Source organism: Triturus cristatus, chromosome 7, assembly GCF_964204655.1.
Source record: "Triturus cristatus chromosome 7, aTriCri1.1, whole genome shotgun sequence".
NCBI lineage: Eukaryota > Metazoa > Chordata > Amphibia > Caudata > Salamandridae > Triturus > Triturus cristatus.
The window spans coordinates 570013929-570250221 of record NC_140590.1 but is presented as its reverse complement, the minus strand read 5'-3'; the positions used below and the strand labels follow the sequence as shown (position 1 = coordinate 570250221).

General features: G+C 45.6%; 3 protein-coding genes across 7 annotated transcripts; 2 read left to right on the top strand and 1 right to left on the bottom strand.

The window, feature by feature from the left end:
• The first annotated feature begins 15353 nt into the window (after positions 1-15353).
• On the top strand, positions 15354-112516 carry LRRC59 (leucine rich repeat containing 59). Its single transcript, XM_085617102.1, has 8 exons — positions 15354-15489; positions 43365-43473; positions 47912-47971; positions 81809-81967; positions 91266-91370; positions 101451-101523; positions 108465-108638; positions 111678-112516. The coding sequence occupies exons 2-8, from the start codon at positions 43369-43371 to the stop codon at positions 111914-111916; spliced, it is 915 nt and encodes a 304-aa protein (XP_085473228.1). The 5' UTR covers positions 15354-15489; positions 43365-43368; the 3' UTR covers positions 111917-112516.
• EME1 (essential meiotic structure-specific endonuclease 1) lies at positions 112440-199266 on the bottom strand. Of its 4 annotated transcripts, none has more exons than XM_085617099.1 (10): positions 199129-199209; positions 196814-196847; positions 158818-159608; positions 158244-158371; positions 151105-151194; positions 139830-139951; positions 139125-139263; positions 132641-132756; positions 131317-131506; positions 112440-112901 (listed from the first exon to the last, which is right to left on the bottom strand). In XM_085617099.1, exons 3-10 carry the CDS (start codon positions 159581-159583, stop codon positions 112725-112727), a joined length of 1728 nt encoding a protein of 575 aa, XP_085473225.1. In that variant the 5' UTR covers positions 159584-159608; positions 196814-196847; positions 199129-199209; the 3' UTR covers positions 112440-112724. The 4 variants fall into 4 exon arrangements, with proteins under 4 accessions (XP_085473225.1, XP_085473226.1, XP_085473224.1 ...); XM_085617100.1 differs by lacking the exon at positions 196814-196847 and adding an exon at positions 195922-195968 and having other exon boundaries at positions 199129-199196; XM_085617098.1 differs by lacking the exon at positions 196814-196847 and having other exon boundaries at positions 199129-199266.
• MRPL27 (mitochondrial ribosomal protein L27) lies at positions 199152-226839 on the top strand. 2 transcript variants are annotated; one of them, XM_085617103.1, is made up of 4 exons: positions 199152-199306; positions 217786-217911; positions 221142-221209; positions 223254-226839. In XM_085617103.1, the coding sequence occupies exons 1-4, from the start codon at positions 199252-199254 to the stop codon at positions 223458-223460; spliced, it is 456 nt and encodes a 151-aa protein (XP_085473229.1). In that variant the 5' UTR covers positions 199152-199251; the 3' UTR covers positions 223461-226839. The 2 variants fall into 2 exon arrangements, with proteins under 2 accessions (XP_085473229.1, XP_085473230.1); XM_085617104.1 differs by lacking the exon at positions 199152-199306 and adding an exon at positions 200151-200177.
• The last annotated feature ends 9454 nt before the right edge of the window (positions 226840-236293 follow it).

Below are 236293 nucleotides of genomic sequence, written 5' to 3'. Positions count from 1 at the left end.
CCACTTCAAGGGTTCGACAGCTCCGCCCCCAGCATCCTGACAACCGACGCCAGCGAGAAGGGATTGGGAGCAATCCTGTCGCAACACACCACGGACGGCACGGAAGTCACCATCGGCTTCGCATCCCGCTCCCAACAAAAAGAAGTTTAGCGTTACAGAAAGAGAGATGCTGGCTGTCATCTGGGCCATGGAGAAATTCCGACAATACCTCTGGGGCTCCAAGTTCACGCTCCGCACGGACCACAAGCTGCTAATCGAAGTCCTCACTTCCAGCGGGAATGCCAAAGCCACACCGCGCATAGCCAAAATGACACTCCGGCTCCCGGATTTTGTCTACGACGTGGAATTCCTGCCAGGCCACAAGAACAAAGTAGCCGACTTTCTCAGCCGGTCGGCCACAATGGAGGACACCCCACATTTGACCGTTGGGATGAATACCAAGTGGCGGTCACAGCAGATCAGGAGACCACCATAGGGGCGCATGACTGGAAGACAGCCTACGGACGGGACCCGGATCTCTCCAAAGTGAAGACCTTCATCACTCATGGCTGGCCCGAGTAGAAACACTAGAAGGGCGATCTCAGGAAGAACTGGGAGTTGCGTGAGGAGTTATCCCTCAGTGACGATGCCGCGTTCCACCTCAGAGGTGACAAAGTCATTCCCCCGAAGGATGTGCTGGACCGCCTCCTCACCATACTGCATGAAGACCATCTAGGCATCGTCAAATCAAAACTAAGAGTGAAACAGTCGTACTGGTGGCCGGCAGTGGACAACTCTGTGGAAAGATTTGTGCGAACCTGCCAACACTGCGCTAACGCCGACAAAGCACACACAATGCTGAGACCCCCGATGGGGAATTCAACACGCCCACGATACCATGGGAAGAATTGTCCGTGGACATCTTGGGCCCCATCCTGGACTCGTGGGGAGTACCCAAGTACGTGATCGTCCTCGTCGACAGATACTCCAAGTGGCCAGAAGTGGAGATCTGCGAAAAAATGGACACTGATGCCGTCATCACCTTCTTGACAAACACATTATTGAGGGAAGGCATTCCAAGAGTCCTCACCAGCGACACTGGCCACCAGTTCACCTCGGAAAAGTGGACAGCATTCCTTCAGAGAAATGGCATCTGGAACAAACACACGCCAGTGTATCATCCTGCTGGCAATGGCCAAGCAGAATGGTTCAATAGAGTCCTCATGGGCTCGGTCCAGGCAGCCATTGGCGCGGGCAAGAACTGGGAGATGCAAATCAGAAACCCTGTGTGGGCCTATCGCATCACTCCTACCCTCACTGGGTACAGCCTGTTCAAGATCCTGCGTGGCAGGAAGCCATTCACAAGGGACAACCTGGTGTGGATGGACTTGAAACTTCAAAGCGCTGGTCACCTGCAGTGGTGAGAAGCAACATACAGAAAGCCCAAAAGATATATAAGGGCAATTACGACAAGACGCACGGAGTACGAGCGGTCTCCTTAGCCCGATGGGACTGGGTAAGAGTGAAACTGGGCCACTTCTGCAAGAAAGGTGACAGCAAATTCAACCCGCCCCTTCAGGTCCAAGAACCGTATTCCCGCTCAGCACTACTAAGCGACGGCAAAGTATGGTCACACAGCAGAATGGCGAAGTGCAACAAGGTCATACAGTGGCAAGCCAATGGATCCTCCTCCATGACACATTCTCAAGGGATGACGATGGATCTCGATGACGACGTTGCTACTGACAGTTCCCAGTCTGGCGGCCTGAACGTGGGGCCAGGAAGCAGCACCGAATACGCTGGAGAAAGAAACAACGCCGCCCCAGCAAAACACACACCTCCCCAAACGCACGATGACGCGGACACACCTGAGATAAGGCAAGGGGCATCCACTTCACACGACAACTGCCAGGGAAGAGAATCACACGAGGAACATGCCTTCTACACACACACCCGCACAGATAGAAGAGTACTGCGGCCAAGAAGATACAATGACTTTACCACATAGAGCTCTAGGGGGCCAATACCATCTTCACCCTGAGTGGACAACGCAGATACCCGGGATTCCTCCGATGAGGGGTCACCACGCAGAGACTGTGTGCAAAAAGTGCTCACGCACAACCCACCGATAAGCAGTTCATGTAGTTGGGACACTCGTTCTAATGCCTGTTGCATTGTTATTAAAGGGGGGAGATATGTGGTGTTGCAGTCTGGTGCTCTACACCCACGTGACCTGCTCTGTGCCTCATGGGATCGTGAGAGTAGGTGCAGAATGTGAGGCAGAGTATAATTAACAATTTGCGAACAGTCGAGACAAGAATTTTCAATTCTATTAAGGACAACAGAGACGAGGATTATGCTTCTTATTTCTTTGCTTTATTACAGCAGACAATAAAAAACCATCTTTTTTATTACATAAACTACAAATCCCATGAGTCCTATGTACCATACTACCATAGAGACTATCCCTATATAAGGTCCAACTGAGGCAAACACCTCCTCTTTCTTTGCGTGACTGCAAACTGTTAAGTCCAACACTTTCAACAAACTACTCCGTCTTGAGCTGGGTACGTGAGGAACAAACTTTCATAAGAACCAAACATCTGAAGACCAACAGGCGAACTTCGGATCTGAGGGACGAGACCCCGCTGTTCAATCCAGGCCAAAGAACTCCATGCCGTGAAGGGGAAAGACCATTCCCAACCATACCGTGAAAAGAAGACACTTCTCACTTGCCACTGGAATCAGAATCAAAAATAAAGGTCCCGTAATAACGGTAATCTCCAAATCATGTTCAATCATTAAATCCTACAACAAGGGGGGAAAAAAAATATCAAACATAATGCAATCGAAATGCAATAATAGTACTGATCTTACATTTACATTCATGAAACAAAATAAGTTCTGGGTGGGATAATCCTCACCTCCGTTGTCCTTAATAGAATTGAAAATTCTTGTCACGACAGTTTGCAAATTTTTAATTCTATTCAGGACCGGAGGCTCCGATTATGCTTGTTTAAAGCTTAGCCACCACCACTGATGCAACATCCACAATAGGTTTGTAATAAAACGATTTAAAAGTAGATTCATTTGATCAATCAGCTGTAGTCATAATGTCGGTTAGGCTTACACCTAAGGAAAAGGACTCAAACAGAGTGAGCGCCAAACTTAGAAACATCAATGCCTGCTTCATTCATGAGCCAACGCACCCATCTCGCTAAAGTAGCTGGAGATACCGGACAAAAGGGTTTCTGCAATGCAATAAACAGTTGACCTTGCTTGTCTGAACGGAAGTTAGCTGTACTCACCTCGTACGCCTTTACACATTGTACCACACATAATTTGTATTATTTGGAAAAGCAGGATATGACACCGAAGTAGAGTTACATTTGGTACATCTGGAAATAGTAAAAGTGACCCCATCCGGGGAGAACCGACGACCCGCAAGATCTAAAGCCCGGATATCAGATACTCTCTTGCAAGAGACCAGACATAACAACATCGCTGTTTGCGCGACAGGTATTTGTTAGCCGGCCAAGTTTCCAGAAACCTGAGCACCACCGTAACGTCCCACAAAAAAGAATACTTCGGACACGGAGGTCTGACCACCCGGAAGCCTCTAAGCAATTTACACACCAGGGGATGTTCCCCCACTGGTTTGCCCTCTAACTGAGCATGCCCAGCCGAGATATTAGATCGGAAATTGTTTACTGTCCTATACGCAGAACCCGATGAAGCCAAAGAAGCTAGGAAATTCATGACCATGGAGACATTAGCTGCAGTGGGATCGATGTCCCATTGAACACACCAGCTACACCACCTGTTTCATGCTGATGAATACCGCTTGTGGGTATTATGTAACCATGCCTGTCTGATGAAAGCAGAAGCATCTGTCGAAAGGCCTGGGACTTGCCATCTGTCCCTGAAACTCGCCACGCTACTAGTGGCAACTGTCCTGCGTTTACCAACGGGTGAGGGACCTTGTGAGGGTCCAGCAACAGGTTCCATCTCTGAAGGAGGAAAATTGGTACAGCACAAGACATTTCCAGAACAATCGGGAACCATGCTTGAGCTCTCCACAATGGTGTAACTAACACCATTTCCGCCTGTTGGCGTCTGGCTTGGGCCAGGACCCTGGTTATCATGACAAAAGGCGGGAAAGCATAACAAAGGACTGGGAAGAAACGCAACCGAGGCCAGAGCTTCTGGATCCGTACGCCAGCTGTAAAAGTCCGGAAGTTGTTTGTTCAGACGTGATGCAAACAAATCCAACTGGCAAGGGCCCCATTAGAGGTTCAGCATTCGGAAGATCCGAGGGTGCAATCGCCATCACTGTAGTTCCGTAGATAACGGGAGTGCCAGTCGGCCACCTCGTTCTTTCGTCCCGGGAGGTACTCTGCCACTACTGACAGTTTGTGTTGTAGGCAATAATGCCAAAAGTATTTGGTAATTTCAGCTAGGATGCGGGACCTCGTACCCCCAAGGTTTGTTCACATACCGGACAGCCGATACATTGTCCATCCTCAAGAGGATGCAACAATCCGTCTTCTGCGGGGAGAGGCTGCGGATCACGACCGAGCCTGCCAGCAACTCCAGGCAATTGATATGAAGGGAGAGCTCCTCCGGAGACCACCGTCCCCCCGTCGAGATCGGACCGCAGCGGGCACCCCATCCCCAGCAGCTGGCGTCCGATTCGATCACTACCTCTGGTTTGGAACCAAATATAGCTCTGCCATTCCACGACTCCATGTGGTCTAGCCACCACAACATTTCCAACCTCGCTTCTTCTGAGAGAGGGATCTGTTCGGCATATCCGAGGCCTTTGCGGAGATGTTGAATCTTCAAACGTTGGAGAGCTCGGTAGTGAAGGGTGCCCGGAAAGATGGCCTGGATCGAGGAGGACAGCAAGCCCACTACCCGGGCTATGGATCTCAAGGACACAATCTGCCTGCTCACAATCAATCTCAATTCTTTCTTGATCGTTCTGATCTTGGACTTGGGCAGGAGAAGCTGGCAGCTGCGTGAGTCCACCTGAAAGCCCAGAAATTCTATAGATTGTGTGGGCACCAGAACGGACTTCTGAGGGTTTATAACCAAACCCAGGCTTTGAAGTAGGTGAATGGACCATTCCAGATGCGTCGTCACCAGTTGAGGACATTGCGCCATGATAATGACATCGTCCAGATAAATGATTAGCCTCACTCCGTGCGAGCGCAAGGACTCCATCACCGGCCGAAGGAGTTTCGTGAAGCACCATGGTGCTGACGGAAGTCCGAAGGGAAGGACCGTGTACTCGTAGTAAACGCCTTGCCAGAGGAACTGAAGAAAATGCCGATGAGGAGCGTAGATGGGCACAAACAAATAGGCTCCTTCAAAAAAGTTTGGCCGAAGAGGAGACCCTGGGTCATCGGGCCCGCATTTGGAGGACAACTCCGCCAGTTTAGGATCTAGCTTGAGGAGGATAGACCTCCTCCTCTCGCTCGACATGGTGCAGTTGGCATTGCCCAACTGACATACTGCTCGTTGCGCCCAACCGATGAGGCCGTCGGGATCCACTGGGGACCCGGACTCCTTGGCCTGGAGGCCCATTTCGAGAATCGTGGCCAAAGGCCCTGAAAGATCGAGGAGTTTATCTTGGCATGACCACTAGGCACAGTCTATGCCCTTTTTGGGGTCCTTTGAGTATTTTTTCAGGTAGGTTAACATGGTCGGATCCACTTCGGGGGTCTCCACCATGCGGGCCGCATGGTCAGGTCTCAGGCACTCCGACTTAAGTTGCGCCCTGACGTCTTTGTCAAAGGGGCGTCGGAGATGCGACTAAAGATAGTCCGCTACCTCCTGTGAGGGTAACCATGCCGTAGAATTGGGGTGAATGATGTCCGTCGGGTCGAAGGTGAGATGCTTAGGCGGTGGAGGAGGCTCCACATGATGTTCTTTCCTGGTCTTTTTCGCTGGTTTAGCAAATTCCTCCTGATCGGACTTACCGTCAGTAGAGGAGTCTCCTTTTTCTCCCTGGGTAGACTCCGTCTGGTCTGCTTGCACCAGATAGGCCGAGCAAAGTCCTCCGAGTGGGGGTTAGAAACCTTCTTTCCTGTTGTTTTGGGACGGGTATTTGCGGCTGGGAGCCACCCCTGCTGCAGCACATAGTTGTTAAGATGCCGTTTAAGAGGCACTATCGCCCTTACCAGTGCTGAATTCACAGACTGCTGTACTCCAGCTTTCAAGGCCTCTACGAGGTCCTGCTCCAGGGAACCAGATAGTTTAGAATCAAAATACTCCTCCTTGAAGTAGTATTCGGCCATGGTGTAAGTGATAGCTGTCACCCAAGTGTACAACAGGTGATGTGCGGGCAGGAGTAATTGTGGGGGAGAGGGACAACCCCAGGAAAGCTAGGCAATCAAGCCTATATCAAGGTATTATGTAGTGGAGGGAGGGCCTGCCAAACCTCTCTAGGCAGAGCCTATGCCAATCTTTTCCGGCCCTCAGCAGATTCAGAGCTTCGGGCATCAGCGGGGGCTGTACCACGGGCTACTTATTTGAATAAACGAGAATTTCCCGCTCTGCTCGCACTCTGATCGGAGATCGGAATCAAGTCAGTATCAAGTCAATATCCAAAATGGCTGCCGCATGTGGGATACTGGCCGCCTGTGAAAAAGGAAAGAGGACTTGCGCGAGCAACGACGCGCGGTCCTCGCCCCCAAAACTCCCACTCCACTGGAAGAGACACGGGCGCAGCGCGCCCAGTCGGGCAGGCCCAAGCGCTCCCTAAACAGCACACACGCGCGCAAGTGCCTGACCTACAAACGGCAGATAAATAATTAGACACAGCGCGGATCAAGCGCACGTCAGCAATAAGCCTAAAGCTGTCTACTCAGTAACACACACAGCGCGAAGCAAGCACAAGAAAAGGGGGGGCCAATCGGCCCCCACGCAGGCATGGCGGGGCCCGGCCCCTCCCATATCCCGTCCCCTTCGTGGTGGCTGTTACCGCCCCCCCTTGCCCCGGAAGTAGTTGTGTGCTTCCGGGCCGGGGGGGGCGGGGCCGCGATCACGAAGGGGTTAAGAGCCTGGGGGGGCGCGGGAGGCGGCCTCTTTGTGCCCGCGCTCCCCAGGCTCGCTCCTCGCCCCACCGTGGGGCTCTTTATTTTCCTTTTTGTTCGTTTCAGGTGTGCACCCGGATCCGGCCAGCTGCGGAGGACTGCGGTGACCTCGTTTTCCTGAGGACGACGGAAGCGTAGCGGGGAGAGTTTGCCGATTGCCAGAGAGTGCCAGGAAGTTTGCCGATTGCCAGAGATTGCCAGGAAGTTTTCCCGGGCTCGTCTGGAGGCCGCTTGCGCACTGCGGGGACGTCCGCGTTGTGGCCATCACGACACGAGGTATTTTGTGGGGCGGGCGGTGGGGGCTGCAGAGCCTCAGCGAGCGTACAGGAAAAGCCGGGCGGCAGAGGTGAACGTTTCGTTTCTGTTTCTTTTACGAGCGTGTGTAGAACGAAGTTAAGCAGGGACAGCTAGGGCAGAGGGCGGATGGGTGACCAAGAAGGTCTTTTCAGGAAGGAACGTTTGTTTTTGAATTAAACAAAGGGCTAGGGTGGTTACACGTTATTCCTACAGTCTAGCAGGTATATTGTCCGACGTGTGTATTGTGTAATAGGTGAAGGATCTTCTTGTTAGACGACTGGTGCTAGAGAAGGGGCTCTGTTACAATTTTGAGCACCTATTTACAATAAATTGCAGAGGTACATGATCTGAGGTGTGTGCATAGCACACCAGTTTAGTGTCGTTTTTTGCCCTTTTTCCATAAGGAAGTGACCCATTTACAATTCAATTGGGTATATGATCGGATGGTGTGTCTTACAGGGGTGGTTGGTCTGGCCTCAAGGCACACGTGAAATTGTTTAATTTTTGTTTTACGGGGGGTAGTGCTCAACTTACTTCAGGCTGCCACAGTGTGAAATTTAACGCATTTTCTGTTACAGGTCAACAGGACTAGGAGCTAGGTCGGTATTCCAGCTTGGGCGCCTTTTCATTTGGGTCAGGTACGGAGCACGGTGTGCTCATAAGTATGTCTGCAAGAAGGGGGCACGCGAATGCTAGCGTGGGTTGGATGTTTCAGAAAATGATGCGCGGAATGGCGGCAATGGAGAAACGCCTGGGGAAAGTTGACAAGCTGGGTAGGACGGTAGCGGAATTGGGAGAGAAGGTAGGAGCGCAGGCCGGCCCATCGGGAAGACCTAAGCGAGCGATAGTGCCGCCCAAACCAAGGGGCGAATTTGCGACACCGCCCAAGCGGGCGAGATCTAAGAAGGTGGGGGGTCGTCCACAGGGTCCAACTCCCATGGTACCACCGGCGGCACCTGTCCCTCCACCTCAGGCACCCGTCCCGCCACCTCAGGCACCCTTGGGCATCCCGGCACCGGTGCCCCAGCTACCAGTTGCTGTGCCAGTAGCGCCGGCAGCACCTTTAGCACCATTGGCGCCACCGCCCACCCCGGTTCCCGTGGGGGGCTCGGTACCGAGTGGGGTCCCTCCCCTCCTGCCCATGTCTGGTCCAATGCCAGCAGATTTAGCAGCCCAGGTAGCAGTCGTTCTCCCCTGGTTAGGTAAGGGCGCGTTGCCGGACATCACGAACCTCACGGCAGAACAACGAACATTAGTTGCGCAGATATTGTTGGCTAGTGGCCAGGGCAGCCCGCCACTCGCACCGGTTTCTCCCCAAACAGGTCCAGCGAACACCGGGGGCCCAGCCAAGACCGTGGAGGTGGCGTCATCCAACGACAATGGTAAGGAGGTTGCCCTGCCACTGTTGGGCGAGGGCGCGATGCCCTCCAGAGGGGAGTGCCTGGCGCAACATGTGTCACAAAGTGTGAAAGAGTTGATTTGGGCGGATAAATACGTTAATATCTTTTCATTGTTGATAGACAGCAGGGAATGGGAATATGCGAAAGCACAGAAAGATATGATGTTGCCTAGTGAATGGAGATCAAAATTGTACAAATTTAGGGTTGAAGAAACCATCCTCAATTGGGTGAGGGCCTTTGCTGTGTACAGTGCAGTAATTGGGGAACGTTTTCCAGGAATGCAATCAGTCATGAGCTGCTATCAGAGTAGGATCACAATGTACCATGATAATCATGCGGGGGATGTCTGGAAAGAGTACGATATAGCCTTCAGAAAATCTAGGGAGTTCAACAAGTCTTTGGCATGGGACAAGGTAGATTCTATTTCTTGGCATTCTCAATTTGAGAAGGGGCAGGGGGCGGGCCCTAGCTCTGACTGGAACAAAAGTTATTCTCCCAGGCCACAACAGCCATTTCAGCAGCCCTTTCGGCCAGCGCAGGGCGGGGAGACAAACCAAAAGGCTAGAAGCGGTGGAAGTGCAAAAGGGGTGTGTTGGGACTTCAACAAACGGACATGCAACAGGGCACCGGGCACTTGTAAGTTCAGGCACGCGTGCAACATATGCGGCCATCCTTCCCACCCAGAAGCGACATGCAGGAACAAGGGCAGTGGGCCTGGGAATAGGGGAAGGAAGAAACCAGAGTAACAGGATCCATCCCATTATAGCACATTCGCCCATTCTTTTGTCGGTTATGATCCCATGGCTTAACAGGTACCCCAACCACACGTCTGCTAGATTATTGCAAGAAGGGTTCACTCATGGTTTCAGAATTCCAGCTGGGGGTTATGTCGGGACACCGCAGTGCAGGAATCAGCTGTCAGTGCTCTCCAATCCCACGCTGGTGGCTAGCAAAATAGAAAAGGAGTTGCGCTTGGGTAGGGTAGCGGGTCCTTTTCATGTCATTCCTACTAAGAATTTTGTATGCTCCCCGTTGGGCATAGTGCCAAAAAAGGAGAAGGGCGAGTATAGGCTTATCCACAACTTATCTGCACCTAGGGGCCTATCCTTGAATGATGCTATTGATGAATCAATCTGCAGCGTTAAATATGCATCTTTTGATCAGGCGGCGGACATGCTGAGGGACTTAGGCGCGGGTGCACTGATGGCCAAATCAGATATTGAGTCAGCCTTTAGACTACTCCCTGTTCACCCGGAGGATCAGCGCCTCTTAGGTTTCTCCTTTGAAGGGAAGTACTACATGGATAAGTGTATGCCCATGGGCTGTTCCATTTCATGTGCATATTTCGAACAGTTCAGCTCTTTCTTGGAATGGGCCCTAAGGCAATCTACAGGGCACCAGTATGTCATGCATTATCTGGATGACTTTCTTTTCCTGGGTCCGGCGGGGTCACGGGAGTGTGCGTCAGCATTGCAGGAATTTTGCGTGCTCATGCGCTCTTTCGGGGTACCCCTGGCGCAGGGAAAAACGGTCGGGCCAGTGGCATGCTTGGAATTCTTAGGAATTGAACTGGATTCAGTGGAGGGTTGCTTTAGATTACCAATGGAGAAGATACAAAGATTCAAGAATACCCTAGGATCATGCATACAGGCTAAGAAGGTTACTCTACAAATGTTACAGCAGACAGTGGGTCAGTTAAATTTTGCATTGAGAGTAATACCCATGGCGCGCCCTTTTTCACGCTCGATTGCACAGGCCATGAAGGGTCTTCGGGAGAAGCATCACCGGACACGGCTATCTGCAGAGGTTCGCCAGGATATGCGGATATGGATTGCATTCCTGGAGGATTTCAATGGCAGAGTGCTGTGGGGTGCACCCACGTTGTCCTCGGAGGACTTGGGTTTATGGACTGATGCTGCAGGCAGTGTAGGTTTTGGGGCAATCCTTGGGAGGAAATGGGTGGCACAGAAGTGGCCCGCCTGGTGGGAGGAGAGCGGGCTGACGATGAACATTGGTTTCCTCGAGCTCTTCCCAATCTGGGTGGCACTGAAAGTGTGGCCCCAGGATCTGGCCAACCGATCAGTAATCTTCTGGTCAGATAATATGTCAGTGGTGGAATGTATCAACCAACAAGCTGCAAGGTGTCCATTCATATTGCGCCTGATGAAGGAGATTGTGCTGTGTTGCATGACATTAAACATACTTTTCAGGGCAAAACATGTCCCAGGGGTGTTGAACAATGCAGCTGATGCTCTTTCTCGCTTTAAGATGCAGGTGTTCAGGGATCACCTGCCGGACGCAGAGACCACCCCGGCCCCTTTCCCGTCGTCTCTCTGGCAGATTGGTGCCCCCAACTACATGACCTCGTGGCAGCCAGCATAGCACCCAAGACAAGAAAAGCTTATGAAGGGGCGTTCAGGTCTTACTGTCACTTTCTGGGCCAGGGCTGGGAGAGCGGGTGGTTTGTGGAGGCTAGCTTTAATAACTACATGAGCGCGTTACACAGGGAAGGGCGCACGGCCGCAACAGCCGGCAGGCACAAGGCTGCAATCTCCTTTTTTGCACGTGCTAAAGGGGTGAGGGATCCCACGAACAGTTTCTTAGCGCAGAGGGCATTGAAGGGATGGCGGCGCATGCAGGCACCGGCCACAGATACTAGGAAGCCGATAGGTTTTGAGCGCTTGTCGGCAGTGCTCCTCGCGCTGCCGGATACATGTAGCTCCGCGGCCGAGGTATGTTTGTTTAAAGCGGCATTTTCATTAGCCTTTTATGGGGCATTCAGGGTAAGCGAACTGGTGGCGGCCAACAAATGTGATAGGGTAGGCGGCCTTCAGCTACATGATGTCGGCAGGAGGGGTGACACAATGTGGATTACCATCAGGAAATCAAAGACTGATCAAGAAGCCAGGGGCCAAACCTTGGCGTTACACCGGGCACGGAGCAATGTCTGCTGCCCGGTGGCACTAGTGGAGGAGCTCTTGAGACAGCGGGCGCAGGAATGTAGGGGGCCACTGCTGCTGCATGGGGACGGAACACCTTTGACTAAGTTTCAGTTCCAGAGGGTGCTGGCCATGAGTATGGCCAGGGCGGGTCTTAACCACAAAGAGTTTGGGACGCACTCCTTTCGGATAGGGGCAGCCACAGAAGCAACTGCCAGGGGGTTGAACTCAACCAGTGTGCAAAGGATTGGGAGATGGTCCTCTAATAAGTACAAAGGTTACGTGCGGTTGCACATGTTGTGAGAACAGTTGCCATTTTGAGTCTTGACACTTGTCCTTTTTTTTTGTCTGGTTATTTACAGTTTCACGGGCCTGCGACGCAGGACGGAAACTTCCCATGGACCATCTCATCAACTCAGCAACATCAAGGAATTGCCCAGAGGACAAAAAGAAGGCAAGGGTAGTTTGGGTAATAGGACATTCATTTGTGAAGCGCGCTAACACAATTTTTCTTGCAGGTTTGGGTAGACGGAGGGCGGAGAGTGGGGGGTGCACGGTCTCCTTCCACGGCAGGGGGGGGCTTCGCCTTAGTCAGTTCAGGGATTATATGTTGGATTTACTAAAACGACATACTGCACCTCCCTCGGCGGTGATCCTTCATCTGGGGGGGAATGATCTGGCAGGCCTGGGTAGGAGGGTCCTCCTGGAAGAGATTATAGCAGCAGCAGGGTGGGTGGCAAAGCGGTTACCGGGGTCTGTGATTGTATGGTCACAATTGATACCAAGAATGCAATGGAGGGGCGGGGACTCTGTTAGCACCCTGAATCACTCAGTAAGGAGGATTAACAACAAGCTGGACAGGTTATTTAGAACCCCGGTCTTACAGACCATACCTCATGGGTGCATCTGGGGGGAGCACTTTTACCTGCGGGACGGGGTCCATTTAACTGAGGCAGGGAATGCTCTTTTTATAAGGAATATCCTGGCGTGGGTTGAGGACTTTGGAAGTAGGTTATGACCTTTCTAGAGGTAGATGTGCGGGGGGGGGCCAGATAGTCGGTCAACTATGCTGGCCTGTGGCGGTAAGGTCATAATCGGTGAGCAGCATTTTAAGGTCCTTAGGGGGGGGCGGGCCCAGTCACGAAAGGGGCCGCCCATCGGGAGGGGCCATTGGTCTCTCCCAGAACTTCAGGGGCAGGATATGATATCCATTACTTAGAAGGGTGCGGGGGAGGGAGTCCACGCTTTCCTCAGGCTGGTAGCCACCCCTCACAGACACTATGACGTCATCAAGGTGCGCAAGTGTGGGCCCTCCTGTTATGGTTTAATGGAGTTCAGAGCGCACGGGGTGAAACGTGCCCTGGGTTGCGCATGCGCATCTCGAACGTGAGAGCGTAGCTGTAAGGGATCTGACACCGGTTAGCGACCTTGCCGTCCGACGTAATTATTAGAGTGCTTAATTTTCAGGATGTTTAGATTCGGTTAGGAAACACGCTGTACTAGATATTTGTTAAGGTTAGCCCATCTTACAATGTCAAAAATGGATGTAATCTAATGTTCTGAAATGTGCATTCTAAAAATTGTCAAAAATGTTTATTTTATAAAATTTTCATTTTATTTTCATATTTTAATAAATACGGCCAGGGGTCCCTTGACCCCTGCCTTCCAAAGACCCATGTGTGGACCTGCTGAATTAAGTAATGCAATTTGTGTAGTAAGGAGGGGGGTGGCCGGTAGTCCCAGCCCATGAGAAAAGGGGGGGCCAATCGGCCCCCACGCAGGCATGGCGGGGCCCGGCCCCTCCCATATCCCGTCCCCTTCGTGGTGGCTGTTACCGCCCCCCCCCTTGCCCCGGAAGTAGTTGTGTGCTTCCGGGCCGGGGGGGGCGGGGCCGCGATCACGAAGGGGTTAAGAGCCTGGGGGGGCGCGGGAGGCGGCCTCTTTGTGCCCGCGCTCCCCAGGCTCGCTCCTCGCCCCACCGTGGGGCTCTTTATTTTCCCCACCCACCGTCCCCTTGGTTAGCAAATGGGGTGATGACAATGGTAAGTATACTGTTTAATGTTGTTGCGTGATCATAAGAATGGCATGATCGCTGCCTCGGGCGTTCCCCCGCTCGCAGGGGGATATGCAGGGATATATGCTTGGTGCTTCGCTGTGTGTTAACTTATTCTCTCCTTAGGCCTTTTTCCCGTCTACAGGAGACTGTGCAGATGTAAATGTGGTGTGCTTTGCTGTGGTTTGTAACTGATTCTCTCCTTAGGCCTTTTTTCCCGTTTTACAGGAAATGTACAAATGTAGATGTTTTCGTGTGTTGCTGTGGTTTTTAAGTAACTTTCTCCTTAGTTCCCTTTTTCCCTTTTAGAATAGCAATGTCGTATTTATTATGTGGGTCTGGCGGTAAGGTCATAATCGGTGAGCAGCATTTTAAGGTCCTTAGGGGGGGGCGGGCCCAGTCACGAAAGGGGCCGCCCATCGGGAGGGGCCATTGGTCTCTCCCAGAACTTCAGGGGCAGGATATGATATCCATTACTTAGAAGGGTGCGGGGGAGGGAGTCCACGCTTTCCTCAGGCTGGTAGCCACCCCTCACAGACACTATGACGTCATCAAGGTGCGCAAGTGTGGGCCCTCCTGTTATGGTTTAATGGAGTTCAGAGCGCACGGGGTGAAACGTGCCCTGGGTTGCGCATGCGCATCTCGAACGTGAGAGCGTAGCTGTAAGGGATCTGACACCGGTTAGCGACCTTGCCGTCCGACGTAATTATTAGAGTGCTTAATTTTCAGGATGTTTAGATTCGGTTAGGAAACACGCTGTACTAGATATTTGTTAAGGTTAGCCCATCTTACAATGTCAAAAATGGATGTAATCTAATGTTCTGAAATGTGCATTCTAAAAATTGTCAAAAATGTTTATTTTATAAAATTTTCATTTTATTTTCATATTTTAATAAATACGGCCAGGGGTCCCTTGACCCCTGCCTTCCAAAGACCCATGTGTGGACCTGCTGAATTAAGTAATGCAATTTGTGTAGTAAGGAGGGGGGTGGCCGGTAGTCCCAGCCCATGCGGTATTAAAAGGCATAAAGCGATCTACCCATCACAATGAATATACATTCTAGACAAAAAAGGCACTAGCAGTGCTCTCAACACCTATACACTACAATCTCATGAAAAGCAGTAAGGGAGAGGCTCTTAACTGGCTGCGGAGCAGCAAAGAAAGAGGAGGTGTTTGCCTCAGTTGGACCTTATATAGGGATTGTCTCTATGGTAGTATGGTACATAGGACTCATAGGATTTGTAGTTTATGGAATAAAAAAGATGTTTTTTTTATTGGCTGATGTAATAAAGCAAAGAAATGAGAAGCATAATCGGAGCCTCCTGTCCTGACATAGAATGTATGGACGCTTGCTCTCCCTCTGCGAATAAAGGGACATATAAGTTATCACTTGCCCGTGTCATCTTTCCTCCTTGGCACATACTTTCATCACCACAGTTGCCATGCTTGTTATTTTGAAAGGCGCGGGGCTTAGTTTCAGATGTCAATGAGATATTTTTCCATATGAATTGGTTTTACTGATGGCGCTGTATCCTTCTTTTCGTTTCATTTTTGATCACAGCCTGCAGGTGCCGCTCTAGTTTCTAAAATTTCGTGGTGTCACTCTAGACCTGCGCTCCTCTCGATGCTCTCTCTGCCCCTCTCTCCCACTGTATCGCTGACGCTGGACAAGGAAAGCGTGACGTGGATCAGGAACCGGCCGCAAGCACAGAGAAGAGAGGTGAGGAGAGAGCTGGGTAGAATAGAAGTGGAGAGGCGTCCCCAAGAGTGGGGCTCACCTGAATCGACGATGGGGGCGTACGCTCTGAAAAGAAGACAGGGTGTCAGTCTTGAAAGGGAGTCTAAATATACACATACATAAGGAAACAGATTGACCCACCCTGAGAAGTGGTTTAGTCGCTACACCCTGAAAAGAGGAAGGCACTGACTGAGTAACCTGGTGGGGTCCTTCTTGGGGGGATCCTATTAATAAACCGCTAGACATAGTTATTTTCTGGATCTAAAAGCAAGAAATAGAGTGAGCAGGGCTGGTGCGAAATTGTTTTCATATAGGCTAATCGAACATCTTAGCTAATGTATTACTATACACGTGTTTTTTTAAAAAAAAAACATATGCATCTCTGTGTGTGTGTGTATGTATATATATATATGTGTATTTTAAAGAAAGAATAAAAACTGCAATACTACACACCAAACGCATAGCAGTTTTTTCTAACCTGATAATGTACATTGCTCAGAAGTAACTATAAGGTGATGGATGCATAGTGCTTTAAAAACGGGTGCATAGTGCTTTAAGCACTTCTAAATTAAAACCTGCTGCAATCCTTAAACGTCACTGAACAACCTATTACTCAAATAATTACCTACACACAACGAGATGTGCAGGCTCTCCAGACTTTAGAAAGACCCATTCTGCACCCCGCATTTAACTCTTGGCCTCAACCTTTCTTCCCTTTGATCCAGTACCGTGTCAGGCCGCCTTTTGGCTATTCACGTGCTATTTCAATACCACATAAATACATGCTATTAATGTATAGGCTTGTTTAAGCCTACTAGGTCTATATATGCTGACCAAACCTTTGTCATTGCAGCCTCGTTCTTATCCAGAGGAAGAAGTGGGCGGGATCTGAGGGGCACATTATACCCGTACTTTCTTAATTTAACATAAACAGTTCCCTAAATGTATGTTAATAGCCAACCGTCCCAGAACGGTTAATTCAGACTTTTGAAATGCTTCAGCCGAAGGGGAGTGTTAGACAGAGTCTCTTGTCTTTGGTGCCGAGAGAGGGACAGACAACTGAACAAGAAACAAGCCTTCTTGCCAGGGTGTCTGCTGCTTGAAGTAAATGTAAATGTGTGCACTTGGTTAATGTGTAAATGCCAAGGCTACTTGGCAGCCGATATTCGCTTTAATTGATGGATGCACTTGGGGATTATTCTTTTTGAGAGGTATTATAAGGTGACCTGATGAGCCGTGGAGTGCATGCTTTTTTAACGGACTGCTCTAAACAAAAAATGTTTGCACTAGGTACAATCTGCATATTAGTCAGATCTATATTTTGTAAGAACTTTTTCATCTTAAACCTAAATCTTTTTGTGCGCAGTGTGTCAGCCTATCTTATATTGTGTGTATTGCAAGTTTAAAATAATGACATACATATTCAGTGGTTTCTGTCACAGGCTGGGACCTCATAACACCAAATACACAGAAGTCAGTATTCCTGCACCAACTAGAATTCAGTTCTGTGCCTCTCTGGTTACACACACAGATATCTGCAGTGATTGCAACCAATAGGGACTTTACAGCGTAATATAGTACATCTCTCACTGATTGGTTTAACGTGCATTTATTTTTCATTTACAGTGTGTGATATTTTATATGTAGTTACTTGAAGGTGAAAGACCAACAAAATAGTTACAGAATATTTTGTTCTTTTTTTAGCAATGTCTTGGATCCCACACCGCAGTCACTGATCCCTCCCCCATTGGACTCAGGGTCGTAATTCCCATACTTTTTTTTAGTTCGATTCGACCGCTCTTAGTGTTACCGTGGTTTGTCTGGTGATCTTTCATCATGTGCCGGAAGACTGCTTCCACTAAGAAACATGATGTTAATGCAGCATTCTCTGTATTTGTAGCTTGTTTCAACCCCACTTGTTTTAATTCCACTATGCAGCAAATCAAAAGTTGGGTCTTTTGAAATTTCCATTAGTTATAAATAATTGCACATCTGTGTTAGTTTTTCATAATTCTTCACGGATAGTAATGCCAGCACGCATATCAGAGGCATACATTTTGAGTCCTGTCAATTTGGCAGACCTATTTTTACGAATACATAATTTGTACTAGATTAAGCAGGCCTCGAAAAATAATCAAAATGTTGCTAGGCCTGCAGGTTTAGTAACTTGAATAATCTACTCAACCAACTGTAATCTACTTGACCATAAACTGGTCTCATTATGTCATTTTAGGCAAATATGTAATTTTGCAAAGCCACATATTTCTTCATCATCACATATTGGGCACCTTCCAATATGTGAGTTCAGAATTTCGGTCGTACGAAAAAACCTATTTGGTTTGATTTAAGAGACTAAACGTTTGCTCCATGCATAATAAGAATCTAGCCCGCATATAGGGTACACATGACCTATGACCTATGACCTGCCTCTGAGGGCCTCATTACGATGGCGGGCGTCCGACGCCATCTCCGCGAGAATGGAACCGTCCAACATGTAGTCAGCAGTTACATCTGCCTAATTACAATGTGACCGCTGTGTAGGTGGTTGGAAAAATGCCTTTTACTCTTGCGGCTTGCGCTGTGGCCTGTAAAAGGGCCGCAGCACAAGCTGAAATGGAAAATAGCATTTTGCAAACATCCATGCACCGTGTGGCAGGCTCCATGCAGTGCCTGTCACACACACTGTGTATGGATGTTTAGGGGGGCACCACATGTAACCCCCCTCGGCCCATAGCGGAGGCCTACAGGGGACAGAGGCCTCAAAAGCCCCTTTCCGGCTGCCTTTTAATGGCAGTTGGACCACCATGAAAAGGCAGTTGGAAAGGGACATCATAATCCCTACGGCAGTGCCTTAGCAGGCCACACCCCTATTGTAGGGATCACTGTCGGACCGGAGCTCCGACGGGCTCCATGAGCCTGTTGGAGGTATCGGTCTGTCCCACCTCCCCTGTTCTACGACCGACCGCATCATTATGCGGCAGTCGGACCGTAGCCTGAGATGTCGGACAAACCACCACAGACAGCGCCCAACATCATAATCGTGCCCTTAGTCAGTAATGGCATTTCCATGAGGGTAGGGGCAGGAATGTTTCTCACTTCATCTTTAAAAACTCACTTTTAATAAATATATCACTAAAGCATGAGGTCGTAATGCCCTACAATTTACAGAAAGCACATTTGTCCAATGAAATGCCCAAAAACGTTCCCATTAACATGCAATTTTACTTATAAAACTATATAGTGTTGAAACAATCTGTGAAAATTGGGTTTCAGCAAACCTATTTATCATTTGAACATCACCAAGTAAAGAGTTCTGATTTCCTTTCATCCTATTAAGATATTTTTTTCATCACACAGAGTTATAAAATAAGGGCTTTCATAACTACTGACATCTATTTTTGATTGTTTGCACAGTTCACTTTTTAGCTATTTAAATGTCTGTTAAAATAAAACATGATATCCTACAGCCTTTCATTTCACACTTTTTCTACAGCATGTTTGTATACAGTTCACTTTAAAAAATATTTGAAGTTTGAGAAAGAAAAGTAAAAGTAGATGTAAACTGCCTTTGACATCCTGTTTCTGAACACAGAATAAATGTGACAAGATAAAACAAGATTTAAAGGCATCATTAATGCTCCTTCACTTTGCGAGTGAACAGAACACCTGTTGTCTGTCAGCTTGCCAAAAGGGGCGAGTGATCCCTAAATATAGATCACCCAAAAAGCCAACATGTCATAGGAAGTAGGCAAGTAGATTTGTTGAGGCCTGTTCAGATTTGTCAGCCATTTGCTCATGATTGGATGGCTTTGTTGTCTTTCTCAATTGTCTGCTCCTGATTAGATGACTTTCTTCCCCATTCTTGTGTTCAACCCGCCCATTCACGTTTCTGTCTTGGTGTTCTGACTGTACAACTTGTTTCTTTTCATTACATATCTGAGGGGCCTCATCTTCTGGATTCAGGCCTCCATGGGAGTACATTTATTTTCTCCCCGCCTTGCCTCCTCCCCAGCACTCCAATGCTTCCTTCCCAGCTCCCTAACCCTCTCTCCTTACTGTCTACCATCCAGTTCCGTGTGTTTAACGTATTTATGTATTGTATAAGTACCAAACAGCAACAGATCTCCTGGTTTTTTTTTCTCTCTCTCCCTCCACTTGATGCCCTGTACCTGGAATCTAGCATCTGTAGAGGCACATCTTCTTCATTACCTGACAATGACCTCCTCTTCCAATTTGTTGAACCGTTTCAGTCTTAAAAGGGTCAGGTTCACTCTCTCTAGGTCTGTGAATGTTTATTAACTCCACGTCCTTATGTCCCCATTCTCTTTATTACTCATGAGGTGAATCCACCTCCCAAAACAGAAAAAAGAACAAGAAATGCTTGAAAAAGAGTCCTTCCTCCATAGGCAATTAGCCTGTAAGGGAACCCTTTATCCAGCTTTCCTCCTGTTCTTTTTTTCTGTCTCTCTCCAGACCGGGCTGGAGGACGATTGGCTCCCGACGGGCTAGAGTCGGCATTAGAAAAGAAACTTACCCAATGGTTTTCTCTTTCTGGATTGGGCACTGTGGGGAGTTGGAGAGGTATCGCGGTGTGGTTACTGCAAGAAAAGTTATCAGATATGAACAAGCTGGGTTTCTTTGGGTGATTTTCTGCAGATTTGCAAACCCTGAGGTGAGCTTGCATGCAAAGACGAACACAGCTTCTCTCTCAGTAAATCTGGGCAGAGAATATGTTAAGCTGCAGTTCCGATAAGTCTGCATAACGTTTCTTGTAAGCTGTACCGTGATGATATAATTGTGGATTGTTCATGTTTTTTGATTCACGTCTGCCTCTGTATATTTACACTGGGGAAACATTCCCATGAGGGGAGGCATGTGATTCTTCTGCTTCTCCTCCTCTGAGACGGGCTGCTAAGCAGGGAGAGTATTAGAGTCTCAGGAGGCTAATGAAGGAGACTTTACTGGAACTAAATGTAGCAAAGGCTCCTTCGAGACCATTTTGGGGGCAATGTTCAGCTAATGTCTTCTATTATGAATGAGAGGCAGTCCTCTGTTGTGGATGAACAAAAGGGGAAATAATTGGTAAAGACTTGCTCCTCGAGCTGGTGGCGCATGTGAAACAGAATTTGGGTTTTCTGGGGGAGGAGACCAATGAGCTGCCTTCTGCAGATGGTGGCCTTTTGCGGTAGTTTCTGCAGCCAGCCCAGATGGATTTCCCCATGCAGCCAGATATTATGGGGGGTTTGCGCAGAGAATAGAAGAACCCAGATAAGATTCTCTTGCCAAGGTTTATGGCCAAATTGTATCCCATTACAGATATGCCGAATGTCTTGCTTGCCTCAAACTCTTTTGTGGCCAATCTGGTGGGGTGCACTTCACTGACGGAAGACTCAATTATTTGTGATCAGACCGATATAGTTGATTTCCAACTTGAAAAAGGTATATTCAGGAGCACATTTGGCCATGAGGACTGACATCTATGGCAATTATGTGTCACAGTCCTTGATGTCTGATTTCAAGCAACTTTTCAAAGCAGTAGAAGATGGGACAGAGTACTCTTCCTTGCTAGAGGGCATTGAATGGTAGACTGAATACATGTCGGACATTTCTTTTGATGTAGTCTGGGCTACTCCTCTCTCGGCTGGGGCTTCGAATGCGGCCTGGTTCTCACGGATTGCTGCACGGATTGAAGACAAATGTCCTCTGCTCTACGCTTGCCTTTTGAGGGTTCTCACCTGCTTTGAGCAGACTTGGAATGCAAATAGCACAAGCTGTTTAGGGAGCAGAAGCATGCCTCTTCTCTCAGTCATCCTGTTCTCCTCCTGCTAAGGCTTTTTCTGTTTGCCAACCTTCTTTTTGTCAGGTTGAGGGTCAGCAGGGGAGGTTTTGCCCTAAGAAGGAGGAGGAGAAAACGTCTAAATCATCGAAAAAGCAGTTCTCCTGATTATCGATGGGTGGCTTGCGCCGTGTGGTTGGAGATAGACTGTACTGTTTCCTGGCAGCATGGGTCAGATCCACTTCAGACTCCTGAGTGCTCCAAATAATTTGCATAGGATACATAATGTGGTTGCTCCTCTAGTGGCATCTCTCCATCTTCGTGTTATCGGCCTGTATCCCTGTCTAGATGATTGGTTTCAGATTGCACCCACGGAACAACAGCTTCTACAAATCTTAAAGACGGTGCTGATACAGGTTCAGGAGCATGGGTTCCTTCTCAGTTGGGGCAAGGGTCAACCAGAGCCTGCACAGGATGGCCTTGAGCAGAGTTTTTCTTCCAGACTCACGGGCCAGGACTCTGAGGGATTTGGTATCCCAGGCGCTACAGAGTCAGTCTCTTATCTGATTGCCATTGGCTGCGGCTGCAGGGTCATATGGCGGCAACTGTCTTAACAGTCTTGTGAGCCAGGTTCCATCTTTGCTCGCTTTGGAGTCTTCATGCCTTCTGGGTGCCGTCTTTGGGGGACTTCGAGAGGCTGGTCCCTCTCACTCCAGAGATCAGGGAGGCACTGCCTTGGTGGCTTATTCCGGAATCCTGATGCAGGTGGGTGGAGCTGGAACCGGATGCCCCAAAAGTCCTAACGACGGGCGCCAGCTCTTTCGGGTGCGGGGCACTGCTGGAGAGGAGATCGACACAGACCCATTGCTCACTGGCAGAGAGCAGGCAGTCCTCCAGCTGGAGGCAATTGATGACCGTCAAGCAGGCTCTGCGGTATTTCCAGACTGCCCTTCAGGGCTATCATATGATAGTCAGGACAGACAATATGGTAGGTTTGGTCTACATAAACCACTAGGGTGACACCAAGTCATGGTCCCTGAATTTGGTAGCCAGGCAATTGATGGCCTTTGCAAAGGTCCATCTTCTTTCCATTTCAGAAGTTCACATCGGGGTGGACAATGTGATTGCAGACTCCCAAGGTCGGGTTCTCCCCCTTTCGGGAGATGTCACTGGTTGTGTCTGTTTTCAGGGAGATTTGGGGCTCCTCTGGGAAACCTGCCCTGATCAGTGCCCAGCTTCAGAGGTTTTGTGCAAGGGCCCCACAGGAGGGAGCACGGGGGGGTGGATGCCCCATTACTCCCATGGCTGAACATGTTACTCTATGCTTCCCCTCCCTTCCCCCCCAAATTCCCAGACTTCTGGCAAGGCTCCGGGGGAAGACAGGGTAATGATCCTGATGGTCCCTTATTGGCACAGGAGTATGTGGTTCCCAATCCTCAAGGCCCTGGCCCTTCAAGATCCCTGGTTGCTTCCTCTTCATCCTTCACCTCTACGGTTTCCTCCAAGGGGCTGCAACTGTTGATTTAGAAGTTGAGAGGAGGAGCTGGCAGCAAAAAGGTTGGCTAATCGCCTAGCAATGGCAGTTCAGAATCCCGTCATCCTTCCACATTGCACTCATATGGGCGCCTTTGCGTGAATTTCCAGTCCTGGTGAGCGGGTCATCCAGCCTCTCCAGTAGCTTGTTCACTTCCTATGGCACAGTTAAGAGAAGCAGTTGTCAGTATCTACATTGTGAGCCCAGTGGGCTCTTTGGGGCAATTTGGGGAAATTCTGATGATTTGGACTCCCCCCAAACCCCCCCCCCCCCCCTTGTAGAAAGGTTTTTTTCTTGAACTAGGCAAATGGCTAAGCCTCTGTTTCCCCTCTGGGATTTACCTTTGGTGCTAAGGGCTTTGACCTCATCCCTTTGAACCCCTTGAACTGGCCGAGATTAAGTTTGTAACCCGTAAGGTTGTTTTTCTAGTGGCCATTACTTCGGCCAGGAGAATTGGGGAATTGGCTGCTCTTATGGCAAGAGATCCTTTACTTACCTTCTTTGAGTATAGGGTGGTGCTTCATCTTTTGTTCCAAAGGTGGCTTCAACTTTATACAGGAACTAGGGAGTGGTTCTTCCAGCTCTTTTGGAGATGTCTGAGGCTTCTCTGGAGATTGGTTGGCATCTTCTGGGTGTAAAAAGGGCATTGCTAGAGTCGGCATTAGAAAAGAAACTTACCCAATGGTTTTCTCTTTCTGGATTGGGCACTGTGGGGAGTTGGAGAGGTATCGCGGTGTGGTTACTGCAAGAAAAGTTATCAGATATGAACAAGCTGGGTTTCTTTGGGTGATTTTCTGCAGATTTGCAAACCCTGAGGTGAGCTTGCATGCAAAGACGAACACAGCTTCTCTCTCAGTAAATCTGGGCAGAGAATATGTTAAGCTGCAGTTCCGATAAGTCTGCATAACGTTTCTTGTAAGCTGTACCGTGATGATATAATTGTGGATTGTTCATGTTTTTTGATTCACGTCTGCCTCTGTATATTTACACTGGGGAAACATTCCCATGAGGGGAGGCATGTGATTCTTCTGCTTCTCCTCCTCTGAGACGGGCTGCTAAGCAGGGAGAGTATTAGAGTCTCAGGAGGCTAATGAAGGAGACTTTACTGGAACTAAATGTAGCAAAGGCTCCTTCGAGACCATTTTGGGGGCAATGTTCAGCTAATGTCTTCTATTATGAATGAGAGGCAGTCCTCTGTTGTGGATGAACAAAAGGGGAAATAATTGGTAAAGACTTGCTCCTCGAGCTGGTGGCGCATGTGAAACAGAATTTGGGTTTTCTGGGGGAGGAGACCAATGAGCTGCCTTCTGCAGATGGTGGCCTTTTGCGGTAGTTTCTGCAGCCAGCCCAGATGGATTTCCCCATGCAGCCAGATATTATGGGGGGTTTGCGCAGAGAATAGAAGAACCCAGATAAGATTCTCTTGCCAAGGTTTATGGCCAAATTGTATCCCATTACAGATATGCCGAATGTCTTGCTTGCCTCAAACTCTTTTGTGGCCAATCTGGTGGGGTGCACTTCACTGACGAAAGACTCAATTATTTGTGATCAGATCGATATAGTTGATTTCCAACTTGAAAAAGGTATATTCAGGAGCACATTTGGCCATGAGGACTGACATCTATGGCAATTATGTGTCACAGTCCTTGATGTCTGATTTCAAGCAACTTTTCAAAGCAGTAGAAGATGGGACAGAGTACTCTTCCTTGCTAGAGGGCATTGAATGGTAGACTGAATACATGTCGGACATTTCTTTTGATGTAGTCTGGGCTACTCCTCTCTCGGCTGGGGCTTCGAATGCGGCCTGGTTCTCACGGATTGCTGCACGGATTGAAGACAAATGTCCTCTGCTCTACGCTTGCCTTTTGAGGGTTCTCACCTGCTTTGAGCAGACTTGGAATGCAAATAGCACAAGCTGTTTAGGGAGCAGAAGCATGCCTCTGGAGATTGGTTGGCATCTTCTGGGTGTAAAAAGGGCATTGCAGGTGCGTTTTCCTAGGACTAAATCTTTCTGTCAATCGGACTTACTTTTTGTTTCTTTTGGCTCTTCTTGCAAGGGTGATAAAGCTTCCATGGTTTCCATCAGCAGATGGATCAAACAAGTCATTTTCCGGTCTTCCTCAGAGGTGGGAGAACTGCCCACCTCGCTGCCATTCTGGGTAGATCTACTAGAAGCCTTTCCTCCTCCTGGGCTGAGGCACAGGGTGTGTCCATTGATGAGATTTGTAGTGCGGCTCCTTAGGCACGTCCAAATACTTTTGTGAAACATTACCACCTTCAGAATGTTTTTCATGCTCATAAGAATTTTGGATTTAGGATTTTAGATTCTGCCTTGTCCTAAATTTATTTTGTTTGGTTAAATTTTTTCATTAAAAACCTTTGTGATGGTTGGCAGCACGCTGGTTTTGTTGTGTCTGCTGTTTGTGGACTGGGGAAATCTGAAGGTCTTATTGTGACCGCTTGGGTATTCCTTATGGGTAATGGGACTTATCGTGGAGTTAATGTTTCAATTATTTACTGGTATTCTTAATTACTCCTAATCCTGTTTCTCCCTATCCCATTCATTACGTCACTCCGGCACTCCCGTATATCAAGACCTTCAAACTGTTGAGGGAGCTTGGTATTCCTGGAGGAAATGCTAGGTAAAGCATACCCTTATAGGCTAATGCCTGTGGGGGAGGGACACTTTTTCAAACATTTCCTGTTTTTTTCTGTCCCGGGAGGTGGATTCACCTCATGAGTATTGAATTGGACGGGGACAAACAGGACTAGGAGTAATGAAGATTACCGGTAAGTAATTAAAACATCACAAAATGTTTAGTTCTGTGTGCCGTACCCAAAGCCCAGTAGAGTTGCAGTGTGCCGTCTTTGTGTTGATTTTGGATTAGCTACTGTGGGTCCATTTAGGATTAGCTACTAGAGGTTCCTAGTCACCTTCGCTATTCTCCCATTCAGCAAGAATTGACTCTTGGGTCTATTAAAGCTTTTAAAAATATCCATAAAAGCACATCGTTTCTGAGCCTTAAACCAGACACCCATTCTAGTAACGTCAATGCCATTCCATAGAGAGGTGTCTGTATGTTGCTGTGTTCTGAAATTGTGGACTTGAACACAACAGAGCTCTGGCACATTAAGGAATTAATATTCAACAATTTTTGCAGGCTCTGCAACAGCACTGCCTATGCACTTTCACAACCTGGGGCAGAACCAATCCAGTGGTCATTTTTGTGGACAGCACTTCCACCCACTGTCAAGTTGAGGGGGCTGGATCGGCGTTAATGGGGGGTGTTGAGACAGGGGGGCCTGAAGTGCCATTTTGTAGATTGTATCTTTGAGACTAGACATTATAGTCCCATATGGGGAGCCTATGGTCTCCTTTATGATACAGCAGTTAAATGGAGTATATAAATATGCTTTGTCTTTCACTGCTCCAACCAATTTTGGGCAGGAATTTGTCTTTCTGAAGTGAGAAATCTTCAAATCCACAGGTTTGTTTGGTAAACAGCTTCGGAATCAAAGTAGTAAAATCTTTTCCCCACAACTAAAAGAGGTAGAATTCAACAGAGTTTCACAGCACCTTGGAATCTGTTAGTAAGTTGTTTAGCTTCCAGACATAATGCTGAATCTCTAGATACCTAAAAATGCTCATAGGCAATGGTAAAGAAAAACCTAGCAAGGTGCCGTCCTCTCCCTCTTTTAAGTCATGCAGCAGAAAGAGGCAAGATTTGTCTTAGTTGTTTCTAGTTTAGAAATTGAACCAAATGTGTCTTCCGCTTTCAGTATAAAAAGGACCCCCTCCACTTGGTCTTATGCTTTCTAGTTGTGAGCATATGAGCACTCCTCTGGTTTCTCCTTGTTTATCTTGCCCTCTCCTTGAGAGGCAGGTCAGTGGTTTTAATACCGAGGCAAAAGTATTTGGGAGAGCAGACATCTTGGTCTAAGTGTTCCCCTACGCCTGTAAAACGCTTGAGCCAAACCAATATGTTTTTACTCTGGCCAGCCATCTGAGCCTTTATACAAAAGACATCCAATTAATCACGCCTGGATCGGAATGTTTTTTCAGGACAGCACATGGAATAGGTATTTCCAGCTAATTCAGTCAAGCACCTTCCCAGTGTGTGAGGTGACTGTGAAGATTACACCGCCATCTTGTACCTCAAAATTTAAATGAACAAGCATTCTGAAGTTATATGATATTACGTCTTGAGAATGATTCCTTCCTGAACATGGTTCACCTAGGCAGTAACGACACTCTGAATCCTAATAAGTTAGTCACAATGCTTTTGGTGGAGACCTTGTTGGGCTTGGGGACAATGACATAATTTGCCTCTCTTATTGCTGCTCTTGGTGTGTGGGTGTGGATGTAGCATGTAGCATGTGTGGATCTAGTACATATATGTATGCTAGGTCGAATTCCTTAGGTAGCCTATCTCAGCCACGGGCATTTTCCTTTCCCCATTTTTCCAATGCATTCCCTTACCTCTTCTAAAGAGGTGAGTACTTCTCATTCCTTCCTCTACTGCCTCTTGCATAGGGATACTTGCTTTGGATTCGGAAGTGAGGGTTAAGTATACAATGTTTAATGGTATTTGACGAAGGTATGGTGATGTAGCGCATCTCTTTTTGTGTGTGTTTGGCCACTAAAGCCTGTTTTTACAACTTTAGTATTGCTCTGATGCAGGATTTGCCACATGGTACCCACCTTTCCCTCTGGTCTCTTTCCCCATGTTGTTTACATGTGCATTTCTCGTATTCAAAATGAAATAAACTTTCTTGTGTGACCTGGTCTACCCTGTAGAAAAGGTGCACTTGCTGATGGGTTGGTGATAGGTTTCATTTTCAGTTCCCAGATAGTCTTCATTAGACTTGTAATCCTGTTTGTAGTTGCATTTCTGAGCTTTGGCTGTGGTATCCAAGCATGATGCTCTTAACTACTGCTATATCCACTCCATCCTTGGATCATCTACATTTCCAAAATTCTCCTTATAGTAATCTTCAGTTCTAATTTCGATTGTCGCCTTGACTACCTAATTGGGAAGTCATTGTCTTTTAAGATGCTGTAATGAAATATTTGAAACATGTCTGTTCCAGTGCAGTTTGCCTAGGACGGGGAACTGGTCAGGTATTAAAAATTCCTAGTTTCAGTTCCCACCAGCAATATGGCAGGTAGTGCAGAAAGAATAATTTAATGTGTCCTTCAAGCATCCTCCAACTGCAAGTGATGTACCACTCACTCCCCAGTGATCTTGAAGCCAAAGACCTCGTCTCACCCAAGGGTCTGGATCTGTCCACTATTGATCAAGAATATAATTGAAGTTGCTGCCCAAAATCTTTAAAATAAATATTAAAAACATGCATACACCACTAGGTTTTTAGTTCTGAATATTTTGCTGAAAGAACCCTCAAAGCTCTTATGTGATACTGATGTGCATGTTCACCGTAAACCAGATTACTCAATAAGAATAATTTTATTTCCGTATGTCCTTCTTTTCAAATAAGGTAGTGCAAAATATTTTTCCAGTACAATTGAGAAATGTGATTAGGCAACAATTAGCTGATGAACATTGATTTCTTTTTTTATAAATTGGTCAATCAATTCTGCCTTTCCATGAGGGCGGTACTATTGCTGTTCTTCTATACTCCTCCAATAGAAGTAAATGCATATATCTAAATTTCCGGGCTACAGGGGATTTCACTAGGAACCACATAATGTCCTTTTGCCTTAGAACATGTAAAACATTTGAATAGAGGCAATATCCTCTTCACAGGGTGGTAAGAGATCTTCATTATAGTATTCGTAAATTTCATTACAGGATCATAATTTAGGCCCTCTGGATTATATAGATCAATATTTTTGTTTTGATTATATAGCTAAATATTACAAGGCCTCTTCATCCCACTTTTGGCTGAGGATTTCCGAGTACAGCTTGAGAGTTTCTGCGTATTATTTTCCTGCAACTTGGGTTGGATGCTTAAGTCGCCTTCTGTGCATTACATGCTTGCACCCTTGTCCTGAATGATCCCAACTGTGAGTTTAAAAAAAAAAAAGATATATATATATACTACATATTACCTACTGGCGGTCGCCAGTAGGTAGTTATAGTTAGGACCCTGTTTCCATAGGAAAACCGCAACATTCTATTTTGAATAACTTTGGCGCCGGTCGACGAATCCTCGCGAAATTTTCAAAACTAATGGGGCGCTACGCTCCGCTCCTACCCTGAAAGTCTCGGGGGGGATTCGTCAAGCGGGGGCTGAGATAAAAGGGGGGTCCCAAAACGCGTTTTTCCCATGCATTTTTCCATAGGACCTTTAGACACAGCTACAGCCCGAACGGCTGAACAGACTTCCTTGAAATTTGGCAGAGAGGTAGTCTACAGGTCAAGGAAGTGCCTTTTGTAGGTTTGGTGTAAATCTGTTCAGTAGATTCTGAGAAAATAGCCTTTAAATCAAAATATATATCTGAGCCAGCTTACGGTGCGCTTACGGTAAGCTTACCGTACGCGTACGGTGACGTGCGCGAGCGCGATTCTGATTGGTTGTTAGATCTTAGTAAACATTCGAATCGTTCGAAACCAGGAAGCGGCGGCCGCCATTTTCTCTCTCGCACTCTTAAGCGGAGAGGAAAAACAAAGGCCAAATACATGTAAAGGGACTGTTTGCACAGCTCCTTACCACCTAGCCTTGATTAATGGGTCCCCACAGTTCCCCCAAGGTCAAAAATGTCTTTTTTTTTTTTTACGAAAAATCGCCGATTACGCTTACCGTACACGTACAGTAAAAAAAAAAAATAAATAAATAAATTATCCACACTCTCCCCACCCTGTGTGCAAATGGTGCCCGCAGTGCACCATTTGTGCATGGGAAATCACAACTGTAGAAAACCTAAAAGCTTACATTTCACAGCGAAGCGCATAATATGTCCTGCATGTGCGCACGGTGAGCGAAGCGCATCGTGCGTACATGGCCCATCCACGGCACTAACTGCGTAAAGTGGGCGTGCGGTGCGCGAAGCGCACCGCGTGCTCACTGTGCGCGCACGATGCGCGAAGCGCACCGTGCGCACCCGGAACGAACTGCGTTAAGCGGGCGCGACCCCATGTGCAAATGGTGCCCGAAGGGCTCCATTTGTGCATGGCATATAATTGTTGTAGAAAATGTAAAAGCTTACCTTTCACAGCGAAGTGCATAATATGTCCTCCATGTGCGCACGGTGCGCGAAGCGCATCGTGCGTACATGGCCCATCCACGGCACTAACTGCGTAAAGTGGGCGCGCGGTGCGCACCGCGTGCTCACTGTGCGCGCACGGAACGAACTGCGTTAAGTGGGCGCGCACGCCACGAATGGCGTAAAGTAACTTAGCATTTAAAAAACCGTACAAATTCACTGAAAAAACCATAGGTTTCACACACGTTATAGTTAGGAATTAGCATTTAAAAAACCTTGCAAATTCAATGAAAAAACCATAGGTTTCACACATGTTATAGTTAGCTGGACATTTTACTGATAAAAAACCAATGAAATTCCCCCGTTATAGTTAGTTCAGCTAACTATAACTCGTGCGCCCGCAATCCACTGCTCATGACATCACATATTACATCACTCATGACATGGTCATTGGCATCACTCATGACATCACTGATGACATCATCCTTGTGATAGAGTGGCGGTCGCGCGAGTTATAGTTATCTGAACTAACTATAACGGGGGAATTTCATTGGTTTTTTTATCAGTAAAATGTCCAGCTAACTATAACATGTGTGAAACCTATGGTTTTTTCATTGAACATATATATATATATATATATATATATATATATATATATATATATATATATATATATATATATATATGTATATACTCATTTTTTAAAAATTATTTAATCCTTTATTTCGCACAGTTCTAATTGCTGGACCAGGATTTTAACCACTCCAATTCTATATACTTTTTCCAGTTGAAAAATGATAGTATTTATTAAGGGAACAATCTACGACCCTCATCAGGCACCCAAAGTACATTATTCAACCTATCCTGTAACGTCATCTTGACAGTCACCCAAATATCAACAATCATCCACACTCCTCGTGTAATCCTTCTGTTGTCTATGTCCTGTAAGTACACGTGGACTGGGACCCGAATATCCAGTGGTCTGGCGTCTTCAGGCTGTAGGGCTGCATATATTTCAGCATTGGTGTTTCACCATACCACATCATACATTCAGCTCTTTGCCTGCGGGGCCAGGTATTTCATCCATATCATTGCAACCTAGCATTTAGCCAGCACCAGAAGTATTGCAGTCCTCCTTCACACTATTTGAGTATATCTGCTACATAACTCAGTAGGGTCACAATCTGATATTCAAGGGCGTGAAAACCTATTACATGTAATATTATAATAATTTCCCTCCAGAAGTATCTAATACTTGGTCAAAGCCATGATAGATGGAGGAAGTCAGACTGCGGGGTTTTACATTTGTGACAGATGTAATCTGTACTTGGATCCACACTATGTAGGAGGGCTGGTGTGTAGTACAAGAACCAAACATTGTAAATGTTCTAGTTTGTGCCTATAATTTGAGCTGGAGGTGGTCTGGGAACAGTAGTATCTCCTCTCAGCGATCACCCACATATCTAATTGAAAACCACCGTATTGATGGGATATCTATAACTGTCCTAGGGTTGTTAAACACGTGATACAGCTTAGCCGTCCACCCTCTAACTTCGGGCAGTTGTATTGAGTAGTAATAGTTTATTAGTTAATAAAAACCATAAATGTTACAGACCATGCATTCAACATGCCTTTGAGTGATTGTTAAAAAAGGGTAATATAAAAAAATAAACATTACATTAAAAAAAGAAAACCTCCCCTAAGTGTGAAACTGGGTAGCCTAGCGCGCTACACGTTTTCCCACCATAACCTATAGTGCTACAGGATGACAGTCACATTGGCCCCAACCAGGGGTAAGAGTATGTTGTGAAAATGGCCAGTCTCGGCGCTAGGACACCAGCTGGCAGTCGAAACGTAAAGTGGCCAAGTGCATAGTTTAAACCTGCATGCGTCCAGACCCTTGTAACTAAGGAGGATGTTTACCTAGAATTGCGGGAAGTTACGTTCCAACTTGTTATGTGAAGTCATTGTAAATGGGGTGACCTTCTTACTGTCTGATGGGGACTTCTATGGATAAACTGCTCGGTGCATGCTACCTAACCTGTGCATAACCAGGACGGTAACCAGCCAGGAGAGGGGATTGGAGCATTGATATTCTTTACTGTGACTCTAGTGACCCGCCCTTCACCTAAACAAGGCGGGGTAACCACTATGTATAAAGTGCCGAGGTGCACATATTGAGCCTGCATGTAAACAAGGTGCTCAACAAGATGGGATGGGGGGTAGGGCATTATTGAACTTACTACGCCCCTAAGCAGCCCACCTTTGGCTTGAATGGAGACGACTAGTCACTGTCCATAAGCGCTGAAGCTCATAGTGTGGCGCCTGTAGCGCCAGCTCTTAACATTGGCAGGGCAGGGGATATGATATTATTGTTCTTACTACCCCCTAGAGTCTTTGGCCTTCATCAGTTCCTTATAGATGTCCCTAAACCGCACCAGTCTAATATTTAGCATGATATGCTGTGGGTTTAATGACACTATTGCTGCTGATCTGCACGTCCTGATTCTTAGGGTCTTAAAATCACTTAGCAGCATGGACCTTCGCTGCAGGCCTAAACAGGGTCATGCAGCAGCGTTTCATTTGATTGATGGCACAAGCAGCACTTCATGTCCCCCTCGCTGCTCTTCTCCTGCCATTTTAGCTTCAAGTCTAGGGTGGGAAGCACTCCCAGTCTCATTGACAATAATTTCTTCTTAACTTTAAGAGAGTAGGCAGGTTCAAGAAAAGTCTAGTCCTTTTGGTCATCATAGGTGTTTAACACCAGCTGTCCGTGCGCTTGCTGGGCCACTGTTGTTTATCCTCTACCCGGCCCTGCTTTTGTTCACCACTCTCTTGAACACTTGCTCGCTTGTGTCTAGCTGCCACAACTCACTCAAGCCGAGTTTTTCAATGCTGCCCTCAAGTTACTTTTTGAGGTTCCCCTTTCCTCTTTGAAGGTTAATTTCGGGCCACACGTGATGGGCTAGAGATTCCTTGGCAGTATTTTTCAGCTTGTGACAGCTTTTTATAAATGCCCGTGTCTGGCAAGATTCTGCCTTACCAGCGAGAACTCAAGCCTAATTTGCCCTGGGGATGCTGATCTCGGTAATTGAAAGAGTTGGCTTAAAAGATCTTTGTTGTAACTTTATCCAAAAAACTGACATCTGAATCCAGCATTATTTCACCTCCATATGAAATGGTTGGAATCCCTTTTGACTTGATTACAGTGACCAAAGGTTTAAGATGGTGGCCCGGAGAGTTTTTGTAAGGGTCGAAAAAATAAAGTTTAGAGCCAGAGCTGTTCCTGTAATTACTTCCTTTTGCAGAAACAAGGCCCATAAGTCTATCTTGACACCTAGATAAAAATAGATCGCTGTCTAGTCTATCAAGGTTCCATTAAGGACCCATTTGCTCTGCTTGGAGATACGCCTGTTTAGCGGAATGACCTTGGTTTTCTTAAGGTTGCTCTCTAGCTCAGTGGTTCCCAAACTTTTCATTCCTGAGGACCCCCATTGAGTCACTACTGGAAGCCGGGGACCCCCAAGCAGTTTGTATGATTTAAATGTCAAACATTAAAACTATAATTCAAAAAAAGAAACACACAAGTGTGCACATCAAACAAAGACTAGACTTGAATTACTAAAGGTTTTAGTATTTTTATATTCATAATATTTGCAAAAATCGAAAAATCTTAATGGGAAGGTTGGTGCTGCATCTCCCGACTAGTTTTTCATTGTTTGGTTTTATTTCGCAGCCCGAGCCTCCTGCTCCTGCCAAGGCTGGACTGGAAACCTAAAGCTGCTCTGGCAAATGTTGTCAGACTAGTCCCCGTACAGTGCACACCAAGTGCAGCGAGTGAGCCTGACCACTACAAAGGGAGCTTTCGGGGGTCTTCCCCAAGACAATTTGGGGGAAAATGGTGCATATGACGACACATTTGTCATTCTATATTGAATTGTATTTGCTTTTAAAGCTTAGTAAATAATGACCTTATTATGCACCAGGATTCAACAGTCTTTTGCCAATCTTCAATGATTCCCTCACTACTACCCTCCCACAGTGCCTCTCATCTCTCCATAGCCCCACTGTCACATGTATTTAATTTGTTTTATAGTACCTCTCATACCACTGTAGGGTGTCAAAGCACTTTACATCTCACACATACAGAGATAATTAATCATACGTGTGTAAATCAGTGAATAGAAAATGTTACATACGGCAAAGAGGACTACAAGGTGTAGGATTCGCATATCATCCACACTGGTAGGCATTTTTTTTAAGAGTGCTTGGTCTGGAGAAGCACTAACTCGGGATTCAGAACATAACATAGGGGTTAGGGTTGACTTTAATAATAAGGATGTATTTCTACTCAAACAAACCTTTTTAGCAGCATCGGGAAAATAAAAGACTAGAAAAAGCATAACTTACTAACTTGTACCATGCAGTTTGCATGCAGCTCTTTGGTGGTAGTTCATAGCTCACTGTGCTATATTGCGATTGGAACTTGTGAACTGCACAATAACAAAATAATCTCTGTGGCAAAAGCAGGAACCCACTGAGCTATGCACAAAACAAAATACAGTTTAAAAAAAAATGCATTGTAGACATATTTTTGCAGCAGGCATATTAACCATCTGTGCTTCCTTAGATGAGTCAAAGCTGCCACTGGTCAAAACCACCATCTCTCTCCAGCAGGTACATTAATCACCTGAGTTATCTCGACACTTTTATTGCTGCCCAAAAACTGCTGATTATACAAGGAACTTTGCAGTGCTTTTAAAACTGCTGCCTGCGGACCCCAGTTTGGGAACCACTGCTCTAGCTGGTTGTCAACTGCATACACTGCTAAGCGGTTAATTAGCTTTGCAGCCCTATTCTGGTGTTACTGAGAAGAAGTAGGTCATCTCCATAAAGGATGTTTGACAGTGGCAGACCACCAAGACTCTGGGGCATGGGATGCTAGCTGGCTCATTGAGTGCCGGAGAAAGGTTTGAGATGTATAGATTGAATTAAAGGGGGGCAAGGATACACCCCTGTTTTAGGCCAATTGATGTCCTCACCTCCCTCGACAGATGGGTTCAATCTCGACCTTGATCTTAACCCAGGTGTTTGCATAGAGCAGCCTAATTGTCCTCAAGAGGTTGTGCGGGATCCCCCAATACTAGAGGTTTTCCCACAGCTTGTCATGTGGGACGCGATCAAACGCTGATTTGAAGTCAACGTAGCACAAATTCAGCGGTGTGCAGATGTCATTAGCTCTTTTCATAATTAGACAAACAGCCATCAGATAAGAGTGTGTCCTTGGACTCTTTGGAGTCCCATCTGGTTTAGGGGCAGCCTGCCTATTTCTTGCGCCCATGCCTGAAAATCTTGAAGCAGCAGTGATGAGAAATATTTAAGTCCACGTCCAACAGTGCTATTAGACAGTAGTTTCTTGGAGAAGAGGCTGATCCTCGTTTGAAGACAGGGTGGATGATTGGGCCTCTCCAACTGCCCGGAATGGTCCCTTCTGCTAATATGGTCTTGAACGTCTCTGCCAGAAAGCTTTCCCATACAAATGTATTTTGTTTGAAGAGAGCTTGAGGGATTCCATTTGGTCTAGGAGCACAGTCAGGTCATGAGTTCACAGTGATCTTGGCTATCGCCGAGACTGAGTACTCCAGCAGACCAGAGGCAGTGCTTGTCACCCGGGAGTGTTCCAGGGTGGCTCTGGCCGGTCGAGCTTCCTGCAAGGTGCGTCTTCAGGTACTCTATCCAGGCATCCTCGCTGATGTTAGCATTTTTTGCTTCCCATGTGCCTTTGTTGGTTTCGTTTACCAGTTTCCAAAAATGTCTCTAATCTGTTTGCTTTGAGGCGTATAGGAGCTTGGCCCATAATGTTTCTTATCTGTTTCTCTTAAAGGCCCACACCCCTCTTTTTAAGGCCTTTCTGCCCCTATTTAATGATTGTAGCAGCTCTATATTTTGGGGAAGATGCTGTAGTTGCCTGAGGGTTCTGCCAATTTTGGATCTTAGTTAACGGTACAAGTTAAGGAGGACACTTGCCTTAATAGTGTGTTTAGTTATCTGCTGTCCCTGATGTTTTGTTTGGCCTAGCATACATGGCAATCATGCATTCGGGCTGAGACCTAGGGTATTCGCCATGACTCTGAGACCCAGCACCTAGCTCTGTAGTCTGGAAGGGTGTACTTTGCAAGCTGTCTAGTTGGCATCGGACTTCCGTCCATGTTAAGGGCACATACATTGTTCTGGAGCCTCCATGACATTTTTCTGAATGATATGCCTGACCGGACTTTTTTTTTTGACAGGGATACGTGTGGTGCATACTGGGTCTACACCTGTAAAGTGTTCAGCTTGAATGTAATGTCCAGAACCTGCACTGGCACAGCTTGGATGTAATGTCCAGAACATGCACTGACATCCTTATGTTCAAGTTGCACGAGTTTGTTGTGTGATTGGTGTCTGGTAGCAGAACTCCATATTGTTTATGATTGTTGGGCAGCAGAGATCAGTAGGATCCAGTTTGAATAACCTTGATAAAAAATATAGAAAGATGGAAGCCATAGTAGGTCTAACCCCTGGACATCCTTAGTAAAAGAACCCAATCCCCAGGGTTGTAGCCCTGTAAACCTTCCTTGTCCCGTAGCCCGTGAATGGGTTTTGACAAATGCAGATTAACGTTTAAGCAGGCTTGTTCCTTTCTAGTTGACTCCTATTTTCCTTCTTTGTTAGTTGCTGAAGGGTATTTTGCATAGGATGGAGAAGTCTCCTAGGAAAAGATATTTCTCAGAGTAGGAGAATGATTTGTATTTGTTATTTGAATCTCTGGTACTCAGTTACCTGGTTCAGTGTGTATAGGCACTTGGTTCTGTGTCCCCGGTGTTTGCTCAGTTTTAGCTGATGCCAGCAAATCAATGACCTTAAAGAATCCTATTCCATAATTTTAGTAATAGAATGCTGCGAAAGGTACGTGAGTCCTCAATTAGATGCGTTGGGGAAGAGATCTGCTTTGAGTGGTTGCTTGTGCCATTATGCAAATTTATAGTGATTTTACCATTCAACACATAGCATGAGATATATATGATAGCGTAGAAAAACAGAAGTTCCTCTTGACCAATTAAAATTGGCACACAATGTTCCTATATCCTATCTGGCAAAGATAGAACATTTTAAAAATAGCCATGATTTAAAGCCACGAATATTTCAGATACATGAGAATGTAGTGGAACTAACCAGAGCAGTACATTTGAGAAAATATTTGGTGCAAGATAGTGACTACTGCCTAGAAATCCTGATACTTTGTAACCCAAAGGTGGGAATGAGTTTCAAGATTTCATTTGTTCCAGCTCATTGCTTTGCGTACTTCAAGAAAGAAGTTCAAAATAAACTGAAAAGGTTATTGAGTGAATATAATTAGGATGTGATTTTGACTGAATATATCCAGAACAAAGCTGAAACACCATTCTAGTTAGACGCCGACAGCGACTGATCAGCAGATACAAATGTCAGCACATCGATCGCTTGACTGTTGGTAGGTCGTAACAAGGATACATAGCGTGCGAGGTTTGAAGCAAAAAAACAATGTGTAGTGAAGCTGTTGCTTAATGTGGATTGTTTCTGAAGTTGCAACTAGGATGTAAATGTTATTATTTTGTGCCCTATTTTGAAACCTATTTATTTGTACAAAACATGGAATTGATTTACTCCATTAGAATTGTTTATCTAGAAATGCAGAGTGATTAAAAATATTTCCCTGTATAAAGTAATCTTCTTAAAATACAATCATTCTGAACTTCTGAAATTGATGCAGTGAATTTATAAATGTCTTGAAACAATTGTATTGATAAATATGAGAGAATTAAAACAGAGGTTACTGAAATTATATATATTTTAAATATTGTGGCCATCGCACTAAAGGTCTGTCTTCCGTGGTGCCAACACAATAGAATGGACTAATAATTATTGATCTGTATGATGTTATCTACTGCAGCTGTAAATCTGCTGTTCTCCACAGCTGGTAGTTCATTGCCAGTAGTATTTTATCAAGGGTTTGTCTCCTTGCTTTTGTCTCTTGTGATCATTTCATAGAGGTTTGGTACTTTTTCCCTTTATAGCCTCTTTTATGGTTGCCCAGGCCTTTTCAGGATTTGTAAATAAATAAATAAAGGTGACTGACAAAGACATCTTTATTTAACTGCGTTGGAAACAATAGAATGTATCTTGAATCTTGTTGGTGTAGCTCTTGCATCGCAGGGTCAGTGCTGTGTAATAGAGAAATTGAGTCAAAACACTTGAATCATATTGGATAAGCTCATTCCCTGTGGCTCGTTGTGGAATAATAGCATCTCTGTCTACTTCATAAAAAGTAGAAATAACAAAAGACAGAATCTATTCAAATGCACTAAATCGTCATGGACTTTCCTTCAGCAGCATTTAATTCTCTCTCAAACGAGTAGCCTGATTGCAGTTAAGGTAAATAGTCAAATTTGCTGTTACATTACTCAATTTACAGTATCACAAAGTTCAAGAGGCAAGCATGAGAAAGGCTTATTAAGAAACTAGTAAAAAAAAACCCTTTCACCTAAATGGCTTTTAAAACATAGCCTTGTATCTCATATGAACCATTGAAAACTTCTCAGTGACAGATCCTGAGGTACGGCACAAAACTTGCTGGTAACCAAGAGATGAAATAGATGGAATCGAGGCAAACAGCCTGTTTTGATGAGCTGATGAAGGACCACCTCCATTTAATCATATGAGTAAAGCTCATGGCATCCTTCTTGTGGTGTGAACACACACTTAACCATGCCAAGGCTTTGATTGGTGACAGTTTTTTGTTGTTCTCAATCCCAAACTGGATTTGTGAGATGGATTTGGTTTGTGAGAAACACTTAAAGAGCTGCATCTGCCTCTCTGCTGGCTCCCACTTTCACCGAACATTAGTCAGACGTAGCTTTGTCAGTAAATTTGGGTGGGGTGGGGGGTGAATTTAGGATTTTCCAACAATCACGCCGGCACATAATGTTAAAATACATTATGTGACCAGCAGGGCACACGAGAGGGGCTTAGGGGGCAGTGAAAAGAGAGAGAAGTGTGAATTGGTAGGAATCCAAAGTACGAGAAAATGCATTATTTTGTGAAATAAACATTTTTAAGTGTTTCCAAACAGAGAGAGAGAGAGTGTACATGCGTTAGTGTCTGTGTGTGTATAAAAATACCTGGTGAAATCGGATAGATACCCCACCATACTCGACTGAAACCACATGTTTCCAATTATTTATCACATAAGACAGTTATTAGGGGGGCTGTAAAACACCCCACCCCCTCCAAAGCTACGCCCCTGCAATTGGAAGCACTGCAAGAGGCTGAGATGCCCAGGGACAGTCATACACATCACTTTAGGTTCTATTTGTCTGAGATTGCTGCTTGTTTGGCATAAAAGTGTCACCCCTTTTGAGCACCAAGCAGGGCACAGGTTTTGCTTGTCGTGTCGCAAGCCTCTAGAAGTCTACTCGCCACATGCGGGGCAAGTTATTTTTACGTACTACCGGTCCATTCTGGGGAGAGACTTCAGCTGATGAAGAACATGTGTTAAGAAAGTGAAAGAATAATAAAGAGGTTTTTAAATAGGATTAAATTTGCTGAGTGCTCAACGACAGAGGTTAGATGTAATTTTATGTCTTCTTACAGATTGTTCCTTATTTTATCCTGGAGATCACGTTTACAAAATCCTCTAACTTGGCAGTCAGAGAAAGAAAAGCAAAGTGAACTGTCCGACAGTCATGCAGAGAGCAATGAAAGGCCGTAGGATGTCGTTTATTTAAAAAAAAAAATAAATTATATAGTAAATGAACGGTGCAAATATTTCAAAATATGTCAGTAGTTGTGAAAGTATATTTTTTTAAAATAATGATTGGTGATGGAAACATTTTATTTGGATCAAAACAAATCAGAACCCTTTACTTGGTGATGTGCAAATAATAAATATTTGTTGAAACCCACTTTCCCCATTATCTTCTGTACGCTATATGGTTATCAGTTAAACTGCATGTAAGTGGGAAAGTTTGCGGCCATTTCAATGGAAATGTGCTGTCTTTAAAACATGAACTCAGAAACATTTCTTCCCCCACACTAATGACAGTGCTATTGATGAACCAAGAGGCAAGTCAGGGGCCATGTGCATCTTTTATGTGGGCTAGATGTTTGTTATACTTGGTGCAAAAGTTTAATCTATTAAATCAAACATAAGAGTTTTTGTACAGCAGACATGCTGAACTCACATATTTGAAGGTACCCTCAGATATAATCATGAAGAAAAAGGCGATTCTGTGAAATAAAATATTTGCCTAGGGTCACACAATTTGAACCAGTTTATTGGTCAAGCGCATTACAGTTAGGTTAGTAGTTTATTCAAGTCACTAGACCTGCAGGTCTGTTAACATTTTTATTACTTTCCGAGGCCTGTGTTGTGAGTCATGCCCATTTCCTCCTGCTTGTGATACTAAAACTGAAAAGCCCTATTTTAATAACGAAACCGAGTGCTAACCTCTCTCCGTGGATGCATTGGCCGTTTGCCAAATGGTGACTAGTTTCCACGATTCTTAGCAGTGCAGGAGGGAGTAGCCAGCAGCGACGCCTGGTTTTTTTTTTCTCCAATAAATACTGCCTCTGGCTGTTTGAGCATGAGCAGGTCGGTGCTGTGTGATTATTCTGACATAATGGCGCCCTCAGCATGTAATTCTATTGTCCCAGATAATACCTATGTTTTCTAGATCACAGTCACAAAGTATTCCATACCACAGAGCATATTTGTGCCAAAGGTGAAGACGGTCCACATCTCTCAGTTGGCTGATCAAGTTAAGGCTGGCTCTGGAAAAAAAATATATGAAACATTTTAATATTTTCCAACTTTACAAAACGGTCTACGCCATTTCCAACATGATGCCTGCTTCTGTAGCATGATAAACCATGCCCTCTGCACCTAGGATTGCCCGCTTTTATTCCTAACACAAATGGCAACGAACTACATTCTCGTATAAAACAATAACTAAAAATCAGATTTTAGCACAGAGGCTTTTTTACAGTGTCAATTCTGTGTTTGTGGATTTCTGTCTGCGTACTGCCCATTTTCTCTTTCAGGACAGCTTGTCCTACGGGTGCCTGTGCTGTGCATGTTTTGTACTAGAAAAGCGACTTGTTCTGCAGGCTATGGAGGCTGAACATTTTTTTAAATTTAATTTTCATTTTCATTTTCTGATTGCTTACAACATAGCATGATGATTCACTGCAATCATGAAATAGTAATACAAGAAACAAGCATCATTTGTAAATCACTTGTGTGTGCAACAGACCAATGTCTCAGGCTAGCATGCACATCACACATTGAGATGTCAACCTCTGACCGATCCGGAGCATCTGGCCCTCCCCAACTGTTAAGTCCACATTCTCAGTGATTCAATAAACACGCCAATTTGAGTAAGTTGTATGAGTTCCGAATTACCCCATCCCAGTGGGTACTATCCCATCAGGCTGTTGTGAAGTAGGGGCAGCGTTGATCTCTAGTAAGTAAGCTTTAAGAGGCTCCCAAATGTCTTTTGGTCGGAAGGCCAGGGGTTGGGTCTTGGCGTACAGTTCACAGTTAGTGTTGCAGTATGTAAGGCTATGAAGCCAGTCTTTCGCAGTGGGGGAGGACCTACTACCCCATTTGAGTGCTATTTCCCTCTTTGTTAGCAAAAGAGTGACGGCAGTAAATTTACGCAGCTTCTTCAGGAGCCCCCCTACATATCCCAGCAAGGCGACTTCAGGCATGGGAGCCATTTCCAGGTGTGTCAATAGTGTTATTAACCTGAAGATGGATCTCCTGAAGTCCCCAATTTTAGCACAGTTCCACGTCAGGTGGGCAAAGTCGGCTTGCGGGCCGCCGCACTTGAGGCAGGAGTGCGGTCTGTTCGAGTCAATGGCGTGAATCCAAGCCAGGATCATGTAGACCCTCCACAAATATTTAAAGTGTATAAGCTTATGTCTGCTATTTAAGGTGACCTTTTTAGTTTGTGCACAGCAAAAGGACCAGTGTGAGTCTTGGATTGGGTGCCTAAGGTCCCGCTCCCATGCCTCACGTATCTTGGTGTCTCTACTAGGAACTAATGTCATACATGCTCTATATAACTTCGAAATTAGATGTTCTCCCCCGGGACTTGAGATTAAGAGAGTAGGCAGAGGGAAGGACTCTGGCTCCAACGGGTACCTCGGAATCTAAGCTCTGAGCACCCTCCGTATTCGACTAAATACAAATTGATCCATAATTGTGTACTTACTAAAATGCCCACCCTCCGTACTAGAAAAGACATGTGCCCCTGGGAACAAATCCCCCATCTTATTCATTGAATATGCTGTGAGCGTATGCTGTACCAGTTTTTCCTCCGTAATGGGGGGGCCAAGGGTTATTAACGACCGGGATCTCTGATAAGTATAAAGCACCCCCTCCCATCACTTTAGTCAACTTACGCCAGGCCCAGCTAGTGGTGGATACTGTTTGAATATCCCGGTGATCTCTAGGTAATACCCGTGGAAGCATAGTACTAAGTGGTGCCGGGAGCACTAGATCCGCCTCAGGTCTAGAGTAAGACATCCGTGCATCAGGATAATACCAGGAGTGTGCAAAACTGCACTGAGCAACCAAGTAGTAGAGCTGAAGATCAGGGACCCCGAACCCACCTCTCTCATATGGTAAGGACAAGGTGTCCCAGCTAACTCTGGGTCTTCCACCCCCCCCCCAGATAATCTGATGGAGATGAATTCTCAAAGTTAGGAAAAAAGTTTTGGGGAGAGGGATGGGAATGTTATAAAACAGGTACAAGAACCTTGGGAGGACAGTCCTCTTCACAAGAGCCACCCAGCCAGCAAGGGATAACTGGAGTCTCAAACAGCGCTCGACCTGCTGTTCCAAATTATGCACCGCAGGGCCATAGTTAAGCCTGATTATTTGCTCAGTCTCTCTGTAGATTCGAATACTCAGATATTTAGCTGACTCCTCACACCATGTAAGTGGGAATTCACACTCCCAGCGAGCAGTGCTCGGTGTCATGGAGGCTGGACCTTAATGGTGGTAAAGCTAGTTAGAAAAAAAGTACTTAAAGGCAAAGAACGGCAAACTTGAACTAGAAAGAGAACCGGCGGCAAGGTTGACAACTGATGGTGGGTGGATAGGGTAAATGTCTACTCAAAACCCATGTGCAAGTTAAGGTTTCTCTTTATGTCTCTTACTCCTAACACAACATTCACTAGATGTCATGAAAACTATTGCTGTTTGGTTACTGGTTGACCAGTGCCTCGTAACTCTTCTATTTCAAACCTCAGTTTTCAAACCCATTGACTTCTTTTGTTCCTTCTCTTTACAGAAACATGGCAAAAGCAACAGGAAAAAGCATCAACCTGAGGGACAAACTGGAAGGCAATGAGCTGGACCTTAGCCTGAGTGACCTGAATGAAGTTCCAGTCAAGGAGCTGGTTAGTAACAGTGACTCACCCTCCTTTATTGCTTTGACTCACTGCCCCCACATCCCCACTTCAGGCCCCCTTAATATTTTATCTACTTTTCGCCCTTGATTGGATGTCTAGGTGTTTTTATATGTACAACTCAAATTGAGGAGGCTGGGTCTTTTTCTTTCTTTTCATTATCCTCATCCTCCTCTATATACCCCAACCTACGCCCCACTACATCTAAAGCCATCAAGCTCCTCTCTCCCACACCTGCAGCACAGTCTTCTAGCTTATCACCCCAAAACATCCCTCGCCTATACCCTTATGCAACACCTCACCATTCCAATTCAGGTACTCATTGTCTACATTCCCACCTCATTCACTGCTTAACCATCATCCCAAACCATCCACTGTGTAACCCCTGTACCAGACCATCCTTTGGCTAACTACATACAGAATCCATCCATTGTCTGTCCATGATGTCAAGACTCATCCACTGGCTAGCCACTTCACCAAACAAAACCAAGCCTTTCCACTATCCCAAACCTCCAAGTGCCCTCTCCTTACTCCAAACCTTTTACTGCTTAGATCTCATCCAAAACTATCCACTGCCTAACCACCACCCTAAACAATCTGCTGTTCAATGACCACTGCAAAACATCCAATAGAAAGTGACCATGAAACCAGCACCCACAAAGCTTCCACTGCCTGTCCACCGTTCCAAACTATCCATTTCACAAACACCAGGCCAAAACATGAACTGTTGGTCCGATCCCAACAACCACGCACTAAGTAGTTGCCTTGCCAAGCATACACAGCCTTGCCGCTATCCAGACTACCAACTGCCTAGCCCTCAACCCAAACCTTCATTGCCTACCCCCCCACTACCACCACCACCACTACAAATCCCTTACTCCAGACTACCCACTGCATAGACCTCACTGCAAACCTTCCACTGCATAGCTCTCATTTCAATGTACCCTCCGGTTAACCACCACTCCAAACCTTGCACTTGCCTCTCCACTGTTCACAAGCACCCATTGCCCTGCTACAACCCCAATCCATATAATGGGATCAGGCAAGACGAGACAAGGGACTATGAGGATTACGGCAGACTAGTGGCGTTATAATGCCAGTCATACATATTGCTTCAATTACATTAAATTTGGGCTAAAAGCCAGGTTCTTTGTGCGTTTTTTCTTTTTCTTTAAAATTCAAGTTATTTTGGAAATAGGTTGGTGATGAAAGGCTACAAAAAGCCATTTGTATAGTCCATTGTAAATAGAGGTTTGCAAATCATATGGTCACACTGCACTGTTCCACCTGTCTGGTCTGACCTAAAGTTGTTGATTGGTCATCTCAGATAACATCTTAGGCAAGTATGAGGTGATTTCGGTACTCAGACGCTCAGTCTTAGAGATGCCTTCATTATTTTTTTCCTTATGATTTCACTATTTTGAAAAATCTTGATAATATATAGAGATGATTATGACTACAAAAGCCCAATAACCCAAAACAGCTACTCCACGACCACCACCACTGACCTCCACGACCACAACCACTGACCATCCTCTCCAACCTGCCCTACCACTCATTATCCATGGTCTTTCCACAATCCCAAACCATTCTTTATCTGTCTCTCCATTCGTTGCCTAACCACTTCCTCAAGCAACTCTCTGAACGATGCACTGTCCAGCAACCATCCCACATAATCCATTGTCTAGCCTGGTCTGCCCCTAAAAATTCAAAACCACCCATTACCTAATAGCCATCCCAACCCATCTTCCTCCTAACCACCACTTCTAACTATTCTCCTCCTTGCCTGTTCTGTTCCTCACGACTCCAAACTATTTACTGCACTGCCGCCAATTGCCCACAGCTTAGCAACTATCCCAAGCCTGTCCCTGCCAAGCCACAATCTCAACGCTGTATGCACTACCCTTAACATATCCACTGTGTGAGCTTCCTCTCTATATGATCTACTGTCTGGCTACCATCCTAAACATCTTACTGTCTGTCCACCTTCCCCTAATCATCCACTTCCAGTCCTGCACTTCCTGATCCAGCATATTTCATAGCCCGCCTCCCCTCAAATTCTTTACCTTCTAGACTCCCCTACCAATACTACTGCCTAACCACTACCGTCGCATCCGCTGTCTAGTCGTCACCTACATTAACTGTTTCTCCATCGACAGTACGTCAACTGCCTAGCTACCAACTTGTATCAGAGTCCTCATCCCACATTGTGCAATGGCTTGCCCCCATATTGCACAATTTAATTCTAGGTACTGCCGTAAAACATGTACTGCCTAGCTACCAACACAGATCATTTACTGACTTGACCATCATGTTCGGACTATTCACTACATAGCCACCACCAAGACCATCCAGTGCTTACTCGCTATTCCGAGCCATTGGTTGCCCAGCCACCACCACTACCATATCCACTGCTAAAGCCAATAACAGCACATTTACTTCCTAGCCACCATATCACTCCATATACATACGAGCCAGCCGCTATACATCTCACATTGTTCACTTTAATCATTCCAAACTGTTCACTGACCAAGCCACCACGTACAAATATCCTCTTACCTACTCACCATCTTAAACCATTCACTGCCTACTCACCAGCTCAAACCACTCACTACCTAGCCACTACCCCAGATCATCCAGTGACTTGGCCACTCCTTCATACCATCTACTGCTTAGCCACCACCCTAGACAAACCACCCTGGCTAGCTTCCCTTTCCAGTCTCACCCCTAACATCCCCCAGCATTGCAAAGCATTCATTGATCTAGTCATCACCTTTAAACCATCCAGTGGCTAGCCATCATTCCAAACAACTACTACTAGCCACTATTCCAAAGCATTCATTGGCCAGCCATCACCCCAGACCATTCACTACCTCGCTGCCTCCAGACCATTCATTCACTATCTAGCTACCCCGAGGCCTTTTACTGCTAGCTCTGCTAGCCCTCCCCAGGCCATTCATCTCCTAGCCGTCCCCAGGCCATTCATCTCCTAGCCGTCCCCAGGCCATTCATCTCCTAGCCATCCCCAGACCATTCACTGCCTAACCACCACCCCAGAAGATTTACTGCCTAGCTACCACCCTGGACCATCCCCTGCTTAGCCACCACTCCAGCTCAACCACTGCCCTGCTGCCAACCCAGACTTTCCACTGCCTAGGCGCCACCCCAGGTCATCCACTGCCTAGCCGTCACCCCAGGTCATCCACTGCCTAGCCGCCACCCCAGGTCATCCCCTGGTTAGCTGCCACCCTGGACCATCCCCTGCTTAGCTGCCACCCTGGACCATCCCCTGCTTAGCTGCCACCCTGGACCATCCCCTGCTTAGCTGCCACCCTGGACCATCCCCTGCTTAGCTGCCACCCTGGACCATCCCCTGCTTAGCTGCCGCCCTGGACCATCCCCTGCCTAGCCACCATTCCAAACCTTCCACTGTCTAGCCACAAAAGAATGGCTAGCTACCATTCATCGCATTCATTTTCTAACGACTCATCCAGAATGTGTAATGCCTAATTCTAATTTTTCCCCATCCACTGGTGGATTTTGGTTAATGTCTACTAGGGCATTCAAACATGCAGTCACGCCATCACGTGTGCCTCAGGAGCAGCGTTCCCAGCTGCTGAGGCTGTTAGGGTACTGATGGTCACAACGGATGGAACAGCACATGCACTATCCCGGGCCACGGGCACAGACCGCAGCCAGAGGAGTCTGCTAATGACCTTTGACTATTCAGTGACGCCACTCCTGCTCTTAAATTGGGTTTTCACAAACCCGAGAATGTGTTCCTGACTCCACTTGGATGAATGTAAGCCATATAAACGGAGTCAAATCTAGGCACTTGCTCTCGAGCCGAGCTTTTTACGCTTGATGAGCAAGTCTTGCATGTGGCCGCACATCTGGCCCCGGCCAGCGCTGCAGGGCTCTTGTGTACACTTGGCCTTGCTGGCGACTTCTTGAAGGTCCAGAGCGTGGCACCTTTGCCATCCAGACACGCTCATTTAAAACCCGCACTGATTTTCCCGAATGTTCTACTGGCCCAAATGCATTTAAAATGTACGCTTGTGGGCGCTGTTATTTTTTTTTAACAATTCTCCCGGTTAAAATACAGTGATATCATCTTCTCATGACAGTCAGATGAGCTTATGTCAAACTTGCAGCTTATTCTAGTTGCAAAGAAATGGGAATATGGGATGGTGTGACTTTTTCAATGACTGAGTTGATGACCGCGGGCAATTCCTGAAAACGAATGTGTGTTAAATCTAATTCCCAATAATGACAACAATAGCGTGGGTGCCTGTGCGTGTGCATACGCACTGTATTTATCCTGACATCTTGGCACCTTCAATATATATTCTTCTATTTTTCCTACATTTTGAACCTTGCTTTGAAAGCCCACAGAACCAAGCTTTTTACTCTTGACTTTATTTTGCAGGCAGCCCTCCCAAAGGCCACCATCTTGGACCTGTCCTGTAACAACCTGACGTCTCTTCCGGTAAGAGTGATGCCCCTGGTGTAGAATGCCATTAAGCTGGCTGTAGTGCAGACTGTAGGGAGTGGTGTGGTGAGTGGTTAGGGATCCTAAAGAACAAACGGGGAGATGGGAGATTATAAGGGGCTTGGGATGGGCTCTGAAGGGAGTGCCTTGGTGATAGGAGGGGGACCGAAGGAAAAGCTAGAGTGAGGTGAGTGGCAGGGGTACCAGACAGTGTATGGAGATGTGAAAGCTGGAACAGGTAGGGTAATCCAGGATCGTGTGCTGGTATCAGGCAAGAGAAGACGATGGAATATGAGGAGGGAGGACAGACTTGAGGCCTTCTAACACCAATCATATGTGTAGCTTCAGTTACATTGGATTTAGGCTAAAACTCAGGTTCTTTCTGCGTTTTTTCTTGTTCCGTAAATTCAAGTCGTACTTGAAATAGGTTGGTGGTAGAAGGATATAAAAATTCAATGTTATCGTCAATTGTAGTTACTTGTCTGATAATCGTATTGTCAGACTGCACTGTTCCATCTATATGGTCAATCAATCAATCAGGGAATTGTAAGCACGCTACTCACCTGTGAGGGTCTTAAGGCCCTGAGGGGGAGGTTGAGGTGGGGGTGTGTGTGTAACCGCAGATCTGTTTAGCCGAAGAGCCAGGTCTTGAGGGTCCTCCTGAAAGTGTTCAGGGAGGGGGCACGTCTGATGTCTGCCGGTAACTCATTCCAGGTCTTGGCTGCAATGTGAGAGAAGGATCTTCTGCCTGCTCTGGCTCTGTGGATGCGTGGGGTTTCGGCCAGTGCGAGGTTGGAAGATCAGAGGTTTCTTTTGGGTACGTGGAAGTTGATTCTGTCGTTGAGGTATTTGGGTCCGTTGTTGTGTAGGCATTTGTAGGGGTGAGTGAGGATTTTGGAAGTGATTCTTTTCTCCACGGGGAGCCAGTGGAGACTTCGTAGGTGTTGGCTGATGTGTTTGTGTCGAGGGATGCCGAGGACAAGTCTGGCGGCGTTGTTCTGTATTGTCTGGAGTTTGAGGAGTAGGGACTTGTTGATGCCGGCGTAGAGTGCGTTTCCATAGTCCAGTCTGCTGGTGATGAGTGCGTGGGTGTCTGTCTTCCTTGACTCAGGGGGGATCCACTTGAAGGTCTTGCGGAGGGTGTGGATGCAGCTGGAGGTGACGACGTTGACCTGTCAGTTCATGGTGAATGATGAGTCGAATACGATACCGAGATTCTTGGCGTGGTCTGAGGGGTTAGGTGGACTTCAGAGGGCGGTCAGCCACCGGGTGCTGTCCCATGCAGAAGGGGTGGTACCAAGGACGAGGACTTCTGTCTTCTCGGTGTTGAGCTTCAGGCAGCTGTTGGTCATCCAGACTGTGACGTCTTGCATTCCTTTCTGGAAGTTAAGTTTGGCAGTGGTGGGGTCTTTGGTGAGGGAGAGGATGAGTTGGGTGACGTAGGATACGATGTTGAGGCCGTGTTGTCGGAAGATGGCTGCGAGGGGGGCCATGTAGATTTTGAAGAGGGTGGGGCTCAGTGATGACTCCTGTGGGACTCCGCAGGTGATTTTCGTGGGGTTGGAGAGGAAGGGTGGGAGTCTGATCCTTTGGCTTCTTCCGGTGAGGAATGATCGGATCCTGTCCAGGGCTGTTCCTTGTATGCCTGCGTCGTGTAGTCTGGCAACTAGTGTGCAGTGGGAGACTGTGTCGTAGGCCGCTGATATGTCGAGTAGGATGAGGACTGCAGAGTGGCTTTGGTCCAGGAAGGTGCGGATGTCGTCTGTGGCGGCGAGTAGGGCGGTCTCTGTGCTTGCTTCGGAATCCGGATTAGGATGGGTCGAGGACGGTATTCTCTTCAATGAATCGTGTCAGTTTCCTGTTGACTGTTTTCTCTGCAACTTTGGCTGCGAAGGGGAGGACCGAGATGGGCCGGTAGTTCTTGAGGACGGTGGGGTCAGCTGTGGGCTTCTTGAGCGGGGGTCTGACTTCTGCGCGCTTCCAGTCATCTGGGAAGGTGCCTGTTTTAAAGGTGGTGTTGATGGTGCGTTGTAGCTCGGGTGCGATGGTCGATGTGAGGGGGGCAGGGGCCGGTGGGGCCCCCCCCCCCGAGTGGATGCTTTTCATGGTCGAGGCGGTGTCTTCGGCCGTGATCGGTGTCCAGTTGGAGATGGTGGGCTGGCTGGTGTTTCTGGGGGGCGGGGAGACATCTGTGGCGCCTGGTGGTTGGTTGATGAAGTTGTCGTAGAGGTTTTTAGGTCTCGCCTGAGGCAGCGCATGCGCTGTTCTGCGAGACATTTAGTAAGTGGGTTTTGAAAGTGCTACCACAGGCTATCGCTGGCCTCACGCCTGCGGTTATGCGCGCGCGCGCGCATGCGCGCAGCCGCCATCTGTCTTTCCTCCGTCACGGGTCATTAAGTGCATCGCAATCACTTTCACTTTTGCGGCCGCACAGCCACGTCCCTTTCATGGCCGCGCGGCCAATGCTTGTTCTATATGTGTATTACTTTAGATCCCACGTGGGGTTATATTGGCACACCGCTTCCGGTTGCAGCACTTATGACATTTGATTTGCTACCGTCGATTATGCCCTGCAACCCACCGGGCTTGCACCCCACACCATTGAGGATTCCCGGACTACACAGGCCATTGCCGCATTTTGGTTTTTCATGTCAGCCAACACCCCACGAGGGACATGTCTTTTCTATTTTTTCTTTTTCCTTTCTTACATTTGTTTTTTATCTTATCATGTTCATTTCTACTTTAGTTGTCACTTTAAATTTTCAGCGGACGAAGGCGCGGTATTAGACTTATTGCCATTCCCGGCAGTCTCTCTTCACTTACTTTTTCTCTGGCCCGGTTTCTATGACAACAACGGACGCCGCGCTGGATCAGTTTTTCTGCCACATTCCTGATGTTCCTTACATGCAGGGTTACTAGCAGACAGCGATAACATCCCGGGTATGACACGCCCCCAGAGTCTCTCTTCTTTCACTTTTTCCAGTGAGCGCGCGATTGTATGCGCTATATATACCGGCCCACCTCACTGACAATGGACTCCACTCTACCCTAATGGGGTTCCAGGAAGGAGCTAAGGTCGCTCACGGCTCCAGGTAAGCGGGATGCTTCCCCACCTATATGCGATACTCTTTCCTGGTAGTCGCTTTCCTCTGCCTGCGTTCTTGTGCATACCTACCTTCACGCATTTCCGCTACTGACGCCTGTCTGTCCTTATTGTTTTCAGGCCTCCTACCGTTGGCCCCTTCCACCTTTTTACCTTTCTGCCCTTCCCCAATCTCCAATTGGTCACTACACCTTATCTGGTAGTTTCCGCCTTGGGGGACTGAATCTGGGCTTTCCTCTCTATCACCCGAGACTTCAACGTCGGACATTTTTTGCAGTCTGCGTCCTGCATGCCATCTTCCTTAGTTTACCTCCCTGCTGTCCCCTGTCTGAGTTTATACCCCTACACGGCAGCCCACACCCTGTAGGGCCTTTACTAGCCTCTTATGTCCCCGTGCAGTGGTTTTTCACTGTACTTCTAGACCACAGCACCCTATAGGCATACTGAGGCCGTGGCCGGGTCTCCCATTCCCTTTGCGCTTGCAAGTGTAAGACTCATTATTGACACAGCGGGTATACACCCCAGCATGATGGCCCACATCGCCGTTAGTCTCAAACTAGCCCCCTGTTGTCCCATGCAATTTCTGTGCACTTGTACCCCAGACCACTACTTGCTTTAGGCGCACTGGGCCTTAACTGGGTCTCGTATTTCTTCAATACCCGCATGTCTCAGATCCAACGTGGATACAGCGGGTTGTAATTTGACGCCTTTTTCTGATTACACTCCCACACGGCAACCCACCCCCCATAGTCTCTGATAATCACATGTGGGCCCGTGTTTGTTTCAATTGACTCCTTGCTTTCACCCTTGATATGTGCCTGACACACCGAGGACCATTCTTTGGGCTATCCACGACCCTTGTACTCGCCATCCTTATTTCCTTATTTCTGTCGGGGCAACACTGGGTTCTTCTTGACCTCTGCGCCCACCAACACCTTTTGAAGCATCTTTGAATACAGATCGCTATTGTCCACTTTGTTCCTAACCTTCGCACCAGCTTTTACCAGACTCTGTCCCATGAATCTTGGTAGGATTTTGCTCATTGTCTTTTCCCCCCATGCCAGACACACATATTTTGGCCCTTATCAAGGAGGCCATGGATGCGCCATCACACACGTGATTTCGCCCGATCGTGGACATGGTCTGTTCCCACTAGGAGACCTGCATACTTTGGAGTTCCACGCAAACATTTGATATTATAGACACGGTATGTAGCATCCAGCTCTGAGATACCACCTACTTCACAATGTATTGGGTTTTCCCCCCCCCCCCCATACAGCTCTTGAATACTACTGTTATGGCCCCAGATGGTTAACGTGCTCCCTTATCCCTCACATCAATGTACATAGTTCCTGCCTCAAATGACCATAGTTTCATCCCATGGCGCAAGGCCCAGTATGCCCTGGTTTGTGCACAGACACTCCAATTTCTATATATTTTCTCTTGAACGCTTCACACCGCGGTTGTCCTACTGTGTGCACTTATTTGCGGTCATACCCACCATCTGTGGCGCCTACTTTGGCATCTCCACAACTGGACACACTGACGACTGTACCCTAGACATGAAGGATTAATCATCACTTGCCCTATTCAGCGTGACCCATGGACACAATTCGCTTGACACACGCTATTAGATGTGAGTCACAGATTTCTTGACACATCAGCCTAAACATTCCCAATACTTTTAGATGCTTACTTATAAGGTCCCAAAAGCAAGACCCCTTGGCTATGCCAATGCTTTTTGATCTTGAGGTGGAAATAGGTTCCAAGCATGTTGCAGAGGTCTTGGGATGGGTCTGGGACGGGATTGGTCTGACCTAAAATTGACTTGTTGATTGGCCATCTCAGATAACGGGCAAAGTATGAGGTGAATCCGCTACTCGAATGCTCAAAGTCCTATAGAAGCCTTAATTATTTTTCCATACAAATACTTTCATTCTACATTTTTATGGTATACTAAATTATTTCGTTATTTAGAAAACTATTGATAAAATAAAGGTGGTCATGACTGCAAAAGAGGAATCCTGGACAGGTGTATTGTTTGTCCTTTTTGTGCTGGCCTTGTTTCAGGGCCTGTGTGCCCTCCCTGCCAGCCCCCTCCTCTCTTCGTGCTCAACTTAAGCCCCCTTGACCCTCGTCGATGCTTTGTTGGATAAAGAGGGTGCACTCCTGTCCCCCTCGTTGGTAGCAGAATTCCTTCAAACCTCCTCCTTGCAAGGTATCCTGCCATTCCCTCTCAGCGATGGAGTGGATGCTCTTTTTAAAATGTGCCTCAGCCCTTAGAACCCAGTCATTACAAACCCATCAAATGCCTTTCAGTCCTGGCTGAAATACTCAAACTGTCCATCAAATACTAGAATGTTGTAACCGTTACTCGCCCTTATCACAAATCAATCCGATTTTCCTGCTGACCAAAACTGCTCTTGTTTGGAATAATCCCCTCGGTGGGGGGGACACAGGCCCCAACGGACCTGTTGGTAGTCCCAACTTTGGCATGACACATTGGTTTTAAGAAACCCGCGCCAAGTTGTAAAAATGTGTTTGTATCAGAAAGTTGAACTCTAGACTGTGGCGGTACCGCTGGGTCACCCGTTTCTCCAGTTCTCTTTAGCATCTGCCTTGCTGCATTGTTTGTGGAGCTAGATTCAAGGCCAGTGTTTATTTTTAGTGCAATGATAGTCTAATGTACGTGAATATCACGGCCGAGTGCCTGGTCCTCGGAAAACCCAGGAAGTGCCTGGCGTGGTCCTGCTCTATACAACATCCAACTTGCTTCACACAGGAAACCAGACTACAGCCAGAAAAGGGCTCTCAAAGATTGCCTGCATGTCAGCCCTGTGGAGGAAGTGCTGTAACCTGCCACCAGAGGTAAAACGGTAGAAATGGTGCAGGCATCGCAAGTAATGTGATGCAATTTGTATAGCGTGTGATTAGCTGGGAGGTGTTTGTAACGCGCGTGATGATCTAGAAGGTGCCTGTCCTTTTGCTTTAATTCTAAGGATTAGCAATAACATGCACAAGGCCATTCGTCTGACAACAGCCGCCCGGTTTGCAGTGCTTTCTGAGGAGGTTCGAATCTATCACATGATCTAGGAAACGAAGACAGGGAATTCCAGAGCTTGGGTACCGCCGCAGACCAGGCACTACACAGGCCGTGACCCAGCAAAACCTAGCGCTTGTGAGAAGAGCGACGTTAAGAGTGGAAAATAAGTAGTGTCCACCAGATTAACAATATATATGCCTATACCAGCTGCAATCCTAAAACTTAGAGATTTAATACAAAGTCTTAAATGCAAGATTCACACCAAACCCCCTGTGTTGTGTGTACTTGGCACAGAATACTGCTGGGAGGTGTGTGTGAGTTTGCAAAAAAATAGTATGCTGCTCACTGGGTCTTGAGGTAATTGCATCCAAATTCTGCTGCCTGGCCACTAAGTGTGTTTCTAATGTGGCTGCAGAACGCTTTCCCGCCCTGGCGTCCGGCTTGGACTCGTAGAGTGTATTGGTTGAGCACTAAGAGATACATAGCCCTGCTCTTCTGTCCTCGCCGCTGGGGCCGGGGATGTCAGACTCTGCCAGTCTGTGGGACGTTTTAATGTCACATTTAAAACCTGGCTATTATAACTGCACATATGCCAAGCCCGTCTCCCCTTTTCGCTGCATTTCCAAAACTATAGTCAAATTTCCCTATAGTATACTAATCCACCACTAATCCTTTTCGGTCCCGGAGTAGCGTGCTACTCGCCGAAAAGCGCTTCCACGCCACGTCCGGAACACTAAGCGCTATATAAACACAATAATTACATAGTACTAGACAGAGAGTGCTGGTGAAACTACAGTCGTTTGAGCCACTGGAGTGCTGTGTTGTGTCCTGTAGGTGGCAGCAAAGAACGACGAAAGGTAGAGAATGCGACCGTAAATTAAAGTAGGGAGCTGATGTTAGTGAGCTACCGAGAGATAATGAATATATAATGGTGATTGCAATTTGCAGCTGTAGAACACTTAATTAAGCCTCGTTTGATTGTGCTGCAAGGCATTCTTTTGACTGCGATAGTTGTAACCCTCTGTAGGAAGATGATTCCACGCAGAGCAGAGTTTCCAAGTGCTAATTAAACGGGTGAAGACCTAATTATTTTCACATAAGCTAGTGATGCAGTGTGGGTAAATATGCATTAGTGCACAGTTGGGGGGAGAGCTTCTCAGCCATGCTCAAACTCCATGGGTATTAGAACTAGTGGGCAGGTAGAATGGAGACTTTAGTGTTTTGGAATTAAGTAAATGTTGCATGTTCTTGAGCGCACAGTTTCCGGCGTGCACTGCCACGGAGTCAGGAGTTCGGTCACTCTGGCTGTACCCGTAGAGACTGTGCTAGAAGGGGTGCTGTGGTGACCGCGAGGGAGCCTGGGAGGGAGGACTCTTGTGAGACACGGCAGAGTGAAGGGCCTGCTGGGGAGAACTGAGCGAGTGTCATTCAAGAGTGAACAGATAGCGCACATACTACTGCATTTATTCAAACTCGTTTTAAACCACTTCAGACAATCTTTGCGCTATACAATTGCAATTAAGCATTTTTTTTTTTTTTAATATGAGTAAATTACCCGGCCTCCAGTCTTAGCTGTAGCAGCGCCTGGGAACATAAAGGCCATTTCCATAGAACTAAGGACAGCGAAAATAAAGAATACCTCAGAGGTACACGCTGCAGGAGGGTGCAGCTCTACTGCCATAGTCTTAATGCAGAGTGTCACAGGAAGTAGCAGAGTCTCGGTACAGGAGGGAGAGAACAATACCGGGATTCACGGAAGTAGCTTCCTCTTCTTGAGGAAAACTCGCCTCCCCTGAGTCCATGAATGAATCCATAAAGGCCCTTGAAACCCGCAGATTTCATACTAACCCATTAGAATTATAAAAATGAATCAGCAGCACATTTCCCATATGTGACAACTTGACTAACATCGCCTGGATAAGGGGGACTCTGTTTCGAAAGTTGTACACAGCATTTTAAGCGATAGGGTGATAAAAGTAGTCATCTTCTCCCCCCCCCCCCCCCCCCCCTACTAAGACCCGTCAATGAAGGGGTTGCAGGAACACACAAAGCCTTGAACCAATCTAAACAGAAGGATGATAAAGGGTTAGAAGTCTTGAAAACAAATAATATGAAATTGACTAACAAATTCAAGCGATGTCGGTTCACTTGATTTTATGAGGGAGAGGCCCGCCAGATTCCAGCTAACTATCGCCAACGTGTGTTTGCTGAATATGAGAGTTGAGCCTCGGTCTAGGTCCACTCTTTCCCCGCAGCTCGGCTCTGCTGTGTCTTGCCTCCAGACCCCGCCCTCCTCATGGGACAGAATGCCTGCAACCACCGTAACCTTTCTCAGCTTTTTTTTGTTCTTAATTTTTTCCATGTTGTGCCACTGTTATTGTGCCCATCTGTGTCTTGCTTTAATTCCACCACTGTTTTTATTTTCTCATGCCTGCCTATTCCTTTTGCCGCTGCGGCCCCTCTCCCCCCACAGAATCCCACCCCCCCACTGGAATTCCCCCGCTCCAGCCTCTCCTCCCTCCCCTACTTAATGGCGGCTGCTGCAGGGGAGCACAAGTACGACCTCTGACCCTCAGTCTAGATCCACTCTCTCCCCGCAGCTCCGCTGTGCCGTCTGTTGCCTCCAGACCCCGACCTCCTCCTTGAGAGGTTCGAGGCTGCTGTCCGGTCCTGCCCCTGCTGCCCGCTCCAACTGGGACCAGACTGCCTGCAAACCACTGCAACCTTTCTCAGACGTTTATTTTCTTAATTGTCTCCCTGTTGTGCCACTGTTATTGTGCCCATCTGTGTCTTGCTCTAATTCCACCACTGTTTTTATTTTCTCGTGCCTGCCTGTTCCTTTCACCACTGCTGCCCCTTCCCCCCTCCCCCCCCCCGAATATACCCGCCACCCAGCCTCTCCTCCCTCCCACCTCCCTTTCTTAATGGCGGCTGCTGCGCCGTCGCGCCAAAGGCAAGCCCGTCCGTGACCCAACCGTGGGCAGCGCCAGGAACCCTGAACCTCCCACTACCCATCGCTACGACACCGCCACCCTCCACGCACTCAAACCTGTAAGACTTAGAGAATGCCAACAGGCCTCGCCGAACACGATCCACAGCCAGTTCTCCTTCCTCCACTGCCGCCAGACCCTCACCGTCACCCCGGCCTCCAACACAGCAGACGCCAGCACCACCCTAAAATGCATCCTCCTCAACGTACGCTCAGTACACAAACACGCCATGGAAATCTGGAACCTACTCGACTCTCTCTCCAGACATCGCCTTCTTCACAGAGACCTGGACCAAACCATCATCCGCCCCAACATCCGCACCGCCATCCCAGACGGATACAAGATCCAAAGGAAAGACCGCCCCAACCACCCAGGAGGTGGCCTCGCCATCGCCCACAAGAGCACCCTCCGCCTCACCACCTCCAGCGAAACCTTCCCCTCCACCGAACACCTGCACTTCCAGACCCACACCACCCCCAAAGCCACACTCCGAGGAACCCTTGTCTACAGACGCCCCAGAACACCCTTCGCCACCACCATCACCGACTTCATCGCACCCCACGCCATCGCTTCAACAAACTACATACTCATTGGAGACCTTAACTTCCACCTCGACAACCCCAGCGACCCCCAACTCCACTATCCTTTGTGACAACCTCGCCAGCATCGGACTAAAACAACTCGTCAACACACTGACCCACAGAGCAAGACACACCCTTGACCCCATCTTCGCAGCAGGAAACCGCATCCAATTCAGCCACACCACGCAGCCGCCATGGACCGACCACCACTGCGTACACTTTGCCATCAACAAACCCAAGGCACCCAAACCAGCCCCACGCCCACCACGAAGGAACAGGAGCAAGGTTACAGACGAGCAACTTAACTCCGCCCTCACCCGAGATAACCACACCTGGGCACCCGACGCAATTGACGCAGCCAGAGAACTCCACACCTGGATCTCCCAACTGCCCAGACGAGCTTGCCCCGCTACGCAACCCGACAGACAATGCCCCAGGAAAGCAGCCTGGTTCACCACCGCTCTCCCAAGAAGCCAGACGCACCTGCAGACGCCTGTAGAAGAACTGGAGAAACACCAAAACAACCTAAAACTACACCACCTACAAGGATGCCATGACAGACTACCACAACCAGATCAGAGCAACCAAGAGGAACCTTATGCACAACAAAATCCTGGCCAACTCCACTAACTCCAAGGAACTTTTCAATGTCATTCAAGAATTCACCAACCCAGGCAGCGAAGCCACAGACATCTTCCAATCCCAAGACCTCTGCGACAATCTTGGAACCTATTTCCATCTCAAGATCAAAAACCTCTACGACAGCTTGATCAACCACCCACCAGGCACCACAGAGGGCCCCCAGAAACACCTGCCAGCCCACCATCGCCACCTGGTCACTGATCAAAGCCGAAGACACCGCCTTGACCATGAAAAGCATTCACTTGGGGCCCCCCACCGACCCCTGCCCCCCTCACATCTACCACAGACCTGCGGCCGCCATCGCACCCAAACTACAACGCACCATCAACACCACCTTCAAAACACCTCCCAGACGACTGGAAGCCCACAGAAGTCAGACCCCTGCTCAAGAAGCCCACAGCTGACACCACTGACCTCAAGAACTATCGGCACATCTCGCTCCTCCCCTTCGCAGCCAAAGTTGCAGAGAAAACAGTCAACAGGAAACTGACACGATTCATTGAAGAGAACGCCGTCCTCTACCCGTCCAAATCCGGATTCCGAAGCAACTGCAGCACAGAGATCGCCCTACTGGCCACCACAGATGACATCGCACCCTGCTGGACCAAGGCCACTCCGCAGCCCTCATCCTGCTCGAACTATCAGCGGCCTTCGACGCCATCTCCCACCGCACACTAGTTGCCAGACTACACGACGCAGGCAAACACGGAACAGCCCTGGACAGGATCCGATCATTCCTCACTGGAAGAAGCCAAAGGATCAGACTCCCACCCTTCCTCTCCGACCCCACGAAATTCACCTGCGGAGTCCTACAGGGTTCATCACTGAGCCCCACCCTCTTCAACATCTATCCCCCCTCGCAACCATCGTCCGGCAACAAGACCTCAACATCGTATCCTACGCCGACGACACCCAGCTCATCCTCTCCCTCACCATAGACCCCACCACTGCCAAACTCAACTTCCAGAAAGGAATGCAAGACGTCGCAGCCTGGATGACCAACATCTGCCTGAAGCTCAACGCCGAGAAGACAGAAGTCCTTGTCCTTGGTTCCACCCCTTCTGCATGGGACAGCACATGGGGACGACCACCCTCGGAAGCCCACCTACCCCTCGGCATCGTACTCGACTCATCACTCACCATGAACCGACAGGTCAACGCCGTCACCTCCAGCTGCTTGAACACCCTCCGAATCCTCCGCAAGACCTTCAAGTGGATCCCCCCTGAGTCAAGGAAGACAGTCACCTACGCACTCATCACCAGCAGACTGGACTATGGAAATGCACTCTACGCCGGCATTAACAAGTCCCTACTCCGCAAATGCCAGACAATACAGAATACCACCGCCAGACTCGTCCTCGGCATCCCCCGACGGGAACACATCAGCCAACACCTGCGAAGTCTCCACTGGCTCCCCTGAAGAAAGGAGCCAGTTTCACTCACGCCTACAAATGCCTACACAACAACGGACTCAAATACCTCAACGACATAATCAACTTCCACGTACCCAAAAGAAACCTCCGATCTTACAACCGCTCACTGGCCGAAACCCCGCGCATCCACAGAGCCACAGCAGGCGGAAGATCCTTCTCTCACAATGCAGCCAAGACCTGGGCACGCCCCTTCCCTGAACACCTTCAGGAAGACTCTCAAGACCTTGCTCTTCGGCTAAACAGATCTGCGGACCCCTTCCCCCAGTGCCTTAAGACCCTCACGGGTGAGTAGCGCGCTTACAATCCCCTGACTGATTGATTGATTGATTGAGCCAGTCACAATTGCCAGAGAATTTAAGTGTTCAAATCTCTTAGGTAATGGGAACTTGTTCTCAGAGGTGGGACCCAAAATGTGACTGAATATACAAAGTAGTTGGAGGGGTGGCTGGTTTGGCCAGGATAGGATTGGACCTGTAGGGGGGAATATGATGTGGCTTAGTAGAGCTGGCAAGTTTAGGGCAGGGCCAAATAATAAACCTCAGGGGCAGTGCTTTAATGTTCGTACCCGGCCCCTAAAATCCCACCCGGGAAATGTAAGTTTATCCCTACACATTCGCCGTTGATGTATTCATTAATGAGGCCAATCCATCCCACTCTCCTAGCCATGGCGACATGCTGTGCCCATTGGCCTTTCATGCCAATGTATTTGCCTCCTCTATGTGACACTTTGTTTTTTAGCTCCCTTGTTCCAACCTCTAGAAGGCGAACATTACACATTACTACTGCGTAAGGGGAGGCTACGGGGTGAAGGTTGATAACCAGTGTGGCTGGAACACAAGGACGAGTAGGCCTGGCCACAAAATTACCCCAACCCTCAGACCGCCTTTATGGAATTACACGTTTGTGCAAGGTGTGGGAACAGGAGATCATTGTTGCTCCCTGATCTATCAGGTCCGCGCTTGGGACGGGCCATGACACCCATTGCTGTTACGGGTCCCCCGTCTCACCGGCCTGATCAACAGTCCCTCTCTCAACAGCTGCACGCTCAATCGTCTCTTGTGAAAATTCTTTCACACTAGTGGGCTGTGATGTCCAAGGCTTCTTCAACTGCAAGGACAAGTCACAAATGGCTATCTCCACTACCCCGATCCTTAGGATGTCAAGGGCTCCTTCCCCGCAATTAAGCTTCTTAGAGGAGCCCGTCTTGGGATTGGAGGTGATGACAGTTGTCGGAGAACTCAATCAATCAGGGATTTGTAAAGCACACTACTCACCTGTTAGGGTCTCAAGGTGCTAGGGGGTGTGGGGTGTTGCGGCTTTGTTGGCATCATCTGAAGAGCCAGGTTTTTAGGTCTTTCCTGAACTGGAGCAGTGTAGGGCTGTGCCGTAGGTTATGGGGAAGGCCGTTCCAGGTCTTTGCTGCGAGGTAGGAGAAGGACTTTCCACCCACTCTGTTCCTGTAGAAGCGTGGGCTGGTTGCCAAGGAGAGATCGGCTGAACTGAGATTTCTCTTGGGTGCTTGGAAGGAGAGACGGTGGTTGAGGTCCAATGTTATGGCGGGTCTTGTATGCGTGTGTGAGCAGCTTGAATGTTATTCTTCTTTTGACGGGGAGCCAGTGGAGATTACAGAGGTGTTAGGTGATGTGGTTGTGCCGGGGGATGTCGAGGATTAGCTTGGCTGTGGCGTTTTGGACAGTCTGAAGCATGTGGAAGAGTTTTTTTGTTGATTCCGGCATAGGGGGCTTTGCCATAGTCCAGTCTGCTGGTGATGAGGGCGTGTGACTGTTTTTCTGGATTTGGAGGGGATCCATTTGAATGTTTTACAGAGTATGCAGAGAGTGTTGAAGCAGGCCGAGGAGATGGCGTTGATCTGATGGTTCATAGTGAGCGATGAGTCCAATATGATGCTGAGGTTGCTTGCATGGTCTGTGAGGGTGGGAGGGTTTCCAAGGGCGGGGGGCTCCCAGGTGTCGTCCCAAGCTGAGGGGGTGGAGCTGAAGATGAGGACTTTTGTTTTCTCTGAACTGAGTTTCAGGCAGTTGTTGTTCATCCAGGTTGTGACGGCTTTCATCCCGTCTTGGAAGTTTTGCATGTTGATGTTGGGTTTCTTAGTGAGGGAGAGGATGAGCTTGGTGTCATCAGCGTAGGAGACTATGTTAAGCCCGTGGTTTCCGACGATGGTTTGCGAGGGGGGCCATGTAGATGTTGAAGAGGGTGGGGCTGAGGGAGGATCCCTGGGGTGCTCTGCATTTGGTGTCTGTCGGTTCTGAGAGGTAGGGCAGAAGTCTGACTCTGTGTTCTGCCTGTGTGGAATGAGTGTATCCAGTCTAGGGCCTTTCGTCGGATGTCGGCGTCATGGAGTCTGGTGGCTAGTGTGCGGTGGGAGACGGTGTCGAAGGCTGCTGATAGGTTCAGGAGGATGAGGGCTGAAGTTTGGCCCTGGTCGAGGAGGGCTCGGATGTCATCAGTGGCGGCGAGAAGGGCAGACTTGGTGCTGTGGTTGCTGCGGAATCCAGATTGGGAGATGTTGAGGACTTTGTTGGCTTCGATGAAGTGTGCTAGCTGGATGTTGATGGCTTTTTCAATGACCTTGTCTGTGAATGGGAGCAGCGAGATGGGCCTGAAGTTCTTGCTTTATCTTTGACTTCCTGGGATCTGATGGTCGACAAGCAGTCATGGTGCTCTAATTATCATGCGAAAGTCAGTAAGTTTGGGCCGGTAAGACTACCAGCATTGCTAGCTGGATGCGCAGTGCTATCCTTGCGAGAAGAGGAGATCGAGTCAACAACAGGCCCACAATCCCATTTGTAAACCCCTGGGACGAGTAGGCCAAGTTCCTCTTTGACAGTGATGATTTCCTCTGTCACAGCCTCCACAGCAGAAATTAACAAGCATTGTAATGCTTATAGGTCTCCGATTTGTGAAGGTCAGAGCTAGTGGCGTTGTAAATGACAATGTCTTTTACCCATGTGTTATGGAGTGGAGTATGATGTGTGTAGTGGAATTATGTGGGTTGTATTGGAGTTGTGTGGTGTGGAGTGGATGTGTGTAGTGGAATTACGTGGCATAGTGTGCAGTAGAATTATGTTGATAGTAATTTTGTGGTTTTGAGTGTACTGAAATTATGTGGAGTGGGATTGTGTGTCATGGAGTGTATTTATTTTGAATGGTATTTTGTGTAGTATAGTGGTATGTTGTGTTTAATTATGTGGTGTGCTGTTGAATTTTGTGACGCAATTTTATATTGTGTGGATTGGATGTATGTGTTATGTTGTGTAAATGTGTTGTTTAGTTGAGGTATGTGGTTTGTTGCCGAATTATGTGGTGTGGAATGGAAATGTATGGAGTGGAATTGTGTTGCGTGGAACTGTGTGGCATTGAGTGAAATTATGCTGTTTGGAATTATATGGCATGCTGTGGAATGTATTTATGTGGATTGTTGCTATGTGGCAATTGCCGTGTCCTAGAGTTGAGTGGGAGGAATGAAAAATCGTAGACTGGATTTGTTGGAGTAAAGTGTCAAGATTACGAGAGTGACAATGGAACCAGCTAATCTCAAGCATATGGGCAGGCTTGAAGCATATATAGTGATTATAGCATGTTTCAAAGACCGCACATGCATTCTGCCCCGGCTCGACCTACAAACTGTATAAACAAAGCAGTAACATAAAAAACAAAAGGCAAATAGATACCTATTTAGTGGCTGATTTGTACAAAGTGTAATCAGAAAACCTGGATAATTTGCTGCTTCCCCACTTATTTTTGTATGATCTTAGGCAAATATTTTATTTCACCAAAACTACTTCTTCATTATTCCGTAAGAAAGTAGTTTCAAATTGAGTTCTGAATACTAGTTGTACAAAAATTATTTAATAGACTATAATGTAGCACTATAGTACTCTGGGCCACGTACAGGGCTTACATGACAACTGTCTCGCCTCTTGGTTCACTAATTGTTTATATTTAAAAATACTCACTTTTAATAAGTACTTCTTAGTGCAGTTCTGTAATTAAACTTATTAATTTCAAAGCTTCGACATGTTAAATAAATACACTTTTTAGGTCTCGCCTACGCAGCGCGCATGCGCTGCATAGGAAAGAGACCTCTTGAAATCGATTCAGCTGTGCAGGCAAAAACGTGCACAAGTTGCATTGCTTTCAATGCAACGTGTGCACGCTTGGTCATTCCCTTGCGGGAGCGAGCAGCGCCATATGTTAGCAATTATTGCGCTCGCTCCCGCAAGGGAAACGCTGCCTGCTCTCGGCCGCACTCCCCCCCCCCGCCACCTACTTGCACGAGGCGCGCGCGCGCTTGTTTGGAAGATGTGGGTGCGGTGAGAGATCATCAGGTCTCACCGCCGGCCCCTCAGCTCTAATCCCTAGGTGTATGCGGCGTGGCTCATGAAAACAGTGTGACACTGACCGTATTGAACAACATAAAGGACACATGACTATGAGTCAGTAGAAATATTCAAGAGGCCAAAGAGCGGGAAGTGGGTTTGTACACTAGGTGGCGGCATTCGTAGCTGGTGGAGTAAGCAGACCATTGGCAACTAAACGAAGTGGAAGGATGGCACGGTGGCCGTAAAGTAACAGTGTGTAGAGTGCCGTATTTTTTCACAAATTGACATGCTGCACTATGTCATTTTAGGGCATTACCTAACATTCCATTCAAGGTGTTATGTCGAGATATTGTTTTTTTGTTCCCCAGGGGCCATTTAAAAAACCATTGCAAAGCACTCTGGTTACAGAGAGGCTGAGAACGGTGAAGCACATAGTAACAGCGATCAAAAACTGGCACACAGGCATTGGCACACGGGAGACGTTGGTAGTGTTTGTGTTTGACAGGACGTAAATTGGCACCAGAATACTTAGGAGACTGATGTGTGTGTGGCTCACTGCAGAACTTCAGCTACAGGGCAGATTGACTGCGAGCTAAGCACTATTTATAATATAATGCATATTTTTGAGACAGTGAGACTAACTTACTTACATCGGTGAGGCGAGCCATGTCAAATTTGTTTATGGCCGGGCCGTCCGCCTTCGGAGTCCTCCTGACCGCAACAAACAACTGCCTCGAGCAGGTCCCGGCGCCGGCCAAGTCTGCTGGGGAGCAGCAGCATATTGCTTCACATCAGTAGAGCCCCATTAGAAACGTTCTTTCCCAGTCCTGCGAAACAAATCCGTTTGCCCAGCTCACTGCAACTGAAAGGTTTCTAGGTGCACCGCAGGCCTGTCCCGGACCTAGGGCGCATTAGGAGGCTATTCAAGAGGTGACTGTCGTAGCATCTTGTTGAGGTTCTTGTCGTGCCTGTGGCAGAACTTGAAGACAAGTAGCGCATGACCGGGAAGCTTCTGAGGTAATAGAAGGAGATTGTGCAACAGCCCAGCGGAAAAGGCCTGCCTGGTAACTAACTGTCCAATTCTTAACAAGCTGGAAAGCACACCACAGAGGGCACACAACTTTTATACCTCGAGGAACTTTTTGGGCAATTTTTATTTAGCGCAAACTAGCTCTGGGAAATTACTCTACTTGCCCAGAATCACAAGGTTTTGAGCCGAAGCCGGGACTTGTTTTTAATTCCTGTTAATTAATTAGTTTATCCCTTCCTCCCATCCTGTTTTCCACACTCAGCCAATTAGCAAAGCCAATCACTCGTTTTCTATATGTTCTGGCTCTCCAGCCTTTCCACTTTTCTGTTGCCCTTTTTCTATTTGTCTGCTATTGATCGTTTGGCTGTCTGCTTCTTTCGCCGTTTCTTTCTATGCATTCTCTCTTGTACCGTTCTTCTTCCTGTTTTAAGCTCTGCGTTTTATTTCTCTATGCATTCGTCTGCTTCTGTTTTATAGCTTGTTCTATGTACTGTGCCTCGCGTCTTTCCTTTTTTCTGGCCTCTCCTCTGCTGTCCTTCTTAGTGTTTCCCCCTCCCCTCTATATGAGTGTGTGTTTACCTTGATTTCTGGGTCTCTTGCAATGTTCTTTTGTTGTTCCCCTCTGTCCCTTCTCTTTATTGGCTGGAGAGGCCACGAAATTTGGGGTCCCCGAAAATGCCCACTCAACATATTCAAAGGAAAGCTCAAACATGTATTGAGCAAGGAGCAATGTCAACAAGTTAAACTCATTTTAGGCCTATAGGACCCTTAAGGCGGCTTAGAATTTGTATTTTTGCTTTGGGGGCCTGCTTCTCAACATCATCGTAACCTACAAACACTCGGGTCTTATCTAATTTGGGATGATACTAACCTTTTCTGTAAGCATGAATTGTTCAATATTCTGCTCATAAAAGTTTGTCAAGTCTTTTATGGTTACCTCGGGAAGCCACTTTATACAAGGACCCATCTCCCTATTGTAATAATCACACGGATCCCTTATTGTGAATGTGAGCTTTTTTCCTGTGATCAGGGTTTATAGCGAAATAGGGAAGCACAGAGACTCACTTTACACAGCACCTGTTTGCTCCAGAGGAATGCTAGAGCGCGCAGCAGTCCTGAAAAGTGCTTCAAATAAAAGGTGTGCAGGGACTCTGAACCACACAGATCCGTCTCATTACATCTAAGCCTGAGATAGTTTGTAACCTCCTACGTAAAGGTCCACGCTGCACGCATTGATTTAACAAAAACGTTGATGTCTTTAATGGCTAATGTAATGGATAATGTACTGAATGGCTAAATACTTATAAGGTCCCAAAGGCGAGACCTATTGGCTATGCCATGCTTGTTTGAATTTTGAAGAGACTATCATATTTTACGTGAAGTTTGCTGAATGTGTTCTAAAGACTCGGAGAGCTGAGCCAGAACCTTGGCTCAGCTTTATATCTGTTGATTTGTTGGCTCGCCCTTCTCTAATGATTCACCACAAAAGCACAGAGCAAGAGGTGAGGAGACGACCAGGGTAAGCACTGCATAGCAGTGCCCAGCCATTCCCCAAGCTCACAGTTAAAGCACAGCACGGTGCATGCCTACTTGGTACTGCACCGACATTTAGCTACTTTACAGTTATGTTTGGTTTCTGGAACCCACACAAGACACCCAGACATCCTGACTGGCACCCACCCCACGGGACAAAGGATGCAGGCCCTGCAGTTGCATCCACTCATACTGGGATGGAGGCTTGACTGCCCCTCGCCTCTCTGCTGCCACTCAATATATCATCTTTTTTTCACTGTTAAAGTCAGTCGGCTGAACCAGCAGCTGAGCTTGCCGGCTTGACTGTCTGGAAGGGTGTTACGCTGGTCCCTAGTTTGCTGCTTCCTGCACTGGTGCAGGGTGGGGGAGCGGGTGAACATATATAATGCAAGGCTTTGGGGGATGGAATGATTGAGTAAGGGAGGGGAAGTTTAACAAAGTAGAAAAGAAGATGCAGGCTGGGGGCGGCGGTGGTATCCAGCACAGGAGTGAAGGATGGCAGAAGAAACATATATAGTGGTGGGAGAGACCAACACGAAGCAGTGGCGTAACGAAAGTTGAGGTGGCCCTCCTCTAAGGTACAAATAGGGGCCCCTGCTCCAGATTTAATCCGGAGCTCGCAGGCCTGTGTACTGTGCTGATGGGGCCACCTGCAGCTCAGGGGCCCCTCCACTCAGCGGGGGCCTGTATTACGCCACCGACACGAAGTGAGAGAAGGAGGGCAGAACAAGACGTACAGGGTATTGGGAGAGCAAACGTCAGGGTGCGAAGTGCAGAGTGCCACCCGCTATCTACATTACATTGTTGCCTGTTCGCATCCTGAGGCCGGGCCGGGCCCGAGAGTTTAAACTAGTGCGCCTTTATGAAAGTAATTTGAAAATAATGTGAGATCACTGGGAGAAGCGCAGTTTAGCACGTTGGGACCACGTGTGTTTATAGTAAGGGAAAATAATCTGTCTTGAAGAATTGAGGGAATCCAATCTAAAGCGCTAGTGGAAAAAAACTCGCTTTTAGCGAACACGTTTCCGAAATGGGTTATGGTTCCCCATAATATTGCGTCTGTTCAAGTTAGGAGCCCTTCTGTGCTTCTTTTCGGGCTTTACGGTAATGTTCATACCGGTCCCTCTGGTTCGGCAAGGAGACAGAAATCCAAAACAAAATGCTTTGGGGGCAGTGCGCGGAAATAAACAAAAGGGGTGGGCAAGATCTCCGTACCCCTAGTGTGCTGGTGTGCGGAAGCAAGAGCGAAGTGAGAGGTACTTGGGAGAGAAGAGAAGAGAAGCGAAGCAGGGTTGGATTGGGATTAAAAATCGGCCCAGACACGCTAAATAAAAGTGGCCCACGTTTGCATATTGCCTTTCTGCAAAACATTTTATAACAAGCATTGGCATAGCCAATAGGTCTCGCTTTTGGGACCTTATAAGTATTTAGTTATGCAGCACAATATCCTTAGTGCAACAACATCAACTGTTGCATGGCTAAACACTTATAAGGTCCCAAAGGCGAGACCTATTGGCTATGCCAATGCTTGTTTACATTGTCCTTCCTTTAGAAAATATTTCAAATTATTAGCAGTATAAATGCTTTCAATCGTAAATGTAATCTTTATGAAAAGATATTCCCTAGCTCAGTTTTTAAGATGATTGATATAAATGCACACAAGGCCACCTCAGACTGCTGAAAGTGCATTAGGAGGTTAATGGTGCAGAGGTACACACTGCTGGGCTAAGTGCAACCATGTGATGGAAAAGGAAGGACGGCATTGAATGTGGTGAATATACTACAGATTGCATGGTTAATAATGTTTTGAGCACCTGTCTTTAGTTGACAAAAGAAGTACAACGACTACAACAGTGAATACTTGCATTATCCCAGCAATGCTCACAGCTCTCAAGATAGGAAATTTTTAGTGAAAAATCTACACTTTCGGGTTGCAGATACAAAAGTCTCTCTAAAATAATGAGATTGGTTAGTTGATAGTTAAACAGCAAGACAATAAGAATGAGCACTAGAGGCATGTGGCTGCACATACACAATATGGACACCAGGATAAACCTTCTGTATTCATTTTGTAGTCCAAAAACTACTCAGACCAAATTCAAGGCTCTGGCATTGGGGATTCTAGCACTGGTATCAAGCCACATCGGAGCCTAAAATCTAGTCTTGAGGACCAATCTAATTTGAAACATGTCAGAGGTCACTAGAGCGGGCCAAAATGGACTCCTAAAACATTAGTCTTCCCAAAAATATTTACTGAGAGTTTACGTGAACAAGTCATCCATGCTGCACCATAAAAGTAAAATGTCACACTCAAACCTGCCTTAAAGAACACTTCACTGGCTGCAAGTGAAGTACAGAAGTATATCCTAAATCGTCTGCTAGAATTGCCATAGAGAAAAGGTCAAAACAAACCAGCAGAAAACAATGCCTTCTATGGACCAACCAACAACTTTAGATAGAGTACCATCATGCCAAACTGCCATATGAAGTAAACGTGGCAAAAATGACATGGCCCTACTAGAAATAGAGGGCCACAGTCTCTGAACGCTACCTTTGTCAATGCTCGAGAGCCTAGTCAATTCATCAGCTCTTTGAAGAAATGTTTTCATTAAAAGTTCTACAACATTCTCTAGAGCACAGAAACAGGGTACTGTGGGAGTGGGCCATGATCAATTTTAAATGACCTACAGAGCAAATAAATAATATTTGTCCTTCAACCTTAGCAACTGACTACCTACTGTCTTTTATGGTCCAACACTGCGTTTACCAGGTGTACCTGTACCTATCTGAACAAAGTTCTCCAAAGGGGCATATAGGCTAGCTCTTTGGCATTATATATAGTAATACATATATTATTCTGATTTCTCCATTAAAACATAACTTTCAAACCACAATAACTACAATACATCATGTTATGCAAGAGGAAATCACAATAAATTAAACAATAAAATAACATGTCACCCATACACCAAGCCGAATAATCTTAGTAAAAATTAATTTAAAAAACACATTATGAGTTTGCACATGGGTATCTTCTTAAGCGAACTTGCCTACGACTTGCACTACTGCCACACACACTGCTTCCCATAAACATAAGAAAGCCTCCCATCTGCTGATCTTCGACACAACGTGCTTATATGATCTTCTAACCTCTCAACAGAGGGGCAAATCAGGTAAAAGTGCATCATCTCTTTAGCAATCCTCCTTCAAACAAAAACAAGAATGTTGTCCATTTCAAATCTAGATTCCAGTGGCACCATATTCATCCTAAACTTGCCTACCAAAGCTATTAAACTGTGCACAAGGAAAAGTCTAATAAAACAAGCCTCTTAAAAAGGAAGTGCGCACACTATAAAAGAACACAAGCATTTGCAATGCAATAGGTCTCGCATTTACGCGAGTTTGAGCTATTGACATTGCAAATGATAATGCCTTTTATTTTTGTTTTCGTTTTTAAAACCTAAATAAAAGGCATAGTCCTTTACAATGCCAATAGCTTAAAGTTGCGTAAATGCGAGACCTATTGTGGTACCTTCACATGTTGCTAGAAAGTTGCATGATCGGACTCCTACCGAAGTAACCCACCCCTAGCAGAAAAGAGTGAGAGAAATTGGGAGTACATGATTAACAGCAGCAAGAACGCATGATCAATTTAGGAACACACCGACAAAGAACTAAGGAAACACGATTAGCGGATAAAATGCTACCAGAATTAATAGCAGTAGGGAGCCTAATTGTAAGACTAGACCTCTCCAAGTGACTCTGTAGTCATGCAACTTATTACCATGCTCTGTAAGCCACCGTATACTGCAGAGCAACAAATAAAACAAATTAAGCTTTGTAAAATCATTATATAGGCCATGGCTAATATGGCACAGCTTCCACACAGCGAAGTAACGCTTGTGATAGACTGACATACTGACTACAGAGCTACAGAGACACTGTACGAAGTAACCAGAGCTCCGACACACAGAATGAAAACTATGAAAAGTCTCTACACATACAAATCACAGCTCCAGCCTACAGAATGAAAGCCATCAACAGACCGTTCACATACCCACCACCACTCTGATCAAGGTTGAAAGCTATGGACAGACCGTGCACACACCGACCACAATGCAAGACACACACAGATAAGCAAAGCTCGTGCCAAACCATGTATATCCTGGCGAAAGCTGCATCATACATAGTGGCTAAGGTATGGTAGACCATACACATACTTACTACAGCTTCAAAACATAGAATGAAAGCTATATGCAGACTACACCCACGGATCAGGTCATAGTGAATGAAAACAATGGTGAGACTGCGCTCATAAACACCACGGCACAGAGAGGCCGAATACAAACTATGGACAGAGCAAACCTGCGGACAAAAGCTCCAAAAATCAGAAAGTGAAAGCAATGGACAGACTGCACACATACTGACCACAGCTACGACAGAAAGAAGGAAAGCTCTGGAGAGATTTACATATACTTAACCACAGCTCCCGTACAAAGAAGGAAAATCCTAGATCGAATGCCCATACTGGACATCCCTTAGGCCCGTTTAAAGAATACTCGGGCAGAGTGCAATTGAGACCACGGCTGAAATGCAAAGAAAGCAGGCTACAGACTGCACATACTGACCACATCTCAAACACAGAACAAGCATTGGCCGCGCGGCAGTAAATGTAACGCCGCGCGGCTGTAAAAGCGAAGGTCATCGCCATTGCGATCACTTTGAAAGCGAAAGTGATCGCGATGACGGCCACAGCTTGCAGTGCATGCCCGCGCACATGCACTGCAAGCTGTAGCCGGCGGTAGCATTTTTTTAAGCCCTCACTTAAAGTCTCAGCCAGACCAGCGCAAGCGCTGGGTCAGGCGAGACCTAAAAAGGGGGGGGGAGAGGGTTTAAAAAAATGCATGGATTTGTTTACACTGGTGAAACACACCTGAAAACAAGTGAGGTCTTTTTTTTGCTTAGGCCCCCTACCCCCGCTCAATATGCATATATTAATGGGCCGGCCCAGGAAGAGAAAGGGAGTGACACTTCTGCCGTTGATAAAAGGGAGGTAATGGACGCCCATCTGCCTCCAGAAAGGCCACTCAGGCACCCACTGCACCGCTGGCGGCATCGAACAATACAGAAACCACCCAAATCGCCCCCCTCAGGCTGCTCAAAAAAGCAGCCCACCGCTGGAATTCAGAGATCGGCCCCTCGGGCATTGCCCAAGTGCACGCATTACCAATCCAACGCTGAAGAGAAGCCACATCTGCGGCAGCCGTTTCCTGCACGGTACTACAAACCACAGTACATTTGTGTAATCCCTCACGTGTGTAAAAGAAAAGCTAAAGATACATTTTTTAAAAACCTTGTTTTTAACTGTACATTTTATAATATTTCTACTCCTGTGTTATTGCCACCAGCGAGGTGTTGCACTCTTCTTGCGGATCGTTTCCTACTGGGAGGTCTGAAAGAAAGCACTGATGATTCTTGTATTTCCGATGTAAAGGTATGCATCATTCATATCTGTTGCTGAGTTGTATTCCGAACAGGAGACATACATCTGCTAATTGGTGGCCCTTTCCGACAGTAGCAAAGAACTAGTAATTACTGTATTTTCGATGTAAAAGTGAACTATGCATCCTTGAGGCCTGTTGTCATGTAAAGCCCAGTTGTGTGGTGATGACTGTTCTGCAATGTCAGTATTAGAAATTTTAGTTTTTCCTTGCTTTTAGGTGTTCCTGGATGTTCCTTATTCCACATTTGTTGATCTGAGGTATTTAGAAAGTAAACCGCCATTCAGAAAGACTCCTTGTAATAGTGCCTTTTTAGTTAGTCAGTTTGGCTTTTGAGATATGCCTAGAGAGGATAAGGGCTCTGTGTGCATTATTCTTAATCTCTGTAAGCGGCTGTGCACCGTTGCAGGGCTTGAGTTTGCATACTTTCTGCAGCCCATGGTCATGACAGAGGAGCTTGCTGTGGTAAGGCACCTGACATACAGTGGGTATTGTGGCATAGGCTTACGCTTTGAGTCTTCGTTGCTATTGATGGGTTGTAGTCAGTGTATAAAACCTGTAAAGTGAACACAAGTACGACAGTAAGTGTAGATTTAAGCATTTTCAATATAACATTTCTCTAAGGTTCTACTTAGTTGTTTTTGAAACAGTCACGTGCAGGATCTGTTGGACCCTGTATATTGTCATTTTGTTGCAGTTTTATATAGCATGAACTTGACCCAAAGGTATTGGAGCGCTTTGCATGAGCACCAGTTGCATTACACAAGAACAAATTCATTTTTGTGGTTTTCTTTTAGGCATGAGGGCATTAAGTAATTTACCCACAAACACAGGATGTTTAGCCAATGCCGAGATTCAAACCTGGTTCCTCAGTTCCAAAGTTGGCAGCTCTCGCCTTTACGACCCATTCTGATAGCAAAACCGTTTTTCCCAGCATAATTGTCTGTTTGTGTGTTCTTTAATTAGCTGTTGTGGTGAACATGTGTAGTTGTCAGGATGTGTATTGCTAGATCAGTCTTTGGTATTGAAGCGTTCAGCATCATAAAATGATCTGTAGACTACTGAGTACTCCTACACCCTGCCCTTTTCCCAGTCTCAACCTTTAGGGTATCAGGTCTTTGGCGGCCGGCACAGAAACTGTTTCTATAACTTTTCCTACCACATGCATACAAATTTCATACCCTTTTGGTCATCCTTTCTATGCACGAGCCCCCTCCTATTGATATAAATGAGAATCAGACCCTTCACACTTTTCTGTTAGCGTTTTTGCAGATTTTATTTCCTTCCATTTAATTTTTTCCTTTAGATGGGGTAGCTAATGTTGCAGTCCTCTGTGTTGATTACATATGCACCTTACTGGCCACTTACAGCAGCAGATCTGCACAACCTCTGTATCTAATGGTTGGGTCCTTGTCCTACTTTGTTATAGCCCTTTCTAGAATGGCATGACTGGCAAAGAGTGATGACATCAGCAGGAAGAAGAGTGATACCAAACTCTGTTCTTGCCGGTCCTCAATCGTGGAGGTCGTCCTCACTGGCCTCGTAAAGTGGTCTGAGTAACTCATGGAAAGATGAAAGGGCCTGGAAGGTCCTCCTGTTAACATTTTGTTCTCATTGTTGAAGGGCAGGAAGTGAAGCATGTGGGAGCAGAAAATCATTCTGGATCAAAACACCCTGCTCTGGAGACTATGTTGAACCGCTGAGTTGAGCCAAGTTCCTCAGACGGCCGCTGGAGGTTCCAAGCCACTGTTTCATTGACTAGGCTTTTTACTCTTTTATGTGCCAAGTGGTGCCGTTGTTCCTAGAAATTGAATGTCTCCCACCCACAGCAAAGGTAAGCTTTCCCAAGGCTCCATCTGCTTCAGAGACTTCCACCGTTCCACGCCTGGAGTGAAGCTGAGCTCCTACTGTGGGCAGTCATATAAGGTCGGGCAATCTTTGGACTCTTTCTCCATCCTCGTTGTTGAGCCTATCTCCCTCTGAATGCAGGTGGCTCTTTAGAAGAAGAGCACCACCCACTCTGCGTGCTGTGAGCCGTGATGCAGTAAGAAGTGCAGGAGGAAGTTCTCCCCGTGTGCTCAGACGCACACAGTCCACAATGAAGCTCAAAAAGAAGTCATCTTGGAAATCCTCCCAACACTGGACGCGCACTGTATAATGGAGTTCCTGACCCTACCGTCTGATATGCCAGTCCACTTCCTTCAGGAGCAAAACTAAATGCCAGTCACTCTTTATTGTGCATAATATGCAAAAACATTGATCATTTAAATCTTGAAGTTCCTATCATCTTCTAAAAGCCAAATAAAAACAAGAGAATTTATAAAACCTTGTACACAGAACAGAATTATTGAACATATCCCAGTTGTGTTAAACCTGTATCTTTTTGTAAAGACCCCATTTACAATTAAAGCGCCTGTACATTTTCTCCATCATAAACAATTCAAAGAAATTTGTCAAGCATTGCCCTCTTCCATGCCTATGCCGAGGTGGAACTTGAGCTGCCTACTGCTGAGCTATTTTAATACACAGAGGGCTCTGTTCAGTAACAAATCAGCTCTTAACCCCACTCTATAACATCTTCCAACTTCACAAGTCAATCAATCAAGTAGTACTTATATAGCGCTGATTATCACCCTAGAGAGCAAGGTCTTGAGTCCCTTCCTGAACAGGATAAGTGAGGGTGCGGAGGTGATGGGGGAGGGCATTCCAGGCTTTGTCAGCGAGGTAGGAGAAGGATTGTCCTTCAGAGCATCAGCAGCGGATATGTGGTATGTGTGCGAGGGCAAGGTGTGCAGAGGAGAGATTCCTTGTTGGTTGGTGGAAGTGCATGCAGTGGTTCATATATGCAGGTCCTTGGTCGTGGAGGCATGGGTCAGCAGCTTGAACTGGCATCTTTTCTGGACAGGGAGCCAGTGGAGGTCCTTCAGGTGCTGGGTGATGTGTGTCCTCTTGGGCAGGTTGAGGTTCAGTCTGGCAGCTGTATTTTGGATCATCTGAAGTCTTTGCATGAGTTCGGCGGTGGTGCCTGCATAGATTGTGTTGCCGTAGTCTAGTCGGCTGGTGATGAGAGCCTGCGTCACCGTTTTCCTGGTGCTGTTGGGTAGCCATCTGAAGACTTTGCAGAGCGTGTGGAAGCAGGCTTAGGAAACGGCAATGACCTGACTTTTAATTGAGAGTTTGCTGTCTAGGATGATGCAGAGGTTGTGGGCGTGGTCTGTCGCCGTGGAGGTATGTTTGAGCCCCGACGACCACCAGGAGTCATTCAGCAGAGCGGTGTGACTGCAGAAGATCAGAACCTCAGTCTTGTTTGTGTTGAGCTTCAAGTAGTTGTTCTTCATTCGGGTGGTGACTTTCTTCATACAGTTGTGGAACTTGGTCTTCGTCGAGGTGGGGTCTGCTGAGAGCGAGAGGACGATCTGGATATCGTCGATGTAGAAGATGACGTTGATGTTGTGAGATCTGGCGATGTCTGCGAGTGGTGTCCTGTAGATGTGGAAGAGAATTTGACTAAGGGATGATTCTTGGGGTATGCCGCAAATGGTGTGCTTGGGTTGCAAGGTGGGGTTTGACTGAGGGATGATCCTTGGGGTATGCTGCAAATGGTGTGCTTGGGTTGCAAGGTGAGGGGGGGGCGGACTTTCTGGGTGCGTCCAGTGACAAAGGATGCCAACCATCTGAGCACATCATCTGTGATTCCTATCTGGCATAGTCGATTGAGTGTGGGCAAAAAAACAAGTCAATCTCCCTGCAACCCCTGTCCAACTAACAGAGTGGGTATCATGTAGTTTGCAATAGTTCAGGGTAATCAGGGAAGGACCATTCAGTCATCTTAGTATTGTGATAATTGGGTAATCACTTCAACATCCACTTTTGTCCCTTGAACAGTATGACCAACATTTGAGATGTTTGGAGGCCTGGTCCAGATTGCACTCTCTGAATTTAAATTATCACACTATTTTAACATACCTCAATGAAACAGTTATCAGTACCTGAACAAGCCCTCCCTATGTCAACTTCCCATATGCATATCCTTAAGCACAAAAGTCTGCAAATGGTTATAAAACCTCCAGGTCTCTGCGTTGATACCTGTATCTTCAATAGCTTAGATGGGTCCCAACATACAATTAAGGCAACATATACAGTCTTGTTTCTAAAAAGGAAAAAAAACGATATGGTATTGCTTCAAATCAGAAAATTATCTTTTTTCCTGCCCCAAATAACTTTTTTGATTTGGGTAAATTTAGTATTCCTCAGCATTCTTTATTGCCTGTAGTTCGGTTAAAGCTCAAATGTATTTTTTGGCAAAAATGGGTACAAGAAAGCAGAAACCTACCCAAATGCACAAATCATGGAAGAGGGGCCATTCTAGCTAAATTACAGTTACTTATAAGTGATGGGAAGGGTGTTCCTTTGTTTTGGTTCATTAATGTAAGCCTTAATGATGATATCAAGTTCTGTTAGTAATGCCAGTATTATATAACTTCTATCCAGTTATCGCCTCCAAATCTATTTGCCTCTGTAACTATGGTAAGATGAACAATCACCATTTATGCTGTAAGCAGTCTGTCCTTGTCAAAAGGTGTGATCCTGAGCCTACCACATTTATAAATATTAAAAGATATATAAATACCAGTCATAATTGATACTGAAAAGGGCTCAATAAAATAAAAATTGCCAACCAACCAGGTAATAAAGGGATCGCTTAACTGGCTCCCTGTTATTTAGACTCTGGTTATGTTTAAAACAAATTTTAGTTATCGAATTAAAATACATCATTATCATCTATGCCTCAGAATGATGACCCAAACCATGTTATATATTGCTGCTCATAGTTCTGGCCAATCCAATTGATGAAATTAATTTAATGTCGAAATATTTGTAGAACAAGTATTTTGTCGCTGAACCCACATACCCAAAAACCTGAGGCCTCGGGCAAAGTGGGTGTCAACAAGCTGCTGTGAGAGAAGATTTCGGGAATACCCTGGTTTTCAATAGCATCCGGAACCTTAATACAGTAATACATTTGGTTATTTCCGGAGATGAGACAGAAGGGCGTGCCAAAGCTGAGTTGCCGCAACAGCAAAAGTGTAACCCCCCAGAGAAGTGGCAGAACGGTGGAATCGTAAGGAAAGCTTGGTGATTAGATCTTAGAACAGTACCAGGCAAAATGCTTAGAGCAGAGCCATTGATGGCCTTGTGAACAAGCCACAGGCATTTAAATTACGTTTTCTATAATGTGGAGCCATTGAAGGGAGGACAAGGCTCCTGAAATGTGGTCCCTGGCTCTTAAGCATAACATTAACTTGGCTGCATAATTTTGGATTGTTTGAATCTTTTGAATCAAATAGTCCAATAGCACCTGATAGGCTGAATTGAAATTGTAATTAAGTAATCTGGAGACACTGGCTTAATTTTCAGCATTGTGGTTCTGACTTTCTTTTCTTCCACTTGTATCAAAGTTGTCCAGTTGAGTAACAAGTCCTCCATCAAAGCAGGGTTCTCTTTATTTCAGGAGATCTCCTTATGTACTTTGATTTGTTTTCATGGATCTTCTTGATTTTTGCTGAAGAGCACAAAGTCGGCTCATTACAGAATTCTTGGAAAGAGCTTACTGTATTAGAAGATTAATCGGGTTGCAAAAAATATGTTTGGGGAGTTTAGAATAGAATTACTAAGATAGTCAGATTTGGCTTCCTTTATCTTTCCCTTGTATATCTTTAGTGACTTTTTATAATGTGCTAGCTTGTTTCTCCTCTCTTTACTAGTAGTGCTTCGTAGTCCGTGTACTACTTAATATTCATCTTGTTACACTAGATTTTCTTGGGTATCAGAGGTACTTCCTCATCCAATATCTTTATATGTTCTCTGTTAACTATGTCCAATGTGTCTGTAATAGTTAAAATGGAGAACATCCATTTATACTAAAGGTACTCTCAATTAAGCTTTTCTATATCAATCTTTTTCCATGCTCATCTCTTTGCACATGCTTGCTGAGGCAGTTTATTGATATCCCGTAATAAAGAAAAGATGATCAGAAAGTGATCGGTCCCAGGGAGGGCAGATTAGGGTTCCATTTGAATGAAACCTTATAGGGCAAAATATGGTTAAGGGGATGCTCCATTATGTGTGTAGCTTCCAAAACACACTAAGCCAACAAACATGCCTCTATTGTATTCCTAGATTGTTGGCTTCAACATCATTGTTCCTAGTAAGAATATTAAAATCCCCTAAAACCATCAGTGTTTGCCTACTAAGCGATCAATCATATCATATATCTTCCATGACTGCTTATCTAATTTTGAAGGGCAGTAAAATAGCAGAAAGTGAGGTGAGGTTTTAGCTGATAAAGCACTTCTAAAATGTCAGTGCTTCAAAATGACCATTGATAACTGTGTTATCTCTATCAATAATGGTTATCCTACTTCCTCTACGTCCTACGCTATTCTCTTGGATGATTTTGTTATCTTTAGATATTGAGCAACGTAACTCGGACCTGTAGCCTCTGACAACAGATTTCTGTTAAATAGATAAAATCCCACTTCTCCTTTACCAAATCATATATTTCAACTGTATGAGCAGGGATACATCAAGCATTAGGTAAGCCTCCTTTAATCGGGGCAGCCTCCTCCATTAAGTAAGCCTCCTTTAATTGGGGCAGGCTCTTCCTTTGCGAATACTTCTGGGGACTGAGGTACTTGAGGGAAACGGTGCCTCCTGTTAAAATCTCACACGTCCGCGTTCTGGCCCAGTTTGTCAATAACTTAGGCAATATGTTATGAGCTCATACATTTTTGTTATCTAAGTGTAATAGTAAACTTCTACGGAAAATTAACTTACCACTAATGGATGATGTCCTGCATGGTCTATATGGGCTTGGCACGGATGGGTACAGATAGGCTTGCCAACTGGGTAGTAACGCAGCGTGCACCTTTATATCCATGGCCACAGGCCTGCAGATGCCCAGAACCGTTTGGAAAAGTGGCGTGCTAACTCGCCAGAATGGCTCTAGTGTCCTAAGATAAACACTCTCTGCTCAGTCAACAGGGGATGGCAGATAAGAGAGCTCAGTAGATGAAACTAACAAAATCCTTCTAAATTCAGATGACTAACCTGTAAGTCTCACAATCATGGTCCAGCTAATAACCCCCGCCCCCTCAAATTCCATAGAATGGTAGAAAATAAAGTACAGAATAGCAACTTTTTTATAGAGCGTCTAATTAAAATCATAAAGATGTATTAGGCTTTAAATCTAATCATTACAATCAATTGAGTATAAGCATATTTAAAACAACGTTCCATTCATGAAGCCTAAAAAGCCCTTTAACCAAATAAAGCGAAGATCTAAAATCTTTATAAATCTTTTTTTATTTTTCTAATTCCACTTTGCACATCATAAAAAACAATTGAGTCCATTAATAGTCACAAAATGTATAAAGGTAAATAATCCAATCCTTAGGAAGTACTTTATGTAAACAATTTATACACAAGTTACAAATTCATAGTTTATCTAATACATCAAATATACAACTCTCTTTAAAACACATTCATAATTTCACATGGTTCTCATGTATAAAAAAGGAACAAGAATTGAAAATGATTGTTAAAATGTGTCCTTTGAGCCTGATATGCCCAACTGAATATATCTGTCGATGCGGCGTTTCAGTGAAACAATCAAATTAACATCACTTTCTTCAGGACAACTTTGATTTATTCAAATATGATCACTTTTACATAGACGAATCGTCTGATGATAAAGATTATACTCTCTGGTCTTATGGAGTATCGATATTATCCACTCCTGCGACAAACTTTGAGCCATTTAAACGTAATGGCTACTTCATGGTTTCGTAAAAATATGTTTTTAACAAATTTGTATAATTCCGTGAATGTGTACAGGAATATTAGAATATGGCGTTATGAAGTTAGCATCTCGTGTATCAATGCCTTTTTATAGATATAGGTAAACTCGTATCGGCTTTTCTTCCGCCAAGATTGTTGAGAATATTAAAAGCACTTTTTAAATATTAGTTGGATTAACTTTTTCTCTCTAGGCACTTTTCTGTGATCGTCCAAAGCAACGTCCATCTGTTTCCAATCTCGGTATGTCCAAGCAACTGCTAAGGCCACTGTTTCTTGATGCATAACATCATGCATCACCCATTGCCACTCTCTGCTGGAGCCCCTTCTTCATCTGGTGTCTGGGCATACTCCCTTAAGGCATGTGCCTATCGGAGATATACAAATGGCTACCCCCATCTGCATTTTGCCAACACTCTGCTCTACTGGCTTCCTTACAGAGGGATAGAGATTTGCCTTAATTTTCCTCACTTTTTGCATAGTCATTTGCTGTGGAATGGGAATGAGCTAGGACGTAAGAGCAGGTAACTGTTACCTTCATGGGTACTCCATTACTTTTTGTCTGTAGGCTCTGCCATTGTCTGAAATCACACACTATTTTTCTTCTTTTTCAAATTGAATGGAACTGGCAATCGTGCTTGCATGCGTTGAGATGGGGTATGCACCTCACATGATATATGCACACATAGTCATTACTGGCACACAAAGCTGTGTATTAAAAGAGCTTTGCAGGTATTTTCTGGTCCAGCCACTGAGTGGCATGAATACCCTGCTGGTTGATAACAGAAAATAACCAATGGACTAAGAGTAATGAAGTTACCATACAGCTAACTTCATCCTTTATGTCACTGTTGATGCATGTTAGATGCTGAGTGGACCTTTCTGTGTCTGGTTAGAACATATAATCTGGTGCTGAAAAAGAATGTTTAATTCAAATGAATAAAAATTTTCTAGGTTCATTAAAACCATTGCACATTTTCGAACACATCTCAAAAAGTGCAAATGAAGTAAAAACAGTGACTCAGATAAGTCAACTCATCACAAGATACGTCTAGTACATAATTTAAAAAAAGGAAAACATTTAAAAACAGCTTATGATCTATATTATGAGAGTTTCTCATGTATCTTGACCCACCAACTTGAGAAAAAGTAGTCGATGTATAGGAATATTATAAAGAGTATTTTCTTTCTTTGAGCTTGAATAAAGCATCCTGAAAATCCTTGGGGACTAGATATGTTTCTAGCAGAGAAGACTTTTGCCCTGATTCCCTCCTTTGAAAGAAGTGCAACGAATCTGAAAGTATGTATACCCATGCATGTGTGTTTGAGCCCAAGAAAACAACCAATGTTTGTAGCCATAGTTATTTTAATATTAAACGGAGCTTTGCAAGTGATGTAGATTACAAGCGACCAAGAGATAAAGCTTCCTGATTAAAAATCGTGAACGAAGACTGGAAAGCACACCCTCTGTGTTTTGCATTTGTGCTTGTTGAAAATAGGCACCCATCCAACCGCGTGGAAACTGATTGAAAAAAGAAGCACAAGCAGACATGCGGGTGAGCACACACTCTTTTGCTTCCATTATGATGCTGAGGTGCAGTGTCTGATAACCTCTTACATGGATAAGGTCATCCTGGCTTATGATTGAGGAGATGGCGGAACACAAAATGGGATATGCGACAACTGAGTACATTAGGACACAGAATACAAGAACATCTCTGAAGCTGAAAGTTAGGATTGCTGGTATACTAACTGTTGTAAATGTCTTTCCTTTGCAGTCGGAGTTCTGTGCACTTACACACATAGTGAGGCTCGATCTGAGTAAGAACCAGCTCCTACAGCTGCCGTCCGACTTTGGCCGCTTGATCAATCTGCAGCATCTCGACTTACTGAACAACAGACTGAGTGTCCTTCCTGTCAGCTTCTCCCACCTGAAGGTAATGCACAGCCTCCCAGAGCGCTTGGAAAATAACAAGTTATTCATTCTAGTCAACCATGCACTTTTCATAGCACCCTATTTAGGTTTCACCCACAGACAGTCAAAGCTTTTGTTAAAGACATATTTTGAAAAATACAATAAAGAGTGAACTTTGGATCTACCCCTTGCACGTGTGTGGATGGCTTTCTTAGCTATGACAGTCCCTTACTCTTCAAGCATAGCTTCTTTACCATCCTTTTGATTGGATGAGTTGTATCCTTCCACACCTGAAATGAGGAGCTACTTTAAATTTTTATAGCACTCCATTGGAAGAGTATAGCTTTCCTTTCTCCCCAGTCGGCTCACCACCACGTCATACTTGCCCCCAAAGGGTAGGTTGCTCTCCGCCTATTTAGTTTCTATTTTGTACCTTTCTTTGTTTGTAAATTGAATGTGTGAGAACTGGGCAGCTGCACACTGCTACCAGGCCTCTCGCTGTCCCACTTGTCTGTTGCTCCTTGTCTCTCGCCCCACCCACACTTTTTTATGACATGATCGTATAGTGAAGGAAAGGAAATTAACTATTCATGATAATGTGAAGTTTCCTTGGGAGGATATTGTGATGATCAGGCCTGACTCTTCAAAAAAGTGTTTGCCTCTCCTTTTGACTCATCCAGATTAGAAAACTACTGCTTACATCATCCTTCCTTTCTGGATGGCATACCTTCAGTTTCCACCAAGGCTCCCAAACACCTAAACATACCAGTAGTGGGTGGGCTTAAAGAAATGCAAAGTTTCTGCTCACAGAGATGCACTTGATAGTTTGTTTGAGGGAGACATATGTTGTATAGTTATCATTCCAAAGATTTCAATTAAAAAGGATAGGTGAAAGCTGTCAGGAGAACTGGTATTTAACTCACTTTTTATGGTTATAGTGTGCTTTGGCAAGGAGGGGGACTGCATGTGTATCCTAAGTGTATCTAGAAGTTGTGAAACGTCCTTTTATGCTGGAACAAAGACAAAACGTTCACCAGGTGTGATACACAATTTCATGATTGTTTTGTTAATTTACTCATGAGAATCTTTTTTTAAATTTTTTTTTAGAGGGATGAGTCGCGCTCATCTACACAAGATTATTTTATCCACCAGTGATATTGTGATCACAGATACTCTGAAACTACCAGAGATAGACTTACCAACCAGAAAATGTGGGGACGTTTCTCCTTAGTATCTCCTAAACCAGAGCATCCGCAAACTCAGTTCTCAGTGAAACAGTAAAAGATGATTTTGCTTGCTGCCTTGACATTTCCAGGTACCATAGAGTGGCCCTAACATTATTCATGTGATTGACTAGTGCTTCTGGTGATTTGGCCAGAATCCTCGGACAATCGCTGAAGTACAGGGAATTGTGCATCCCTTGCTACCTTGTCTTGTCATCAACTCCTACAACAAACTTCTCTTTCAGGGGAGCCTCATCAATAGTCATAAGCATTATAATATTCCCGCCCATGTGCGGGATCTTGGAAACAGTATATTATATGTGCCCCACATATATATATCCATACATATATACCTATATGTATACACAAGCAATTGCAGCCCATAAACCCTAGAGCTGAACCATGCTGTAAGTAATTTCCACTACACATAAGAAAATAGCATTATAAAAATGAGAAACAACATTATAAATTGTTTGGAAACTGTTTTAATGCTTAGAAAACAGCAGAAATTCTTAGAAAACACTGAAAGCATAGGAAGCTCCCAGGCTGCATTGCAAATACCCAGTCTAAAAAGACTGAAAAGCTAACTCATAGCTGCATAGCAAAAAACTGACACCGTTCCTTTAAGGCACACCTGACCCCCACCTTCCCATCATGCCTCAGGAGTGGCAGTTAGGTCAGTTGTTCTTTCCGGCTCCTTCTGGAAGGATCCTGGCAACAGTGCTCCACTTTTTTCTGAGTTTGTTAACTTTCCCGAAGACAAAAGATTGGTCTAGTAAACTAACTCCTTGTCCATGTGATGGGCAATCAGAACAATCGCTATTGCACGTAGTCCTCTTCTGTAGTTACTATGAATTTCCACGCCAAAAATGGATTTTACCTCTATTAAAATTCATAGGCCTACGCCAGTGTCGCCCGGCCCTCCTTGCTTTACAATGTTTGGACACTGAGTACAGCATCTTACCAACAGCCAGTTTTTTAAAAGCTTGTGTTAAATATTGTGCAAACCATGACCCTTCTTATATCGCTAGATTGTAATTGTGATTAAGACTGAAAGAAATAATGTGTTATATACTACTTGTTGGTACAATCCGCGTATAAGAACCTTTTCATGATCTACATGAATTCTCTTGATTTTAAAGATTTGTTTTTAAACTTTTGTATGCTTTTATGGACACAAAATTTGTATCCGAATAAAGTTTTAATTGATTGATTGATTGAGTTTGTCAGAAAATATTGTCTATTTTTCAACTGTTTTTTCCCTTACTTCGACGTTTTACATCTAAGTAAGTAAGAGGCTGTCTTTTTTAGGCAGTTTTGGGCATTTTTTCCAACTTAAAATGCCTTCTCTTTTCGATCCTTGCCCTGCTTGTGGCAAGAAGAAGGCCAGGACTGACTCTCATAGGGTCTGTATCCTGTGTTTACCGGAGGATCATGATTCCAAGACATGTACTCACTGCCAGAGCCTGTCCAAAAGAACTTTGAAGGACAGAGAGCGAATTCGCATTTATGGCCTGGCACAACCATCCAGAGGCCGATCTCCGGTGAGGAAGGGCTCCAAGAGGCCTAGAGATTCATCTAGGAGCAAGTCCTCTCGTCCTTCCGCCTCAGCGTCGGGCTCGGCGCTGAGGAAAGATGTTCCGGTAGGTCGTGTTTCCAAGAAGAGACTTTCGACAGCGGGCTCGCCGTCGAGAGCAGGTACGTCGTCGACGTCGAAGTCCAGACCGCCATCGTCAACTCGGCGACGATCGGCGTCGAGATCTAGAGCCTCTCCGCCGTCGTCAACCCGGCGACGTTCGGCGTCGAGAGACACCACCCCTCCGCCGTCGTCAACCCGGCGACGATCGGCGTCGAGGAGCAGGGAACCTCCGCCGTTGTCAACCAGGCGACGATCGGCGTTGAGGAGCAGAGAACCTCCGCCGTCGCCAACCCAGCGGCGATCGGCGTCGAGGAGCAGGGAACCTCCGCCGTCGTCATCTCGACGACTATCGGCGTCGAGGAGCATGGACCCTCCGCCGTCGTCAACCAGGCGACGACCGGCGTCGAGGAGTGTCACCCCTCCGTCGTCGAGGGCACGATCCCCTCCGTCGTCGAGGCTCCATCAGCGTTCGACGTCGAGACAGCAGGATCCTCCGCCGTCGTCATCCAAGCGGTGTTCAGCGTCGAGGTTGGCATCCGCGTTGACGTCGAGAGTGGCAGCATCTCCGCCGGCGTCCCCACGGCGTTCGGCGTCGAGGGAGAGAGGGCCTCCATCGTCTGCTTCACATCGCCGTTCGACGTCGAGGCGGCATTCTTCGCACACTGAACACGGCCGCCGGTCCGCATCGAGGCGTCGTTCGACGTCGAGAGAAGAGTCCCGGCGAGAAAGGAGACGACGCCACGGATCGACGTCAAGACCACGCTCGACGTCGAGACAGGCCTCGGACAGGTCGGTGGTCCTGGTGACAGAGTCGGCGTCGCGCCATTCCTCCTCTCACTCAGGGGCATCTCCACGACCGGCAATTCCACGAGAGCCTGCAGGCCAACCCCGTAGGTCTTCCCCTCAGACTCAAGGGACCATTAATCTGTCGCCCAGATGGCTGCTGCCAGCACGTCATTGGCAGGACTCATGGGCTACAAGGAGGCTGCGGGAATACGTCAGTCCAGTGCATGACTCTCCGCTGCAACGGCTGGTGGCGGCTGTGGACAGAGCTAGCCCCCCCAGGCCAACACGTCAGAAGTCTCCAGACGACAGGCGACGCAGATCGCGCTCCCCCAGACGGGAGGGGCGTTCATCTGGATCACGGGCTCGTGATCATCGCCGGAAGCGGAGGACTCCATCATCGTCCTCTTCCTCGTCCACCAGGTCCTCCATCAGGGACTTTTCACCCACGCTGTCGGGCAGCCCAGTGTCCAGGGTCTCGCCCATTGACGACATCAACACCTACCAGGAGGTGTTGCAGCGGGGAGCGCAGAAGCTGGGGATTGAGATGTCTGTCCCCCAAGTCACCACGTCGGTGATTTTTGAAACACTTTGCCAGAAGTCTGCCTCTCGTCCACTGCTGCCTTTGGTCCCAGGAATCATGGAACCAGTCATGGACACCTTTCTCACCCCGGCGACCGTCAAAGCGGTTCCGGCTCGTATCCTCAAAAAATACAAGCCAGCTACCTCTGACCCCGTCTTTGTGAAGATGGACCCGCCTGCGGACTCCGTCATAGTGGCAGCTGCAAGAAAGGGTCAGACGGCGTCGGCCTCCTCTTCCGTTCCTCCAGATAAGGAGAGCAGAACCCAGGACTCCTGGGGACGCAGGGCCTGCTCTTCCGCGGCGGCGTCCCTCAAAATCTCCAGCGCGGCGGCGCTTCTGGGCAGATACGATAGGGCTCTCTGGGACTCGATGGAGCGATTCAAGTCCAAGCTCCCCAAGGAGGACCAAAAGGACTTTGAGGAGATTGTTACTGAAGGGGCTCTGGTGGCTAATCAGTCGATTAGCACAGCGGCGGATGGTGCGCTAATCTCAGCCCACTCTTACACACATGGCGTGTGCGCCAGGAGGTCGTCCTGGTTGCGGCTGACAGGGCTCAAGCCAGACGCACAGCAACGGATTTTAAACCTCCCGTTCTCTGCCACCTCCCTCTTCGGCACTCACACGGATGAGGAGATGGGGCGCATGAAAACTGAGCTAGACACCCTCAAAGCTGTGGGCTTGGAGAAGAAAAGGGAATTCAAGCGCCGTTTTCGACCCACCCAACGCAAGGGGCCTCAACAGAGGGTTCAAACCCCTCAGTGGTCTCAGAGTAAACCCCAAGGAAAATCGCAGTTTCGCGGCGGAAAGTCCGGCAGGGGCAGAGGTGGACACCAGCAACAGTCCTCCACTACCACAAGAGGAGGAAAGTCATGAGCTGTGGCTTCCTCTACGACCGTTGCCCACTCCAGTGGGAGGAAGTGCGTCACAACATCTAGCAGAGTGGGACAGCATCACAAAAGATCGCTGGGTGCTGAATATACTGCGACATGGATATGCGCTACGTTTTCGAGCGCGTCCCAGAGACATCCCGCCAAAAAGGTCCCGTCCTCACCACTTAAAACTACTCCAACAGGAGGTGAGGGCCCTTCTGCAGAAACAGGCCATAGAAAAAGTTCCTCCTTCACAGGTCGGAAAAGGAGTGTACTCCCGGTACTTCCTTGTGCCCAAAAAAGATCAAGAGCACAAGTTTCGGCCGATTCTGGACCTTCGTCTCCTAAACAAAGTCATCGTCAAGGAGAAGTTCCGTATGTTGGCGCTTCACCAAATATGTCCACATCTGCAAGTCGGGGATTGGATGTGTTTGGTGGACCTCCAAGATGCGTACTTTCACATTGCAATAGCGAAACATCACCGCAGGTACCTGAGGTTTGTGCTTGGAAGCAAGCATTATCAGTACAAAGTCCTTCCATTCGGACTCAAGTCGGCTCCGCGAGTCTTCACCAAATGTATGGCAGTGGTGGCGGCCTGCCTACACAAGCAGGGTCTCTTCGTCTACCCGTACCTAGACGACTGGTTGCTGAAGGCTCCATCCCAGCAGCAGGTGAAGAAAGACTTCCAAATCTGTCTGAGACAGTTGCACGCTCTCGGCCTTCACGTCAACATGGCAAAGTCCGTGCAGCAGCCCACTCAGTCCATCCACTACCGTGGCTCCGTTCTGGACACAAGCGTGGGACGAGCGTATCCTTCGGGGGAGAGACTGTCTTCACTGAAGAGGAAATGCAGGCTTATGCAGCAGATGCAGAGGCCGTCAGCCCGGCAGGTAGCATCTCTGCTGGGATCCATGGCGTCCTGCATTTTTCTCATTCCCAACGCCAGACTGCGAATGAGACCTTTGCAGCAAGCCCTGGAGGACCAATGGGATCAGTCCACAGGCCGTTGGGGAGATCGAATCTCTCTCTCCCAGGTGGCAAAATCTTCCCTAGCATGGTGGACTCGTCAGGACAATCTGTTGGTGGGAGTCCCGTTTCACCACCCACTTCCGGTGCAATCGGTGGTGACAGATGCATCGCTGCAAGGCTGGGGGGCCCACATGGGGTGCCTCCAAATACAAGGTCGGTGGTCTGCAAAAGAACAGGGCTACCACATAAATATGCTAGAGCTTCGGGCAGTCCACCTTGCTCTAAAGGTGTTCCTCCCAGCAATCAAGGCCGACTCAGTCCTTGTGCAGACCGACAACACCACGACCATGTTTTACCTGAACAAACAGGGCGGGACTCGGTCACGCCCCCTCTCCCTGGAGGCGCAGGCGATCTGGCACTAGCTGCTCGCCCGGAACCTCTCGGTAGTGGCAGTGCACCTTCCAGGGGAGTTGAATATCAAGGCAGACGCACTCAGCAGGCACTTCGAAGATCAGCCCGACTGGGTGCTGCACGACGACGTGGTGGCAGACCTGTTCCGTTGTTGGGGTCGTCCAGACCTCGATCTGTTTGCAGACGACAAAAATTCAAAATGCCACGCCTTCGCGTCCAGATTCCACCGTCCAGGGACCAGGGGGAATGCTCTTTTGATGGATTGGTCCGGGACATTTGCCTACGCCTTTCCGCCCCTGCCTCCGAAGGTGGTATCCAAGCTGCTCAGATCCGACATGAAGATGATCCTCATAGCTCCGGACTGGCCACGCCAGTGGTGGTACCCGGACCTTCTCCATCTCTCAGTGCGACCTCACAGGCGACTGCCTTGCAGGCCGGACCTGCTGTCCAAGATGGGCGGGAGGATTCTGCATCCCAACCTTCCCTCACTGAACTTAACAGCATGGCTCCTGAGGTCCTGCAATACGGACATTTAGGTCTACCACCGGACTGCATGCATATTCTCAAGGAAGCGAAGCGACCCTCCACGAGAGGGTCTTATGCGTTTAAGTGGAAGAGGTTCTTCATTTGGTGTAGGGAGAATCACCTTGATCCTACAAAGGGGCAGGAGGACGTCATCCTTCCGTACCTCCTTCACTTAGCTAAATCAGGCTTGAAATACGCATCCATCAGGGTCCATTTGTCTGCCATTACAGCTTACAGGAGGTCTCCCAGTCAACCTTCCTTTTTCCAGATGCAGGTGGTCAAGGACTTTTTGTAGGGGCTGAAAAAAGTTTACCCCCCTGTTCGAGTTGAACTTAGTGTTATCCAAGTTGATGGGCCCACCTTTTGAGCCGATCCACAAAGCTTCTTTACAGCATCTGTCGTGGAAGGCCGCTTTTCTGGTAGCCATTACATCGGCACGCAGAGTAAGCGAAATCCAGGCGCTGTGTACTACAGAGCCATACACAGTTTTTCACCAGCACAAAGTGGTCTTAAGGGCACATCCATCTTTTCTCCCTAAGGTAGTGTCTGATTTTCATATTAATCAGTCCATTTCTCTGCCATCCTTCTTCCCGAATCTAGCGACCCCGGCTGAGCGGTCGCTCCACTCCTTAGACCTCAAGAGGGTACTTAAATTCTACCTGGCAAGTACCAGGGGCATTAGGAAGACGGATCAGCTGTTTGTCAACTATGGCGCCATGAGAACAGGCTTCCCAGCAGCTAAACGATCCATTTCCAGATGGATTGTTTCCTGCGTTACCCTAGCCTACCAGCTGGCGAAAAGGCCCTTACCTTTAGCCCCTAAGGCTCATTCTACTAGGGGGAAAGCGGCCACAGTAGCTTTCTTGCATGACGTTCCAATGGCAGAGATCTGCAAGGCGGCCAATCGGTTCACACCTTTACCAGGCACTACTGCCTCGAATCCGATTCCAGGGCGGATGCCCAAGTAGGCCAAGCTTCCTTGAGGAACCTGTTTGGGTAGCCGGGTCTATCTAAGCATACTGTTCCTTCTCTGTTTTTTCTTTCCTTTGCCTGCAGGGGGATGAGATGAGGCTCGCTATTCTATTCTAATGCTTATGACTATTGATGAGGATCCCCTGGAAGAGAAGGATTAGTTACTTACCTGTAATCCTAGTTCTCTTCCAGGGGTATCCTCATCAAAGTCATAAGCAACCCTCCCGCCTCCCCGGGCAAAGGTGTGATAGGTTTCAGAGGTTATTATTTCTTTGTGCCATGACTTTTCAGTCTCCGCAAAGAACTACTGACCTAACTGCCACCCCTGAGGCATGATGGGAAGGTGGGGGTCAGGTGTGCCTTAAAGGCACAGTGTCCGTTTTTTGCTATGCAGCTATGAGTTAGCTTTTCAGTCTTTTTAGACTGGGTATTTGCAATGCAGCCTGGGAGCTTCCTATGCTTTCAGTGTTTTCTAAGAATTTCTGCTGTTTTCTAAGCATTAAAACAGTTTCCAAACAATTTATAATGTTGTTTCTCATGTTTATAATGCTATTTTCTTATGTGTAGTGGAAATTACTTACAGCATGGTTCAGCTCTAGGGTTTATGGGCTGCAATTGCTTGTGTATACATATAGGTATATATGTATGGATATATATATGTGGGGCACATATAATATACTGTTTCCGGGATCCCGCACATGGGCGGGAATATTCTAATGCTTATGACTTTGATGAGGATACCCCTAGAAGAGAACTAGGATTACAGGTAAGTAACTAATCCATTCTCACAATTTAGGGGGTCAAACGTGGAGCAAGGGCAGCATAAGAATACTCGTTGTGTGCCTCACCTGCAGCAAAGGGAAGGAAGTTCAATTGTGGCTGCTATATGAGTGAATAGAAGTTAGTGCACATAAAGTATACCTCAGTCTCAATCTCTTAACTGCACCTAGAGAAGGAATTTCAGGCAGCAGCATCGCTTTGAACCTTTCCATGAGAAGATGCTGGCTGAAGCTGTCGAAGCACGGCTTTTTCACATTCCTCCATTTACCTTCTCCACTGGGATAATCTGGAATTAGGGCTGAAGTTTATTTCCATGGTGAGGACTTTGGGCTCCAGCAATGTTGTGACAACGCACAATGTTACTTGGCGTGATAAGGGAGAGACCGCCCTTTGCACTGCGCTGCATGGGGCCCTCATAGCACCCAAGCCTACATTTTATGCTGTGATCTGTACACCTGTCCGGTCTATCAACAAGATTGATCACCTTTGATATAAGATGAAATGGCGCAGAGGATATAGTAGTTTTCCTATAGGGCTGTGTTAAACGTCTGCCTTTCTCTCTGCAGAGCCTGAAGTGGCTGGACCTGAAGGACAATCCATTGGATCCAACTTTGGCCAAAATAGCTGGAGACTGCCTTGATGAGAAGCAGTGCAAACAGTGTGCTACTGCGGTATGTGGGAGTGTGGCCACCTTAGGGTAGGGGAGGGGGGTTGGGTGGATGGTGATGTGTAAATAGTGCACCGCTGCAATATAGGGACAGCCTACATTGGTCTCTTTTCTTACGCTGCTCAGCTTTCTCTGTATAGAGATTTTTCATGTTCTACTCTTTCTTTAGTAATAATGCCCACTCTCGGCCCCTCATGATTTCCTTGCTGTTTGTGCCCATCTCTACCATTGTTCTTCATCTCTTGCACTTCTTAACATGTCTATTTAGAGGGTTTGTGTATCACCTTACGTTTACTTAAAAAGTGCTAATGTTACTGATTACCGAAGGTCCACCCTGTGTTGGGCTCACCCACAGCTTGTTCTTTTTCTCTCACATTTCACTTATTTCTTGCTCACCCTCATGGTCCGGCCCGCACATTGTCTTTCGCTGTTTTGCTTCATTTATTTGGGCTTATTTGCTATTTATCAGGATGCCCTCCACCTTTCTTCCTTAGTCAGACGTATTTTGTTCCTGTTTGTTGGACCTAAGATCCGGGGGTAGCTTGGCATAAGGGGGAAGGCCTATACTCGTTCGCGTTTCGTGCTTGCACCACACTCATCTCGCACTCCAGCGCACCACCACCAAAAATGATGCTACACCAGGAAGCTGAGAAAGTTGGAAAACCTTTATCTTCCCTTATTTCTGGTCTATTCTTTTCTCTTCAGGACATTAAATAATTAAATAATTAATGCACTTAGCATTGCACTACTTTAAATAGGGTCAATAAATAATATGCAACACATAGCATGAACACGGCACTGTCAAGATAAGCATTAACTACAAGGCCGCACTTAGCATTGCACTACTTTAAATAGGGTCAATAAATAATATGCAACACATAGCATGAACATTGCACTGTCAAGATAAGCATTAACTACAAGGCCGCACTTAGCATTGCACTACTTTAAATAGGGTCAATAAATAATATGTAACACATAGCATGAACATGGCACTGTCAAGATAAGCATTAATAACATGGCACTGTCAAGATAAGCATTAATTACAAGGCCGCACTTAGCATTGCACTACTTTAAATAGGGTCAATAAATAATATGCAACACATAGCATGAACATTGCAGTGTCAAGATAAGCATTAATTACAAGGCCGCACTTAGCATTGCTTGCGCTGAAAAATCAGGCCCTATCAACCTAGCGCCACCCACAGCACTAAATTCTGCTTCAAAATATGACAGGTGGACCCAGCGCCATCCTTGGTAGATCACTAGCGCCTCAGGATTCTAATTCCTTCCCTCACGCTAAACCTGGTGACTCACTAGCGCTTCTTACTCTGGTCGCTTGACATAGCGCATTACATGAGGTCCCACAACCAGGGCGGAGGAATACAACAGATTGAAACGGGCGCTTTGAGGGGGTTGGGGCCAAAGGTCCTGCACCAGCAGTCCGGGGCTATCCTGACGCTATAGGAGTCCTGCAGGGGCAGGGGCGTGGACCAGTTTACTCCTTCCTCGGGTGTCGGGTAGGCACCCCCGGCTTACGTAGCACTACCCCGGGGGAGGGGCGAGTCCTGGGCCTCACTTCGGCCTTCCGCCCGCCTCCCCCAGGGGTTACCTGATACTTGGACCCTCGCGGGACTGAACGCGCTCACTTTGGCTCCCTCCCGGCGATATCCGGGTCGAAGGGGAAGGCGCGGGGCTCCCGGACGGGCCAGACGTGGCCGGGGAGCTCCGCTGGATTTCAGGCTCTCCTCACAGGTGCCGAGGCCCGCGCCGGCCCACAACACTCCGGCGGGGGCGCGGCCCAACCAACCAATGGAACTACGGCGGGGGCGGCGTTTGGCAGCCCGCCCCCGTCAGGTGATACGAGTGATCAGCTTCGCCCTAGCGCGGCCCACAGGAAGCCTCGGCGACGCCTCTCTCACTCAGAGGTCCGCGCCTCCAGACACTGGGTCAGCGATTCTCCTCAGGAAAGCCTCGATCTACAGCGCAGGAACAAACCATCTACGCAGCCAGCACCCCTGGGTCTGCGGCGCTGAACACTCTCCCACCTCAATACAGCAGACAGTCTCAAGGTTTGGGCGTTCAAGGGTTACGGGGAATCACCGTGGCAGGGGGCAATGGAACGCTGAAGGGAGCTCCTTATCTTGGTGTCCCACAGGGGTCCTGACTAGGCGATTTGCCCTACTTGTCTACTCGTTCCCCGAGGACAGAGGTTACCAGCCGGGTCAGGTCACCAGATAGAGGGCGGTGTCAACCAGGGGGGGTAATAGCTGTCCCAAAGGACAGTCAATCACTCCTTTTTGTGCGCCCACCTCCCCACGCAAGTGCCTGCCTCCTGGCTCCTCACCTCACACCACCTCTCTAAAATGGCTGCCGCCCCTCACCCCTATATATAGCCTGGGCCCTGACTAGCCAGAGGGACCCAGAAGGTGCTGGAATCCCCCCTGTCAGCCTATGGCCCAGGCTCAGAGGTGACAGTTAGGGCCACCATTTTGTAGGGGAGATGTCATTCACCCTCCATTTTATAGGAGCACCTTGCGCCTCATCCCCAATTAGTGAAGATGGGCACCCAGGGCCTCTACGTTACCACCAGATAAAGACAGGAAAAAGAAATGAGGAAAGGAAGGGACAAAAAGAAAGGAATAGAGGAGGGAACCACCGAAGGGCTGACAGGTCTAACACGCGTCCCCCCCCCCCCCAGCTGAAAGTGGGGAGAGCTACCCAATCCCTTGGGAGTCCTCTTCACTAAGGCGGAAATACCTGGATAGACCGTCAGCATTGGCGTGGTCCACTCCCTGTAGGGAGATGGACCACCTCAATAGCTTGGGATTTTCGTCCCTCATTTGCATCAGCCACCTGAGGGGCAGGTGGTCGGTCTGAACCAGGAAGTGCGAGCCAAACAGGTATGGCCGCAGCTTCTTCAGAGCCCACACCACCGCAAAAGCCTCCCTCTCAATTGCACTCCACCTCTGTTCCCGGGGGAGTAGTTTCCTAGACAGGAAAAACACCGGTTGGTCTAGACCCTCGTCGTTGAGTTGCGACAGCACTGCCCCTATACCATGCTCCGACGCATCTGTTTGGACGATGAACTCCTTGGCGAAGTCAGGGGCCCTGAGAACAGGTGCCACACACATGGCCTTTTTCAAGGTGTCAAAAGCTTGTTGACATCCCTCGGTCCAGATTACCCGTCGAGGGTGCTTTTTGGAAGTGAGTTCAGTCAAGGGGGCCACGATAGTACCGTATCCCTTGACAAAGCGTCGGTAGTAACCAGTGAGGCCCAAGAAGGGCCGGACCTCTGTCTGAGTCTTGGGGGGTTCCCAGGCCATGATGGTTTCGATCTTGGCCTGGAGGGGTTGCACCTTGCCCCGACCCACCAAATGACCGAGGTACACTACCGACCCCTGCCCGATCTGGCACTTACTGGCTTTGATCGTCAGACCTGCCTGCTGCAAAGCCTGAAGAACGGCCTGAAGGTGACCCAAATGGTCCTCCCAGATGCGGCTGAAGACAGCAATGTCATCCAGGTACGCAACCGAGAAGGCTTCCATTCCAGAGAGGACCTGGTTCACCAATCGCTGGAACGTAGCAGGGGCGTTCTTGAGCCCAAAGGGCATCACACAGAACTGGTAGTGACCCTCAGGTGTGGAGAAGGCTGACCTTTCCTTGGCTCCATCCGTCAGGGAAATCTGCCAGTACCCTGATGTAAGGTCAAAGGTACTGAGATATTGAGCAGCTCCCAACCGGTCAATGAGCTCATCCGCCCTCGGGATAGGATGAGCATCTGTCTTTGTCACCAAATTCAGCCCCCTGTAATCCACACAGAACCGGAGTTCTGGGGTAGTGCCCGGTGGGGCAGCTTTAGGTACCAGTACCACCGGACTGGACCAGGGACTACTTGAAGGCTCAATCACTCCTAGCTCCAGCATCTTGGTAACTTCTCCATGGATGCTAGCCTTCACTTTATCCGACAGTCGGTAGGACTTAGACTTCACAGGTGGGCTGTCCCCTGTGTCCACATCATGGGTACACAGATGAGTCCTTCCCGGGATAAGTGAGAACAAGGTCGCAAACTGCTCCAGTACCTGGCGACAGTCCTTCCGTTGTTCAGGAGTTAGGGACGGTGAAAGGATTACTCCCTCCACCGACCCATCCTTCTCTTGGGAGGCAAACAGATCGGGAAGAGATTCACTTTCCTCCTCCTCTGACCCATCAGTCACCATCATTAACGTGACATCGGGTCTCTCTTGGTGAGGCTTGAGGCGGTTGACATGGAGCACCCGATGGGGCTGCCTGGGGGTCTTAAGATCTACCACGTAGGTGACTTTGCCCTTCTTCTCAACCACCTCAAAGGGGCCTGACCAGCGATCCTGGAGGGCGCTAAGCACGCCAGGTTCCATCACCCACACCTTCTGGCCAGGCTCCAGCTCCACCGGGTGAGCGTTTCAGTCATACCATTCCTTCATGACCGTTTGGCTGGCTTCTAGGTTTTCAGAAGCTTGCTTCCACAACCTAGCCATTTGGCTACGAAAGGCCAGCATGTAGCTCACCACATCCGGGGGAAGTTTTCTGGGAGTCTTTTCCCATCCATCCTTCACCAGGCTGAGGGGTCCTCGCACAGGGTGCCCGTACAACAGCTCGAAGGGGCTGAAGCCCACTCCCTTCTGTGGTACCTCCCAGTAAGAAAATAGCAAACAAGGTAGGAGGACGTCCCATTTCCTCCGCAGGCTCTCGGGCAGACTCCGGATCATGCCCTCTAAGGTTTTGTTAAACCTCTCCACCAGACCATTGGTCTGGGGGTGATAAGGAGTGGCGAACCGGTAAGTGACTCCACACTCTTTCCACATAGCCCGCATATAGGCCGACATGAAGTTGGTACCTCTGTCCGACACCACTTCCTTGGGGAATCCCATCCGGGTAAAAATTCCCATAAGGGCCCGTGCCACTGCAGGTGCAGTAATGGTCCTCAGAGGGATAGCCTCTGGGTACCGTGTGGCATGATCCACCATAACCACGATAAACCTGTGACCGGCAGACGTTGGTGGATCCAATGGCCCAACAATGTCGATGCCCACCCTTTCAAAGGGGGTGCCAACGACAGGCAGTGGTTCCAGGGGAGCCTTCAGCTTCACCCCTGTTTTCCCACTAGTTTGGCAGGTTACACACGTCCTACAAAAAGTATCGGACGTAATCCTCATCTGAGGCCAGTAGAAATGAGGGACAAGTCGAGCAAAGGTCTTGTCTTGTCCTAAGTGTCCTGCCAAGGGTATTTTGTGAGCCAATCCCAATAGGAAGGCTCGGTAACGCTGGGGAACCACCAAGGCCCGGGATGAACCATGCACCGGAGCCTTGGGTTCGCTGTAAAGGCGTCCATCTTCCCAGTATAGGTGGAAGTTCCCCGAATCGTTTCCCGCTGCCTGGGCTTCGGCCTGCCGCCGTAAACCCTCAAGGGTAGGGCACTCCTTTTGGGCCCGACAAAACTCCTCCCTAGTAGGTCCTCCCTCCACCTGCCAGTCTGCAGGGGTAGATAAGCCCTCCAAGGAAGTTACATCCCCCTCGGTAGACTCCGGGACCACTCCAGTCGCCCCATCCGCCTTCAGAGGTTCCGATGCCGGGGCAGGCTTCCCCCGTCCCCGTTTACCCTTTCCGGCAGCTGGTTGGGCCTTTGTCCCAGGTTCCAACCTCTGTGAATCCCCTCTTCGGGCAGTCACGGACCGAGTGTTGGCACACGTCCACTCAGGGGTCCCCAACATTTCCATGTGGGCCCTGAACTCGACCTCCTTCCACGCTGAGTGTTCAAGGTCATTTCCCAACAGGCAGTCGACCGGCATGGCAGGGCTTATCGCAACTCGTAGAGGACCCGCAACCCCTCCCCACTCAAAGGGAACCTGGGTCACCGGATAATGACCCTCTCGGTTGTCAGCCATCACAACCGGGTGGACTTCATGGGGAACCACCTGCTCTGGGGACACCAGCTGACTCCTTACCATAGTCATGCTGGCTCCTGTGTCCCTCAGAGCCTCCACCCTCTGGGCATTGATGGTGACCCATTGCCTGTACTTAGTAGTATTCGAGGGCACCTGGGTCTTAGGAACCATCTCACAATCCCCTAAAAACACTAAGGTTAGCCCTACCCACTCACCTCCCTTATCTAGGGGCAACTCCTCCCCGAGCACTACACTCTCCACCCCAGGGGTCTTTCCTCCAATGGGAGGGTGTGGTCTCTTGGGACACTTGGCATCCCCCTTATAGTGCCCAACCTCACCACACTCATAACATCGGACAACCCTAGGCTGCTGACCACGGTCAGGATAAGGGGGTTTGTGGGGGCCAACCTTAGGAGGGAATCCTACTCCCTTCCCTTGTGAACTCTTTTGGGGGCCTTTGACGAACTCCTTCTTTTTGTCTCCCCCCTCTTTCTTCTGGGGGGCGCCCTGTCCAGCCCCTTGGAAATTCCCTCCAGTCCCTTTTGAGGATACCCGGGTACTCGCCCAGATATCCGCCTCCTCTGCAAGCTTCCTTGGATTAGTTAGCTTGCTGTCCACCAGGTGCTAACGCAGCTCCGGAAAACTTTTCTCGAGGAGGTGCTCCTTTAGAATTAAATTATACAGTCCCTCATAGTCCTTGACCTCACTGCCTTGCACCCAGCCCTCGAAGGCCTTCTTGGCATAGTCCAAGAAGTCGACCCAATTCTGGGTGGCCAACTTCTGACTGCCCCGAAACCTCTGCCTGAATTTTTCAGGGGTCAGCCCAAATTTCCTCACTAGGGCTACCTTCATGATGGGGTACCTAGTCTGGTCTGGTTGTTCCAGTGCTAACAATGCATCCCTCCCCACCGGAGGCATGTACCTATATAGGCCACCCCCCACTGAGCTTCGGGGACCCCATGGGCTCTTAGAGAGACCTCATAGGCAGCCAGCCATTTTACAATGTCATCCCCGACACCATAGCTGGCGACTACATCTTTGGGCAGGTAGGGCCTGGACTCTCTCGGGATTCCTCTTGGTATGCTGCCACCATCAGGACTGCTGGGGGTTCCAAGTTGAAGGACTTTGAGCTCTAACTCCTTTAAATGGAGCTCATGGAGGAACCTCCTCTCCTCCCTCTCCTTTTCCAACCGGGCTAGATCCATTCTGAACTGCCTCTCCTCCCTCCGGTCGGCTAGATCAGCAGAGGACAGGCTCCCCCCTGAAGCGCTACTACCCACTCTTGATGGGGCCCTGGACCCAACGTCCATATTGCCGCTCCCAGGGGGAAAAAGGACTTCCGGTTCTTCCAGGGGGTCTAGTCCTGGTTCCTCCTCCCGTTTCCCGCTAGGGTGGGCCATAACCCAGGCTCTTAAGCTTGCTTGGAGCTCCATTTTCTTCGCCCCCTGCTTAAAGAATACCTCCCGCTCCTGGCAGAATTCCTTCAATTGGGCCACGTATATTCCTCCAACCTACCCAATTCGAATTCCATCCTACCAGATGGGACCCCAGCTCAATCAAAAAGAACTTCACAATGGAAGACCTTCCCTAGAAAGGAAGTATAACACGGGACAATTTTGAAAACCTCCAATATGGAAAACAACCTGGAGAAAACTCCAGTCAAAACAATCTAGTGTGGCTGTGGCGCGCGCCAAACTGCTACTGAGTGGATGCAAGCACAGATTCAGGATCCCACCGCTGAGCACCAATTTGTTGGACCTAAGATCCGGGGGTAGCTTGGCATAAGGGGGAAGGCCTATACTCGTTCGCGTTTCGTGCTTGCACCACACTCATCTCGCACTCCAGCGCACCACCACCAAAAATGACGCTACACCAGGAAGCTGAGAAAGTTGGAAAACCTTTATCTTCCCTTATTTCTGGTCTATTCTTTTCTTTTCTCTTCAGGACATTAAATAATTAAATAATTAATGCACTTAGCATTGCACTACTTTAAATAGGGTCAATAAATAATATGCAACACATAGCATGAACACGGCACTGTCAAGATAAGCATTAACTACAAGGCCGCACTTAGCATTGCACTACTTTAAATAGGGTCAATAAATAATATGCAACACATAGCATGAACATTGCACTGTCAAGATAAGCATTAACTACAAGGCCGCACTTAGCATTGCACTCCTTTAAATAGGGTCCATAAATAATATGTAACACATAGCATGAACATGGCACTGTCAAGATAAGCATTAACTACAAGGCCGCACTTAGCATTGCTTGCGCTGAAAAACCAGGCCCTATCAACCTAGCGCCACCCACAGCACTAAATTCTGCTTCAAAATATGACAGGTGGACCCAGCGCCATCCTTGGTAGATCACTAGCGCCTCAGGATTCTAATTCCTTCCCTCACGCTAAACCTGGTGACTCACTAGCGCTTCTTACTCTGGTCGCTTGACATAGCGCATTACATGAGGCCCCACAACCAGGGCGGAGGAATACAACAGATTGAAACGGGCACTTTGAGGGGGTTGGGGCCAAAGGTCCTGCACCAGCAGTCCGGGGCTATCCTGGCGCTATATGAGTCCTGCAGGGGCAGGGGCGTGGACCAGTTTACTCCTTCCTCGGGTGTCGGGTAGGCACCCCCGGCTTACGTAGCACTACCCCGGGGGAGGGGCGAGTCCTGTGCCTCACTTCGGCCTTCCGCCCGCCTCCCCCAGGGGTTACCTGATACTTGGACCCTCGCGGGTCTGAACGCGCTCACTTTGGCTGCCTCCCGGCGATATCCGGGTCGAAGGGGAAGGCGCGGGGCTCCCGGACGGGCCAGACGTGGCCGGGGAGCTCCGCTGGATTTCAGGCTTTCCTCACAGGTGCCGAGGCCCGCGCCGGCCCACAACACTCCGGCGGGGGCGCGACCCAACCAACCAATGGAACTATGGCGGGGGCGGCGTTTGGCAGCCCGCCCCCGTCAGGTGATACGAGTGATCAGCTTCGCCCTAGCGCGGCCCGCAGGAAGCCTCGGCGACGCCTCTCTCACTCAGAGGGCCGCGCCTCCAGACACTGGGTCAGCGATTCTCCTCTGGAAAGCCTCGATCTACAGCGCAGGAACAAACCATCTACGCAGCCAGCACCCCTGGGTCTGCGGCGCTGAACACTCTCCCACCTCAATACAGCAGACAGTCTCAAGGTTTGGGCGTTCAAGGGTTACGGGGAATCACCGTGGCAGGGGGCAATGGAACGCTGAAGGGAGCTCCTTATCTTGGTGTCCCACAGGGGTCCTGACTAGGCGATTTGCCCTACTTGTCTACTCGTTCCCCGAGGACAGAGGTTACCAGCCGGGTCAGGTCACCAGATAGAGGGCGGTGTCAACCAGGGGGGGTAATAGCTGTCCCAAAGGACAGTCAATCACTCCTTTTTGTGCGCCCACCTCCCCACGCAAGTGCCTGCCTCCTGGCTCCTCACCTCACACCACCTCTCTAAAATGGCCGCCGCCCCTCACTCCTATATATAGCCTGGGCCCTGACTAGCCAGAGGGACCCAGAATGTTCTGGAATCCCCCCTGTCAGCCTATGGCCCAGGCTCAGAGGTGACAGTTAGGGCCACCATTTTGTAGGGGAGATGTCATTCACCCTCCATTTTATAGGAGCACCTTGCGCCTCATCCCCAATTAGTGAAGATGGGCACCCAGGGCCTCTACGTTACCACCAGATAAAAAAAATATAGTGGACAGGAAAAAGAAATGAGGAAAGGAAGGGACAAAAAGAAAGGAATAGAGGAGGGAACCACCGAATGGCTGACAGGTCTAACACTGTTGATCTGCTTTTGTTTGGTATATTTAATGTGCTGCTCGTTTACTTTCTTCAGACTCCTGCAATATGTTTTTATCTCAAGCTCATGCAACCTCATGCCTTCTAACAGGCTTGCTCCTGTTCTCGGGGCAGCGCTTGTAGTTCCCGTTGAAGCTCACTCTAGTCTCACTTTGTCTCGTGCCCTTGTCTTTATCAGGGTCCGTTCTCGTCCTGTTGAATTTTCTACATTTCAGTATTGTTTCCTATTTATTTCTCTCTGTTTTGTCTTGTTCTGTCTCTTATTGCACACACCATAGTCATGCACACCACCCATTACCATGCTGCCATGTCTTCCTCATCCCGTGTCTTTTTCCTTGCAGGTTCTTCAGTACATGAGAGCAATCCAGTCTGAGCAGGACCGCGAGCGTCAGCGCCGGCTGCTTGTGGAGAGAGGTAGCCACTGATGCAACACTGCACTGTGGGGTGGGAATCATTGCTAATACTGTAGCGTGCCTTTTTCTCTTTTGTAACTGCTGCTTTCTGGCCCATCGCCTTGAATCGGAGATTTATACGGCGCTACGCCACCCAGGCCTTCAGTTACTCCGTCTCGAATGAGGAAGGCTAGCAGAACCGGGGAAAGCACGTGCTTTCTTAAGCTCCCAGGTCTTGAGCGCCTGCTTGAAGTTTAGCTAGGGCGCTCTCTTCCTCTTGTTGTGGGGAACTGTTCCAAGTCTGGGACGTCTGTCTGAAAGGTTTGGCCTTTTAATGCAAAACATTTCAACCATAAATAAGAAACATGTTGTTAGATGGTTCTCGCTCAGTTATAGAGAGATTTTGCTGGTGTGCGGTATCTCTGATCTTGTGGGGGATATTTAGCACTGACAGCATTTTCTTTCAGGCTGATAGTGAAGAGATTTTAGAATTCTCCTAGTTGTCAAGTTAATTAGAAAGCTTGAGCGCAATGCTTCAAAAAACAGCACCCGCCGCCTCCCAAGTTGGGTTCATATTAATGAATTACATTTATACATCCATTGATTACATTTGAGTGTGATTCCCATCTCGTAATCCTAAAAAACATTTTCTGCCCCTAATGGAAACTCGATAAGCCATTGGGTTTAAAATACTTTATTCAACGTTCTTAATGTCCAGAGATTAGGTGGAAACAGTAGCTTTTCCTGCAAGTATTTGAGAGCAAGTGTCTGCTTCCGCTTAAACACCAGACTTAGTCATTTAAAATTGATTGATATAAAATGTTGCCTATCTGCGGATTCATACTTGGCAGCTGCATTATGTGTGGTTTGAAGCTAGTTAGCTACAGCCTTTTACAAACCAGAGAACTACACATTGGCACAACGTAGCCTAGAGTTCAGAAGCACGGCTATTACTACCAATAGCAAGGAAGCCAGGAGTAACTGGTGGATCGTTCTGAGCTGGGAAAGTAAAAAAATATATATTTATCAATAAATAGTACATGGAACGGTGTTCAGCATAATAGAGAGCATTTCTGTTTTAGTGAGTAGGGAATTTTCAAGATAAAGATAGATGGTTAAAGCGAAAAAGGGTTGGCCGGCAGTGTTGATTTTCTTGGTTGCGTAAACTGCCATAAACTGTTTTATACTGCATAATAAGGACATTCTGTAGTCCTTCAGCCCTCTTTCTTCCTACATGTAGGACATTCTTTGACACTGGAAACCCAGCTTTCCTTTTTATAACCTGTTTGATATTTTTTACTTTTCTTTATGGATAGGCCAGAGAGCTAAAATGCCTTTAGGTGAAAGTATGCACTTTATACATAGCTACAATAAATAAATACAGCACCTGCCACTGCACAAAAATAGGACCATGCACAGAGAGGCACTTTGCAAGGACCCAGAACTCTAGGACTTATTGTTCTTAATCTTTTTTCCTCAGACTTCTGCTTAATTAGGACTTAATGCCTGTGAAAGTATAAAACACTTAAAAATGACAGTTGTTTGTGAAAGAAATGTGCTGAAGGAGCAAGACCAAGATATATTTTTCACCTGTAAGAACCCAACGTTTGTGATACAGTGGACTCCAGCACATCCCGAGCTGCTTTCAGATTAACAGATGAGAAAAGAGGATGATCACTTTTTATTAAATTTGGCTGAGCATAAGGCTTCTCTTCAGATCAGGGAGCAAGGATAAGTCTAGGACAATATAATACAGTGCAAGACCAACGTTAGCAGTGGCATTCATTTCTGCTTTTTGCAATTTTTTTCGTATTGAGGCAATAAGGACACGTGGCCAGAGGGGAAAAAGCATGAGGGAAGTGAGGATCAAAAAACACGGTGAAGAGTAAGAGGCAGGGCCTATCTCTGAGATAATGGTGCGAGGACACAAGGAGGGTGGTGCAGATATAGGGTGATGGGCGTGGTAGTGCAGTGATGTGCATGTTGCTGTGCAAGCCTAGCAGTGATTGGGTGGAGATGGGTGGTACAAGTGAGACACAAAAGGTTCTGTAATGGGAAACCTTTTCAAATGCTTTAGACCTTTGTTGGAATGCTTTAGAACCTGGATGCAGATTATAATATTTAGGTTAAAAAATATACTTGTGTATCGAGTCTGATGTCCTCTTTGGCCGTTAGACTCTGTACGCTAGTGTTCCACACACAAGTACAATGGAGTATTTATAGTGATCAACATTGGTGTGCATAAAACATAGTTATGTGAGCACTGAATATACAGTAATCAAATATACAATAGATCGTTGTGCTAAGTGTAATAGTTAATCAACTTCCAGGACCCTTGCACAACCGGGAGTGATTGAGTCCGTATGTTTTAGACAAGAAAAACAAATGTCATGGATAGACGTTTCTTGATAGACTGGATAAATCTAATCGAAATCACTGTGGGTTTATTGAGGGATGATATGGGTTGCTTACCAGTTAGGACAAGAACCACCACAAAGAAGTATTTGGTTTCAGGTTAATGTGTTTATATGTTGCTTTTTGTCTGGGTTTTAGAGGTCACTCTCCAGTGTGGCAATGGGAGGTCAATGTGTTTTAGTAAAAACTGTAAGGGTGGCTTTGTAAGGAAGGGTGGACTTTGGAGTCGGTGGGCAAGACATGTGTCTAATAGCAGTTTATTGAATAGTTTCCGAACCCTTGTACATAAAGGATCTGAAATAGTTTTTATTTCAAGAGTACATTTGCAGTGATTGACATATATGTACGTGTTGATTGGGTCTTTAAATCAAAGCATCAAGCAGGTCTGACTTTTTTATTTGTGAGTGAGTTACTTGGAAAACCCAACGTGTAGCAAATTTGAGTAGTAGAACCGGATTGCTTGGAGGAGAAGATGGGGGATGCTGGTTCTGGTATGTCGTGTTGGGTGTGCGGTTGGTCAGTGTGAAGAGAATTTTAGGATGGGGTTTGGTGGTATTAGTCTGGTAGGAAAGATGATGACAAGGTTGAGATTTAGTCATGCAGTGGGCTTATTGTGGGTCGGTGTTGTAGTGTGATGGGCCGGAGATGAAAGTTTATTAGTATGGGATGTTAGAATAGAGTTGTGGGAGGTGGTAATGCTTCTAGCGGTTGGGCAATGCTATTTACAAATAAGAACAGCTTTGCTAGTTCTGATCCTAGACAGTTCCCAAGTAGCATATTGTAAGCAATTACACAAGCTGCTGGTTCAGTTACCACATCATTGCCAGCAGGCGCGCAACACCCATTGAGCTCACCGGGCTTCAGCCCCCCCCGTCATATGTGTCAGCCCGGCTGAGACAGCCTCGCGGGCTGGCGTCCATCTAATTGCAGCCGCACCAGAGTACTTCACGGGTCTTTAAAAGACCATTTACACGTTAATGAGGCTTTTGTTGCGTTTTCGCCCCTTCTTACAGCCACTCTGCCTATGGCTGGAAGACTTAGCCCCCCGCGAAATCTTTTTCAGCCCCCCCCCCCCCCCCCGAAATCTTTTTCAGCCCCCCCCCCGAAATTTGGCTCTAGTTGCCCGCCTGATTGCCAGTTGCTAATACCCCAATCGTCTGTTGTTCATGTATGCAAACATTTTAGCCAGATCCCAATAAGCACTTTATTGGCACTTCTTAGCAGGCACTTGATCACCTGTAAGAACACCATTGATATTTAATGTATGTGGGAAGCAGGCACATCATAGCTAAGTCTAATTAATAGACATATTCGACACATCAAGGCAACTTCCACATACCGCATGAGATCCAGTTTCCTAGTAGCCCTTTATTACTAGGTAGCACACAATTTTCAGTTTCCATTTAGCTCACTTTTGCCAATTGGTAGTTATCAGCCGCGGTCCGTGCAGGTAACAGCGGTGGGGCCGGGTGGGGGGGGATTTTGAGGGATGCTGCGGAGGGAAAATTAATTATTTATTTAATTTTCCCTCTGCATTGTCCCTCTAAATCAACCCCACCGCTGTTACCTGCACGGACCGCGGCTGGTTATCATACAATTGTCAGTTCATTTAGTTACTTTAATGCCTCACTGTGCCAGTACCACAACCTCTCCCTCCTGCAGGCCTTCCTTTCTACTACTAACCAAGAGAAGACCTGTACGTTGTTGTGCACCTATTGTGGCCAGTGCCAGTATTTACAGCAGGCTTTGGGTCAGCCCGTTGCTTATAGTTTCTTTACAATGCTTTTGATTGAATGACTTGTATCTTTCAACAGCTCACACCCGGGGAACTACTTTTTTTCTTCTTTGAGGTCTTAATAGAAGTTCATGTTTTCTTACTCTCTCATTCATGTACTGCTTACCCCCACCCCCTGCCTTTCTTCCAAACTTCATTATTCCCTTTACCAACTAGCTCCAGTGTCTACTTCCCCAGACACCCCATCCACTCCTCTCTGTTGCAGTATTTATTTAGTTGCTTTTTGGAAGTCTTGAAAGCTGAAATTCTCTGCCAGATTCCGGGACTCTCCCTCTCCTTTCTTAAATGGTGACTTTTTGCACATATTATTATTTCCTGCTCCAAGATGGGTGTCAGACATCTTTTAACTGTAAATTTAAAGAAATAGCTGAGGTATGTGCCCACACACGGTGATGCATGCGTGCATTTATTTAGTTAGGCTAGGCTTCCTTTGCAGATTGACACGGATATATATGCATGTATGATGACAAATGCACAGTACGCATTGTGCTTTTTTAAATATTTTTTTTTAATCAGCGCTATGCAGCAATAGCAAATCACCATTTTATTTTCATTTTGGTGATGGGGTAAGCATTGGCAAAAAGCAGTAGCAAAGTCAACAGATTAAACCTGTTGGCTTTGCCAATGCTTGTTTTCATTGGGAGACCTTGGTGGGACGTGCGGATAGCGAGCGTGCAGCCATCTAGTCCCTCATGCCTCTTTAGACTGCATATTCTGCCTGCCAACATTAGTGTAATGCAAATGAGCCGCAGCTGAGTTATTCAGCAGTGACTCTGCACAGCGGGGTCACCAGGCAGTGGCAGGCTGCTAGGCAGCGCATCATTCTGGAGAGCTACAGGAAATTCCAGTATTTTCCCTTTTTGAACCTTTCCAGGCTTTTTTGGTTTAGTGTGGTCTCTTGTAAACAGGTTTCAGTCACTGTATCCTCTCTGATCTTCGAATGACGCCTATACAGGATTGCGCTGACAAGGACCCTAGACACTAGGCTATCGGAGAGGTGTTGCAATATTAATACCATAATGCAAAGTAACTATAGAAGTACAGCCAACACTCTACAGTTATTTGTGATCCTCTGGTAGTTGCGATTTTGAGTATTCACAATCCTATGTGTCTGTGAGAGTGTCAGAGGGCTGACCCCTTCCATATGTGAGAAGCAAAATTAAACTCTAATCTCATAATTTATGAAAGGTGGTTGTGATTAACGTAATTTGTGCAGCATAATGGGCAGTTTTGCTTGAAACACTCAAACACTGATTTGGAAATACAAAAAAACCACATACTGTCTTTTGCCTGAGAGGAATTACAAAGATGAATGCGTCCCCTGGGCTGAGGATAACCCTAATTAGTTCAGCCTGATAAAAGCGCTGCCAGTTCCAGGGTTCAAGTGGTAAGCTGGACACCGCATTCAGTCATTCTCTGCTGTGATTGTGTAAATGGGCCTTTTGTTCACTGAGAAGGGTTTTCCAGACCCTATGTCTTGGGTGTTTGCAGGAGGCGTGCCTGTTGGTTTCACAGACATGGAGGAACACCCTGTACTGTTGGAGGGCAGATTTAGTTTCAGCAGATTTAGGGAGGGGAAGGTTCATGCTTGATAAAGAGAGCAATACACCATTTTTATTTTTCCCAGAGACCTCTATGAGGCTTATCTGGCCGGAAAGAATATTTCACAAGACTTCAGTTACTGTGACTGTCCATTTGTACCTCAAGAGGAACATTAGAGAGTGCTCTTCTTACCTCTTGGTTGTATTCCTGCTGTCTATGATTTGCTGGAAAACAGGAGAAACTAGTTTCTCAAGTTGACAACAAGAGGTATCTGGGCCTGAATCAGCTGTTGATAGTCTGTTTGACCTACTACTCAGCCATCTACTGGAACTTGCTTTCTACAGAAAGTCCAGTGACTCAGAAGAGAGCTAGCTGTTGGGCTGTGCAGGGTTCACAGTCAGTGGGATGAATGCCGGAATGGAGAATTGGCTCAAGGGGACTACTGGGTTCTTGCTGTGCAGTCTGATTTCCTGAGGCCTGATCTTGTGGTATTGGGGAGAGGCCTGAAGCAGAGAAGGCTGCTGGTCATTAGGAAGAATTCCTATTTAATTGCTACGCGGAGGAGGGTGGTCCTTGTTCCATTAGTTCCAACCCCCTCCGCTCCAAAAGCTTAATTTGAAATTACTAAGATTGCTGTGGCCTGCACTGAACATTGCTTAAAGAAAGTAGTTTGTTTCAGTGTGCCCCCAGAGAACCTGTGCATATCAGGAAAACTGTTTAGCTTTTACACCTTTAGAATATAATTCTGTAATGACCAATGGATTTCAAGCACCTAACATGTTTTTGCTGCATATCTTAGTTCTTTAAAGTGAGTCCTATGTAGCATGAAGGGGAATCCAGAAGTGTGTAGAGCAGTGGTTAATTTATAGAACAATAAGTGCTAGGGTCCTCCTCAGGAGGATACAGAAGCTTGCCCCATCCATTGCCTCTGTCATCGCTACCAATTACAGTACCAACACAACTACTAGCCATCACACTCCTACAATTGTGAGAATTCATACTATTCAAGGCTCCCAAAGCTGGAGAAAGGCTTTGGCTACACCTGTGTTTATACTTTCAATGCTGTGCATTTGTTCTGGTGCCTTGACCTGCAGGACAGTACATCCTAGTGTTATGGTGACTGAGGATTTAGCACTGATGACATTTCTGCTTTTGTGTGGTACAGTTGTGTAGTGGTACTGTAGATTCTGATGTCTACCATTTCATCCCAGAACTAGAGAAGAAGCGTGAAGCTGAGCAGCGGGTGAGGGATGCGCAGGAACGAGAGCTGCGTCGACGTGAGAAGGCAGAGGAAAAGGAGCGCAGGAGGCGGGAGTACGATGCGCTGCGCGCGGCCAAGCAGGAACTGGAGAAGAAAGCTGAGAATGGCAAGAGTAAAGCACACAGTAAGTGCAGTTGCTTGTGATTTTTAAGTAATGAAGTGCCCTAGAACTCTATGATTAGGTCTCACTTTGAGCTGTTCCAACATTGTGTTTTGGCATTGATTCACTGATGAAGGTTGAACAGATACACTGCCATAGACCTAGCTTGCAGTCCTTTTGTAATTTTAAGTTTTAAGGTCTTAAAAGTGAATTGCATAAAGGCACAGTATATTGCAGTCTTAGGCTGCACATTTAAAGATATTTACAATCTGCTGACTTACCCTGATCACAAAGTTTAAGAAGGGTGTGTTTACAGGAGCCAAGTTTGGACAAAAAGATCCATTTGTTACTCAAACAATATCAAGAAGTGGCTATTAAGGCTCAATGGGCCAAATACACAAAGGACATACTAAGTCTGCACTCATAGAGGTACTGTTCCACATGGGTGCAGGTTTACAATATTCCTCTGCTCGCAAAATGTGGAAGTGGTGTGCTATTAAGCTGTCAGTCTCATCTTTTCAGGCATACTACTGAGCGGTCATTATTTATTTGTTTATTTTAAGAGCCTATTTCCCCTCTGCTTAGTTGAACATAGTGTAATATTACTCACTGTTAAAATGCATGTTTTTCCTCAATATGGAAGGAAAAACTCCTCTCCATACACCCCTAGAAAGGTTGGGGCTATTCCCCTTCACTCCCTGTAAAGAGATTTACACTATCCTTGCTGGAGTACATCTCTGTCCATTTCCTGAAATGGGAATACAAAAACTTACAAGACAAACCATGTCACGCAATAGCTCCTGTGTGAGACTTACATCTATGTAACTGTGTGCAGTTTTATGCATGAGTGGTTTTTATGTAGCTGAAAGGCAAAAACTCAACATGGTATTGGAAGGCTGTGGTTCTAAGAGTGATTGACTTTTACTGTGTTCTTTTAAGAAGTGCGTCTTCAGCTGTTTACTAAATTGGAGCAGGGTTGTGGCAGGTACAGGAGCGTCTTAGCCTCCAATCTGATGGTGACTTGGCTGTGGTGTGCCTGGAGCCACCAGAGGTAGTAATGTTAGCCAGCTAGGCAGGTGCCAGTCGATATGGCTTTGTAAAAGATGGAACTGCTTTTGAAGAGTTAAGCTGGCAAGGGCAGGCCTTCAGATGGTTTTCCAGAAATGCATTGAAGTCATGTAGAAATGTGTTGACATCTGACAGTGGCGGTAGCAGAACAAGAGAGGCGTTCAACCTTGAGGTAGTTTATGGAGGAGTCTTGGAAGGTGACTTAGCTGAGGGTGTGTAGAGAGCCACCATAGATGGTGCACTTGTCTTCAAGATAAGCAGGTATGCTGGTTGCGATTGCTTTGTAAATCATGCACCTGAACGTGTCATTGGTCGGTAAGGAGAGCCAGTGAAGTTCAGTCACGGTGGAGATAATGTTTTATTTCTTCAGGCCTTTGATGAGGTGTGCGGCTGCTTGGAGAATGTCCTTAACGGGAGCTAGTGTGGGAGCTTGGGGTGCTATGGAACAGAGCCTTGCTACCATCCAGTTGGGGAAAATTCAAGGTTTAAGCAGCAGTTCTGAATTCACTTTCTGAAACAAATGTATTTGCTTTCTTAAGTAGCGTGAGCTGATAAGAGGCAATCTTGGTTTCTTCGTGATGTGTTATTTAAGGGTGAGATTGGTGTCCTGGATCAATCTGAGTGATTTGGCATAGGGTGAATCCATTCAGGTTTGTTATTGAGACAGGTTGGATTACCCAATGTGTGTTGTTCTTGGAGAAAAGCAGGAATTCTGTTTTGGTGGAGTTAAGCTTCTGGGATAACCTGGACTGGATGAGGTGCAAGTACTGTTTGAGGTATTGGAAGTCTACAGCAGAGGAGACTTTCGTGATAAGATTACACAGTTGTTAAAACATTTATGAATGACAGGTATTCTTATATGGATAGCTGATAGACATAATTGGAGCTATTTTTGGCCATAAGCATAGGTTTACAGCTGTGAATGGCCCTCACGTGCAGTTGAGTTCTAAGAACACACCTCACACAACTTAGCACAGTAGATTCATAGAGATTACTGGAACGGCCAGCCTTGTGTACGCTAATAAATTCCGTTATAGGCCTGACTTGCTCGTAACGCAGAGTGATATCGTTGATTTCTTAGGAAAAGGGACAATGTGGGGCAGACAGAACTCCTCGGATAAGGTATCACTGTCCAGCATTGAAGTAAGTTATCCCTAGCATTGCTTATTCCACCCACTTGTCACACTCCTGATGGGATGCGGGGCTCAGTATATAAGAGCAGACTACCTGCTGAAATGGTATTAAAACAGGTTCAATAGATCCTCCCAGTCCTTCAAAGGTGGGCAACCCTCCTAGCAACTCTTGGACTGTATCCATAATATACACCTTGCCTTGAGGTAGAGCGGCAAGAGGTAGGAAAAACTAAGCACCCTCTAGGAAAGTCATTCTGCGGTTAGTAAACAGTTATAATAAGCCATAACCTTCCCAGTTATTATTGGTATTTCTCGCAACAAATCAGAGGATAATCATTTTTTTGCCGTAGTCCTCACTCCACCTCCCTATATTTCTCTGCTCCTCCTCTGGTACGTATAACCTTATTCCCAAGGTGGTGTGACTTTGAGGGGAAACAATGCAAAGTAGATTAACTATAGCAAAATTCTAAAGGGATTCTCCACAACTGGACACAGTGGGAAACACAGAAGATCATTTAAGACCCTGGTTTTCAAGGATGGCCAAGCATCACTCCATGATCCACTCGCGCAGGAAACAAAGCAAGGGGAATGGAATGGTGTGTCCTTTCCAGAGCTAGTTGAATGATTGGATCACAGAGAGGATGTTAATAAGCTTTTTTGACACACCTGGGAGCATAGGACCCTACTGTAGCACTAGCTAGGATATACACCTCATTAGGATGTCAGATGATCCACATGATCTGTTGGAGATTACTGCTACATGTATTGCAAGGATTGCTGTGGGGAGGGGAAAGGTGATGTTCGATGCATATTATGAAGAATTGATTTGTTTATAATCTCTCATTTGTTTGTTTTTCTCCAGAACCTTCATCGCCTACCACCGCATCCCCTGCATGTAGCCGCTCTTGGTTTGGCCTCCTGCTGCGCTTCATTGTAATTGTCATGATTTGCACCTTGGGCATATTTGCAGTGTGTGGAGTTACTGATCTGAAGAACCAGCCCCTGTGCACAAGTGTAAATAACTTGTTCGAGGACATGGTGACTCGACTGCGAGCCCACAAGATCTTGCCTGGTGTCCTACAGCACAATTCACAGCAGTGATACTTGGGACCTCTGAGAACTAGACTGGGCATAGTGATCCTGATCCGTATTGGACCAAGGTTGAATCCGTGGAGTGCATGGTACAGTTGGGGGTCGCTGAAACCACTGAGAGACTCCTCACAAGTGCTGGCTGTGTTGCCTAGGAGATAAAGAATCAAAGGCCCTTGTGTATGTGAAATCAATCGAAAGTTATTCTCTTACTGAGCTCTGGAGATTCATCAGCAAGCGCCAGTCTCTCAGCTATGACTGATAAGATTTACATAAAGTTCTGTTTATTATAATTATATGATAATTGCATTTGGAGGAGCCCTCCCTTCATATTGGCCAACCCTGGGGGTCATGTTTGGGTGGCACTCATTTATTCACTGCCTGAAGTTTCTGCCACATTATTTCTCTGTTTGCAAGGAATAATAACCATAATATTGCCTGCTGTTTGGGTTTACCGACCCTCCACTGCCGGACGAAGGACTCTTCCTTTCCTTCTGAGAAATGCATTTTTAAGAAAAACAAAAACACTTTATCCACTTCTCACAGTTACTTTATTCCATACATAAAGGATTAAAACAAAATATTTTAAATAAAAAAGATCTGTTTATAAAAGTTGTGGTTTGTTAATGCTTGGAAATAGTACTTGTAAAAACCCTTAAGAACACAGGTGGGACCATCACATGCTGAGGAGAGATGTTGCATTCCAGATAATGGTGCTTCTTAGATCATTCTTAACTCAGAGCAATCTGCAAAAGTGTGGTCCTCGCTCGTTGAGATAAGGCACTCTGCTTTCCTTCACGTAAGTACAAGGTCCTCCATACTATGTGGTAACCTCCAGAGAAAGCTCTGGGTTCATGGATGTCATCTGAAGATAAATCCGTTTAGAAAGTTCTGGTCCAACTCGTCGTGATGTGGCGATGACTCCTTCGCCACGGCGTACAAGGATGTCTGAGAGAAAGTCATGGCGTGCTTGGGTGGAGGTGCACCGCTTGTAAGCCTGCAATGAAATGAACAGTACAATAGCTGTAAACTCACTTGAGACACTGAGTACTCTACACTCAGAATGAGACGTGCAACAGCTGGTTGTAGAAGTAAAATCTCACCCTACTTTCGGGACATAGCCATACTCAAAGTAACGTTGTATTCACTATCCAAAATGTACACGAGCATTGACTCATTCAAGATTTTAGGCCCAAGTGCAGCTCTCGAAGCATATACTTTTACAGACATAACCGAATGATAGAGCTGTGTCTTGCAGCTGCTGGCTAATATCTCTATTACAAGGCTCTGTGTTGGACCACATGGTCACAGGTTCTAATCCTGACGGGTGCATTCAGCTTTTCATCCTTCCCTGGTAGACAAAAGAATAGCATGGGGGAACAATAATTTGTCTGTTAAAAGTGGCATAGTACCCCTTCAGGTGAATGCACTTTAAAACTGTACTTGTTAGTTTACAAAATGTAGGCCTCCTTTAACTATTTTTCGGGTTCCTAACCTTTTAAATATGCCCACAGATCAGGAGGGATCCAGTAGTGGAAATCTGCTCTTGCTGAGACAGCTCAGAACGCTCTCCACCAACAAGTTGCCTTAGTTCTGATTTGTAACCAATCTTGGAGGCAAAAACATTCTTCTCCGATATGTAAGAGAGGACAGAAGGTCAGGAATGAATGTGGCGAACATTGTTATGACAAAAAGGAATTATAGGTTAGTAAAGTTTTCTCGTAGTCAATAATGATCTTATAATTGTCCCCTTATTGCAAGCATTCTTTTCAACCAATACGTAGAACGCTGCGCGGCTCTTATCATAGACCCTACCTCTAAAACTTTATGACTAAGGGAAAACTTCTGTAAACTACACCTAAATACACCATTATAAGTGGGACAGCACCAGCTAGGGGGCTCACAATTTACCAAATATCAGCGCGTCTGTTTACTCACCGCATTTGTCTTACTATGCTTTTAAATGACCTGCAAGACTGACTGTGATTGACAACTGACTCCATTAACAATGAAGATCCAGATTGCACCATAAATGTAATGACTTGAAAAGGTCCAGTGTAATGGATGAAACACATATTGGCTGTGGCTGCTTTTTCTTTGATCCCTATTGAATGGTACCGTGTTCTGACAATGACATACTGGTTATCCCTACCAAAGCAGAACAAATTAAACAACAATCAGCTGCTACACTGACTTTTGTAATTCATACCATTATGCGGTATTCTAGTCTGCTGTATGAATGATGTGCCACAAACTCAAGTGCATATTGTTAGAAACTATCCTCGGGTTAGGTCTCTGTTGCCCCGTCTTGTAGAGCGGTGCATTGTTTGTGAACATCCTGCTTAAATACTCCTGCAAGTAATACCTATGATGAACCATATGTTCCGATGAATAATCGTGATGCTCTCAGCATCTAAAGCATATGTTAGGCTCGGTAAAGTACGGAAAACAGGCAGAAATCTGATTTACATGGAAGTTAAACAACCTTAGGTTTGGAACACGGTCGTATATTCTTTCTGTAGGAGGACGTGCATGGTTTACTGACTGGAGAAGCTTTAATGTTGTCAACCGAGCCAATTTCTTCCGCCTTAACCAGAACTATTACAGTAATTACAAAATTTAAAAAACTGCCTCTTCCTCGCAACAAGATGTCTCAGGAAGTTTCTGGATCCATCTTACAGCAAATGGCTCATTTTTGGGGATTCCATATTTTGCATCCAAGAACCTTTATGCAAAGGCTGGGACTGTGGTTTAGCCCACACACTAAGGGCTGATCCATGATGGAAGAATCCGTACTTCGTAAAGGCTCACTAGAAGTTAATAGTGCCACTTTAATAGAAACTAGGGGAAAACAGATTTGAAGGGGGCACAAGTCTGAATAATCCACTGCCTTTTTCAAAATGAAAATGTCTGAATGAAGATAAATTGAATCCTGTTCAACATCGAAAGAGTTTTTGAGCTGATGGTGGAGTATCCATAAAGCACACGTTCGAAAAATTCTTGGTACCAAGACGACTGCATAACTGAGCCATTCCATTTAATAAATTACATTTTGTGTGTGCAATTTTCTGGGGGGAAATAGACTGAGTTCGAAGTGCCAAGGAGTTACAGGCCTTGGTTGCAGCCAGAGAAAGTTCTATCTCCAGAAGTTACTGCTCAGGACTTGGAACAGTCATCCGGAAATGCAGAGCAGAGGAATTTACTGTATGTGTATGTATTGGTATTTATGTAGTGTGAACCTAGCTATGACGCAACGGAGTGCTGTACATTACTTAAAATACTATCTACAAGATCGTTAACATCAAGTGGGGATTACAGATACATTTTACACACACTTAGATTTTCACATTTTTTAGGCACCGGGGAATTAAATGATTTTGCCAAAAACGCATAGGTTTGAGTCCAGGGCAGAGGGTGGGTTTTGAAACTGGGTCTCCATGGTTCCAAAGGGCGGCAACTCTAGCCACATCTCCTCATCTTTATCCACAATCTGTCCGTTTGTTGTGACGGACAATATAGAGCCGCACCACAGGGAAGGATAGTAGAATTGGTTGCTCTGTGGACAGTAGTACATGAATAGGATTTTGTCATTTAAACAAGTAAATTTCATAAGAACTAACTTAAGTTGATGATGTGGGGAATCCAAATCTATAAGAAAAGAATCCACTGGTGCTAATACAGTGAAAAACCGCAACTCCTGGCCTCATTAGGGGATGTAACTCAGGGAGGGAGACAACCACAGGGTGAATGGGGCCTGTTCAATAGAGGTGGTTCACTCATGCACAGAGATACTCCAAAATTCTTAGGGCCATATTATCAAGGATCGGCGATAACATTATCGCCACTTTAGCGGCAGGAAACTGCCGCTAAAGCGGCGATAATGGGCTTGATAATATGCACTTGAGAATTCCCATAGAAGCCCATGTTGACACCAGAACATGGGCTTCTATAGGAATTCACAAGGACATATTATCAAGCCCATTATCGCTTGCTTTAGCGGCAGTTTCCTGCCGCTAAAGCGGCGATAATGTTATCGCCGATCCTTGATAATATGGCCCTAAGTGATTATAATTTGTTTTTTGATGAGCTTTTCTCCAGTCTTGCCTGTAGCCCAGGCAATTCTCAACCAGTTGGGGAAGTTCATGACTGAGTGAAAGACTCTTCAAGTATTCCTGTGTAGTTTAGATCCTGAAAATGCAACATGCTGTCAGCAACGTTCGGGACAATTCATTTGTGTGGCACGTACTATATGACCACGAAAGCTGGGCTACTAGCTGAGCACGCTGCCCTGACCTACCACCCTTGGCCAATGGCTACAGAAACCTCCTATTTCTACATATCTGACCAAACTTTTTTAAAACAGAATCGTCTTCTTCAAATGTTCTACCAACAACATTTACAGGCCTGAAAAAGTGACTTGCATTAATGCCAGTTTGCATGTGATCTGATTGATAGCTTCACTGAGAAGTACAACAGAAGATGCATTATTATTGCTGCATCTCTATGTAGAACCCACTTTTACGTAAAGTGGGTCAGCAGAAGATAGGCCTATCAAAGCCTGACTACTAGCAGAAATCACTAGTTAAAACTTCAGAGACGAGGTGACTTATGGGAGTGACCTGAGTCAGCCCACAAAGGATGGGACGAGGAGTTTACATGTTTGTGTTTTTTTCCTGTGGAATGAGTGGTACAAGGAGGTGAGAAGAACTGGATTCTGAGAAGGATAAAAGGTTTAGCTAGGTGAAGACCTCAATCTAGGAGAGATGCAAGACTGCCAAAAAGTACTGGCTGCCCATTATCTGGGAAAACAACAGGTAGAGGTCCTACTGGCATATTGACAAGCTACTGAGCAAAGGTTTATTACTAATGATGTTCTCCCCCTTGGGATGTATTACTTTGCTATAAAAAAAAATAAAAAAAACATAACCAGCTGAATTCAGTCCCTTACATGGCCTGTGACTGACTCTTACAGAGCACTGGTAGAGACTCATCCATGGTCACTGACCCGAGTACATACTTTTTCTATTGGTATGGGGTGCAGGTGAACAAGACAACTGTATCATACTTATGATTAAGTGTGTGAGTGATCCATAACAAAATGTCAGATGACCAATTTTTTTCAAAGAACGCAGAGAAGATACTGCTTCCTTTGACACACCACCCACTGTGTGAGCCGCCTCTTTTTGCTTAGCTGTGTTGCATTTGGGCAGTCCATTAATTGGGGATGGTAGGGTCATTAGGTTGAGCCTCGGCAGCACATGCTCTGTGAGGCATGCTGTATTAGAGTATGGACTTGAAGCCCCACCCACATTTTCTCATTGGCTTGTGTAATTGTCCTTTGTAAATGATGGCTTCTGATTCGTTATTAGGCTTGTTAGTCCCGCCTTAGTACTGCCTTGTCTTAATTTGTAACCTCCCATGAGGACAACCCCTTTTACATGTGTTGTCGCTCGGTAGGCTCCAAGCACTATTTTATTTAATGATTTTCTCCCTGCTGCAGGAGGCAGGCAGCTCTCTCGCAGTGTTTTTTTTTTTTTTTACATAGCACAACATGCCACGCTGATAGTGGCAGCCATGCCTTTGCTTTACTTGCTGCGCCAAACGCGGCTGCATTTTTTTTTTTTTTACTCTTCTTTTCTTTAATTGCCCCATTCCCACTTCCACTTCAATCTCAGCTGCGCCGCTTCCTTTAGACGAGCCGTGTCTACAAAAAGAAGCATTTGTCAACTTGGCAAACACATTTTTTATTTTGTAAACGCGCCCCATACCGCGCTTTCACTTTAATGGCAGCCATGCCCCTTTCTTGAGACATGGCTCGTCTAAAGAAAGCGGCGCGGACGACAAAGTTGAAGTGCTGCATGGGTGTTTTTACAAACTAGCATTTGTAATGCAATAGGCGTCGCATTTAAGAAACTCTCGTAAACACGAGACCTACTGCAGTGCAAATGCTTGTTTTTAGAAAGTCCTAACTTCTGTCCCTCTCACCCACTCAACACCTCGATCTGATTTGACTACTGGTAATCTTCACTCTCCTACACAATCAGACAGCACTGTGGACCCTTAGTTATTGCTTAACAATTAAAGCCTAAGGTTTGATACTAGCCAACATGACAAAGATCATGGAAAAGACCATTTCCAATGGATTATCAGAGAAGGACCAATGCAAAACTCATGTACAGAAGATGCTCCTAAATATACATCAGACTCCAGTGTCAGCAACCCACGCCCCACTGTGCATCAATCCCTACCCCCAATACATTTGCAATCATTCTTAACCTCTCTGGTCCACGATGGAGAAAGGATCTCTAAGGCAAACATTTTTCAGAGGATGCTACAAAGGATTATGGCTTGGACGGGGCCCTGGCGCACACAGCATTATGGGTAGTGGGTCTGGAATTTTATAAAAATAGCTATGTGTCTAAGAGATGATAGTTATTTACCTGCCTGGTAAAAAAATAAATAATAATAATCCACTTGTCTCAGATGGTGCCATACAAATGGCAGATTGTAGCACCATTCTTATTACCATAGCTCTGATGATACCTTCTCTGATTATGCGAGGGCTCCTATTATGAAAGGGTTTGAATTCTAGCACGGCTCTTATGCCACCTTCTCTGGTCATAAAGGGCTCTGAACGCACCAGCGCTCCATTTGTGTCAAATCTTTGAATGTGCAGAGGCTCTATTTTTAACGCAGCTTTGTGATCACAGTAGGGCTGTGAATATGGCAGCACATTACTCTTGTGTTTTGATTAAAGCAGAATTTCAGATACATCATTGTTATAATTGTTGGAAATTAAAACAATACAACAGCCCTAGAACTGCCTGTTCAACGCATCACATATGAGCTATTTGAAGGGGAAATTGATCCACCCTAATGTTTGGGGGATATGCTTTTTCATAGAATGCATGTCTCCTCCCATCAAAGTGGCATACTACCTTTGGTCTGCTCCTTACCCAGTCAATAGAGATATTTGACCAGATGGGCTCCTGCAATAGAAGGTCTTTCTAGAGATCTTTTCCAACAGTCCATATTAATATGTAGAAAGATGATCCTCCAACTAGAATGTTACATTTATCTGAAGGCCAACCATCAACTTTATTACTGTTGCCTACGATAATATTAAACATCTTCTAGAAAAAGGATATTTGAGGACTTGAATTGGTCGTCACATCTTCTGGTCAACATGTTTGGCCACTATATGAAGCCCCATATCGGGTCCTTCACCTTCTTCGGGATCTAAGGATTCCTATTCACTAACCTTACTGTCTCGTAGAGCTTGTTAAGCACAAACGTGGAACGTGTATACCAGTGTGGATTTGCTCACAAATAAATATATATATGAATGAAACAATTTTTTCCACTTGTGGAAATACGGAGAGAAGAGGCAAAAATAAATGTTAGCAATGCCAGGTACAGTCACACACACACATTCATTCATTCATTCATACACATTGATGTAAGTTGGCAATGTACCCACTGCCTCCATGTTAAAAAACCACAACTGCTGAGTATTTATTGGATACTGCTGAACATGCATACACTTTGTGAGGCAATCTTGTGAGAGAAATGCTGTCTTACCCTATAGTGAAAGTGGGTGCTTGCCCATGAAGGGAGAGCCTCATTACACCTACAAACTTTATTATAAAATAATAACATTAATTAAACTCATCCCTCAAAGCTAGGCATATTGAATGCATTAGATTATTAAAAGGACAAGTCTTCATTAAGAAGTTGTACCAGATTATGGAACCTAAACCAAACAGTGTCCCAACCTCTGAATGGTGTTGCAAGGGTACTTGTATGTGAAGAGAAAAGGCCTGCAATAGACTTAGTACGGTCTACTGCATCTGAGGCGAATGATGCCATGCATACACATTGTTCATCACACAATCATTAGCACACATTCATTTCAGAATGCATAAACAACATAGCTATAGGTGACTACTCATGTTTCTTTTGTTTTGAGGGCTATCAATGAACACTTTTACCATATATAACAAGCATTTACAATGCAATGGTCTCGGCATTGTTAAAGTTAGAGCTGTTGGCATTGCTCATGACATTCTTGTTTTTGTTTTTAAAATATTTAAAGAAACAGCATTGTTATTTACAATGTTAATAGCTTAATCACTCTCCAATGCGAGACCTATTGCATGTGCACTCACACACAGAGCCACACACACACAGCCACCCACACACACAGAGCAACCCACACACAAATAGAGCCACCTACACACACACAGTTACCCACACACAGACAGAGCCACCACGCATAGAGCCAGACACACAGCCACACACACAGAGCCACATACACAGAGCCACACATACACACACAGTGGCTTCCACAAACCTTCCAGCACCTGTGACGAGATTAGCAATAAATCATCATTTAACAGTGTTTAAGGCACGAGAAACCTAAAAAGGGTGCCAGGTAGTTGAAGCTCCCCCCACAGCCGAGCATCACAGCGAAGACCTGGTCTCTTGGTAACACCCACTAGGAGATATATGTCCCTTCCACTCTGGAACCATCACGCCCCACACCCCCTTTCCAGTCACACGTTCAAGGGTACCCCCTCGCCCGCCTGGCAACCGCATCCCATGCCCACCCCTTCCGTGCCCAGCTCATACATTCACAAAGCTTCCCCAGCTAGAGCCCTCCTACTACCCCTCCTTCCCTCCTGTCATTTTCACCTTCAAAAGATGGCGGGCAGGGAAGAAAAAAATTTCCCTCCCGTGAGATAGTAAGGAGAAAAGCAAGACAGAGTATTCCAGCAAGCAGAGAAAAGACTTTGTACACACCATGCGTCAGTAGCACATCACTGGCTCAAAATCTACCAACACCATTATAGCCATGCGCACAGAAGACACACTGTTTGTAGATAGTGGACAATCCTAAACTCCCCACCCAACAATGAAAACATACTAGTCTGGGACAACCCACAGTTTGTCAATACTGAGCAGAGGTCTCCAGTTCAATGCGAAAATATACCTCTGGAACAGCACAACTCCGGGCCATAAACACACAAAGCAAAAAACAGAGATGTTAAAGCGTGGAGATCAGCGAATTGCATATTCGACAGCAACACATACTGTGACAGTCACAGGTCATGCAAATCACTCATTACATCCACGTGTCCCATGTCCTTTGCGTGTATTTTACCACTGTTCTATTTTGCAAATGAAGGACAGGGCGGTGATTCAAAGTGGAGAGGAGCGACGGAGATCCCGAAAGGAAAAGAAAGGGATTCTTGTAGGGAAGCTCGAAGGGTCAGTGATCGTGGCTGGTCAGTAATCCAGGGGAGGGGAAAGGGGGCCTGCGGATGAGGTAGGGTCTTCTAAATATGCGGGCGGACAGAGGCAACTGCCAGGGAATAGCTTCTAAAACGAAGAGAGATACACAGTATGAAGGAGTATACCAATTATTTATTCCAATAGAGAGGGGCCTCGTGATGGCCAAGGGGGAGCGTTATGGGAGTAAGAATTGCCGAGGGTGATTGCTACATATAGCGCAGTAGTCAAGACACCTCTCCTTGTAAAGTTTCAACCCTCACTTTAATTTAATTAAAAAAAAAAAAAACATCCGTTACAAAATGAGAGCTACTTTCTTAGATCATGAAACTAAGTGCTGACCATGAGCGGTGAGTCCAAGGGGGTGCCGACTTCCAGTAGGCAGCAGAGTTCAGTGAGTCCGATCCAGGTGTTGACCATGAAAGGGAGAGGGTAGAACCAATCACTGGGAGCAATGATTTTGGCGGGGCGTAAAGTGATTCTTGGTTGAAGGGAAAGAGATTCCAAGAGGTACAGCGACTCCCGTGGGTTGGTGTTCAGTATCCTGCAAGGCCCCTCCCACTAGCCTCCATCAGTAAATTTGCTGAGACAGCAGCTCCGGGTCTCCGTCGGGCAGTCGCCCCGCCTACCCCGCTCTCTGGTTTCGCTGGAGCCCATTGTTTACAAACTGTCCGCACACGCACCAGGCTGGGAGTCGCGCGAGAGTCAAGTCCTAGTTTGTTTCCAGTAACCGGCCGCGCTAAATGTACAGGGAGGAGGGAAATGGGGACACCAAAAGGACGCCGAATGGGGCTACGGGAGGCGACGTTAAACGCTGAAAGGACGAACGTGAATCACAGCTGTCGCTCTGCGGAAAAGTCGCTTGGAAGGGGCAATTCTTTGAGTGGAATCGGCAATAAAAACAAATCGAGGTTACATAAAAGGGACCTGCAGAAAGTGTAAAATAACCCGGGCACTACCTCCTAATCTGATTTTCTAGGCTCAAACGTTACGATTTCCGTTTGCCCATGTACAAAAGAGCAGTTAGTGTCCACATAAGCGATCTCGACATTTCGCTAGTACAGCAAGGTGGGTGAGACATTTTTACGAACATAACATGGGTCCCTGCAGCTCTTGCGACGCAGGGGGCCCCCGACCATTCTGGGGGCCCTGAATCCTTCAACCCAATGCAAACAAGGCAGAGCAAAAGGCAAGCACACCACTGCCTTTCTCCGAGGCAGAGCAGAAATGCCTCGGAGAAACGCAGTGGCGTTTTCGGATTCGGGGGCGTGTTTTGCTTTTATCTCCTCTTGCCATTGGCTGGAGGAGATAATTAGACTTCTTGAAAAAAACACGCCCCCCGATATGAAAAGGACGGGGCCTAATCGGAATGACGGACCTCTTCTCCAATGGCTGGCCAGCATTCAAGAGGCCAGCCAATGGAGAACAGGGGAGAAGAGGGGCGGGTTCAAGCCCCTCTTCTCCAAGTCATTAAATCTCGGATCGAGACTGCGCAAGCGCAGCCTTCGAGCCGAGACCTAAAAAGGAGGAAGTTTGCCATATAATTTGTGTGGACTTGGGCATCTTCCCATAATGTGAATATTTTCACACCCACATATGCAGGCGTGCAATGCATAGCATCTGGAACACATTCATTAGCACGTCGGAATCTTCAAGCAACATAGTTTGACACAATTATTGATGATATTTGGATTTCGGGCTTTATCATGCCATTATTTCGGTGAAGCTGAAAGAATGTCTTTTCTGAAAAACATGTGGCCAAATCAGTACTGTTTCTTAAATCGAAAAAATAGACAATACCGTTGGAAAATGGGGTGCTAGTTCCCAAGTAAATGTGAAGTGTACATTGTTGTTTCACTGTAACCAGGTTGGGCTTGGAAAGAGTAAAATTCTGTTGATGCATGTCATAATAGGGATTTTTCCCCTAACCATGATCTGTTGCGGAGACTAACCATGCGTAATACTGTAAATTGGAAATGTTGGGTCATGTGCTTAGGTTGGAATAGATTTAAAAAAACATTTAATTCATGTGTGCCATAATAGAGGGACAAGGAACTTTTTTGTTTTGTAACCATTTACTGTCATTTCGACTAACTAGTATAAACCAGAAGAGATAGTTCATGTACTCTGACAAGCAATATGAAAAAAGTGGTCTATACTTTTTTTAGAATGGAAGTATTTAGACTAATACCGCTTTCAGAACAGTTGTTTCTCCAGTATTAAGTCGGTGCCATGATTTAATAATGATCTTGCTAACATGTTAGTTGGTATTTATAGAGCGCAGCTGTCGCTCCAAGGAGCATCATAGCGCCGTAGATGATTGAGATGCAGGTATAGTGCAACACCTACTGAGAAACAGGATTGAAAGAGTTAGATCAAGGCTCTGCATCTGGCATCCGATGAGGCGAAAATCCAGGTTTTTAGGTTTTCCTAAACAGGGTTTTTGACTGGATAAGGCAGAGGTTACAAGGGAGTTGGTTCCAGGCATTTGTGCCTAACACTGCAATGGATTTGCCTCCTTTGGAGATACATTTGAAGGTTGGGGGTTTTAAGAGATTTTAGTTAGTGGTGACAAATGCCAATTGATCATCAAATGTATATGTATGATTCTACAATAGAGCCTATTGGTTGTTATTGGGTGCCCCTTTCCTCGCTGTGTTGATTACGATGAAAGGATACTGTCTGCCAGTCAGCTTAATAGATGCATTACTAGCTTGGGTGTCAAAGTGATCAGCCTTAGTGTAGTTTTGTCTTAATTTGAGAAATTGTCCAAAAGATACATTTTCCCATAGGGCCAGAGGATGAAAACGATTGCACCAAAATAATCAATTGCTGACAGTGGTCTTATGGTATACCTCTGATCAGACTACCATCTTTTGGTGAAATTTCTAAGTCCTAAAGGGCTAATTCTGGTTTGCTCACTGTGTATTTAAATTTAATGTGTTGATATTGTGGGAACTTTAGTTCTCCATTTAAATTTAACACATTTTCGCATTATTATTTTTACATGCTTTATTTCTAAGAAGAAGCTGTATATGCTGCTTGTTTTTAGAAAGCCTTTCCGGAGAAAATGTCTGTACACTTTGTTCAAGGATAAGAACAGAACAAGATATCTTAGTGTTTGTATTGAGCGCTTGGAGACATCTTCTAACATCTAGACACATCATTGGATCTGAGCTTTACCTCTAATACAGTTGTTTTATTACATGAACAGAGCACTGCCCCATTACGGGGCACAACAGTACTGGAACGATGGCTGTGTTCAACATGCAGCTCTGCTAACGCTGATCTTCCATACTGATCCTGCTGAGGGGGATTGCCAAACATACTTCAGATAAAGTCATCCACGTATGGGGTCTAAGGCTAACCTAAGAGATCAGGCATAGGGTACACCCTCCATGCTCTCAAAGTACAGGTAGGGATATATAAGTATAGTAATCAGACTGCCAAATTTGGACTGTTCATTCTTTTCACCATGTTTGTAATGCTGGTTACTTTTCTTTATTTCATCTGTCCAATAATCACAGCTCATTCTCTCTATGCAAGATTATGATTGTTTCACTAAATGTATTGGAAACCTCCTTATGTTTACCGAGGGCATGCATGAGTAAACTACAAAAGGGGTAAGATCTGTTTCCACAATTCCCTTGGGGATCAGAGTGCCATGTTTCAGGTTGCCATAATCACCTGCTAACCTAGAAAGGTTAGCGGTTTGGTTGATGCACTGTTAGCTAGCTAGGAATTGGACCAACAGTCTCTGACGGTGTAGATGGACTCATTCCCTGCATTCTGACGTCCTATTGTTCTACATACGCAGTTCTACCTTTTCTAACATTGGTTTTGAAAGTTTAACTACTGAAAGAAGTACAAAGTGTCTTCACTGCCTGCTCAGGTGAAAGATATATCATCGATATAGCTACGCCATTGTCTCAAGTTTAGTGTGAAGGAGTTGTTGTCTGAATTATTAAGCTAAGCCTCAAGCCTATACACATGCAGCAGGCCAGTCAAAGGGTTTGAGTCTACTTGTTCATTGGACAAACTGAACAAAAACCTATTGCCGTTGAAGCCAAATTACATTGGAATCGGGCGACACAAATTCCTTAGCTCTAAAATTGTGGGGCGTTACATTTCTTTATGCCCATTTTTCCCTTCACCGAGGTCTAGTATTTCTCTGCAGGCAGACTTTCTTAGGGAGGCATACTTTATTGAATGTAGAAATTACTTTCACCACAGTGTGCAACAAAAGATTGCAAACACCTAGACCGGTGTGAGACCACCATGCATCCTTATTGTAAACAGTACTGGAGCCCAGCCAGGAGACAAAGCACTTACATAGTCATTTACAACATTTTCAGACTGTAAATAATAATTTGACACATATGAAGGATCATATTTAAAAAGATTACCTATGTGAGCTGACATAAGGATTAGCTATGAGAGCACAATTATTTCGGTGTTTTCCTGTGAGGTCTTGTTTTACCCCTTTATTCACTAAGAGCTCCCCAGTTAATGCTTTAATCAATCAACCAGCATTTTTAAAGCACAGCACTATCACCCCTAGGGGTATCTAGGCGCTGAGGGTGCCTTGTCTCCGTTGAAGAGCCAGGTAGGAAGGGTGCTTTTTGGAGGCGGATTGGCAAGTTGTTCCAGGTCTTGGCGGCGATGTAGGAGAAGGAGCAGCCCTAGCTGCAGCGAATGAAGGGGTGTGCACGAGGGCAAGAGAGGAGTGCAGGTGTCTTGTGAAAAAATGCAAGATCATTCGATGATTGATGTAGAATGACCCTTGATCGTGTAGCACTTTGTAGGTGTGCATGAGGATCTTGAACTTGCATCTTTTCTTGATGGGAAGCCGATGGAGGGTGATGTGGGTCTGTGTAGGGAGGTCCAGGATGACTCTAGCAGCGACGTTCTGTATGGTCTGGAGTCATCTGAGGAGATGCCGGCGTAGAGAGCTTTGCTGTAGTCGTGGTGGCTGGTGACAATGGCTTGTGTGACGGTCTTTGTGGTGTTGACTGGCATCCATCTGAAGATTCTGTGGAGGATGTGGAAGCAGAATGAGGCAACTGCATTGACTTGTCATTTCATGATCATTTTACTGTTACGTTGATGTCTAAGTTGCGTGTGTAGTCTGTCGGTGTGGGTGCTGGACCGAGTTCCTCTGGCCACCAGTGTGGTTCCAAATCGTGGTGTTCTTTCCAAAGATCAGTACTTCCATCTTACCGGAGTTGAGTTTGAGGCAGTTGTCTCTCATCCAGCTGGCTACATTGGTCATGGTGTCGCAGAAGTTGGTTTTGGCCTTGGAGGGGTCCTCAGTGAGGAAGAGGATTTGTTGAGTGTAGTCAGTGTAGGAGATTATGTTGAGACCATGGGATCTGACGATGTCTATGAGTGGAGTCATGTAGGTGTTGAACAGGCTTGGGCTGAGGGATGATCTTTGGGGTACGTCATATATTATGTTCTTGGGTTCGGAGGTGAACGGAGGCAGCCTTATGCTCTGTGTGCATCCTGTAGCGAAATACACTTCAGTTTTTTTTTTTTTATTGTTTACCAGTATTGTAAAGTCTGTCTATGAGGGTATGGTGGGAAGCTGTGTCAAACGCAGCAGAGAGGTCAAGGCCACAGTTTCTCTGCAGTCGAGTAGAGTTCTGATGTCATCTGTGGCAGCAACTAGGGCAGTCTCAGTGCTATGGTTGGCGCGGAATCCTGATTGGGAGGTGTCGAGAAGGTGGTTTTGTTCCAGGGAATCGGTGAGCTGTATGCGGATGGCTTTCTCGAGTACTTTGACCAGGTAGGAGTGCAGAGAGATCGGTCGATAATTTGTGTGATCGCTGGAGTTGGCGGAGGGTTTCTTTAAGGGGGAGGGGGAGGTTTGACCACTGCGTTTTTCCATTTGACCGTGAATGCTGCTGTGGAGATGGAGGAGTTGATGATGCTGATGAGTTGCTGATAGGGTTCGTTCCGTGGTTGAAAAGATGGTGGGGGCAGGGGTCGGTGAGCATCACAGACTGTATTGAAGACATGATGGGTGAGGTGGTGAGTGGAGACCAGGTGGCGATGATTTGGTTTGTGTGCTCAAGGTGGTTGAGGTTAATAGCGGAGGTCTGGGGTTTTAATATTTTTGTAGATGGTGGTAATCTTGTTCCGGAAGAAGTCCAAAGGGTGTTGCAGAGTTCTTGGGAGGGGTGGATGGTGTGCTCTGTGACTCCGGGGTTGGAGCTTCTTCATGTGGTTTTCCCTTCAGAGTTGATGCAGGCTGTGATAGCTGTTTTCTTGGCTTCTTTGATGTGCAGGTGGAAGTTGTTGAGGGCTACTTTGTAAGCGGCTCTGTAGAGGGGTTCCTTGTGGCTCACCGTTTCTCAAGTTGGTAGTATTTGCGCTTGGTGTTTCTGAGGTCTGGGGTGTACCAGCTGGTTTGTTTGAGCGTTTGTTAGTTTTTGCTGGTTTCAGTGGGGTGACTCAGCGCATTTGGTGGACCAGGTACAGAAACTTTGGACAGCGTGGTCAAAGTTTGATGAAGCTTCTGGTTGGGTGGTGCTGAGAGCCTGTGTCCACTGTGTCTTGGTTATCTTGCCCCAGCTGTGGTGGGAGGAGCTGTGATACTTGTCGAATGTGTGCTGAGTGTCAGAGATTGTAAAATGAACAATGGTGTGGTTGGTCCAGATGAGTTTTGCGACGAAGCTGAATTAAAAAAAAAATTGCTATAGGGGAAGATGGAGTAGAGTGTGTGTCTTTGTGCGCATGTTCTATAACAAGATGGGTGAAGTCAATGTTGGGTAGGATGTGGTGGTGTGAGTAGATCGGTAGGGGTGCGATGAGTTGGAGATGGCCCTGCAGAAGACCGGTTGAAGTCCTGGGGGGGGGGTTGGGGGGGGGGGGGGGACCAGGGTGTCTCTTAATGTTCTTAATGTGGGCTTGGCGTCGGTCTGTAGTTGGAAGTTGAGGTGTTCCATGAGAGGCATGGGGTCGTGACTGGTGATGGTGCATCAGATAGTTTCCTTGAAGATGATGGGGATACCTCTGAGGTGTTTGTTGGTGCGGTCTCGGTGTAGCATCTTGTAGTCGTCGGCTGTTGCGGTGGCGATCTCGGTGTTCGTGGAGGGGTTGAGCCATGTTCCAGTGATGAAGGTAATGTCAGGGGAGAGGGAGGTGATGGTCTCCCAGGTTTCTGTAGCGTGTTTGTAGAGGGAACTGACGTTGTGCAGGATGCATTGGAGCAGTTTCGGGTTATTCACTGTATTCTGTGCGGAAGTGGTGCGGTGTCCAGTGCAGGCTGGTGGTCCTGTGTTGCGGGAGAAGTGGAAGCAGGCAAAGGGTCGCAGGGAGGATGTGCAGCAGCTGTTGTTCAGGAGTCCAGGACCAGGAGCTTCTTGGCAGTGTAGCAGCGGGTGGGCCAGGGTTCCTGGTGCTGGATGCAGTCCAGGTGCAGATGGGCTTGCCTTTGGCGAGCCTGTGGCATGGTGGCCTCCATAAGTAGCCCTGGTAGGTGGGAGGGAGGTGGGAGCAGGGAAATGGCAAGAGCGGGAAGACCAGCAGGAGCAGGCAACATACTAAAACTAGGTAATAACCCGAACAGCAAATAGACTATCTTGAGGAATAAAATTAAAGATATTGCAGCAAAAGACTACCTTGGGGACAAAATAAAATAAGCTTGAGCCTTCACCTTCTTGGTTTTTTTATGCAAATGATGTCTAGGTCGAATTTGAGTATTCTTTCATCACTGCTGTGTGGGAAATTGCAGAGATAACAAGATGTTGTAGTTTATTCTGGAATGGAGTAAGAAAGTAGCCCCAATAATACATTTTGTTTTTCCTCCTTATAAATGGAATCAAAGTGTTTTGCAATAGGGTGTGTAATTTATTTTATAGTAATTGCTTCAAGAAAACTTTTGCTATGGTAAATCAGCCTCTTCCGAAAAAGAAAACAAACTTGTTTGTGTGTTTTACATGCTTGCAAAGGATGTGTCCAGAAAGATTAGCATTTCAGAAAACTTGAAACATTTCTCAATTCAGCAAGAATCATTTGTGTAGATTGGTCAGGCTTCTAACAAGGATAGTTGAATTCTATAAACAGCAATGTAAATGGGAAAGAAGAGAACTCGACTAAAATGTTTACATCTGTAACTTGGTATTGAAGTTGAATCTATGAAACAATGCATTCCCCAGACTTCCAGTTGCACAGATACATACCACTTTCCTAGTCTATTTAAAACCAGCAATACCAACAACCAAGCTGTAGCGTACATTGATTTTCCATTCAGTATCGACCATGCATTACTATGCAATGAAAAATAAAAAGGACAGAAATTAAATACCAAAGAAAACGCTTGCTCTTTTCAAACTGAACCCAAGAATCTGAGTTTAGGGGTAGTTTCATTCGCATTACGTAGAACTATAGATGACCCTTAATACAGTGGGAACGTGGGAGTGATTTGCAAAAGTACTTTGGTGGACACTTTCAACAGAACTCATACATTTTGCAAAAATAAAATGATAATGTCAAGTGTCTTGCCAACTTGCGTCCTCACACATCTACCCATGTGCACCGATCACACTAAACAGGAATAAGCAAACATTGCACTCGTTTGCCAACTAGGAGGGCTGCAGTAGTGGGTTTAGGTCGTCCAGCATCCAGGGAATTCTTTCAACATTTTTTGAGAATTAGAGACAAAGAAAATTGTGGCTTGCTTGGATCCCAACAATTTGTGTTGCCCAGAATACCCTGCAAATGTAAAACTAGGCCTAAAAATTATTTTCTCATATTTATGTGGTGGTAAACAACGGAGTTTGCTTCCAGTGGCGAATTCCTATCATAGTGTCCATATTCATATATGCATCTCTCGATAAAAAGGGTTCCCCTTAGGGTGGGCGTAATATTTGGGTGAAGGACTGTGAGCATATGAAGTCAATGCAGTTTTGGCCCTTTCCTCTCATTTGTGATATGCCCACTCACACACGTAGGATACAGTTTTGCATCAGTATGGACGCGGAGCAGCAGAATGATAGGTCTTTTGCAATTGCTAGCAAATCCACTCATTGGTCGGAGGTACATGTGAGGCTAGTTTATTTACAGCCACAGTTTGAAATTTTATTTATAAGATATGCGGCGCACAAAAAAGTAAGGTGACCTTTCTGGTTCCCTCCGTGTCTCTATGTTTATGTAAGGACTTCGTAAAGCTTACTGGGTGCCAGCCAAGCCAGAGACCAAAAACTCCAGCAATCTTTTATGCGTAATTTAGTTGAAAACTTCCCTGAAAAACATAGTTTTAGCCACTCCTCTGCCATACTATAAACCCACTGAGATTGTATCATGAACTTTGACTGGCTTTATCACACACAACCACTGTTGTTTATTATTGTCACTATGTATTGTTGTACCGTCACATCACAATGTTGATTTAAGTTTCACCACTTTTTTTCATGTGTTGTTACATGTATCGCCAAAACGTATACTAATTCATACAAATCAACTTGTGTCTGACTTTAAAAAATAATGTGGTCTTACGTCTCTACATAAGTGTATGACTTAGCAAATAAATGCGTCAAGTCCAGTTTAATTTAGTTAATGGTCTTCAGTCTGTTAAATCACTTTAACAGCAGATAAATGTGACGGCTAGGACATCTTTCTCGTATTCCATATTACAGCATTGTTTTACCATTCCAAGATGGCCAACATGTTTGTTCTAAAGTTGGCAGCCATGCTGAAACTTCGGAACAACAATAGATTATGTACACTATCACTACATGGCATGTACAATATCACTACATGGCTGACACCAGCTACTATGTTTAGTTTCATTATTGCACGCATATTCCCACTTTGTTTAGACAGCAGCATGTTTACTTTTTTGTTCTTGTATGCTTTTCATTTATCTTGCATATGTTGTTGAGTTTGTATCTGTCAGATGTATTGTTTGGTCAGAGAGTGGATGCATGAATGGATGCATGAGTGCCAGCGTGCATGCATGATGAGCTACTAAGTGCCTAAACCCATCAATGACACAAAAGGCACTTTCATTTATTTAGACTGGTTTATGCTTATAACAAATAATGGTTAAACACCTATAAATGATCTCTTCTGGCTTTGCAGGGTCACAGAATTGTTGCCATATCTATTTGGCCTACCTGTGCCAGGAGTTGTGGAGAGGGGTATGCTGCCACCACTGCGTTGGCGATTTCCACACTGACTCTGTTAAACTGTTGCAGCTGCCGCTTCCAGACTTGTAGGAGGCCCTTCCCACAACGATCCACGCGTACTCCACCAGCCCAGTCGTTCTCCAGGTAGAAGGAAAAGCTTGTTTCTTCACGCTGACGCCTAGGGTGGGAGAGACTGAATAAACAAACGCCTCCTCTGTTCTCTTTTGGTGGTTGTCATTCTTGGGGTGTTCAGTGGCTCCATGAAGTATCAACACTTAGACCCAATATGCAGTAGTTGAAAAGGAAGATATGCCTTTTTAGATAATAGACAACTGCACAGTTAATAATTTGGAAATAAAATAGAGCAATCGTGAGCGTACGCATTGGGCTAGCAATTACGAAACAAAGTCTCAAGCAAAGTCATTGACCTGGGCTGAAAATAAAAGTTGGAAGAAGAGAAGAATCAAGACAAAGTATCGACTTCAGTCAGTACTGAAAGTACCGGCTAGAACTCTTGGAGTTCTGGCCGATAACCTTAAACATTCCACCCAGAGTGAAAAGGCAGGAAAACGGCCCAGGGGAAAGTTAAGATGAAATTTACTAACAGTAAAGGAAATTATGAAAGGTCTGTACACTTTTGAGGCCTTGCCTCAGCATGTTTACTTGTGCAATCCATCTCTCCAAAAAGGTGGAGCAGACACATTCCAAAGCAGAACCACCAAAAAGATGCGACATCAGACACAAACGTTTCATCAGGACAGGTTCAAGGCTATACATTAATAAATACATCTGAGGAGATGAGCAGGTTACAGAAAGAGTACCTCTTGAGCATGAGTGAGATAGAGAGGTGGCGATCTAAGAACAACATTTACTTATCGTTATCAAATGTTGTATAACAGGGCAAGATCAGGCAAACAAGCATCCCGCACCCTTAGCTTAAGGATGTCTTTCACTGCGAAAAACACCACCACCTAATTTTAACATATTGGAGCTCGGTACTCAAAAAAGTGTAAAGCACAGCAGAAATTGAATTAATGGGCAGGTTAGATATATATATATATTTTTATTCCTCAATAATATCTAGCAGTATATAATGAAGAGCCCATCACCCATTCTCATCCCAACTGATGACTGACCAATGGAGCATTCGGTGAGTTACATATTGGATACCTTTTCACTGGGATCAGAAATTTTCTCGCCTTTCTCAGACTAACACTAAAATAAACTTTACATACCTATGATGACCAATACATAAAAAGCTGATTGCACGCACATTTGTATCCTCTGCCTCCAAGCCCCACCCCTCACTTACTTGAATGGTGCCTCTGCCACAGATTTGGTGAACATGCTGGCGAACTCGCCAAACTCCTTCCAGGTCTCCACAAATCGGACTTGTATTCCAGTGTGCAGCTGGACATCCACCAAGGCCTTTCATAGAAGAGATGTTGTTGGTGAACAAACAGGTAGTACATGAACTCCTCCCCACACATCCTGCGTTTAAGGACACGCAAGAGAATGCTGGACCAAAGTACAGCCTGAGCTCTTTCCTAGACCAACGCAGTGCAGTCGCACTAACTCTCAGATACCAAGAGGAATGAAGTGCAGCCACATCCAGTTCCCACCCCCTAAGAGCTCAACAGTAACTACAGACTGGACCTTCCCCTCAAAGGCAGTACCAGGCGCCACATTAGTATAAGGACTTGTCCTGAGGGTTGATATAATTAAACTTTACATAAAGCTGCTTCAGGGGCGAAGGGAAATTGAACTACTGATCAATTAGGTTAATGGAACCTCTCTGTATGCTCGAATAGAAGAGGCCATTCAAAGAGAGCATTTCCCCTCCCTGCGGTGCTGTCACATCTGGAAGCCTAGAGCATCTGCTTATGTAAAGCGTAACTATACAAAAACTGAAATTCTTCCTGGATGAGCAAATCATTACTCTTCATCTGCACAATCCAAAGGATAAAGGGGAAGACAGCAGTCCAATGCATGTGCTCAGTATGGGCATACAAACACAAGTATTGGTAAAGGCGAAAGCATCAAAGAAAGACTTGTAATAGAACAAACACAAGAAGAATTATGTTTGTCATGCTATCAGCAAGGCCAAATTCACCTTGCCGCCTGTCTCCATGCCAACATCTTCACAGAAGATTCGATGCTTCATGGAACCGAATAGTCTCATTTTTGAAAAAATATATATTTAATACTGATGGGCTGTGCCTACTGGATCATGTGCTTATTTGTGTGATTAGTGTAACAAATCATTTTCATACAGGCACATGGGCCTCTGTTTATTTGAAATTGGTGCACGGACTGTGCAAAAAGAACAAGGCTAACTAGATATGTTGCACGTGAATGCAGTACTGCATCTTGCAGAGAACTGCTAACGTAATCCATTTGAGATTAACCATGCATCTAAATGGCAGGGGCGGGATGCTGCAATAGGTTTGGGGTCCAGGGATCTCTGGGACAGTCACAAATGCTTACCAAGTCAATGGGGGGGCCTGCTGGCTCAGCGGACTAATGTATCCACTGAATTGATCTGTGTTTGACATCACTGTCATAATTTCTGATCCCTGTGGTGCACTTATCCTTTCATCCTTCTGAAATTAGTACCACTGCATTTGGTAACAATAAACATCTGCTATTCACCACCAAGATGCCCCAAGGGATAAACGTACACTTTACAAACACATACTATGCTAGCATGGGACCAGAGTGTGGCACAACATGAGCATCCATTATAGAAAAGTGCTAGGAGCTACAGCCTGAATGGGAAACCGCCCCTTTCTGTCATGGTCACCCCCACTTTTTGCCACTGGTTCTGACTGATGTGCACTGGGTTCCTGCTAACCAGGTCCCAGTGCTTGTTCCCTAAAACAAGATACCTTGTTTAATCGTAACATAATTGGCACACACGTTGGCACCCCTGTAAGTCCCTAGTAAGTGCTACCTAGGGCAGGGGTATCAAAGAGAGTCGCTAAGGACTGCAGCATGTATAATGCCACCCCAAGGGACCACCATAAAATTGCATGCAGACAGCCATTGCAGACTGTGTGTCATGGTGCAAACCATGAGGGAATACACGACATAGCACACTCACTGTGTGCCATGCCAAAGTCACTGCATGGAATATATGTAAGTTACCACTACAGCAGGCCTTGTAGCCCTAAGGCAAGGTGCATTACTTTACATGTGAGTGCAGATATGCCGCTATACTGTCTAATCCAATTACTAGATGGTACAAGTGGACAGGTAAGCCATCTTAAGTATATTTATTATGCAGTGGTCATTGCGAGTTCCCCAGCTACATGATGAATTTACTGAAACCTATGGTGTTTGGTATCAAATACCTTGTCTTAATAAAGCTGTACTGTTGCCAGTACAAGATTTATTATGACATGCACCCAGAGTGCACTTTAGAGGTGCCCCTGAAAACCCACAAGTCCTCTAGCGTACTGGCTGACTGATATCGACTAGCAAGCCACCAAAGACTAGTTTCTGCCCCCCCCCCCCCCCCGGGAGGAGAGAGGCCAGAAACAGTGTCTGCTCTGGAGGAAGGTGTTCACACCTCCTCCAGCAAGATGGGTAGTAAATCTGCATACCAAGGCCAGGGCCTTCAAAGCCCCTGCCGCCTTTGATATGCGACCCAGCTTTCTCCAGACCTGGGAGATGCCAGCCCCTGCCATGGGGCATCAGGACAGTTGGGAAATTAGCTATTTGTATTTAGTAGGTGTGTTTCACCACCAGGCTAGTCACACCTCTAAGGTGCGCTTCCTGATGTGCTCCATGAAAGAAGGGTTCCACTATTTTGTTTTTCCTGGAATTAGGAACTCTAGGACAGAGTTATGCACACACCCCACAGGAAGTTGTCATATAGGGAGTGTAGTGAGCCTAGGTGTAAGAAGCCAATTGGCTTCTACCCTTCACTCCCCTAAATGCCCCTAAATTCAGTATTTAGGTGGCCCCATGACACCAGGAACGCAAATTCACCTGAATAAAGAAAAACGACAAAGAAGAACCGAAGAACTTAAGAACTGTTGACTAGCTGTGGACTTGGCACCAAACCCGGTCTGCCTGCTCCTGTCCCAACAATTGAAAAGACCAGACTAGTCCTGCAACTCTGAATCCTCCCAAAGCCTTGGAGGACTGACAACACTACACCAACCAGCCAGCATCTCCCTTGAAGTAGAGTAGCCTGCAGACACTGATCGCAACGTCCAGTTCACCGATCGACTGACTACCATGTCCACCAATGCAACAGCCATCTAGGGGGAGGTCAACGTTCTCCAGGAGGTCAGATCTGTCTCCCCACCAAGTGTGGAGATTTCAGGAGCCCTAGAAGCTGCCATGCACCAATACCCGGGGTACCGGACCCCTTGCACCAGCGAAGGCTTATTCAGTGTCCAGTCAGAACACCAACACCGACCTACTGATGTGGGACATCAGTTTCAGAGAGGCCCTCGTCAAGAGTGGCCCTGCTGTCCTGTTTTGTCCTCATCTCCAGGTCGACTTAAAAAGTGAGAGCCTCGAACGCAAGCGACCCGCCAGACAAAACAATTCTGCATCCGAGCCCCACAGCCCGAGTCTGAGCCTACTAACAGTGTACTCTTGCCTCAGAGACCCTCAAGAATTGAACCCCCTTTTGGGTTCCGATGGACTTGTCGCCTCACTTGCAGAAATTTTCTGTTACAGGTTAACTACACAGACTTCAGCGGTAGCTACCCTTGCAACCAGCACCTCTGCACCCGGATGCACCAGGGCAGGTAAATCTAAACTGCTGGTGGTTCTAAGGACCTTTGCCCCTACTTACCTTAAGTACGGAAGAACAACCCTGTAACTCGATTGCAAGTACCCCTATACAGTGTATGTTTCTCCCACAGGATACCATTACCACATTTGAGGCTCATGCCGCAAACCTTACAGCTGTATTTTCTGTGTTTCTGAAAATTGCTAGCTCGAAAAGTACTTACCTAATCTCATAGATCGTGGTGTCTAAATTAATATAAAAATCTGTTATTTTTCTAAATTGGTGTCGGATTTCCTTATTGAGTGTGTGTCTGTTGACTCTTTGTATGCAACAGATGCCTAACACTCCTCTCTGATAAGTCTATGGCTGCTTGACCACACTACCACAAATAGAGTACCTTGGGATTGTTAAAGCAAGCCCCTGTACACTAATAAGAGATAACAGGACTGTCTGCACAGTGCACCTCATTTTGGTACACTATATAGAGAGCCAGCTTCCTACAGCCTGCACATATACTTCTTTGACAGCAGAGAGTGCCAAACCAAGGGTTTATATACGCAATCAAGTCCAGTGTTATTTGGTTTCCACTGGCAACCAAATTTTCGCTTTGGTGGAGTTTTTATCTGTTATAGTCTGTTTTAACTGAAAACTGGAGACCCTTACTATGTTATGCTGTCATTTCTGTAATACACATTCTGCCTTTTAGTGTGCTGTCAATACTCTAGTGACTGGCATCTAGATCACCATGAATGGAGTCCAATGCAGCTTGTGAAGTGGTGTTAGAGGGTTGTGTTCTTATTGTCTTTACTGTGAATGCTAAGCCTTATTCAAGTTGAGTGTAGGGTTTTGGTGTTTAGCGGTTAAAACTGCAAGGTTTTTCTGGTCGCTTGTGCCTTTTGCATGTCACCAGACAAACACCCTGTCTGCTGGAAAGGAAACGTTTGTGTGGAGAATCTTGATGGGGAGTGATGTTGGATACCAAGTTATCTGAATATGTGGCAGATCGGGGTCTTGATGCTCTCTCTCCCAGTTTGTCACTTTGTCAGTTTCCTTTTCTAACTGCTGCTCTAGGGCACGTTACGCTGACTGAGCTGGCATTAAATACTTGCTTACTAAGTGTCAAGCAATTCCTGTTAGGCACTGCAGTAGCTTGGCAGTTGATTCTTTATTACACAACAGTGTGTTGTTCGCAGTGAAATTATGACAAGAGTAGGTTCGCAGAGGAGACCCCCTCCTAATAACAGCAGAAATGTAGTTCAGGGGAGCTTGTGGTGGTCCTTATTCAGAAGGACCCTATATGACTCGTGATTCCTCCTTTGAAACATATGATGTGGAATGCTGATGAGTGCAGGAAAGCATATGAATGTATAGTGGCTCATCCCAGAGACCATACCTACAGCTGTGTCTTTCAGAGGTTAGTGGAAAAAGGCTGCTATATTTAAAATAAAAGATCCATATTCTTGAAATCTGAATCAGAGATGCAAATTCAAGATGAATGTAAAAAAATTAACAAAACATAAGAAATAAGAACAGAGCCTTAATGATGCAAAGGTAAACTGCAGCGTCATTTGTAAAGAAGGAATTGGGAAAGCAAATGCATCTGCATTGGTACTACAAAACATTTTGTTGGGTTCAGAGATCCTGTTGTGCTTCCTTTACCTAAAAGGCTAAACAACCAATACAATTAACTACTTCAAAGACTTATTTCCAAACCTATGATGGAGAGGCAACGCCTATCTCTACTGAACCTAATCAAACTGAAATGCATTCTCGTCGTTGTACTACACAAGCCTAGATCCCAGATTTACAAGAACTGGTGAGATTAACACAAAATCTCACCAGAAGAGCACAATGGCTGATTCACTGTCAAATTCAACCTCGCGGTGAAACCCACAATGGGAATAGAACAGAGAAAGCTAGATACCAACTATCACTCATATGCAGCTTCAAGGCAATCCCTGGTCCTCTCCAATCTAAATTGAGGCAATGGATTACTTGACTGTGTTCCCAACAATGCCCATACTACAAAGCGGTGAGGAGCATCCCCATATCCTATTTGAATACAGAATTACTTTTGGGGCCAATGTAACACATGGAGCCATGGCAAGCTTCTCCAAATTACAAGCTTTGACTCAAACAATGTCCCTCTCCAAATCATTGCTGCTCCATTTCCACTGCACTTTAAAACACAACTTAATACCATTCTCTTCAATGAACCAGCTGAGCGGCAGGAATCCACTTTCAGCAGTCACTTGGGTCCAAAACAGAAGAAACAGCAGCTGGCCCCACCACACTATCTCGAATCATCTGCGCTCCCATGCTAGATTCGAATGACGTAAATACCAACGCATCATGCACCTGCCAGCCTATCAGGAATTCGTGTTTTTGTTTTCGGCCAATACCAGGATTGACCAAAGGTGAACCAAATTCTGTATTCTGTATTCTTTTATTGCCATTTTGTTATTATAAAGCCTGCACTAGAAACAAGACTGCATGTTTCAGGCACCTTCTATGAGAAGTGCGTTTCATCCAGGGTAGCCCCCTCCATCCTAGTCATTATAGGCACTGTCTGCTGTCCTGAGCTTTTCACCTACAAGTCACTGATTTCAGGTGTGTGAGACTAAGTAGCTCAATTTAAGCAAAAGTAAAACTACAACAGCCAGAATACATAAGGTTAGCACAAATATTCTAGGACTGGGAACTGTTCATAGTGAACTGGAGGTGAGGTGGTCATCCTAGTTAGCAGCACTCAGTATAAATGACTCTGAGGGTTCTTTCGTAAAAGCGTCAATGCTCCCATTTCCTTGCCTTCACTGTATGAAACATAGGTGAATATGAGATGGCTGCATTTCCTTCAAAAGAAAGCTTAATCAAAACCTTAGGTGCAGTCCTAAAAGCCTAATTGGGCACACAGATTGGTCTCCCCTAAGTGTACGAATGAGTATTTATTTGTATAATGTAAACCTCGCTATGAAACAGTGAACCTACTGCATGGCTATCTTATGCCAATATTCCACAATATCTCTATATCAGCCCATCAGCTTACCTCCTCTACGTCCACCCTGGAGAGAACAGGGAGAGTGTCCTGTCCTCCCTTCTTTTTCCTCTTCTTCGTTTGCTCCTCACCAGCAGCTGCACCAAGCACCGCCTGGCGCAGCTGCTTCTGAGACTGGGTCTTTTTACACCTTCGAAAAGAAAAGAAAAAAAAATCAACAAAGTAGAACTATTTCCTAAAAAACGTTAGGGCATCCATGAGCTCCTCGCATTACCTTCCTAGAACAAGGTGATGCTGGACTTGGAGTCGGAACTACCTTCTGCTCAACACAATAGGAAGAGTGAAAGCATACGGGCTTTGAAACCAGCCACATTTCCCTCATTCCATGACTGTTCCAGCACAAGGTGCTGTAGAAATGTAAGACTTTCCATTCTGGGAAGCTTAGACTGGACAGAGCTCAAAGCTCTTCCATGTTCCAGCAAGATCATGGTCTGGAAGCGGAGAAAGGACAGAGTTCCCATGCCCTAATTAACCAAAAAAAGAGGTGCCGGAGGACTTAGTGTAGAACCAACATTTCATCTTCTGTCACCCCCAAGAACAAGGCTTTTTAGGGAGGGTATAGAAGCAGGCAGGAGAGGAAGCTCACAAATCATACATCTCCCAACAGGACGCACTTCAAGGATATGGAAGCATACAGTAAAAGCTCACAGCTCCGGCCTCTCTCAGGCACTGTAGCAAAGAAAAAGTTACATTTACTTGAAATATTTCTCCATTTCCATGACAACCAGTGCAGTAGATTTTTCATCACTTCTTTGCAGGAGCCTGGTGGAGAAGTCCCTCAAGGTCTGCAGTCCCTCTTCCTGGACACTTTGGTGTTCCTGTGAGATAATATGAGAGGGGACAAAGTCAGCACTCAGTGTGAGAAAGCACTTTGCTGCACCTCAGGAACATTTGAAGCCTCTAACACATACTCAATTCTATCAGTAGAAAGGTTGTCAATACTTTGGGCCCTGAAATACTTATTTAATCTTTGGTTTCCTTAGGTTTTGCAAACCTTGCATGGACTTACTCCAGGGAATACTTTTAAATGTAAGATTATAATTTCCACAACTGTTCTCGATCTTAGCCCTACTTCTTCGCCTGCACAGCTTTCTCCACCCTCCACCCCCATGAAGACATAAATCTTAACTGCTGCAGGAAAGTCTCCCTTTACAAGTCGCTGCTCTCATCTCCTGAAAAATAGCTCAAAAGACATGACTATGGTGAACCTGGAGCTGTTGAATAGATAACTGACACACATTTGGCAAAGAAATACCTACAGGCATCCCCACGTGCCACTGTGGTGTGTGTGTGTTGGTGTCATATAGTTCACAGAGCAGCAACAAAAGCATCACAAAAAGAAGATACAGTTAATCAATCAATCAATCAATCATTGGCATTTGTAAAGCGCGCTACTCACCCGGAAGGGTCTCAAGGCGCTAGGGTGGGGGGAGGGGGAGGGGGGCTAATGCTCGAACAGCCAGGTCTTGAGCTGCCTTCTGAAGGAGAGGTGGTCCTGTGTAGAGCGAAGATGGCTGGGAATGGAGTTCCAGGTCTTTGCTGCAAGGTAGGAGAATGACTTGCCTCCGGCGGTGGCTCTGCGGATGCGGGGGACGGCTGCCAGGCTTGTCCGGTCGATCGTAGGTTGCGAGTGGGTACGTAGAAGGAGACGCGGTTGTTGATGAGCTTGGGGCCTTGGTTGTGAAGGGCTTTGTGTGCGTGGGTGAGGAGTCTGAATTTGATTCTTGTGCTTAATGGGAGCCAGTGAAGCTTTTTCAGATGGCCGGAGGTGTGGTGGTGGCGCGGGACGTCCAGGATGAGGCATGCGGCTGCGTTCTGGATACGTTGGAGTTTCTTCTGTATTTTGATCGTGGTGCCTGCATAGAGGGTGTTGCCGTAGTCCAGGCGGCTGGTGACGAGGGCGTGGGTGACGGTTTTCCTGGTGTCGGTGGGGATCCAGCGGAAGATCTTGCGGAGCATGCGTAGGGTGTTGAAGCATGACGAGGTGACTGCGTTGACTTGTCTGGTCATGGAGAGGGAGGAGTCCAGGATGAAGCCGAGGTTGCGGGCGTGGTCGGTGGGTTGGGGAGTGCTGCCTAGGGCGGGGGGCCACCAGGAGTCGTCCCATGAGGTTGGAGTCGGGCCTAGGATGAGGACCTCCGTCTTGTCGGTGTTGAGTTTAAGCCGGCTGTCTGTCATCCAGTCAGCGACTTCCTTCATTCCTTCGTGCAGTCTGGTTCTAGCGGAGGATGGGTTGTTGGTGACAGAGAGGATGAGTTGTGTGTCATCCGTGTTTGTGTGCGATGTTTGCCAGGGGGGTCATGTAGATATTGAAGAGGGTGGGGCTGAGGGAGGATCCTTGGGGGACGCCACAGATGACCTCGGTAGCCGCTGATCTGAAGGGGGGGAGGCGGACTCTCTGAGTTCTTCCGGAGAGGAACGAGATGATCCAGTCCAAGGCCTTGCCTTGGATGCCGGCGTTGCTGAGGCGCTGTATCAGAGTGCGGTGACATACCGTGTCGAAGGCTGCGGAGAGGTCTAGGAGTATGAGGGCCGCGGTCTCTCCCTTGTCGGTCAGGGATCTGATGTCGTCCGTGGCTGCGATGAGGGCGGTCTCGGTGCTGTGGTTGGCCCTGAAGCCGAACTGCGAGGGGTCGAGTGATTCGTTACCTTTGCTGGGAACGGGAGGAGAGAGATGGGTCGGAAGTTCTTGAGGTCTGTGGGGTCTGCTGTCGGCTTCTTGAGGAGGGCGTTGAGTTCGGCGTGTTTCCAGCTCTCGGGGAAGGTGGCAGTGGTGAGGGAGGTGTTGAGGATGTCTCGGAGTTGGGGTGCGATGATGTTGTAGGCTTTGTTGAAGATGTAGTGGGGGCATGGGTCGGTGGGGGATCCTGAGTGGATGGAGTTCATTGTACGGGTGGTTTCCTCGGTGGTGACCGGGGTCCAGGCATGGAGGGTGGCGCTGTGGGGTGTGGGTTCCCGGAGGGGGGTACGTGGTTGTTGTGGTGAAGCTGTTGTAGATGTCGGTGATTTTGTGGTGGAAGAAGGTTGCGAGGGAGTTGCAGAGGTCTTGTGAGGGGGTGATGGCGTTGTTTTCGGCGTCGGGGTTGGAGAGTTCTCTGATGATACCGAATAGTTCTTTGCTGTTGTGAGAGTTGTTGTCAAGTATTTCTTTGAAGGAGGATTTTCTTGCTGCACGGAGGAGTTGGTGGTGTTTTCTGTTGGCGTTTTTGAGGGCTGACATGTTCTCGTCAGTCTGGTCGAGACGCCAGGTTTTCTCGAGGGTGCGGCATTGCTTTTTGGAGTCCTTGAGGGTGGAGTTGAACCAGGTGCTTCTCTTGTGGTTGGCTCCGTTCGGGCGGGCCTTCAGGGGAGCCAGGAGGTTAGCGCAGTCGGAGATCCAGTTCGTGAGGCTGTTGGCTGCCTCGTTGGGATCTGAGGTGCTGGTGGGGGGGGGTTCTGGGAGAGAGATGATGTGAGTTGGTCGGCGGTGATTCGGTTCCATTGTCTTCTTGGTGGTTGTCGGGCGTGGTGGTGGGTTGTGGTTTTCTTGTAGCTGAAGTGGACGCAGCTGTGGTCCGTCCAGGAGAGTTTGGTGGTGTGGTTGAAGGAGATGTGTTTGCTGGAGGAGAAGATGGGGTCGAGCGTGTGTCCGGCGTAGTGGGTGGGGGTGTTGACCAGTTGCTTGAGTCCGAGGTTGGAGAGGTTGTCCAGTAGGGTGGTGGTGTTGGTGTCGTTGTTCTTCTCTAGGTGGAAGTTGAGGTCCCCTAGGAGGATGTAGTCGGCGGAGGGGAGGGCTTGTGGGCTAACGAAGTCAGCGATGTCTTCGCTGAATTTGGTGCGTGGTCCAGGGGGCCTGTAGATGAGGGTTCCTCTGAGGGTGGTCTTGGGGTCGCTGTGGATTTGGAAGTGGAGGTGTTCGGCCTCGGGGAGTGTGTTGTCGGTGTTGGTCGTGATGCGGATGGAGCTCTTGTGGACGATGGCGATGCCGCCTCCGGTGCGGTTGGTGCGGTCTTTCCTGATGATTTTGTATCCGTCAGGGATGGCTATGGCGATATCGGGTGCCGAGGAGGGGTTCATCCAGGTCTCCGTGAGGAAGGCGATGTCCGGGGATGTTGAGTCGATGAGGTTCCACAGTTCGATGGCGTGTCTGTGGACGGAGCGCGTGTTGATCAGGATGCATTTGAGTTTGTGTTCGGGGGTGCTGTTCTTGTGGGGTGCGTTGGGGGTGCGTGGGCAGGTGAATCTGCAGTTGCGGCAGGTAAAAGGTCCGTGGGTGAGTCTCGGGTGGTGCGGCAGCAGCCCGGCGTACTGCCGGGGTTGAGTTCGACGAGGGCGGTGGTGTCGTAGGTCAGGCGTGGGAGGTGGGGGTTGTGGGGGCCAGGGGTCATGGCGCTGGGCGCGGTGCAGGCGCGGACGGGCGCAGACGGGCTTGCCTTCGGCGCGCCAGCGGCGCGCCTGCTGCACGCGGCCGCTGCGCGGTCGCGCAGTGGCCGCTGCGCGGTCGCGCAGTGGCCGCTGCGCGGTCGCGCAGTGGCCGCCATTTAAGGGATAGCTGGGAGGAGGGGTCAGCTGGAAGGCGGGTGGCGGGGGGGTAGGGGGCCAATGGGAGCTTCAAACAAACGGCGGAAAAAAGCGGGGGAGAAAAAAATACGGCGAAGACCGAGAAACGGGAAAGAAGCGGAAAAAAGGGTACAAAAGGAAGAGGGGATGGCAATCGCTCAGCACTCGGGGGGGGGCACGCACTCGGGGTACAAGGAAGCAAAAAGGAGGCGGACACTCGGGAAACAGGAATCAAAGGGGACACTTACTCACTTTCAGAGGGCAGCAAGGCAATAAGCGGTAACAGGCACAGGTGGCACAGGTGGCGCTGTCGCGGCTCGGGGAGCGACCTACCCTGGGGTCAAGGCTCGCTACAATGGGAGCTTCAAACAAACGGCGGGAAAAAGCGGAAAAAAGCGGGGGAGAAAAAATACGGCGAAGACCGAGAAACGGGAGAGAAGCGAAAAAAAGCGACGAAAAAAGCAGGCAAACGGCGAGGGGGCACGCACAGTCAATCTGGGTCACGCACTCTGGGTACAAAAGGAAGAGGGGATGGCAATCGCTCAGCACTCGGGGGGCACGCACTCGGGGTACAAGGAAGCAAAAAGGAGGTGGACACCCGGGAAACAGGAATCAAGGGGGACACTTACTCACTTTCAGAGGGCAGCAAGGCAATAAGCGGTAACAGACACAGACACAGTTAACAAGAAACGTTCCCCAATTCCAGTGTTTCAAAGTTACTCCAGAGTAATTCCCAGATTGAGCTCCCTCCACTCTTTCAAGAAGATACGTGTCCAGCAAATTGGTGGCTTTTATACCTTTTAAGAGGCATGGAACTCAGGTCTTATGTCAGCCGGCGACCGATTGCTTGATAAATCACACACAGCTAAAACTGGACTGGGAAAAGACCGATATATCACTTCCTTTCTCTTCCACAACGTCAGGTTTCTGGTCTCCTGGACAGATCTTTCCACATAAAGAATCTTAGTGTAACAACTGATTGTGCTTTAAAATTGCAGACTCAGCTCAGTGCAGTCCTGAAGACTTGTTTCTGACAGATTTCTAAGAGACATTTGAGGTTCCTCTCGTTTCCAATAAGATTTTCAATGCCAATGTGTTGCCTGGGTGTTTCAAGCAAAAAGCTGAGATGGGACCTCAATCCCAGGCTGTTGAACCTTTAATGCAGTGATCACATATGTACAAATTTGGCTTCTCTTCATTGATTAGTGGCTGAAGAGCTCAGGTTTAGGACCATTTATCTGGCCCAAAAGGCCATCTATCAAGCTTGACCAACATTTTGGCCATCTACGATATATATTTCACTTGACAAATTCATACCCTCTCCATCACCTTTCAAATAAATGGATGACTCAGAGGATCAAAAGGGGAAACTAAATAAGAGGCATTTTTCAAATGGGGCAGCCATTTTTTGGAACACTGTACCTCTCAACACCAAATGTTATTTTAAATCATTCAATTTTGGAAAACATTAAAAACACGGTTCCTTCTGTTTGGGACCTAGTCCAGGCCACCGCAGACTTGTCAACTTAAAGTCCAGCTCTTCAATGCCAAGAGGCCTCAGAATGAAACTTCCACAACAAATTCCCTAAATATAAAGAGACATGTCATTATGCTTACACTCAGCCAGTCCTGGTAATTTAATGAACAACATTTTGGCTTCTGGGATTTGTAGTTTTGCTTCTTCCAAGGACAAACAAGCCCCATGCGCAAGGAAGCAGAGCACAAATGCGGCTAAAAGTCAGTTGGTACTTTGCTCCCCACTACATAATCACAGACAATAATCTAAGTCCACCTCTACATAAGTGAGGCATTCTGACTGAGTATATGTGATTCTTCCCACTTCTATTCTGCATTTTACCCTTGAACTATTTAATTTATCATACAAGCCATGTTCTCTTTAAAAGTTCTTTTAATGTTAAGCAATTTTGTTTCATAGTATATACTGCCATTTAGCAACTACCTTGTGTTTCTTTCTTTGTAAACAATGGCTGATGAATTCTACTCTGGTCTCCATTTCACGTCATCATTCTATGCCCCATTCTTTTATAGACAGAATGTTTTGGTCAATTAAGAGGTTCACCAATGCACTTTAATCCTGGCTTACATGCCTTTCCGCTATATCAGACTGAGTTCATGCACAGTTTGCCTCATCTCTGATCCACAGTCACTATCCCAGCTATTTCTAAACTTTTTTCATTTGAAGCTAAATATTATCAATAGAAGCAGTAACACAAAGAAGGAACATAATCCACAAACTAGTTAGGTACATATCAAGGAAGTTTTAATGTTGAGAAACTAAGCAAATCTAGTTACTGAAGAGTTTAGAAACCATAGCGAGCTAAAATTAACCTCTTCGGTATGGAATAGGCTTTAGGTAAACTGGTACACATCAGGGAAGAATTTCATAAAGCGGGGCGTGGTTTAGCCACCGAGCAAGATGGCCGCAACCTAGTGGAGCTCCAGACCCAGTAATCTGCCCTAAATCTGTACTTAAGCCTCATTCTAATGCCAAGAATTAGTGCCCACCAACAAAGAAACACAGTCAGTAACCCCGCGGCCGGTGTTGGCACTTGAAAACGGAACACAGCAAAAGAGGCCGGTTGTATGCGCAGTGGGCGGCAGCCGCGAGGGCCGCGATGAGACGCAAGTACAGTCGTCACTGATGTCAGGCAGCAGTGCATGCCGGCTGGTCGGGGGTAAGAGAGAAATACCGCTGCCAGAGAGTGATGTTATTGGCCGGACCGGTGGTATCTGTGCCCGGTGGAGCGACAGAGACATTCACTTGCTGCCCTGGGTGTTGACAGAAGCAGTGAGTAGAAACCACAGTGGCTGTTGGGCTGAGGGGGGCAGGCGCCGAGACGCTGCAGCTGAGAAGAAACACTGAACTATGGGCTCGTGGTTTGGTGTATGAGAAGGACTCCTGCCCGGATCCGCACCGTAACGGTGGGCCAGACCCAGATGAGCAAGGTGAGCCGGGAGGCCTCCGGAGCACTAGACGTGGGTGGGCCTAGTGGCCAAACAACGTGGTGGGGCTCGGACCAGCAGAAATCCAGCTGTGATACGTGCCAGCTGATCGGTGGTCAGGGGGAAGTCCCGTGGGCAGATCGTGGGTGATAGGCAGGATAATCAGAGCCCGTCGGGTGGAGCGGCGGAGGCGCCCACCCGAGACCCTGTGCAGATCTCGGAATTGACTTTCACCAGAGCGGAGAGCCGGACCCAGACCGAGGACTCAAACCGGGAGGCCTCCGGTGTAATACCAATAAGCGATATTGACTATGTTATGTATTAATTGTGAAAAAAAGCAACATCAAGAGTAAATCCATACAATAACCCTTAAAAGGTTCTGTATGAACTGCTCTGTTATTGGTTGATACCAAGGACCCACAGTAGTCTTGATTTACAGTTCTGACCTGCAACGCTCTTAGTATTCTAAATCAAGAATCCACATGTAATAAAGCAAATACATCCTAATCTTAACATTGTGAGTACTGTGCATTGTTAGCAGTGGATCACACACCTCTACCAATGAATCTGAACCATAACTCCCAGTCCTCGGGCTCTTTCAGTATTGAAACCCATATTTATTTTCTGTCATAGCTCTTCAAAGCAGTCCTGAGACAACCCTTTGATTCCATTTCTGAAATGCACACACAACTACTGCAGCTAATCTTAAAACCTATTTGTGGCGCCCAATGTGATTACACTACTGAGAAGTGAACACTACTCTGCAAAATGCTTTTGTAACTCTACCAGTATACCTAAATCCACATCTGCAGCATACCTGCTATTCGATTATTGGTACCCACATTCAGTTCTATAATATTACTGGTAGACACATAACTCTGTCAATGCCCTTCAAATTTGACCTCTACAGATAATATTTCCTGCTATCCCTACACCTGAAACATAAGTCATATCTTCAAATTCACCTCCGATTTAACCTGCAACATTCAATGCCATTACAGATCTGAGACCCAGACAGAACCTCAATGTACCTCAATCATGCACTTTAACCTGCCCTGCAGCACACCCTACTGTTCCAGTACTTGGATTCACTGCATCTCTATTCTGCCTGCTGACTATTGCATTCCTTGTAATGGGATCGACCCTGCAGCGAACCCCATTGTTCCAATAATTGGATTCACTGCATCTCTATTCTGCCTGCTGTGTATATTGCTATCTTTGGAATGGGACTGACAGTCCCCAACCTGCAGCCCTTCCTCTTATTTCATTATTCTAAAGGTACCTCTTCCAAAGCAACCCAATCATACCATGCGGCACTCCGCCCCACTGCAGTGGTGGATGGGGACACAAAAGCTCTATCAATGTGCCTAAGTTTTGTTATGCACTAACCCCATCTGTTCCAATTCTTGGAAGAGCTTATAGCTCTTTATTACACGATAGCTCTCGCCACCAGCACCCCAATTTAGGGAATACAAACACCTGTCAATGCACCTCAATATACACCATCAGTAACCCCTGCTCTACCGATATTTTGAAAATGGTGACCTATGAGGATGCACCTGAATACTGACCTCGACAACACTTCGAATACAGTGCTCCAGACTCGTCGCTGCAATACCATACAGACACACATTACAAAGCAGCAATGTAACATACAAGGTCTCTCAAGCTGATTTTTGTTGCACTGGAAAAATACTAGTTCTCACTAAAAACTAAGATAATAGATCAATAGCCTTTTAATGTTCAGTTGCTGAGCTGTTGTGTGCTGATGTGGGAGATCCTGCAAAGTGCAGGGCTTACATAAATTAGCTCTGGTTGACATCCCCTTCCACCCTTTTTTAAATACCTCTGACCGTGACTTTAAACAACAAACGTTACAGAACCTCAAAGGCTTAAGACATGGTTCAACTGGAACAGAATCAGTGTCCTGCCTCTGGCACAATAACGCTATCTTAAAGTACTTGGGTGAAATAACTTCAGGGACCCGCTTAGAATACGGATTCGGGCTCCACACAGTCAGAGATGTTATGAGGAGAGGCAGTATTCAATGTAGACCCATCCCAATCTCCCCTATGGCTGCTTTCTTTAAACCACCCACGCTTCAGCCCGCTAGGTCTGGTTTCTCGTTTCCTGGTCAATGTTCTACTCTTGCTCATATTCGGTAGTACAGTTGGGCCTGGGTCTGTCCTCCTGGCTGTTCCACGCCTTCAAGAAGAATGACACAAAGAACTTGCCCTTTTCAATGTCTATCTGTGCTAATCCTGCAGCATCTCCTTGTAAGTCCAATAAAAGTACAAAGTTAATAAATCAAGGGTGGATACTGTATCACCCTTAGGGGTCAGTAGCCAGGGGCAAACGCAACCCAACTTATCTTCAAGTTTTAAACACTAATTCAATCTGTGGAGAATACATCTTCTCTGACCTTTCTCTGCCGTCCTGAGCTGTTGCAAGTGGGTGAATGGGAGAGAAAGTAGGTACACATGAAATAGCCAAGGAATGTGGTTTGAGATTTTGCTTAAAACACTTAGTCCAGACTTCTTTGCCAGTTGACAACACTCAGTCAAGGGAAAGTGGAAGGTAGCTCGGATATTTGTGACTGGATAGATAGTATGAGTCTGCCAGAGGAAAATCCTTTAATGCACCTTCATCAATCTATAAGGTCTCTTGGATAAAGCTGCAAGAACAGGAGCATGCAGGGAGTCATGTTCTCAAGCAGAGAAATGACAACCTTAATGAGAACTATTTTGTTCAGCCACTCGACACCCATTTTTAGGCTCTCCATAGTCCTGCATAAGAGGGCAGTATTAGACTTCAACTTGGGGAGGAATGCATCACCAGACCATATATTTTGAAGCATGGCCAAAATCATGCAGCACCTTTGATGCTCAAGCCTACTGGAAGTAAAAACAATACACCCAGAAGTCGATCAAAAAAATTAAATTTTGAAGTGGAGGAGGTGGCTTCCCACGTGGGGACTCAATATTTTTTATTTCGTTTTCGTTATCAGAAAAAAACAATAAAACATCAATATCAATGGTTCTTTAGCAGCTATACGGGGCTCTTTAGGGTTGACTCCCATGCCCCAAGCATCAAAACAGCAGACAGTTTAGTACAGATTTTACATACTGCAAGAACGTTCCAAAGGTCTTGACATTCCAGAACCAATGGGCACTCTACTATGCAACATGTTACAAAGATGTTTATCTCATCATTCCATCCAGCCCATAATATTTTTACCTGGGTGTCGCAACACTCAAGAATTTTCGGGGAGTGGGGGGGGGGGACCCACTGCCCTCGTAGTCCACCCTTTCGAGTTCCATACAGTGCTCCATCCCCATGCACAATTGTGACCTGGTGGGTTAGTCCAAGTTCCAGCACTCTTGTGCTGAATCTCTTTTTTAATTCTTAGTTCTGTGGTCAGTTTATATCGTTGTCAACCAACTTGGCAAGACATACAAACGATGGTATTGTGGGAAATGCAATGCCTAGAACTCCAGAAAATTCCTCCATACTACATTTCAGAAAGCCTGCACCTCTCTGCATGTACCAACTGTATGCTAGAAGTTATCCTCCTCCACTTCACATCTGAGGCAGTCACTGCTTGGAGTAGACCCACTTTACACAGCCTACTCCAGATATAATAGGCTCTATGTAGCATCTTTAGTTCTACCAGTCAGAGGCTCTTCACAATCACCACCTTCTATGGACCCTCAATGATGTCTACCAGTTCGTATCCTCCAACGCACTTAGCTCTTTCTGACAGTTGTCCCTGAGATAACGTAGGCATTTGAATGAACTATTAAAAAGTGTTCTGTATATCATGTGCACACTTTCGAAATAACAACAGCCTGATGTTAAATCATAAGTTCCCTACATGGCAGTATGATCAGACAGAGCTTAGCTATTAAAGTGACCATGGGTATTCCAGATCAAGATAAGAAGCATGGATAAAAGAAAATGTTAAACATTGGCAGACTTGTGATCCTTCCACTAAGCCCCACTGCTGCACACCTCCATGAGCACTGCTCCCAAGTCACAGAAACAAAAGAAAGCTGCATGAAAACAGGAAACCTTCGAAAGTGGTGCTTCAACCCCACAACAGAGCTTCAAAGAGAAGATAACAAATGGAGCTTCCTCAGAGAGACTAAGATAACAAACATCAACACACACACACACATAAGCTTGTGTTGAGACAAGAGAAATGCAGGAGAATGCACAGACTGTCAGTAATGATATAATAATAATTGTCTTCACATACTTATTGCCAACACTCTACGCTCTAGCCAGCATCATTCCAGACTAGAGCAATGTGGAAATAACAGACAAATGTGCAAGATTCAGCCTCAAGCCACATGCTGGGCATGGTTATGGTCAATCTTCAAGCTCCCGATACCCCTAAGTCTATCTGCATACTGATGAAAAGTGATTTAGTGTGAGCGCAAGAGGAAACCATGGGAAATTATCTTACCTTCCTGGAATTCTGGATCATGGTGATAAAATCTTTCTGGGGCACTAGAACTAAGAGGCTTGGGTCGTCAACCCAAGCACTTTCTTCTTCCTACATAGAGAGGAAAGGCAAAAGTCACATGGAAACCTTAGAAGCAGAGCACAGTTGACCGAGATCTGAACCCATAGATGATATCTTCAGTGACAGTAGCAGAGTCTGGTCTACAGAGCTCTGTGCCTTTACAGATGCAAATGTGAATGCGTTATCTCCCGTGGGAGTAACGTCCTTTACTCAGCACTCCGGTGTTGTCAAAATTCAAATAAGGTGATCCAAGGGGTGATAGATTATTTCACAATAATTTCTTTAATTCGTAATTTTACTTCCAATTCATACTATTTCTCACATAGTATTGCGTGTTTCTTCTCAACAATTTCAATATTTCAGCCCTATGCATTTCGGGCAAACCCTTCTTCAGGGGACTTACATTCTGAAAACAGAAAACATTTTGTTCGAGTGACAGAATACAACATCCAATATTATACATTGTTCAAAGAATTACATTCTAGTCAGCATATTGATAGTTTGTGAAAGTCGGAGTTGGCCGTGAGCGGAAGAGTGCCGGATTATCGGGGTGTCAGGTTCATGCACTGGAAGGATAGATGTTACACACTTAGTTGGTGTAAAAGGCCGTTACAATGTGTCTAAAAGTTTGACGGCAGGGGCGTGACAGAAAGATTCAGAGCGATAGTTCGAAATGTGCACAAGCGAAAAATAGTGAAGAAAAAAACGTGATAAAATGTAAACCAAATTGTAATTAATTTTTTCTAACCTTTCCAAATGTGAGCGTCAAAGTTCTAACAAACAGACGTGGAAACCCACGACATGGTAATTCGTACACGAAGTTTGTCTGCAATAAAATGTACAGAGTGCTTTTCAGTACACAATGGTTACGAAAAAGGATACTAGGTTTACCGTGAAGAGACGGCAGTCTGAATGCGCTCTTACCGCGTCGTGAATTCAGATGAGTTGCGGTGTGGACCCGTTCGTTTGTGTTTGGGAAAGTTGCTTCCTTTGGTTAAGAATCAGAAGACTCATGCATCACGTGATGATGAAAAGTGCATCACGTGATGATGAAAAGTGAAAAAAGACTCCGATTTCGTAATTACAATAATACGGGTTTGATGACAAATAAAGTCGAGGCTGTGCTAAGTATATTGTGGCTATGAAAGTGCTCACCAGATCAAAAATGGATCGAAAATGGAACAAAAGTAAAACCAATGATTTAAAAGACAAACGGTCACATATGTCAGCGGAGTGTTGTCGTGACACTTATGTTCAATAAAGTTTGAGAGTGAAATTCAAAAAGATTCTTGCGCTGGAAGATGTAGTGTACATCTGCCGCACGGAATCCAAAGGGAAAAATATAAAAAAGGAATAAAAAGGTGTGAACAAAGGGAATCATCAACCGTATATCAATGTGCCATCCGAGTGCAACATGCGAAAGAATTACTTCACAATAGAAAACGTGAATTGAAAAGATGATGTAGGATAATATGACGGTGTGATATTGTGAAATGCGGATGAATGGGATAACGTTCTCAAAGACATCAACTAGAAACTTATTCCAAAGAAATCAATGATCGTAAGATCAGGAAATTCAAACGCGACACTACAGACTACCGACTAGGAGAGGTTTACACATGGGCAGACATATACGCAAGACGCAGACAACAAAGATCTAATACTGGAAGATCCTCGGAAGAAACTTTGTCCTCGGAAGATTCTCATCGCAGAAAGCAGCCTCCACCTTCGAGTACTCAAAGACCTGATAGAACACCTGCCTCTGCACCTCGAGAACAGGACCTTCCAACAACTAGTGAAACTTCTTTTTTAGAAAGAGGAACCGCCCAACAAGAAGAACCAGGAGGAGCAAGTCTAAAAAGAAAACTTATGACGGACACTATAGCCAAGAACACAAGAAACCAGAAACCCTAGTTATGAACATATCCAAACAATCAATCTCTGATTTTCAATTACAAACACTCCAGAAGGGAACCTCATACGTCCCCACCTATCATTCAAATCTATTAGAGGCACAAGTTTGTGTATACAAATTTCTACGTACACTGAGGTTAAGACATTTTTTCAGCAACGTGTTAGAACCCACAACAGATCAACCCCAGAACAAACTATTGGGTCTAAGAAATCCTAGCAAATTCATTCCACCTACCAGTCACAAAGTACTTGACGTCTTCGAAAAAATTGTTTTGAAGGACGTTCAAAATATTTTCAAACAACCTCGATCAAAAAATTCTAACCTCAATCAAAAAGAAAGACAAGCACTAGACCAATTGTCTAAAAATAAAGAAATAACCATCCGACAAGCTGATAAGGGAGGTGCTCTTGTCATCATGGATACAGATTTTTATAACATCAACGTCAACGAACATGTTAATGATACCAATATCTACACAAGACACGACAGGGATCCTACCAATGACTTTAAGATCATTCTGAATCAAATAATAGATACAGCCATTACCCAAGGAATTATTGGCACCAAAGAAAAAGAATATTTGATTAAAGTCAACCCTGCCATTCCTTACATTTACATGATTCCTAAAGTCCACAAAAATGCCAATTCACCACCGTTTCGTCCTATTGTTTCTACTATCAATTCCATCCACGAACCAGTTGGAAAGTTCCTAGACAAACATCTTCAACCATTTGTCCAAAACATGAGCACCTACATCAGAGATACTACCCATTTCCTTAACCTACTGGAATCTCACAGACATGATACTATGTACCATCGACGTTAAATCCCTGTACACGTCTATACCCCACGACTTGGGTTTACAAGCAGTAGAACACTATTTAATCACAAGTGATCAAGAGGAAATGTTCAAAGTATTTCTAATGGAATTGTTACACTTTACGCTGTATCACAGCTATTTCAAATGGGGAGATCAATATTTCATCCAAACATCAGGAACATCCATGGGAAATTGTACCGCACCGGCATATGCCAACCTCTTCATGTACAAATTCGAAGAAGACTATATTTTGAGCAACCCAAACTGGAACAGTCACATCATCATGTATGGAAGATACATTGACGATATTTTTTTACTATGGAATGGCACAGAAATTTCACTGTTAACAGCCATCGAAGAACTGAATCTGATAGATGACAGAATTGGTTTCACGTACAACATTAACAAAAGAGAAATACCTTTCCTAGATGTTTTGGTTATTAACAACGAAGGCAATCTTGATACCAAAGTGTTTATCAAACCAACCGACAGGAACAACTTTTTACATTTTACAAGTTTTCATCAGCCTTCATTGAAACATCACTTACCATTTTCACAACTATTGCGCTTAAAGAGAATCTCGTCCAACTCGGACTATTACAATCAATCTAAAACTGTCACTATCCAAAAATTCAGACAGAGAGGATATCCAGAAACCACCTTGAATGAAGCACAGGAAAGAGTCCGGAAATTCGAAAGAACTCAGCTACTGACAGTACAACAGAAAAATGATACACAAAGACCAGTATTTATTTCTAAATATTCTACCAGAAGTTTCAATATCAAGAGAACCATTTTAAAACACTGGCCACTACTTGCGCAGGAAGAAGAGTTCAAAGGAATTTTTCATAACATCCCAAGATTCGCGTACAAACGTACTCGTAAAATAAAGGAAATGCTCAAACCAAAAGAAGATGCCACCAATGTCAAGCACAGAGGAACTATACCTTGTCATAACTGCAGCAACTGTAATGCCATAATTAAGGGTAGTGAAATATTGCATCCATCAAAAGGCACGAGAATCAAACTACGAGTATCAGGTACATGCGACAGCAGTAACGTGGTATACATGTTGAAATGCCCGTGTGGTCTTCCCTATGTGGGAAAAACTCAGAGGAAACTAAAAACTCGAATCATCGAACATAAAAGTAACATCAGACTTAAGAATATTAAATCTACGGTCGCTTTACATTTCAACGATCACCACCATAACCCCAGCCAATTACGCTTTTGTATATTGGAACAAGTACCGATGTTACCGGGAAGAGACAATTCTCAACATCTATTAAGAAGAGAAATCTTTTGGATTACCCACTTGAATACACTTCAGCCGAAAGGATTAAATGAACGTTTCGAACTACATTGCTTTTTGTAAAATCGCTAAACAGCAAGTTATCTAAGTTTATAAACCTGTGATGTTCATTATATGGACTTAAATGGTTTGAAATGTAATGACAACTTTATTGTTACCGTCCTATTACTTTCATCTCACGTCATTTTCCCTTTCATGACACCTTCTTAAACACCACCGCACCGGTTTTCAGCCCACAATATCACATCGTCATATTATCCTACATCATCTTTTCAATTCACGTTTTCTATTGTGAAGTAATTCTTTCGCATGTTGCACTCGGATGGCACATTGATATACGGTCGATGATCCCCTTTGTTTACACCTTTTTATTCCTTTTTTATATTTTTCCCTTTGGATTCCGTGCGGCAGATGTACACTACATCTTCCAGCGCAAGAATCTTTTTGAATTTCACTCTCAAACTTTATTGAACATAAGTGTCACGACAACACTCCGCTGACATATGTGACCGTTTGTCTTTTAAATCATTGGTTTTACTTTTGTTCCATTTTCGATCCATTTTTGATCTGGTGAGCACTTTCATAGCCACAATATACTTAGCACAGCCTCGACTTTATTTGTCATCAAACCCGTATTATTGTAATTACGAAATCGGAGTCTTTTTTCACTTTTCATCATCACGTGATGCACTTTTCATCATCACGTGATGCATGAGTCTTCTGATTCTTAACCAAAGGAAGCAACTTTCCCAAACACAAACGAACGGGTCCACACCGCAACTCATCTGAATTCCCGACGCGGTAAGAGCGCATTCAGACTGCCGTCTTTTCACGGTAAACCTAGTATCTAGTATCCTTTTTCGTAACCATTGTGTACTGAAAAGCACTCTGTACATTTTATTGCAGACAAACTTCGTGTACGAATTACCATGTCGTGGGTTTCCACGTCTGTTTGTTAGAACTTTGACGCTCACATTTGGAAAGGTTAGAAAAAATTAATTACAATTTGGTTTACATTTTATCACGGTTTTTTCTTCACGATTTTTCGCTTGTGCACATTTCGAACTATCGCTCTGAATCTTTCTGTCATGCCCCTGCCGTCAAACTTTTAGACACATTGTAACGGCCTTTTACACCAACTAAGTGTGTAACATCTATCCTTCCAGTGCATGAACCTGACACCCCGATAATCCGGCACTCTTCCGCTCACGGCCAACTCCGACTTTCACAAACTATCAATATGCTGACTAGAATGTAATTCTTTGAACAATGTATAATATTGGATGTTGTATCCTGTCACTCGAACAAAATGTTTTCTGTTTTCAGAATGTAAGTCCCCTGAAGAAGGGTTCGCCCGAAATGCATAGGGCTGAAATATTGAAATTGTTGAGAAGAAACACGCAATACTATGTGAGAAATAGTATGAATTGGAAGTAAAATTACGAATTAAAGAAATTATTGTGAAATAATCTATCACCCCTTGGATCACCTTATTTGAATTTTGACAACACCGGAGTGCTGAGTAAAGGACGTTACTCCCACGGGAGATAACGCATTCACATTTGTCATTTTCACCTCCTGGCTCAGGAGGGTATTTACCAGGCACGCTAAATAAACGCAACATCATTCACACACGGCTGTGCGACGTTCCACTATCCAATTGGAGTTCCACCTTTACAGATGCAATCAGTAGTGAGAGTGTCATGAGCAGGCAGAGAATAATCGAAGCCTACCCTTTAGAAGACATCATCAGCAAGAGGAGTTAGCAACTGGCCAGGAGCACTTTGTACCACAGATACTTTTGGAAGGGACAGGCATACACTGTAACTCATAAATACTCAGCAGTGGGTGGGCGTGGGGGAGGGCAAGGCCTGGTCTTCAGCGCTCTGTACCCCAGACACCATCAACTGTAAGATGGGCTAGAGCCCAGCCCCTATAGGTCTCTTCCATAGGAAACCATCAGCAATGAGGGAAGTCAAAGCTATCTGAAACGAGAGCAAGCACGGCCTGTCCTCTGTAGCTAGAGGAGTCAGAGCCTTGCTTATAGAGCTCTGTAGCGCATTAATCCCATCACAGTAATACAAGTCAGAGCATTGCCTACAGAATGCTGTTTCCCATAGACATCATCTGCAGTGACAGAAGTCAGAGCCTGACCAGCTGAGCTCTGTAGCCCCAGACACATTCAGCAACGAGAGAAACACACCCAGCTTACAGAGCTTCTATGCAACAGTTAAAATCGAAACTGAGAGGATTTCAACCACCGGTTTATGTGATGTCAACATCTCTCCCCACCTACATTCTCTTTTAGGAAATACAATGAACTTTGCTTTATGTTTCTCTGTGTCTCACCTCTTCCCCTCTATCTATTGTCAGAAAAGGGTTTTAGCAATTTGTTTTCAAAGGAAACTCTTAGTTTCTCCCCAAAGATCAGTCCTGTGCAAAAAAGAATGCAGCAAGCTAAATACTAATGTTATTAGTCCTCACGTCTTGCCTTATGCAATTACCGGTGGCATGATTAATTACAGATCTATATATGTGGTGGAAATAGAAACAAGTGGGAATTCTTCTTAAGAATAAGACATGTCATATGAAAAAGAAGGAACCCACACATGGAGCATAATACTGCACGCTAGAAGACACTAAGAAAAAACTGTGCTCCCTAATGCAAATATGGGAATCTGTCTATTGTGTGGGACTCAGTAGTTATCGCATAACAGGCATAGAAAAGAACAGGAAAAGAGACTCTCTGAGAAGAGACAGCTCAACACTGGCAGTCAGGAAGGTGGCAGGGAAGAAGAAAATGTTGCACTTCTTTTATCTTACACAGGTTCTATTCTTGCCTCCTGCCATGATGGGCCCAAACAATCTCCTTGAAAACAGGGATATTATTAAAGAGAAGCTGGCTGGTGGTCAGTTTTCTTAAAGATCTCTAAACTTGACGTGGTAGGTCATTACTAAACATTTTACAAGTCTATACTACAAGGACACCATTAACACCAGATACTGGACACTGGACTAGTGAGTTCTCCTACCTGCAGGTCTCTTGCTCGCCTCCTCCAGGAGATACTGTAAGGCACTGACCGGGTGTCCACTACACAGCTGCACTCCATGGTCTGCAGGGCACTGAGGAGAAGCCCCCCACCCTCCATCTGCAAGACAGCTGGTGGAAGGGGAAGGACCATAATTTACTTAGACACCACCAATTTCACATGAAAGAGAGCAGAGTGAGAGGTCTCCCCACCCCTAAACCATGCCTACAGGAAAGATGAGATCAAAGTATCTTATCAGGATTTAGCCCAACACACCTGCCACTCATCTTCAAGATCAGAGGGGTCAACACCAAGCATCTGCCTAGTCCACTCCCTGACTTTCTGGGACTCTGCTCCATCTTGCCCACTGCCCTTGTCTCCCTTCTACACCACCTGTGGTACTCACATTCCTCTGCTTTCATACAGTCACTGTCCCTTCTACACCACCCCAACCTTCCTCTCCCAACAAATTTTCATTTCTCCATTCAACTTCCACCGTTTCACTTTGCTCCTCTGCTCTCTTTTTCACCTTCCCAATCCCTGTTTTTTTTACCCAACTCCTGAAGTGCAAGAGTACCTGGATCAATCAGCACTTGCAAGTGTTTCATGCACTCCTCTGGTCTCTGTGCCTTTAAAGCCTCAGCCAGTGCCTTTTTCTTCGCCTTCTCCTGCTCCAGAAACTCCTTTCTTTCTCTGAGTTTTTCCCGCTCTTGCCTCTTCCTTAGAGCTTCCTCGTTTCCCTTCTCTAGCTCCTCCACACCATGCTTAACTTTCTTCTTTGGAGGACCGATATTTAAGCTTGTCACCTGGGGCTGGGGAATGAGGTTCGACCACTGAGACTTGTGAATAGGAGACTTACGCGGTCTCTCCTTGGGGGCCCTGGGTACTGCACCCTTTTCATTGTAGGGTAACTGCAGGGGTTTTGTAACCAATGACGCCTTGGCTGTCTCAGCTTGTACGTCCATATGCTCGGAGCGGAACGTGGAGCTTATAGTTGTGGACACCTGAAATGAAGAGCCACTAGATAAGGCCTCTGCAGCTGTAAATCTGCCCTTCAGCCTCTCTGAGAGGGGTACAATTTCTTCCTCTTCCTCACTTTCGCTGCTGATCATTGTGATATCCTTGTCACAGGTGTTGACTGGGGCATAATCCTCAAGAGCAGTGTAGGTAATGTTTCGTACAGGAGACGGAGGATAGGAGGTTTCAGAGCCAGAACTTTCTAGCATGATGACATTGTTCTTTGGAAGAGAACTGTTGCTATTTTGCTGCCGCAGGAAACCGAAACATGGCAGTTCTTCATGGTCACTGTCACTGAGCTCGTCAGGAACATTTTGTGGTCCCATCTGATGAATGCAAACTTGTTCACTTCTGCAAAGAGAAAACAGTCACTAACTGATATCAACAAAGGGAAATCACAGTGAGTGACTAATCTTGGTGAAGAGCGCACACTGCTAGTGATTGGCTTGAGTGTTGCAAAACAAGTAATTGACTGCTATCAGTGTATCGATACACGATGTGAAGACTCTGGAGGGAACGCGCTGCTTTGCTTTCATACAAGGAGGATGGACTGTGCCCTTGTTAATAACTTGTAAGTTTTACAAGGGACTATTATTCTTACAGCCCCTTGGAACCATATTCTTATGACCTGTATCTGGAACACGTTGAAGCGCACATGAGGTTTGAACCTATATATATATATATATATATATATATATATATATATATATATATATATATATATATATATATATATATATATATATATATATCCAACAGGTAGTGCAAACTCGGCGTGGCTGAATCGTTGAAGCCTCACATCCAGAGATCACAGACACGGACCAGTTATTCTTTAGTGCAATTTATTCGCTTGCTCGCATAGTAGTCGCCATAACGTTTCGGCTCCTCAAGATATATATATATATATATATATTCCTGCGAAACACATGTTGGCTACTTATGAGTTGAACTGTTGTAACCTTGTATGATCATAATGTCAATGTGTTGAAATAAGAAAATATAAATATTTCAAATCATTTGAATTACTGTTGTCCTGATTACTGTTCTTTGGATTGTTGTACCTATATTCCCCACTACCCTTTATTTAAGACCTTGTAAGACAGGGCTGCAACTGAGAGGACGAAACGCGTTGGCTACGGGTCTTAAACTGATTATGGAGAAGAAGATAAAAATATAAAGGATTAAAAATCTAATATGTCTGATTGATGTTTTGTATTATGAAATATGTAATTTGTGTCACAACATTTAAAGTGTTTGGCTGAAAACTTGCTTGATATAAAAATTACTAGATTCACACGATGTTGGGTGCTTAACCACTGTGCATTTAATTGATGACTTAAGGGTTCCCTTTAGAGGAATTGAACTTCTGGTTCTTTGCACCAAAACTAGTTTTTGACCATCCCCACAATTGGATAAGTGCGGTCCTTGACGCTCAATCCCCGTGGAGTTCAATAGTTTTGTAAAATCCATTTATCAGTGGCTGCGTGTAGAACAGCCGATAGCTGTTGACCACACTTTATGCCTGAAGTGTAGGTAGGTCCTTACCGGTGTTTGTGTTTCTTTCCTGTAAGGTAACATTCAGTATGGTGATTTTATTAAAGTACTGGGAGAAGAGATGTTCTAGGAAAAAATCCCTAATAGATGTGTGTCATATCACACAGGATGTCAGAGGCTAGCTGGAAATGTAATTGCAAGTTATGCCTTATCCTCACAGCTTTAGCTACGTGTTCCCATCTGTGATCTGAAAAGTGCGTAATGGGCAGGAATAGTGGTGTTTGTACAAGATCAAATATGCAATCCCAACAGGGCGCATATGAACAATGTGTGTTGTTCTACGTGACAAGGGACAAAGGAAGGCACGCATCCAGAATGCTCTCCTTCAAACAGGGGAAGACAATGTTTCAACTTCACTGAGATGCACTGAACTACCTGGCCATGGAGTGCATTACTGGGAATTGGTCATCGATATATGCCAAACTATTCATGTTATGCTGACTGCATTGGTAAAGTGTGCCATATTCACAAAGGGCTTGTTAAGACAAATCAAAAGAAATGGAAAGTTGCAGTCAACATGTGATCATACTCTGGGTAACTGCAGTCTTCTGTTTTACCCTAAATTTCATGTCTGTCCTCAGCAGCGCTTACAGAGAGAAGTGGGTTGTTCCAGATATGTGGTCTACAAGTGCCAAAACAATCTATCTCCAGGTGAGGATTTTGTGCATTCTGGAAACATTAAAAACAAGTGTGGAAATAATCTTAAGAATCACAAGTAGATGTGTAGTGATTCGATTGGCCTTTAAAGAAGTGAGCATGTGTCTTAAGATGCCTAAGGATTAATAGAGCTTTTTATTGTTTATCCTTTGGACCAGCGGGAACCAGTGCACGGAGTACATTTGGTGTTATATGCTGTTTGTGTCAGAGCCATTAGAACTCTGCTGTCTCTTTGGATGATGAACCATAGACTGAGGCAAGCAAAGCTGGGACCATTGGCATGATCACGGCAGCTGAGACCCATGGCAATAACAGCACTGACTTTATGTGGCTAAGCCGTGTAGAGTGCAGGTTCCAGATGGGCCGAAGAGGATCAACACAATCTCTCTTTTTTTTTAAATAAAGAAGAAAAAGAAATAAAAGTAGCAAGTCAGAAAAAACAAACACAGATATTTTGATTGACACATTAGGGCAATAATAAGAAAGCATAATTTAAAATGCGGATAAGAACATTATCAATATAGACACTGTTCAATTACAGTCCAGAGGAGGAGGGTATGACAAAAAACATGGCTTGAGAGGAAATGTGTATCTCCAAGCAAAGAACACTATATCACGCAGTACGGACCCTACATGGCACAAGCAGAACATAACAAGAAAGCGTCTCATTAGCATCCTCAATCTGCATGCATGCAGGACACTTCAGTGAAACATACAGGTTTATATTCACTCCGTCTTCTCAGGGTGCAGAAGTAAGAGCAAAGTAGCTGCCAGACTTTTTGGGCCTGGAGGTAAGTGGTTGCAGGGAACCGTAGGTGTCGTTAGTAGCATCGCAGTATATTAAATCTCTCATCCAGACCTTAATTGTTGGGGTTGTGGGGCTACTACAGTGTTTACAGACTTGCAGTTTTGCAAGGAGCAAGGCAATAGCAGAAAAACTACGCACTCAAGCCTCCAGTAGGTTCGCATAGCCTACCATAGCCATTAATGGGGATGGGGTCAGTTCAGAGTCAATCGTTAAAGCAAGGTGGCGAAAGACTTCACCCCAATATACTAATATTGGTGTGCAGTTCCGCGCTAAATGGTGGAAGTGTGCGGACTCCGTCTCACATCTAGGGCAGTTGTGGGATTTAGTGGGATCCATCTTCGCCAGTAATTCAGGTGTAATATGTATTTGAAGTGCAAAAGCTTATGGCGATGATTTCAAGAGATAAATCGGGTTTGCTCGCAGCAGTAAGTCCAGGTCTTATTTGGCATGGGGTGTCCACAATCGTTTTTCCGGTCAGCGTGCGCCCCCATGCCCACCTGTGGCCGAAGTGTAAGAGCTAAATGATAAAGTCGGAAACCAGGTTGGTGCTATTAGCAGATGTGATAACAAGTGAAAGCAGGGAGAAATCTGCCGGCTCTGCAACAGGCTTTTCGAAGTGTGGCCGCAACCGAGGCGTGTGTCCTATGTAGCAGGAACCTGTCCATATGAGACTCTGCGCGAGATCCGTGACGGATCGCAGGTGGCCATTTTTAGGTCTTGCCTAGCGTTACAGCGCGAATGTGCTGCCATCGCTTTGCGAGGCATGCAGTATATACTGTAGTGTGGAAGCTTTGTGGAAGCTCCACCCACTCTCTGCCCATTGGCGAATGCGCTGCCATCGCTTTGCGAGGCATGCAGTATATACTGTAGTGTGGAAGCTTCGTGGAAGCTCCACCCACTCTCTGCCCATTGGCTTTTGTCTTAAATGCTGCCTTCAGATTGGTTTGAGGCTTGTTAGTCCCTCCTCATTCATCATTTGTATCCTTCCACGGCTATTGGCCCCTTTACTCCTAGCACTATTTTCTTTTAGGCCTCGTCTAGCATTGCAGCGCGCATGCGCTGCCATCGCTTTGTAAAGCATGCAGTATATACTGTGGTGTGGAAGCTTCATGGAAGCTCCTCCCACTCTCTGCCCATTGGCTTTTGTCTTAAATGCTGCCTTCCGATTGGTTTGAGGCTTGTTAGTCCCTCCTCATTCTTCATTTGTATCCTTCCATGGCTATTGGCCCCTTTACTCCTAACACTATTTTCTTCCCTGTCTCCCCACCCCATCGCCCCCTCCCTCAGTCTGTGACTTTTCAACCTCCCCTGCCCTTCCCTCCCCCACTCTCGTTCGTGTTTTATTGCCTGCCTGCACTTCTGTTTACATCTTTATTATTGCCACCTTGAAATATGCACGTTCAAGATGCGTGCTGTACAAAAACTTCTTGTTTAATGAACTAGATTTTAATGTTACTCTAAATATAATAAGACTCTAGGCAACATTCTGGGTATGCATGGCAACTGACGCCTCTTAGTTCACAAATGGCATTGGTGTCGGGCAGGAGGAGCGGCAGTGTTTTAACTCATGCTTAAAACAAGCACTTTTAATAACTTCCTCTCAATTCAGTGCTATAATCTTGTGTACTGAGGTGACGCGCTAAAGAAATGCACTTTTTTAAATTCTGAAGAGACATTATCGCACATTTACATCATGTTTACTGTATGATTAACATGCCGATCATTTTCACGTCTCGCCCACTGGCTCGTATACGCTTGGCTCTTCTCCGGCTGGCTCTACCTGCTAATTAATATATTGGCTTGCGCACCTCTAACAAAGAGAGATGAATGGATACATGACAGTGAGCCCGGTAGATGGTAGAAAAATAGACTGGTGCAGACAAACAGACAAAGTCAGTCTCCATTGCCTCACGTCAGAATCATCACTTTCAATAACCTGGAAATCTGCTGGCAACTCCCGCATGCCCCAACCTCATCCCCCTCACCTATTCTTAGCAGAAGCTGCAGATTCTGAGCTGTGCCCTGCTGGTGCAGAGGAGCACGGCAGAGTCTGTAGAAGCACTAGGATCCCTAGCCTCTCCGGGCGGGCACCTAAGCCTTCCGGGAGCCTTCGTACTCAGGATAAATGAATACATTTTGTTCTGTGCTCTAGTAGCCCCTCTGTGAGCACTGTCTGTTAGATGAACCTCTGTGTTAATAAACACATTCAAAGAGGTGGTTGGGTACAAACAACAGCCAAAATACCGTACGTTTTGAACGTGTAGATAAATAACTGCTCATAGAGTACCTCATTGGCTGATCACTCCATGGCACTACCAAAACTACATTTGGACACATTTGCTCAACTGTAAAAGACTCCCTTCTATGGGTCATTTAACAACCCGGGGCTTTGGGGTTAAGTAACCTACTTTGGATGCTGTGTAAAAGAGTAAATACAAAAATGAATGCAATGAAACTAAGCAACCAGTACGGTCTAAAACAATGTGAAAACTGACACGCATTCAGGCATTTTGTTTAGTTAATGTCGATTTCCTCATAGATGCGAGTAAAGTACTCTTAACATCATAATGAAATCTGCACTCTTTTAACTAATAGCACCGGGCGACCTTTGACAACTAGGCAATGAATACATTTTCATGTACCCCCGAAGTCCCCTGCCCCCGCCCCGTTGGCAAACTTCTTTGCCTCCCAGTGTTTTGGCGATAACCAAGACGCAAGATAGTCTTAGAATGATCTTATATTTATGGTACCTTGTTTTTAGTAGGATAATGTGTTATAAGTTGATAGTTCTCTAGGGTTCAATCTGATACCTGCCAGCGTCTCTGCAGCTTTCCAGAGCAGATCACTCATTCCAGGCAGTTATTGTTTGTATTCTTTCTTTGAATTAAAAACCCCCACTATACCAGAAATATAAGATCATTCTAAGACCCTGAATTCTGTCTCTAATTTTGAGACTATAATTACATCAGGGAATCTATTCCGTGAGAAAACAACTGTCTGATCACAATGATTCGGAGCTTCCAAATAGAGACATTCCTATGTTCGTAGATACATATAGACCCCCAGACCACTATACAGATGGAAATCTATTTTGTCTTTTTGGTCCTGATGAAGGTGATACAAATTTATTGATTGTCACCGAAACGTGCGTAGACCAGTCATTACACTTCTGGGAGTCCTACCCAAGAATCAACTGAAAAGAATATTCTATGAGAAATGAAGTCGATGGACCTGTGATTGTTAAAACTGTGTACTTTGAAAATTGTTATCACAGGACTTATGAATAGGACTTCACCACAGAAGTTTTTTATTGTAATCTTTGTTTGTGTTGGTATGATTCATGGTATGTATGAGTAGAAAGGTGAGATTGGAAGGTTGATGGTGTTATAATTTTTCTTTGGGGGATACTATATTTTGCTTCTAAAAACTAAGAGAAGCTATCAATGGTCTCTTGCAAACTGACATGACATCATGATTTTGTTGTATTTGTAAGTGCTTTTGTGAATCTAATTTATTATATTTATTTTAAAAACATATATGACAAGATAGGAAAAAAAGAAAAAAAACATTTTTTACACATAAACAAAAGAAAAAAGAAAAGCAATATGTACAGTGAGATTCTGTGCTAAGGGGAAAATGCCTACTCTGAGTGATCACCATTGAAAAAATTAGGCAGGCCAGCTAAGAGGTTTTCTCTCTTGTATTGGCTCCTGCATTTCACGTACAAGGAGGTCCATCGCGATGATAAACAGTAATGGCGACAGCGGACATCCCTGTCTGGATCCCCACAATAGCGCAAATTGATCCGTAAGCCCGCCGTATATACGGAGCTGAGCAACAGGATTCGTGTATAGGAGGCGAACAAAATCAAAGAAATTCTTGGGGATTCCCAGTTTGCACAATGTGGCATAGAGGAAGGGCCTCTCCAAGGAGTTGAATGCTTTTCTAGCATCAAGCAGTATCGCTGCTGCCGGAAGCTCAGGAGTAACTTGATTAATAATTGCAAAAACCATACTGGATTTACAGAAGTGGAGAGATTTGGGACAAATCCAGTTTGAAATCGCGATATTATTTTATCCCACAAAAGAGAGATAAGAGTCGCAAGGATCTTAGCTAAGATTTTATAGTCTTGATTTAACAGAGAGAGAGGGTCTATAAGAATCACAGGGTGAAGAAGGTTTGCCCGGTTGAAGGATCAGAGATATGACAGCCTATTGCATCATAGGGGGGAGCAATCCATTCTACAGAGATTCTGCATAGACCTCCAGTAGGTGAGGGATTAGTAATGGTTCAAATGACTTATAAAAGATGGCGGATAGCCCGGGTTCCGCTAAGGTCATCGTGGGCTTGAGAGATCTCATCATCCGTGATAGGTGATGCCAAGAATTGTTGTTTGGCCGTCCTCAAGCCAGATAATTGCCACCTCAGACCGATAGTCTGCGAGTACGTCAACAGCGGGCTTTGCAGGTGGTACATAGACGGGCGTAATATGAGAGAAAAGTGGTGATGATGTCAGCACTGCTTGTAATCGACTGATATTGGGGACGTAGCAGTCTGGCTAGTGTACGCCCTGGTCTTTCGCCCTCACCATATACCTGTGCCCGGGCATATTTGCCTATTTGCCAAGGTAATTGGCCTCAAGAGTAGCGAGTTCTTGGAACTCTGCAACAAGTTTTGCCCATTGATGTAATGGAGGCGGGCGATTTCCCAGCGAGACCTGTGTGTCAAGGCCCTCCAATGCCTTCTCTGCAATCTTAAGAACCCGATGGATGGAGCAGATACAGCGGTACAAGTTCCCCGAATACATACTTTAAAAACCTCCTATAGTGTGGCATAACTTGGTACCGAACCAGTGTTCAGCTGAAAAAATTCCACGATGGTGTCCAAGATCTCACTTCTAAATACGCTAAAGCTTCCACCGGGAAACGCCAGGGTGCATATGTTTGTGTGGCGCTGGGAATGGAGAGGGTCAAAAGTACCGGAGAATGATCCGAAAGAGTGCTGGGAAGATGATCAATGGAGAGGGCAGTCAATACGAGGTTAGGATCAACACAAATCTTTAATGCAACTGCAATCTGTGTATGCATTGACAGATCCTGGTCGCAAAGTTCTTAACCTGTGCCTAGAAGTGGGCCTTGGCCAAGATTCTTAGGTCATAAAGAGCGCCCGATGGTTGTGATTCAACCACATAACTAGTTTTGATGTGATTGCTTTCAAATGTATTTTGGTTCATCACTTGGAATTGCCCTTCACTCAGTTTACAAATGTATTTTTATTAATGCTTGACACAGAGATTAAGTTTAGAAGTAGTTGTTAGCCTAGTTATAAACAGATTCTGATCGACTCATTCAATGGAATCAAAAGGAGGAGAGTATTACAAAATGGCTGAATTATGTTTAGGAGAATGGCATAAGTCATTAATTGCACAATGAAGCCTCAATTTTGCGGAATCCGGAAGTAAGCATTAGAACTCAAAAGTAGTTTTGGAAAGTTGGAGAACAGCTACTCTATTCACCAGTTATTGACGTTCACCATTTATTTACTATTCAACAGTTATGGACAGGAAACTCAATAATGTACTTTAATTGTAGTAAAATATATATGAACAGATTAGTAAAGAGAGAGAGTGGTGTGAGAAATGAAAACAATAGGCTCTGTTAATTAATAAAAATATTCTGGGGCTACTCCGGAAATTAAAAGGAATTAAAAATCAAGGTTGCTTTTGGTATTAATAAGGATGTTTAAATTAGCCTTGCGTGATTTGGCTTTGTACAGGAACTGCAAGCCATAACTTTGAGACATATGTTCTGGGACTGTTAGTTTGGAGGTTTTTTATTTGTTCCTCTTTTTTAAATATGGGATTTGACTGATCTAATTTAATACTATTGTTAACAGTGCAGGCATTAAAACGGATGCATTTTATTGGTCTACAAGTTACTGTAAAGCTAAGTTTTCAATATAAGTGATCTAAAAAAGTACTATAAAAGAAATACTCATGGAACGCTAAAAGCCTATAAAGTATATTCTGAAGTGCAAGTTGGTAATGAAACTGCTGAAGGGAGGTTGGTCAGAAAGAATTTCTACTAGTCTACAGCGACTCAACAGAATGTGGAGGTCATCTAAAAAGCCTATCAGAATAATATAAAGTCAGGCGTTCTGTAATCTCACTTCATGGACAATACAATTTTATAATGCTGTGATCGAAGAAAGGATATCATAGCATTTCTCTCTCTGAGATAGACCACATTATTTGAACATACAAATATGATTTTGGAAATGATTGATGTGGAACTGGGAAACAATATCTTCGTACATGGCCAAAGGTGGTTCTGTTAGACACAGGGTGTAGCAATGGCTGCCACATTTTCACCATTATTGGCAAATCTGTGAAAACTCTGACCACCTAACATAACAAACAACATATTTTACTGGGACATGTACACTGACAATATTTTTAGAATTTCGCCTGGAGATATAGAAACCCTACAGGATCTCTTCCTGTATCTGAACATCAATGATTACAACTAGTGCATCACTAATAATGATTGTTGAACAGCCATAGAATTTCCAGATGCTACACTGTATGTGAAGGGCAAACACAATGTCTCTAGACTGTATAGAGCGCTCACAGCTTGTAATATTATCTTACATTCTTCAAGCACACATCCGAAACCACAAATCTCGTCAATCCCATTTGAGGAAATGCCAAGAGTGAGACACAATTTTAGTGATGGTACTGTATTCCAGAAGGAACTTTCGCACATGGAGACACGACTTGAAAAACACAAAATTCAAGAAATCCGAGACACACAGGATAAAATTACTATCTAAACAAACACAAAATAAGAAAGACACCTAGCCGTGTCATCATAATCCCTTGCAACATATCAAGTACTGACCAATACAATAACATATACAAACACTGGCACATACTGACCTTTTACACCATGCTCACACATATGATCCCTAATAAACTGAGTAATCTACAGTGGGGGCAAAACTAAATGTTGTATACCAGCTATCTTCAGTCAATTGAGTTTGAGTTTAAAAATTCTTATATAGCGCTCTTACACCAGCGGTTTCATGGCACTGTAACTGGCAGATCTCCTCAATAGGCAAGGAAGGGAGGTCGGGTAACAGAGGATTAAATGAAACTTTTGCTGAAGAAGTAGGCTTTAAGTTTCTTTCGAAACTGGGAATATGGGGTTAGGGATCTGAGATCAAGGGGTAATGAGTTCCAAAGGGTTGGGGCAAGGGTCGCAAATTTTGAGCCCCCCCACTTTTTCCGGCGAAACCGGGGAACTATCAGGAGGGATTGGGAAGAAGATCGGAGCTCCCTAGTTGGCAAGTAGGGGATAATCTCCGAAGAAATGAATGCAGGGGCCGTACCCAATCGAGCCTGGTAAGTGATAGATGCAAGCTTGAATTGGATACGTTCCCGAACCGGAAGCCAATGTAAAAGTTTCAGAAGGGGGGTGACATGTGAGGGTTTAGGAAGGTTAAAGACCAGCCGAGCCGCCTGGTTTTGGATCATCTGCAACCGCCTGAGACTATATGCAGGTATACCTGCATATAGGGCGTTGCCATAATCCAGGCGGGAGATGACCATCGCAAGGACGATCAACTTCAAGGCCTCAAAGGTGAAAAAACGAGAGACCCTGCGGATGGTGCGAAGAGACAAAAAAGAGGAAGAAACCACAAAACTAACCTGGGAGTGAAGGGTAAGGTGAGAGTTGAGTTTAATACCAAGGGTTTTGACCGGAGTAGAGGGGACCGGAGAGGGACCAAGGGAAGGGGGCCAAAAGAGTGAAGACCAGGGACTGGAACAACCACCCGTCAACACGAACTCGGTCTTATCAGGGTTGAGTTTCAGGTGGTTGAAATCCATCCAGTCCCTGATGAAAATCATAGTGGACTGGAAATTAGAGATAGAGGCAGAAGAAGAGGACAGATTAAAGACAAGTTGGAGGTCATCCGCATAGTTGTATACGGAGACCTCCATTTGTTGTAAAGAAAAAATGAGGGGAGAAATGTAAAGATTAAACAGAAGAGGTGAAAGGGAGGAGCCTTGGGGGACCCCGCCCAGAACTTTCCGAAAGTCCGCAGTGAAGTCACCCAGGCGAACTGCCTGGGTGCGGTCCCTCAGGAAGGAGGACAACCAAACCAGGGCCGTACCCCCGATCCCCGCCGCCGCGACACGGGAAAGTAAGATGGTATGATCCACCGTGTCGAAGGCGGCAGAGAGATCGAGGAGGACCAGTGCCTGGAATTGATTTGTGTCCCTCCCCTCCCTGAGGTTGTCAAGGACCGAAAGAACTACGGACTCCGTAGAGTGTGCGGGGCGAAAACCGGCCTGGCGGGCAGCCAATACCCCATTTTCTTCCACAAAGGTGCTCAGAGACCTGGTGACATGGCGCTCGAGCACCTTAGCCAAAAATGGTAGGAGAGAAATGGGGCGAAAGTTGGCTGGGATCGAGGGGTCTGCGCCAGGTTTTTTTTAAAATGGGTAAAATGATAGCTGATTTCAAGGGGTTGGGAACAACCCCCTGAGAGAGTGAACTGTTTAGTAAGTGAAGGGGAGGATCAGGGCAAGAAATGTAAATGTGACGAAGTATTTGAGCGGGACAGGTGTCAAGGGGAGAGCCAGATTTTACAAGGGGGATTAAGGATGTGAAGGATTCCTTGGTCAGAAGAGGGAGAGAGTTTAATTGTCCTTGGGAAGGAGGGCACTGAGGATCAACAAAAGACGGGGAAGGTGCAGGGATATTAGCTTTAATGGCAGCAATTTTATCAATAAAAAAGCTGTTCAGAGAGTGACAAAAGGCAAGGGAAGGAGAGGGCTTAAGAGAGGTACGATCTGAAAAGGCTAGGTTCTGAACAATCGAGAAAATTTCCCTAGATTGGTTCTCGGCTGTGAGGATCTTGGAGGAGAAATAGGCCGTTTTAGCGGCCAAGATGGCATTCTTATATTGAGCTAAAAGGGTGGTAAGATCAGCTCTTAAGATGGGACAATAGTTTCTCCTCCAGGCCCTCTCAGCACGGCGTACCGATAACTTGATGGTTTTCAAGTCATTGGTAAACCACAGGTTGGCATCTTTCTCTCGCTTGGAAGTCAGACGTTTCAAGGGGGCAATGGACTCACTGGCTGAGGAGAGCCATTGTTCAATGCTATTAACCTGAGCCGAGGTGGAAAGCCCGTGTAAGACGGGATAGGAAGCACTTAAAAGAGCTGATAAGTTCGCCGGGTCAACTCTACTCCACGAGCGGACCCAGACATTATTAGGAAGGGGGGCCCTAACTGGAGAACTGATAGGAAGAACAATAGAAATCAGGTGATGATCAGACCAAGTGCAAGGAGAGATAAGAAGGGAGTCGACAGGGCAGCTCAAGGACCAAATCTGGTCCAAGATATGCCCCTTGACGTGAGTTGGGGAAGATACGTGAGAAACAAAATTAAGAGATAAAAGTGTGTCTGAAAACTCTCTAGAAGATGAACACTCTGCTGGGTCGGAGGGCCAGAAATTAAAATCACCCAGTAATAACACTGAAGAGTTATTGACAGAGAGGGTGGCTAACACCTCCTGGAAATCAGGGAGAAATCGTAGAGGCGACTGGGGAGGTCGATAAATGAGAAGACAGGTGAGAGGGGGGGATGTGGACGTGGTTCGAATAGCAAGATACTCTGTGGTGGCAATATCGGGGAGAGAGAGCAGTTGAAATGGAAGATCAGAACGGGCAATGACCGCGACGCCACCCCCCGTTCTGCCGGATGAACGATCGGCCCGAAGTGCATAGTAGGGGGCGGGCAATGTAGCTAGCAAGGTGGGTAGGGAGTCATCACAGAACCATGTCTCGGTTAAAAGGAGAAGATCTGGTGCATGATGATCTAACAACACTGATAGTTCATGTGAATGAGCCACCGCCGATCTGGTATTCAGATAATACGCCTTAAGGGTCTTAACTGGGGCAGAATTAGAGATACAAAAATGCAATCTTAGCTTCCCCTTAAACTGCTTGAGTATCACAAATGCAACATGTGCCCTTAAGCAGTAGACAAAACGGTTGTACTTCAATATAACTGTGAAAAAGGTATAAAATATAGTTTTAATAACTGTAAAACCAAATGTGTTGCCTATATTATTATAGGTCATTGCTCACAAATATATCTTGGTAGCACCATCCAGTGCTTAAAAGAACGCATTCAGGAACATATCAGTCATACAAAGCCAATACGAGTCCTACCCACTGGCATCGCACTAGAAGACAATGCCTAGTTTCCTTGAAGCCATTTCCATCAAATTTCACGCATTAGACACACTCAAAAGATGTCCTAGGGAAGGAGATAAAGTATTGGCCTTACCCAAGAATGAAGCCAGGTGGATCATCAGATTGAGATCTACAGATAATAGATTATATCATGGCCATGAATTACACCATTTCCAATTTTCTTAACAATACTCTTTATGTAAGTATAGATCATTTGCTAAGAAACTCTGTAAACATTGAGGTAAAGGGGGCGGGGGGATGAGTGAGGGAGGGTCACAGTGGCATGAATGCCCCCAGTGTAGTCCCGACTGCCATCCAAAAGTGTTGGATCTACGGGCATGCGCAGAGGATGTGGGTAAAGTCGCAGCAGGTGGGCGGACATCTCCAACAATTCGTGTGAGGTAGCAGCCCCACTATGTTCAGTCTCGCTGGACTCCAGTGCCATTCGTGGAGCATCTTGAAGAGGCAGAACTTTACACGTGCCTCCCGAGAGCCCTTATTCAGGGCTTTCAGGATATCAGCCTAATTGTCCTCCTCACATGCTAACAGTAGGCATGTCTGCTATTTGATGCAGAGACTATGGAGGAGGGGCTGTGAGAAAAGGTAAGTGTGCTGTAGAGTCCGAAATCACTCCCTTATGGCGGCCCTAGGTGTTGAGCTAGGACACTTCACGAGAGGCCTGTAGAGGCCAGGGACGTGGCCCCAGGCAGTGTCTCAAACAGTGTTTCAGCTGCAGATGACGCAAGGCTGGTGGCCAAATTCCTCCCGTACGTGCCCAAAAAATTTGAGCTCACTGTTATCCAGGACCTGGTCCAGCCTGTGTATGCCTGTCTCTTTCCACTGGTCCCAGGGGACAGTCCTACCAGCGATGGTAAACAACGTTTACCACAAAACGTTTTCCCCGCAAGGAATCACAACGCGGTCGTTACAACGACCGCATTGTGATTCCGCATACCATTACTCCGCAAGTCGGAACAACGACTTGCGGGGGGAGAGGGGGGTGTTGGATTTAAAATCCAACACCTTCCCTAGTGTCCGCACAGACTGGAGTTGGAATAGTAAATTATACTATTCCAACATCCAGCACCCCCCCTTCGCAAGTTGTTGTTCCGACTTGCGGAGTAATGGTATGCGGAATCACAACGCGGTCGTTGTAACGACCGAGTTGTGATTCTCTGCGGGGAAAAAGACGGCGGGAATGAGACATAGATTCACCAACGATGTGTAGTCTGTCATTGACCCATAGTGGCACCTTGTCAAGAGGCGGTGAGGCGTTGCCAGGCTCTGTGTATGGCATGCAGCATGGGGTGGTTAGGGCGAGACGGGGGGCGTCTTCTGTAAAGAGGGCAAAGGCCCGGTCTACTAGATAGTAATATGTGTTCTGTTTGGGTTCATTGTGGCGGGTCCGGGGTGACGGGGAGCAGGGAAGCAAGTTGCGAGAGGTGTAGAGCCAAAGCGTCGTGCTCCATGGACAGACAGCCCCTGCAGGAGCGCTGTGCCATAAGTTTGGCACCCGTCAGTCAGGATTGCGAGGAACCCCATATAAAGGTATGAATCTGGAAGTCTATGAGGCGTAAAGCGGCCAGAGGAACCGTCAAAAGTAGAATGCCCAACGCATATGTGAAACGCTGCAGCGTAACCATCCTCACTGCCTGTACCCTACCACACATGGAAAGCCCCAAAGGGGACCATTTCTCAAAATCCAGCTTCATTTGTGCCACTAGGGGTCTAGGTTGTCAGTGACCATCCTGTCCAGCCATCAGAGTGAGTAGGACAGCGTCTGCGTTTAGGTAGATCTTGGACACCCCACCCATAAGGGGTACTCCCGTAATGAGGGGCGATTGGTGTATGGTGGCAGCCAGGGGATCGCACAGTGATCTTACTGACCTTGCCAGTGAGTAGCTTTCCTCTCTGCACAGCTTGGCCTGGTACCTATTGCTCCCTGACCATTCCAGGTCCCGAGTTCAAGGTCCTCCTCCACCCACAGGCACCTGCCTGAGCCTCATCCCTGGTGGTCCAGTGGGGAGCATCTCTGCTCTGCTGCTGTACTACACTCTATCTCGCTTTCTGCCTTTTCTCCTCTTATGTCTTCTTTTCTTTAATTTCATCTCTTCTGCCTTTCTGTCACTTTATTTCACTTTCAGCACTTCTGGCACCTTTTCTTGTCGTGTCCCCGCCACTGCTCGTAACCCGCAGCCCTGCCCCCTCCCACGTTCATTTCCCACTTTTCCAGCCTTCCAGCTGTCCGGCCCTCCCTTCGCGCTACTTCATGGTGGCTGCTGCGTGGCCGTACCACTGGCACACCAAAGACAAGCCCGCCTGCCCGCACTCAGCACCACAGACACTGGTCCTCGGGCAATCCACCACTACGGCGCCAGCACCCTACACGCCCTCAACACCGGACGCCACTCTGCCTGCCACAGTGCATCGCCGAAGAACACCCAACGCCCGTTCACCTGCCACAACTGCACCTTCGCCAGCCGCTGCACACCATAACTACCGACTGCACGAGCCTCAAGAACCAAACCTAACCACCACGGATGCATCATACCCAACACCCGCTCCTTCAAAAAACATGCTGTGAAGATCTGGGAACTGCTCAACTGCACCTCCCCCGACGTCGCCTTCATCATAGAAACCTGGATGAACTCCATCTCAGCCCTGGATATCGCAACCGCCATCCCTGGCAGATACAAAATCATCTGCAAGGACCGCATCAACCGACAAGGAGAAGGCATCGCCATCATACGCAAAGACACCCAGAGACCTTCACTGGTTACCTGTGAACAAGAGAAACAACTTCAAGCTTCTCATGCATGCCTACAAAGCCCTCCACGACACCTGACCTGCATAACTCAACCACCGCCTCTCCTTTTACACTCCCACCAGACATCTCCGCTCTGTTCCGCCGAACTGGCCCTGGCCACCGTCCCACAGATCTGAAAGAACACGGCTGGAGGAAAATCCTTCTCCTACCTCGCTGCAAAGACCTGGAACTCCCTGCCTCTGCACCTTACACAATGACCATCGCTGCCGCAATTCAGGAAGGACCTCAAATCCTGCCCACAGACCCAGCCCCAGCACCCCCCTATCGCCTTGAGACCCTCACGGGTGAGTAGTTGTGGTTTATAAGATTCTGATTGATTGATTCCCAGGAGGAACAGGAGTGGGGACGAGCGGGCACCCCCGGTACGACATTCACCTTTCTGACATGGGGCTGGGGGTTTCTATCTTGTCTTGCATCATAATATCTCACTGCTTCTCATACTCTGGTTACCTGAATACCTTAGGCATCTGACATTTTCTCACACATGTACTACGTTACAAGACAAATTTCTTCTCATGACTTTCTAAATATCACACTAGTATTAAAGTGTGCTCTCTAAACACATCCTTATTTTGCTGATTACCCCTTATTTTACATACTGTAAACTCTATGCTGCATTTCCACTCAACTTTCCATATATGTTGTAGCCATTTGCCTTTTCATATTTATTGTTCACATCCACATACTTGGTACAAATAATACAATCTTGCCTGACACTCGTCCCTCCAATATGGCACTAGAAATGTCTCCTTAAACTTGTGCCTGCCCTCTTTCTACTTCCTCCAACATAAATGGCCAGCAATCACTGCCAGGCACTTATATAGTTGCCATTGAGACCATGCCAATCGATTGTAATGGCTGTTACTGGTTAGTCTCCGCAATTGTCTTTTTATATTAGAAGCTTGATTATTCTTATGCAAAAGTTGACTTGCCCAGAACGGCCAGGCATATGCTGCCAATTTTCATCTGATTATTTCTGAAAGACCGGGGGATCCTACACTTGAACCCATGGAAATTTGCATACTCCTTTATACTTTCCTCCTCTCTGTTGAAGTATGCCTTGCCCAGGCTATACTCACTCAGCCCGGAAGGGCGGTGACAATTGTACATTATGTTCTCTTTAATGTCATGCACCTTTTTTTTAATCTCAAGTCGAAGGCCATTTTAGTTCTCATCCCATACTCTGATACCTATACGGTTGCCATCGCATTCATGGCCCATTCTCTATTTTTACTTTAATTATTGTGGTAAATAAAATTCATTACCGGGACTTAATTTGATACGGAAACATAATAAAATAGCTCAGTAAAATGAGAGGCAGAATCCGTGGTATTAGAGGTTCGGAATGGGCTTTATTCCAATGATCGATTATAATCGGTTGCTCCAAGTTCCATCACCACGGAGGTTCAGGAAGTGAAGTACATACTTTATTGACAAGAAATGACTTTTATAGTACATACATTATAATGAAGCGAATGCAGTAGGCGTAACAATTGATAAGGAAAATGACGATTCATATGCGTAACCGAAAATGGGTGTAATAAGGAGTAAAAAGGAACATAATTGGTTATGATGTCATATATAGGTGGATTTATAAGATAATACTTGGCATAGATGCGCGCGCAGCAGCATGACGTGTGATTGACATGCAACTAGGGGGTGAAGGGGACTTGACGTTTAGCTCTACATGTGGAGACGAAAAGTCTGGGGGGTCAAGTCAACCTAATCCTAAATCATATCGAACATCCTATGTTTAAAGAACTATGTTATCCACAAAAGAAGGACTCTCGGACAGAATCTATTCTATACTGACTGTGCGTGCGTGTACAAGCGTCTAAGTGTCTACACTAAATGCGAGGGGGTAGGAATATTCCATGGTAACAGGACTATGAATTACTTGCATAAAGACAGAGAAGCCGAGCCATTGCTCCGTAGCAAGAAGGAATGTTTACTTAAACTACTAGACAGGAATGCATCGGCTGAGGGGCGAAGCAGATAACTCGAAGGTGAAATACAGTTCTTGGCAGAGAATAGGCTGATGTCAGGCTTCGTGAGCCGCGCAGAGAATGAGACAAAGTTCATGGTCACGGATGCAGGCTCAGACTGGAGCTTTCAGAGGCAGAAGGCAAGAAGAGTTCGATGACAGAATCAGGGCCTACTTGCCTGGACTGTAAAATGTCATAAGTGAACCATATAAAGCCGGTGGCCTTTCATACTTAAGAATGGAATATCCGGCCTATTCATGGCGGATCTGACAGAGGACATGTTGATGGTGGACGCACATGTGTTTGCGTCTTCATAACTGGAACTGGAGGGAACATACATGTACTTGTAACATGCACATGGAACCGTTGGGGTCCAAGATAGGGGACATAACTGACCAGAAAAATCCATATTTCCACATTCCCTCCTTGTCCCCTACTTGCCCGTTAAGAGATATCAATCTTCATCAATCCATTGATCTGTTCATATAACATCATTTGTTCTTCTTTCTTCTTCCGTGACGAATGAGATCTTGGTGGTGGAATACACGATGTGGCACACAGACCACAGATCGCTGGTCCACATTGTAGACATAGACAGCAACTGAATAGTATGAGAAGGCCAATACCTAGGAATGATAGAACTCTCCATCCCCAGGCTGATATCACACTCCAAAACCAACCGGACCAAGTCCAAGTGCCTGGGTTCTGGTGTATCTGGCTTACAATCTTATGAAGGCGAGTTATAGCTTTATATACAGATGGCGAATTTTCTGGTATGAATACGCAGCAGCTTGATCCGATGACCCTACAAGCTCCGCCCCTATCAGCCAGGATGACGTCAAGGACAAGACGATTTTGAAGCACAACAATCCGCATAGCAGACTGCTCTTCTGTTAAATTGCCTAAGGCGGAAATAGTTTCATTCACTACTGCTTCAAGGGTTCTAGTTAATCTACGTATCAGCTTACTATTGGTAACTGTACCTATATAGGGAAAGAAACCTTTATTGAAATCTGTGTATTTTTCCCATGCTGTTTCAGTGTAATCGACAATTGGGAGATCTCTCTGCTGTCTATTGTGTACTAAATGAGTATTTCTATGATAATCAGGAGGAGCTAGGAAAACAGGTGGTAAAAGGAATGCAATGTAGCAGGTACCATCCCAATCTAGAGGTAGACGCATATATGCAGTCTGACCACATATAAAGTAGGAGTGGCGACAAGCTCTAAATGAAGATTTGCCTTGATCACTGAATTCTACTATAGTAGTGCATTTACTATGGCCCATATGTATGGAACCAACCTTTCTTACACACAATTCACCCTTCGCTGGGAATACTGACATTGTTGGTAAAACTAGTTCAACTTCGGATTCGACATTTAGAACCATGAGATTAGGTGTGAAGTTACCTAATCCATATACTTCATTTTCTAGATCAGTTCCTGTTCCTTTGGGGCGACCCTCCTTGTCAGGGTAACAGACTTTGAATAAAACTAGGTTCAGATTTCCCCATACCCACTGGTCTTGATAAACTGCTGTGTCTGAGTCTACGGAATTCATTAAACTAAACCATGCTCCACAGGAGCCATTATGTGTAAACGGATGTGGGAAGAAAGGCAGGACTCCTTCATAATTCTGATAGGGAGGGAGTCGGCCACACACCCAACAATTAGTAGCATTACTAGTCTGGTGGGAATGATGTAACATACTAATGAAAGTGTTATTGCGCAGCGCAAGTCTATAAGACAATTCATGTGGCGGTAGGTCACTAAAAGAATGTTCAGCAGTAACATTGTAAACATTTCTGGCAATAGGGTAATATATGTGCAACAATATACTTGCAGTAATTATTAAAAAACTTAAGAAAAACAAGATTAATAATGTCACTATGCAATGGCTACGCAGTGATTTACAATACGCCTGTCGTTTCATCATTTTTTGCGACTGTCCATGATTCAGGTCTAGGGGATACATGTCGGAGACAGATTCAACCGCTTCACCTAGGAGAGGACTTAAACAATCAAATCGTCCGACGGCCTAGGCCTTAATTTTAGTTTATAGAGTTCTTTACTGTCGGCCTCAGCCAGAGGTAGTTTTGAGTCAATGGGTGAGGACACACGAGGTGGGCTGTTTACATCTGAAGGAAGTCCATGAAATTTCTTGATATGACTTGAATGCACCCATCCTTTCCTGCCCTCGATCTTCACGGCTGTCCTTGTGGTCAGCAGGACCAACTGGGGTGTCTTCCACCTGGGCTCCAGCTGAGTCTTTCGGTCGAAATTTCTCACAAGCACAAGGTCCCCCGGAACTACGTCATGGGGTTTCACCTCAGTGTTGTCGGGAAAGGCTGCAGCTACCTGTGAACGACAAGATTGTAGTGCAGACATCAAGGAAGCCAAGTAATCTGTCAGCATATTACAGTCAATATCAGTTATTTTGCGTGGTATAGGCGTCCCCCACATATTTGGTGGTCTGCCGAAGATCACCTCATACGGGGATAGCCCTGTTCGAGAGTGTGCTACCATTCTCATGTAGAAGAGTGCAACTGGTAACGCTACTACCCAGTCGACACCTTTCTCTCTGCATATTTTGGACAATCTGATTTTCAGTATCTGATTATGTCTTTCTACGAGACCTGCTGCTTCGGGGTGTCGGACACAGTGGAATTTCCACTGATAACCTAACAGAAGTGAAACATGTTTCATTAATTCGGATGAGAACGGCTGGCCGTTATCTGAGTGAACAACACGTGGTAAACCGTATCGTGGGAAGAATTCTCGAACTAACTGTTTGGCAGTAGTCGGGGCAGTGTAATCTGAAACCGGGTATGCCTCCGTCCAACCGGAAAGAGCACAAACAACTACGAGAACGTATTTGAATCCTCGACATCGTTCCATCTGGATATAATCCATCTGGAGGACTTCAAAAGGGTGATCAGGAGGATGAAATCCACCCTGTTCTACGGGAACGCTTTTTCCTGGGTTGAACTGGCAACAGATCATACAGGTACGGACCTTTTGTTTGGCTGCTGCTCGTAAATGTTTATTGAACCAAATGTGTTGAATGCTATCTAGCATAGCTTTTTCTCCTAGATGTGCTGGACTATGTATAGTGTTAATTATAACTTGGACCATTGAATCAGGAAGGAACCACACAGACTTTTCCTTCATAATCCATCCTTGATCCGTTTGGATCCCTCCTAATTCGGTCCATTTCTTTATTTCATCTGGTGTAGCATGTGTCTGGATGTCAATTACGTCAAAAGTAGGATCTTTAACTGTCATACAATGTGTCGGCATCGGGACTATTGTCTTTGTCATGTCGGAGGTTTGAGCTTGAGCAGTCTGTTTAGCTGTTCTATCGGCTAGATCATTGCCTTGAGAAATGACATCAGTAATCTTCGTATGAGCCTTACATTTCATAATTGATATTGCAGTGGGTAGATGTATTGCATCTAATAAGGCATGAATGAGGGTCCGTGCTGAATGTGGGCACCGTGGGAAGTTAAATAACCTCTCTCTCGCCACAGCACGCCGAAGTCATGTACAACTCCGAATGCATAACGTGAATCAGTGTATATGTTGACTTTTTTACTTGTGGCTTGAATACAGGCTTGTGTCAGAGCGATGAGCTCTGCGGCTTGAGCTGACAAAGTATTTATATGATTTGTTTCAATGACTTCAGTATCTGTTGTGACTGCGTAAGCAGCCACTAACTCTCCTGTATTTGTTCTCATACATGAACCATCTACATACAATGTCAGGTCTGGATCTGACAATGGGACATCGGTTAAGTCTTGTCTGGGTTTCGTCGTTATAGTAATAACTTCAATACAGTCATGGGCTAGTGGGTCTGTTCCGATTACTGGCAAAAGTGTGGCAGGATTCAATGTGTTACAGCGTCTGATTTCTATATGTGGCTGGAACAATGTAAGTTCGTACCCTGTAAGTCGCGCTATAGTCAAGTGTTGTGTTTGCGTTCTATTTACAAGAACCTCTACCGCATGTGGTACTTGAACTGTCAATGGATGTCCTAACACTATGGCATCGCTTTGTCGTATTGCTAAAGCTGTCGCTGCCACTGATTTCAGGCACGCAGGCAAAGCCTGAGCTACGGGATCTAATGTACTAGAAAAGTAAGCACATGGTTTGTGTGCTCCTGCTTGTTCCTGTGTGAGTACTGACAAGGCAGTACCTTCGCGTTCTGTAACAAAAAGTGTAAACTGTTTTCTGTAACATGGCGTTGCTAAAACAGGTGCTTGACATAAAGCTTTCTTTAGGCTTTCAAAAGCTTGTGTATGTTCCTGAGTCCAAGGGAGAACAGTCGATGTGGCTGCCTCCTGTGTTGTCAACTGAATGAGCGATTTTGCTAGAAATGCATATTGAGGGATCCACTGTCTACAGTATGAAGTGAGGCCTATGAAAGCCCGTACTTCCTTTTGTGTCTTAGGTATTGGCATGTTAGCTATTAACTGAATGCGGTCGGGTGTAAGCTGCCTTCCCTCCTTGGACAGCGAGTGTCCAAGATAAACAACTCGCTGGACACAGAATTGCAGCTTAGAAGGGGACACCTTGTGTCCCTTTTCAGCTAGAAATTGTAAAACTGTCAGTGATGCTTTCTCACATTCGGGTTCGCTTCTAGCGGTGATCAACAGATCATCGACATATTGAAGCAAGGCAGTGTTAACTGGCATGTGGATGCTGTCGAGTTCTCGTTTCAGTGCTTGGCTATAGATGCTGGGGCTTTCTGTAAATCCTTGAGGTGCGCGTGAGAATTTAAAGCTACGCCCATTTAAACTAAATCCGAACAAATATTGGCTTTCCGGATCTATTGGGACGCTGAAAAAGGCATTCTTGAGATCAATTACAGTAAAGAATGTTGCTTCGGAATCAATAGCTGTCAATAATGACGAGATATCAGGGACCACAGGGAATTGTGGCACAATACACTTGTTTAATTCGCGCAGATCAATAACCAATCGATATACTGGCGGGGCCTTTGGATCTGTTCGTTTAAGAATCGGAATTATCGGTGAATTACATACATTGGAGTCTGTTTCTACAACTACTCCTTGGGTAATGAGCTCGTCAATGATTTGTAGTAAAGCCACTACAGCATCTGGTGCTAACTTGTATTGTCGCATTCGTGGTAGCACCACTCCTGCCTTTAATGTGACTCGATATGGTGTAATATTCATGCATCCAACATCAGTAGGGCCTTGTGCCCATAGATGTGTAGGTAAAGTCTGCAGTCGGGGATCCATGTCTCTAGACACATAATGACCTTTAAAATCACGTAAAAACAACCTTACTCCTTCCGGAGAACAACATATTATAGCTCCTAGAGCTTTCAGTGTTTTTATTCCTAACAGATTTTCTGGACATGATTTAGTAAGCAATAAATCTGTAGTTCTGGTCAAAGGTCCTATCGTAAGTGGAAGAGGCTGTGACACTTCATTAACAATAGGTTTTCCTGAAAAACCAAGGGAAATATTCTGTGAGCCTGAGAGGGGTGCCCCTGGAACTTCACTACGTTTTATGGTTGTCCGACTTGCCCCTGTATCGAGTAAAAATTTTCTGTCTTGGCCTAACAATTCACTATGTACATAAGGTCCTTCTTGATCTACAGGGATCTCGATAAGGGGTAAATCAACTTCCCTCTCTAGGCTGGTTCATGCGTATCGTTGATAATCAGGATAGTCGTACTGTGCGGTCTGGTACAGTTGTCGTGTCGTGGTTTGTGTGGCAGCAACGGGCAGCGCTGGTGCAGCTGGCACAAACTGTACAGACTGTGGTGGAGCTGGCATGGACTGTGCGTGCTGCGGAGCTCCTTGTTCATTCTGATCCTGTCTAGGTGGCCGTGGTCTTTCTTTTGTATTACCTATGGCGATATTATGTTTCAAAACTGGACAATCGTGTACGTAATGACCTGGCTTTTTACAATAATTGCATGTCCCTTTTACAGGTCCTGCTGAATCACCGGAATGTGTCATACCCTTTTTATGTCCTTCAGCTGGAACTGTCTGAGAAACTAGCATTTTCATTTTTGTGTCTTTCATGCGTCTGTGTTCATGTTCTTGTTCCTCTCTAATTCTATTGTGATGGTACTGTAACATTTGTAACATTTGTGATGGAGTGTTACCTTGCCAGGTACTCTCGAATTTTAATACTCTATTCTTTACTTGGGGCAGGGCATTTTCTACTAATTTTGTTACAAACAGATGTGGGTATGATTCGCTACTTGCTTTTAGGCCACTATTTATACCAAAACATTTTTCAAATCGGGCATAGTAATCACTAGTGTCTTCATCTTGCTTCTGTTTACAGGCTGAAATTGTACCCCAATCTTCCTTTTTCGTAGTTAATAAACGTGGCAGTACCTGTACTAATAAACCTGGTAGTGCTTTAGTTTTATCCCCAAGTCCTGCTCCTGCAGTTCGGGCCTTTTCTTCTGCTTCTAATACTGACCATTCTATTTTTTGGTCTCCTACCTCCCACTCTTTTTCCCTGAGTTTCTCATAAATGCCAGCAGGCATTAATACCTTTAATATTGTCATAATGTCGGGATAGGTATACTCTCCCATGAGTAACATGTCTTTAATTTCTCGGTGAAAACCCGCTGGATCTTTGTCATGACTGGGTACCACTTTCTTCATTTCTAACAATTCTATTTTTGATATGGGCGTGTATACAAATACGCGTTTAAACTCATTGTCCTCGCCCTTTATTGGGTGTACTTCTCGTAGAGGATTCTGTCTGTCCATGTAATACGTGGTTCTTTCCTTAATGGGTAGTGAAACATGTTCTGAACATACAAAAATAATGTATTGCTTTCTTGATTCTAGTATTTCTTTAATTAATTTAGTACCTGAACCTCTCCATCTATTCATGAGTAATTCAGTCAATATATCAGGTAAGGGACCAGGGTCCGAATGCTGACTCTGATATAGTATAAGGAGTTGTTGAATCATATAAATCCCAGCTAAACGCTGTTCATCTGGGGTGAGATTCAAAAATGTGCGTGCTACTGTATCATCACTATATTTTCCGGGACTGTCAACCCAATGGACAGCTGACCTGGCTAATTCTTGTTCATCCATAGAATCGAGAAAATGATAACCCCTTCGTTCTCGAAGTAATTTGTCAGCTGCTTGGAACGAATGCTCGTTAGACCTTATATGGACTATGGGTGTTGGGAAACTCCTGTTATTGTCTGGACATATCGGACGTATCGGGTCAATAAGACATCTATTACTATTACAAGATCTTCCTCTACCTACATAGGCTATAGTGTCTGACTGTCCTGTGGGCAGTCCTGATCCTTCTTCCTCGCTTTGTTCGAACTGGTCTACCGCTAATCTTTCTTCGTGTAGGCGTTCTATTTCTTTTCGGATCTTTCGGCACATGGCTATTATACAATTCTGCTTATCATGTCTTCCTTCTGATATATTCTGACTCCATCTGGTAAGAATTTGCATTGCTTCCGGGTCTACCCCTGGTCGGTCTTGATTTCTGATCACACAATTTATGAGGAAACGTAACAGTTCCCCCTGTATCTCCACTTTCTGATATTCCATAGCTCTGTTAATACATTCAGAATCTCGCCCTGTTTGAACAAAAAGATATATATTATCTAGATGCGCAGTCATTCCTGGTAACTTCCCTAGATACACCGCGGCTCGTCTGATACGTAATGATGCCAGGGTCATTTCGTCCTCTTTGCCGGGCACAGGGTCATATCTACAATCTACAAGAAGTTCCTTAAGCGTACGGGCATTTATGAGTTTGGGGGTACGTGAATGTGCTGACTCTTGAAACGTAAGTTTATTTATTCTGGGTGGCGTAGAAAAAATGTTGCTAGCACCTCCCGCAGCCCCATCTGGGGTGTCGGGTGTGAAAGGATTCGTTGAACGTGACACAGCAACTATAGGTGTGGACACAGCTATGGAAGCAGCTGTGGGAACAGATGTAGAAACAGATGTGCTTGCCGGAACTTGTGACACGATCTGTTGCTGTAGGGATACGGGTACTGGATCTTGGCGTTGAACCTCCCTGGTATGCGGTCTATGTGGGGCGGAATTAGCATATTCGGGAGCTGCGTCGTCTAAATATGAGGAGAGAAAGACATCTTCTGCGGTTCTAGGATGCCCCTTAGGATGTACCTTTATTGGGAATAATGGGGGCGGCAAGTCTTTCGGTATTTCTGGAGTAGCTTTAGGTAATCCTTCGGCTAGAAGGGGATACATACCATTCATAAGGGCATTTCTTTGTCTGTCTACTTGTTCTGATTTCACTCGGATACCTTCCTCAATTAATAGATTTTCTCGAACTTTATTTGAACTCTCTTTATTCTTCTCTTCCTGTCGGAGTGCTTTTTCTGTACGTCTATGAGATTCTTTACGCCATAACTCAACGGCATCTTTCTGTGACTGTCTGACTTTCCTTTTCCATAACTCTTCCTCGACTTTCATGATGCACTCTGCATCCCAGGTCCCCGCTGCGGGCCACCTCTGACTTTCTGGTAATTCCTTGGTGTAGTCTACCCATAAATCAAGAAATAATATAGCGTCTAAGCCATGTTTATGATACATGAAGTACCCTGGAGTGTCCCTAGGAGGAATAGGAACGGCTTCTTCGAGTACCCCTTTTCTTGTTGTGATCTGTCTTAATTTTGAAAAGAGCGGCATATTTGAGAACTAACCTGATACTTGATTTAAAACAAAACTTAATACAGTAACCACGATAATGAACAGTCATTCATACCACAATATGCAGAACGTACTGAAAACATTTAACATTTAACATTTACCTGAACAATCAATAATGATGATGATCTAAGGAAAAACTTAAATCACTAAACATAATACTCGACATTAACTGAATTATATACTTGATATACTGCTAAACAGTACAGATACACTGCTGAAACAGTGCAGACCGGATTTGTGTACCCAAACCCGTCTTGACCGGCACAAACTATGTGCACGTCAGAAAGCCTCCCCAGTAATGGTACTCACCGGGTAGCTCGGAAACGGAAGGCCTCGGAAACTGGACTGAACTTGAACCGGACTGGACTCGACTCGAACACTACGGAGACTGGACTCGACTTGGGACTTCGGAAACTGGTGGGCCTCTGTATACCTCGGATCTTGCTCTCTCAGCTAGGCTCTGGTCGGGATACTTCGCACTTCTCACCGCCTCGTCTGGGTGTTGATCGCAGCCTCAGTCGCCCCCGCTTGACCGGAGGGAGATACAGGAAATCCTGCTGGTACGCGTTATTGTCCGTCCAGCTGTGGCAGGAGACCGGGCCTGCAACTCACCGCCGGCGCGTGAGATGAGAAAGTGTCCCTGTTCGGGCGCCATTCATGTGGTAAATAAAATTCATTACCGGGACTTAATTTGATACGGAAACATAATAAAATAGCTCAGTAAAATGAGAGGCAGAATCCGTGGTATTAGAGGTTCGGAATGGGCTTTATTCCAATGATCGATTATAATCGGTTGCTCCAAGTTCCATCACCACGGAGGTTCAGGAAGTGAAGTACATACTTTATTGACAAGAAATGACTTTTATAGTACATACATTATAATGAAGCGAATGCAGTAGGCGTAACAATTGATAAGGAAAATGACGATTCATATGCGTAACCGAAAATGGGTGTAATAAGGAGTAAAAAGGAACATAATTGGTTATGATGTCATATATAGGTGGATTTATAAGATAATACTTGGCATAGATGCGCGCGCAGCAGCATGACGTGTGATTGACGTGCAACTAGGGGGTGAAGGGGACTTGACGTTTAGCTCTACATGTGGAGACGAAAAGTCTGGGGGGTCAAGTCAACCTAATCCCAAATCATATCTAACATCCTATGTTTAAAGAACTATGTTATCCACAAAAGAAGGACTCTCGGACAGAATCTATTCTATACTGACTGTGCGTGCGTGTACAAGCGTCTAAGTGTCTACACTAAATGCGAGGGGGTAGGAATATTCCATGGTAACAGGACTATGAATTACTTGCATAAAGACAGAGAAGCCGAGCCATTGCTCGGTAGCAAGAAGGAATGTTTACTTAAACTACTAGACAGGAATGCATCGGCTGAGGGGCGAAGCAGATAACTCGAAGGTGAAATACAGTTCTTGGCAGAGAATAGGCTGATGTCAGGCTTCGTGAGCCGCGCAGAGAATGAGACAAAGTTCATGGTCACGGATGCAGGCTCAGACTGGAGCTTTCAGAGGCAGAAGGCAAGAAGAGTTCGATGACAGAATCAGGGCCTACTTGCCTGGACTGTAAAATGTCATAAGTGAACCATATAAAGCCGGTGGCCTTTCATACTTAAGAATGGAATATCCGGCCTATTCATGGCGGATCTGACAGAGGACATGTTGATGGTGGACGCACATGTGTTTGCGTCTTCATAACTGGAACTGGAGGGAACATACATGTACTTGTAACATGCACATGGAACCGTTGGGGTCCAAGATAGGGGACATAACTGACCAGAAAAATCCATATTTCCACATTATAACTTATATTTTTTGATGCTTATCATAGAGTCACGTGTTTTTCGTGTTTGCATGTGTGGTTTACAGGAGAGCACATTGTAATCAGTGCTCCTTATTCCGCTATTCCAATACAATTGTGGCACTTCCCAAATGTGTTTTTTTTTTTTTAACCGTAACAGGTTAATCTTTTTTAGTATCACTGCTCTTTACAATTTACATTAGGTGGGACATCTTTCTCCCATCTCACTGGCAGCAAATTTCTGTAACATATCAGTATCCAATCTAGTTGCTATGTAAGGTGGGATTCAAAACTTCTGGAACCCACGATAAATCGTATCTTACCTTCACAACTTTGCACTTCATGCTCTGTTTTATAATCGTTTTTCATACATATGTTTCATTTCCTTAATAAACCTTTGCTTACATACAACTAGAAGGAACTTTACCTTTAAACCAATTACTCATTTTTTTCTGGCATGTTTAGGGTATACAGGGCATCGTATCAATGTTCTTGACTGGTTCTGTCTACTGTTCTCCCCTCACCCAGTTTCATTTGATTGGATACTTGATATACCTCCATGCAAAAATGTGATGCTTAGTATAAATGAGAGTATAAACAATACCTGATTATAATTTACTTCGTACCTTTAGGCTCTACTGTAACCAAGCCCTCAAATGATACATACGAAATCGTGCCATATTTCACTTCCATAGTTGATTATGCACACTTAACACTTGGACATTAGTTTTTACCTTCAAAACATCACTAGCTAGCTATATTTGACTGACTGCAATAAGTTTATTTTCTGCCAATTAGCTGAATATCATCAGCACATGGGTGTTCTAACCTCCCTCACTAACTCACCCAAAAGTCATAAACCCATCATTGTTATGCCTACTTAGAAATAACTTTGGATGATCACCTCTTGTTCATTACCTTTACTTTCTTCTAAGGCTTGGACTCTCGGACTCAGAGGTATACTCTCATATACCACAGGTATGATAACTAAGACTATACTCTCTTTTTCTGGCAACACTTTCTGGCCCATGCTATCGAACACCTCTGGTCTTCCTATAGCCTGGGTTTTTTAATGCAATACATTATTCTTTCTATATTCCGTTTTGTCTTAAATCTTCACAGCTTTAAAAAAAAGTCCATTATGTTGAAATACGTAAATATGAACATTACAACTATTTTATATTTTTCATCAATTATCGAAAACTGAGACTGTGCTTATTTTCACTGGTCGGTGTCTCCCTACAAAATGTGTTCCTGATATGAGTGATGGTCCTTGCATCAGAGTGTAGTCTGGTGTAGCACTCAATCCACTATTGCTGTCATTTACTGTTATCGTACCCCGACAAATTGGAGCGGTTTGCGGAGGGAGGCGACGAGGGTTGGTCATGGGTGGGCCTGAGAAAGTTGTACCAGGGGAGAAGAGTCTATCCCCAAGGGGAACCCCGGGGCATGAATAGATGGAACCAGCCAGCCTTGGGTCTGAATGGGGTCCCATTTACTCACTTTAACAGATTTGACTGCCTTGATGCTGTGGATTGACGGTATAATTCCAAAGGGGAGCACACTGTCTGTCCAACATTTGGGGGGGAGAGGAATACTGGGGTGGGTGGGTGCTCACCAAGAAAGGTCTCTTCGCCACGGGCTATCCTAGGCAGTGAACGCTCTGTCACTGGGGATTGGGCCCTCCCGGGGTCAGATCAAAGTATTCCTGCCGAGATTGCTACAAATACAGATAAGGATCTGAGGTCATTAGAAATCCTATCTTGGAACATAGCGGGGTTACCCAATAAATTAAGACTGTAGCGAATGGGCGGACTTCATTAAAAAATACGATATATGTATGTTCCAGGAGACATGGGCCAGAGAGAGTCACTGCTATGCTGGGTTTGCAACTTTTAATGTTTTAGCCACATGGGGAGGGAAGGGACGCCCGTCCAGTGGTCTGTCAATATGGGTTGGTTCTCATCTTGGCTGCAAGGCCGAGATTGTAGAAACCAACTCTCTGGATATTTTGTGTGTGGCCTTGTGTTGGCCCACTGGGATGGGTCTAACACTGGTAAATGTATATTCCAGACCGGTTGGAGTAGCGGGCATTTCAGGGACAATGGAGGACCTGGCTACATTTCTCAACTCTGTCTCTAGCTCAGTAACACTCTTTGTCGGAGGCGACTTTAACACTCAGTACGAACCACTCCCGGCTTATCTAGACGGGGTCAGTAGTGAGGAGGATGATCTCTGGGATATTCCAACTATTGCGGGTCCCCCGGTCAGGGCATGCTCACCACTTTTATCCCAAATAACAACTATGACCCTTGCAAACTCACTTAGAGCTTGCAACGGCAGGTTTAAAGGGGACATACCACCGCGACCAACTTTTAATAGACTAGGCCATGAGTCCCGGATAGATTATATACTAACTAGATTACAGGATTGGAAACTAGTCAAAGAATTTAAAATAGTCCCCAGGCCGGATAGTGATCATAATGGCCTGTCCCTCTCCTTAGCAGCCGACGGATTCCTCAATGCTGTTGTGGTAGAAAACAGAGCATTGGTGACAAGTTTAATTATATCCAGTAATAGGCGAAGAATAAGGTGGGAAAAACTCTTGGAAAAACCAAATCGTATCCGGGCGATTTATGAGTTAGTGGCCCCAGCCCTCGAAAAGGTGGGAAGGCTTCTCCCACAATTGCCTTCCCCTGATGGATGCCGTTCTTTGGGGGATATTCATCTGACCCTGTGTAATAACCTTGCTGAGGTATTGAACCCGGTGGTTCGGGAGAGGAAAGCAAGGAGAGAAAGAGCCTCCTGGTTCAATGCCAGCTGCAGGAAAGCCAAGGCAGACCTTCTCCAGACACTCAAAAACAGGGAGGCCCATCTGGTTATTAGGGAAAAGCGGGCCGCTTATAAGCTCCTTCTTGAAAATGCCAAAATAGATTGGGACTGGGAGAATTGGTCAGAAATGACATCTGCTCTCAAAGTCAGAGATCCCAGGAAGTTCTGGCAAATAGTGAAACATGGCTCTGCTGAGCCTGCTCTGGCTATAGAGGCAAATATTGCGACCGAAGCGTGGGAGGAACATTTTTCATCCCTCTATAGTGTAGCTGGGCTGGATCACCTGGGAACCGAGGCTGGAGAGATAGTGTCCCTAACCACTGGTAATTCTTCCATGATGGAAGATTTTAACTTGGAGGATTTGGAAATGGCAATTGCTCGTCTTTCCTCGGGAAAAGCGCCAGGACTTGACAAGCTCCCAGGCGACCTCTTAAAACATGAGGATAGAATCTGGGCCCCCTACTTCCTCGTACTTTTTAATGCCATTGTCCACGGTATGGCGGTTCCCTCTACTTGGCTGGGGGCAGAGATTGTCCCTATATTTAAAAGGGGTTCACCTCTGCTTCCAGCCAACTACAGACCGATCAGTCTGATAGACGTCCCCCAGAAGCTTTTCGCGAGGCTTCTGTTGGATCGACTTTCGGTCTGGATCGAAGATAGGGAAATCTTGAGCCCCCTCCAGGCTGGGTTTCGACAAAAGGTCTCTACCATAGACCAGGTCTTCAGGCTGTCCCTCATATATTGGAAAACAATACAATTGGAGGGTGGCAGCCTCTATACTGTATTTGTGGACCTGAGGGCGGCCTTTGACCTGGTTCCACGCGGTAAGCTGTGGGAAGTGCTGGCTAGAGTGGGGGTACCAAGTGATCTATTGTCGATGATTATTCGACTTCACACCAACACCTATGCTCAAGTGAGGTGTGGTAAGCAGGGCGCCCTATCCAACAAGTTTCCCGTTGGCAGAGGGGTAAGACAGGGGTGCGTACTTGCACCGACCCTGTTCTGCCTCTTTGTCAATGGGGTCATTGACCACCTCAACGGGGTCCCTAATTCTGACGTCCCAAAGCTGGCAGGAAGGAGGGTTCCGGCAATTATGTTTGCGGATGATACCCTCCTCCTCTCCAAGTCGCCGATGGGAATCCAGCGTGTTCTGGATGGCTTTGTGGACTTCTGTAGAGAGCACGGACTGGAGATTAATACCACGAAGATCAAATTTATGGCCTTCAATCCCCCGCCTAGGTTCCACTGCATTCCCCGTATAGGGAACAATACGCTAGAACGGGTTAACACCTTTGAATATCTTGGTGTAACCCTCAATGAGAAAATGGGGTGGGGTCCGCATCAGGAGAAAGCAAAGCTAAAACTAGTACAACATGTGGGTGGGATATTAAGGCTGTTGGGGAAGAATAGGTCAACTCTTAAACCTATAGGCCCTCCGCTCCACATTTATAGGGCGCAAGCCAGAGGAGCCGTTATTAATGGCAGTGAATTATGGGGCCACAAAGTCTCGTCCTGCTTGGTAAAGGAGGAGAACAGGTTTCTCAGGTGCTTAGTAGCCCTCCCTCCAAGTACACCTTTAGTGCCACTAAGACTTGACTTAGGTATTAGACCCCTGGAAGAAGATCTGGCGCTTCGCCCTCTGATCTACTGGCATAGATTGTGGGCGGTGCCCGAATTGATCCATTATAGGCAGGGCTTGCAGGAAGTCCTTAGCCTTCCGAATTCGGGGAACATTGGTTGGCTCAAATTTGTAAGGAGTAGTCTGGTGGGTCTAGGCCTTGACACCCTATGGAATGATCCTCTAGATGCTTGCCCCAGGCTTCCAAAAAAGGCTCTCACTAAAATGTACTATGACTCCAAGGCTCCCACATTGCACCCCTGCACAACCCCTGGGACCCTCACGGAGCAATTTATTTGTATTAAAAATGCTTATAGCCTGGAACCAGCCCTGGACAATATACACCCAGTACTAATAAGGAAGCTGTATCTGCAATGGAGGCATGGGTCCCTGCCAATCCGTGCCCTCACTAGTCACTGGATTGAGTCCGCACCTAGCACTTGCCCGGCATGCAGAGTAAGTGATGAAACTGAACTGCATATAATATTCTTTTGTCCGGGCTATAGTGAGGCGCGGAGAAAATGGATCATCCCCATTTGCAGGAACTTGGGTTTTACTAGGTGTCATGAAGCCTTTAGAATCCTCAAGAGTGAAATGGCTGCCCATATTGTGTTTGCTGTGGCCAAATTTCTGGGGGCTTTCTGGCATACAAGGAGACGGTACCTGAAAACGCTTACCCGATTCAATTTCTACTGGTTTAAATTGTATATGACTGTTGTAACGAGCGGCCATATAGATGTCCTGGTGTTCTAAATGTTTTAAATATTTTAAACCACTTTTTAACTAATTCTATGCATGCTTTTAAATATTTTTATAATAGTATAATTCTATGCATCTTTTATGGAGATATTCTCCGAAATAAAGTTTATTTGACTTGTTATCGTATTGCTTCAAATTTGGTTACTTCAATTTGAGATGTACAGTTGCTATTTTCCCCTGCTATCACTGTAAATTTGAAAAAATAAATTAGTCCACAACTGCCATAGGATGAAGGACTAAAACCATCTTCTTCCACTTGTCTAAAACTGCAATAGAATCTCTGCAGTGTAGAAAGCTGATTTCTTCAAAGTAAGGCTGAAGCCTATTTATAATTGTTCTTTCCAGGAGATCAGAGTTATACTGCAAGAAGGAAACCGGTCTAAATCTTGCGACACTGGATGGGTTCATCCTGGACGTTTTCTGTAGAAGTGGCAGAACCCGGATTCTTTTTACTTTTTATTAGTTGTGAGGGTGCCATTGTTAATAAAAGGCTGCAGTATGGATAAGTGACTTGCCTAAAGCAGAACCAGAGGATTTACTACAACTTATCAAACTTGAAATTTCATCTTTGGTCAGAGGTTGAAAGTTGTTATATTTAAAACAAAAAGCCATAAACAAGCATTGGCATAGCCAATAGGTCTCGCCTTTGGGACCTTATATTTGTTTAGTTATCCAGCACAATATCCTTGGTGCAACAACATCAACTGTTGCATGGCTAAACACTTATAAGGTTCCAAAGGCGCGACCTATTGGCTATGCCAATGCTTGTTTTTTTAATATACCGTACTAGAATTGGCATCGCCATCTTTAAACAGTAAATTTAAAAGGCAATTACAGCAGAGTCACAACATATGCATGTGCATGAATAGTAAAGTATGCACACGTATACATCCTCAAGCAGTGGTCTCCGTTGCATTACGATACATAAATGTGTCTATATGAGCGTTTTGGATTTTTTGGGTCGAAGCTGAATTCATCATAACCAATAACCGTTTTCTTCACTTTTTTGCTAATGATTCCCAAAAAGAGCCAAAGAACATTCACAAAGCCTATAGGTCTCTTGACAAAGTCTCTTATCAAAGCCATAAAGCAAGACCTATTGGGAGTGCCAGTGTTTGCTTTATGAACCGACTTATAAGAGATGATGACACTTGTTATCCCAGAGTATGCCATGACTCTCTTCCAAAACTCAGTCAGAGTTCGGTCCTCTTATTTCCGGACACAGCCAGGCTAAGTATCTTTACATGTCAATTACTGAGGCTGAGACCCCTTTCTTTCCACAGAGCTCGGATTCTCTATAACATGACTGACCTCACGTTGTGACCAAATCATAACAAGAGCAAATTATATCGCATATACTTGGCATCCACTGTACCCTTCCTTGCCGATAGTTTGCAGCTACACAATAAAGAGAATAAACACATCTTCTACACTTAAAACATGTCATTACCATTTAATTATTCAACACAATCGTTATTTACAAGCTGGCTAAATTCATCTTACCATTTGATAATAACCCCAACATACACAATGAGGGTTCATGCTAGGGAAACAAATGACTCAGGGTAATGGGCTGGATCTGCTTAATATTGAAAACTACAATATAAAACTAAAGATACACATTAAAGCAGGAAAACACAGTCAAAGAATGAATGTCAGACAGGGTGGCAAACGAGAAGCTAAAAAAAAAAATGTGCGGTCAGATCTGAGGTGTCACAAGGTTACGTCGAACAAATCTGATTGATGGATTTGATTTCTTTGACTAAGTAACCAGGGAATTGGAGAAGTGTAGAACAATAAACAACGCCAGTTTTAAATAAGGAGGTGTCAAACCTCTGGCACAATAGACTGAGCGCTGTGGGATTTTGGGGAGGAGAGTGAACTGGCTGAGTGACACTGACAGCACAGAAACTTGGACTGAAGTCTTTGGAGGAGAGAGCGATCCGCATCACCCGGCGGCCATCATTTCTAATGGCCCAATAAACAACACATCAAGAGAGCTGTGCAATAAAGTTTGACTTTTTTTTGCAGAGATACAATGATTATTAACAGTACAGACTCCCCTGGAGTGAGAACAAATTAGAGATGTAAGAACTCAACAATGGTGGTCACTGTCAGTTAAGTGATAACAATTGTCAATACAACATTCACTATTGACACACTCTCACAGGGTCAGCCTGTGATGGAAATCAAATGCCCATGAGCACCAATATTAGAGAAGGGTTCTGGAACTGACTTCATTGTAACTAGAGTGACAAGACAGTCGGATGAGCCGAAGGAAATGCGAGGTGGTGCATAAGAAACACATTCAAAACCTCTTTGTATAATTCATTGCAGTTCTGGAAGCCAAACCTATTAGTGCCCAAAGAACACATGTAAAGGCCCACATGGGAAAAATAAAACGTCGGGTACATAAAAGGCCTACACAAAATAACAAGGAAGAAACAAATGCATACATATTTAAGAAGCAAACGTCGTAATGGACAGACAGTCAGAAGCAACAAGCATTGGCCGCGCGACAGTAAAAGTAACGCCGCGCGGCCGTAAAAGCGAAAGTCATCGCGATCACTCTGAAAGCGAAAGTGATTGCGATGACGTGCTAAAGCACGCTAGGGATGCGCACAGCAGCGGGTGAGGGGCGGAGGTAGGGAGCAAGCAAGAGGAAAGACAGATGGTGCTGAAGGCTGGCGGTTCGCGCGTGCACGCTCGCGTGAACGCAAGCTCTAGGCCAGCCACCAGCACTTTGAAAACTCACCTACTAAAGTCTCTCCGAGCAGAGCATGCGTGCTGACTCAGCGAGACCTAAAAAACAGACTTCGTTCACAACATACCTTTTATACTTTCCTAGGTGTTGACGTTGGGCTTTCTCTAGTGGAATCTGATGACGAAGGAAGGACAGAGGAAGAACAGAGAGTGAATGGAACTGAAGGTAAGAACAAGAGATTGGGGAAGGGCGAACAGTGAGGAGAGATGGAAAACAAAAATCGGAGGGGATAACAACTGGTGAGAGGGATACGTGAGTGAAGAAGCTTCTTATAAACACAGGTACACCCAAGCGCATCTGGCCACTAAAAATGAATGGCGAAGCAAATGTTCCAGCAAGGAAAGCCCAGGAGGAAAGAAGGTGCCTGGTGTTTCCTGGTCTGTAACAACATGCAAAACGGAGGGTAGTACTTCATGTGGGCTTAGTTCCCTTGACATACATCAATCTAGATTTAGAATTTAGGCTTAGAAGGGGGTGACAATGGAGAATCCTACAGGAAGTGGAAAATATAGTAGAATTTGTTTCACAATAGGGATAGTAAGGTGAAGGAATTACTACTGGTGGTCTCTCAGTGTCAGACTGTCAGAGTCTCCTCTAACTGTCAGCGAGACCAGGGCCCAAGCTGTCTATCTGCCCCTTTGTTCTTCAAACTTGCCAATTTCGAAAATATTCTTACCATGGGACAGTATGGGACCTTGGAAGGTCAGGATCTAAAGTGTGGTGGGAGCATTGAGAGGTGGAAACTCAAAAAGGAACGTCCTCTGGAAATAATTTAGACCTAACTACACAATATTCCACGACACTCAAAGTCCTGGTTCAACCAGCAAACATTTATCATTCAACCAACGGGATCACTGTTAGAACCTATAGTCAATGTATTGGCACAGTAACCTACAAATTGAGCATTGATATAAACAATTTATTAAAAAATATAATATAAGATTAAAAACATTTCTTACCAGGAGAAAAAAGAAAGAAGAAAATTCCTTGTCCCTTAAAGAACAATAACATAAATAATATCACAAAAATATTTTAAAAAGACACAGCACGAGAGTTAATTAAAACATTAGAATTTGTCTTTAGGTACAATAACCAATACCAAAAGCTATACAAAATCACCCTGATGTATCGTAATTCATCAACATTTGGAGTGAATTAAGAGCGGTGAGTTTATGGTAAACAAGCGTTGACGCTTTTCGAAGGTATAGTATGCTTGAACCTTCTTTTTCAAGACTACAGTGAACAGTACTCTTGGTGATTAAAACATCTATAACACAAACACATATTTTAAATCAATAAATACCAAAACACAATAATTATATAAAAAAAAATGAATATGTTTAAAATCAATGTTACTCTAACCTATAATTTCTGGATAAAAGAGAGAAAAAGCAGGAAAAAACATCTGCAGTTTGTGATACCAACACAATACTCCATTTTATTCCAACATTGTTAATCTAACCCATAGTTTTTAAATAAAAAAGAGAAAAAGCAAGAAGAAGCATTGAGAGGTGGGGCATTGAGAGGTGGGGCCTTGAGCCTATCACTTCCTCATCAACAGTTGCTGAGGGAGGGCTTAGAGCCCAGTACTACCTAATCAAGTTATCCTACTTTCATTCAAAAACAAATGACAGAGGTTTCTGACTCTACCTCCAAGACCCTGGCAAGGTTGTAAAAACGATAATGGAAGTTGACAGAGTAGAGCGTCTACATAGTAGCTGGAACCCCGCTTCTTGCAGCAGTTACCAACTCACCTTCTCCACACCATACTAGTTGGCTTTTCGCTGGGCGACCGTGTCAAATGAACCAATATCATGTGACACATGGTGGCAGGCATTCCTGACTCTTGACAGAGAGATACACTAGGAAAGGCTCAAAGTCTCAGCTCATGCATACTCTATCTGTAGTGCATAGAATCCAACAAGCTAGAAAAAGGCAACCCTGGTTCACAGATATGAAACTTGATTGGTTTGAACCCCAACTTTCACTGAATGCCAAGTCATTTGGATTCACCCTGCACACTAACCACATGCCTGTAGTGTCCTGCGGGATAGGAGGCATTTCTTTTCCCAGCCAATCTCCACGAGGTCAGGACACACATGCACCCCATTCCACACAGGCATCACAAGTGATGTGAGCCTGACAATAAAATGGCCTGAGTGCACGTGATTGTGGCCAATTAACTAGTATACTTCATGTGTCACTCACATTAGTAGCATGTGGGCCCAGGGCCCACAACACTACAATGCCCAAGGAACACCTTGCCAAAAAAACAAAGGTGACCTCGTACCAGTTCTTCCTTTTAAACAAAATAAAATTGTTTTCTTATAGACTTTAATACTGCAGTTTATGCCCTCATACCCTTGCATCTCAAAGGTGGCACAGCCCTGCTCCATGGCCTCGCAGGCTCCACATTGGTACCCTGTAAGGGCATCCTACATGCCACAGCAAGTTTCATCCAGAAACTGGATAAATATGCTCAAATCACTCCCTAACCTGAATGAACTCTAGTGATTGACTCAAAATCAGCGGCATTATTTACAAAGCCATCACAACCAGCAACCAAGTTTACCTTGATGAAAAAAACACACCATCTGTGAAGGATCTCCGCAAACCTAAAGCCAGAATACCATCAGACTGAAGACTAAGAAGTGTATAAAAAGAAAAATAAGGCAGCTGGCCTTTTCCATCTATGCTCCCAGTATCTGGAACAACATCGGTGTATCTATCAGAACCACCCCAACGCTGCTCCAATTTAGGATAGCGTTTAAGATTCGCCTAATTAACGAACACTACAGCACAATGAAGAAAAAGTACACTTTGCTGCAAGAAACAGCCACCTCTCCTATTACTGGTTGACCGTATTCCTGCCTTTGAACCTGTGCAGCGCTCCGCTGCCTTTTGGCTAAGTTTGCACTCTAAAAATGCCATACACTTACTGTGCCTCTGATCTGAGCCTAAGCATGAGGATACGACAGTGAGCTGCACTTATAGGATCTGTGCACCTACTGCCCGTTGTCTGTTTTACACTTTTCTGGCAGCAGCACTTTAGTCATTTGTGCAGATATTTTAAGGACCTTATAACACATTCGATTCTTAAAAGGGAGTCATTTCTAAAAGTAATTTATTTACACCGGCATAACAGACTTGCTTTGACTCGGGATACCAAGTGTCATGCAAGCCATGCAAATGTGTCATTTCGTTCAGCCTCCAAATACGCCTTACTTCATCCTTCGCAGACACGCATCGGACCGAAACGTTTACGTTTACTCACCGATTCCCTGAGTTTATGCTTGTCACTTGATCGCTGTACACTCGCTTCCCTGCGATTCAATTATTCCCGCGAGCGGCGCGCACTGTTGACGTCATTGCGAAACCGCCAGCCAGCCTGGGAGCTATGGCGGCTTCCCTGAGTATAGTGTGTCGTGGGTTGCGGAGTGGTGGCTACAACGGTGAGTAGTGAGATTGTATGCAAAGGGATAAGGGTGTGCGTAAGTGTTAGCAATGTACTCGTCGATAGTGGTCTCCTGTGATCTTTACGCGTGGAAAGGCAGTGCTGTCTGTAGAGGGCAAACAGGAGGGTAGGGGGTTAAGCCACTGTGACATTCAACTGAGAATGGGATTTTCGAACTGGGATTATGTAAAAGAGGCAACAGGATACGAGGTGATACTGAAATTTGCAGTGTAATGCATTTGTCAGGTCCTATCGCACAAAACTCTGGTTCCAAGTTCAGCATTCTTTAAGATCTTATCCCAAGCTCTTTGTAGCCTCTCTAGGGTTTAAGTACAGGCTTATGTGAATTTAGAGTTTTTCTGTTTGTATCTTTTCCTTCAGTGAATTTGCAACTTCTATATATGCAACTCTAACCACTAGTATCTGTATTAGACGTATATACTTACTATCATTCTTATGTGAATTTAAAGTTTTTCAGTTTGTATCTTTTATGCAACTCATGTACTCCGAAGTCCTTATGTAATGTAACTGCTTATTTTGTAAAGCGCTCTGACACATTTGGGTAAAGTTTGCGCTATGTAAAATCACATTAAATAAAATAAGTAATAACTTGCAAAATAACTTCACTGTGTGAGGAGGGGCGTGGACTGGTGCGTACAGCTATCTTAAGAGGCATTCTGCCCCTCCCCCACCACACCTTTTAATGGACATCGGCTGCATACAACCTGCGACAACAAGCTGAAAATCCACTGTAAACATTAGTTTTCAACTCGTTTTCCTTGCCGCCGTGTGATTTCTGCTCCTCACCAGGTGACCGTGTGAAGGGAGCCGAACTCATGTGACATACGGTGGCGCCCTGTGAGTTACAGGTATGCATCGGCCCCACTGACTCTTCTTGCTGTTTTGTCTCTAATGTTGTTACAGACCATGGCTGTAATCTTTGGTTTCAAGTGCCACAGGCTCTATTAAGGTACCTGTATCTATGCTCTCCTTTGCAGGAACAAGATTTATGATTTTAGAAAAATGTATAAACATAAAATGATTGTGTTATCCTCTGAGGCGGAAGCCGGAGGACCGTATTTCCACTGTTTTTAAAACTGCACTGTTTTCACTTGTTAAAATTTTAAAAAAACATCAGAGCTCACCTGCTTGGAAGCGCCGATTTGAACGCGCTCTCACAGCCCTCCTCAACCACCCCTGACACAGCGACCCAGCGCTAAATCAGGAAACGCCCAAAGGCGGTAGCCACGCCCACTGCGAGGCCACGCCCACCCCCAGAGACTACAAATACGCTGATTACAAGCGCATTTGTGATTGATTGTGTTATCCTCTGAGGCGGAAGCCGGAGGACCGTATTTCCACTGTTTTTAAAACTGCACTATTTTCACTTGTTAAAATTTTAAAAAAACATCAGAGCTCACCTGCTTGGAAGCGCCGATTTGAACGCGCTCTCACAGCCCTCCTCAACCACCCCTGACACAGCGACCCAGCGCTAAATCAGGAAACGCCCAAAGGCGGTAGCCACGCCCACTGCGAGGCCACTCCCACCCCCAGAGACTACAAATACGCTGATTACAAGCGCATTTGTGATTGATTGTGTTATCCTCTGAGGCGGAAGCCGGAGGACCGTATTTCCACTGTTTTTAAAACTGCACTGTTTTCACCTGTTAAAATTTTTAAAAAAACATCAGAGCTCACCTGCTTGGAAGCGCCGATTTGAACGCGCTCTCACAGCCCTCCTCAACCACCCCTGACACAGCGACCCAGCGCTAAATCAGGAAACGCCCAAAGGCGGTAGCCACGCCCACTGCGAGGCCACGCCCACCCCCAGAGACTACAAATACGCTGATTACAAGCGCATTTGTGATTGATTGTGTTATCCTCTGAGGCGGAAGCCGGAGGACCGTATTTCCACTGTTTTTAAAACTGCACTGTTTTCACTTGTTAAAATTTTTAAAAAACATCAGAGCTCACCTGCTTGGAAGCGCCGATTTGAACTCGCTCTCACAGCCCTCCTCAACCACCCCTGACACAGCGACCCAGCGCTAAATCAGGAAACGCCCAAAGGCGGTAGCCACGCCCACTGCGAGGCCACGCCCACCCCCAGAGACTACAAATACGCTGATTACAAGCGCATTTGTGATTGATTGTGTTATCCTCTGAGGCGGAAGCCGGAGGACCGTATTTCCACTGTTTTTAAAACTGCACTGTTTTCACTTGTTAAGATTTAAAAAAAACATCAGAGCTCACCTGCTTGGAAGCGCCGATTTGAACGCGCTCTCACAGCCCTCCTCAACCACCCCTGACACAGCGACCCAGCGCTAAATCAGGAAACGCCCAAAGGCGGTAGCCACGCCCACTGTGAGGCCACGCCCACCCCCAGAGACTACAAATGTGCCGGCCACACCAGCGCAGCGGACGAGCACAGTGGGAGCGCCGTTTGCGCGCCGAAGGCGCGCCTAGGGCAAGCCCGTCTGCGCCCGTCCGCGCACGGCCGGGCCTAGGGCCAAAATCCCTGCCTAAAACAGCCAACCCAAAGGTAAGCTACTCACGTAGAGAGCTACTAAGTCTTAGACCCCCAACCTCCTCCTGTGACTATGTCCATGATCTAAATGGACCTTTCACCCGCTGCTCCCTTTGTAAACCAGCCCAGCTCACACTCCCCACAAAATCTCACAAGCCCGCCTCCCTCAAACTCGCTTCACTAAATTGTCGCTCACTTCCTAAACACGCGACACAGATTAACCATCTTATAGAAGACCTGGAGATAGACATCCTTTTCCTTACGGAAACGTGGCTTGCTCCACACTCACAATCAGACATGGCACTAGCAACTCCAACTGGCTACCTAATTGAGTCCCTACCCTGCCCCCTAGGTAGAGGTGGTGGTGTCGCCATCATCCACCGGGACTATCTTCACTGTAAAACCAGTGATGCGCAGATTCCCGAATCAGAAAGTCTTCAGTTTACTATCAAGCTAAACCCAACCAACTCACTAACGGGAATACTTGTGTACCGTCCTCCCGGCCCTCCAGGTCCCTTCGCTAGTTCCCTCCTGGACTCAGTAACAACCCAGGCCCACTCTCTATCGAACTTCATGATAACAGGTGACCTGAACATTCATCTCGACGACCAGGTAGACTCGGTAGCTAACGACCTGATCTTAGATCTGGCGGCACTTGATATCCGCCTCCTTAACTCCGGAGCCACCCACATCAAGGGTCATTTATTGGACCCGGTGTTCACTAGCTCCCCCTCGATGCAAGCGAAGGAGGCTCTTCCCCTTCCTTGGACAGACCACTTCTTAGTCTCCTTCCAACTACCTGGAACCTTCAGGAAACCTCAAAAACCGCCCACCTACAGCAGGGACAGGACCTGGTCCAGACTCCCCACTGAAGAATGGGCCAAGGTACTAAAAAGGACCACCCCTGCATACGCGGAAGATCCGACTATCGCCGACAAAAAATTCAGAGAGTGGATCACCTCCTCCCTGGACTCAGTGCTCCCACTTAGAACTAGGGAGGACAAAAACGGCAAACCTGGTTCGGCCCGTGGTATACCGCGGACCTCCGAGTACTTCGCAAAAACTGCAAAAAAGCCGAACGGCTTTGGAGGAGAAACTGGCAGCACGCCAACAAAGAAGCTTACCAGAACACAGTCAGGCTCTACAAAGAGGCCATCAGACTCGCCAAAGCTTCACACTACGACAAGCGGATACAAGAATCATCCAACTCAGCCAGGGAATCCTTCCTAATTGTAAAGGAGCTGCTCAAAGTACCCAACACTCCCTCCTCCATCACCCCTAGAGTCGACCGAAGTAATGAACTAGCTACTTACTTCAACGACAAAATCACCCGTATCCTGGCCTCCCTCCCACCCCCCGGCCCCTCTAGCCACATGGATAACCGCGTATCCCTCGACCAGGCCAATAGCAATCCACGCCCCACACTGCCGACATTCCGGCCAGTAACTTGCTTTGAGGTAGAACGAACCTTGACGAAAATGAAAAGCGGATCACCTCTGGATCCAGCACCTATCAGGTTCCTTAAAACCGTAGCCTCAGTCATCGTGCCCACGGTCACGGAACTTATCAACAGCTCGCTTGCCCAGGGATCTGTCCCTGACAGCTGGAAGAGTGCTGTGGTAAAGGCACTTAAAAAAAAAACACAGCTCGACCCAGCAGACATGTCAAACTACCGACCTATATCACTTCTCCCGGGGATCAGCAAGGTAGCAGAGAAACTGGTCAACGGACAATTATCGCAGTTCTTTGAGACCAACAACGTACTTAGGCAATCCCAGACTGGATTCCGCCCGGGTCATGGCACAGACACCGCCCTTCTTGCCGTCATTGAGGAGGCAAGGCGCATACTTGATTCAGGAGGGTCAGTGGCAGTGATCCTCCTGGATCTGAGCGCAGCCTTCCACACAGTCAACCACTGTGTCCTTTTACATCGACTGGCGGATGCAGGACTTACCGGGTTGGATTGAATCCTTCCTCACAGGACGTACGTTCCAGGTGTGGGACGATAATCACCATTCGTCCACCCTTCCACTTACAAGCGGTGTCCCTCAGGGCTCTTCCCTGAGCCCGACGCTTTTTAATGCATATATGGCCCCCCTTGAGGACGTAGTGACGTAGTGACACCATTTGACATAAAAATGGTAAGCTATGCTGACGACACTCAGCTGGTCGTCTCCCTATCCCAACTGATCGACCACCCAGAAAACCTGACCAATTGTCTCATAGAAATCCACAATTGGATGAATAACTCATCATTAAAACTTACTGGGTCTAAGACGGAGGTGATGCTCCTGGGGAAACAATGGACGACCATCCCTCCAGCACTCTGGCCCGACGTGTTCGGGGAAATTCCCCCCCCGAAGCGTGAAATTAAGACACTCGGTGTGTGGCTCGAACCAGAGCTTTCTATGAAGACACAAGCAGCTAAAACTTCATGCACCTGCTTCGGGCTCATGCGCACGACCCGCAAGATTCTCCCCTTACTGCCACCTACTTCCAGGAAACTGCTTATCCAGGGACTGGTATTGTCTCGCCTGGACTACAGCAATTTGGTCTACCTGGGAGCCCCTGAGGCCACCCTGACGAAACTCCAGCGGACACAGAACGCTGCCGCATGCCTGCTCACCAACCTCCCCTCCAGAATGTCCACCAAGCCGGCCCTCAAAGCTCTGCACTGGCTCCCGGTGCGCCAAAGGGTGCAATTCAAAGCCATGTGCACGACACATAAGCTAATCAACGGATCTGGCCCGGCGATCCTTAGCAAAATGATCACCCCCTACACAGCACCCAGATCCCTACGATCCCAGAATGAGAACCTGGCCAACACTCCTAGATTCAAAAGGACTCGCACAGGAGGACGACGATTCTCCGTTCAAGCAGCTGCTGGATGGAACGCTCTTCCTCGCTCCCTCAGACTGGAACCCAACTATCTGGTATTCCGCAAAAAATTAAAGACACACTTATTCCCGAAATAGAATCCATCAATAAGTGTCCCTCCTCTCTCCCTCCCCTTCAACAGGATTACAAATCTTATAGCGCGGGGATGCCCTTGGGTCACCAGGCGCTTTAGAAATCGTTATTAAATTAAATTAAATCACATTTTATTTGCACTATAGTTTGTTATAAAACGTAATTACAATATGCTTCGCTTGACCTTTCCTTACAAGAAATTCTCCATGAGTTATTTCAACATTTATCTAGTCAGGTACTTAGTTTATGCATCAATAAAACACATTTAAAAGACGTAAACAGACATTTACTTATTTGCAATTGCATATAGACTGAAAAAGACCCATAGGCTTTATCTGAGCACCTTACACAGGAGTAGTTACTACTGTTTACAAGGTTATGAAGTATAACAATTTACACAGATAAATCAAAGCCCGGCATCACTGAAATTGCCCAGAGGATGAATACCGCTATCAAAAGCTGAATATTGACAAGAACAAAATCATGGTGTTCGAGAAGAGCCCTTCACCATGGGACTCCACCTGGTGGCCAAAAGAGCTAGGATCGACACCCACCGAGCTAGGATTGACACCCGCCACTATGTCAACGCCGTTACGGTCTCATGTTTCCATTCCCTGAAGGTGCTGAGGAATATTTTCTAATGGTTCCCAACCAGCACCCGGAAAACTGTCTTGTATGCCCTTGTCACAAGCAAACTGGAGTACGGGATCACCTGCTACGCAGGGTTCAACAAACAAAAAATCACCAGAATGCAACAGACCATGCAGAAACTTGTGTCTAGAATCACCCTCAGCTCCCATTTCCCACTCACATCACACAAGACCTGAAAGAGCTCCACTGGCTCCCCTTACACAAACCAGTACAAGTCAAACTCCTCACCCACACTTTCAAAGCACTACATAACATTGGCCCAGCACACCTCAACAGTCACATCTGTTTTCAGAAACCTTCAACACACCTCAGCTCGTCCAGACTCTTAATTGCACACCCCTCACTAATATGGAAAACCAGATCCGGCAGTCATGCTTTCTCCTACATCGCTTTTAAAGGGTGGAATGACCTGCCACTAAACATAAGAGCTTCCTCCTCACTTCTTGAATTCATCAAGAAGCTGAAGACCTGGTTTTTGGTGTAGCTACAGAAAGCCCCAAGTTTGGCTAGACTCACACATGCTGAGTAGCCAGTATACTCTTATGGGTGATAGTGCCGCTTCAAATCTGCATGAAATAACATGAGCTTCTTCTATTCCATTCTCATTTGTTTCATACAGGTAATTTGAAAGTCAATTTCTCGTCACCTCCTGAGTTTAAGTGGCTATGCAGTTACTAAATGTTAAAACATATTTTCATTTTTGAGAAAGAGGTGATTGGTTCACAGGAGCATAGGGACTTGCTTTTGTATGAAAGGTTGTAAGGAATTGGAAAGCTTTAAAATGTGAAGTAAATCCTAAACTATCTCAGGGTCGTTAGGGACACATCTTGGACTATATGGGCCATTCATGCAAAATATTTACTGCTAGCTATTGCTTTTGAATTTTTTAAAAAAATTCTTTGTATTGAACAGTTAAGGTGGATTGGTCGGTGCATACAGTAAATCATTAATTACAGTCGTGTCACAGATTCGCAAATCAAATAGATATTTCGTACATTCTCTCAGTGGGAAAGAAACAGGATAGCAGTTATCTATACATATCAAGGTGTCAGTGGTTCGTCGGGGGGGGACATATGGGGGATCACATATATTACCACGATAAATATTCCATTTATTCCAGAGCGCTATCCATTTTCGGGGACAGCCACATGCTACATATACGTATCTCCCGTATCATACACCAGTCCATATCGGTCTTCCAGGCAGTCAGTGTCGGTGGTGTCGGAATATTACCCACTGGCGGGCAATATTCCGCTTAGCTACCATCTGGCCAAACGTTGTCCAGAGTTTGCATTTGGTGTTCAAGTCCGTTGGCTTCGAGCCGCATTTCTACCCCCATACTTCACTCATACATTCATGAATTTTTTTCCAATAGTTGAGGATTAGTGGACACTCCCAGATTATATGTAGGAAGGACCCTTCGAGGCCAGAGTGTCTTTTACACAGCCCCTCTTCGCTCCTGCCCATCATTACCAGTCTAGGACCGGAGAGATATACCCGATGTAGGATCTTTAATTGGATCAGCCTCAGTTTTGCTGATTGTGGCGACCTCCTTCGGAGAGGAGAGTGCTTCCTGCCATTCCTCCTCATCCAATTCCAGGCCGTCCCGCCCCCACTTCTCCCTCAATGATGTTAGAGGATCTGGAGTGTTGCGTATTAACTTTTTGTATGTGAGGGAGATAGCTTTTTCCGGCAAGTGCCCATCAACCAGTCTGTCTTCTAGAGGGGAAGATTCCGGTAGGTGGGGCCCTGCCGGGATATTAGCCTGAAGGGAGTGCCTGACCTGCAGGTATCTAAAATATTCCGATCCGGCTAGCTCATGTGTCTGCTGTAATGAAGCAAATGAGACCATTCCGTTTTGCCCCCAGAGGTCCCCAATTCGGGGGAGTCCTATTAGGTCCCATTTGTCAAAACCTTTAGTTCGACCCAGGGATTCGGAGTCCCGGAGTGGAGTGGCAAGTGTGAGTTTTTTCGGCCCCCCTAGGTTGCGGTTTACCGTGTGCCAGATATGAACTGAAAGCTGTGTGGGTCCTGTCAGGGGATGATTGTTGGGTCTGGAATATAGTGCCCTTGTGAAGCTACCACCTGGGAGTATCCACTTGTCCATCCTGTAACCCGGGTCGTCCCCACCGCGGTAAGTGCACTGGTTTATGGCTGAGAGGTGTGCCACCCAGTAATATTTTTTAATATCAGGGAGTGCTATACCTCCATCGTACCAGCCGAGTGTCAATTTTTGGAGTGATATACGCGGTTTACCATCCCACAGTAGGTCTCTTTGAGTAGTTTTGATGTCTTTAAAAAATCCCGGCGGAACTGGGTCTGAGAAATTCTGGAGGGCGTAGAGGAAACTGGGCAGTGCCATCATTTTAAAGAGGGCTGCTCATCCCAGTAAAGAGAGTAGCAGTGTCTTCCAGGTAGCTGTGTCTCGCTTGAACTTCTGTAGGGGTGGGAGGAGATTCCGTTCGTAGTGGATCTTAGCATCTGTTGATATGAAAATACCTAAGTATTTGAATCCGTCCATTACTGTTTAAATCGGGCAGTCTTTTGGCACTGTGGAGGAGGTCACCATGCAGAACGTATAGCAGCGATTTGCTCCAGTTAATTCTATAACCAGAGTTTTTCCCGAAACTTGTGAAAATATCGAGGACCGCCCTTAATGACTTCTGATGGGAGGTTAGATATAGGAGGATGTCCTCCTATATCTAACCTCCTATATCTAAGTGGAGAAGTGTAGCTCACGGGTTAGAGGAGACATACCCTGAAGCAGAGGTCAGACCCGGGACCAGGGTTCGATTCCCGACGCGGCAGGGTCTGGAGCCCAATTGTCCACGGACTCGATAATTCTCGCTTCGGTGCCTACTCTAAGCACGAGTTCACACTATGCAGCTCTGGGCAACAAGCTTGCTTAATCTCCACAACGGCCCCCCGCGGCGGGATGCCTGGCTTTCACCTTGGGGATGCCCAGTACGCGTTATCTCACAGGGAAAAACCAGGACGGGTTCCCAATGCAAGCGCCGAGATGCCCAAGGGTAATTTGAGCGCTATATAAGACTGCACATACATACATACATACATACATACATGTCATCTGCGTATAATGAGAATCAATCTTTCCATTGTTCAGCCCATCTAAATCCCCTGATGGAAGGATCCCTCCGTATCCAGGCTGCCAGTGGTTCGAGGGATAGAGCAAAAAGTAGGGACGAGAGGGGACACCCCTGCCGCGTCCCTCTGCCGAGAGCAAATATATTTGAGATTTTATTGTTTACTACCACCTGTGCCAGTGGTTTAGTGTAAAGGAGCCATACCCATCCAATAAAATTGGACCCAAAGCCCAGCTTTTTGAGGACCGCCATCAGGTATGCCCATTCGAGTGTGTCAAACGCCATTGTTGCGTCTAGTGATACCACAATGGCGTCTTCTTGAATGGTGGCATGTCACCCCAATACTCTGTGAAGTCTTCGCAAATTAAGTGCAGTGTTTCGATGTGGCATAAAGCCTGATTGGTCGGGGTGAACTAGTTTGTCTATCACTTGCCTTAACCGGTTTACCAGTAGCTTTGCAAGTATTTTGGGCTCTGCATTCAATAAGGAAATGGGTCTGTAGGAGGTACATTCATCTTTTGGTTTCCCTGCTTTAGGTATGGCCACTAGTGTGGCAATACATTGGTCTTGTGGGAGTATACCCAGTTCTTTAATATCTTCGAACATACTCTTTAGATAGGGAGCCAGTTTGTCAGGCTTGAGTTTGTATAGCTCAATGGGCATATTGTTTGGGCCCAAGACTTTTCCTGGCCGTAGATCTCTGATCGCCGTAGCTAGCTCGTCATTGGTAAATGCACTCTCTAATGCCTCTCTTTCGGAGTCGATGAGGGCGGGCAATGGGATGTCTGCAAGCAGTGCAGAGGAGTCCTCCTCCGGTAGTGCCGAACCACTCCGGTACACTTGTGCGAAGTGGGTAGCGAACTTGCGTACTATGTCGTGGGGTTCTGTCAGCACAGTACCCAAACTACTCTTAAGCTCTGGCACTAGCCTTTTCGCCCTTTCTCTTTTGTCCAACTAGGCAATCAGTTTGCCCGCTTTGTCTCCTTGGTCGTATAAGCGCCCGTCCCCGTCTCTCGCTAAGGTTTTGGCAGCGTTGGTTGCTAGTGCTTTATACTCCACTTCCTTGAGCTGCATTCTGTGGAAAGCAGCTTGATCTTCGCCGTCATTTGCTGCCTCCTCGAGGCGAAGGAGGTCATGTTCAATAGTAACCATCTGTTAAATTTTTTCCTTGCGCAGCCCAGGTATGGCTGAGAGGGTGTGGCCCCTGATTACTGTTTTAAACGCTTCCCATAAGGTAGTAGGGGAGTTAACTGTTCCTTCGTTTTCTTGGAAATATTGATCAAGAGTTTGGGTGAGCGTAGCTTTGATTTCTGGGTTGCGGAGATACCATGGGTTGATGGGTGCTACACAGCCTACCCTCTTTTCCCCTATGTTTAGGTGGACCCACAGAGGAGAATGATCAGAGATGCCCCTTGCCAGGTGCTTGACCTCTTACGTAATCGTGTTTTGTTGTATGGGCATGAGAATATAGTCTATTCTAGAGAATGTGTGATGTGACCCTGAAAAAGAAAGTGTATTGTGGGAGGTCAGGATGGCGCATTCTCCAGAGGTCCGTGAGGCCAAAAGCCTCAATGAAGTTGGAGAGCCAGTTGTGCCCAGTGCTAATGTCCCGGGGTGGGTGGCGGTCGAGAACACCCGAAACAACTGCGTTGAAGTCCCAACCCAGTATGAGTTGCCCCTCAGGAAGGGAGAGTATAAATGTCCCAAGATCTTTATACGTTTGTGTTTGGAGACCAGGTGGAATATATACCACTAGCAGCGTAATGGTTTGCCCTTCCCAGTGTCCCGAGACCTCCGCATAGCGTCCCAGTGGGTCTGTCCATGTGTGTTTGATAATGAGCGGGAATGTACGTTTGAGTAGGATGCCTACCCCTTGGGACCCGGAAGTGAAGCCAGTGTGTGCCACCATTGTGTATTCCCCATCTGTTTAGTGCCTTACAGTTGTTACCGATTAGGTGTGTCTCTTGGAGCATTGCGATATCTGGGGAGTGGCGCTTTATGTGTTGGAGCACTATGCTTCTTTTCACCTTGTCCCCAAGCCCGTTGACGTTCCAACTGATAAGTTTTAGACTCTTATCCCACTGCATATTCACTGTTAAAAATCAAGGATCTGTCACACCTGCGAATCATGTAATGCAACCAAATCATGAAATGTCGTTTCCTGCGTGACCAATAAGCGCCCCTCCAACTTTGACGTAAGAAACTTACAGTAAGACTGAACATAGCACTCTTCCCTCGATGCCAACACCCCCTCCCACGTAGGTTTAAAACTATCCACATCCCCAACTAGCAAGGTGCCTATCACCCCATGAACAAGTCAACAATTTACGGCGGAATACGGGCTAGTGCCAACTTCGGCCGCCAATGGTCTACCCCCACACTTAAAGAAAAAAAATCAGGTTAAGGACCCCAGAATCGTGCCAGACCAGCGCCTCACGAAATATCCCCCGCCCACCTTCTCATTGGAAAGTTTATACATTACAGTTTGTTGAGGCAGGTCCATGAGTTCAACACCACAAATTTTGGATCGCTTATTCTCTTTAATCCACTAGTGTCCCCGGGCTACTGGACCTCGATCTCCAGGAACGCTGACTCTGCCTGTTGATGTCTGATCTGCCATCCGCCGAGCCCGGCGAATGGGTGCGGGTGTCTCTCCAGTTGTCGCCTGTGGTCGCCGCTGGTCTCAGCATGGCCACTCTGTCCAGCCAGTCCTGCACCTCCGGTGGAGTCATGAAAAAAAGTGATTTGCTATCTACTATGATTTTGAGCTTTGCGGGGAAGAACATCCTGTATTTGATTCCTCTTTCTCTGAGCTCTTTCTTGACCCCGTCGTAGGAGCGCCGTTCCTGTTGGACCTTAAGCGTGAAGTCAGGGAAGAATCGCACTGTCGCTTTTTCTTATTGTAAGTCCCCTTGTGTTCGAGCTGCCTGTAGGATTGTGTCACGGTCCCTATAGTAGAGAATTTTTGCAATTATAGTCCTGGGTGCCACTCCCGGTTTGGGCCTGGGAATTGGTGCCCGCTCAATTGTGGATAAGGAGGAGAGCTGCTTCGGTTTGAGGTGATTGAGGATCAAGTCCTCCAGGAAGAGGTCCATACTAGGCCCTTCTGAGCCCTCCGGGACCCAGACCACTCTTATGTTGTTTCGGCGGGCTCTCCCCTCCTGATCTTTAAGTTTTAGATCCATCTGGCGGTGCTGGTGGACTAGTTGCTATACCCTCTCCTTGAGCTTTTTCGTGGAGGTTTGAAGTTCCAGAACATTCGCTTCGTTGACCTTGACTCTGTCCGAGGTTTTACTCATATCTACTCTCAGCAGGTTCATCTCGATGGAGACTTTGTCAATTTTAGTTTCTCGTGTGGCACCCAGCACCTGGATGGCCGCCATTATGGATGTGAGGGATGGTTCGGCGTCTCCAGTTTGCCCACCCTGGGCTTCTTCTTCTGTGGGGCTGTGTTTTGGGACCGCATATTTATCAAGCTTATTCGTTTGCACTGCTGCGCTGCCCTTGGGCTTCATTGTGAGGGCGCACACGTCCGGCCCACCCAGTGGGAGTATAGTGTCTCTACTTTCATATAGTCTGAGTAGTTCAGCGACGTTGTGGTGTCTTCTCTATAAATGTCTGTCTGTACCAGTGAGCGCTGGTCGCGTCAGGTCTGGTTCCCCATGACCGCCGTTCAAAGCAGTTGCGGCGAGTGCGCCAGTGCGATGGGGAATGTGGCAATCCCGACAGGTCTTGAGGGATGCCACGGCTTCTATCCCAGCTATTAGTTGCCGCCGCCGCCCACAACTCGCCCCTCAGGCCCGTCCTCCCAGTCACACAGGCGGATCAACCAGAGGCGTCCAGTAGATCGTGACCATCTCTAGTGTGGGTGCAGGTTCCGATATAGTTTGGTCTTGGCCGGTGTGTGTGTGGTTTACGTGCTGGCTACCCCAGCTCACATTGAGGAAACAGGCCTCTTGCCTTCGTTAGCTGCCACCCCTGCACGTTTCCGTCTCAGGCCCTGGTGGCGCACACTCTTCCCGGCGTGGGTTCCACTGTCACCCTGCACTTTTAATGGGCCGACTGCCCCTCCGTATATATGAGAAGGGAGTCTCCTGCTCCCAGTCGCCGCAGCGCGTCTCCGTGCAGACGCCCCGCCCGACTCTGGAAAATGCAGGCTTGTGGGACCGTGGGCGGAAGGGCCCAGGAGGAGACCCGTTGTTTCAGTCCCGTTTGCCGATCCTAGCCATGCAGCTCCGATGGTGCGTCTGAGTGCGAGCCCCTCTTGTCCAGCTTCACGCAGTGCTGGGGCCAGCCTCCGGGGATTTCGGTGATGTGCGCTCCCCCAGCGCGGCCGCTGAGACATATGTAGGCCTCCGGTGCTGAAGGTATCTGGTTGCTAGGCGTTGCCGCGGTAGACGGGGAGTGAGAGTATGAGAGCGCAGCACCGGTAAAGTCATGTCAGGTTGGGCCTCCGCAAAGAGCGAGCCGGCCGGGGGGGGGAGGGTAGGGTTACCTCCAGGCCTTCACTGGCAGTTGCGGTAGTGCCTCGGTGTTATGGAGCAGCCCCAAAGCGTCCTTCCATGGGCCAGATTTTGGGGCGGGCTGTTCCGGAGTTGTTTCGCAAACGCTTGGAGTATATTTGGGTCACTCTTGCCGGATTAGTGACGGATTTTGGGGTGTTAAGGGCTCGGCCCCGTCGCAGCTCTTCTTTCAAGCGGCCATCCTCGGCGCCAGGCCATGCCCCCCTAATAGCTATTGTACAGTTGATTTTATTGGTGTAAACTTGTCCAAGAAAGTCTTCAAGGATAGGCAATTGTTTGAGCATAAAGGTTAATTGCTATCTCTGCTCCTGTCAAGTCCATAGTCTTTCCAAGTTTTGAATTCTGATATTCTGTTTCTAATGTGTGTTTTTTGTATTTATTTTTTTAGCATAAATCTGGATCAAGTTTGGTCCATCATTCTTTCTCTGTGCATCCTGTTGTTCTTGACTTACCATTTAACAGTTGCTCTTGCATATTGTTGATAAGATATCCCATAGGATGCTAAATTGACTGGAACACACTAAATACAGCAGGGTAGTGACAGGGTAACCATGGAATTGCAGTCATGCTTTACCAACCACCTTCCAGTTTTTTTTAAGCCGGGACTGCATTTTGTTTTCACTCATTCAATTATTGTCACAGATAGCTAAGAAACCTAGAGTTGCTTTTCTGGTAGACTCCAATGGCTCCCTGTGGAGAAGAGTCACCATCAAAATCTTCACTCACGCCTACAAATGCCTACACAACAACGGACCCAAATACCTCAACGACGGAATAAACTTCCACACACCCAAAAGAGACCTCCGATCTGCCAACCTCGCACTAGCTGAAACCCCACGCATCCACAGACCCAGAGCAGGCGGAAGATCGTTCTCACACATTGCAGCCAAAACTTGGAACGAGCTACCGACAGACATCAGACGCGCCCCCTCCCTGAACACCTTCAGGAAGACTCTCAAGACCTGACTCTTCGGCTGAACGGATCTGCGTACCCCCCCCACCACGCCTTGAGATCCTCATGGATGAGTAGCGCACTTACAATTCCCTGATTGATTATAGACCTTAGCCATATGTTCATCCAGAGTACCATATGTAGCATTAATGAACATTTATGACCTCGCTCCCAACTGGTTGCAAGTGAATTAATGTTATTTTGATCTACGTGTGTCCAGCACTTTAATATTTCCAGACCAGCACCAGGTATTGCTAGGGTGCTTCTGTGTCACAAAGTTTTATCTTACTGTTATGATAGAATTTGACAATAAATATCTCATGAAGTTACATTTGACTCATTGATTTGGGTACTTCTTTACCATAACCATGATTGAAAGTTAAAGTCATAGGTGCAATTGTGGGCTGTCCTTCCCACTGATATTCAATACAGCTTTACAAACCACACAGGTGACCCACCTTTCAAGTTGCATTGCAATATGTTAGAAGTAACAGGCAGTGAGGTTTTTGGTAATAGCCATGTCAACTACATTCAGAATCTATAAATTATCATCGACATCCCCCTTGTTGCCAGCTCACCAAATTTTCGACTTGCTCTCTGATTAGGGTAAGTCATATGGCCCTAACTTATGCTGTCATGGAAGATTGCTTGCAATCAGACACTTGTAAGAAGGCTGCAGGTACATGGGTGAGATAATATAAAGCCGGAGGAACTGTCCCATCTGCAGCTCCTACACTTTGGCTTGTTCAGTTGCCTCATGTACAGCTTTGTCGCATAAGTCCCTCTTGTTGTTCTGGTGGCAAACTGCTTATTTTAGTTCTAACATCTACACGCATGTACATAAACCTAATTCATTGGCCTCACAGTAGCATTCCACAACTGAATGAATACAGAATGCAGCAGCCATACTAATCTTGGCCCTTCCCAAACGTACCCACATCTCTCCTCACCTCAGAAACCTCCACTGGCTCCATGTCCAGAAAAGAAGCCAGTTTGTGATGCTCACACACATCTACAGAGCTCTCCACAAACAAAAAACATCCTACATCAACCATTGGCAGAATTTCTATCTTCCCTCAAGACACCTGCAGTGCACTTCACTCGCCCTTGCACATCTTCCCTGCATTCATCGCACCCTTAGTGGGGGGTCGCACATTCTCGACCCAAAATCCTGGAATGTTTTCCACCTCCGAACTGCACCCTCCGTGGCAGACTTCAGAAAGCGACTCAAGACCTGGCTCTTAGAGGCAGATGTAGCAACCTCAACACCCAGATACCCCTAGGGGTGATAGTGTTGCGCTATATAAATGATTGATTAATTGAATGTTCCAAATAACGTTTGTGAAAGACAGCTGCAGAGGCATGCAGCTGCAAAAACGTGTTCTTTTTCTGCAGAAGTTCATTGCACGCTCGCCACATGAGTTGCATTAGTCTGGTCCAAAATGAGCTAGATTATATACACTGCTCATGCTTTCATTTACAACACATACCTTTTGCTCTTCTGTTTGCTTTTTAAACGGATGCACCAACTTATAGAAGTGTTGGAGGAAAGTGGGCAAGGGTAAGCACTACTGCTATTGGCAAGATCTCATCATGCACTGTGGTAGCAGAGTGAATAGTGTTCACTCCCACTACCCACAAAATAGCAATTCCGTAATCTTCCATAATGTTTCTTTAGCTAGGCAGAGCTCCGTGAGTATTTTTCTTCTAAGCCCCTGTCCTCAAATTTCCATTGGACTAATAAAAGTTTGTAAAAACCAGTGCAGCCCTTATTATTACAACATAATCTACCATCCAAAGCACAGACTGGAATGGAATATTCATTTCTATTGTAGAAAGCAGATGAGAGTTAAGCAAAACTTTATTTTTGTGTTAGCCCGAGGTAATATACTCCATGCAGTACAGCAAAAACAATTTCTCATCTCTTCTAAAGACCAGTTCTCCAGCGAGGGGCATTTATGTGTTGGAGCAGAGCAATCGATAACAGCACTGAGGGGAAACTAGCAAGAAGAACATATTTAGTAGTGCACATTAAACTTCACTGGCATGTACTATCAGCACCTGCATCGTGGATACTCAAACATTTTTCAGTATCATTTTAAAAGTAAGTTTCTGACTTTACAAGCTAAACTGATTACCCATACAGGAATTTATTATTAGACAGTATTTCAAAGTTGGAGGCATATGTGAATTATGCATATTTAACCCCTTTTTATTTCTGTTTGCGAGCTTTAGTATAAGAGTTATTAGTTTCCTTTTGCACAGTGTTCTTTTCTGCTCACCTGGGAACGTGTGGGGTCTCCATTTTGTTGTAGCTGCATTGTGAGTCACTAACTTTGTGGGAGAAGTGGAAGAAAGTCATTGATACATTCCTAAAGTGGGCTGCTTTAATGAATAAAGCAGTTTAATGTCATGGGAAGGAGATTGTGTTTCGAACTGTTCGCTAAGTGTGCATATTGAAAAGAATTTAAAGTGGTTGTGGAAATAAATAACACCTGTAGTGACTGGTTAAAACAATTGATGCATTTATATTGAGTTAGCTGAAACATGTTTGTTCGGGGCTTTTGTAGAACAGTTGATTCAGCATGAATAAAGGGATTAAAGGAGGGTGTTTGGTCGCTTGTGCAGAGGAAAGGATGGAAAAGTGTGTCGCTCTGAAGTTATTTTTGGTTAAAATCATACTTACTTCGCAATTTGGACATTTTGCATTTAAAACCACAACGCTGCGAGGTACGGAACTATGTTTTCTTGGCATAGGCTGAACCGGGCCTCAATTAAGCCTCAACTCCATATGGATTTCAGAGTAGCTATATTTTATATCATATTTTCATTTCTTATTGACACCGCTTGCAGCAAAATGTGCACTGATGCTTTGAGATGGCACTTTGTTTCGGAGAGCCTCGGGGAGTTTTTTTTGCTGATTTATCTCTCCAAGGCCTCTTCCTAACTTATTCACTGTGAATTAATTCACTCATGTGACTTTCGTTGTTTATGTAACCAGATTTGTAGTGTCATATCTGATGACATTAGGTCAGGGTGGAGTTTAATATTAGTTGAGGGGGTTAGTGCTAGGATGGTGGCATTGTATTAATCCTTTATTTTGATTCATGGACATGACGTGATCTATTTATTCACCTTATGCTGACTGTGTGGTATCCATTATGAATTTGTCTATATAAAGCTATGATTTGAGTCTGTGTCCCCTTTTTCTAAGCCTCTAAGGATGCAGCATGATTTCTTATCGATTTGCTGCATAGTCTGGACTTTTTTTTCTCCAGATTTTGCTCTTGCTGTATCTATTTAAATGCTACCAGCCTTTGACAAATGAGCCTTATGCTAACTGCCTATTACTATTATGAATTTGACAGATTTTGAGACTAACTATATGTTTGCCTTCTGTGTTATTCTTTATTATTTTTAATAAACCTTCATGGTCTCTAATCTTGAACCTTTTGAGTCCCAAGACTTTTTCATTGATTGCTACATGAAATGCTATTTTGAACCTTAAGGGGCACATTTCCTCATCTTTTCTTGTGGACACCACCAACCTTATCCTGCTTAAGTGCTTTCTCTATCAAATCAGAATTTTCGAAGACACATGAGCTTCACCAAGGCGTGAGATGTGATGTTAAGTCTGAGAAACGTGTGTAGCATCATCTAGAGTCGATTAGATGGGAATTAACTAAACTAATGTAATAGAAACCTTGTATTCTGCATCTTTCTTGACTACTGCTTCTTTTTTATTTGTGACAGGAATGTTAACTCTGTCACCTCTCGCCCAAAGCCAGTCAAGATGGGCATCAAAGAAGTCTGGAGGCAGCTCGAAAAACAGCGGTGGCAAAAGTCCTGGAAAGCGTTATGGGACCAAGAAACAAGATGGTAAGGTGGGTTGGGGAGGTGTAATTTGAGTGGCCTGTCTACAGAACCAGAACAGAAGGTGTCTGGGTTGTTTTACATAGACCCTAACTATGTGACAAGGTTTCAGCAGTGTTGGTAGGGATGGGGAACACATAGCTTTGCAGAGCCTGACTTTTATATAACCAAGAATCTGTCTTCTGGTTAGATCAATTAGGTGGGCTGGGGATATACAGGGCCTGTCTACAGGACCATGAGTCTAAAATGTATACATGCATGGCTTGCCCATGGTCTCTTTGACTTGCAACTTTGGTATATTCACATCAGCATGATGACCACTGTATCAACATATTGCAATCTGACCCTGCTGTCTTCTGGGCATCAAACAAAGTTCTCTGACTACGGGCTTCATCCATCCTGTGAGCTGTTATCTAAGCCTTGCATGTCAATGAAGTCACAGCTTAACCGCAACAGTCTGTTTTCCTCTGCTTTCTGTCTCTGCTCACTTTTAGGTCTCGCTTATAGCAGCTTTAAAGGTCGGGTGTGGAAGACCTATTGTCTTCAATATAATAGAGTGAGATTTGGGACAGACCCTTTCTTTTGATTAGATTTCTCTTCTATCTCAGCCCTGTGCTCCTTATTCAATGACTTGCCTTACTTATACTTGTCCTGCACCTAGACCTTTTCTTGTTTACATAGTTTTTGATTGGATTCTTTGCATCCTTCCCCTGCTGAATTTAGGTGACTATTTGTTATTTTTCTTTCAACAATCCATGAGAATGCATCCTTTTGTTATTCTTCCCCACCCCTCGCTTTATTTATTATTTTATTTAATTGTTGTCTTGTGACTCAGTGAAACAAAAATCCTTTGCCTCCCCTTTCTGGTGCAGAACAGCAACACCTAGATCTGACTTCTGTCTCAGTCAGGATCACAGAGCTCCTAGAATATGACTGCATTCTAGCCATAGAGGATTTTAACCATCACCATTTTCACTTAATACATTGGTGAAAGACCCCACTGGAAAACAGATCTTTCCAGGCATTATCTTTACCATAACGAGATATATCAGGTAGATCATACCTGGCCTGCACAAATCTGTTTCCCATCACACATTTGTACACCTCTTAGCAAAGAACAGATTTGTTTATGCAGCTGTTCCGCTTTATTTGAGACTATTTGCTAACAGTCTCAACCTAAAAAAAAAAAACACAGTGCAGGCCTCTCGAGGTTAGTCAATCAGTCCATAGGTGGGTTGAGTTGCTCTGCGTGAATGGCCACAGCACTTTGTGCTGGATCTGGTGCTTTATAACTAGGGCTCCCGGTTTTATGGTATTTATTTTTTTAACATTTTCCGTCTGTATTTATCCATATTTATTTTTTTGTCATTTTTTCTGTATATATCTGTATTTATTTTTGTCGCAAACAAAAAAAGACATTGCAGCTAGTATTTTTCCACATTTATTTAAATAGACAGTGCACACGGTTGTTATAGGTTTAGCTATAATGTATATATGCGCCAAATTAAGTAAACACAATACAGTCATCTGAAAACTTTGCCACAGATTACTTGCAGTATTAGTGAGCTGCTGCTGTGTTACAATATTGAAAACACTGTCATTAGCCATGATTATTAAATGTAAACACATTTAGAATTAGGCAAGTGCACCTGTGCACTTTCAGTGAACTGAAATTAGCCCCACCCTCCGAAATTTGGCTCTAGTAGCGCCTCTGCCAACTACGGTGGCCTGCAGAGGACACGACGTGACTGTAGTTTCACCTCTGAATTCCTTTGCTACTTGCACACGAGCGTGGAAAGCACCTGCCCTCTGGGGCACAGAGCACTCACACAACATGTGTTCCCACATTGGCCCGGATCAGTTGTGCTGAAAGGCGCTTTCAGTTCATCGCCTTCACGTTTGACACCATTGGTTGTCTCTGCATTCAGAAAACAAAGGCTGAACATTCACAAGGTGAGGGGCCTGTCACTAGTGCAAGGGCCCCTTGAGCCAAGCAGAGGGGTCCCCTCATATCAGCTTCGACCTCTGCACCCATGAACCCAGGAGGGCACATGTAAGTAACTTTAATGTCATTTAAACCCTGAATTAGGATAGAACACGTAATTGTGTGCACCACTGCTCACTACCGGCATCAGTGAAAGTGTGCAATGCTGGCAGCAAACACGTGTGCCTGTCATCACAGCGCTTCCAGAGCAATGCTGCTGTAAGGCACTACGAGGCAGCTGCCCGGGGAGTTACTAGGTGGGTAGCAGCAGATTGCCCCTGGAGCCACCAGCCACGATCGTAGGGCACAGGCTTTGCCTCAAGGTGCGCAAATGAATGCCCTGGTGAAGTAGGCGTTCCTCTTCAAGGCTGCTGGGCACAGACCTGGGCACCTCATTTTTGAGTAAGGTGCTGCAAGACGTGCACCTGCCCATGGGGGCACATTGAGTACTCTTAATAAAATACACGGCAGCAACGCACTGCGTGTGTGTGCAAGATCATGTGTGAATCACTGGTTCTTGCACTGTGCACACACCTGGCTGCCCCTCTTTTGGGTGAACTGCTAAAAGAGACTGGCACGCAACGCCCATTGTGCTCAAAGGGCTTCAGCCCCCACCCCCCCTCCCGCCCCCCTTGTGTGTCAGCCCGGGCTAAGAGAGTTTCCCAGGCACACACAAACATGAGCTTATCGCAGCTGCACTCGAGTACTTCACAGGTCTTTAAAAGACCATTTAAGCGTTAACCAGGCGCCTGCTGAGATTAATGGCCCAGCAGGTGTTAATGTGGGCAGGCATACACCACAATCAGGAAGAGGGGCATGGCAGCCAACCCTGGGCTGGAGCATGGATTGCCGAACAATTCTCGGAATCCGATTTGGTTGTATTTTTCCGCTTCTATTTATAAATACAGACGGAAAAAAAATATTTTTCCGTCTGTATTTATGTGTAAAAATCCGTTTAAACGGAAAACCGGGAGCCTTATTTATAACCCATCTAAAGCAAAGCAGTAATAGTTTGTAATTCATGGCACCTCCTGAGGTCATGTCTCATAGTTTTCTAAACCAGTACTTCACGGGCATACTTCACTGGTAGATGGCAAATAGGACATGTGAAAATATGCAGAACATGTGTATTTCTAAAGTATTAGCAGCATTTATTGTACTTTTTTGAAGTTACTTCTTACCTACCCCCCACCACACTTCCCTAATTTTCTCACTATTGAGTTTCCTTTTGAGTCGGGTGTTTTTCTTTCAGGGAATTTCGTTCATGCTGGAAATATTTTAGCAACACAGCGTGTGATTCGTTGGCACCCAGGCGCTCACGTAAGTCACTTTTACACCCTGTAAGTGTATTGTCTTGATGTGAAATAATAGAATTTGATTGTGCTAACCTGAACGTGAGGAGATAATCTTGGTATGAGTATGTTTGTCGAGCTTTACCTAGCACTGGGGTTTAGTGGATTTTTCAGGTCTACTGATTTTAGTTAAAAAGAGCAGTGTCTGTACCAGTGATTTCTCTGCTGTCAAATACAATGTATGCACTGCTATTTGACCAATATCAAAGAAAGTCCATGCCAACAGAGAAAGGGTCTGCGGAGCACGTGTGGACTATGCACTTTGAAAGTATAGGAAGATTCTTGATTAATATTCAGGGTGTTTTGTCTCTCTTTTCATTTCATATTATCTGTTTATTTATTTATGGCACAACTCAATAACAAATATAGGAAGAAATTGTAGAAACCGGGTAGAAAATGCAGTAGATAAACAATAATTAGTAAAATTCACCCAGTCATATAGTGCCATTTTTCAGGTAGCCCAAAAGATACAAGGGAGATAGCTTGCTTTATTTAAAGTTTCGGACAGAAGTGTCCATAGTCGTTCCATCCCACGGATGTTTTTTCCTCTGTATAACACGAGAGATAGCTTCCATAAAATAACAATCTAAAAGAAATGTATACCAAAATTAATTGGAGGCGGGGGTACATATAACCTAAACTCATTGAGAGTGAAACGGAAGCAGAACACTTCATGCTTTAATTGAACCCTGATTGAACATCATTTAGTCAAAGAAAAGAGGTAGGAATATCTTGTAAATGTTCACAAACCCGAAATCCTTCAAACAGTTAATGCATCGGGTCACATACAGTTAATGGATATTATAGAATTTATTAGGTGGTGTTCATTGTTACAATAAAAAGCACAACTGGTACAAAGTGACTAGTTCGTTCCCCTGTAAATCTTTAAAATGTGTATCCTGCAAGATGTACATTTGTCTGACCACAATCTAAAAGAAACCTTCTCTAGAGTAGAGGTTTGCTCCTTGAAATTTAAGTGAAAGTTTGTGCACAAGGAGATACTGTTTGCCTGCAGTCACTAGATGGACCACCAAGAGCAGTTACTACTAATGTCCTCGGTTAAAACCACAAAGTTCCCGCTGTGCTGATTTTTAACATAATTTGTTTGTGGTAAGGTTTGGGAGCAAACGCTCATATAAATATCTTTGTACACATTGCAATCTTTATTTTATTGCTAAATTTATCGAAACTCGCCTTCTGCATATTTTGACTACTATGTTAACATACTACTCTAACTCCAGTCCTAGCATATTTGGGGTAATAAGAGCTCAAGTGGAACTTTTGTTGGGAGATATTTTTGCAGGGGCGGCTCCTCCACTAGGGTGGAGGAGTGTTGCCCAACTGCTTTCTCGCAGTGCGAGAAAGCAGAAACACAAAATGATAACTACCATTTTATGTTTCTGCTTCTCACATTGCGATAAAGCAGAAGGGTTTGGTTGTGGGTGGGGCTGCTCTGCGAGTAGGGTTGGGGAGGAGTCGTGTGCCCACTCCTGAGTGCGCATGACTGCTGACCAAACTAACCGTGCACACTCTGCCCTTCTCCATTGCAGGCTGCAATGCAGCCTACATGGAGAACATGGCCAGGCCATTATCCCCTGGCTGGGTAGCATCCCGACCAATCACAGCATTGCTTGCAGCGTTGTGATTGGCTTAGGGGTGGGAGCATGGCCGCCTGCTTTCTGTTCCTGCCATGCTTGTGTATTCCCTAACTCTCTCCAAGCCCCATTTGGTTTTGCAAACTTCACTCCTTGTACCCATTGAAATACATAACTCTGTTAAGATCCTCTTTGCATTTCATGGTCCTTCTTTCAGCTACTTTTTATACTCCATGGTCCCTTTGTTGTGTGTAGGTCTTACTGCAAGCCCTCCATATATTAATTGGCTCCTTCTGTTCTCCGAATCCTGTGGTCCTCCCAGTGCCCTTGGCTATATGTCCCTGGTTTCTCTTTGAGCGAACTTCTATTTGCTTTCCTCATCCCTTTGCATTCACATAAAATGCATCTTTCTTCCAGGTGGGAATGGGTCGGAACAAGACAATTTTTGCACTGGAAGAAGGAACAGTCCGATTCACCAAGGAAGTTTTTGTGCCACCTCCCGAGAGTACTGAGAGCACAGAAGTCATCTGCCGCTTGCCCAAGGGGGCCATCATCTACAAAACCTTCATCAACGTTGTGCCCACCCCACAGGTGGCGAGATTCAGGCTGGTGGACATGCTTTGAGTTGTGGTGTTTGTGTTTGCACTATAGTTCTACACTTTGTGATATGAAGGGTCACCTTGGCGAAAAGATTGTTTTTTTGCATTCCCAGATAACTGACAGCTCTTTTTTGTTTTCTCAAAATAAAAAATTACCCAAAATCTTTTTTGCAAGATGACCTTTTTCATAACTCTGTAATGTGCAACTCGCTGGGGAAAATAGCAGTGAACTGTATCAATCTCAACAGAAGAGGAGCAAGATTTGATACTATTTTGCAAGTTAACCGTATTCATAACTCTATAATGTACAACTCGCTGTGGAAAATAGCAGCGAACTGTAGCAATCTCAGCAGAAGAGGAGAAAGATGTGATACTGTTTTGCAAGATAACCTTATTCATAACTCTGTAATGTACAACTTGCTCTAGAAAATAACAATCAACTGTAGCAATCTCAGCAGAAGAGGAGAAAGATTTAATAAGAATGCTTCACTTCTGAGCAACTATAGAGTAGAACCAGTGAATATGGAGCCCTAGACGCCAGGATTCGGAGTCTCCCTTTCCATAGCAAAGTAATTTGTATGCTCTTAACCTACACTGCACATGTACCTGCTGCACTGATGCAGTGCAATTTTACCTAGCATTGTATATTTTAAGAAACAAAGACCAGTCGTACTGTTTCTGGAATTCTTTTTGGCAACAGAACTGTGCGTTGGGAGAACAGGATGTCAGAATGTAGGGACTGAGTCACTCTAACTTTACTACCTGTGGCCTAAATCAGACTAGCTCACAGTGCCTCATTTGAGCTCTAACCTTTTCAGAGAAAAAGGTGATTTCTGCAAACCTAGAACATGAACCTCTAGTCCCCCAGAGAAGCGTGGAAACAGATCATCACCTTTCTTTCTCACTAATGCATGTCCTTAGTAAACAGAAGAAAGACACAAAGAAAGCTTACAATATATTAATTGAAAATATCGTTGTCTGATTTGAAGCAGGCGTGCTGAGATTAGTAAACAGTTACAACTAAGCAACGTAATCAACATTAGTAGCGAGCACTAAACAATGAACAACCTGACCATGGCAACTAATATATCTTAGTCTACCCTCACTATGTGAGCACAGGGATATATTAGTGATCTCTGGGATTAGCAACGGACCCCAAACCTAAATGTGTGGTTAGGTGGTTCGCATCATTGGTCTAAACTCAGTTTACGCATGGCTGCCTCCTAACTCCAAGACTGCTCTGTTTGCTGGAATTCTGCCCTCTGCTCTCCAAGGGACTGAGACACAGTATATATGATAAGAACAATTGTATTAGAAAACTGAAGCTGTGCTACTGTATTGTGTCCAAAAACGTTAGGAGATGTTGCTGACCGGGCACAAGAAAACAGTACACCAGGTTGTTCGTCCGTGTACGAAATGTTCAGACTGAATCCCAAGAAGAGTCATTGAATACCAAATAATAGTGTGGCTTTGCAAAGCAAAGACAGTCTAAAGCTACTAATACTTGTAACCAATGAGAACCATAGTGGTTCCAAAAGGGGAAACACAACAGTACTAGATGAATGGAAGGGAAGCAAGACAGAGGGATGCTTCCCGTCTACAGAAAAGTGAGGGATAGTAGTATTACAGAGTATAAGACGCATCCTTCCTTTGGTGAAAAAACTAAGTAAAGAGTAAAAATGGGACTTGCAACCAAACACAAAATCCTTCTCTGCACTCTTAGAGGGAATGTCATTGCTGGTCTTCCTTCTCTGTGATCACTCAACAAATCTCTCACTCTGCTTTCCTATGCAAAGTGTAAAGCTGAAGACTGTAACTGGGTGTTATCCAAACCATTCTAGGTAGCCCAGTCCCACTCCTATTCTGTTTACATGAGAAGACATCTCAGCAGAGTTCGGGGGTTGTTGACCACTGAATACCCCTCATCTACCATCCACCAGCATCATTCCGGGGGTCATCCTGGGAAGATTCTCGGTTTGTGAATGTTCTAAGTGGCCTACACTTAAGAGAACATACTCATTTGAGCTACCTGCATTGCAGGGTCTAAACTGCCTGCCAGCAGACAAAATAAAGGCATTGATTATTGATATATAGAATCTTTGTGAAGGAGTATGTAACACTGGGGCTAAAGAGAGCTTTCTGGCTAGCCTTAAAATTAATAATTCCATCTAGCTGTCAGTTCGGGCTGGACTGTTCCCATGAGGCACAGGGTCAAGACTGATTTGCATATGGCTAGGTTCAAACTGGAACGGCATGGTGAGCAAAAAAACGATAGATTTAGGCCCAGATCTGTGTACTGGGGTGAATGTAAGACATTGTTCTGCATTCTGTCCATCAACTGCTGTTTTCACATACAGGTAGGCATGGGCCAATTCAGAGGCTGCCAAAAAAGTACTTGGTGTGCTTATACCAGGGTCACGGTAATCATCTGAGAATGGAGCTGCAATTCCTACAAGAAAATGAATAGCAGTTTGATAAGGAAGAGCATCTTTAACATCCAGCTAAAGGCTCTGATATTGTACAGATGCATCTGGCTGAGAGGCTTCTGGGGTATGAGTGGTGTCCACAAAAAGGTTGCACCAGTAAAATTACCTTCAATATTTGAGTTCCTTTAGTTCTAGCTTTCTGTTTCAGGCTTCACGGTTTGTCAGAGAGAGTAGTTTCTATTTTGGTTAGATAACATCCATATTGTACATGCTTCCAGACTGCCAATTGCCTTATAGTGTTATGCCTATTCAAGGAATTTGATAGGATCAGCATTTCCAAAAATAAGTCTAAGGCATGCTACATTTAGGAGTTAAAAACAATTCTGCTGAAGCGTGCTCTCATTTCCAGTGGTAGCTGTTGAAGCAGAGTTGCCCCGGGTCAAGTTGAGATTATATATTTTTTAGGCAGACCTGTGATGCTTGCTGTAATGAATATACGTATCTTGGGACTCCAGGGCAACTGTTGTTACTAGACTTGCTACAATACTTTCAAGAAGGTGTGGGTGACCAGGTGTATTGCCCACTCAAAATGAGAGCACAACGCTTTGCTTTAATGCCCAAAGATGAGGGAAAGATCCATGCCTGGATTGGCAGACACATTTCAGGAATTGTATATTATACCAAATTAGAGGGCAAAGCAGACCCTACCAATACGTTACAACTCAGGATGGCATTAAAGGTTGAGCTAGATCTCCGCAAAAAAAACCTGTCACATGATGGCATTTAATTTAAAACAGATCGCAAGAGTGTAATATTTATGTGTGACCATGAGTCTGAGGGGAAACAATCTGTTTGTAAAGATATCCAAAAGATTGCAGTTGTTGTAAATGTGCATATTTATGTTTCTGCTGATAAAAAAAAAATAAGTCTTTGTATGAGTTCTGTGTTTTTTGTGATTAAAAACATGTTGCTAATGCTTGTCTGTATATGTTTGTCTTGGTAGAGACAAGAGAGTGGCTATTTGTTGCTACTCGGGCCTCGAAAAATCATAAAAATGTTACTAGACCTGCAGGTCTAGTAACTTTTATAATCTACTCGACCTAACTGTTATGTACTCACCAGTGATTTCCCTGCTCCGGAAACTGGTCTTAAATTGTGTGATCCTATGCAAATATTTTATTTTACAAACTGCCTTTTTCTTCATTATCACATTTGAGAGCACCTTCAAATATGTAAGTCCTGCATTTCTGCTGTACAAAAAAAACCTTTTGGTTGATTAAATGGACTGATCGTTTGCTCAATGTATAAGAAGAATGTAGCCCACATATAGGGTGCATATGATCCCTGACTTGCCTCCTAGTTCATTAACAGCATTGACATCAGAGGATGTGTGTTTCTCCGTTCATATTTACAATCTCACTTTTAATAAATACATTACTAAATCATGATGTGGCACTGCGCTGTCATTTACAGACAGTAAACTTTGAAATGGCCAAAACCTTTCCCACTAACATGCAGGTTTACTGCTAAAAACGATAGTGTATAAACAATCTGTGAAAACTGGGTTTCACCAAACCTATTTATCATTTGAACATCACCAAGTAAAGTGTACTGATTTGTTTTCATCCTATTAAAATATTTTTTCACCACACAAAATTACAAAAAATTGGCTTTTATAACTACTGAAATATATTTTGAAATGTTTGTACATTTCACTTATTAGCTATTTAAATGTTGTGTGTGAGTAGAAAAAACCTGACAGCCCTTCATTTCACACTCTTTGTACAGCACGTCAGACAGTTCACTTTACAAAATCCCAGAACTCTGCAGTCAGAGAAAGAAAAGTAATTGTAAGACAACGTAAATTGAGTTCTGGCCTCTGTCTCTGAACACAGAGCAAATATGACAAGTTAAAAACAAGATTTTAACATCTTTATCGCTCCTTCACTTTGAGTGAACAGTACAGGGCGAGTAGGTCATAAATATAGATCGTCCTGATAAAATCTTACTCTCCATAGTGAGTGTGCGAGTAGATTTCTCAAAGCCTGCTACTTCGTGGCAAGGAAAACACAGCGCATGAAGGCCAGGAACTGGTGATAGTTCTCTCAATACGAAGGACACATGGTTGCGCTTTCCCGGCAATTGTTAGATGAATCTAACAGACAGTGGCAGAGATTAGACTATAGAGAATAGCCACAAACATCATTATTCTCCTGGGGCGAAGGAGCTGACAACCTTAAGAACACACCTGTTATTGAATGCAATGAGTGAAACACTGGTCGCACTCAACAGGACCTGGCAAGATTGTGTCGTCAGATATCATCCCTTGAACTGGCAAGGAGCCAGGTCAAACTCTGCAATGGAATGTAACCATACAAAAATTCACAGCTAGAATAGACTTTGGCTTTAATAGGCCAAGCTTTAGCCTTCCTTATATGCAACGCTTCTTTTCCAATGATGGTGTACCTCTATGAAACTGACATTGATGCATTTTTTGTAAGTATTAAACTCCCAGCAGGCACTGGAATTGACAGTATGCAAACATACAATTAGGAGCAAAGAACACTAGTGTTTTTGAAGGCCTCATGGGTGATGGCAACGCCGTTGAAGCTTGATGGCGTTACACATTTATCCAAGGGCAACTGGTGCTGTAAAGAACCCAAATAATGATTATAAAGGGGTCTTCAGTGCATCACTTTAAGAGTCTATAAGTAGCAGTAGCTACTCAGGTTCAAAACAGAAGGCCCTATTCCAGCTGGACCGTTGAAATCCTGAGCAAATGTGGGGCTCGACTAGTATCCCACTGTCTTATTCCAAAGCAGGATTTTCTGGGGCTGTAGCATCTAGATGCGAGTCGAAACACAAAAAGACAATACTAGTGGCCTGATAAACCTGATGGATGGTATCAACTGAGGTGTGCAGTGGACTGAAGTCATCTTATCGCTGACTGCCATGGGTCACCTTTAAGTTAACTCAAACCTGTGTATAATAAACCTGCAACAAAACACGTGTGGTGTAATTATTTAATTTCTTGTAATTCATTTACATACAGGGAGTTTCAAAGTACTTTATGGTATAGCATCAATGTTATAAATTATGCCTGGAACATCAGAAGTACAAAGATTAAAATGTTTATTAAAGTTTACATGTTTCCAATATCAGTGCTGTGTCGGCCAGGGAATCAATCCATCCCTCTAAAGCCCGACTGTCACAGCTCGGGTATAGCACAAGAAAATCCTCATTAAAATTCAAAAATAGACAGAAAAAACAATAAGCTGCACATCATCTCTTTCCTATCAAATGAAGTCTAAAAAGCAATATAAACCCAAAGCTTAAAACAACAACAGAAACGTTAATGGTAATGAAACGTAAGGAAAAAAGCAAACACAAAGAGATGATGGACGGAGTGCTAAACCTTTTCAAACACTCACCCCCAATCACAGATCTGGGTTGCATACATTATCATTCTTTAGCTCACTTTGCACCCCAGTTCAGACACAGCTATATGCAAATCAGTCTTGAACCTGTGCCTCATGGGAACAGTCCAGCCCGAACTGCCAAGTCATGTCTTCCCCGGACCGGAAACAAGCATCCTGGGACCGGTTTCGGGGCTAACAGCCCTCATCAGCCAGGCTAGCTTGAATCCAGTGGAAAGTGAGCAAGGGACCCACGTCTTGCCAACTTAGGGCGAACAAAGGAAACACAAGGAGACAACTTAGGGCGAACAAAGCAAACAAGGAGATGATGGACGGAGTGCTGAAACGTTTCAAACACTCACCCCCAGTCACAGATCTGGGTTGAATCCATCATCATTCTTTAGCTCACTTTGCCACCCCAGTTCAGACACAGCAATATGCAAATCAGTCTTGACCCTGAAACTTTTCAAACACTCACTCCCAGTCACAGATCTGGGTTGAATCCGTAATCATTCTTTAGCTCACTTTGCCACCCTAGTTCAGACACAGCTATATGCGAATCAGTCTTGACCCTTTGCCTCATGGGAACAGTCCAGCCCAAACTGCCAAGCCATGTCTTCCCTGGACCGGAAACAGCCCTCATCAGCCAGGCTAGCTTGAATCCAGTGGCAAAGTGAGCAAGGGACCCACGTCTGGGCATACCCTGCCAACTTAGGGCGAACAAAGCAAACCCAAGGAGATGATGGACGGAGTGCTGAAACTTTTCAAACACTCGCCCCCAGTCACAGATCTGGGTTGAATCCATCATTATTCTTTAGCTCACGTTCCCACCCCAGTTCAGACACAGTTATATGCAAATCAGTCTTGACGCTGTGCCTCATGGGAACGTAAGGACCACTTCATGGTATGACCTAGTCAAAACGCAAAACAAAATTTAATAGGTTAAAGTGTCGTCCGGTGATCTACATAGTCTTTCAAACAAGTTTGAAACTGGACTCCTCTTCCTGATTTACGTGACCTTTAAAACCTTTCGTGATTGAAGAGCACTTAAACAGGGAGTTTATCTGTTGTTTTTCATGAACTCCTTCAAGTACTAGGATTGCTACTTAGTGCCTCCAATTGACACATTTCATGCTTCTTATCATTTGCCACATTGCAGCTTACACCATTATGTTATGTTATACATCTCAGTGTGAATTAAAACGTGAACTGCAAACTAATGTTGTTAGACTTAATATCAGTGGGGAAAATAACCCTAAACCGGGCCAGGCTCCAGCCTGATCCACCCCTTCCTTTTCACCACCCTAACAGATCCCTTGCTTTTATTGGTTATGTGAGTAGCAGGTGAAGTGGTGACTGCACTGTGCTTAACACATCAGGCGTCTGAATATTGACTTTTTCACCCGCCCTGAATTCCCCTATCTCTTTAATCACCTTGTTAGGCCGTTCAACCCTTTCATTACGTTGTGGACTACACAAAGCAACAGTAATGTGTTTGATTCCAGAAGCTGAAAGATAATTCATGACGGTCAGGCCATGTTTTTCTAGGGTATCGAGAACTTGGTCCACTCAGCGGTTGTTTTCCTCAACCAAACAAGCATTGGATATGCACACCTCTTACATTATGAATTGGCTTCAACATACATTTTTGAAATACAGTTGTCGCAGGAACAAGTGTAAAAAAAATAAAACTTAAACTGATGGATGCAGTTAAAGACAGCCATACACCTTTGATGGTTCAATTTAGAGGTCTGTTGCTCTCGGATCTATGACGTTAAAATAATATGCTTTGCCTTATTGCACAAATATCTCTAAAATGTTTTGTAATTGATGACCGTGACCCAAGATTGGTACACACACAGATCTTGTGTATGTTGTTTCCCTCCCCCCCCGGCCATGGCTCAAGGAGAAACCCATTTAGAGAAGTTATCTGGGTCAATACCCTTTACATGCACAAGTTTTAAATGTTCTTGCAATTGTTATTTTAATCTGAGTGGTACATTGCGAACTTTGACATACTGGGATAGCTGGGTTTTTGTTCTTCAAAATGTGTGCTCCTACCACTTGGTACAGCCCAGTTTTTTATTGAATATTTCAACGTGCCTCTACAATTGTTGTACTTCTTTGTTCTCTAACTACACTATGGAGATGACATTAAATGCTCCTCGATCTCACCAGCCTAATATGCTATAACCTCTTTTGGTAAAAAGTCTCTATTCTTGCCCGTTGCCTTTTCTCCAAAGAAACGCTAACATGTAAATCTTGTTTGTTCTTAAGAGCAAAAGGGCTAATATCACTAGGTGACAGACAGTTTTAAAGTACAATTGATTAGATATAATTGTGATAGGTGAATTTGAATTGGCCGTAACTAGTAAAGGTACCTAACCAATTTTAATTTCACACACCACCTCACTTCAAATTAAACAATTAACTTTTTGCTTCAAAAGTTAGAAAATCAAAGCGCAGCTTCCAAGACACTTCTGTATGACTGAGACATTGCTATCAGTCAGAGTATCAATATATAACAGCTTGTATAGGACTTATCACGACCAATGTGTCAGGCCGTAGAGATTAGTGTAATGACCTCTGATCATAAAGTAGCCGTTACATCAAACACACAAAAGATGATGGAAGGATGCATGCAATAAGCCTAACCATTGACAATCACTCGAGGTAGCATTCCAATCCATTGTTTTGTTGCTCACAATGCCATCTTAGATGAGACTCAATCATATGCAAATTAGTTTTGACCCTGCTCAGGTAGGCACAGATCAGCCCAAATTGCCAAGCCAGGTCCTCTCGGAACCAGATTACAAGCAACCCAAGACTGGTTTCACTCCAATTGGGGCTCTTGAATCAGGTGTAGCCAAATTCCAATGGTACACTGATCAAGGGACCACCATCTGGGCAGGTCCTTGGCCACTTAGGGTGTTACATCAAACACACAAAATGTAATGGCAGAATGCTTGCAATAAGTCTAACCACTGGCAAACTGAGGAGTCCTCAATGGCGGAACTGGTTTTGGGTCACTTGTGTTCTGGGACGACCTGACCTGGCCTGGCAGTTCGGGATGTACTGTTCCCATTGCTTGACGTTCAAGACTGATTTGCATATTGTTTGGGCCAATCTGAGGTGGCAGGGTGTGCAATATATGGATAGACTGTAATGCGGCCCTAAGTAATTACCAGTGGCTCAGATTAATTCAAACATTCCAGCCATCACTTTTTGTATACTTCTGTGTGCGCCCTAAGTGTGACAGGCATGTCTAGTGCACACTGCCTCACTGGGACCGAGCTCTACCCGACTGTCGAGACCTTAAAGAAAGGGCGAAATCAGTCTTTGGTTGCTTGTTTACCAGTGGCTGAGATACATTCAAGCATTCCATCCATAACTTTTTTTGTACACGTCTGTGATCATATTTTGCTGTGCCGATCATCGGGTTTCACAGGGGGTTGTTTTGTAGATTGCACTACAGGCTGCACCATTCGATGTCCAACTCCGTTACTGGCACCAAAGTAAATTGAACATTTATAGAAACTTTTCTGTAATAATCTCGTCGCCATGTTCTAATATTTTCTCTTCTACGTAGCTCCCTTTTTAAATTGTATATGCTGTTTTATTTAGGTGTACGTTTCAAATGCAAATTTTATTGTCGTTATTCATAGCAATGTGATAATTAAGCCGGCTGAATATATTCATTTTTCCCTTTCCAGTGATTGTTTTTGAATAATGAGCAAGGCTTTATACAAATTAATAGGATTTCTATTTTTAATAAACTTTAAAGGTGTAATCGCCTATTCATAACAGGGTTTGGGTTCCACGAACTATTCCTGTGAAGGCTTACAGGGCTGATGTATGCACCTCATTCAGGTAATGCAGATTGAGCCCTGGAGTGGTGCACTCCACCAGGTTTTCGATCTTATGTGGGTACACTGGCTACGTCTTCAGTGTCATAGTTTAGAGACTCAAATCCAGGCCATGTTCTTGAAGAACATCGAGAAAACGTATATGGCAGTTTGTTACTTTCTGAATTATGAATGGAAGCTCAGAAGTACGAGGATTTAAAAGTTTATTAAAGTGTAAACTAACTGTGCCAGCTGTATTGTGCATCCTTGAACTATCCATCCATCGAATGCCTGGCAATTAAAGCTTGTGCAACATTCCAAAATAGAGACAGAAAAAGCAATAACTTAAGCGAGTACATCGTTGGTGCAGCCTCTTATGTACTTTGCATAAACCACAAAGTCTGACCGGCGGCCTCAAGAGGTGGAGAGGGCTCTGGAATGGGAGCTTTCGTTGTACACTGCCATTTAGCTTGAAGTCTTCCCCTGCCCCTCATAAATACTATTTTTAAAGTATACATGAGCTTGGATAGAGCACTACAAAGATCACGCTTGGTTAAAGTGGTCAGCGACACCTAGGTTTGATTTGGATTTTGTTTTGGAAAATAGTAAAACACACAAGATGATGGACGGAATGTTGCACATTGGCAAAACATTCACCCCTAGTCACAGATCTGGGTTTAATCCATCGTTATTTTGCTCACCACGCCACCCCAGTTCAGACATGGCCATATGCAAATCAGTCTTGACCCTGTGCCTCATGGGAACAGTCCAGCCCGAACTGCCAAGCCATGTCTTCTCTGGACCAGAATCAAGCATCCTAGGACCGGTTTCGGGGTTTCACCCCTCTTCAGCCAGGATAGCTTGACTCCAGTGGCGTAGTGAGCACGGAACCTACGTCTGGGCATACCCTTCCTACATAGGGCGAACAGCAAAACACACAATATGATGGACGGAATGTTGCATATTGGCAAAACATTCACCCCCAGTCACAGATCTGGGTTTAATCCATCGTTATTTTGCTTACCACGCCACCCCAGTTCAGACATGGTCATATGCAAATCAGTCTTGACCCTGTGCCTCATGGGACCAGTCCAGCCCGAACTGCTAAGCCATGTCTTCCCTGGACCGGAATCAAACATCCCAGGACCGGTTTCGGGGTTTCACCCCTCTTCAGCCAGGATAGCTTGACTCCAGTGGCGTAGTGAGCACGGGACCCACGTCTGGGCATACCCTTCCCACATAGGGCGAACAGCAAAACACACAAGATGATGGACGTCCTTAACCATGTCTATGGACGAGCACAAAGAAAATGTTACCTCTAACAAAATGTTTGCAGTTATACATTTTTGAGATCAGATGTTGTGCCCTGTCATGCCATCTAGTGTAGTGATTAGAACATTAAAGGTTGTTTACTTGGGAAATATAGTTCGAGAATGACTTTAGATTTTGAAACCCTCAATTCAGGATATTAGAAAGATCTTTCTGCCCTGTTTGACCGGTTTTGAAAGCATATTGCTATGGTTTGTTTGATGTGAAAAGGTCATACAACCTTTGGAAGGAATCGTTGATGTGTGAAAAAGACCACTTTGTCTTTATGGCCCTGAATAAAGGGTTCTTCTGCAGACAGGACCTGGACTTTGCTACCTTCACAAAAAAGTAATTGCTACCAAAAATGTTTTGAGTAACGTGGTGTAGAGTGCATTGGCATAGAGTGCAGTAGTGTAAAGTAAAGTGACTTAGAGTGGAGTGGGGCAGAGTAGAGTGGTGCAACATCTTGCAGTGGCATAGTGTGGAGTGGCACAGGGTGGAGCAGAGTGGCGTAGAGTTTGTTTCAGAGTAGAGTGAAGTGGTGCAGGGTAAAGTGGGTTGGTGCAGGATACAGTGCAGAAGTGTGGGGTAGAGTGCAGTGGTGCAGAGTAAAATGGAGTGGACTAGAGTAGATTGGCATAGAGACGAGTGGTGTAGAGTAGAGTTTAGTGTTGGTGTAGTTTTGCAGAGTACAGTGTCAGAGTGCAGTGGTGTAGAGTGAAGTGGCATAGTGTTGCAGAGTATGTTGCTGCAGAAAGCAGTGGCGTGCAGTTCAGTGATGCAGACTAGAATAGTGTGGTGTAGAGTGCAGTGACAGAGCGCAATGGTGTAGGGTGGCATAGCGTTCAGTGGTGTAGAGTTTAGTGGCAGAGAGTGCAGCCTTGCAGAGCACAGTGTCTTAGAGTGCAGTGTTGTAGAGCGCATTTGCATAGAGTACACTGGCATAGATTGTTGCAGAGTAGAGTGCTGTAGAAAGCAGCGACGTGCAGTACAGTGATGCAGAGTAGAACAGAGTGATCTAGAGCACAATGGTGTAGGGTGGCATAGCATACAATGGCATAGAGTGCAGTCTTGCAGCGCACTGTGTATATTGTACAGTGGCATAGTGTATTGGCGTAGACTGCAGTGGCGCATAGTAGGGTGCTCTAGAGAGCAGTGGCATACAGTACAGGGGGTGCAGAGTAGAATAGAGTGGCGAAGAGTATGGTGACAGCGCAATGGTGAAGAGTTGTGCAGCATGCTGTGGTGTAAAGTATAGAGTATAGTGGCGTAGAGCGTATTGGTGAGTGGTTGGCGTAGAGTGGATTGGCTTTGAATAAAGTGGTGTAGAGTGGTTTGGTGTAGAGTGGTGCAGCATAGCGTTGAGTGGCAGAGTAGATTGTTTCAGATAAGAATGAAATGTCGTGGAGTGCTGCAGGGTAGAGTGGAGTGGCATTGAGTAGTGGCTTAGAGTGCAGTGGCGTGGAGTGGTGCAGAATAGAGTGCAGTGCCTTAGACTAGAGAGGTGTAGATTGAACGTGGCGAAGAGTGAAGTGGTGCATAGTAGAGTGCAGTGGTATAGAGTAGAGTGCAGTGGTTTACAGTAGATTAGAGTGGCATAGATGGACGCACTGGCATAGTGTACAGTGGCGCAGAGTTCAGTGGCGGAAAGTACAGTGTTGTAGAGTGTTGTGGCGTAAATTAAGGTGGCATAGAGAGCAGTGGCATAGAGTACAGTGGTCCAGAGTCATATAGAGTGGCATAGAGGTCAGTGGCTTAGAGTGCAGTAGAGTAGAGTCTTGCAGAGTAGTGTATAGTGGCATAGACTGAATTGGTTTTGAGTAGAGTGGTGCAGAGTGCATTGGCATACAGTACAGTGGTGCA

What these genes read in the sequence shown, in the direction of transcription:
- LRRC59 (XM_085617102.1), top strand. Translation starts at nt 43,369, where the DNA reads ATGGCAAAAGCAACAGGAAAAAGCATCAACCTGAGGGACAAACTGGAA. An exon ending in ACAACCTGACGTCTCTTCCG is followed by an intron (nt 47,972 to 81,808) that starts GTAAGAGTGATG and finishes TTTCCTTTGCAG; the next exon opens with TCGGAGTTCTGTGCACTTAC. An exon ending in GCAAACAGTGTGCTACTGCG is followed by an intron (nt 91,371 to 101,450) that starts GTATGTGGGAGT and finishes TTTTCCTTGCAG; the next exon opens with GTTCTTCAGTACATGAGAGC.
- EME1 (XM_085617098.1), bottom strand. Translation starts at nt 159,583, where the DNA reads ATGGGACCACAAAATGTTCCTGACGAGCTCAGTGACAGTGACCATGAA. An exon ending in TGATCCAGAATTCCAGGAAG is followed by an intron (nt 139,952 to 151,104) that starts GTAAGATAATTT and finishes ATTATCTCACAG; the next exon opens with GAACACCAAAGTGTCCAGGA. An exon ending in GAAATGGAGAAATATTTCAA is followed by an intron (nt 139,264 to 139,829) that starts GTAAATGTAACT and finishes TTCTTTTCGAAG; the next exon opens with GTGTAAAAAGACCCAGTCTC.
- MRPL27 (XM_085617103.1), top strand. Translation starts at nt 199,252, where the DNA reads ATGGCGGCTTCCCTGAGTATAGTGTGTCGTGGGTTGCGGAGTGGTGGC. An exon ending in TGGGACCAAGAAACAAGATG is followed by an intron (nt 217,912 to 221,141) that starts GTAAGGTGGGTT and finishes TTTTTCTTTCAG; the next exon opens with GGAATTTCGTTCATGCTGGA. An exon ending in GTTGGCACCCAGGCGCTCAC is followed by an intron (nt 221,210 to 223,253) that starts GTAAGTCACTTT and finishes TCTTTCTTCCAG; the next exon opens with GTGGGAATGGGTCGGAACAA.